Source organism: Stomoxys calcitrans, chromosome 3, assembly GCF_963082655.1.
Source record: "Stomoxys calcitrans chromosome 3, idStoCalc2.1, whole genome shotgun sequence".
In the NCBI taxonomy this organism is placed as follows: Eukaryota; Metazoa; Arthropoda; class Insecta; order Diptera; family Muscidae; genus Stomoxys; species Stomoxys calcitrans.
Window position 1 is genome coordinate 119,039,964 of NC_081554.1, and position 288,358 is coordinate 119,328,321.

The following is a 288,358-nucleotide window of genomic DNA, read 5'->3' on the forward strand; positions in this document are numbered from 1 at the left end:
ATTTCTCTCATGACCTCCAGCATACGTGTCGAATATGGCATGAATCGGTTTATAGCCTAATACAGCTCCCCTATAAACCGATATGCCTATTTTACTTTTCACCTCCTAAAGTGCGCAATTCTTACTAGATTTGGCTGAAATTTTACACAATGACTTCTAGTATGGTCTCCAATATTCAGTTCAATTATGGTCCGAAATGAATAATTACTTGATATTGTTCCAATAACATAGCAATTCTTTTCTTTTGTCCTTTGTTTGCCTAAAAAGAGATTCCGTGGCAAGAGCTCGGCAAATGCGATCCATGGTGGAAGGTTTATAAGATTCGGCCCGGCCGAACTTAGCACTCTCTTACTTGTTTAATATAGAAACCATCAAATGCAACAATTTTTGTTGGATATTTTTAGATGTTTTCGACGGGAAATTGTTTTTAACCAGTTTTAGTCTTCCACTTTACGCCAATCCAAATTTTATTAGGATACCTCTTTCCAAACTCGAGCTGGAATATTTTTAAGATAGCTCCATTCTTGGGTTTCTTTCTACCCATTCGTATTTAATGGGTTAATGACATTTTGTCTAAAGACCGAATCACTCCGATTAAAGACAGAAGTGTATTACGAGTAAGGTCCAAGTAATGGGGTTCGTTCAAAATCCCTCCCAAAATGGGAATATAAGCCGATTATGGCTATGGCCAACCCAAATAGGTTAACTGGCCAATTTTAACCATGTGCGGATCAAGTGATAGATATTTTTAAGAAGAGTGCGAACGTAACATTCAAATTTGAACACAAGTGCCAGGCCCTCCTGGTGGCAGACAATCCAGACCTCAAAAATTGTACTGTTCAATTATATATGATACCGTAATAAAGGTGCCCGGTATCTATTTATTGGCAAACAAAGAATAACGGATAAAATTTGCCATACTATTAAAGCAATGTCAAATTATGGACCAATTCTGGTCATATTTGGTTTGGATGTTGAATACCATAGTTGAAGTCATTGAGCAACATTTTAGGCAAATCGGTTCAGAATCAGAAGATCGGTTTACACGGAGCAAAATTATGTTATAAACCGATTTGGACTATACTTGGCATAGTCGTTGGAAAATGAAATAAAATTCTTCATGCTAAATAAATCAGCTAAATCGGATAATAATTGCGTACTCTAGAGGCTCAAGAAGTTCATATTCAAGATCGGCTTATATGGCAGCTATATCACGTTATGAACCGATTTACACTATACATGGCACGGTAGTTGGAAGTCATAACAAAATACGTCGCACAAAATTTCAGTCACATCGGAGACCTGGTTTATATGGTAACTATATCAGATTATAAACCGATTTGGTCCATTTACAATTCCGGCCGACCTGAACCAATTAAAAGTTTTTGTGCAAAATTTCATGCGTCACCGTGCTTTCGACAGACCGACGGTCATGGCTAAATCGACTAAGAACGTCAAGACGACTATGAATGTATTTACTTTGTTAGGACTCAGATTAACATTTCGATGAGTTTTAAACGGAATAACGAAATTAGTATACCCCCATCCTATGGTGGAGGGGATAAAAATAAAGGTGTTTCGCTTTGTATGCTCTGAAAAGGCTCAAAATGGGATGAACCGATTTTCAAGAAATTTTTACGTATAATTGAGTTTAACCCCTCGCTAAAAATAGGGCACTTAATTTTGTGACATGGGCAAGGGGCGGACTCTCCCCAGAATCACAATTTTCAAAAACGCCAGATCTCGATGGATTCATCGATTTAAGTGAAATGTTGTACGCCACATTATGGCAACCCAAAAACACAAAATTGTTATAAAAATTTGGGATAAAAAAAATGTGGAGAACGCCCTACCCCAAAATCCACCCAAACGGACATGTTTACCGTGACATGGCGAACATTTATATGTACATATGTTATGACTGTATGTTATTAACTTATATCGAAACAAGTAAAAGCGTGCTAAGTTCGGCAGGGTCGAATCTTAGGAACCCACCATCATGGATTCTGCTAAATATTTATACAACATAAATTAAGTTGTAGGGCATAATTTTATTCTACATACTAAACTTCTGTCAAACCAACAAAAATTAAAGCTTCTAGGAACCGAACAAGGATGATCGAGAGACCGGTTTACTTGACCGATCTGGATCGTAGTTAACACATTATTGGAAGTCATAACGAAACACTACATAATAGAAACGTAGTTGTTAAGAGTCATAACAGTACACTATTGGCAAAAGTTCAGCCAAGCCGGATAAAACTCGCGGCTTGTAAGGGCTCGAGAAGATATTTTGAACCGTTAGTGGAGCGGAAGATTTGCTATTTCACTCCACAAGAACTTTTCTGCAACTCGTAATAGGTCATTATTTTTTGAAGAAAATTTTTGAGTCACTTAAGGATAACTGCGATAGAGGTATCCATTAGGCGGTTTATGATCTGCATCTGCTTCCAGTGGGGTGGCTGATCTACAGCCCGGGAGTAGGCTAAGAATTGACTCCAAAGACCCAAGAGGTGCGGTGGTGGTATTGGGCCGTAGCATGCTGTCTGCTACTGAAACCTCGACTGGTGGAGCGGCTGCTCCAGGCTCCACTAGCCGATACTTTATTGGGTATTTACCCAATAAGTACTATTTTGGATATTTATAATTTTGCAGATATCTTATGTACAACAAGTAAAAGCGTGCTAAGTTCGGCCGGGCCGAATCTTATATACCCTCCACCATGGATCGCATTTACCGAGTTCTTTTCCCGGAATCTCTTCTTAGGCAAAAAAGGATATAAGAAAAGAGTTGCTCTGCTATTAAAACGATATCAAGATATGGTCCGGTTCGGACCACAATTAAATTATATGTTGGAGACCTGTGTAAAATTTCAGCCAATTCGTATAAGAATTGCGCCCATTGGGGCTCACGAAGTAAAATAAAGAAAGCGATTTATATGGGATCTGTATCGGGCTATAGACCGATTCAGACCATAATAAACACGTTTGTTGATGGTCATGACAGGATCCGTCGTACAAAATTTCAGGCATATCGTATAATAATTGCGACCTCTAGGGGTCAAGAAGTCAAGATCCCAGATCGGTTTATATGGCAGCTATATCAGGTTATGAACCGATTTGAACCTTATTTGACACAGTTGTTGAATGTAAAAATAAAATACGTCATGCAAAATTTCAGCCAAATCGGATAGGCATTGCGCCCTCTAGAAGCTCAAGAAGTCAAATCCCAAGATCTGTTTATATGACAGCTATATCAGGCTATAGACCGATTTAAACCATACTTGGCACAGTTATTGGATATCATAACGAAATATTTCGTGCAAAATTTCATTTCAATCGGATAAGAATTGCGCACTCTAGAGGCTCAAGAAGTCAAGACCCAAGATCGGTTGATATGGCAGCTATATCAGGTTATGAACCGATTTGAACCATACTTGGCACAGTTGTTGGATATAATAAAAAAACACGTCGTGCAAAATTTCATTTCAATCGGATAAGAATTGCGCACTCTAGAGGCTCAAGAAGTCAAGACCCAAGATCGGTTTATATGGCAGCTATATCAGGTTATGGACCGATTTAAACTATGCTTGGCACAGTTGTTGGATATCATAACAAAACACGTCGTGCAAAATTTCATTCCAATCGGATAAGAATTGCGCACTCTAGAGGCTCAAGAAATCAAGACCCAAGATCGGTTTATATGGCAGCTATATCAGGTTATGGACCGATTTGAACCATACTTGGCACAGTTGTTGGATATAACAACAAAACACGTCGTGCAAAATTTCATTCTGATCGGATAAGAATTGCGCACGCTAGAGGCTCAAGAAGTCAAGACCCAAGATCGGTTTGTATGGCAGCTATATCAGGTTATGGACCGATTTAAACTATACTTGGCACAGTTGTTGGATATCATAACAAAACACGTCGTGCAAAATTTCATTCCAATCGGATAAAAATTGCGCACTCTAGAGGCTCAAGAAGTCAAGAACCAAGATCGGTTTATATGGCAGCTATATCAAAACATGGACCGATATGGCCCATTTACAATACCAACCGACCTACACTAATAGCAAGTATTTGTGCAAAATTTCAAGCGGCTAGCTTTACTCCTTCGGAAGTTAGCGTGCTTTCGACAGACAGACGGACGGACGGACGGACGGACAGACGGACGGACATGGCTAGATCGACATAAAATTTCACGACGATCAAGAATATATATACTTTATGGGGTCTCAGACGAATATTTCGAGTAGTTACAAACAGAATGACGAAATTAGTATACCCCCCATCTTATGGTGGAGGGTATAAAAATAATTTCCAAACTATTTTTGATGAATTCGTATTCTTTGCATATAAACCTGACCTTCTTATAAAATCGGATTTTAGTTATATATATCCGCTATATAGACCGATCTCCAAACTTAAAGTTTTGAGGCAAGAATACGGTAGTTTTTCATGCGGTTTCAATGAATTTTGGCACAGTGAGTTCTGGTAGACTTTTACCCATTTCTGTGAAGTGCGGTTCAGATCGAACTAAATTTGGATATAGTTGCCGTATAGACTGATCTCCCGTTATATAGTATTGAGGCCATAGCATGGGCTTTTGACAAAGACACCTGGTTCTAGTCTTAAGGACAAGGCCCAACCTATTCTTTCTTCGCATGCCTAAAATTTGCCTAGGCCATCAACCTTCCCCGGCAAACCAACACGCTCTTTAGAGGTTGGAATAATAGAAGACGCATCGCTCTCAAGTTTATTGAGAGGCTTGGTGTGAATGATCCTAAGACTCTCACTAATAGGAAGACTCCCTAAATTGGGCTCGGGAATTCGCTGCACAGGCTTCCCCAAAGACTACACGTCTTGATTCGAAAACTGCACCGCACTGGGGCAAAAGGCTGCGGTCACCTGGAGGCCATTCCATGGGCGAACAACAGTAAGATGGGTCCAAGAACCTTTGCTAATGTCGCTAGGGACAGTTTGGCGATGACAGTTGTCGTCAAGGGAGAAGAACAGGGCTGCTTACCTAGGAATAATTGGAGTGGGATAGTCAATGGACTGTCATCAGTATACTCCGATGTCCTTGCGGAATTTCATGGGTCTCCTCCAGTTTGTGACGATGCAGGCTGGTATCGGAGCCGATACAGACTAATTGCCTTCTGGGACCAACGCTCAATTGAAATGTATCATTATACGCTAAAATAGATTGGTGCTATCTGGCCAGGTGCAGCTCGAGATTTAGACAATCCCTGTGTGGGTGGGTCATCCGGTTGGACTGGGCTCAAGGTGTAGTCCAGCAGAGAAACACGAAACTCAAAAAGTACTTCGACAGCAGCACCTAGTGAAGCATCTAAAGTGGAATCGTCCACACCGCAAGTGTTCAGTGTCCTGAGGAAGAGTGGTTCCACAGCTTTCTCACCTGCCCGTGGATGCGTACGGAAGCTCATCATGATAAGTACTAACGAATCTTGTGAGGATGAACTCCTGGTGGAGTCAGAAGACGAGGCTAACACAACAGTGGTGGAAATTCTCAATCCTGACTATGGTTCGGTGTATACCATTGTTAGGCCACTTCGGCGGCTCTAAAAGTCCTCCTGATGGCAGGGAGATTTGATGTGGTTCTTATCCAGGAACCATGGATGTGTGGAGGAATAGTTCGTGAACTAAGAATTTCGGTATTTAAAGTACTGAAGGGTACGGGGAATGGGAGAAAAAGAGCCTGCATTCTTGCAAAGAGTAGTCTAAATGTTTTTCTTCTTCCATCGCTAAGCACTGAAGATGTAGTAGTAAACAGCCTTAAAATAAACAAGTCTCATTACTGGCTGACGTCCCTATATATGGCACACGATTCAGAGATGCCTCCTTCAAATCTTAAGTCGCTGGTATAAGCTGCTTCTGCAGGGAAGAAGGGCCTCATTGTGGGAAGTGATGCCAATGCACATCACTAGATATGGGGAAGTTCAGATGTAAACGAAAGGGGTGAGCTGCATATTGAATATATTACAAATTGCAATCTGGCGATTTGCAATGAAGGGGATAAACCGACCTTTATTACCAGGAACAGACAGGAGGTACTAGATATTACCTTTGTATCGGAAGATATGAGTGGAAGTATTTGCGACTGGGAAGTGTTGGATGACCACATCTTCTTTGATCATCGTTATATAAGTTTCAGCATTGGAGAAAATACTGCGCAAGTCGTCCCTCGGCTAAACAGAAGAAAGGCGGATTGGGATAAATTCCGGCACAAATTCTGCACGTCTATCCCTTCGAGACCTGAAAAGGAAGTGGAAACTACGGAGGATATAGACATTGTGGTCAAGCGGATCACGAAGGCCCTGAATGACTGGCTTGTGTCAGCATGCCCTAGTGCCAAGCCAAGGGCCAAACAGCGACCGCCTTGGTGGACCCCAGAGCTGGTTGGTCTAACGAAGGACTCCAGAAAACTCTTCAACAGAGCAAAAGAGCACCACACGATTGGGGCATCTATAAGGCTGAGCTTAGAAAATATAAAGGCGAGCTTAGAAAGGCTCAGTAAAAATCCTGGGTAGAATTATGCAGCTCCGTGGAGGATACATCTGAGGCCTCTAGACTAACGAAGATTCTGTCCTCGAGACCTATTACGGTGGAGTATATTCAAATGTATGGACAATGTTTAGTGAGGAAACACTAGAACTACTCGTTGATATACATTTCCCGGGAAATTCTCCAGCGGCAAGGTAGCGCCAAAAGAGGTTTTCACTGGTATGCATTCGTAGGAGGCTATTAGGGAAATTGAGGCTGAGGAGATATACTCTGCTTGTATCAGAATGTCATATATTCCTGTGAGATGGAGGGACACAAAGTTTATTTTCATCCCGAAAGCAGGAAAACACTACCACACGAAGGCGAAAGATTTTCGGCCTATTAGTCTGTCATCCTTTATGCTGATGACTCTTGAGAGGTTGATAGAAACATATCTTAGGGCGGAAATCCCTGGAGATCGCCTGTCGCGGTAGCAGCATGCATATAGTAAAGGCAAATCCACTGAAACAGCCCTTCACGATCTAGTCGGCTACAAAGTTCTCTCGCTGTCAAGGGATATACAATGTTAGCATTTCTTGACATTGAAGGTGCTTTCAAAAATGTAAAACCGATGTTAATCATGAAGGAGTTGGAGTTTCTATGCATCAACTCTACCACAAGAAAGTTTATTAATAACTTGAATACTAAAAGCGCAAAATTCCTGGGTGTTTTGCTGGACTGGAAATTGAACTTCAAATAAAACATTTTGGAAAGGGCAAGAAAGGCAACTCTTGCTTAGATGGCTTACACCTATTATGCTATATTTTGGTCTGGTAGATGGCGCTTCAAAAGTCCACCTACTGTTCAATACTTAACCGGATCCAAAGGATGGCTTGTTTCTACATCACAGCAACACTGAGGACGACACCATCTGATGCACTTAATTTAATGCTACATTAAGCCTCTGGACATTGTGGCTATCCAAATTGCAGCGACCACTGCCTGGACGTTAAGGGAGCTTTCTCATTGGTCATGTGGCGACTACGGACACTGTGTTATCCTCGATACAATATCCGATGTTCCAGGCAGTGTGGATTACTACCTACCTGAACCGCTTTTTGATAAAAATTACTGTACCACTTTTCCTGATAGAACCGATTGGAACTACGATATCCCTGGTAACAGAAGTTACATAGACTTCTATACAGAAGGTTCCAAACTAAACGACCAGATGGGCTATGGAGTGTACTCTAAAGATCTAGAACTAGTCATATCGAAAAAGTTAACCGACAACTGCAGTCAAGTTGGATCAAGCAGAGATCCTTGCAATTAAGGAAGTGGTGGAATGGCTAAGATATAATGCCATAACGATGATTGGCAATAATATCTTCTCAGACAGCCAGGCATTTCTACGTATTTCTGAACACAAAAACCGCCCTCGACTTTCGCAGATCTCTCAACGTGTCAGGTGCCGGGCCTTAGATATATCCCAGGGAATTGTAAAGCGGATGAGCTTAAGAGACCAGGAACTACCCTACACATACCAGCGATACTGGAATCTGTGGGTATGCCTCTAGCGCCATATAAGCTAAGTTTTCAGGACCAGGCCCTAAGGAAAACAAATGATGGCCCTGTGAGCATTCCAAATCTATGTGGCCTAATCTAGACTGGAAGAGGTCTACTGCTTTGCCGTCCTAGGTTGGAAAACATGCTGACAGACGGAAGGTTGCCAGCAACGACTTTTGCAGAAGCTGTGAGGACATCGAGGAAGAAGAGACTATAGAACACCTTCTGGGTGTGTGTCCCGCACTAGCAGTCAGAAGGAGTTCAGGCGTTTGGTTCTCATTTCTTTGAGAACCTGTATGTATTGGCAAGACATTGGACTTTTTAAAGCAATCTGGATGGTTCAACGGTAGGAACTAGAAGGCATCTTCCTATTTCTGTTCCTGTGGTATAACAATGGACGAAAACGTCTAAGTGAGTCTGATGGCAGACTGCCTAACCTAACCTATAGAGAATTTTGTGAAATTATTTCATTTTCGATTTTCGGGGTTTTTTTCATGGAGACTTATTTCAGAGAGCCGGTTTTCTTTTAAAAATTTGGATCGAAAAAATTTGCTTTTTAAGCGGCAAATAAATACGCGAACGGCTTTCGTAAACAAATAAAATTATTTTCAACTATTTAATTTAAGGATGATTTCGTATTTTACAATGGGATACAATTAATAGCTAACAGTAGAAAATACTAACAACAAGTAAAAGCGTGCTAAGTTTGGCCGGGCCGAGTCTTTGAAACCCAGCAAAGATTAAAGCTTTTAGGAACCGAACAAAAATGGTCGAGAGACCGGTTTACAAGGGAGCTATATAAGATTATAGACTTATTTGGACCGTATTTGGCATAGTTGTTGGAATCAAATCGCGAGATCGGTTTATATGGGAGCTGTATATAAATCTGAACCGATATGACCCATTTAGAATACCCAATGACCTACATCAATATTAAGTATCTATCAAAATTTCAAGCGGCTAGCTTTACGCGTTCGACCGCTATCGTAATATCGAGAGATGGACGGACGGACATGGCTAGATCGATTCAGAACCTCGAGACGATCAACATTATATTTACTTTATGGTGTCTTAGACGAATATTTTGAGTTGTTACAAACGGAATGGCTAGCAAATATGGGGAGGTGTGCTACAGATTCGCCGGGGGATGCTAAGCACCCTCAACACTCTAAATACGGCAACGAGTATAATAGACCTGCTTTGGAAGTCATTTCACTTGATAGTAGCTGATCTATTTGAAGCGATTCCTTCACAGGTACTGGCAAGAATTATATTCCACATAAAGAAAAAAAAATTTCTCCTTCATATTTTCTTAAATTTAAACCTTTTTTTTAAAGAATGTAAAGTAACCCAGTTGATGCCTGGGACTTTATTTTTTGATACATCCCATAATATTTCAGCTCCATTAAAATCACTCTCAACTTCGGTGAATGGGTGAATTGTCTCTGTATGTTTCTGATTGCAGGGGTGTGGGAAACGCCTCCCCGCTATTCCCATCACAATTACAAGAAGGCATTCCTTGCATGCCATACCACACAGCTCCAGTATTCGTTTCTTCCCCCACAACAAACGACTGACTTCTGCATAGTTATCTGTCATATTACCCGGTCTGCTTGGCAAAATGCGTGGGAGTGGGAGTGTGTGTGTGTGTGTCCATGTATGAATGTAATTAAGCACAATTATGAATCCTATTAAAATGCTTTGGGAGACCATAATGAACATATCCAAACATGTTTCACGCAGATCATACGAAGAGAAGTATGTACATGAAATTATTAAAATCGTATCTCCCCCGCACACCAAGAACGCTAAGGAGTCCCCTCCATTTCCAGACGGAGTTAATGATGGAAAATACCGAAGAAGAGCTAACTAAAACCACCCTCCATGTATCGTCAAAGCCACCACAGCAACCACTACTACTTGGAGAGTTTTAACACCACCCAGCCACATTCATCTTCTTACTACAATTGGAATGGATTTACCCCATCCTAGTCCCAAGCCATATGCATAGATATGTGTAAAATTCATGTGAGCGCGTATATGTATGTATAAGAACATCCATTATCACTGTAATTCGACTACAATTGCAGCAAATTCCACTCCCAGCAATGTAGCCTCGATAGAAGATTCACCCAATTGACGACTCCGACAACTCTATTATAAAACTGACAAATATATCTAGCCGCTACTGCCGACACCACATTAAACGCCTTTCTTCCTAATAGAATCCCCCACAACCACCTCCCAGATATGATGAAGACCCTAGACAATCATCCATTAAGAATCCATCGCATAGTGCATTACATTTGATGACAATGACGATGATGAACGCCAATGATGATGGTGGTGCCTTACTCCTTCCTTCCCGCAACAACTGCTGCACTATCAGCAGAGTATGAAAAGCGTTTGAAGAAAGACCCTGAGGGGCAATTGCCTTCAGAAAGCAAAATGAACAACACTTGATTTACATTAATTTGAAAAAGCCGAGAACTGTGTTGTGATAAGGCTTGAAGCTCTTTTAATTTCTTTTTGTTAAACGAAACGGTTTGATAAGATCGCTTCTCGCCGTAGCTTTTTTGTACGTTGCAAAGAGTTTAAGACTACACCAGCTTGTCATTGAATTACTACGAATGACATACCAGACGCCGTAATCTTCAATCAAGAGGCGGTTTTAGACAAAATCAAATGTTGATTTTGAGCAACTTTAACGCGATGCTCGATTGTGTATTTGTCCATGGTTCAAATTGAGTTAGTCTGAAATTGAAAATATCAAATTAAAAACAGAAAAAAAATCAAAGTTTACGTGTGATTCACATTCAACAAATAAAATTTACCACCCCTTTGCATGAACAATTATTTTAAGTGAAATCTATAATGAGGCTGCGACATGTCGCTACTATTTTGCCCATAGAACTCAGTACCACTTCCGTGTTCATTATCGTCCACCATTCTTTATAGTGCGTTTTGACAATAGTTCGCACGAAAAGATTAGTAGTACTAGGTTTAAGGCCTGCACGTAACTCTAAGAAAATTTTCGATAGCAAACACATGGTGGCAATACATAGACCTATATTTGACCGATTAAATATGGTATTGTTGACCTATAAAAAACTTTTCAAACAAGGTGTTAATTGCCTTTATAATTTTTGACATAGAAAATTGGATTTTCTTTTGTATCACGGCAAGTGATTGGTATACAAGGCATACTTGGAGCTTATTTTATACTCTCCACCATAGGGTGGGAGTATACTAATTTCGTCATTTTGTTTGTAACTCCTTGAAATATTCATCTAAGACCCCATAAAGTATATATATATATTTGTGATCGTCGTGACATTTTAAGTCGAACTAGCCATGTCCGCCCGTCTGTCCGTCCGTCCGTCTGTCTGTCGAAAGCACGCTAACTTTCGAAGGAGTAATGCTAGCCACTTGAAATTTTGGGCAAATACTTCTTATTAGTGTAGGTCGGATGGGATTGTAAATGAGCTATATCGTTCGACGTATTGATATAGCTGCCATATAAACCGATCTGGGATTTCTCGAGCCGCTGGAGGGCACAATTCTTATCCGATTTGGCTAAAAGTTAGCATGATGTGTTTTATTATGACTTCCAACAACTGTGCTGAGTACGGTTTAAATCCGCCCATAATCTGATATAGCTGCCATATAAACCTATCTGGGGTCTTGACTTCTTGAGCCACTAGAGGATGCAATTATGATTATATGATTTGGCTGAAATTTTACATGAGGTGTTTTGTTGAGACTTTCAACAACTTTGCTATGAATAGTCAAAAATCGGTCTATAACCTGATATAGCTGCCATGTAAACCGATCTGTGGTCTTGACTTCTTGATCCTCTACAGGGAGCAATTCCTATCCGATTTGGATGAAATATTGTATGACGTGTTTTGTTATGACTTTCAACAACTGTGCTAAGAATAGTTCAAATCGGTCCATAACCTGATATAGCTGCCATATAAACCGATCTTGGGTCTTGACTTTTTGAGCCTCTAGAGTGCGCAATTCTTATCCGATTGGAATGAAATTTTGCACGACGTGTTTTGTTATGATATTCAACAAATGTGCCGGATATGGTTCAAATCGGTCCATCTTTTGATATAGCTGCCATATAAACTGATCTGGGATCTTGACTTTTTGAGCCTCTAGAAGGCGCAATTATTATCCGATTTGGCTGTAATTTTGCATGAGATGTTTTGTTATGACTTTCAACAACTGCCCCCCTATAAGCACCCATATAAACCGATCTCCCTATTTTACTTCTTCAGCCCCTAAAGTGCGCAATTCTTACTAGATTTGGCTGAAATTTTACACAATGACTTCTACTATGGTCTCCAATACCCATTTCAATTATGGTGCGAAATGAACCATAACTTGATATTGATCCAATAACATAGCAATTTTTTTCGTATATCCTTTTTCGCCTAAAAAGAGATACCGTGGCAAGAGCTCGAAAAATGCGATCCATGGTGGAGGGTATATAAGATTCGGCCCGGCTGAACTTAGCACGCTTTTACTCGTTAAGCTAAATATTTGATGTTTTATATGCAATCCAATGAAATAATTTTTTATTCATGTGAAAAATATCAATTTTTGTTTTTATTAAAGCAGTTAAAAGGTTACTTAAAAGAAATGTCAATTTTAAATAATTGGTTTATGGAGTTAATAACTACTTTAATTGGATTTTTGAGCTTATCATAAACCCAAATTGCAAAATTGTTAATCAATAACACAAATTCCTTTATAGGACAGATTTCAAAAATTTTTAATTGAATGTACAAATTTCTTAATTGAACGATATATTCGTTTGGCCAATCTGCCAAATTTTTTACTAATAAAGTACGCATTTATTAAAATTAAACATTATTGCGTACAAAGAAAATAATTGACAAATGATTTTATTATTCAATTATGTCGAAAAAATTTCAAATGTTAACAATGTCCTTGTAACACAAAGTAAACCGAAAATTTCGATCAGGAAATGTCTTTGCATTACTTATGGCAACAAAAATTTTGTTAAAGCTGCATACCGGGGTTATATTGTAATTTTAGACAATAAGTTAGTACTTACGAAACAGTGATTAAATTTACTAGACCAAGGCCAAAAATTTCAAACAAAATCATCTCCAGGGTGTCAAATGACGACGCCTTCGATTTTTCAAAGTCTGCTATATGCCCTATTTCAAACTCTTAATATTATATTCAGCGCTAGCCTCTTCTTCTTCACAGCTTCTGTAAAAGTCGTTGCTTGCAACCTTTACACAGTGAGATAGCATCGAAAACAACAACTAAACAAGTAAAAGCGTGCTAAGTTCGGCTGGGCCGAATCCTTGAGAACCCACCACCATGGATTTTACTAAAAATTTAAACAAAATAAATTTTGTCGAAGGGCATACTTTTATTCTACATACCAAACTTCTGTCAAACCAGCAAAAAGGATGATCGAGAGACCGGTTTACATGGGATCTATAACAGGTTATAAACTGATTTGGACCGTAATTGGCACCGTATTCGGTTTATATGGTAGCTTTATTTAAATCTGAACCGATATGGCCCATTTGCGATACCCAACGACCTACATCCATATTAAGTTCCAGTGCAATATTTCAGGCGGCTAACTTTAAGCATTCGATCTCTATCGTGATTTCGACGCGCATATGGACGGGCAGACGGACATGGCTATATCTACTCAGAACGTCGAGACGATCAAAAATATACATACTTTATGGGGACTTGGACTAATATTTTGAGGTGTTACAAACGGAATGACTAGATTAGTATGCCCCCATCCTATGGTGGTGTGTATAAAAGAATGCCTTTTGACAACGGGTAGAGATATTTTTTGTGGAATATTTAAAAATTAGAGCTGAGGTATTAATGAGATCATATGTCCAGGTGGTCCGGGCAGGCTCTTAAAATTGGTCATCTCGGTATTTCGAAAATTTGTTCGGGTTGACAAATCTTCGTTTTTCAAAATTTGTCTGATGGGGCTTAAAAAAGAAAAAAGTCTGCTTAAGGTAAGTCAACAATATATTATCTGGACTCGGGGATTTTCGACTCCGGCAATTTACGAAGGCATTTGTAGTACAGTTTTCAATGTCTTAGATCGACGACAAAATTTGCAGCGACTTTGTCGCCAAGAAAGCCCAAAAACAATTATCCAGCTAAAAGATATACAGTTTGGAAATCAGAAAATTTAAAAAAAAAATTTATGTTTTCCCTTTTTTTTTTGTAAAAAATAAACAAAAATTCAAATTGAAAAATTCTAAAAAAAAATGAATGGAGGTGTTTTAATATTTTTATACCCTCCACCATAGGATGAGGGTATATAATTTCGTCATTCTGTTTGTAACTCCTCGAAATATTCCATAAAGTATATATATTCTTGATCGTCATGATATTTTCAGTCGAAATAGCCATGTCCATCAGTCTGACCGTCCGTCCGTCTGTCTGTCCAAAGCACGCTAACTTCCGAAGAAGTAAAGCTAGCCACTTGAAATTTTGCACAAATACTTCTTATTAGTGTAGGTCGGTTGGGATTGTAAATGGGCTATATCGGTCCACGTTTAGATATAGCAGCCATATAAACCGATCTGGGATCTTGACTTCTTGAGCTGCTAGAGGGCTCAATTCTTATCCGATTTGGCTGAAATTTAGCATGAGGTGTTTTTTTATGACTTCCAACAACTGTGCTGAGTACGGTTCATATAGGTCTATAACCCGATCTGGGGTATTGACTTCTTGAACCACTAGAGGACGCAATTATTATCCGATTTGGCTGAAATATGGCATGAGGTGTTTTATTATGGCTTCCAACAACTGTGCTGAGTATGGTTCAAATCGGTGCATAACCTGATATAGCTGCCATATAAACCGATCTGGGTCTTGACTTCTGGAGCCTCTATAGGGAGCAATTCCTATTCGATTTGGCTGAAATATTGCATGACGTACTTTGTTATGTTTTTCAACAACTGTGCTGAGTATGGTTTAAATCGGTCCATAACCTGATATAGCTGTCATATAAACCGATCTTGGGTCTTGACATCTTGAGCCACTAGAGTGTGTAATTATTATCCGATGAAATTTTGTACAACGGCTTCTCTCATGACCTTTAACATGCGTGTCGAAAATGGCATGAATCGGTTTATAGCCTAATGCACCTCCTCTATAAACCTATAAAGTGCGCAATTCTTACTAGTTCTATTTGAAAATGTCATTTAAAGAACTTGACATATGCGATCCATGGTGGAGGGTATACAAGATTCGGCCCGGCCGAACTTAGCACGCTTTTAATTGTTTATTATGTCTTAAATAACTTTCCAACGCAAAAACCATTCATTAAAATTAAGAAAATTACAATTTTTCATGAAATGAGTTCAATTATTTTCATATTTGGGGAGTCAAATCTGGAGATCGGTTTATTTGGGAGCTATATCAGGTTATAAACCGATTAGAACCGTACTTAGCACAGTTCTTGGAGTTCATTACAGAGCATTAAGTACAAAATTCCAGCCAATTCGGACAAAAATTGCGGCTTGTAAGGGCTCAAGAAGTCAAATCGGGAGATTGGTTTATAGGGGAGCTATATCTAAATCTGAACCGATATGCCCCGTTTGCGATCCCCAACGACATATATCAATATTAAGTATCTGTGTAAAATTTCAAGCGGCTAGCTTTACGCGATCGACCACTCGTGATTTCGACAGAGGGACGCACATGGTTAGATCGACTCAGAGCGTCATGACGATCAAGAATATATATGCTTTATGGGGTCTTAGACAACTATTTCGAGGTGTTTAAATCGGAATGACTAGATTAGTATACCCCCATTGTATGATGGTGGGCATACGAATGGTAGAAATCGTTGCATGAAAAGTTTATTATTGTTTATATTGTGACATTTTAAGTCGATCTATCCATATTCGCCCATCCTTCCGACTGTACGTCCTCCAGTTAAAATTACTCTAACTCCGTGTGTACATATTACTCCCATATAAACCGATCTGTCATCTTGAGCCTTAGAGGGCGCAATTATTATCCAAATTTTGTTACGATTTCTAAAAGTCATAAAAAATACGGGCCATATCGCTCCAAAACTGGATCTGTCCATTTGGAAAAATCATAAGGACCGCTGTAGAGAATTATATAAGGTTCACTCTAGCCGAACATAATTATGCTTAAACTCGTGCTTTGATAATATCGCTCAAATACTTACCCATTATAAATTAATTTGGGCAAAAATGTGGTTTTCATTCTTCTCCTAAATAACGAATCAAGTTGATTTGTTTAAGGCTCTACACTACATGTTCTTGTCTTATAACGTGTCACTTATTATGTATCATTGGTTTTTCATTATGTGTGTCAAAATTGCCAATTTACATATGATTCATCACTTATGATATCGCACTAGAATGTTATTTTTGTATGGCATATCCTAAAAATGTGAGCAAAAGCTGTTTTTTATACCCACCACCATATGATGAGGGTACACTCAGCTAGTCATCCCGTTTTGTAACACCTCGAAATATTCGTCTAAGATCCCATAAAGTATTTATATGATTGATCGTCTTGACGATCGATCTAGCCATGTCTGTCCGTCTGTCGAAATCACAATAGCGGTCGAACGACAAAAAGCTACCCGGTTGAAATATTGCACAGATACTTAGTATTGAGGTGGGTCGTTGGAGATTGCAAATGGGCCATATCGGTTCAGATTTAGATATAGCTCCCATATAAACCGATCCTCTGAGTTGACTTCTTGATTACTTACAATCCGCAATTTTTGTCCCTTTGGCTGAAATTTTGCACGTAGTTTTTTGTTATGACTTCCAATAACTTGTGTGAATACGGCCCAAATCGGTCAATAATCTGATATAGCTCCATATAAACCGATCTCCCAATTTGATTTCTTGAGTTTTTACAAACCGCAATTTGGCTGAAATTTTGCATGTGGTGTTCTATAACGACTTTCAACAATTATGCCAAGTACGGTCCGAATCCATATAAACCAATCTTCCGATTTGACTTCATAAGCTCCTGGAAGCCTCAATTTTCATCCGATTTGGCTAAAATTTTGCATGTGGTGTTCCGTTATGACTTCCAACAACTGTGCGGTTCAAATCGGTCAAGAAACTGATACAGCTCCCATATAAACCGATCTCCCGATTTGACTTCTTGAGCCCCTGGAAGCCTTTTTTTTCTACGATAGGCTGAAATTTTGCACATAATGTTCTTTTATGACTTCCATCGACAGTGACAAGTACGGTTTAAATCGGTCTACAACCAGATATATCTTTCATATTTTAGCAGAATCCATGGTGGTGGGTTCCCAAAATTCGGCCCGGCCGAACTTCAAATTCTTGTATTATTTATAGCATAACGAATACAGCGGGTTATAACGCAAAATCAAAATGGAAGGCTTTTAATATGATTGTATATCACAACATTGAAATAAATCCAAATAAACTCTGAAAGTGTTTGAATTACCAACTGAGATTTGCTGATAGTTTGCAAACATTTGAGTTGGAATTATGTTACAGCATTAACTCGAACTTGGCATTCTTTCCAATTAGCACAATCTATTTAAGAATTGAAAAGAATCTTAACATACATATATTGGCATGCCGTTAAATTAATGTATTAATAAAGAAACAAGTAAAAAGGCGTTAAGTTCGGCCCGGCCGAACTTTGGATACCCACTACCTCGGGTATATATGTAAACCACCTTTCGTCAAATCCGGGGAAAAATGCATACCTAATGACCCATAGCAGCTATATCGAAATATGTTCCGATTTGGGCCAAATACTAATAAGTCATTGTTTAACTGTGTAAAACAAAATTTTGCTCTTTTTAGTAGCTATCTAAAAATAAACCGATCTGAACCATAAACGACACGGGTGTCGAAAAGCCTAACATACGTCACTGTGTCAAATTTTAGTGGAATCAATTTATAAATGCGCCTTTTATAGGGTCAAGGCTTATTATCGAGATATCGGTCTATATGGCAGCTATATCCATGTCGAAGAGCCTAATTTCGGCGAAATCGGACAATAAATGCGCATTTTATGGCCCCAAAACCTTAAATCAAGAGATCGGTCTATATTGCGGCTATATCCAAATCTGGACCGATCTGAGCCAAATTGAAAAATAATATCGAAAGTTTTAACACAACTCACTGTCCCAAATTAGGGCGATATCGGAAAATAAATGCGCCTTTTATGGGCTCAAAACCTTAAATCGAAAAATCTAAATCTGAACCGATCTGAGCCAAATTGACAAAGGATATTGAAGGGCCTAAGGCAACTCACTGTCCCAAATTTCAGCAAAATCGGATAATAAATGTGGCTTTTATGGGCCTAAGACCCTAAAACGGAGGATCGGTCTATATGGTAGCTATATCAAAATTTGGACCGATCTGAGCCAAATTGACGAAGGATGTCGTAGGGCCTAAGACAACTCACTATCCCAAATTTCAGCAAAATCGGATAATAAATGTGGCTTTTATGGGCCTAAGACCCTAAATCGGAGGATCGGTCTATATGGCAGGTATATCCAAATCTGAACCGATCTGAGCCAAATTGATGGAGTATGTTGAGGGGCCTAACACAACTCACTGTCCCAAATTTCAACAAAATCGAATAATAAATGTGGTTTTTATTGGCCTAAGACCCTAAATCGACGGATCGGCGGGCTATATCAAAATAGTCCGATATAGCCCATCTTCGAACAGGACCTGCTTATGGACAAAAAAAGAATCTGTGCAAAGTTTCAACTCAATATCTCAATTTTTGAAGACTGTAGCGTGATTTCAACAGACAGACGGACGGACATGTCAGATCGTCTTAGATTTTTACGCTGATCAAGAATATATATACTTTATGTGGTCGGAAATAGATATTTCGATGTGTTGCAAACAGAATGACAAAATGAATATACCCCCATCCTTCGGTGGTTGGTATAAAAACTAGTTGAAACCCCGAATAACATGTTTTAGATATTAGGAATGGAAGGCATCGTCAGGGTAAAAAACTTTATATTTGTACAAATTATATTTGTATATACATATATTGTATTTGTATTATTTTATATTTTTACAAATTCATACAAAAATTTATTCCAAAAAACATGTATTTTTATCTTAAACAAGGTTATTTTTTTTCGCGAGTGAAGGTTACTTGTCGAAAATTTCCTTTATATGAAAATAATTTTACATTTGCGCGTTTCATAATAAAAAGCTTAAAATGACGGTCGTAATACAATAACTGCTGGCTGCAATCTCGCCGTCACATTTTATCTTATGCAACGCATTAAAACTGCAACACCACACAAAATGTCGTATGGAGCGCCAACTCCACACCATATGCCAATTAACCGACAAAGATACTCTCCAAATTGGGTTAATGCGTTTGCTGCAATTAAGCACTGCTTAAGTGTTCGGAGGTTCCCCTTTACCACGCCTTTTGCTTTTTTCTGTTCCTGCAAGTATTCCGACAGAATAGAAAAACAATTAAAAAAAGATTTTTATCTTCACTTCGACTTGTTTGGATTTTATAAGTTGAGTATTTTTATACCCTCCACCATAGGATGGGGGTATACTAATTTCGTAATTTTGTTTGTAACTACTCGAAATATTCGTATATATATATATATATATTCTTGATCGTCGTGACATTTTATGTCGATCTAGCCATGTCCGTCCGTCTGTACGTCCGTCCGTCCGTCTGTCTGTTGAAAGCACGCTAACTTCCGAAGAAGTAAAGCTAGCCGCTTGAAATTTTGCGCAAATACTTCTTATTAGTGTAGGTCGGCTGGTATTGTAAATGGGCCATATCAGTCCATGTTTTGATATAGCTGCCATTTAAACCGATCTTAGGTCTTGACTTTTTGAGCCTCTAGAGTGCGCAATTCTTATCTGATTTGGCACGACGGGTTTTGTTATGATATCCAACAACTGTGCGAAGTATGGTTCAAATCGGCCCATAACCTGATATAGCTGTCATATAAACCGATCTTGGGTCTTGACTTCTTAAGCCTCTAGAGTGCGCACGACGTGCTTTGTTATGATATCCAACAACTTTGCCAAGTATGGTTCAAATCGGTCCATAACCTGATATAGCTGCCATATAAACCGATCTGGGGTCTTGACTTCTTGAGCCTCTAGAAGGCGCAATTCTTATCCGATTGGAATGAATTTTTGCACGTAGTATTTTCTTATGATATCCAACAACTGTGCCAGGTATGGTTCAATTCGGTTAATAAACTGATATAGCTGTCATATAAACAGATCTGGGGATTTGACTTCTTGAGCTTCTAGAGGGCGCAATTCCTATCCGATTTGGCTGAAATTTTGCATGACGTATTTTATTCTTACTTTCAAAAACTGTTTCAAATAAGGTTCAAATCGGTTCATAACCTGATATAGCTGCCATATAAACCGGTGTGGGATTTTGACTCTTTAAGCCTCTAGATGTCGCAGTTATTATCCGATTTGCCTGAAATTTTGTACGACGGATTCTCTCATGACCATCAACATACGTGTTTATTATGGTCTGAATCGGTCTATAGCCCGATACAGCTCCCATATAAATCGATCTCTCTATTTTACTTCTTGAACCCCCAAAGGGCGCAATTCTTATTCGAATTGGCTGACATTTTACACAGGTCTCCAACATATAATTTAATTGTGGTCCAAACCGGACCATATCTTGATATCGCTCTAATGGCAGTGAAAATCTTTTCTTATATTCTTTTTTGCCTAAGAAGAGATGCTGGGAAAAGAACTCGACAAATGCGATCCATGGTGGAGGATATTTAAGATTCGGCCCGGCCGAACTTAGCACGCTTTTACTTGTTTATTTTTGTATTGCAAATTGAGGTCTTTGTTATTTATGTTATGAAAAAAAATTAAGCAAGACATTTTATTGACCTTGTTTCTTTTGAAAATTGCTCCATATCATGGATCTGGAAACTTATACAACTACACACAAAAAAAAATAAAACGTTTGAGACATTCTTACGATAAACAAAATACTTTTATTATGAAGTTTTTCCTTTAATGTAACTATGCAACGTTTCGCTTCAACATATGAAACGCTAGCCCCAAACGTGGTATTATCGAATGTAACCAACTTTGTCTATTGTAAACCGTTTGGCAACTGCGTACGGCAAAAGTACCTTTCTTTTGTTGTAAATACAAAAACGCAAACGATTACTCGTTTCCCGGACCAATAATTATTTACTTGTGTTTCTCCTACTAAAGAGAAAGAGGTCGAGTATTTAAGCCTATAATTCAGGGATGGAGGAGACTGTAGCGCAAAGGTGTGCATGTGCGCCTGTGACGCTGAACGACTGGGTTCGAATCCTGGCGCGACCATCAGAAAAAATTGTCAGCCGTGGTTTTCCCCTTCTAATGTTGGCAGGATTTGTGAACATTTTTAAAGTTTTGTTATAGGTACGTCCAAAGACAAAAATCATTGGAGAAACATGGTAGGCCGTTAATATAATTGACTATCATTACATCGAAATAAATTTTAATATATTCTGGAAGAGTTTGAATTACCAAATTAGATCTGCTTATAATTGGTAAAAAATTTGAGTTTGAATTGTATTACAACATTTGATTGAACTTGGCATTCTTTTCAATATGCACAATCTATTTCAAAATTAACAAGTAAGAGCGTGCTAAGTTCTTATATAACCTCCACCATGGTTCGCATTTGTCAAGTTCTATGCGCACCATCTTTTTTAGGCAACCAAAGAATATTGAGTAAGTAATGTTGTGCTATTGGAGCTATAACAAGTTAAGGTTCGATTGGGACCATGAATGAATGCTGAACATTGTAGAAGCCACTGTGTTATATTTCAGTTCATTCGGATAAGAATTGCGCTTTTTAGGGGCTCAAGAAACAAAATCGGGAGATCGGTTTATAAAAGAGCTGTATCAAGCTATAGATTGATTCAGATCATATTAGACACGTATGTTGAAGATCATGAGAGAAGGCGTTGTACAAAAGTTTTTCCAAATCGGATGAGAATGGCGCCGTCTAAAGGTTCAAGAAGTCAAGATCCCAGATTGGTTTATATGGCAGCTATATCAAAACATGGACCGCTTTGGCCCATTTACAATCCCAACCGACCTACACTAATAGAAAGTATTTGTGCACAATTTCAAGCGGGTAGCCTTACTCCTTCGAAAATTAGCGTGCTTTCAACAGATAGACGGGCGGACAGACGGACGGACATGGCTAGATCGACTCAAAATGACATGACGATCAAGAATATAAATACTTTATGGGGTCTCAGACGCATATTTCGAGGTGTTACATACAGAATGACGAATTTAGTATACCCCCATCCAATGGTGGAGGATGTAAAAATAATATACATATACAAAAGGATGACGTTAAACTTATTAATAAGTAAAGAAAAACATAACATATTATATTTATCTATGTATCTATCTATATATATATACATATATATATATATATATATATATATATATATATATATATATATATATATATATATATATATATATATATATATATATATATATATAAATGAATTTGTGTTTGTTTGTAGGTGTGTTTGTTTGTGGGTTTGTAAATTTGTTTGTTCAGTATAGACTCAAAAACGGCTAAACCGATTTCTTTAAAATTTTCACAGATTGTGGGGAGTGGTCCGGAAGGAGGAATAGGCTACATAATTTATTGATATTGGTAGGGGGGCGGACTCTCCCCCTTACCCTAAAAGTACGACCGCAAAATAAAAGTGAACCGATCGGGACAATATGGGATTCAAATGAAAGGTATTCAAGAGTAGACTACGAATTTCGTATTAAAAATTGGATCAAAGTAACTGGGGGGCCGCACCGACCCCAAAACCCCCTAAAATAGTTTTATAGAACGATAATGACAATATGGGACATGAATGAAAAGCATTTGGGAGTAGATTACGAAAATGGTCAGGAAAGAGGAAAAGACTTTTTAGTTTGTTTTACCCCAAAAATACGAATTAAAATCGAAAGTGGACCGATAGGGACAATATGGGTAGCAAATGAAAGGTATTGGGGAGTAGAATACGAATATGGTATTGAAAATTGGGATGAAGTATGTGAGGGGTCGTCCAACCCCAAAAATTCCCCCAAACAAACATATTGGGCGTTAATATCAATATGGGACTCAAATGAAATGTATTCGGGACTAGACTACGAATATGACATAAAAAATTAGGTCCAAGTAATTGGGGGTCGCCCCACGCTCAAATGGGAATATAATTCGATCCTAGCTAGATGAGCCTCAAATTAAAGGCATTTGGTAGCAGATTACGAATATGACATTGTGTCCAAGAATCTAGGTGGTGCTTTACCTCCCCATTAAAACAATGGGGGATCAAGTGATAGAAATTTTTAAGTGGAGTGCATCATTAAAATTTGTGCTCAAGTGGCAGATGTAGTGAGGCGCCCCCCACCAAATGGCTGTATACACCAATTATGGCAATATGGGGTTAAATTCAAAGTATATATAATATATATATAATAATGACCTAACAGGACACTGCCGCCGTACCCCCAAAGTTATGACGTTCAGTGTGATAGGAACATTTGCAAACCTTAAGTCAATTTGGCTGCCATTTTTAGTTCATCGACAAGGAGCCTTCTTTTTCTAGACAAGTCCAAACAACGTGCTGTTGGGCAACACTTTCGTGTTTAAAAGTTTTAAATGGTTTAATTACAAAAAACTGTCGCCACCGCACCTAATATAAAGACCGACAAATGAGAATCGTTTAATATGGCAATTTGATTTGATTTAAAGAAGACTAAATTATGACTTTTCAACAGGTAGCCATATAGTATGTTATAGACAACTACCACATCATGATCACTACCACAGTAGTGGTGTAGGGTATAAAAATTAATCGATCTAAACCGTATACTACATGCGTGTCGAAAAGCCTATCATTAGTCACTGTGTTAAGTTACAGTGAAATCGGATTATAAATGCGCCTTTTATGGGGCAAAATCTTTGAATCGAGATATCGGTCTATATGGCAGCTATATCCAAATTGGACCGATTTGGGCCAAGTTGCATAAAAATGTCGAAGAGCCTAACACAACTCAGTGTCCCAAATTTTGGCGACATCGGACAATAAATGCGCCTTTTATGGCCCCAAAACCTTAAATCGAAAGATCGGTCTATATGGCAGCTATATCCAAATCTGGACCGATCTGGGCCAAATTGAAAGAGGATGTCGAAGGGCCAATAAATGCGCTTTTTATTGGTCTAAGACCTTAAATCGGCGGATCGGTTTATATGGCAGCTATATCAAGATATAGTCCGATATAGCCCATCTTCGAACTTAACCTGATTATGGACAAAAAAAGAATCTGTGCAAAGTTTCAACTCAATATCTCTATTTTTAAAGACTGTAGCGTGATTTCAACAGACAGACGGACGAACATGTCTAGATGGTCTTACATTTTTACGCTGATCAAGAATATATATACTTTATGTGGTCGGAAATGGATATTTCGATGTGTTGCAAACAGAATGACAAAATGAATATACCCACATCTTTCGGTGGTGGGGAAAATACTAAATAATGAAAGACACTCCAATTTTTAATGATATTTTGCGTCTTTAACTGGTACATGGTACACAGTTATTTTTTCCCAAAAACCTTCATTTTCATCATCATGAAATCAAAATGTTAGTAACCAAATGTATTCCCAGCAACAAATTTTGTACATATTGTGTTGTGCGCAAAACATTACAAAATATTTTTTTGTGACTGATAGATTTGCTATTTAACAATTATGTTTGTTTTTAATAACAAAATTGGCATCTTGTCCCATGTCTTGAGAATGTCCCTTGACTATGAACAACTAACTCAAAAAACTAATTTGTTGAAAATCCTTAAAGTTTCAAACTTTTCCCTGTCAAGTATCAATAGACACATGACACATTTCAACAATTCAAATAATTATGTATTTCAATTACCAAAATTATTAGTAGTATCAGTATCAACTTTTTTCACATGCAAATAAAGTTGTTCAATTTTTCAGGCAGTGACTTTTTTCTATGTAGTCTAAAGGCTTGGTAAGTCTGCTCCTTAATGTGGCACTTTCAGTTCAGTTTTCTGTCCAAGATCACTTTCGGGTATTTGACTTGTCGGATACCAAAAAAGTTCTGTTATGGAAACGCGATATGGCGAATTGGAAAATCTTCCTTTCGAATAGGGAAATTAGTTCAAACCCCTAGGTCTAGCCCAGTCGTATGCCATCTTCAAGATCTCTTTGTAACTCATGCAAGGCTAATATGAAACTCTGCCCCGTTGCTTATATGTTTAGTTTACTTTTCTTTTAGGGTCATTAGTAGGCCAATTATGCACAGTGTTGTAATATCGAAATCTTTGGAAATAATTTTAGAACTTCTGATCGGATAGAGTTATATACACGAAACTAAATATATTCATTGATAAAGTGTTTTCCAAGAAGTATGCAAAATTTGGAGAGGCTGATCCATTGGGCTTGGAAGTTGGTCACCTCGAGCATGTACAATTTTGAATTATTTGCCAAATAGTCATTTATCGATCAGCTAAACTTTTTCGACGCCAAATGTTCTCATTTTGAATAATCAGCTCATTGTTAATTAAGACATCATAAATTTACTTTTAATAAAATAAATGGCATTGAATTCAATGTCGAATATCCCCCTGTCTTCAAAAGTGCACTGTGACGTCCAATATACGAGTGGGAATGCTGCTGCGGCAAATAAGGTGCTATTGCAAGAGTTCATGCCAAGCAATAGTCCGAACAAAGAAGTGAATGCATGCTAAGTTCGGCCGGGACGAATCTTATATAGCCTCCACCATGGATCGCATTTGTCAAGTTTTTTGCCCGATATCCCTTTAAAGGGAAACAAATGATATAAGGTGAGAATTGCTATGCAATGGAGCTATACCAAGTTATAAACCGATTGGGCCATAATTGGTTTGGTCATTGGAGACCAAACTGGAAGTCATTGTGCAAAATTTCGGTAAAATCGGATAGGAATTGCTCTCTCTATAAGCTCTAATCGCGAGATCGGTCTATATGAGAGTTGTATCAGGTTATGAACAGTTGCTAGCAAAACACTTCATGCAAAATTTCAGCCGAATCGGTTATAGTTGTGCCCTCTATCGGCTCAAGAAACCAAGAACAGAGATCGGTTTATGTGTGAGCTATGTCAGGTAATGAACCGATTTTAACCATACTTGGCATAGTTGTTGCGAGACAAAACAAAACACTTTAAGCGGCACAATTAGTCAAGATCCGAGATTGGTGTCAGCTAAATCAAAACATGAACCCATATGGCCCATTTACAATCCCAACCGACCTACCCTAATAAGAAGTATTTGTGCAAAATTTCAAGCGCCTAGCTTTACTCTTTCGAAAGTTAGCGTGCTTTCGACAGACAGACGGATGGACATGGATAAATCGACTAAAATGTCATGACGATCAAGAATATACATATATACTTTATGGGGTCTTAGACGAATATTTCGAGGTTTTATAAACGGAATGCCAAATTAGTATATCCCCATACTATGGTGGAGGGTATTACAAGTCATTAACCATTCACGGAAAAGTAGCACAAAATTATTGCTGATTTGCATACAAAAAGACCTTCTCAACCTCTAGATTAATTATGGAATAATTTGAAATCGATACTTCATCCACTAGTGTAGGTACGTATATGCTATGATATGTACACTATTCCACTTTCCACCCATAGTAGTCCCCTTCTACGAATAAATGTGCATTTATAAGTGCCTAACGTACATACTTGATTGTGTGTAATTATGAACCCCTTTTCATTCTCGTATCAGAAAATTAAGATCATAATTCACAGTTATTTTCCAATTAACACATTTGACATTCCTGTCGGTTGTTTATTAAAATGCCATCGAACGGCTTTTGCGAGAAAAAGTGTGTTTTGGGTACTGTGGCACATGACTACAAATAATTCAATTTCAATGTTATGGTCTACAAGAAGTTGTCCCACATAACGATCCTTCACCAAGTGTCATTTATGAATGAACTCAAGAAACAATATCGCGATGTCTGGAGCTGCTAAACGAGATCATATTCCGATCAGAACAAAATGAGTACGTTAAAATAAGATAATCTAGGCATAGTTTTGGGTATGAGCTATACTATCTCCGTCATTCCGTTTGTAACTCATCGAAATATATTGGGTTGCCCAAAAAGTAATTGCGAATTTTTTAAAAGAAAGTAAATGCATTTTTAATAAAGCTTAGAATGAACTTTAATCAAATATACTTTTTTTACACTTTTTTTCTAAAGCAAGCTAAAAGTAACAGCTGATAACTGACAGAAGAAAGAATGCAATTACAGAGTCACAAGCTGTGAAAAAATTTGTCAACGCCGACTATATGAAAAATCCGCAATTACTTTTTGGGCAACCCTAGACCAGTGTTGATCGTCTTGAAAATCTAATCGATTGAGACACGTCTGTCCGTATATCGAAAGCACGCTAATTTTCAAAAGAGTGAATATAGTCGCTTTAATTTTTTGAGCCTCTAGAGTACGCAATTTTCGTTCGATTTGACTATAATTTTGCACGTAGTGTTTTGGTATCACTTCCAACAACTGTACTAAGTATGATTCAAATCGGTTCGTAATCTGGTATAGCTGTCATATAAACCGATCTTAGATCTTGACTTCTTGAGCCAATTGAGCGCGTAATTCTCATCTGATTTGGCTGCAAATTTTGCATGAAGTGTTTTGTTGTGACTTGCAATAACTGTGCTAAGTATGGCGCAAATCGATACATAACCTGATATAGCTGCCGTATACACCGATCTGGGATCTTGACTTCTTGAGCCTCTAGAGAGCGCAATTCTTATCCGATTTGGCAGAAATTTTGTACAACGGCTTCTTTCATACGTGTCTAATATGGTCTGAATCGATCAACAGCTTGATACAGCTCCCATATTAACCAATCTCCCGATTTTGCTTCTTGAGCCCCTACAAGCCGCAATTTTAATCCGAATAAATTGAAATATTACACAATGACTTCTACAATGTTCAGCATGCATTTATGGTCCGAATCGGACTATAACTTGATATAGCTCCAATAGCATAACAGTTCTTATTCAAAATTCTTTGTTTGCCTAAAACGAGATACCCCGCATGGAACTCGACAAATGCGATCCATGGTGGAGGGTATATAAGATTCGGCCAGGCCGAACTTACCACGCTCGTACTTCTTTTATCCATTATGTTCGAGGATGGGCTGTAAAGCACTATACATTCATTGCCCCCGCATATACTGGATTCCTGATTTGAAGTCTTTGGCTTCTAAAAGGCGTATTTAAGGTCCGATTTTGTTTAAGTTACGAAAATTTTGTTATAATACACTAGGCGTCGTATGATCCACCTATCAAAATACAACGTTTGCGTTGACTAGGTTATATTGTTAGAATGGATGAAAAGGCTCCAGTAAAGAAGTCTTTCGAAGGCGACCCCAATGTAGAGACCATGTGTGGAGCGACATCTCGAAAGTAGGTGTCAGAAATTGGAGAAGAAGCACAGAAGATCGATGCGTTTGGGCATCTATAAAATGTGAATATGTCGAATATGATCCATATCGATCCAACTTTGGGTATAGGTCCCATATTAACCTACTCCCAATTTTCGGTATTTTTGCTCTGAAACACATTTTATAATTTTGTAAGCAACTTTTTCTCGGCTTGGCGAAAGTATAATCCATAGAGGAATCGACCAATATTTACAATAGCTCTTATATAAGGGTACATTTCATAAATAGAGATTATTGCACCGAATTTAGCGAAGTCTAGATGGAATTTAGAAGAGATGGACTCCGATTTGGGGTAGGTGGTCTTTTTCATGTTAAATCATGACGACACCAACACAATTTGAAAAATTCTACACTTTTATACCCACCACCAAAGAATGGGGATATATTCATTTTGTCATTCCGTTTGCAACATATCGAAATATCCATTTCCGACCCTATAAAGTATACATATTCTTGATCAGCGTAAAAATTTAAGACGATCTAGCCATGTCCGTTAGTCTGTCTGTTAAAATCACACTACAGTCTTTAAAAATATTGCGCTGAAATTTAGCACAGGTTCTTTTTTTTGTCCATAAGCAGGTCAAGATCGAAGATGAGCTATATTGGACTATATCTTGATATAGCCCCCATATTGACTGATCCGCTGACTTAGGGACTTAGGCCCATAAAAACCACATTTGTTATCCGATTTTGCTAAAATTTGGGACAGTAAGTTATGTTAGGCCCTTCGACATCCTTCCTCAATTTGGCGCAGATCGGTCCAGATTTGAATATAGCTGCCATATAGACCGATCCGCCGATTTAGGGTCTTTGGCCCATAAAATCCACATTTATTATCCGATTTTGCTGAAATTTGGGACAGTGAGTTGAGTTAGGCCCTTCGACTTCATTCTTCAATTTGGCCTAGATCGGTGTAGATTTGAATACAGCTGCCATATAGACCGATCTCTCGATTTAAAGTTTTGGGGCCATAAAAGGTGCATTTATTGTCCGATGTCGCCGAAATTTTGGGAAAGGGTTGTGTTCGTCCCTTTGACATTCACCTTCAATTTGGCACAGATCTGTCCAAATTTGAATATAGCTGCCATATAGACCTATATTTCGATTTAAGGTTTTAGGGCCTTAAAAGTCGCATTTATTGTCCGATTTCGCCTAAATTTGGAATAGTGAGATGTGTTGGGCCCTTCGACATTCTTCTTCAATTTTTCTCAGATCGGTACAGATTTGGATGTATCTGCCATATAGATCGATATCTCGATTTAAAGTCGTTACCCCATAAAAGGCTTATTTAACCTGAACCTATTTCAGCTCAATATCTCTATTTTTAAGGACTGTAGCGTGATTTCAACAGACAGACGGACGGATATGGCTAGATCGTCTTAGATTTTTACGCTGATCAAGAATATATATTCTTTATAGGGTCGGAAATAAATATTTCGATGTGTTGCAAACGGAATGACAAAATGAATATACCCCCATCCTTCGGTGGTGGGTATAAAAAAGAGGAAAATAAGCGGGAATGTGGGAACTTTTGAAATTTAGTAAAAAAAAATTAGCCATATTGGCTTTAAGTTGGCGGGGTGGTTTCTCCTGCATTTAAAAATTTTCCTTTATACAATACAAAGAAATTATCAATTCTTGATGGCAAAAGTTTACAAAACATGTGAGAAATAAAAGTATCTTATATAGAAAATTTTACAAATCTTGACGAAAAGTCGAAACGTTTACTCCTTGCAACTTGGGATTCCTAGCTTTATATGATCGCAATCGGTACATAGCTTGATATATTTACCATATAAAGCGATCGCACGATTTGACTTTTTGAGCCTCCAGAAGATTAATGGAAACGTGGTAATTTTTACATAACTTGATAGAGCAATATGGAGGCCACCGTAGCGCAGAGGTTAGCATGTCCCCCATGACGCTGAACGCCTGTGTTTAAATCCTGACGAGACCTTCAGAAAAAAATTTTCAGCGGAGGTTTTCCACTCCTAACGCTGGCAACATTTGTGAGGTACTATGCCATGTAAAACTTCTCTCCAAAGAGGTGTCGCGCTGCGGCACGCCGTTCGGACTCGGCTTTAAAAAGAGGCCCCTTATCATTGAGCTTAAACTTGAATCGTACTGCACTCATTGATATGTGAGAAGTCTGCCCCTGTTCCTTAGTGGAATGTTCGTGGGCAAAATTTGCATTTGATAGAGCAATATATTTGAAAAAGTCATTCAAAGAACTTATCCCATGCAATCCATTGTGGAGGATATATAGGATTCGGCCCGGTAAAACTTAAGGCGCTTTTTGTATTATTAAATAAAAATAAAATTTGAATTATTTTCAATGATTTTTCTTATTTTGGTTCATTATGGGGTGAAATATTGAAATGATAATGAGATTGAAACTACAAAAATAACAGTTTGGTGCTACAACCAATAACAAGTTGGTATTAGGTTAGGTTGAAAGAGGGTGCGGATATAAATCCGTCCAATGCCACTATAGACACGCACCTAAGCCAGTAATCGGCTGGTTGTAGGCACTAAATACTAAAAAGTAACCTCGAAAAAGATAAACTAAGTCAGGAATTCCATGCTACTTACAAAATCCCTAATGATTTTCCATACTAGGCCCATAAGTAGGTTCATGTTTGGTGTTGTGTCCCCAACTAAGAACCGCTGTCTGTTAGCCGGGCAATGACATAGGAAATGCTCCAACGTCTCATCATATTCATCACTTGACCGACCATCGACCCGGACGGCTTCGGGTTAACAAAGTTTATTGACGGCATTTCTCTGGCCTTCAATGCCAAATCGTCTGTTCTTTTATTCTCGTTTATTCCGCTATGACCGAGCACGCAAACGATGCGGATTGTGGCATTCTAGAGAAAGCGTTAATCTCCTTCTTACATACCAAGACTATTCGCGACCTTGCCGTCATGGTTGTTATTCCCCCGATGGTCAGTTTACTGTCCGTAAAGATGTTCACACTCGACGTCCTCGCGTTAACACCACACTGCCACACGCATTCCGTGATCAGTCGAAAGTCGATGCCGTCGAAAACAGATCTAAGTCCCTGGGTTCTCAATATAGACCCTCAGGACCACTCCGTCCTCTTGCTTTGATCCATCTGTATAACATGATCTTCCAGTTGGCAATACCAGAGTGTTGTCAATACAAGACGACACTCTGGTATTGTCTTGAGACGACACTCGATCTTAAATGTCATATCAGATATACGATCCGAAACCTCTTCCAATTCATTCGGGTTTCCTATCGTCACCGCGTTGTACGCGAAAGCCGGGCAATGACAAAGGAAATTCTCCAACGTCTCATCATCTTCACCGCATGCCCTACACATGCTCTTCTCTGGGTTAACTTAATGTTAGCCCAGGGTTTACTAAATGCAACGAGTGCCTTTCATCAGCAAATTTGTACTTTCGGTCGTTGAGATTCAAAATAAATTGTTGCAGGAAAATTAGCAAATTTTGTCTTCTTTTTTCGGAGAAAGTTGTTGTTTTTCAAAATTATATTATCAGCGTATGGTTAATGGTATGGGGACCACGATAGCACAGAAGCCAGCATGTCCGACTATGACGAATGACTACGAACGTATGGGTTCAAAACCCGGCTAGAATATTAGAAATTATTTTCAGCAGTGTTTATCCCCTCCTAATGCTGGTGACGACTGGATAATACTTCAGCTGTAACCATGCAAAATTTCAAGAAGATATCTCCATCCGTTCCAAAATGGCACACTTATTTTCACTTATTTTTTTCCCATCCCACTTTGCGACGTTTGTGAAGTATTGCCGAAGAGGTGTCGCACTGCGGCACGCCCGTTCGGACTCGACCTTATCATTGAGCCTAAACTTGAATCGGACATCACTCATTGATATGTGAGAAGATTGCCCCTGTTCCTTGATGGAAAAATTTGCATAGTGAACTTTTAAAATAGTAAGTAAATCATAAATAAGCCATAAGGCATAAAATCGTCTGGGTTTTGATAATAAATGAAATGTGTTGATTTGAAAAATGTCAACTTCTTTGCGCTTGGATCCACTGTTGATTTCACAAAGCTACATTTACGAGTACACTCCACAATATGCAATGAAGTGTTTGCAAACGTACATAAGTATGGGTGGCCCATATCCATATCTGATCGGTGTTATGAATTGCCACAAGTAGTTTCTGGCAAAAACAAAATAAAGCTGTCAACAACAAAACATGTCTCACTTCTATATTCGCTCGAGTTATAATGCTTCCACAAGTATTACAACTACACATCCATATAGTGTGGATTAACATTTCAGAACCGTACACAGAGAAAAAAGTAATCCCATACCCAGATAAAAAATAATTAAAACAAACAAAACAAGCAAAAGCGTGCTAAGTTCGTTCGGGCCGAAACTTGGGAACCCACCACCATGGATTCTGCTAAAAATTTTTGCAAAACAAATTTAGTTGAAGGACATAATTTAATTCTACATAACAAACTACTACGAACAGAATAAGGATAATCGAGCGACCGGTTTATAGGGGAGCTATATCAGGTTATAGACTGATTTGGACCGTACTTGGCGCAGTTATTGGAAGTTGTAAGAGAACAAAGCATGCAAAATTTCAGCCCAATCAAAAAAAAAAAAAATATGGCCTGTAAGGGCTATAGAAATCAAAACGGGAGATCGGTTTATATGGGAGCTGTATCTTAATCTGAGCCTATATGACCCATTTGCAAACTCCAAACGATCTTCATCAACATTAAGTAATTTTTTTTTGTGATTTCCAACAACTGTGCCAAGTATGGTCCAAATCGGTCTATAACCTGATATAGCTCCCATATAAACCAATCTCCCGATTTGATTTCTTGAGCTCCTGGAAGCCTCAAATTTTGTCAGATTTGGCTGAAATTTTGCGGGAAGTGTTTTGTTATGACTTCTAACAACTGTACCAAGTACGGTCTATATCGGTCTATAATCTGATATAACTCTCATATACTCTCATATCTCCCGATTTGATTTATTGAGCCCTTACTGGCTGAAATTTTTGTCCGATTTGGCTGAAATTTTGCTTGTGGTGTTCTGTTATGACTTCCAATAACTGTGCTTAATACGGTCCAAATCGGTCTATAACCTGATATAGCTCCCATATAAACCCATCTCCCGATTTCTTTTCTCTCGTTTCCTAGAAGCTTTAATAGTTTGCTGGTTTGACATAAGTTTGGTATTTAGAGTACAATTATGCCCTTCAACTAAATTTATTTTGGATACATTTTTAGCAGAATTCATGGTGGTGCGTTCTCAAGATTCGGCCCGCTCAAACTAGGCACTCTTTTACTGGTTTTTTTTAATTTTGTAGTGTCTTTAAAAAACAAAAAATAAATACTGCCCGAATTTTTTCACAAAAATACCCAAGATGCCCATTCCTGGCCAAGAGAGTTTCCAAGTCGGCATTTTCGAGTAATTGTTTGTTGCAAAAAATTTGCGTTTTGGGAACTCGAGGGGTAATCAAATTTTCGAGAAAAAATTGCCTATTTTGATGTTCATATAGAACTCGTTTTAGTTGACATATTTTGATAAATATTTCCTTAAAACGTCTCTACAGGACATAGTCCTGTTGGCAGAAAAATAAGAAATTAGTAAGGTTTTTTTTCAATAAAGTCTATGAAAATACTTTTTTTGGCCTAAATATTTAAAAAATTCGGGAGGGATTTACCGAGAAGGCAATCCGGGGCACGAAGAAGGAGATAGAGGAAGTGCAGAATGCTGGATGGGATAGAACTGCCATTCTAGGCACATCTACGGAAGCTGGGAAGAAGATCTCCCGAAGAGCATAAGAGCCAGCTATTCCGCAATGGAGACTCCAGAAAGTGTCTTGAGGAGGGAGACAAAATCGGAACTGGAACTAAGAAAGCGCACACGGCCCCTCAGTCTTCATGGAGGACTGTGACTTCTAAAAGGATGCCACAGCCAGGGAAGGGAAGATGGTCGCTGAGAAAGATAAGGGGCCGCCCTCTTACGCCGGAGTGTCAAGAAAGCAAAACAGGGATGACATGACTCATGCAGTCATCAATGTCGGCAGTGCATCCGATAGAATTCCCCCTGATCATGGGTCTCAAGTGGAGGATCTGGTTACCGAGCGGTATTCGAACATGTGCGGAACTCTCTAGAGGTTCCACCCATACAAATGATAAGCTGTGAGCATAGAGGGGACATCTTTACGCTGCGATTTGCGTCAGATGAATATATTGATACCGTCAAGAAGCTCGTGGGAAGCTTCCACATTCTCTGGGGCGCAAAGCTCGACCTGGTGACAAACATGGATATCCCCCAGGTCACAAAAGCAATGGCCTTAATCAAGGTATGGTGCAGCAAATTCGCAACAGAACGCATGTTGGGATTATTGGGCAAGCAAATCCAAGGTTTGGTCACAGAGGAATTGGAAGTCTTCCACAGGGAGGAGAAGTAGGAAAGACATTGACCAAGTCTCCGTGACAAGTTTGTCTAAGACTAAAGACATGGCGCACTAAGGTAGGCAAAGATCATCATATTGAGACATCATGCCATGCAGTGGGAGGACACACAATTTCGCCTAACAAACAACACAGCCTTAAGAACAGAGACCCAACGACGAAACCATCACCGACTTTCTCAAGATTCGGAAGACTAGGATAGGCAAAGAAGCTTATATTGAAACACCAGGCAGTGCAGTGACGGGAAACTCAATCCAGCCTAAGGAACAGAAAGCAGACAATGAGACCATCACCTACTCCCAAGAAGCCCATCAACTCAAAATTTAGAAGACAGTACAGGCAAAGATCCAAATATTGGAACATCAGGCAGTGTAGGGACCGGAAACCCAATACAGCCTAACGAACAGGAACCGACGATTGAACCATTATCGACATTATTAAGATCCGGGAGACTAGTATAGGCAAAGAACCTAAAACTGAAACATCAGGCAGTGCAGTGACACGATAGCCAATGCAGCCTAAAGAACAGGGAGCAGACGATGTGATCATCATCTACTCCTAAGAAGCCCATTTACTGGACGACCAATGATTGAGGTCATCCAGATAAACCTCCACCGGAACGAGACAGCTCTGGTGGAGAAAATCAGAAGGGGCAAGATTCATAGTATATTTATTTAGGAGCCATGGACGACCCGGAATAAAGTTTCTGGACTGATCCATATCTATTTCCAATTATTTTTTGCTTCTCTGGTACTCGGCCGAAGACCTGCATTATTTGTCATAGAAATTTAAATTATATATTTTCCCCAGAGTTGTTAACGTCGAATGCAACAATGATGGGACAGGAAGAAGGTGGATCATACCTGATATCACTTTCGACAAGGTGCACACCTTCCCAGACCGTCGCTAGATATGGTTTAGAATAGTCCGGCCATCGCCGAATCCCACAAGCTACCGTAATAAGTTAAAAACCAACAAGACAATTCGGAACACTACTCAGAAGAATGCTTGGGTAACATAACTTAGTTTGTCCAAGCATAGAAGACATTGACAACAATGTCAACAGGATTGCGACTGCAATAGTGAGTATTTCAAAGATAGTTATCTTATTTGAGAAATGAAATCAGCCCAAGGAAATCCCTGAATTTCCTTGTCAGCAACTTTACAACAGGGCACGTCTTAAAAATCGAAAGTTTACTCGGATGTGTACTACACACGTCTCAAGGAATACAATAAGATTGCCAGAGCAGCAAAAGTTCCTCCTTAAAGCTTTTCTGCGAACAGGTCGATAGCGTTAGTGACGCCGCCAAGATGAAAAAGGCAGTATGCATTAACATCGAGGGGGTTTTTAATAATGTGCAATCCTTAGGCGAGTACCGGGTGGACCGGGTTCCTAGAGACTGGATAAACCATATGGTGAAGACGAGGTGGATAAATTGTTGGTCACATGACCACCATAAACGACATTTTACGGGTGTTGAATGATTTGCAAATACAAATGCTGTAACGCACAATGGAAGAAAGTCGAAAAAAAAACATTAAAAAAATATGCCATGTGGTTTGATTTTCAAAATTATTCCATTGTTGGATAGTGCTCAGAAATCTTTGAAAAATCACGAAAAGAGTTTAAAGATCGAAATAAAATAGAGCAAACAGGCATTAAAATATTACGCCTATCAGGGATATTAAACTTTAGAATGTGATTTCGAATTATATTTCAAGATGTAACGAATATAATTTCGTAATTAGAATACCCCATCCTATTGTGGTGGCTTGTTGTTGTAACAGTGTGTTATACACTAAGGGCCAATCCGTTACGTACAATCGGCTGCCATGGGATTGATTGTGGTGGGTACCGGCTATTGCGAATAATATAAGCAAAATGTTTACTTATTTCATGTTCTTATTTAAATAGACTATTTAGGGCAAAAAAGAATATGCCATTCATTGTTTTATCGTAAACGAAATTTTATCTTTATATACAAGGCCTGATGTAAAATGTTAGCCATGTTATATTCGTAATTTTTGGAGAAAGTTAGAAAAGTGAGTTACAAACGGAAGAACGATGTTAGTATTATTTTGAAGGGGATAATATAGTTATTAATGAATAAATAAATACTTTTTGAAAAAAAATTAAAAATGGTTATTTTTTGAACAGATTTTGTATATCATAAACCAATTTTTTTTTTGGTTACTACAAAACAGTTTTTTTTTCTGCATTTACGAGAAACTAAATGTTTTTGGAAGGTATATCTTCTCTTACCATGTACCCCTGATCTATTTATTATACAAGACACGGAATTTTATTTTTACAGTGTACATAGTCAGAGTGATAAAAAATTCTGCCATTTCATTCTCTCTAGTATGGTTACCGTGATGTATTGTTAGAAAATGTGCAGACAAATATGGATACGCCACATACATTCATCATTATTGTATTTGACTTTGACCATTGACAATGGGCTAGACAACAACTATAATATCCTTAACATATTCACATGGATGTTAAAAGGGAGACACTTTGTATGAGTAAATAAATGGATAAATATGAACACTTATTGAGGGTATGACTAAAATTGACCGCATCGTAAATTATTGGCTAAAACAACAAACGGTAGTATCAAGTATTATACATTGTCCACAGCATGCCGTCCTCGAGAACAATGGTAGAAGTCAACTTGAAAATATTGTTGGCTGTGTATTTGTACAGCTATACAAATAAATAATGATGGCTGGCATACAGGCCAGATCCACTGAAAGAGTGGCATAACCAAATATTTACCTTTACGGTAACACACGTGGACAAGGCGGCATTTAAAAGCGCCTAATACACATACTTTTGCCCTTTCTGCACAAAGAAACCTTTGCTTTGGGATACATCTTCATATTGATTTGCAAATACAAAGACTTTAGCATGTCCAAGTTAAAAGTAGCTGAAGAGGGGTTTTCGAAATATTTTCAAGCCCCGATGCCTTCAACCCAAGGTTTATACTAGCTCCGTTAATAGTTTTCTCACTTATCCATCTGATTGGAAGCATGCAATACCGTAGTACCCAAAATGGATAAGGAATATGGGTCTATTGCTATTCTGTGCTATCTTTCCCAAATTTTTGAGAAAATCATTCATAAATTGTCTGTCCTAATATTAACCACAGTTATATAACAACTTTGTTAGAAGTTTCTGAATCTATTAGGGGTGATATAGATCGAAAGCGTTCGAACTCACCACAGTCAAGTACAAATGTATGCGGACGACTTTCAAATTTACTTGCGTAGCCATCTAGATGATATGAATCAGTCTGGTTTGTTCAATGTAATGGGCAAATGGTATTTTCTTAATCGAAGTGTCAGATTATACACAAGAATAAATGAATATCCTTGCGAAGCATTGGAAGGATCAGTGATCCCCACTGCGACGAATTTGGTGGTAATATTTAACAGTTCCGTAGGTTGAAAAATCATAATAATGCAGCCGTTTGACACTTTTACTAAGTTACGTACAATATGGCTTACACATAAATTCACCAATATTGGTTCCTGGATTGATGTATGGCTGTCGACGTAAATTAAATTCTGCGTTAAATGCCATAATACGATACGTTTGTGGCTTAAGAAGAATCCAACATGTTTCAACTATTAATATATACAATTTTGACTCCCTTCTTAATATGAAATCTTGACAATTTCTGCAAAGAAATGTTACTGAGCGATCACCAAAATATCTGTATCATAAAATCAAATTCACCAAATCCAACATGGGAAGAAATATTATATTATGGCATTGAATGGCATTTCATTATTAGGTCTGTGTGTCTTTGGAACGTACTACCACATGAATTGCAGGGTATCAGCAACGCACACACCCTTAAAAAATAGCTTTCGTATAATACCAGCAGTTTTGTGCCTATGGCGATTATTTTCTGGTGTAAGTAGACAGGTAAATTGTAAGGTAATTGGTAAATTGTGAGCATTTTTGCACATTCGTGGTCTAAATGCTCCAATACTCACCTTTCCCTCTTGTAAAAGTGTCACAAAAGAATAATGATTGGTTTGGTAAGGTTACGTTTAAGTGGCAGTCTGCCATCAGGCTCGCTTCAACATTTTCGTCCACTGTGATACCACAGGAACAGAAGAAGGGAGATGCCCTCTAGTTCCCACCGTTGAATCATCCAGGTCGCTTTAGAAAATCCAACAACTTTCGAATGTTCCCATCCGCTAAATCAGACAAGTTCTCAAAGAAATAAGAACCAAAAGTGGAACTCCATCTAACTGCTAGTACGGGACACACACACACAGCAGATGTTTTATAGTCTTTTCTTCCTCGACATCCTCAAAGCTCTGCAAAAGTCGTTACCTTCAACCCTCAGTCTGTATATATATATATATATATTTTTTTTTTTTTTTTTTCAATCCCTAAGTACGTTCTTCAGGAATTTATTGGCTGTCTGAGAAAAATTGTGTGCCAATCTTTGTATGATATTATATCTTAGCCATACCAACACATCTTTAATTCTTCAGAGTACACACAAGTCCACCTGGTCGTACAGTTTTGAACCATCCGTATAGAAGTCTATGTTACTTTTATAACCGGGGATACTGTAGTTTCAATCGGTTCCATCAGGAATAGTGGTGCAATACATTTTATCAAAAAGTGGCTAAAGCTATATGGAATCCACACTGCCTGGAGATTTATATCAAAGATAACACAGTATCTGTAGACGCCGCATGACCAAAGAGAAAGTTCCCTAAGCCTCACAGCTGTGGTTGCAGCATATTGTCCAGAGGCATTAGGTTCAGTAGTAAATTCAGTGCATCAGATGGTGTCGTCCTCAGTGAAGCTGCGATGCACAATAAGCCATGCTTTTGATCTGGCTGAGTATTGAACTGTGGGTGGACTTTTTAAGCGCCGTCTACCAGACCACAACACCATATAGCTTTATAGGTCTGACAACTGCAGTATATACCTTGTGAATGACACGCGACTTAGACCTCCAACTTTTGCCAATGGCTCCCTCGCAGGAGTTATGGGCAAGAGTTGCCTTTCTTGCCTATTCAAAAATATTTGATTTGAAGTTAAATTTCCTGTCCAGAAAAACACCCAGGCGTTTTACACTTTCAGTAAATGGAATATTCTCTCCTCCCAAGGAGACAATTCCACTGAAGGTAACTTCCATCTCCTGCTGAAAAGAACTACTTCTGTCTTGCACGGACTTACGACTAGGCCACTATCGGTAGCCCACTTCGCTGTCGCACTTAGAGCTTTCTGAAGTAAACCTCTAAGAGTGCTGGGAAACTTTCCCTTAACTGCAATTGCCTCGTCAGCAGCATCGCGATCATCTTTACACCTTTTCCTTCAAGAAACAATAATATATTGCTAATATCCATATTCCTCCTTTAGGTGTTCTCTGCTGACCCATCTTTTTAGAGCTACAGATCCCAAGCCTGGCATAGTGCACCTTTTAGTAAGAAAGTTGCTATAATATATAATAAACGTTCTTATGGTAGGGTTGATGCTTAGAAATTCCAGCTCCTTTATGATTGATGTCGGCTTTACATCAGGGTCAAGAAATGCTACCATTGTGTATTCCTTGACAGCGGGAGAACCCTCTATGTAGCCGACTAAGTCATGAAGGGTTGTTGCAGGAATGCCAGATTAATAGGTTCAAATCTTTTGCCTTCGTGTGGTATGATTTTCCTGCTATTGGAATCAAAATGACCTTTGTGTTCCTCCATCCCACAGGTATATACGACATGCTGATAGAAGCAGAGTATATCTCCCTATGCAATGGAGCCAATCTATCGGATACAGCTTATAATTCAAACGGTGGTACATCATTAAGATGACGGCTTTAAGGAATCGAAACTTTCTATCGCCCAAAAGATTTTCGACTTAGACCCAATTTATCCAATAACCACCGACAAAGGAGGGTTCCCCGGGAAATGTGTATCAACCATTAGTTCTTGCATTTCCCAACTAGACACTGTCCATAGGTAAGGTTAGGTTAGGAGGGTGCAGATATTAATCCGCCCGCTGCCAATATGGACATACACCTAAGCCAGTAATCGGCTTGTTGTGCACTCTAATTACTATAAAGTAACCTTTTAAAAGAAAATTTTAAGTTAGGAATTCCGTGCTACTTACAAAATCCTTGTTTTCAATACCACTCCCCTAAGTTGGTTGATGTCTTCACCTAAGTGCCGGTGTATGTTAGACGCGAAAGCCGGGCAATGAAAAAGGAAATACTCCAACGTCTCATCATCTTCCTCCCATGCCCTACACATACTATCACCTGCCGCTCCGATTTTACATAAGTGAGCTCGTAGTCCTATGTGTCCCGTTATAATACCAATAACTATACTGACCTCATTCTTGCTTCCTTTCAGTAATAGTCTCGTCTTATACCGATCTGGATCCCCCGCTGTTCGCCGTTCCACAATGTTGCATGCGGCACCCAAACGATGCGGATTTTGCCATCGTCAGAGAAGGCGTTAATCTCCTTCTTACAATGCAAGATTGTTCGTGTCCTTATCGTCCTGGTTGTTATTGCCCTTATGAAAATTTTACTGTCGGTAAAGATGTTCACACTCGACGTCCTCGGGTTAGCACCACACCACTTCACTCATTCCGTGTTCGCCCGGATCTCCGCCTGCAGGACCGTATTGTAGTGAGGCAGTCTGAAACAGATCTCAGTTTCTGTGTTCTCAATGTATACCCCCACGCCCACTCTGTCCATCAGCTTTGATCCATCCGTGTAACATGATCTTCCAGATGCCAATACTACGGTTCCGTCAATCCAAGACTTTGCCGATGGCAGCAGTGCGTCGCACTCGACTTTCCGATCGGAAACCTCTTCCTTTCCTTCCAGGTTTTCTATCGTCGCCTCGATTATACAGCGATGGTATGAGCTGCTCCCATCCTCAATCCATTCTCATATCGCCTTAAGTCTCATAGCCGCAGTGGCTGTATCACACTTAATCTGTATGTCAATGGGTCGGATATCAAGAATAGTCTACAGTGCCTTATTGGGCGTGGTCCTCATCGCTCCGCCTATGCTAAGACAACACGTACTCTGAACCTGTTGTATGGTCCTTATGTTGCAACTTTTCTCCATAGCAGTCCACCAAACCACTGACGCTCCTGTAGAGCCAGTGGACTATCCTCGGATTCAAGCCCCATTTCGAGCCTACGGCCCGTCTACATAGTGACCAACATCTGTGAGGCTGTCAGATATCGAAATCGTCTTATTGAGGATACGTGGTGTGTTAAATTGACCCACCTTCGTCTTCCTCGTGAACAGGCATATTTCAGTCTTCTCTGGGTTATCATTGAGACCACTTGGTCAAATCCAGTCATATACCATATGCAAGACCCTTTCGGCCCTTCTGCATCGCTCGTGCGTAGCAGACGGGTTTAAATTCCTCCTCAGTCAGCATCCGTAATAGGTCATTTATGATGGTCACCCATAGCAGTGGCGATAAAATGCCCACCTGTGGCGGGCCCTGTACCACTTTCTCTCTCATATTTATGCCATGTGATACACACATTTTATCAACCTGTTCCTTAGCATATGTTTTATCCAGTCTCTAAGGACCGGGTCCACCCGGTACTGGTCTGAGGATTGGATCAGTGTGTCGGTCCGCACATTGTTAAAAACCCCCTCGATGTCAATGCATACCGCCAGTGTGTACGTTTTGGCATCGAAGGATTCTTCTATTTTATGCACAACCTAGTGCAGGGCAGTCTCAACCGACCTTTCCTTGACATAGACATGCTGTTTGTATTTGAGCAGTTCGCTGGATGTCCTACTCTTTATCATGGTGTCCACAATACGTTACATGGTTTTGAGTAGAAAGGACGTAAGGCTTATGGGTCTGTAGGCCTTTGATGTCGCATTACTTGCCTTGCGGGCTTGGGTATAAACATCACCCTTGCCTCCTTCCAGGCTTTCGGAGTATATGCACGCTGTGAAAATTTTGGCCAGGTGTGGCGCCAGATAGTCTGCCTCTTTCCGTAGTAACGCCGGAAATATTCCATCAGGTCAGGGTGACGTAAATGGTTTGAAGCTCTTCAAGGATTCTTTTACCATAAATTCTGTTATTATAAACCTTCGATCAACGTCATTATTTCAAGATTCCGGTGTCTCCGTGATTCCCTTCGTATCCGGTGGAAAATGGATTTTCATCACCACTGCTGCATCCGACGTTGACAACTCTGGGGAAAATATATAATTCAAATTTTTATGACACATAACGCAGGTCCTCGGCCGGGTCGTCCATGGCTCCTGAATTAAGGCAATATGAATCTTGCCCTTGCTGATTTTCTTCATCAGAGCGTGTGTAGCAGTCTCGCACCGTTGGAGGTTTATCTGCATTACCTCCATCATTGCTCCTCCAGTAAATGGGAATCTTGGGAGTTGGTGATGATCTCATCGTCTGCTCCCTGTTCTTTAGACTGCATTGACTTTCCTGTCACTGCACTGTCTGATGTCATCGTTTTAGGTTCTTTGCCTAGTCTAGTCTTCCTACTTTTTATAAAGTCGGTAATGGTTCCATCGTCGGGTCCTTGTTTGTAAAGCTGTATTGGGTTTCCATTCCCTGTACTGCCTGATGTTCCAATACTAGGCCTATATTAGCCTTCCAAATCTGAAGTAAATGGGCTTTTTGAGAGTAGGTTATGGTACCATCATCGGCTCCATCTTTTCTCCCGTAGTGCGTCATGCCTTTAATCCTAGCCAAACTTGTCACGAAGACTTGATCTATGCCAACCACAAAGAGAGTTCCTTCCTCCTTCTCCTCCCTGTGGAAGACCTCCCACTTCTCTGCGATCAAACCTTCATTTTGCAAATTTACTGCCCCATCCCTTGATGAAGACCATAGCCTTCGTGAGCTGGGGGATATCCATCTTTCTCACCAGGTCTAGCTTTAAGCCTTCCCAGGGAGCGTGAATACCTCTGACGATTTGTTTGACGATATCAATACATTCCGCTGACGCAAAACGAAAAGATGTCCCCTCTATACTCGCAGCTCATTTGTATGGGTGGACCCACACATGTTCAAAAATCCGATCGTTAACCAGATCCTCCACTTGGGACCGATGATCTAGTGGTATCCTACCGAATGCACAGCCGCTATTAATAACTGCGTAAGTCAGCTCATCTCTGTTATGCTTCCTTGCCACTCTGGCGTAAGAAGGCGGCACCTTACCATCTCAGCGACCATCTTCCCCTTCCGAGATAGCTGTGGCCTCCTTTTAGAAGTCACAGTCCTCCATGAAGACTCAGGAGCCGTGCGCTCTTCCTTCAATTCCGTTCCAATTTTGTCTACCTCCGCAGGACACTGTCTGGAGTCTCTAATGCGGGGGGCTGGCTTGGTTTTCCCAGATTACTTGAAAGCGGGGAGCTCTTTTTCTTCTTCAGTATTTTAGCAGTGCTATGCTCTTCGGGAGATCTAATTCTTTTTCCAGCTTATACAAAAGTGCTTGGAATGTCAGTTCTATCCCTTCCAGCACCCTGCACTTTCGCCCGATTACGCTGCCGGTACATACTCCTCTGTCTCCTTCGTCGTGCACCGGATCGCTTTCTCGGTCTGCTTGTGAACTTAGCAAAGCCATCGCTCACTTCTTCTGTCATCCCGATGGCCTCATCTCTCAATTCAGCTGCGATGACTGTTTCATTGACACAGTCGCTGTCTGAATCCGAGTCAGAAACACCACCATTATTTAAAGGCTGAGGACGAACTGTGCATCCCTCTGGTTTATCCGTCTCTTCCTCATTAATTAGTCTGACTACTAGTCGTGCGCTTGAAGCATAACTTTCAACTACAGGTGCCAAAGCACCCACATCTATTGGAGGGGAGGACAGCACGCTACGGTCTGACGCCACCACCGCAGATGTTGAGTCTTTGGAGTCTATTTCTAGCCTCCTCCAAAAAGCTTTAAAATTTTTTTTCGTAATAGGTAGTACCTATTCCGAGCTAAGGATATGTATATTAATTTTTCTTTGAGAAGCAATATAAAAAAACGTCCGCTTCACTCAACAGTTACAAATTGTTTGCCATACATTCTCTGGCTTCTGAATACATCCCACTGTAATAGGTATTGAGGATAGGATCTGTTTAGCCATTAGGCTTTTTTTAACTCGCATTGATGGTTTTGCCATTTGAGAGTTTTTGGTTTTACAACAAAAGCATGGCCTTTTTACTGTAGGCGAAGCTACTTAACGGTTTACAATTAATAAAGTAAGTTACGTTCAACAATGCTACGTTTATGGCTAACATTAAAATGTTGAAGCGAAACGTTAAACAGTCACAATAAAGGAAAACTTAGTAACAAAAGTATTTTGTTTGTCGTGAAAATGTTCCAGCCATTTTATTTTTTAGCCTGTAGGCGCTTGAAACTTTGCACAAATTCTTTCTTCCAAATATTGATATTGCTTCTATATAAACCGATCTCCCGATCAAACTTCTAGAGTCGCTAGGGAGCGCAATTCTTATCCGCTTTGGCTGAAATTGTGTACTATGATGTTTTCTATGACTTTCAATACATGTCTTAAGTATGGTCCGGATAAGATCTCAAATACACCAGTCTCACGAATATATATAGTATGGTCTGAATCGGTTTTATACCGCTCTATAGAGAGCAGTTTTATACGATTTGTTTAAAATGTTGTACCATGACGTTTTTTTATGACATTCAACATACGCTCCAAATAAGATATAAATGGATCCCTAAGTGATACTGATAAGTGATGTTCCCACATCTATCGGATGAAATTCCTTAAATTCTAAAATCCTGCACCGTAATTCATTAGACACTAGCTAAACCGGGCCCGCTCCGCTGCGCCTTCTTTTACTTTATATGGAACAAAATTATCCTTTGCCATGCTACGAAAATAGTATATGTATATCGTTTGACTGACAGTAAATCAATATAAATGCCTTTATCTGAATCCCGCAATGAGGCGTCCTCCAAACACCTGGCACCCACATTGGTTAGCAAATTCGTTTTCTAATCTTAAATAAAGGGTGATTTTTTTGAGGTTAGGATTTTCATGCATTAGTATTTGACAGATCACGTGGGATTTCAGACATGGTGTCAAAGAGAAAGATGCTCAGTATGCTTTGACATTTCATCATGAATAGACTTACTAACGAGCAACGCTTGCAAATCATTGAATTTTATTACCAAAACCAGTGTTCGGTTCGAAATGTGTTCATTCGCCGTAACGTTGCGTCCAACAGCATCTTTGAAAAAATACGGTCCAATGATTCCACCAGCGTACAAACCACACCAAACAGTGCATTTTTCTGGATGCATGGGCAGTTCTTGAACGGCTTCTGGTTGCTCTTCACTCCAAATGCGGCAATTTTGCTTATTTACGTAGCCATTCAACCAGAAATGAGCCTCATCGCTGAACGGTGAATGAACACATTTCGAACCGAACACTGATTTTGGTAATAAAATTCAATGATTTGCAAGCGTTGCTCGTTAGTAAGTCCCACAATGTGTCAATGTGTCAAATTTCAATTTCTATGTCATTTTTCAAATTTTTTCGAAATCGGATTATAAATGTGCCTTTTATGGGGCCTAGACTTTAAATCGAGAGATCGATCTTTATGGCACGTATATCCAAATCTGAACCAATCTGTCCCAAATTGAAGAGGAATGTCGAAGGGTCTAACACAACTCACTGTCGCAAATTTTGGCGAAATCGGACAATAAATGCGTCTATTATGGGTCCAAAACCTTAAATCGAGGGATCGGTCTATATGGCAGCTATATCCAAATCTGGACCGATCTAAGTCACATTGCAAAGAGATATCGAGGGCCTTACACAACTCACTGTCCCAAATTTCGGCAAAATCTGACAATAAATGCGCCTTTTATGAGCCCGAAACCTTAAATCGAGAGATCGGTCTATATGGCAGCTATATCCAAATCTAGACCGATCTGGGCTAAATTGAAGAGGAATGTCAAACCACCTAACACAACTCTCTGTCCCAAATTTCGGCGAAATCGGACAATAAATTTTAATTTTATGGGCCTTAGACCTTAACCCGAGAGATCGGTCTATATGGCAGCTATATCCAAATCTGAACCGATCTGGGCCAAATTTAAGAAGAAAGTTGTCTGGCCTAACACATTTCACTGTCCAAAATTTCAGCAAAATCGAATAATAAATGTGGCTTTACTGGGCCTAAGACCCTAAATCGGCGGATCGGTCTTTATGGGGGCTATATCAACATATAGTCCAATATAACCCATCTTCGAACTTGACCTGTTTATGGACAAAAGAGAATCTTTGCAAAGTTTCAGCTCAATGTCTCAAAATTTAAAGATTGTAGCGTGATTTCAACAGACAGACGGACGGACATGGCTAAATGGTCTTAGATTTTTACGCTGATCAAGAATATATATACTATATAGGGTCGGAAATGGATATTTCGATGTGTGGCAAACGGAATGGCAATATGAATATTCCCCATCCTTCGGTGGTGGGTATAAAAAAAAAACAAGTAAAAGCGTGCTAAGTTTATATGATATAACCTTAGATGAAGGGCATAATTTTATTCTACATACCAAACTTATGTCAAAGCAACAAAAAATAAAACTTCTGGGAACCAAACAAAGATAATCAAGAGACCGGTTTATATGGGGCTATACCAGGTTATAGCCGATTTGGAACCGTACTATGCACAATGATTGGAAGTCATAACAGAACACCACAAGCAAAATTTCAGCCAAATTGGACAAAAATTGCAGCCTGTAAGGGCTCAAGAAATCAAATCGGGAGACCGGGGTACATGGGAGCTCTATCTAAATCTGAACTGATATGGCCCATTGACAATCCATGTATGTTTGCAAAATTTCAAGGGCCTTGTTTTAACTCCTTCGAAAGTTCGCGTGCTTTCCAAAAACAGACAGATGAACGGGGAACGGACATGACTACATCGACTCAGAACCTCGAGACGATCTAGGTGCTAAAAACGAAATGACTGGATTAGTATACCCCCATCCTATGGTGGTAGGTGTACAAATATTTATATATGAGGTCCCCTTCAATTAATCGATGTTTTTGTGCGAAGGTTAGGTTAGGTTAGATAAGAATGGCAGTCCTTTTCAGACTCACTTAGATAATTTTAAGTCCATTGTGATATCACAGTAGCGACAGACCAAGACTTCTGGCGGGAATCGAACCCACGACCCCTGCACTGGTAATCCACGCTACCAAGGCGGCTACCGGGGCGCCCCATTCGTGCGAAGGGTTTTCAAGAACTAAATGCTATATATCTTCAAATTTTTTTTATATTTTTTTTTCAAATAAATTTTTATACCCACCACCAAAGGATGGAATATATTCATTTTGTTATTCCATTTGCAACACATCGAAATATCTGTTTCCGATGCTATAAAGTATAAATTTTCTTGATCGTCATAAAAATCTAAGACGATCTAGCCATATCCGTCTGTATGTCAGTTCAAATCAACCTATAGTCTTTAAAATGGTGATATTGATCTGAGACTTGTACACATTGCCTTTTATTTGTCCATAGGCAGGTTAAATTCGATGATGGGCTATATCGGACTATATATTTTTTTTCTGGAATTGGAGGGGGGAGGAAAGGATGTAGTGCTTATTTATATTTGTCTTAAACCTTCGGATGTCAAAGTGGGTGGGAAAAACATTAGCCGGAAGTCGATTCCACATGGGAACGGTTCGGGCGAAATGAGAATTCTCTCTATAATGCATTGAGCGGTCTGCTAGCCAATCAATTACAAACGGGTGTGAGTTCCTGGAATGTCTAGTATCCCTGACATACATCCTTACATCAGGAATAAGAAGACGAATATCAGACGAACACACACCATGAAAGTACCGATAGAACAGCGCCAAACAATCCACATTGCGACGATGATGAAGGGAGGCAATAGAGTTGGATACCCCCCTGTCCCCAATCAACGCCATCGCGCTCCTCTGTACACGGTCCAGTAGCTCCAGGGATGATTTTGATGAGTTGTACTTCATTTTCGGCCTTATAAAAGTGGTGTAGATGTTAAGAAGATCAGACGGAGTGAAGTAATTCTTACACCGTTTAAGGAAGCCTAAACACTTGAATGCTTCTTTCGACACTTCGAATACATATTTAGCCCAAAGGACATCACCTTGTATTTTCATGCCCAGAACATAAAGAGCTTCTGATTGCTCAACTTCTACACCGTTGATAGACAAAGATGATCGTAATGTGTCAGCGAATCCTTTGTGTGACAACAAGCAGCACTGAGTCTTCCGTGCATTAAAATCTACTCGATTCATTCGACCCCACTCAGAAATCGCCAGCAAATCCAGGCAAAGTGTATCGTCCATAACCCGCCTCTTGTCCTCAATCTCTCGAAGACTTGGCCTATGGTCGAATGAGTACGAATGATAGATATTACTGTCATCCGCAAATGAGTAGATCGAATTCGATGTCTGACCCAACAGATCGTTGATGAAAATTAGAAAAAGAGAAGGAGAAAGAACAGAGCCCATGGGTACACCTGCGGTCAATTTTCGCTCATCGGATGAGAACCCATCTATAACGACGCGAAGAGTGCGATCTCTAAATCGAACGAAGCCATTACCAACACCAAATGCGAAAAGCCTTGATAGTAGTGCACCGTGCCAGACCCTATCAAATGCCTTGGAGTTATCGAGAGCCACAACCTTACTATCACCAAACTGGTGGATTGAGCGACTCCAACGTTCCGACAGAAGTGCCATGAGGTCACCCGTAGAGCGATTTCTGCGGAACCCATACTGTTGGTCGCTAAGAAGGCCATTAGACTCTAAATACCTCACAAGATGGTGATCAACCATGCTCTCTATGACTTTGGAGCGGAGCGAGCGGAGCATATCGCAATTGGCCGATAATTCGCAGGGTTGCTTGCCTCACCCTTCTTGGGTATTGGCTGAACGTTCGCAACCTTCCAACGCTCCGGGAAGACTCCCGCACGGTAGGCAAGATTGAAAAGGTTACGTAATGGACGGGCGAGCGTCGCAGAACACTGGGATTTATTTAAGTCTAGATTTTCAAGAACCATTTTTGCTCCACGAGTTCGAAAAAATATTTGGGGCATGATGCCAGATGAATTTTTGATTGAGGGGAGTGGTTGATTGCTATTCGGCATGGGGAAATTCCCTGCAAATATATCAGCCAACAGGTTAGCCTTATCAACCGGGTCAGTGAACGTTTGATCGTCCTTAACAAGAGTTGGAATAGATGAAGAACTACCCTTTACACTTTTCACGAACGACCAAAAGCTCTCACTTCCTCGTGTAGAGCAAGAACCTTATTACGCAGACGCTGTTCGTAAAGAAATTTTTCGCGCCTAAGCACATTGGCACACGAAGATCTTACCTGTTTGCGAAGCAGTTCAGTATTGGCATTTTTATCCAAGCGCCAGTTCCTGACTGCAACCTCTTTCGATCTGACAGCTTATCTGCATGTCTGGTTAAACCAACTTTTGTCGTCTGATTTAGCCGTAATAGTCTTAACTGGAATAAATGTCTTGATTTCATTTCAAATTTCTTCTCAATCATTTCAGCAGTAGCTTTTATGTCGTCATCTAAAAAATATAGTTTCCAATTAAAATGCTGAAAGAATCCATTGAGCTCAGCCCAACATGCGCTCAGCCCTCAGCGTATAAAAATATTGACCGCTTCGGGTCTGGGGAGGACTATACATTAATATAGCCTCCATTTTTGGTCCAACTTTGCTGGAATTTGGGACAGTAAGTTTTGTTAGGCCATGCGACGAGGATTCTTTTTTGAACCGTTGAGTGAAGCGGACGTTTTGATATATCACTCCGAAAGAATTTTCCTGTAAGTCACTCAAGGATAGCTCCGATAGAGGTATCCATTAGGCGGTTGATGATTAGCGCCTGTTTCCAGTAGAACGGCAGATCTAAAGCCCGGGAGTAGGCTTAGAATGGACTCCAAAGACCCAACAGCTTCGGTGGTGGTATCAAGCCGTAGCATGTTGTCTGAAACTGAAACATCGACTGGTAGAGCGGCTGCTCCAGGCTCCACTAGCCCATAGACGACTGGTTAGCAGAGGGTTTTGACGAAGCCACCTTTTTCAAGTCTTAAGGACAAGGCCGAACCTATTCTTTCTTCGTTTGCCTATAATTTGCCTAGGCCACGTCCTTCCCCGGCAAACCAAAACGCTTTTTAAGAGGTTGGAATAATAGAAGGCGCATCGCTCTCAAGTTTATTGAGAGGCTTGGTGCAAATGAAATGAAAATTTAACCTTTCCGATAGTATCTATCGGAAAATATCAACTGATATTCAGTCAAAAAATTTAATATCGATAGTGCCATCGATATTTTGCCAGCTCTCTCGGGAATTCGGTGCACAGGCTACCCCAAAGACTACACGTCTAGATTCGGCAAATGCATCGCAGTCAGCCAAAAGGCTGCGGTCACCTGAAGGGCATCCCATGCCTAAAAGAACTAGGGCGAACAACAGGAAGATGGGTCCAAGAACCTTTGCTAATGTCGCTAGGGACAGTTTCGTGATGGCAGTTGAGGACAAGGGAGAAGAACGGTGCAGGTTGGTATCGGGGCCGATACAGACTAATTGCCTTCGGGGATCAACGCTCAATTCAAATGTATCGTTGTGCGCTAAAAAGATTGGTGCGATCTGGCCTGGTGCAGCACTAGATTTAGTCAAGAAGAATGATATTCCTTCTCGACCAATGGCACACGCTTGGATACCAAGGATTCCCTCAGATCCTGAATCGATACTTGGAAGTCTAAGGGAATGTAATCCCAATGAGGTTGATGGTGACCGGAGACATGCAGTTTTCGTACTATACTTCGACTGTCTCGCAGACCTCAACAAGTCTGAAGAGGTTGTGTCCTACGGATTCAACAAGTTGAAATTGAAGGTCTATAGAAGCAGTGGGGTTGGGGAATCAGGAGACGGCTCAGCAGTTGTTGCTGAACACTTGCCTGAGGAACTATAGACCACATCGCTGAAGTCTGGCGGATTGTAGAAGACTAAAAATCCTCCTGCCGCAATCGAGACTGGAGGAAAGGCATCGTAATGGGACCCGACAAGCCCTGTGTGGTATATCATCTGGTTGGACTGGGTTCATGGTATGCGTCAGCGGGGAAGCACGTAACTCAAAAAGTACTTCGACAGCAGCAGCTAGTGAAGCACCTAAGGAGGAATCGCCCTTACCACAAGTATTCAGTGTCCTGAGGAAGAGTGGTTCCACAGCTTTCTCACCTGTGCCTGGATGCCTACGGAAGCTCATCATGACAAGGTTTAGCAAATATTGTGTAGATGAACTCCTGGTGGAATCAGAAGACGAGGCTAACGCAACAGTGGTGGAAGTTCTGAATCCTGACTATGGTTCGGACTCTACAGATAAATCTCCGCTTCGGCGGCACTAAAGGTCCTCCTGATGGCAGGGGGATTTGACGTGGTTCTTATTCAGGAACCATGGGTGTGTAGAGGAATGGTTCGTGGACTAAGAATTCCGGGATTTAAACTTCTCAAAGGTACAAGGAATGGGAGACACAGAGCCTGTATTCTTGTAATGAGTAATCTTAATGTTTTTCTTCTTCCATCGCTAAGCACTGAAGATTTAGTAGTAGCCAGCCTTGAAATAAACAAGTCTCATTACTGGCTGCCTTCCCTATATATGGCACACTATTTAGAGATTCCAATTTCAGATCTTAAGTCGATGGTTGAAGCCGCTTCTGTAGGGAAGAAACGCCTCATTGTAGAAAGTGATGCTAATGCACATCACCAGATATGGGGAAGTTCGGATGTCAACGAAAGGGGTGAGCTGCTTATTGAATATATTATAAGTTACAATCTGGCGATTAGTAATAAAGGGGATAAACCGAACTTTTTTACCAGGAAAAGACAGGAGGTACTAGATATTACCTTTGTATCGAAAGATATAAGTGGAAGAATATGCGATTGGGAAATGTTGGATGGCCACAGCTTCTCTGATCATCGTTACATTAGGTTCAGCCTTGGAGAAAATACTGCACAAGTGGTCCCTCGGCTAAGAAAGGCGGATTGGGATACATTTCGGCACAAATTCTGCACGTCTATCCCTTCTAGACCAGAAAAGGAATTGAAATCTACGGACGATATAGACATAGTGGTCAAGCGGATCACGAAGGCCCTTAATGCTTCGCTTGTGTCATCACGTCCTAGTGCCAAGCCAAGGGGCACACAGCTGCCGCCTTGGTGAACCCCAGATCTGGTTGGTCTAAGGAAGGACTCCTTAAACTCTTCAACAGAGCGAAGAAAGTATAAGGGGAAGCTGAGAAAGGCTCAGAACAAATCCTGGGTAGAATTCTACAGCTCCGTGGAGGATACATCTGAGACCTCTGAGCAAAGGAAGAATCTGTCCTCGAGACCTATTTCGGTGGGGTGTATTCAGAAGTCAGAGAATGTATAGACAATGTCAAGTTAGGAAACACTAGAACTACTCGTTGATACACTTTGCCGGGAAATCCTTCAACGGACAACGTCGCACCAGAAGAGGTTGTCACTGGTATGCATTCGTAGGAGGCTATTAGGGAAATTGTGTCTGAGCCGAAAATCCTTTAGGCGATAAGAAGTTTCGACTCCTTTCGCCAGTCGCCAGGCCCTGATGATGTATCACCGGTTGCATTACAAGCTGTGCCTGATAGAGTGATTCCCTAGCTTAGGGAGATATACTCTGCTTGTATTCGAATGTCATATATACCCGTGGGATGGAGGGACACGAAGGTCATTTTCATTTCGAAAGCAGGAAAACCCTACCACATGAAGTTGAAATATTTTCGTCCTATTAGTCTGCCATCCTTTATGATGAAGACTCTTGAGAGGTTGATGGAAACATATCTTAGGGCAAAGATCCCTGGGGATCGCCTGTCGCGGCAGCAGCATGCATATAGTAAAGGCAAATCCACTGAAACAACCCTTCACGACCTAGTCAGCTAAATAGAGGGTTCTCTCGCTGTCAAGGGATATGCAATGGTAGCATTTCTTGACGTTGAAGGTGCTTTCAATAATGTAAAACGGACGTCAATCACGAAGGAGTTGGAGTTTCTAGGTATCAACTCTACAGTAAGAAAGTTTATTAATAACTTACTTTCTAAAAGATGCATTGTACTGTCTGAGGTGTACTGTCTCCTCTACTTTGGAATATAGCCATTAACAATATATTATTGTCTCTTGAAGAAAAAGGTGTAAAGGTGGTCGCGTATGCTGATGACGTGGCAATTGCGGTTAGGGGAAGTTTCCCAGCACTCTAAGAGATATACTTCAGGAACAGCAAAGTGGGCTACCGAAAGTGCTGTTAATATCGTATAAATAAGTATAAATCCGTGCAAGACAGTAGTATTTTTTTTCAGCAGGAGATACAAGTTGTCTACATTGGAACCTGTCTCCTTGGGTGGAGAGAATGTTCCAATTACAGAAAGCGCAAAATACCTGAGTGTTTTGCTGGACAGGAAATTGAACTTCAAATCCAACATTTTGGAAAGTGCAAAGTGCAACTCTTGCGCTATACACCTGCAAGAGAGCCATTCGCAAAAGTTGGGGTTTTAGACCGCGCGTCATGCATTGGGTATATACTGAAGTTCTCAGACCTATAATTATGTATGGTGTTTTGGTCTGGTGGATGGCGATTCAAAAGTCCACCTACTGCTCAATACTTAACTGGACCAAAAGGATGGCATGTTTGTGCATCACAGCCGCACTGAGGACAACACCATCTGATGCAATGGATTTAATGCTATATCTTATGCTCCTGGACATTGTGGCTTAACAAATTGCAGCCACCACTGCCGTGAGGCTAAGGGAATATGGAATCTGTGGGTACGCCACTAGCGAAATGTAAGCTGAGTTTTCAGGACCAGCCCCGAAGGACAACGAATGATAGATGGTCACAAAGAGGTGGCTGTGAGCAATCCAAAACTATGTAGCCTAATCTAGACTTGAAGAGATTTACTGCCTTGCTGTCTCAATTATTGTGTCCGTCATGGCAGGTCGCTGTCCAATTGGAAAATATGTTGTCAGACTGATGGTTGCCAGCAACGACTTTTGCAGCAGCTATTAGGACACCGAAGAAAAAGAGACTATAGAACACCTTCTGTGTGTGCGTCCCGCACTAGCAGTCAGAAAGAGTTCCACCTTTGGTTCTCATTTCTTGAGAAACATTCGCAAGTTATTGGGCTTTTTAATCATCTTCCTTCTTCTATTCCTGTGGTATCACAATGGACGAACACGTCTATGTGAGTCTGATGGCAGACTGCCACTTAGACCTAACCTAACCTAGGCCAAGCGACATCCATCTTCAATTTGGTCCAGATCGGTCTAGATTTGGATATAGCTGTCATATAGACCGATCTCACGATTTAAAGTCTGGGCCTTTTTACTTGTTTTTAATTGAAGTACCAAATCTTAAAGATTACATGACTGAAAGCCCTTTGTCAACGACAGGTGTCACAGACATGAACATATGTGACACCTCTGCCTTTTCCTAATACCGTTAGGCAAAATAGGTTTGGCAAAAATTAAGCAATAACTGCCAAATTGAAATTTTCAGCTGAGTTCAGTGTTCAGTTCCTATATCAAAAAGCAAAAATTCAGCTGAACAAACATGCACCAATTCAATATATTGGATTTTTTGTAAAAATGATTTTTGGGTCCCCTTTTGGAAACAGGGTTAAAAACACCTTTAAATTGCTTGAATCCCAATTTAAAGGAGTTTTTAACCCTGTTTCCAAAAGGGGGCCAAAAATCATTTTTACAAAAAAATCAAAATATTTTTCAAAAATTTTTCCCAGAAAATTCTACTGTAGTCCCTTGAATACACCAAAACCCAGAACTTAACATAACCACCGTAAATCAGTAAAGTGGAAAATACAATTCGTGGAAAAATTTGTATGTTTAAATAAAGGCATTCTGTAGACTTAAGAACTCAAATTAAGAGATTGGTTTGTTTGGGAGCTAAATCAGGTTGTATATCGCTTTGGTCCATACTTGGCGGAGTCTTTGAAGTCAATGTGCAGAATTTCAAATCCAAATCGGATAATAATTGCACCCTCTGGAGGCTCAAGATTTTAAATAGGGATATCGGTTTATATGGAAGCAATATCAGCTTATAGACCGATTTGGACCATAATTGTGACCTCTGGATGCTCAAGAGGTTAAATCGGGAGATCGGTTCATATGGGACCTTTATCAGCCTATAGACCGATTTAAACCATACTCCACTTTTTATACCCTCCACCATAAGATGGGGGTTATACTAATTTCGTCATTCTGATTGTAACTACTCGAAATATACGTCTTAGACCCCATAAAGTATATTTATTCTTGATCGTCGTGAAATTTTATGTCGATCTAGCCATGTCCGTCCGTCTGTCTGTCGAAAGCACGCTAACTTCCGAAGAAATAGAGCTAGCCGCTTGAAATTTTCCACAAATACTTCTTATTGCTGTAGGTATTGTAAATGGGCCATATCGGTCCATGTTTTGATATAGCTGCCATATAAACCGATCTTGGGTCTTGACTTCTTGAGCCTCTAGAGTGCGCAATTCTTATCCGATTGGAATGAAATTTTGCACGACGTGTTTTGTTATCATATCCAACAACTGTGCCAAGTATGGTTAAAATCGGTCCATAACCTGATAAAGCTGCCATATAAACTGATCTGGGGTCTTGATTTCTTGAGCCTCTGGAGTGCGTAATTCTTATCTGATTGGAATGAAATTTTGCACGACGTGTTTTGTTATGATATCCAACAACTGTGCCAAGTATGGTTAAAATCGGTCCATAGCCTTATATAGCTGTCATATAAACCGATCTTGGGTCTTGACTTCTTGAGCCTCTAGAGGGCGCAATTCTTATCCAATTTGAATGAATTTTGGCACGTAGTATTTTGTTATGATATCCAACAACTGTGCCAAATATCGTTCAAATCGGTTCATAACCGGATATAGCTGCCATATAAACCGATCTGGGATCTTGACTTCTTGAGCTTCTAGAGGTCGCAATTATTATCCGATTTGCCTGAAATTTTGTACGACGTATTCTTTCATGACCATCAACATACGTGTTTATTATGGTCTGAATCGGTCTTTAGCCCGATACACCTCCCATATAAATCGATCTCTCTATTTTACTTTTTGAGCTCAGAAAGAGCGCAATTCTTATTCCAATGGGCTGACATTTTACACAGGTCTCCAACATATAATTTAATTGTGGTCCAAACCGGATCCTATCTTGATATCGCTCTTATAGCAGAGCAAATCTTTTCTTATATCCTTTTTTTGCCTAAGAAGAGATGCCGGGAAAAGAACTCGACAAATGCGATTCATGGTGGAGGGTATATAAGATTCGGCCCGGCCGAACTTAGCACGCTTTTACTTGTTTTCTATATTACACTCAAATATAGCTCTGTGCAAAATTTTAGAGTTCTATGTTAACTCTAACTAAAGGGTGATTTTTTTGAGGTTAGGATTTTCATGCATTAGTATTTGACAGATCACGTGGGATTTCAGACATGGTGTCAAAGAGAAAGATGCTCAGTATGCTTTGACATTTCATCATGAATAGACTTACTAACGAGCAACGCTTGCAAATCATTGAATTTTATTACCAAAATCAGTGTTCGGTTCGAAATGTGTTCATTCACCGTAACGTTGCGTCCAACAGCATCTTTGAAAAAAATACGGTCCAATGATTCCACCAGCGTACAAACCACACCAAACAGTGCATTTTTCGGGATGCATGGGCAGTTCTTGAACGGCTTCTGGTTGCTCTTCACTCCAAATGCGGCAATTTTGCTTATTTACGTAGCCATTCAACCAGAAATGAGCCTCATCGCTGAACGGTGAATGAACACATTTCGAACCGAACACTGATTTTGGTAATAAAATTCAATGATTTGCAAGCGTTGCTCGTTAGTAAGTCTATTCATGATGAAATGTCAAAGCATACTGAGCATCTTTCTCTTTGACACCATGTCTGAAATCCCACGTGATCTGTCAAATACTAATGCATGAAAATCCTAACCTCAAAAAAATCACCCTTTATTTTTGTCCAATGGATACACCTAGAGGCAACACTGTGCGTCATACTCTGGGGTTATATTGTCTTCTATAATAGGTTTGGCGACACCACATGTTCACCTGAACATAACTCCATAACTAGAGGAACAATATTGAGTAGAAAAACACACATTTAAGGCGTCCACTAAGTCGAATAAATGACTCTTGACATGCATTATAATCACTGATAGTACTACAATCACTATAATGTTTGTAACTTGCATAAACATTCCCGAACCTTAGGACATAATTTTGAGAGCCAAGGCTTTTTCCACCAGTAGACATATCGATATGCGTATAAATAAGAATAGTGTCAAAGCAGAGAACCATGGCCCTCTGACGAATTTTTGCCACTGACAGATATGCTCCAATCCATGGGATTGATGCGAATTCTATATTTTTGTCAAGTTTTCTAAACACAGACGGAAACCATCAATAGTTTGCTGTACAAATCCCCAGTTTGCCAGTCCGGTACAATTGATAAAACTCCAACTCTTAAACTCAATGAAAACTATGAATCCCTGGGACGATGACAGAATTTATATGGTTGCTTCAGTAGTTGTTTCTCCGATTCAGTTGTTATTTCCTCAACTCTTCTTACATTTTCGTGTCCTTCGATATCTGGTTTTTTTTCCGGGTTGTCATTATTGTTATTGGCATCGTCCTCTTTATCGAGAACCTTGTGAAATTGTCTGAGATCTAATGGTGTCGAGTTGAAGGCAATACAACACTTCTTTTTTGAAGATAGATTATGGCACAAACCTTGTACAGTACTTACTTTAAGGATCAGTATATAGGTGGCGACTCCACCCCCAACAATGGCAATATAAAACTCAAAAGATAGATTTTAGGAGAACAGCACGAAATGTCCCCAAACCAAAACACAACTTATTAACCGACCATAGTAAATAAAACGCAAATGAAAGGTATAAGAGAGCCAAAGAAGGTGCAGCGGAGCGAGATCTTTATAAAGTTCGGCTAGATCTTTATAAAGTTGAATGTAAGCATTTCCCCTTGCCTCCCATAGTGGTGGGTATTGTTTCTTAGTTTTTCGATGCACACTTTGAAGTTGGAACACAGGTTATCAAGTTTCGGCAAGGGCAAACATTTCGTTCTTCACAGTCAACATGATATCAAAATTTTTCCGACTTCTTTTATCATTTGAATAGTTGCCCCCAAAGTGCAGGCAAGTGCATTTTCATCTCGTAAGGTTTATATAAATGCTTGTCATCGAAGTATACTTAGCCAACAAGCAAGATAGTGCTATACCACTCTCATTCATATATTAGTGTCCTGATGTGTTTACCGAACACGAAGTGTTAATTGAACCTGGGGTAGTCCTGCACATTCGATCAGCGGATAAAGAGAAAGTGTTTTCATTTTTGTATGAATTTACGGGGGTGGTCTTTTGATAGCGATGATTCTACAGTCAAGGTTATCAATAACATACAATTAATTATGATTCAATGATGAGTAGACAATTTTTTGTTACACTTTTTCGCCGCTTCATGCCATCAATTTTGTCCGATGGCCAAGCCAATGTGTCAATTGACAGCATGGGAAGTACGGTGGTTGCCGCATGGCAAAAAACTTAGCATCGAGTACGGCCACCAGGCGCACAATGCACTTCCACGGCAGCATCCTGTTAACTTCGGGTGGTAAAGTTTCCTATAATTTTTTGATGATTCTTGCTTTGGGAAGGATTTCCGCATATTTCAATTAAGTGGCACGAACTGCAGGCTATACTCAACTCTACACCATAACAAATAAAAAGGGAACAACAGGCAATAGACCACACGCTGTGTACAGCCCGTTGTAGTCATTTTTTTCGTCATCCTTATTCTATAGCATTGCGAAAATGGTTGTGTGTGGCAAATAATGACGGTGCAAATATTACCAGCTTTGGTGCATCCACTTTGTGCTGTATATGGACTTCTTGTTGCCCTGACCATTTTAGTTGTTTTTTGCGTGTGTGAGTTGGTATGGTGCCGCTATAGTTGTACTTGGGCATTAACAGCGGTGCCTCATTCAAGGGATTTTTGTTTGCTTACTGGAAGATTCTATTCAATGGCAGCAATGCCAATTGCGAATTTTGTATATTATGCGAGTGTTTGTGTGAATGTCCTCGCACGATATGTTAGCATTTTGTCATTAATCATGGTTTATAATGTATTTCCTATTTCCCAGAAACGAAATGTTTGGATTTGTATGGCCAAAAGATTCCTCAGACGCATGCGGATGTTGCATAATGTCCTGGCACTAAGATGGAGAGGGATGCATGGCACCATCACCCAGAGTATTCCTGGTTGAATCCATGCTGGTATACCATGTACCTTCTGTCTGCATATGATTTGTAAATTATGAGCTTCACTTATTTGTTAACATAGCAGGAAGAATGGAATGGCAGTTTAATGAATAGTTGCTGGAAATTGAATACAGTTGGGCGTGTCATTTTTGCTACTAAAATAATTACAGCACAGGCAGAGCGATCAATAGTATTATTTGTGGGTCAACACAAATGTTAAAATTCTTCAGAAATATTAAAGCTCTCGACAAACTGTCATTTCCATCATGCAGGCCAAATGCGAAGATTTTTCCTCTCACGACTTGCTGAAGTATTTATGTTGAAATTTTATTAAGAAAATTCAGTTTGGGCATTAAACCCAAGGTGTGTGCACTGGTTATTCGAACAAAGACGGATATTGATTTATGAAATAGCCGATTAGTATTAGCCGTATATATGAATTCTTTGGGTCTAAAACCAAGATAGAGCCAATGGTATTTGGGCAGCAATGGATTGCTGTGACTGCAATGACTCCATCCCATGGCTCACTCTACGGTTTTATGGGAGTTGATCTGTAGGGATTTGAAATTGGTCCATGTTTAGATATGGTTCCCATAAAAACCCATCACATGAATTGGCTTACTAACTCTGTTGGGGGTTGCCATTTTTATTCAATAGTCTCCAACGTTCATACTAAGTATGGTCCGAACCGGTCCATGACCTGTAGCTCCGATTTCACTTCATGAGGACACAATTCTTATCCGATTTTATTGAAAATTTCCATGACGAGTTCTGTTACAACTTCCAACATTAACGCCAAGTGTGGCCTAACAAAGCATAGATGTAATCGATCTCTTCTTTGAATATTTTATAACATAGTGTAGTTATTGGCTCAAAAACGGGAGAACAGACAATCTTCGGGAATCTTTGCCCTAAGTTACAGTTGCGTCAAGACAATTGCAGCGCAGCAAAGTATAAAACTTATTGTCTTTATTCCTTAATCTTCTTTAAATCCAAATGCCTTATTAACCTGAAGTGTACGTCAGGCAAAATAAAAACAGTGAACAGCGAATTGAATTAAAACAGTAAGACAGCAACTCGTGTGTTATTTGTATACCCTCCACCATAGGATGAGGGTATACTTACAAATACATAGAAGTGTTGGTCAAAGACCCCATAAAGTAGATATTCTTAATAGCCATGAAATTTAAAGTCGATCCAGCCATGTCCCTCCGTCGGTCAGTGGAAAACACGCTAACATTCGAAGCAGTTAAGATAGGCGTATCAAGATATTGTCCGATACAGCCCACCTTCGAACTTAACCTGCTTATGGACAAAAAAAGAATCTGTGCAAAGTTTCAGCTCAATATCTCTATTTTTGAAGACTGTAGCGTGATTTCAACAGACAGACGGACGGACATGTCTAGATCGTCTTAGATTTTTACGCTGATCAACAATATATATATACTTTATAGGGTCGGAAATGGATATTTCGATGTGTTGCAAACGGAATGACAAAATGAATATACCGCCATCCTGCGGTGGTGGGTATAAAAACCTGCTGACTAATTGCTTCTTATAAAAATCTCACCTATTTTAACAAATTTGCCAGTTTAAGGAGTTTCGGATTTTTTTTAGAGAATTTGACTTTTCAATTTTCGACACAGTAAACGTTGAAGAAAATTTTTATTCGCAAGATTGTTCTTTTTCAAAAACTTTTCTATGGGAAATTCGAAAATGCTTTTTATTAAATTGACAATAACGTGAATTTATTGTATGAATAAAAACGCAAAATAAATTATATAAAGTGTTTTTTTTTTTTAAAATCTAAAATTCAAAAATTGTAAATATTGAAACTTTTTTATACCCTCCACCATAAGATGGGGTATACTAATTTCATAATTTTTTTTGTAACGTCTCGAAATATGCTTCTAAGTTCCCATAAAGTATATATATATATATATATATTCTTGATCAATATGACATTTTAAGTCGATCTAGCCATGTCCGTCCGTCTGTCTTTCGACGCTTGAAATTTTAAACAAATACTTTTTTGTTTCGTTTTGTAATTAATTGAGGCAACCTGGCAGTTATTACAAGATATTAATATGTATTAACAAGAATTAATGAAAGTTTATATTAAATATTAAATTTAATTATCAATGTTACTTTAGAAGCTTACTATCAATAATTTTGTAAGAAAGCTTTTAAATTTATTTGGAAATTTGATATGCAATTTTCAAACTTTATATTTTGTGGCAAATGATTAAACTTAAATGATCCGATGAACTCAATACGTGGTTTCGTTAACTCCAATCTACATCTTACTACTCTTAGATCATGTTGATTCCTTATTGCAAATGCAGTTTGATTTTGAGGAAACGTAATCTTATATATAACAAGTAAAAGCGTGCTAAGTTCGGCCGGGCCGAATCTTATATACCCTCCACCATGGAGCGCATTTGTCGAGATCTTTTCCCGGCATCTCTTCTTAGGCAAAAAATTATATAAGAAAAGATTTGCTCTGCTATTAGAGCGATATCAAGATAAGATCCGGTTTAGACCACAATTATATTATATGTTGGAGACCTGTGTAAAATGTCAGCCAATTCGAATAAGAATTGCGCCCATTGGGGCTCACGAAGTAAAATAGAGAGATCGATTTATATGGGAGCTGTATCGGGCTATAGACCGATTCAGACCATAATAAACACGTATGTTGATGGTCATGAGAGGATCCGTCGTACAAAATTTCAGGCAAATCGGATAATAATGGCGACCTCTAAAGGCTCAAGAAGTCAAGGTCCCAGATCGGTTTATATGGCAGCTATATCAGGTTATGAACCGATTTGAACCATACTTTGCACAGTTGTTGGATATCATAACAAAATACGTGGTGCTAAATTTCATTCTAATCCGATAAGAATTGCGCACTCTAGAGGCTCAGGAAGTCAAGACCCAAGATCGGTTTATATGGCAGCTATATCATGTAATACACCGATTTGAACCATACTTGGCACAGTTGTTGGATATCATAACAAAACACGTCGTGCAAAATTTCATTCCAATCGGATAAGAACTGCGCACTCTAGAGGCTCAAGAAGTCAAGACCCAAGATCGGTTTATATGGCAGCTATATCAGGTTATGAACCGATTTCAACCATACTTGACACAGTTATTGGATATCATAACAAAACACGTCGTGCAAAATTTCATTTCAATCGGATAAGAACTGCGCACTCTAGAGGCTCAAGAAGTCAAGACCCAAGATCGGTTTATATGGCAGCTATATCAAAACATGGACCGATATGGCCCATTTACACTACCAACCGACCTACATTAATAAGAAGTATTTTTGCAAAATTTCAAGCAGCTAGCTTTACTCCTTCGGAAGTTAGCGTGCTTTCGACAGACAGACGGACGGACCTGGCTAGATCGACATAAAATGTCGCGACGATCAAGAATATATATACTTTATGGGGTCTCAGACGAATATTTCGAGTAGTTACAAACAGAATGACGCAATTAGTATACCCCCCATCCTATGGTGGAGGGTATAAAAATCAGTTTGTTTTTGTTTGTAGGTTTGTGTGTTCCTTATAGACTCAGAAACGGCTGAACCGATTTTCTTGAATTTTTCACAGATGGTGCATAATGGTCCCGTGCTGAAAATAGGGTACTACATTTTTTGATATATAAAGGGAGGGGCGGACCCTCCCCCTTACCCTAATTTTCAGAAACGCCAGATCTCGGAGATGATTGGTGTGATTTAAGCGAAATTTGGTGTGCTCTCATATAGTACCCTAAAAATAAAAATTTAGTGTCCCAATTTTGGACAGGGTACCTAGGGGGGCCACCCCACCCTAAAACCTACCAAATATATATTTAGACCAATCACGACTCAAATGAAAGTTATTTAAGATAAAAAAACGTATCTGATATCCAATTGTTGGACCCAGTGTTAGGGCGACCACCCCAAGCCCCAAAACACCCCTAAATCGGACATATTTACCGACCATGGCAATATGGGACTCAAATGAAAGGTATTTGCGGGTAAAATACGAATCTGATATCCAAATGTGGGACCACGTTTCTAGGCGTCCACCCCTTTCCCAAAACACCCCCCAAACAGGACTTATTTACTGACCATGGTAACATGGGGCTTAAATAAAAGGTATTTGAATGCAGAATACGAAACAGATATCCAAATATGGGACCAAATATTTGGGGGGCCGTCTCTCACCAAAAACATCCCCCAAAAGGCACAAATTTTCGACCATAGCAATATGGGGCTCAAATGAAAGGTCTTTGGGTGTAAAGCACGAAATTGATATCAATATTCGGGAAAAGTGTCTACGGGCCACGCTACCCCCACAACACCACCCAAATAGAAAGTATTTTCTGACTATTGCAATATGAGGCTCAAATAAGATGGGTTTTAAAGTGGAACACAAATCCGATATATATTTTTAAGGCCAACTCACTGAGTAGCCGCCCGTCCCCCAAAACACCCACCAAGCCGGTCATATTTGCCGACTATGGAAATATGGGGTTCAAATTAAAGGTATTTGGGAGTAGACCACGTATCTGATATCAACATTAGGGACCAACTGTCTAGGGGACGTCCCACCACCATAACAACCCCCAAATAGGACGTATTTGCTCACCAAGACAATTTGGGTCTTAAAGAGAGTGAAACTAAATATTCATAGCTTTTAAGGGCCACTACCCCAAACCGGACATATTTGCTGACTTTTGCAATAAGGAGTTTAAATGAATGGTATTTGAGATTAGAAAACGAATTTGATATCCAATTTTGAGGGCAATGGCAATGTAGGGTTCAAATACAATAAATGATATATGGATATATGAGAATAAAGCACGTTGCTGATATATTTTCCGGGCTTAGTGTTTGGGGGACCACCCCAATCCCCAAAATAACCCTAAATCGGGCAGATTTACCGACCATGTCAATGTGGAGCTTAAATGAAAGGTATTGGGGGGTAGAGCAAGATTTGATACCCATTTTCGGGACCAATTTTCTGGGGGTCTACCCCTTTCCCAAAATACCCCACAAACACCTATTTTTTACTGACCATCGCAATATGGGGCTCAAATAAAGGTATTTGGGAGTAGAATACGAATTTGATATCCAAATGTAGGACATTTATTTAAGTGATGCCCTAAATAAATGTCCTACATTTGGATGTCAAAACAAAGCACGCCCCAAAGGGTAAACATTTTTTGACTATGCCAATATGGGACTCAAATGAAAGGTATTTGAGATTACAAAACGAATTTGATAACCAATTTTAAACCAATGGCAATATGGAGTTTAAAAAAATGGTATTTGAGCGAAGAGCACGATGCTGATATTTTTTCAGGACCAAGTGTCTGGGGTACCACCTCTCCCCCGAAAACACCACTAAATCTGACATCATGAGAATATCGGGCTGAAATGAAGTATTTTAAAAATGGAGTACACCTTACATCCAAACTTAAATTCGTTGACCAATAAAGATCATGTGGTCAAAACATGGGCCGATATAGCCCATTTACAATCCCAACCGACCTACGCTAATAAGAGGTATTTGTGCAAAATTTCAAGCGGCTAGCTTCACTCCTTCGAAAGTTAGCGTGCTTTCGACAGACAGACGGACACACATGGCTTAAAATGTCATGGCGATCAAAAATATATATACTGTATGGGGTCTCAGACGCATATTTCGAAGAGTTACAAACAGATTGACGAAATTAGCATACCCCCATCGTATGGTGGAGGGTATAAAAATTATAGTGAATACAAGCAAGAGCGTGCTAAGTTCGGCCGGGCCGAATCTTATATACCCTCCACCATTGATCGCATTTGTCGAGTTCTATGCGTGGTATCTCTTTTTAGACAAACATAGAATATTGAATAAGAACTGTTATGCTATTGGAGCTATATCAAGTTATAATCTGATTCGGACCATAAATGAATGCCGAGCATTGTAGAAGTCATTGTGTAATATTTCAGTTCATTGGGATAAGAATTGCGCCTTATAGGGGCTCAAGAAGCAAAATCGGGAGATCGGTTTATATGGGAGCTGTATCAAGCTATTGATCGATTCAGACTATATTAGATACGTATGTTTAAGGTCATGAGAGAAGCCATTGTACAAAATTTCAGCTAAATCGGATGAGAATTGCGTCCTCTAGAGGTTCAAGAAGTCAAGATCCCAGATCGGTTTATATGGCAGCTATAACAGGTTCTGTACCGATTTACGCCATACATAGCACAGTTATTGGAAGTCATAAGAAAACACCTCATGCAAAATGTTAGCCAAATCAGATGAGAATTGCGCACTCTATTGGCTCAAGAAGTCATGGTCCAACATCGGTTTATAAGACAGCTATACCAGATTATGAACCGATTTGCGCCATACTTAGCGTAGTTGTTGAAAGTTATACCAAAACATTACGTGGAAAATTTCAGTTAAATCGGACGAGAATTGCTCCCTCTAGAGGCTCAAGAAGTCAAGACCCAAGGTCGGTTTATATGGCAGCTATATCGAAACATGGACCGATTTGGCCCATTTACAGTTCGAACCGACCTACTATTAAACACTATTAAAAAGTATTAGTGCAAAATTTCAAGCGGCTAGCTTTATTCTTTCGAAAGTTAGCGTGCTTTCGACAGACAGACGGACGGACGGACGTACGGACGGACATGGCTAGATCGACTTAAACTGACATGACGATCATGAATATATATACTTTATGGGGTCTTAGACCCCTATTTCGATGTGTTACAAGCAGAATGACGAAATTAGTATACCCCCATCCTATGGTGGAGGGTATAACAAGAGATAACCAACCATTTACATTGCATGCAACTAAACGGACGACTAAAAATGTAATCACCCGAAATCCCTTACCGACTATGACTGTAATTAGAAGTACTATTTTTCCGAACGTAAGCGTGGATATTGTTCGCAAAGAATATCGTAACGTGAAATAAACTTGTGTGCCCTAAGATGTCCCAGTCGTGTGGTGCCCTTGTGGCTTTCGCCCTATTGATGGGTTTTCTGCAACCCTTTCTGGGAACATCCAGTTCGAGGGCCCACCATGGTGGTTGCGAGAATTTCGAATTGTACGAGAGACATTAATTAATATTAAACTTTTTGTCAACGGAAGGGCAAGATGGTTATACCCATTGCAGTTAGTCGGCTTATTTCCATAGTGCGACAGAGTCTACATATGTTTTCAAGACAAACAGTAGCTTCACCACAAAGCATACCTAAATCTGATCGTATATTTTAACTGTATTGGTATTTGAAACCTTAGACTAAATGATCTGTGTTTTACCCGCACTTTATTTTACGAGTTTTTGTCAACCGTCATAAACCATCGCGATACAGGTGGAAATATCATAGCATGAATATCCCACAAATCCAATTTTACGACCATCGCAACAGGTACCTATGCGTAAAAATATTTTGTCATAAGTCACATGGTGTTTGTGTAAATCCCAAGGAAAATGTCACAAACATTTATGATGGATATGTTTGACTTAGTCAAATGCCGTTAGACAAAACTAATGATTGATCAGCGCATTTCCACGCTACTTACGATGGAGTTTGTGATAAGAAATCCTTGGTAATAGAACACAACAAGTAATCCAACAACAATGTGATTGATGGTCACACCAAATGAATTCTAACTGCTGACTTACTTTCGGTTACCTTAACTCAGAAGATCATTAGTAGGTGGCAGGATTACTAGCGTCTGGAGAGTATTCCATTATCCATTCTTAAATGGAAATTTGGTGAAAAATATATGTACAAGTACCAAGCATTGGGATAATCGTAATCGACGTCGAAACTTAAAATAGAGCTTTCGGTTTTAACGATTAAAATTTTTGTTAGCCTTTTGTCTGTCTATATTTTACTAGCTGCACAGGGCTCGAATTACGTCTTCGTTTACTATACCCGAAAAATACATATCTGTACCATATTGCGTATAAATGGAATTTTTAAATGTTCAATGTCTTATTCTTGGGTAGCAAGCATATATAGTTGCAAAATGTTATTGAAGGATAAACATTTCAAGGATTATACCTGTTTATGAATTTTGGATATAATTACGAGCTAAGAAACGAAACTTTAAAACAAAGATGTTATGTCTAATTTAATTTGAATTTCGATAGCAGAATGATTTTCATTTTACTTCACAGATGACTAACTACTAAATTTCCCATGAACGGGAGATACTTCTCTCATATCAATGAGTGCAGTCCGATTAAAGTTTGAGCTCCTTTGTATGCCGATTCCGAACGGCGTGCCACATAGCGACACCACTTGGGGGTTTGGGGTGGCGCGAGCTACAGGCGCTGGGTCCCAAATTTGAAAATTTAATACTTTCCTCTCAACCGTGACAACATGTTCGTTTTGGAGGATTAAAATAAAAATTCTCGTCTATCGTTTCCCTATCTACGAGATATGGCGTTTTTCAAAATTGTGGGAAATATGCGTGCACAAAACTTTGATAATTTTTATAAATTTTCTCAAGAACATTCCACACATTCTCATATTAATGACAGCAGCTCGATGAAATAAAAATGAAACAAGTAACAGCGTACTAAGTTCGGCCGGGCCGAATCTTATATACCCTCCACCATGGATAGCATTTGTCGAGTTCTTTTCCCGGCATCTCTTCTTAGGCAAAAGAGGATATAAGAAAAGATTTGCTCTGCTATGAGAGCGATATCAAGAAACGGTCAGGTTTGGACCACAATTAAATTAAATGTTGGAGACCTGTGTAAAATGTCAGCCAATTCGAATAAGAATGGCGCCCTTTGGGGGTTCAAGAAGTAAAATAGAGAGATCGATTTATATGGGAGCTGTATCGGGCTATAGACCTATTCAGACCATAATTAACATGTATGTTGATGGTCATGAGAGAATCCGTCGTACAAAATTTCAGGCAAATCGGATAATAATTGCGACCTCTAAAGGCTCAAGAAGTCAAAAACTCAGATCGGTTTATATGGCAGCCATATCAGGTTATGAACCGATTTGAACCTTTTTTGACACAGTTGTTAAAAGTAAAAATAAAATACGTCATGCAAAATTTCAACCAAATCGGATAGGAAATGCGCCCTCTAGAAGCTCAAGAAATCAAGTCCCCAGTTCTGTTGATATGACGGCTATATCAGGTTATGGACCAATTTGAACCATACTTGGCACAGCTGTTGGATATCATAATAATATATTACGTGCAAAAATTCATTCAAGTCGAATAAGAATTACGCCCTCTATATGCTCAAGAAGTCAAGACCCAAGATCGGTTTATATGGCAGCTTTATCAGGTTATGGACCAATTTGAACCATACTTGGCACAGTTGTTGGATATCATAACAATATATTACGTGCAAAAATTCATTCAAGTCGGATAAGAATTACGCCCTCTAGATGCTCAAGAAGTCAAGACCCAAGATCGATTTATATCGCAGCTATATCAAAACATGGACCGATATGGCCCATTTACAACACCATCCGACCTACACTAATAAGAAGTATTTGTGAAAAATTTCAAGCGGCTAGCTTTACTCCTTCGGAAGTTGGCGTGCTTTCGACAAACGGACGGACGGACAGGCGGACGGACATGGCTAGATCGACATAAAATGTCACGACGATCAAAAATATATATATATTATGGGGTCTCAGACGAATATTTCGAGTAGTTACAAACGGAATAACGAAATTAGTATACCCCCTATGGTGGTGGGTATAAAACAACTTATATACCCCCCACCATTGATCGCATTTGTCGAGTTCTTTTCCCGGCATCTCTTCTTATGCAAAATAGGATATAAGAAAAGATTTGCTCTGGGATAGAGCGATATCAAGATATGGTCCGGTTTGGACCACAATTATATTATATGTTGGAGACCTGTGTAAAACGTCAGCCAATTCGAATAAGAATGGCGTCCTTTGGGGCTCAAGAAGTAAAATAGAGAGATCGATTTATATGGGAGCTGTATCGGGCTATAGACCAATTCAGACCATAGTAAACACGTATGTTGATGGTATGAGAGGATCCGTCGTACAAAATTTCAGGCAAATCGGATAATAATGGCGACCTCTAAAGGCTCAAGAAGTCAAGGTCCCAGATCGGTTTATATGGCAGCTATATCAGGTTATGAACCGATTTGAACCTTATTTGACACAGTTGTTGAGAGTAAGAATTAAATACGTCATGCTAAATTTCAGCCAAATCGGATAGGAATTGCGCCCTCTAGAAGCTCAAGAAGTCAAGTCTCTAGATCTGTTTATATGACAGCTATATCAGGTCATGAACCGATCAGGTCATGAAACCATACTTGGCACAGTTGTTGGATATCATAACAAAATACTACTTGCAAAAATTCATTCAAATCGGATAAGAATTGCGCCCTCTCGAGGCTCAAGAAATCAAGACCCAAGATTGGTTTATATGGCTGCTATATCAGGTTATGGACCGATTTGAAACATACTTGGCTCAGTTGTTGGATATCACAACAAAACAAGTCGCGCAAAATTTCATTCCAATCGGATAAGAATTGCGCCCTCCAGAGGCTCAAGAAATCAAGACCCAAGATCGGTTTATATGGCAGCTATATCAAAACATGAACCGATATGGCCAATTTACAATACCAACCGACCTACACTAATAAGAAGTATTTGTGCAAAATTTCAAGCGGCTAGCTTTACTCCTTCGGAAGTTATCGTGCTTTCAACAGACAGACGGACGGACGGACAGACGGACGGACAGACGGACGGACAGACGGACGGACATGGCTAGATCGACATAAAATGTCGCGACGTTCAAGAATATATATACTTTATGGGGTCTCAGACGAATATTTCAAGTATTTACAAACAGAATGACGAAATTAGTATACCCTCATCCTTTGGTGGAGGGTATAAAAATGATAAGGGACCTATTTTTTCATTCCGAGTCCGAGCGAAGTGCCGTTTAGCGACAAATCTTCGTAGAGAAGTGGACATAGATGGATATCCCATAAATGTCACTACCATTAGTGAACGAATACCACCATCGCGAACATTTTTAAACCCTCCACCATAGGATGGGGGGTATACTAATTTCGCCATTCTGTTTGTAACACCTCGAAATATGCGTATAAGACCCCACAAAGTATATATTCTGGATCGTCGCGACATTTTAAGTCAAGCTAGCCACTTGTAATTTTGCACAAATACCTCTTATTAGTGTAGGTCGGTTCGGATTGTAAATGGGATACTGAAGCCTGGAAAGGACCCGAGTTTGGGGAATCGTACAGACAGATCTCCCTTCTCTCACCAGTAACAAAGAGAATTTGCCGAGCATCAACATGGATTTCGAAGACTATAGCACAACAACAGCTTTGCATGCCATCAATGCACACATTTGCCGTGGCTTCAATCAGCCTAGGCCATGTGATAGGATGGTCCTCGTGGCACTAGACCTATCGAAGGCATTCGACCAAATTATTTGAGGACATCGCCAACACATCCCTCCAGCCAGGCCTGAAACGCTAGGTCACGTATTATCTATGTGGTCGCCGTCCATGTTTTGATATAGCTGCCATATAAACCGATCTTGGGTTTTAACTTCTGACGCCTCTAGAAGACGCAGTTCTCATCCTATTTGACTGAAATTTTTGCACGTAGTGTTTTGATATCACTTTCAACAACTTTGCTAAGAATGGTTCACATCGGTGCATAACCTGATATAGCTGTCATATAAACCGATCTTGGGTCTTGACTTCTTGAGCTTTTAGAAGGCGCAATTCTTACCCAGTTTGGCTGTAATTTTTCACATTTGTTCGAAGTTTGGTCCAAATCGGTCCATAACCTAATATAACTGACATATAAACCGATCTTGAATCTTGATTTTTTGAGCCTCTAGAGAGCGCAATTGTCATCCGATTTGGCACAAATTTTGTACAACCGCTTTGCCCATGGCGTTCAACATACGTATACAATACGGTCTGAATCGATTTATAGCTTGATACAGCTAACATATAAACCGTTCTCCCGATTTTGCTTCTTGAGGCCTGAATCGGACTATAACTTGATATAGGTCCTCCGCCGTCCTTCTTTATTATTCTTTGTTTGGCTGAAAAGAGATACTGCGGAAAGAAATCGACAGATGCGATCCATGGTGGAGGGTATATAAGATTCGGCCCAGCCGAACTTAGCACGATCTTTCTTGTTTTTTGCCTAGTTTTATGTTCTCGCCGGGATTCAAAATCAACCTAGGATATAAACCAGAATGTATATTTTTTCTAGAACCAGATATATTTTGAACAATTACAAATGGAATCTTTGGTATCCACCACCATAGATTCGACTAAAATGTATTCTTATTAATTTAATTTTTATTTCAACTATTGTAGTTTGAAGAATTCAAATCGGGTAATAATGAAGGCTTGGATCTCGACTTCTTGAGCCTCTAATGACTTCAATTTCATCCGATTTGCATGAGTTCTGACTTCTAACAACTGTGCCAAGTATGATCCAAATTGGTCCAAAATCGATCTAACCATTTACGTTCGTCTGTCTATCTGTCTGAAAAAGGCATACTAACTTTAAAAGCAGTAATACTAGGCGCTTGAATGGGATACATCTATCGAAGATTTGATTTACCTGATTAAGCGGAATGTAATTCTTGAGTCTCTACAGGGATGCAATTTTGCACAATGACCTTCAATATTCGTTCCATTTTATATTAGCACCAACACAATTCGAAGCCGAAGCTACAATAAGCTTAAGTTCAGTAATGTTAGACCTTAAATAATTAACGAAACCTTTTAGTTACAATAAAGTCTAAAACAAACCTTTAATGTTTAATTAATGTGTTTAATCAAGTAAAAACGTGCTAAGTTCGACCGGGAGAAATCTTGGTGAGACACCACCACGAATTCTACAAATTGGTTGTTTGGTACAAATTGGATATTGGTGATTGTAAATTAACCTCAATCCCCAGGGGCTTACATCAATAAGAAGTATCTGTACAAAATTTGAAGCGGATATAGACGGAGGGAGAGACATTGCTAGATAGACTTTGAATGTCCAAAAGAGATGAAGAATCTATGCACTGGGGTTGCAGATCAATATTTCGAATGAGTAGAAAAGTATAGTTAGGAAATTCACATTGGGACTAGTCTTGTTTTTTTTTTCAGTTTAAGATTTAAAAAATAATAACTGGACAGTCATCTGTGCAACAAGATAAGAATCGATCATGGTCGTGCCCGTTATTAAATTTGAAGTTGGCATCTTTATTTTAAAGTTTGGGTTTTTTGGCTCGTTTTCGTTGCCAAAGTCCTACGGATAAAGGAAAATCTAAAAATTTTTTTCTGTATTACCATACATTGAGGAACATCTTTCATATGCCAGTAGTATAATGGTTCAGTGCGATTCAACTTCTGTCCATCGTGACAATTAGTAAGCAATATATTTACAGCCAACACCATCAATCAACTCTCATCAGATTTCGTACAGATAAATAAAAAGTGAAAATAAGCTGATACACAAGCATGGGTGCAATATCTTAATGTGAACCGATTTTTATTGAATTCAGTAAAAATTTCATCGGTAGATAAATGACCACATTATTGCAATCATTGAAGAATTTTTGAAAATTGCTAACGAACTGTGCCCTCCTAAAGTGATTTCGCTGGAAGAAAAAATTGACAATTTTATAAGGGAGTTTCAAACATTTTCAAAGATGCTGTACTTATGTGGTACAGAGTATTATAACTTAGTGCATTTGTATGTATCACCAATATGAAAGAGAGGTAGACCCATCGATAAGTCTATGGATCGATTCAGAATCGCTTTCTTATTCGATTTTGCTAGGTCCATCTGTCTGTCCGTGTTAATTTGAGTACGGAGTACAGGTTGCAATTATCATCTAATCGCCTTTAAATCTGGCACAAGCGTATTTTTATACCCTTCATCATTTCGTTTGTAATACGTCGAAATATAGGTCTAAGACCCCATAAAGTACATATGTCATATCATGACATTTAAAGTCGATCTAGCAATGTCTTCCGTCTGCCAGTTGAAAGCACGCTAACTTTCGAAGGAGTAAAGCTCGGCGCTTGAAATTTTGCACAGATACTTCCTCTAGAGAGCACAATTCTTATCCGAGTTGGCTGAAATAGCGCCCTCAACATACGTGTCAAATGTGGTCTGAATCGGCTTCTAACCTGATATAGCCCCCATCAGGGACGTAGCCAGGGTTTTATTTTGGGGTGGCCCACCCCAAATTTTTTCAAAATCGAAAAACGCCAAAATTCTTTTTTTACTGTGAAATTGGTAACTTTACCTCAATTTTTTTTAATATGTGGCCCAAATGAAAGGTAATTAAGATTAGAAACCGAATTTGATAACCTATTTTGGGGCCATGTGTTTGGGGGACGCCTCACCTGGAAACTTCTCTTAAGCCAATGGCAATATGGGGTTTAAATAAATGGCATTTGAGAGAAGAGCACGATGCTAATATTTTTTCAGGGCCAAGTATCTGGGGTACCACCTCTCCCCCGAAAACACCACTAAATCAGACACCATGGGAATATCGAACTGAAACTAAGTATTTTAAGAATAGATCATATGGGATTCAAATAAAGGCACTTATATTGTTAAACTGTTAGTCAAGTTAGCATGGTATTTCACTAAAAGATCTTTAATTGTCGAAAATAAATATTTTAAGGAAACTTTTGTTTCATATAAAGTAAAAGAAGGCCCAGCGGAGCGGGCCCGGGTCAGATAGTATGATATAAACAAAAAAATAAGCCTAGTTCGAACTCATGTTGTGGAAATAGTTCAGTAACTACATCCAAGTTTCTCCTCGGATTTATGGCCTCTTAAGGGTATAGTTCTTTGGAGTCTTTTGGTGACTGACTGTCCTCACTCCTAAGTCTCTGTGTAGGTCGGTGTTCCGTATGTACCAAGGTGCATTAACTAAGGTACGAAGTATTAAATTATGAGTTTTTTTTGGATCTTTTCTCCTTCATTCTTGAAAGCGCAACCCCATAGCTGTATTCCGTAGGTCCATATTGGTTTTATCATTTGATTATACATAATAAGTTTATTTCGAATAGATAGTCTATTGTCAACTAGCATCCAGTACAACTCGGAGAATTTTATTTTTATTTCCTTATATTTTTTTCTTCACGAGCTCTTTCCATTTAATTTTTGTGTCTAGGATCATTTCCAAATATTTGGTTGTGTTTGCGAATGGTATTACTTTAACATTCAGATACAATGGCAAATAACGAGGCTCCTTGTTTTTAAACAGTAAGTGGATTGACTTATTTTCGTTTAGATTCATTCTCCATTTGTTTATCCAAAATAAAATATTTGACAGAGCGGCTTGAAGTTTATTTGTAGCTTCAGTTTCAGTATAGGCAGTAGTAAGAATTGCAATGTCATCGGCAAATGTTGCAATTGTTGCATTTGCGGTGTTTTGGGATATCTCTCTACCGGCAGTAGAGATATCGGACGGTATGATGTTATTTCATGGTCAGGTTTTCCAGGTTTCTTGATTATGATAACTTCTGCAACTTTCCATGGATTAACAGCATCGTTGATAGATGCTGTTAATTTGCAAAATGATTTTATTGATCACATTTTACCCAAAAGCTTATAGAATTCTGGAATTTCTCAATGGAAATTGTGAAGATTTTTCAGATTCCCATACATTAAAAATTAGTTTTAAGGCTTTTGTTAGGTCCAATGTCAGTTATTTGGGACCCACGTTGTCAAGGTCATATATTACGCGGTGAAAGATTGCAAGGCGTGCTTGTTAAATATGTTTTTAGATCCAATGGTATTGCTGCTCATGCAAATTAAGAATTAAAAAGTTTACTTTTAGTTTTTCAAATGCTTGAGCTTCTACGCAAAGTCCAGTCGGCTCTTTTCGTTTTTGATGTAATTAATGGTGAAATTGATTCACCTGGATTGCTTTCACGTATACCGCTATATGTACCTCCTAGACCCATGTGATATTTTGATGTCTTTAATGTCCCATTACATCGCGTCAATTATGCTTATCACAGTCCGTTAATGAGAGCATTCTGATGTATTAGTTTAATCTGCATAAAATTTCAAAAGCAACACTAAAACCAAATAGAGTTTCTTTACTAAATTCTCATAGATTTATGTAGAAATATTTTTTAATTTATAAATCATAGTCTGTAGGGAATTATTCTAAAGACCGAAATCATTAAATAAATAAATATAGGTCACCTTTGAAATATAGACTGTAGTGATCTTGACAGAGAGACAAACGGACGCACGCCGCTAGATCATCTGTAAATATAACGAAAATGGAAAATTTAATGTGTTGCAAATGGAATGACAAAATGGTCAACGCCATGGTAGCGGGTATGAAAACATACACCGCATTTTTGGCTTCTAGAACATTTGGTACGCTTTGATCGGGTTTGGTAGGATTTTTCTTAAATTTTGGTAGGAAATAACATACTTGAGTGGCAAAACTGGTTCCAATCTCTAAATCAAGTAGTGTATTTCGTACTATATCAATATTATGTCACCTCTCAAAAGTTTTTGACAAGAAAATCTTCTTCAAATCTTAACAAATGAAAGCGTGCTAAGTTCGGCCGGCCGGAGTCTTGGAAACCCACCACCATGAATTCTGCTCAAAGTTTACACAAAGGATTTGAACCTTACGTGAGACGATTATTGAAAATCGTAACAGAACACTACGTACAAAATTTCGTACTATTTCAGATAAAAATTGAGGCTTCCAGTGGCTTGAGATGTCAAATCAGGAGATCAGTTTATACAATATAAGAGCTATAGTAGGTTATACACCGATTTGGACCATACTCTTAACGAATGTTGGAGGTCATATCAGAACACTATGTGCAAAATGTCTGTTCAAACGGATAACAACTGCGTCTTTTAGGGGCTCAATATGTCAAATCGGGAAATCGATTTGTATGGGGGCTATATCAGGTTATTGACCGATTTTAATCGTACTGGGCGCAGTTGTTGTTCTGGTCATAACAGAACACCGTATGCAAAATTTCAGCCTAATCGGACAAAAAATTGCGGCTTGTAAGGACTCAAGAAGTCAAATCGGGAGATCGGTTTATATGGGAGCTATAACAGGCTAGAGACCAATTTGAACCGTACTAGACACATTTGTTGGAAGTCATAACATAACACCACATGCAAAATTTCAGCCAAATCGAACAAAAATTGCGTCATATAAGGACTCAAGAGCTATATCAGGTTATTGACCGATTCGGACCGTACTTGGAACAGTTATCGTAAGTCTTAACAGAACACTATGTGCAAAATTTCAGCCAAATCGGACTTCAAGCCTCCAGAAATCAAATCGGCAGATCGATTTGTATGGGAGCTTTATCTTAATCTGAACCGATATGGCCCCTTTGCAATCCCCAACGACCTACATCAATACTAAGTATTTGTGCAAAATTTCAAGCGGCTAGCTTATACCTTGGACCGCTATTGTGATTTCGATAGTCGGACGAACGGATGAACATGGCTAGATCGACTGAGAGCGTCGAGAGGATCAAGAATACACTTATATTGTATGGAGCCTTAGACGAATATTTCGAGGTATCACAAATGGAATGACTAGATTAGTATATCCCCATCCTATGTTAGTGGGTATAAAAATATAAGATCCGATTTCACTAAGCCGACGATAATTAAATGTGGTATATAACAGCATTGTTAATATTTAACAACTTTATGATAAAATAAGAACTCAACATATTTCCACCTGGCTAAGTCTCTTTTTGGCTGTAGCTTCGACCATCTACTTAGAACTAGATCTCTACTATACTTTCATAAAATCACTGCGAAATGAACACCTAAATATCTCTACAACAGTTAAATTTTGCCCGGTTCAGAAGGAGTTGGAAACGTATCCCTTTTAAACGAAGGAGCCTGGTATCTGGATTACTGTTTTATAATAGTACCACACGTCATTGGAATACCATTCTTCGCGATTTCCAAAACATCAGCCACGCGTCAACTTTTAAGAATGGGCTTGCAATTTTTCTTCAATATTAGTTGCTTAAAAATTAAATTTTTTTTTAACATTATTAATTTTTATCCTAATTTAAAGTATACTTAAATTTTTTTAGAAAAATTTATTTTCTCTTTTTATATTCAAAAATGAATATTTATTTTAAATTGTTTTGTTACTTTTATAAGCCTGCACTTTAATTTATTTTAATCGTGTTGTGTACGCATTTATGAAAGAAATAACGTTCACATTACAATTTTTTACAATTATCTCATTAATGAACTAAACACCATCCAGGTATTTCCATTTTAAATTGAATTGTGTACTTTTGATCTGGTAAAAATTTTGAATAACTAGTTTACTTCAAAGAATTGAATTTAGATATAAACAAAGAAGTCCCCTTAATAACGCAGTCCATTGAAATGTCGTGGAACTCGTGTAGGGGAAATTTACTTCGAATGATTCACTCAATTGCTAACGGCGCTACAGGGGAAACTGTTATAACAACGCGAACGACTACGAACATGTTCCACATTTTAACTCGTCGTACAATAAGCTGGGCAACACTCCGTTCCACAAGCATTCTCTCTCGCTGGCAAATGTAAAAAACAAATGTGTTCTCTCGCTCTCGCCCTCGTTCTCTCACCCAGCGACTTTAAAAAACCAACTATATGAATGGCCGTCTGGAGTCGCTAGCCATTGCTTAGTTGTGAAACTTGGCAGCACATTTTTTGCCGACGATATGTCAGAATATCCAAATGGGCTTGTCAGTTTGTTGACAGTACGCGGAGAACAACAACCTACAACGAAACGAAGCTAAAGTGTCGAGAATTTTTTTGTCGGTAATTTGGGGTAAATTCTGGTTTGCGATTGCGTATTTGTGCGTCAAAATATGATATTTTGCCAAAGAAAAATCAATTGTCGAATAAAAAGATCCAATTAAATGTACGAATTTGTCACATTTTGTGATTTTTTCATTGTGAAGTGCATTTTTGTTTACATATTCCCGTCGGTTGTAGTATTGCTTTAGTGGCCAGAAGTAAAAGATAAAGCAATTTGTGGAGAAAAAGAAGAAGCAACCGCAGCAGCACAACCAGAAGCAAAACAAAAAGAGCAAAACCTTTACCGAGAGAGTGTGAGAGCGTATATAACAAAAGCAAAAGATAAAAGAAAAACGAACCGTCAACAGAAAGAGGAAAGAAATTATATTGTATTTGTGTACTGTTTAATGTCCCCCAAGTGATTTTTGTCTAAATGTTTTATAAATAAATACAAATATCAAACAAAAAAAAAATATTAATAAATAATAATAAAAAGTACAAAGTGCCAATTGAAGGGAATTGTTTTTCCTTGCGGTTTTTGTTAACTGCAAAACACACGTCACAAAATGGCGTGTTTACATTCAACATCTGCAGCAATGCCCAGAACTACGGCAAGGATGTCTGGGAGGTTGTGGAGAGTGTTGCTGTTACTGCTCTCCACGTTCAGTGGCTGCTGTGGCCATCTAAATTTGTATCTGAATCCTCAGGAAGTCATGCGTCTATTAGGTAAGTCTTGACGCCGAAAGCAACGGAATTTTGAATGATTCTTATTTAAAAATACGAGAATTTCCCCCGCCCATCTGCCTGATATTAAATCTATTCCGTTTTTTTTTTTTTTTTGTTTTTTTTTTTGTAATTCAGTAGAATTAGCAGATAAATATTATCACGTTGTGTTTGCTTCCAACATCTTGTTGTTTGGATGCCTCTGTCTGTCTGTCAATAAAACGATAGACAATTCGAAGAATTGTTTTTGGAAACTCTCAGTGTTTGCTTACACCCTATTCCCCAATTGCGAGTCCATGCTGTGTAGAAGGCGCAGTGTCTCTGTTGTGCATATCTCTTAGTTTTGTTGTGAGAGTAAATACTTGTCAAATAAACTTCCGATGTTTTGTTGTTGTTGCTCAGCCCTTTCCTTAAGTCAATATTTAAATGTCGATTATTTTCTCAAATTTTGTTTTGTTGATACGCTGGCATCGAAAATACCATTGAAATATTTTCACGTATCCTCGCTAAAGTAACAAAGAAGGAAGCAAAGAAAACACACAAGGAACTGTGGAAAAACATGGTTATTTCAGAGAAACGTACTTTGTCTAGCAAAACGAATAATTTGTAGTCTTTATTCTTTTTTCAAAGAATGTTTTTATTGAACACAATGCCTAAAAGCTGTGTCGTAACCAGTGTTGCCGTTTCTGGTTGACTCCCACCAAAATTGATAGGTTCTTTTCTCGTGGTAGTTTAATAGGTCCTCCAATTTTGGTACATTTTTCCAATATGTTAAAACTAAGATAATAACTGATAAATAACCCGAGGATAACTTAAAAACGTTTCACTTTATATTGTTTCTGTGTATTCGCAAAGAGTGCAATATAAAACTATTTAAAAGTCAAAGTAACACTTTGACGTAAGGCTTGAAGTATCCATCAAAAGAAGTATCCATAATTCAAGATTCTAGGTTGTTCTATCTATAGCTCTGTAAAATTATTATCCGATCTAGACTTTATTCCTCTCGTATACCGGGAATTTTATAAAAGTCTCCGTTCAACTTAAGTTAATAAAATATGGACCTTAAATAAGCCCAAAAGGTTGCATCGTGCACACAGTGGCCACTAAATTTAAATACTTTGCATTCTTAACCATATACTGTTACAAGAAGTCTCATTATTTCAAATTTCAGAGGATAAAACTGGTATGAGTGTCTAGGTATATGCTCCAAATTAAGTGAATTCTGGTTAAAAAAAAAAATTGGCTTTTGTGCGTTCTGAAGATCGGGCTATAGGCAGCTACATACAAATATAGTCAGATTTGGTCCATTCTTCAGTTTCGAGGGGTACAATGCCTCTCATTGTAATAGGCCATCTATGAACATTGCCCGTTATTTTTATAGGCTGTAAAGTGATTTGATTTTAACGGGGTTCTTTGTAGGGTGTAAAATTTAAGCATTATTCGGCATGTTGCAAATGGAATGACAAAATTACCAAGTATTCGGTGGTGATTTTTGATTTCTGGAACATTTGGTTGGATGCCTTATGTTTTTTGTAAGAAATAATTTTTTTAATGGCAACACTGGTCAAATCTCGAGGGCTTAAACTGAGTTAAGCATAAAAAGTCATTTGTATTAGAAATCGAAATTTTTACATTATAAGGATTTTTTTTTTTATTTAAAGAGCTGTTTGATTTAGTCATACACAAAAAAAATAAAAACCGTTTTCAATCACGAATTTAATTGTTTAAATTTTTTTTATTGAAACTGCTTATATCACGAAAATAATAGTATGAATCACGGTTTTTGGAAAAGTAAGTGAAAAAATTTCAATTAAAAGATTTTCTATTCAATTATAAAAAAAGATTGAAATTTTCAATTATTTTTTTAATTGATCCAAAAATTAATGAAATCTTTAAAATTTTAAATTAATTTATTAATTGACCCATTGATTGAAAATTACAAAATATTCAATAACGAATGTGATTGAAAACATTTTAAGACTCTGTTAAAAAATTACTAAATCAATTAATTTTTTTAATTGATTTGGCAACATTTTAAATCACGACTGTAACTGAAAATAAAAATCATATTCAATTAAAAAATGATTGAATCAATAAATTTTTTAATTGAAAACGATTTTGTTTTCATTTATTTTCAATTGGAAATTTTTTTGCGATTTGTTCTTTCTGCGTAGAAGAATGGGGAGATAATTTTAAGATATATTCTTACAATGCCGAGTTTAAAGAGATGTGTTATCGAAACAAACTTCCAGTTACCCAAATTTGCGACTTAAGACATTTTTCTATTCAAATAATGCTCAGCATAGGCAAATTTTATAAAGAAGGCAAACATTTAATTTTAGCATATTACTCCAATCTGTAAAATCCATAACCCATTGTAATTGTAATTGCCTTAACACCTTTGCTTTTTGCACGTTTTTTTCGCTATCTATTATTGAAACGATACCAGTAAAGTATAATCCAGATGAGATTTTAGGTTAAAAATTTTCAACTTTTTAAGAAAACCATTCAAAGGTTTTTTAACTGACGAACTTACTTACTGAAAACTTACATTTTATTAATACTGGCAAATTCAGCTCTATCCGTACGTTTTTTATACCCTCCACCATAAGATGGGGGGTATACTAATTTCGTCATTCTGATTGTAACTACTCGAAATATTCGTCTTAGACCCCATAAAGTATATATATTTTTGATCGTCGTGAAATTTTATGTCGATCTAGCCATGTCCGTCCGTCTGTCCGTCCGTCCGTCCGTCCGTCCGTCTGTCTGTCGAAAGCACGCTAACTTCCGAAGGAGTAAAGCTAGCCGCTTGAAATTTTGCACAAATACTTCTTATTAGTGTAGGTCGGTTGGTATTGTAAATGGGCCATATCGGCCTATGTTTTGATATAGCTGCCATATAAACCGATCTTGGGTCTTGACTTCTTGAGCCTCTAGAGTGCGCAATTCTCATCCGATTGGGATGAAATTTTGCACGACGTGTTTTGTTATGATATCCAACAACTGTGCCAAGTATGGTTCAAATCGGTTTATAACCTGATATAGCTGTCATATAAACCGATCTGGGGTCTTGACTTCTTGAGCCTCTAGAGTGCGGAATTCTTATCCGATTGGAATAAAATTTTGCACGACGTGTTTCGTTATTATATCCAACAACTGTGCCAAGTATGGTTCAAATCGGATCATAACCTGAAATAGCTGCCATATAAACCGATCTGGGATCTTGACTTCTTGAGCCTCTAGAGGTCGCAATTATTATCCGATTTGCCTGAAATTTTGTACGACGGATTCTCTCATGACCATTAACATACGTGTTTATTATGGTCTGAATCGGTCTATAGCCCGATACAGATCCCATATAAATCGATCTCTCTATTTTACTTCTTGAGCCCACAAAGAGCGCAATTCTTATTCGAATTGGCTGACATTTAACACAAGTCTTCAACATAAATATAATTTAATTGTGGTCCAAACCGGACCATATCTTAATATCGCTCTAATAGCAGAGAAAATCTTTTCTTATATCCTTTTTTTTTTTGCTAAGAAGAGATGCCGGGAAAAGAACTCGACAAATGCAATGGAGGGTGGAGGGTATATAAGATTCGGCCCGGCCGAACTTAGCACGCTTTTACTTGTTCTCTTTTTTATGGTACTTAAATGAATAAAATTGAAAAAAAAAAAAACATTCAGTCAACTAATAAACATTTTTCATGTATACCTATAAGCAAAATTTTCCGGTCGAATTTATCACGTTTTTACTCGTTCATAGTTGTTTTTATTATCTATCTGTAAACTCTATAATAAAGAGTATATTTTAAAATTGAAATAAATCGTAATGGATGCAATACTTAGCATTTCGCATATAATATCTCGAAGAATTGATCCGTATGATCAATATTAGGAAGCCTTATTTTTTATGGATAAAATTACATATTCCAACACAATCTTATACACATAACTACCTCACTTTATATTTATAAAGTTCTCCATCTTCGTGCACGTATTGCATTTTTATACCCACCACCGAAGGATGGGGGTATATTAATTTTGTCATTCCGTTTGCAACACATCGAAATATCCATTTCCGACCCTATGAAGTACATATATTCTTGATCAGCGTAAAAATCTAAGACGATCTAGACATGTCCATCCGTTTGTGCGTCTGTCTGTTGAAATCACGCTACAGTCTTTAAAAATGGAGATATTGAGTTGAAACTTTGCACAGATTCTTTTTTTTTCCATAAGCGGTTAAGTTCGAAGATAGGCTAAATCGGACTATATCTTGATATAGCCCCCATATAGACCGATCCGCCGATTTAGATCGATCCAGTTTTGGATATAGCTGCCATATAGACCGATTCTCCGATTTAGGGTCTGAGGCCCATAAAAGCCACATTTATTATCCGATTTTGCTGAAATTTGGGACAGTGAGTTGTGTTAGACCCCTCGACATGCTTCGACAATTTTGCCCAGATCGGTGCAGATTGGGATATAGCTGCCATATAGACCGATCCTCCGATTTGGGGTCTGAGGCCCATAAAAGCCACATTTATTATCCGATTTTGCTGAAATTTGGGACAGTGAGTTGTGTTAGACCCCTCGACATGCTTCGACAATTTTGCCCAGATCGGTCCAGATTGGGATATAGCTGCCATATAGACCGATCCCCCGATTTAGTGTCTGAGGCCCATTAAAGCCAAATTCATCATCTGATTTTGCTGAAATTTGGGGCAGTCAGTTGTCTTAGGGCCTACGATATATTTCTCAATTTGGCCGTGATCGGTTCAGATTTGGATATAGCTGCCTTATAGGCCGATCTCTCGACTTAAGGTTTTGGACCCATAAAAGGCGCATTTATTGTCCGATGTCACCGAAATTTAGGCCGTTGAGTTAGGTTAAGTCCCTTGATATATTTGTGCAATATGGCACAGATCGGTACAGATTTGGATATAGCTGCCGATCCTCCGATTTAGGGTCATAGGCCCATAAAAGCCGCATTAACTATCCGATTTTCCTGAAATTTGGGACAGTAAGTTGTCTTAGGCCCCTCGATGTCTTTCTTCAATTTGGCCCTGATCGGTTCAGCTTTGGATGTAGCTGCCGTATAGACCGATCTCTCGATTTAAGATTTTGGACCCATAAAAGCGCATTTATTGTCCGATGTTGATGAAATTTGGTACGGAAAGTTGAATTAAGCTCGTCCGCATATATCGGCAACTTGGTCTAGATCGATACAGATTTGGATATAGCAGCCATGTTGACCGATATCTCGATTTTAAGTCTTGGCCCCATAATTGGCGCATTTATAAACCGATTTCACTGAAATTTGACACAGTGACTTATATTAGGCTTCTCGACATCCGTATCCTATATGGTTTAGATCGGTTTGTTTTTAGATATAGCATCTAAAAAGGTCAATATCCTGTTATACACAATAAATCAATGACACATTTCGATATAGCTGCTATGGGACATAAGGTATGCATTTTTACCGGATTTTGACGAAAGGTGATTTACGTATATACCCGAGGTGGTGGGTATCCAAAGTTCGGCACGGCCGAACTTAACGCCTTTTTACTTGTTTAATTTCATCCATTTATATTTTCATATGGGGGATTTTTCTTTTTTCACTCTTCATAATCTCACTAAAAATTTTAAAATTGTTCACATATTCCACTCTTTAGATGTTTTTTAGGCAATTGTTTTACTATAACCACGTGTTTTCTTAAATTGCATTGCGCCCAAAATGAAAATAGTATTGTGTGGGTTATTTTTGTATTCAGTGGTGTATGCGTGCATATATTTGGCTCATTCGCACTTCTTTTCGTATTACATCTGTTTGAAAGAGAACAATATATCATCTTGTTTTCCATAGAAACAGATACATACCGTTTATGATATTGAAAAACAATTCTAGTTCGTACAATTAAAGATTTGTTAAACATATGTGTTTTTTAACAGTCATATATCATGATACAATACACAGTAGAATTTCAATGTAAAAATTAATAAAGTTATTAATCACCTTTTTAAAAATGTTATTACTGGTCAATACCATGTTTAATTGGTAAATTCTAACGGCCATATTCACAAAAGTTAATGAAGCCTTAAATAACCTTAAAAGGAAATCAGTCAAATAAGCCTTTTTCAAATATAGATTAAGTTTTTATACCCTCCACCATAAAGCTAGCCGCTTGAAATTTTGCACAAATACTTCTTATTAGTGTAGGTCGGTTGGTATTGTAAATGGGCCATATCGGTCCATGTTTTGATATAGCTGCCATATAAACCGATCTTGGGTATTGACTTCTTGAGCCTCTAGAGTGCGCAATTCTTGTCCGATTGGGATAAAATTTTGCACGACGTGTTTTGCTATGATATCAAATAACTGTGCCAAGTATGGTTCAAATCGGTCTATAACCTGATATAGCTGCCATATAAACCGATCTTGGGTCTTGACTTCTTGGGGCCTCTAGAGAGCGCAATTCTTATCCGATTTGCCTGAAATTTTGTACGACGGATCCTCTCATGACCATCAACATACATACGTGTTTATTAGGGTCACAATCGGTCTATAGCCCGATACAGCTCCCATATATTTTACTTTTTGAGGCCCCAACATATAATTTAATTGTGGTCTAAACCGGATCATATCTTGATATCGCTCTAATAGCAGAGCAAATTTTTTCTTATATCATTTTTTGCCTAAGAAGAGATGCCGGGAAAGAACTGACAAATGCGCTCCATGGTGGAGGGTATATAAGATTCGGCCCGGCCGAACTTAGTACGCTTTTACTTGTTGTTATTCCCTTACTAATGCTGGCTTCATTTGTGTTGTATCCCGCCATGCGAAAACCTCTCTGCCAAGTGGTGTCTCTTTGCGGCATGCCGTTCGGACTCGGCATAAAAGAGGAACCCCCTTATCATGGGGCTTAAACTTTAATCGGACTGCATTCATTGATATGAGAGAAGTGTCCCCTGTTACTTAATTCAATGTTCATGGGAAATTTTGTAGTACTTAACTATATTTATCTACTATATTCTTAATTATATAACCAAATAAGAAACGATTTGGACCACTTATTTTGGATACAGAGGGGCATTATACATTCTACAGTTTGAAATTTCAGCGAAATTGGGCTATTAATTCTCCATATATAAGATTAAGACGCTAAGCTGGAAGAACAGCCTATATGGCATACATTGACCATATTTAGAAAAGATATAATGGGGCTAGTATTGCCCGCTGTTCCAAATTTGTAAGAAATCCCAACGCACTGTTTGGAATTCAACGAAATCAAGTAATAAATGGTGTTTTTAAAAGCATTCGACCCTTAATCAGCAAATCGGTCTATATTAAAGCAATATTAAAATATAGTCCAATCTGAACCATATACGCGTCGGATGACGGTAAGATAAAAAGCTCACTGTTCCACATTTCAACGAAATCAGGTAATAAATGCGTCTGTTATGGGCTTAAGACGCTAAATAAGCAGGTCGGTCGATATGGGAGCTATATCCATATATGGTCCGATCTTGACCATATTCAATTCATATTTTAATGTCAACTAGCCTATTAAAAGTCTCTGTTCTAGTTTCAGTGAGATCGGGTAATAAATGCGTCTGTTATAGGTTTAAGACCCTAAAGCGACAGATGGTTCTACAAGACAGCTACATGTTAGGATTACCCGATATAGACCAAATTTGTTTCGAAAATCGCAAGTCATAGTACAACTCTCTGTGCCAAATTTCAGCGAAATCCGATAATAAAAGTAACTTAAGAGCTTAAGACCTTAAATTGGCAGATCGGTCTCTATATAGCAGCTATATTAAAATTTACTCAAGAACTTAACCTGCGTATGGAAGTAATACGGGTTTTTTGCCAAATTTCAGCTCAATATCTTAACTTTAAAAGACTGTAGCGCGATTACAACTGATGGACGAACGGGCGGACACGCGGACATCGTTAAATCATCTTAGAGTTTTACGACGATTAGCAATATATATATATACCTTGTAGGGGTCGAACATAAGTATTTCGATGTATTAGAAATGGAATGACTAAATGAATATACATACTACGGTAGTGGGTAGAGAAATTTACACCATGATCAACCTCGCATGTTTGCATTCAGCAATTGATTCCATATCCATTTATTACCACAAGAGGCTTACTAATGAATACGCCAACACCACACAAGAGAATTTATCTAGTTTTTGATATAAAAAACTTCCTTAGAGTTTGTATTATTTCCATTTTCCCCGTTTTCGCGAATTTGAGCACGTTTACATTGAAACATATATTTTATAATGGCGTCAAAATTTTAAGTACATTTTTGCCGCGATGATAAGAATAGAATTGTGTTCATCCAGTAAGACATTAATACCAAATTGTAGTAAAAATATGGGCCATTAACGCGAATAGACCTGATTAGCTGCCATATAAACATATCTCTCGATGTGACTGCTATAGAGGGTACATAAGAACCGGCCCGGTCGAACTTATCACGTCACAACAACAGCAACGTGTTTGTAAGGAGCTTGCACTTCACCCGCACTATGGTCGTTGGCTTGATTTCTAACAAACAATAATATCATAAATGCTCTATCATACAACCCACCTATAGGTTCAAAGTATTTTAATATCGGTATTCCGTATATAACACCTTGAGATGCCCATCTGCAAATCCATAAAATGTCAAGCCTGGGTAGCGTTATTCCTTAGTTAAAAAATGTCGAGATTTTGTTGAGGAAAAATTTTGTAAAATCTATGCTAATGACTTTCATGTTTAAGGTCAATCCAGTATAAATGATTGAAAATGATAATGCTAAACAAATTGTACTCATTTTGAGTACAATTTTTAATTAAAACATCACAAAAAAAAAAATAAAACGGCATTGAATTCAATGAAGTGTATGCCCCTGCCACCCAAGAGTAATTAACACGCTTCGACGGTCAATAAATGCACGACCTGACTTGAAATTGGTCGGATTCGTGATTCTGATTTCCTGAGACCCTCCGAGAACAACTTTCTATATAGAATATTCAGAGTGCTTCGGTTTTTCAAGGAATGTGATCAATTCTCCGTATGTTGAGCTAGCTTTGTTTAAATGCCATCATGTTCATTGAGCTACAAATATGAATCGCACAGAAGCTGGAATTTTTGTGGGAAATTTTGCATTTGCAGGATTTAAGTTGTGGGAAATTTTGCATTTGCAGGATTTAAGTTGGCTCATCACATTATTCACTCCATGATATTATAATTCATTCCAAAGATCTCACGCAATACCATTTATTACCCACCACAAGTGTATTGTGCACTTTGTCCAATACAAAACACTACTTAAAATGCATTAAGTTCTTACCCGAAGAACGACCACAAATCATGCCCGCCATAATGACACACTTAGTAAAAACAAATTTCTAATGAGTTGTATATTTGGTCGTTCATTGTTTATACACACTCAGTCCAAACGAACGAAAACAATATTCAACAATACACCACATAGTATATTGAACATGGAATTTGTATCCACTTGAGAACATGAGACTTTGGGGCATTAGTGATTTTGTTGCCATCATTGTTGTTTACATTAACAAAAATTGTATGGAAATTATTAAATTGTATCTCTTGTGGTTTTCGATTGTTCGCTTATTAAATATGCCCCACGTACATAATGGAGTTCCGTCTGGAGGATTGTCAAAGTGTCTACAGACATATTTACGTATGTGCACACTTGGTGGATGGATATAAGTGCATATATAATTTATGACTTGTAATAATTAAATAAATATTATTTTTATACTATTCTTTAACGTTCTGTTAATTTCCATAAACACAGCAAACCCCGTGATGGTCCGTTTAACTCTTATTAATTAGACTAACAAAGACAGTCTGGCTGTATAAATGGAGGTATAGGTTTACTTTAGGGTCTGTCCCTGTACCTTTAATGGTGGTATACGGACAGACGTGCAAGCCTGGGTGAAGAACTCATATCCAATGGCTCTTGGACTGGTTAAGAAAACTCATTAATATTGAACAACACACTTCTTTGTTGTTGCCATTCTCAATGGGTTTTAAGAGATTTAATGTATCTTTTGTCGCTGGTGCGCTGTTGTTATTGGTGTTGGTGCCTCATGTCGCCTCCTTTGGTTTCTAGCATAAATCGTAGACTTAATGATGATTTGATGTATTACTTGTACTTTTTGGCATCTCTCCTCTGCGCCTTTGGGCCCATGTTCTTGCTCGTATTGATTGTATCTGAAGCTGCTTTTGAAGAAATGAAAAATGCCAGCCCAACTAATTTATTATCATTTGCCGTAGTCAAATTTGGTTAAACTCCTGTCTTCGTATTTGTAAATCGTTTTACGTTTTTCGTGATTCAATTTCTGTCGAAGGGAGGAAACATGGCCTCACGGCCCTTGAACGAGCCTAGTCAAACTGTGATTTCATATTTGGAAAAATTTCCAATTTTAATTGGTTTCTTGATTTTGCCTTCGAGACTTGTGAAACGAACCCAATTGCGGTGGTGCAGTGTAATTTGTGGTGAAATGTTGTATAACATTTAATCATCAATCACTTAAAGTTTTCCCACAAAAAAGTTTTGAAATTTATTACCATCATGATTGAATGGCTGACTCCTCTGATTGTCTAACTGATTACATGGATCGTTGTAGCCTCGTTCGGCTTAGCATCGGATTAGCCCCAACTCTGAGGGTTCCGCATTTTATATTTGTGTAAGACATGTACCAATTAAAGAAATCGAGAATTTTAAATAAAATTTGGCATAATTTCATTGATTACGTCCATACAATCTAACAATCAATGTATCATCATCCTTCATCCCCTATTAGACATAATGAAACATGGTCTATAAAAATAGCTTTTTGTTTAACCAATCCAACAGTTAATTGGTTGTTTATTAGATTTTCGAGTCGAGGCTTATTGTAAGGAAATCTTCAAACCTAGTTCATTTCTGATTCCATACTAATTGTTTCTATCCATCGCCACAAGAAGAAGGCTAAGCTATTCTTGTCAATTCCTTTGCATTTTAAAATCTATTAATGAGGAACGAAAAATCTGAAACGTTTTGTCGATGTCCGTGTATCTGTTTGTTGTAGGTCTTTACAAATAAAGCTATCTATATTCCTTATCTCATTTCGACGTAGCCTCTCTTAAATGCATATGGCGCATATGTTAACTTTCATTACCGAGGGCTCATTTTACTACCGTCCATCATGGGATAGTGTTACACAAATTTCGTGATTCCGTTTGTAGCACCTCATCTAAAGGGTGGCTTTTTAGAGCTATAGGAAAGTTTTTTAAAAAAACACATAGATTTCAAAAAAATGCATGAAATCTTTATTTGAATCGATAGTACGGCCCATATAATTTATTGTTTGAAGATTATTTCATGTTGAACGTGACTGCGCCTCAAATGGTCCATCCGCTTAGTCCAATTTTTGGCTAACTCTTTCTAACATTCCGGTATCTCACTATTAAATGCTTCAATGTTGTCTTCCAATGCGTAAATTGAAGCAGGCTTGTCTGTTCAGACATGAGGTTTTACATAGCCCCACTAAAAATATCCTAAAGGCGTTATATCGCACGATCTAGGCGGCCAATTGACCGCTCCCGTAAGTGAAATAAAATGTGAACCGAAAACGCGCCTTAATAAGTCCATTCTTACGCGTGTTGTGTGGCATGTGGCACCGTCTTGTTGAAACCACATGCCATGCAAGTCAAGCTCTTGCATTTTGGCCAAAAAAAATTGGATATCATCTCACTGTAGCGCTCACCACTCACAATTATTGGGTTGCCCAAAAAGTAATTGCGGATTTTTCATATAGTCGGCGTTGACAAATTTTTTCACAGCTTGTGACTCTGTAATTGCATTCTTTCTTCTGTCAGTTATCAGCTGTTACTTTTAGCTTGCTTTAGAAAAAAAGTGTAAAAAAAGTATATTTGATTAAAGTTCATTCTAAGTTTTATTAAAAATGCATTTACTTTCTTTTAAAAAATCCGCAATTACTTTTTGGACAACCCAATACGATATGATTCGCGTCATCTTTGAAGAAATACGATCCAAAGATGGCACCAGCCCATAAAGCGCACCAAATTGAATTTTTCTGGATGCATTGGTAGCTCTTAATATGCTTCTGGCTGATTTTTTGCAGGTATAGGATGGGACATCTAGAATTTTTTCCAGGGTCTCTATAGGAGTGGTTCTTATCGCCGCGTACATGCGAAGACACGTGTTCTTTTAAACTTAAGGTTGGTATACACATCTTGTATGGATGATCTTCACGACGTACGACACAACAATACGGTTTTCAAAATCATCCATGTTTGTCTGTGTATGATAAGAACATCAGTGGATTTTTTTTTTGTAGTCGTTTTTCTATCAGTATACATGTAGTTTGCCCCTTTTGCTTAATGTTGTAATGTTCTTGGGCAAATTTGCATAGGCATATGAAGTCGGCCTCCTTCTGTAGTAACACCCGAAATACTGCATCAGGTCCGGGTGACTTAATATTTTGAAGATCTTCAAGGCTTCCTTTGTAAGGATAAGCCTGCGATCAACCTCATTATTCCAAGAATCCGGTGTCTCCGTGAGTCCCGTCGTATCCTGTGGAAAATGGGTTTTCATTAAAAGCCTCAAAATGTCTTCCGCTCTCTCTGCTTTCTCTTCCATGTCGTCTACTAACGTTTCGGTTTGGCCATGGGTTTTTCAAAAAAATGTTTTCATCTTGGAGGCGTCATTAACGCTATCGACCTGTTCGCAGAAAAGGTTCCATTTCATTCTATTCATTGATCGCTGTGTAATACATGTCTGCCAATTAACTTCCGCGTTTCTACGACGTGCTCCGTTATAAAGTCTACGGATCTCTGTCCCAATATTGCGAATCACCCCAGTCATCCACGGTTTTTCTTCGGCTGATTTCCTTTCAGGAAAGGGTAAATAATCTTCGAAAAGCCCCACTAGGTCAGCGGTAATCCTGTTGTCAATGTCTTCTATCATTGGACAATCTATATTATCTTGCCCAATTTTTTTGCTGAGTTGTCATCCGAATTTGGTCCAGTTGGTTTTCAACTTATTAAGAAAGCTTATCGGATTCGGCGCTGGCCGTGCTATTCTAAATCTAATGTAGCGATGGTCAGAGAAGGAGTGCTCCATGGAGACCCTCCAATTCTGAACCTAATCGATAAGATTTTCCGAATATATTGTCGAATCTAAGACCTCCTCCCTAATCCTATTAACAAATGTAGCGGTGTTACCAATATTAAGTGTTAATACGAGGGTTGCCTTTTATATTTCGGGATTAGGAAAAAAAACAAATATTAATCATCGAAGTTCGCTTTATTGTTTTTGAAAATATTCCCCATTAAGATCTATACACTTTCGCATGCGTTTAAACCAATTGTCGAAACACCTTTGGCACTCTGATTGAGGTATCTCCAGAACATGCATTTTGAACGCATCAACCGCTTCTTCAGGTGTCGAAAAACGTTGCCCTCTCATTTTATTTTTTATGTACGGAAATAAAAAGAAGTCATTCGGCGCCAAGTCAGGACTATACGGCGGATGACTCATCAAATCGATGCTTTGAGTGCTCAAAAGTGCAATTGTTTGAGCCGATCTGTGAGATTGTGACATTGTCTTGGTGAAGAGTGATCAGTCTTCGGCGGTAGGTTTTCCTGATTTCTTGGAAGACAATTAGCAAACAATCGTTTGTGTACCACTCATAATTGACTGTTCTGGCTTGCTCTAGTGGTACGATTGCGACATGTCCATTTTTTCCCAAAAAAACTGGCGATCATTTGCTTAGAAGTGATTCGTGCTCGAGCAACTTTTGTTGGATTTGACTCATCTTGAAACACCCATACAGTCGACTGCTGTTTGCTTTAGGGCTCATAAGCATAATTCCACGATTCATCGCCTGCCACGATGTTATAGACGTGTTTCGAAGCACCGCGATTGTATTTCTGGAGCATTTCTTTCGATCAATCGCCACGTAAAACTTTTTTGACGGTCAAATATTCATGCAATATTGAATGTATACTAGTCCCACTAATATCTACGGTTGTCTCAATCTCATGATAGGTCACATGACGATCTTGCAATAGCAGTTGGCGCACAACATCAATGATTTTTAAAACAACAATTGATTTTGGACGACCTTCACGAAGTTCGTCTTGGAGTGACATTCGACCTCGGTTGAATTCACCACACCATCGATAAACACTGGTCCGCTGGATGAAATTTTATCGCCTAAAATTGAATTAACTTCATCGATGCACTTTTATTGAGTTAATTCACGTCAAAAGTTGTAAAAAATTATCGCACGAAAATGTTCACGATTTAATTAAATTTTTTGAGCGAGATGAATCTTTTAAGTTACTGTAAACAACACAAATAGCGCTCGTATGTCAAAACGTTCTGAGTACGTATAACCTCAAAAATGTCAAGCTTTACAATAGAGCTGTCAGTAGGCAGATTGCAACACAAGGGTTGTCCAATCCCAATATATAAAAGGCAACCCTCGTAGGTCTTAAAATTCACTAATGGTTATATAGAATTTGTTTATTTTTCTCAGTGAATATTGCTTTCCATTTATAGGAAAAAAATTCCACCATGCAAATGTCACACTTTCAAATATCTTCCTAATAAGGTGAATTGTTACTTTATTACCTTTACAAGGTTCGGAAAAATTCTTTTAGTTTTCCAAACCAACGACAATATTACTTATTATGCTTTGAAATAAAAAAAGCATTGAAAAGCTGACAATGACTTTATAATAAAACTGTCTTGAAAAATTCATAAATTTTTATGTTTTATTTAATTTTGTGGGAAATGTTAATAATTGAGAAATTGTTTGCTTGATTGTTGCTACTGCCATTAGCTGCCTAGGCTGCATTATCGATATGATGCTTTAATGATTTAATTGAATTTCCCATTTAAGTTACTTCAGAAGTTGAGAAAATTCTGAGAAATTAAAGTGTCATAAACTATTGTGTTACAAAGCCGAACCAATTTAAATTTAAGGGTATTTCAAACGAAACCCAATAAATATCTAGGAATCGGTGATCTCAAACTCAAATCGAAACATCTTCAGCAAGGCAATGTTGTGTAATGTGCTCTTGTACCGCTTATAAACAGTATTAGGAATTTCAATGATATTTTTTTGAAAATACTCGTAATTTTGATGATTTTATTGCAATGACTGCTAGGATTTAGCGTAGCATTTCGACATCAAATGCTCATTTAAATGTGGTAAATAAACCGAAAACAATCTGAACGCATAATTAGTCGCATGCGGCTGTAAACAATGGAGTTTTTCGTTGTCAATGGAGTTGATGCACAACATCAGAGAAGGAGTCATGCCAGCATGGTGACAGCGCTTCACTCATTTCAAATGCAGTGGGAGGAGGAGATGCCATCAATTTAATTACGAGTTCATGATGCTGCTGCTTATGGTGACAATGATTCGAATGCCGAGCTAATGCTTTGTTTCAAGAGTGAGCTTCTGCATTTCCCGCTTTGCCTTTTTTATGGCAGCATTAATTTGGCCATGCTGGAGAGCAGTGTGCGTGGAAGAATTTGAATTTGCATACTGTAGGACATAAAATAACATTGAACAATTTTTGAGTGCTATCAACTCGTAAAAAATGTCACTCATATGGCTTCCCAGTGAATGCCATGATGTTCATCACATGCCCAAGTTTAGTATAAAAAAGCAGGGCGACCATAATGCTTTCTGGCCTAGCCCGAAAAGTATCACATATCTGCCATAAAAATTTTAAATATAATTCCTGGGACACATCTCTTTCTCCAGTTCGTTTTTCACAACATGATCCTTTGACACAGTTGTGTCGCGTCGGGAACTGAATATTTATGGATTTTGACTGCCAAACCATTTTAGACATCATCGTCGTCGAAACCGCAGACTATTAGAATCGCTGTCTCGTAACTTTATTTGAAAAGGGGGGAATGGAATGGCTGGATCATTTATTGGAGTTTATGGTGTTGTCCATGGAGCGAATTGTTAATTTGGGTGTTTTTTGAATATTTTTATTGCTCTTTACACACATTAAAACTTAACCCTTTGTTGCCCGCCGATGATGTTCTGGCTTAACAATCATTTTGAATTGTCTTAACTGCCACATCTGTGGGTGTAAGGGTGGACGGTAGTGTTAGTACCGCTCTGTCCGAATGTGTGCCCTACAAAACTGACTGGCTGGCGGAGGATTCCTAAACATTGCCGTTGTCCAGTCAATTGTTGCCGTTTGTCGGTCGCTAGCTGATTATTCCTCATGCAACTCGTCGTCGGCAGCGTCTATCACTACTATTAATTTACGACTTTACTGAACCGTTCCTCTTTTTGATTTTGTCTGCCATGAGTTCCCTGTCCGTTTTTATTGCTTTTTTCTCTTCTTGTTTTCTTAAGAATCTGCTTGGTCACAAGTCAAACAGCAAACTTATGCATCGCTGAAGGAAGACTTTTTGTCTGTGGGCTTGACATTGAAACGGAAAATGATATCACTGTCGATCAATGACGAAATTAAAGTACCCTTTCTTTGGAAATACTGGGTGCTATTACGACAATAAAAATGTATTCAAATCATCAAAAACAACATGAAAATTACGTTACTGTAATATAAACTAAAACAAATATATATTCAAACTAACTTGTTTTTATTTAATCAATAGACTACTCATTAGATTGTTTTATTACTTAAAACTCTGAAAAAATTAATAACAACAAAACTAATCGAAACAATTGCTTTACATCTGTTTTTATAATTTTCTTCTGGGAATGGGAATGGAGTCTTAATTTTCAAACCATGAAAATAGAAAAATACTCATGAGTCCTAACTCTACCGATTTGAATCCCAACACTTAAAATAAATTTAAAGTAAATTTGAAGAAACTTGTATTTCCTATGACTCTGAAGAATATTTGCTCCAAGAACAGTAGGATATTATTTTTACTTGGTTTTAACTATAACTCATAACATATACGGTCCTATTCAGAAAATTTTATGAAGACTTAAAATAGGTTTATTTGACAGTTCTATAAAGGAAATATGTCAAATAAACCTAATTAAAATCTTCATTAAGTTTTGTGCCAATAAACTTTAAATGTAATATTTAAATAAAAACTGTATTCCTATTTCAGCAGATTTTAATTAATTTAGTGCCCTTATCTCGCCCTTGCTTACCGAAGGCTACACGCACAAAAATAAATTATTTGACATATATAAGCTACAAACAAATCTGTTTTATGTCACTTCTTTTATGGCAAGACCTTTAGGAGCTTCATCTATGCATAGGATAGGTCTTTTTTATCGACATATCAAAAATTCTTTTTAAAAGAAAGATATTTCCGTTACAGCTTTGTTTCAAAGTATGATTCAACTGCTATGCTTAACTCTTCCGTCTCTTCCATTGCAGAGACAGTGAACATATCGCAACCACAAAACATTTTTTTTTTGCTTTGATTATTACGCAAGATATACAATAGAACATAAAGTTTTATCGAAAATATTCGAAAAGGGAAGTCTTTGATTTGTAATGTGTGAACTACGTGTTTTCATGGTGCAATATATATCTTCCGTTGTCTTTCGGCCTTGGTCCTCAAAACTTAGCTTACATGGCGCTAGAGGCATACCCACAGATTATAGTTTTACTGGAATGTGTAAGGTAGTTCTTAGTCTCCCAAGCTCGTCCGCTTTACAATTCACTGGGATATCTCTGTGGTCCGGCATCCAGGTGAATTTTAAACTGTTCAGCCATGGCTGCCTGGCTATCTGAGAAGATATTTTTGCCAACGGCCGTTTTGGCATTATGTCTTAGTCATTCCATCACTTCCTTAATTGCAAGGATCTCCGCTTGATACACACTGCAATGGTCGGGCAACCTTTTCGATATGACCAGTTCAAGATCTTTAGAGTAATCCGCACTGCCGGGAACATCGGGTATTGTATCAAGGATAACGCAGTGTTCATAGCCGCCATATGACCAAAGAGAAAGCTCTCTTAGCCTCACGGCAGTGGTCGCAGCAATTTGTTTAGTCACAATGTCCAGAGGCATTAGATATAGCAGTGCATCAGATGGTGTCGTCCTCAGTGCGGCTGTGAGACACAAACACGACATGCTTTGGATCCGATTGACTATTGAACAGTAGGTGGACTTTTGAAGCGCCGTTCCGCCGACCACAACACCATATAGCATTTTAGGTCTGACAACTGCAGTTTATTGCATGACCCGCGGTCATTATTCGTGTACCGGACCAATAATTATTCTCTTTTGTCTCTCGTAATAGGGGAAAGAGTGAGTATTTGTGCGTATAAGCTAGTGGTTTATACGCACAAATTAGTATAGACATATTCTCATACCCAAGATTTGTTCCTTTTTTATTTTAACTGGCCAAAGAGCAGTCAGTATATTGAACAGCTTGGTCGAGTACGGATGGAAAATTCGAAAAGTGACAATTTTTAAATTTTCGAGTTAAGTCCTGGTATGTCCAATGACAAAAATCATTAGAGTAATACACAAATAGCTGCCAGGTACAAAGAAACACAACAACATTTTCTAAGGCATATACATTGTTTGGTAATATTTACGCGATAGAGACTCATCCATCCAAAAGTAGGTATTCAAATGTGCGAAAACAACAACATAAGTAATTTTTTGCTTATAGCATAACGAATACAGCAGATCATAATATAAAACCATAATGGAGTTGTGCGAAAATGGGAGGCTTTTAATATAGTTGTGTATCATAACATTACAAATAAATCAAAAAAAAAAACTCGAAAAGGGAGTTTCCTACTGAAATCTGCTTATAATTGGTGAAATATTGAGTGACTTATGTTACAACATTAAATTGAACTTGGAATCCTTTTCAATAAGCACAATTTATACTAAAATTTAAAAGAATATTTATAAGCATGACATTAAATTAATTTATAAATAAAGAACAACTAGCTGAAATCCCAAATAACATATTCTATATATCAAGAATGAGAGGTATTTTCAGGGAAAAAGAAACTACTTTCATTTTTAACAAAGTCCAACGTTTTTCAGCAAAGAAGTTTACTTGGCGGATATGTATACGTGTAGATTATTCATAGACGATCTTGCCATGTCCGTCCGTCTGTTGAAATCACTCTACAGCCTTTACAAATAATACGCATATTTCAATGATGGCCTATATTTTAACATAGCACCGTCTATACCGACCCCTCGATAATAAATCTTGAGTTCATTAAAGTTTAGATAATGTTATCTCCGGACATAATGTCTGAAGTTCATAAATTCGCATTAACTATCCAGTTTCGCAGCAACAGTGAGTTGCATGGACCCTCAACATCCGAGTATGGCCCAGTTCCGAGCATGTTTGTATCTAGCTGCCATATAGGTCCATTGTTTTGTTTGAAGGCATTGAACGCACAAAAGCCGCAATTTTTAACAAGAATTTACGATACAGATCCCTATACAGTCCTTGCAGTTACCGTCAATATCAGAACTTTTTATCTGAAATTTGTAATAGCTAGACCCTCTGCAAAAGTATTGGGTCCTCGACATCCTTGATTTTATTCCACACTCTTAACGAATACACAGAAACGACAAGGAAGTTAAATAATTTTGAGATATTTCCGGCTATTTTTTCAGTAATTAACTTGGTAGTTATATTGGAAAAACCTACTAAAAATTAAGATCACCCTACCAAACTACCAAGAGAAAAAAAACATAGGAACCTACTATAAATGGCAACACTCGTTGGAACTTGTGTTAACAACATAACTCTCAAACCTTCTATGGTAAATCCATGCAAAAATCTACGAGGAATAGATTTTTTGCTAAAGTTTCAAATGACCAATCTGACCACGCAATAATATTACAATTAATACGGCCCTAAGCATCAAGCGCCTAATGCTCATTGCATTTTCATAGGCAGAAGTCAAATATGAATAATGCAATCAAATGCTTAAAACCATTGCTCGATTAACAATCTCAACTGACCTAAAACTGTAAGTATTATGGATATGTTTTTTCGCACATTTCAATCAAGATTTAATATCATTGCCGAGCATCTACCTAACTATCCAACCTTCTGTAGGGTATATGGCTAAACAAACAACAGTCTGGTATCAAGGCAATACAATGTGCAAAAAATATGCAATTCACCATAAATATTAATTGTTGTTGGTATGTTCTTTAGGACGCTTATATTTTTGGGATGTGTAAGCCGGTCATTTATCGTTTTTGTGTTTAAACTTTTGTTTTTGGTATTTTTTGCACTAAATCATTTTAATTTTGTTCAATTTATTACCAAAAAATAAAAAAAAAATCTGACTTCCAATGAATGATTTTGCTGCCATTTTGTCTCTGTTTACATTTTGCACAAATTTATGGTTATTAAGGATTGCAAAGGAATATTGATGATACCAATTGATTTCCATGGATTTCAATTGAAATTTACCTAAATCTCTATTTGAGTCCATCTGATTATAGTTGACAGTTAACAGTTTTTTTTTTTTGAAATCTAAAGGGTCACAATTCTGTTCTTATCTGGGATTAGCCTATTCGCTTGGCAAAGAGGGACCAGGGGGCTGAAAAAGTCAAGTTTACTCAGCAATTGGTATGGAGACTACACCTATTTATAGAAGTCTTTAGACTGTATTTCATACTGATAATAATAGTTGAGCCTTAACTTAAGTCGGACAGCACTCATTGATAATGAGAAGTTTGCCCTTGTTCCTTCAATTTGAACAAATTTACATTTGCACCAAATTTGAGGCGGTAGACGTTTTTCTCATGTACTTATCATTAATGTAGGGGACAGACTTGTATCATATCAGGCTGTTCGTTCTCGGTTTTTGTATTTTTCTCAGAGGAATTTTAGTTGGAAAACTATGCAAAAAAATGAGTTTTAAAACAATAAGCCAGTTTTTTCTACAACAGAAAAAATGCATGTTGCTAAGGCAAATTTTTGTGCTATAGCAGAAAAAAATCTAATTATAAGTTTTAATTCTAAGGGAATATAGCTTAAAATTTTTCTACTATTTTTTAAAATGAAATTTTTTGTTTGCTCGAGAAGGAAAATATCCCTTCTCGACCAATAGCACATGCAAGGATGCCGCAATATTCTTCAGATCCTGAAAACATGTTTGCAGACTGAGGAACGGCAGTCCAAATCTTTCAACCACAGATTGGAAGATAACTAAATTGGCTGAGACTGATGGGAACCGGAACCGTATACTACGAATACTGCATGTCTAAGTAAGTAGTAAGTAAAAACTTCTTCCCAAAGAGATGCCGCACTGCGACACGCCATTCGGACTTGGCTATAAAAAGGATGTCCCTTATCATTGAGCTTAAACTTGAATCGGACGGTACTCAATGATATGTGAGAAGTTTGTCCCTGGCAGTAAAGTACTCGTTTTTTATCGCCTTGAATGGATGATGCTGCATAAGTGCGGTTTCGTCGTGCGTTGTACAAAACGACAGTCGATCCACAAAATACTTTAGAATGACAATTGGAGTACTACTAGAATTAAGAACTCTTCTCGGGACCTTTCGGCGTCAAGACCTAAGACCTACGTGATATTTTGTACGACTGGCGGCGGAAACTTTTGAAGCGCGTGTTCAACGATTTAAAGGCGAAGATTTCTTTCTGCTGTTGAAGACTGATACGGTTCCAAAATATAATTTGGATAACAACAATCCGTGTTACAAAATAAATATTCCACGTATGCAACACTTCTTTGCTTTCTCATTTTTTTTAGTATTTTGATCCTGTCGAAAATTTGGCTCAGGGGGCTTAGCCCGCTTCCCATTCCAGGCCAGCTTCATAAAATTCTAACCATATAACTGAAATTATTTGGAACATTAAAGGGAAAGTACTTTGTGTGGCTTGTGTTTTTCATGAATTCATGCATATGGACATATAAATATACCCACCACCGTAATTTAGTCATTCCGTTTGCTACATTGATCTACGTCCCCATCAAGTATATATATATTTCATCGCCTTGACATTCTAAGTGGATCGGTTTAGATCTGTGTAAAGTGGTTCTTCGACTTAACTTCTTGAGACTTTATAAGCCGCAATTGTTAGAGATAGGTTTCTACGGCATAAATACCCAACGCTTGGGTATTTATTGAGTAAATACCCAATTAATACAGTTTTTGGGTCTATATGGCAGCTATATCCAAATATGATCCAATCTAAACCACATTTGACAGGAATGGGTAGGGGTCTACCAGAACACAATGTGCTAAATTTCATCGAATTCGTATAAAACATGGATCTTTTATGGCCTCAATACGATATATCGGGAGATCGGGCGGTCGGTCTAAGGGCAGCTATATCCAAATATAGTGCGACCTGAACCACACTTCACTGTGCCAAATTTCATCGAAATCGGATGAAAAATACCAATTTATTGCCTCAAGACTTTAAGTCAGGAGATCGGTCTATGTAGAAGCTATATATAACTAAAATCCGATTTTATGATATCAGAAGATCAGGTTTATATACAAAGAATATGAAATCATCATAAACTTGTTTGGAAAATATTTTTATACCCAAGATATCTGCAAAATTATAAATACCCAGATTTTGGGTATAAATGGGTGAATACCCAGGTATTTACCAAATTTACCGGGTAAATACCTTTTGGGTATTTACCCATCGCCCTTCTCTAGCAATTGTTGTCCCATTGAGCTGTTCTGTTACGTACTTAGTGTTCTGTTGTGACTTCCAAAAATCGTGCAAAGTATAGTTCGAATCGGTTTATTATCTGGCATAGCTTCCATATAAACCGATCTCCCCGATCTACGGCCCCTGCAGGCATCTTTTATGCCTGATTTGACTGAATTCTGGTATGCAGCGTAAAATCCATGGTGGTGGGCTTCTAAGATATGTAGATAGCCCTGCCAAACTTAATACGTTTTTACTTCTTCTGTTGTCATTATATACAAAATTTTGTATGTTCATGTGGTGTCAATAATTCTATTCACCCAAAAAATGTAATTCAAAGACTATTGACTTGTTAAATTCACATGCGTGTCACCGTTATGACCTGCAATGGGATAAAATAAGTTTTATAATTTTCCCATTGTTTAGTAATCCCTTTTCATGTGTATGATTGCGTATGAGAGGAGATTTTCGTATAAGGGGATTTTCATTTTAGATTACATTTGTTTTTCCACCTTAAGAAATCTAAACAATTATGAATTAATTAGCATTTTTGTTTATATTCATATCAGTTAGCTAATAAATCAATATATTATGATTATTTTCTATTGTTCGATGAAATTGATGCATGCATGTACACGTACTATGTGTTCATGCTTGATTGAGTGTTAGCGCGCCTGTGTTTGGGCTGGCATTTCGAGTTGTGTACTTTGTAATCCGGATTAAATAATTTTATTGAATGAGTTCGTTCATCTTTTTCAAATACATATGATTTACACCACATACAGGGTGGCTGATGAAAGCCGCTACCAAAAAAAAATGTAATAACTTTTTTTCTATTTAATAATAATAATTTAATAATTAATTTAATTAATTAATTAATTAATTTAATTAATAATAATTTAATAATTAATTTAATAATTTAATTTAACATGAATAAAAGAAAAATGTATTCCATACACCGAAAAAAAAATGTAGCAATATTCATCATTGTAGCAATATTCATCAGCCACCCTGTATGTATATCGTGTGTATGTATTTAAGCATTGTTTATTAATTTTATATAGCAAATCTATTATTTGCTTCTCCCCAGCCCCCAATACTCCTTTTCACACGTTTCGCAAAGTATTCGGGTTAATCAATATTGACAGCGAGAATAACAACACTTCAATAAGCAGAAAAATCAAACAAGAACAATTACAGAATTATGACAATCAAAGTCGGTTGATTGTTGTTGGTTATTGTCTTGTTTCTTCTTTACAACAATGGCATACAACGGCCGAGCAGTCATGGCAATTTGATAACCCTTCCTTCATTTGAATTCGAAAAACAAATAAATGTTCAAGTCAACGGTGATTGGTGAGGATGGTATTGTCGATAAGGCTGCTGCTGAAGAAGAAATTGGATTGAATTGTATGTAAAACAAATCAAACAAAAAAAAATGAAGCATGTTCGTATATTTGTGTTTGTAGGTATGCTCTTTCTTGTACGTACCTCGTCTTAGACACAGCTATAGATAAATTCATTTGAATATGGAGCAAGCAATATTAATACACCAAAAACAGAAAAAAATCCACAGTGTTGAGGGAGATGATGACGATGATAAGTGTCACTTTCCCATCGATAAGTACAACAATGCTCACAATGGTAGTCCAACAGACATCATAACGTCGAGACTGTTGAGGTCTATAATTTTAGACTCAAATGCCAATCACTTTAATGCCAATTCTACTTTTTATGAAAATTATATAATTTTAGGTGAATACTTCACTGTAATGGTAAAAGCAAGTAAAAGCGCGCTTAGTTCGGCCGGGCCGAATCTTATATATCCTTTGCCGTGGATCGCATTTGTCAAGTTCTTTGGCAGATATCTCTTTATAGACAAACAAAGGTTAATGGATAAAAGTTGCTATGTTATTTCAGCTATAACAAGTTATGAACCGATTGGGGCTATACTTAGTTTGACTGTTGGAAATCAAAGTGGAATTCATTGACTAAAATTTCAGCCAAATCGGATAATTATTGCGCCCATTAGCAGCTCAGGAAGTCAATATCCGAAATCGGTGTATATGGGAGCTATATCAAGACCATACTTGGCACAGTTGTTGGAAGTCAAAACAAAACACTTGGCGTAAAATTTCAACCAAATCGGATAAGAATAGCGCCCTCTAGAGGCTCAAGAAGCCAATATCCGAAATCGGTTTAAATGGGAGCTATATCAGGGAATGAAACGATTTCGGCTATACTTGGCACAGTTGTTGGAAGTCAAAACAAAACACTTGGTGCAAAATTTCAGCCAAATCGGAAAAGAATAGCGCCCTCTAGAGGCTCAAGAAATCAATATCCGAAATCGGTTTATATGGCAGCTATACCAAAACATATACCGATTTGACCCATTTACCGACTAATAGGAAGCATTTATGCAAAATTCCAAACACCAGCTTAACTTTTTCGAAAGTTTGCGTGCTTTCCACAGAAAGACAGACGGACATGACTAGATCGACTTAAAATGTCATAACGATCAGGAATATATATACTTTATGGAGTCTTAGACGCATATTTCGAGGTGTAACAAACGGAATTCCCTCTACGGGTGGAGGCAATAAAAAGTTGTCCAACGTAGCGCAGAGATTAGCGTATCCGCCTATGAAACTGAACTCCTGGGTTCGATTCCTGGAGAGAACATAAAAAAGTCATGGGTGGTTATCTTATCACTAATGCTGACGATATTGTGAGGTATTGACTTTTGAATGCGCTGATAGAAAAATTGATGGCAAACGTGTTTTTTTCATTACGATGCGTTTTTGAGATTGAAGCAAACCCGTATGGCATGAAACCAATACCGATTGGTATGGATAAAATATACATCGATAAGTACCATTTGGTATTAGATGTACTACCAAGCAGATATTGATCAAAATTGTTTTGATACATTCTCATTGTCACTTGAACATTCTACCCCGAAATGAACATAGTTTTACATCTTGAGCAACCTCGATTTGTTTTATTCTGATCTTTGACCATTTACGACAAGATTTATAGTATATATACCTTTCTTTGAATTTCGTATTATTTTTATTTCCACACTAAACCCACAATTTTTTTCACAAGAATTAAATTGCATGTAATTTATTTAAAACAAAAATTTTACAACGGCGGCAATAGTTTAAATACTAAGCTAAAGAAAATTTTTGACCCAATGACAAGACAATAAACATGGCGCCGTCAATTTCTAATATTTTCTTGTGTCTGTCATTAAAATTGATGCAAATAAAATAATACCAGTAGGTATTGGAAAAGAACCGCATTTTACCCATCAGTAAATAAATGCTAACTCTTGTTAGATAGACTATTATCACAAGTATGAAGGTTTATTTTACGCCTTTTTTGGCTACATAAATGATGATGTAACAGCATTTGTGACAGAATAGAGTATTAATAAGCTGTATGCTCAAGATTTTGGAGGTAATTAATAATAATCCTGTTACATTTTTTATTTAAATTTATATACCCTTATACTCTTAAATTTTCATTTTGTATATAGATTTGTCCATTGTAAATTAAAGATAAATTCAAAATTATGAAAAAACTTTCAAAAAACCATGTTTTTCTTGGTGACTAACGCCATCATTATTTTATCAATAAATGTTAAAATTGATTTCTATTTTTGGCTTTTTTAATTGGAAAAGAACTGACCTATTCTAATAGCAAATGCTTGCGAATAAGTTGTACAGGAATCTAAGGTAATTCTTGCTTTAATGAATATTTTTATTCGGGTTATTGTAAGCTGCCTGCCATTTACTCCATACAGAGCTGCAGAGCAAGTTTTCGCAATTGGTTTTTCTGGCCTAAAATGCACAAATAATATTCATCTTTTGTTTAGGATAATCATTCCTATGGCTTTATAATAGTCCAATCGATTTGGTACAAGGAAATATTTCTAGTGCTGGATTTCATTGGCATTGTTTGGGTTTGGGTGTGTGTATGCTGTGTTTGTCGCCTTTGAACATTTATTATCTCTTACAAACGTCACGTATTATATCGGTATTTACGCAACACTGATTCTGTTATTGAACTGTGTCTTTGTTGTTATGTTGATGATGGTGCGATGCTTTTTCCATTGGCGTACAGAGGCTGTTTAAAGCCGCGAAGTTAAATCTAAAGTTGATTATAAAAGGCCTTCTTGTTTCGTTAAACACGGATGCTGGGTGTTTCTTCTTCAAAAAGCCTTTTGAAATGCGTAAAACAATAAGTTGTGTTTTTGACAACAGAACTTTTCTATGCTATTATTGTTGTAGTACGTTCAATTTGCATGCGAAGGTATCGATCCTCGTAGGTAGCCATCCTATGGGTCAACATGCCATGCTCACCTATGGCTGGGTGAGCAATATTCCTCCGGTACATGAACCCGATCGCTGGGGGCAACATGGTTTCCCCATGTCATCCGACTTTGACATAACTAGCTGGACCTGTTCATTTGTATAAGTTTCGCAGAACGCTCCACGTTGCCTTTCAATTTTAATGACACTAGGCATTATACATACCTAGATCTCGAATAAGGGTTAAGGTGATTTTTATACCGAAGGGATCATTGCCAACGTTTGTCAAACAACGGTAAAGGTTAACATCACTAGGGGTACACCTCAGGTCGCGTCATTTATTGCTACTATAGTGTGATTCTGTTCGGATTGGAGGCGAAAGGGGTAAGGGTGTGCGCATATGCAAACGCTCTAGTCATTCTCGCCACGGGCTAATTTCTTAAAACTATATCGGAAGTTCTTAGTGGTGCTCCTAGGCGTACGGCTCCTTGACCTGCGAATTGCGGACTCAGGGTGAAGGTTTGGAAGACAGAACTGGTTCTGTTCACAAGGGAAGAAGGATTCCGGAGTTTAAACTACCGACACCGGAATTGTCTTAGTCGGTTAAATTTCTTGGCACAATTATCGATAGCAAATTGGACTGGAAATAGGGCCTCCCGGGTAAAGAAAGCCTTTGCGGCATTTTACTCATGTCAGTAGCTTACAGGCGCTAACCCAAGCACGACCTATGTTGATGCACCGGCTGTACTCCCGGCCGTAAAGCCAGTTGTGATGTATAACTGTCACGTTTGGTGGCCGGTGACGGATAAAAGGACTCATGTGCTGGATCTAGACAGATTGAGATTCATTACTGGGGCTATGGGCACTACTGCTACATGGTTCCAGGGATCTGGAGCGGGTACCTTTTTTCCACCCCACTCCAATCTCGCTCCGGCAATTTTTTTCGCTCCGCTCAGCTTCACACTCAACTCCCGCCCCTTGCTTTTAAATTAACTATTTAGTTTTAAATTTTCTTCTTATACACACCGTGATATATGATATATTAATTTTGTCATTACGTTAACAACATCAAGCAATATTCAGCTCCGATTATATGTTTTCTTGACCGCCGTCTATATCCTTATAAAGCCTTCATCGTGTGGATCATATTCGGTTCAGGTGCCAAGAAGTGTATATAAGTCACAGTTTGAAACTTCAAGGAAATCGGGTTATAAATGAGAATTTTATGGCTTAAGAACCCAGATCTGCCGATCGGGCCATATGGCAGCTATGTCCAAAACAAGGTCTGATATGGACTCTAAGCGGTTCGGATGTCGATTGTCCAACTCCATGCTCCAAATGTGTAACAATGTATGGTCCGATCTGGACCAAATTTGGTTCGGGCAACATGAAATCTAGTCCAACTCACAGCTCTAAATTTAAGTGAAATAGGAAAATGGGGTTTTTTATGGGTTAAAGATTCTATATCGGTAGATCGGTCTATATTGCAGCTATATTCAAATTTGGACTAATGTAACTCACTTTTCCAAACTTATGCGAAATCGGTTAAAATATGGGTTTAAGACCCTTAATTGACAGATCGGTCCATATGGCAGCTATATCTTAATATAGTTCGATCTGGACCAAACTGGTTACGGATGGCGATAGTATGCCACTGTTCTAAATTTCAATAAAATCGGGTGATAAACGTACCCTTAAATCAGTAGTTCGGTCTATATGGCCATTTTCGGTTCGGTTATCGGGAGCCCTAGTACAACTCGCAGTTTATAATTTCAACGAAATCGGAAAATAAATGCGGCTTTTATGGGCTTTAGACCCTAAACTGGGAGATCGGTCTGTATGGCAGCTATATCAAAATATGGTTCGATATTGCTCGTTTAAGAACTTAACCTGCGTATATACAAAATACGATTCTGTGCCAAACTCATAAACGTCGTTAAAGAATTTTATATATATATATATATATATATATATATATATATATATATATATATATATATATATATATATATACTTTGTATGGTCGGAAATGGGTATTTCGATGTGTTGCAAACGGAATAACTAAATGAATATACCTCCCTTCCTATGGTGGTTGATATAAAAATCCATGGAGTTCGTAAATCAAAAAAATTTGTATTTTAAAGATTTTAATTTTGTCGGAGCGGAGCGGATTTTAGGATTGAAAACCGTTCCGCCACCGCTCCCGCAAAAAATAAGCCTGCTCCGCTCCGCTCCGAATCCCTTGTTAAGACTATTGCAATTTGACCTGCAAAGGAAAACTCCAGTTAGACATACCCGTATATTAGATACCACATTGAGAGACCTGCAGATGGACTTACAAATAGGAGCAGAAATACTAGACCTCGAACTATATAATACCGACTCTAACGGGATGACTCAAGGGTCGGATGAGGTTCACGGACATTTACAGATAGATCTAAGATGGAAAATGGGAGCGGTTGTGGCATATATTCCGGTGAATCTGACATCAAAGCCTCTTTACGAATGCGTGATGACTGTAGCATTTTCCAGGTAGATGTGCTTGCGATAACTATGGCGGGAGAGATTGTGCTGTCGAGAGGAATAGATCAATCAAGCAGCATTGAAGGCTTTTATTGACACGATAAAAGATCTAAAATGTTGCGTCGTTTTCCAGAGGTTTTATACTGTCTTCAGGGGATCATTACCTGGATGTATGCTGGTTTGCTGCACAAAAGGATATTTTAGGAATCAAAAAGGCGAGACAGCATTCGCTTTCTTTGCCAATGCTCCGCTTTATTTCCAAGTGGAAACAGGAAGCTGAGTTCTGTTTTCTTCCAGGCACTAGCAGAACTGAGATGCGTAAATTCGGGCAGGATCAAGGCGTTTGACTTTTCATCCGGTTGGCACCAGAAGAATTGAGATGAGAAAGCACAATGGGTCTTAATATGGCCAACGTTGATGACTATATGACTAAAGTCTTCGCGCCAACCTAACCTTACCCACTCCAATATGGCACTCCTAATGTTGATAGTATCTGCACTGCACTACGGAGTACGGAACTACAAATGGAACTTATGAATTTGAACTAACGAATTTATAAATTTCAATTTGTACACTTTGAATTACAGTTGCAAATGGATAGAGATCGTATAGGCACAATTGAAAAGTGCCCGCTATATGACAACTCCTCCTCTAATTGGCATTGCGTTGGATATTTTATTTTTTTCGGAATGGGGACTACATATTTGACTTGGGGATTTGATGGGGATCCGGAGAAAAAGTTGGGTTTTTTTAAAGAAATTTTCTGTGTAACTTTACTATTTTTTATAGTAATTTAAAAAAAAAAAAACATTTAAATAACATAAATCGGTACAATTGACACCAATTTATACTTGCTGTGTTCAATTTCAGTACTATATAGTGCAGATCACGATTAACCGGTTAATATTATCTGCAATCACACGATATTCTGAAATTCTATCCAGAACACATGACTTGCAGTGGATAAGACTAAAATAAAACATAGCAACTGTACCAAGAAATATTATTTCTCTGTTTACTTTGGCCACTAAATCCGGATTTATGGCCTTTTAAAGATTAAAGGTCTAAATCCTGTATTTTTTTTTTTGCATGTTTTACCATACAAAAATAAATCCCATTTTTGAAGGATTTATTTTAAACAAAACCGTATAATCGATAAAAGTATCAAAATATCCAACTGTTTTCAAGAATTGTGTATGGCTTTGTGTCATATGCACATTCATGTACGCATGTACGCTTATGATGTTAATTAAATCCCCAAAAAACGCAGTGTTAACGGACAGGATTTGTTTTTGGATTTAGTTTAATCCAGATCACAAAATTTCAATGTAAACGTTCTATTATACAACACAGTACAAATCACGTGTTATCGACATCATAACAATAACAGTCTATTCAATCCAACTTGGCAATGGTTATCTTTCCAGTACACCTGACTTGCATTGACTGTATAATGCTTAAGAAAACAGACTTCATATCGCTGTACATGTTTTTCAACTTCAAAAATCGTATATCCGTGCCTTCACGTTGCGCATCCTTAGTCGGTTTGGCCGTCGGTATGAAATTTTTTTTATATAAAGTCTTGTGATTTTTATTGAGTATATTCACCTGTAATTGGCGGCTATTAAGGACCAGGGATTCGAAATTTGGAGACAAGGGACTAAAAAACACTGGCATCCCTGGTTTCAAGCGTTATTCAAAATAATTCCAAATCGAAAGAAATGCTCAGTTACAATGGCATTTTGTTTTTAAACAAGCAATGGTCACTGGCTGAGGCCTTATATTTGGAGAACTACCTACCGGCAAATCCGTACGGACCTGCTTGCTGATGGTTACTTTGGCCGGGATTGCTATTCACAACTCCGTTGGAGTTTCGTTGCACGACATCTTAGCGCTTTCAGTGTGTCTCGTTAATGTTTTATGCCTTCGACAAGATTCTTATCAGTTCACCATTACGTTTTGCCTTCTCTCTTTTCAGCCTCTCCGGCTCTGTCTCTGTGTTCAGTTCATTTTCATAAGAAATTCAAAGTGGCCTTATCTTAAGATTTTGTTTACTAGTTGTCTTGTTTAACTCCCATATGCCGCCAACGCCGCAACATCATCGCCAATCTCTGAACGGTATCATATTATTCAGTTTTACATGAACATCTGAGATAAGAGTTAAAAAGAAACCCCAAAAACAATCACTTTTACAGTGGGGGCCTACGTGCAGTGGTGGTATAGGTAACATGTTGGCTGCCAAAGGGACAAAGTCGCTTCAGGATGTTGGCTATGGCGAGTAATAACGATATAATAATGCTTACTTCCACCTAAATAGTACATGGATAAGACGTCACTGTCCACATAATCCCCATAATCCCCCATCCCCACCTACACACATCGTGTGTAGCTCCTATTAATTTGCCATTGCACTCAGCTAATCACTTTGCAGTGTTGAAACTGAAGTAGTAGAAATGTACATCCTTGCTTCAGAAACCATTTATCCATGCTTGCCAACAAATCGATTGGAAATCATTGCAAATGTTTGTGGATCTTTAGTTATAAATTTTAGGGCCATTTATTCGAGTATTTTCTGGGTATCATGTGGCTGGCAAATATAGGGTGATTTTTTTGAGGTTAAGATTTTCATGCATTAGTATTTGACAGATCACGTGGGATTTCAGACATGGTGTCAAAGAGAAAGATGCTCAGTATGCTTTGACATTTCATCATGAATAGACTTACTAACGAGCAACGCTTGCAAATCATTGAATTTTATTACCAAAATCAGTGTTCGGTTCGAAATGTGTTCATTCACCGTAACGTTGCGTCCAACAGCATCTTTGAAAAAATACGGTCCAATGATTCCACCAGCGTACAAACCACACCAAACAGTGCATTTTTCGGGATGCATGGGCAGTTCTTGAACGGCTTCTGGTTGCTCTTCACTCCAAATGGGGCAATTTTGCTTATTTACGTAGCCATTCAACCAGAAATGAGCCTCATCGCTGAACGGTGAATGAACACATTTCGAACCGAACACTGATTTTGGTAATAAAATTCAATGATTTGCAAGCGTTGCTCGTTAGTAAGTCTATTCATGATGAAATGTCAAAGCATACTGAGCATCTTTCTCTTTGACACCATGTCTGAAATCCCACGTGATCTGTCAAATACTAATGCATGAAAATCCTAACCTCAAAAAAATCACCCTTTATGTATGTACTTCATACTTGGGTGCGAACACTCCTTGGAAATGTGTACACCGCAATTCATGCATGCATTTCCAGTGGTGAGAACATGTTTTTTAAACAAATTATTGCCCCCGTATTACTGTGGCAAGTCTTGCCCTGCTAGTGGCGTAGCAATGCAAACAGGAAAATTACTTCTCGCATTAGTTGGGTGTTTGTAAAAGAATGTTTCCTTCATGTTGGTGGCACTCTAAGCACAGAGCAAGTGCCACGAGGACAACCAATCATCGTCCAAATGTTCTGAGGACGGACAAATACACTCAATGGCGCTCGTGCATTGACTTGGCTTTGCTGCAGGGTATTTTGTGGTGCCCCCAATGTCCGTCTGCGCAGCCTGCCTGCTGCCTACCAGCTTGCTGGTGGCATCCCCCATGGCCATACATCATCATAACAACATTTTCCATAATTTGTGTTTTTATACCCTCCACCATAAGATGGGGGGTATACTAATTTCGTCATTCTGTTTGTAACTACTCGAAATATTCGTCTGAGACCCTATAAAGTATATATATTCTTGATCGTCGTGAAATTTTATGTCGATCTAGCCATGTCCGTCCGTCTGTCCGTCCGTCCGTCCGTCCGTCCGTCTGTCTGTCGAAAGCACGCTAACTTCCGAAGAAGTAAAGCTAGCCGCTTGAAATTTTGCACAAATACTTCTCATTAGTGTAGGTCGGTTGGTATTGTAAATGGGCCATATCGGTCCATGTTTTAATATAGCTGCCATATAAACCGATCTTGGGTCTTGACTTCCTGAGCCTCTAGAGTGCGCAATTCTAATCCGATTGGAATGAAATTTTGCACGACGTGTTTTGTTATGATATCCAACATTTGTGCCAAGTATGGTTCAAATCGGTTCATAATCTTATATAGCTGCCATATAAACCGATCTTGGGTCTTGACTTCCTGAGCCTCTAGAGTGCGTAATTCTTATCCGATTGGAATGAAATTTTGCACGACGTGTTTCGTTATCATATCCAACAATTGTGCCAAGTATGGTTCAAATCGGTCTATAACCTGATATAGCTGTCATATAAACCGATCTTGGGTCTTAACTTCTTGAGCCTCTAGAGTGCGCAATTCTTATCCGATTTGAATGAAATTTTGCACGACGTGTTTTGCTACGATATCCAATAACTGTGCCAAGTATGGTTTACATCGGTTCATAACCTGATATAGCTGCAATATAATCCGATCTTGGGTCTTGACTTCTTGAGCCTCTAGAGTGCGCAATTCTTATCCGATTGGAATGAAATTTTGCACTACGTGTTTTGTTATGATATCCAATAACTGTGCCAAGTGTGGTTCAAATCGGTCTATAACCTGATATAGCTGTCATATAAACCGATATTGGGTCTTGACTTCTTGAGCCTCTAGAGGGCGCAATTCTCATCCGACTAGACTGGAATTTTGTACATAGTGTTTTAGTATCACTTCTAACAACTGTGCCAAGTATGGTTCAAATCGGTCCATAACCTGATGTAGCTGCCATATAAACCTATCTTGGGTCTTGACTTCTTGGGCCTCTAGAGAGCGAAATTCTGATGATTTGCCTGAAATTTTGTACGACGGATCCTCTCATGACCATCAACATTCGTGTTTATTATGGTCTGAATCGGTCTATAGCCCGATACAGCTCCCATATAAATCGATCTCTCTATTTTACTTCTTGAGCCCCCAAAGGCCGCAATTCTTATTCGAATTGGCTGACATTTTACACAGGTCTCCAACATATAATTTAATTGTGGTCTAAATCGGATCATATCTTGATATCGCTCTAATAGCAGGTTTTTTCTTTCTTTCTTTTCTTATATCATTTTTTGCCTAAGAAGAGATGCCCTTAAAAGAACTGACAAATGTGCTCCATGGTGGAGGGTATATAAGATTCGGCCCGGCCGAACTTAGCACGCTTTTACTTGTTTCTTCTAAAAATGAGCAAAAGATTATTATTAAAATAAATTCATGCATCCAAAGAAACACAAATAAAATAAATTTAACAGTAACGGAGATCGTTCGGAGCAGCTCACTGTGGAGCATGGTCCATTGGTTGGGAGGAAGCAACTGAAAATACGATGTGGCAAATAAGCATGAACGCTTAAGTACTCAAATAATGTACAGCATGCCTTGTTTTTGTTTTATCGTTGCTCCCTCAAAAGATAGCACGACTACTCTTGCCCGCTTCATCATCATGGGGAGCAGCAGCAGAGGCTACAGTTACGTTACGGCTTGCCCCATGTGGCATCTTAGATTTAGAGGGGAGGGAGTAGTGTGAGAACTTAACGAAAACAATTTTGTTTTAATGCCACACACAAATTTTCTTTAATCTTCCTTAGCTCAAGTAAAAGTAATTGAGAAATTAAGGACTTGTACTAATCCTAGATGTTCTTATCTTTCAATTTTCAAAGAAACCAGACAGTTTCAGCTACATCTTGGATTTTTCTCCTTTTGCCTGTTTGCCAGTGTTTGTGTGTTGTGTCCACCAATTGGTCCAAACATTGACTTTCTATTTTCGTTTAATGCCTTTCGTCCCTGCTCACTTGTCCTCATTTCTAGAGTCTTTCTTATTGCGTCTGAGATGTGTGTCTTGCCACATTTGTTTTTACATACATATGGCATCATAAATATACATTTATTGCCCTTGTCGATTTATTTTTATAATGAAATCTGAACATCTGACGAATTTGTTTAACTGGAAATTGCACTTCTCATGGTATCGCTGCAGAGACACTCAGTGGAAATCAAAAAGATGAGTGACAAATGATCTGTCAAAAAATGCTTGCACAATATTTCTTCTGACTAAGTAATAAGGACAATATTGATAAAATACACTCAAAGAAAACATGAGAACAGGGTATTTAAAAAAAAATTTATTGAAATGCGTTTTTCATTTCTGATTTAAGGCACATTCTACAAAAAATGAGTACAGTTTTTTTTTTTGGTTATCAGTTCGTCTGTCATGTAGAAGGCAGGCGAGGAAGAATAATTTAGCTATTGAAATGCATCAGCAAGGAATGAACTTTGAACGAGCATAAAATTCAATAATATGCTGTTCCTGGTTTTTACATTAAAATACAACATTATTTACATTAAAAAAATAAACTTATACACATCGTTATTACAATTTGCGCTGAATTCAGTTCAGTTCACGCGGTCGTGATTTCAACATGGCTAGGTGGACGTAAAATCTCTGGATGCAAATGCAAATTTGCCCATGAACATTCCATTAAGGAACAGGGGCAAACGTCTCACAAATCAATGAGTGCTGTCCGATTCAAGTTTAAGCTCAATGATGAGAGACCTCCTTTTTATAGCCGAGTCCGAAGGGAGTGCCGCAGTGCGACACCTCTTTGTGGAGAAGTTTTTACAATCTCTGGATAATATATGTATAATCCATATACATTATAGGTTCTCAAAACAATGTTTCGAGGAGTTACAAACATAATGACCAGATTCGTGTACACCCCATCCTTACAGTGTATTCTGTTCATCTTCTCAGGCGGAATGCTGTCAAACTCCATTTAAAAAAATCGTCGGCGAAACGCTGGATAAAAAAAGTGCAAAAAGCAGTACTCTGTTTATAGTGAGGAAAATGGCAAAAAGAAATGTTAGTGGCAACACTTGAAATTATGTCTATATCATTTTTGTTTGTTTTATTGGTTTCAATGGTTCTTTTTATACCCTCCACCATAAGATGGGGGGTATACTAATTTCGTCATTCTGTTTGTAACTACTCGAAATATTCGTCTGAGACCCCATAAAGTATATATATTCTTGATCGCCGCGACATTTTATGTCGATCTAGCCATGTCCGTCCGTCTGTCCGTCCGTCCGTCCGTCCGTCCGTCCGTCCGTCCGTCCGTCCGTCCGTCCGTCCGTCCGTCCGTCCGTCCGTCCGTCTGTCTGTCGAAAGCACGCTAACTTCCGAAGGAGTAAAGCTAGCCGCTTGAAATTTTGCACAAATACTTCTTATTAGTGTAGGTCGGTTGGTATTGTAAATGGCCCATATCGGTCCATGTTTTGACATAGCTGCCATATAAACCGATCTTGGGTCTTGACTTCTTGAGCCTCTAGAGTGCGCAATTCTTATCCGATTGGAATGAAATTTTGCACGACGTGTTTCGTTATGATATCCAACAGCTGTGCCAAGTATGGTTCAAATCGGTCCATAACCTGACATAGCTGCCATATAAACCGATCTTGCGTCTTGACTTCTTGAGCCTCTAGCGTGCGCAATTCTTATCCGATCAGAATGAAATTTTGCACGACGTGTTTTGTTATGATATCCAACAACTGTGCCAAGTATGGTTCAAATCGGTCCATAACCTGATATAGCTGCCATATAAACCGATCTTGGGTCTTGACTTCTTGAGTCTCTAGAGGGCGCAATTCTTATCCGAATGGAATGAAATTTTGCACGACGTGTTTTGTTATGATGTCCAACAACTGTGCCAAGTATGGTTCAAATCGGTCCATAACCTGATATAGCTACCATATAAACCGATCTTGGGTCTTGATTTCTTGAGCCTCTAGAGGGCACAATTCTTATCCGATTTGAATGAATTTTTGCACCAAGTATTTCATTATGATATCCAACAACTGTGCCAAGTATGGTTCAAATCGGTCCATAACCTGATATAGCTGTCATATAAACAGATCTGGTGATTTGACTTCTTGAGCTTCTAGAGGGCGCAATTCCTATCCGATTTGGCTGAAATTTTGCATGACGTATTTTATTTTTACTTTCAACAACTGTGTCAAATAAAGTTGAAATCGGTTCATAACCTGATATAGCTGCCATATAAACCGATCTGGGATCTTGACTTCTTGACCCCTAGAAGTCGCAATTATTATCCGATATGCCTGAAATTTTGTACGACGGATCCTCTCATGACCATCAACAAACGTGTTTATTATGTTCTGAATCGGTCTATAGCCCTACACAGATCCCATATAAATCGTTCTCTCTATTTTATTTCGTGAGCCCCAATGGGCGCAATTCTTATACGAATTGGCTGAAATTTTACACAGGTCTCCAACATATAATTTAATTGTGGTCCGAACCGGACCATATCTTGATATCGTTTTAATAGCAGAACAACTCTTTTCTTATATCCTTTTTTGCCTAAGAAGAGATGCCGGGAAAAGAACTCGACAAATGCGATCCATGGTGGAGGGTATATAAGATTCGGCCCGGCCGAACTTAGCACGCTTTTACTTGTTTCTTTTGATACCTTCCACCATAGGATGGGGGTATACTAATTTCGTTATTCTGTTTGTAACACCTCGAAATATGCGTCTAAGACCCCATAATGTATATATATTCTTGATCCTCATGTCATTTTAAGTCGATCTGGCCATGTCCGCCCGTCTGTCTGTCTGTCAAAAGCACGTTAATTTAACTGAAACTTTGCAAGTGGTGTTTTGGCATCACTTCCAACCACTGTTCTAAGTATGGTTTAGATCGGTTCATAACCTGATATAGCTGCCATATAAACCGATGATGGATCTTGATTTTTTCAGCTTTTAGCTTCTGATTGGGCTATAATTTTGCACGTGTTGTTTTGGTATCACTTTCAACATTTGTACTAAGTATGGTTCATATGGGTTCTTAACCTGGCATAGCTTCCATACAAACCGATTTTGTATCTTGACTTCTTGAGCAGCTGGAGGGCGTAATTCTCATCCGATTTAGCTGAAATTTTGCATGACGTGCTTTGTTATGACTTTCAACAACTGTGCTTAATATGGGGGTAAATCGGTAGATAACCTGATATATCTGTCATATAAACCGATTTGGGATTCCGATTTGGCAGAAATTTTGTACAACGGCTTCTCCCATGATCTTCAACATACGTATCCAATATGGTCCGAACCGATGCAAAGCTTGATACAGCTCCCATATAAACCGATCTCCCGATTTTGCTTCTTGTGCCCCTATAAGACGCAATTCTTGTCCGAATGTACTAAAATATTACACAATTACTTCTTCAATGTTCAGCATTCATTTCATTTATGGTCCGAATCGCACTATAATTTAAGATAGCTCCAAAAGCATAACAGTTTTTGTTCATTACTCTTAGTTAGAGATACCGCGCAAACAACTCGACAAATGCGATCCATGGTGGATCCACGCTGGTGGAGCACGCTCTTACTTGTTTTTATTTTATTTATTTGCGAAAAAATATAAAGCCATAAGTGCAGATAAAAAACGTAGTTTTTTTGTGCTATTATTGTTGTTGTTATATGTTGGCTTGCAAAGAGCCAACAAATTTACACTTTCAGTTGCTATGTTAAAAAAATTGTTGCAGCAAAATTAACAAACTTCGTCATTATTTTTTGGCCAAAGTTTTGTTTTTCAAAACTATTTTTATCTGTGTACGAACAATTAAGTTTTAGAATAAGAAATAAGAAAATACCTAACGTCCAGCAGGTATATCTCGCAGTTATAGGCCATCTATCTGGAATGTTGAATGAGCAAAACAGCTTGCTCTATGACTGACTCTAAATATTGTAGTCTAATATACTGTCTAATATTTGGACAGTACCACGATTGAGTTATCCAAATTTATACTAGGGATTTTACTCCATATTATTTCAAAAGGGTACATTTGAGGTGAGTAAGAAGCCAATCTTCACGGAGATGCAGGATACAGTGAAAATATATCTTCCAGTCTACTGTGGCATGGAGCGTTGTCAACAACTAAAACCATTTCTGATAACTAGTTCCTTATATCGCCCATTAGTAAATGCTGAATGGAACCATTCCTTTGCATAGTTCCTTTGAAGGCTACACATAATCTATCGATTTTTATGACGCCCATTACTTGAATAAGGTGGAAATTGTTTCGTCCATATAAACCACTTGCATCCCCTCACGAATAAATGCGTACAACTTTTGAACAAATTCAGATATCTTTAATTTTTTATCCGGGCCAGGGCGTCTACATTGAGAACCCAGGGACTGCGATCTGTTTTCGACTGCCTGATCGTAATACGGACCTGCAGGTGGGGATCCGGGCAAATAGGAATGCGTGAGGTGCTGTGGTGTTAACGCGAGGACGTCGGGTGTGAACATTTTTACGGACAGTAACCGGCTATCAGGGCAATAATAACCAGGATGGTAACGACACGAACAGTCTTGGAGTTTAAGAAGGAGATTGGCGCCTTCTTGAGGCGCACGATCCGCTTCGTTTGATCGTTAGGGCGCCGAGCCATAGCGTAGTAAGAGTGTAAACCTAACCAAAGAGTCAAGAGTCAGCGTCGAGTTGTTTTACATGCATTTTAAATGGGAAAGCAAAAAACCACCGCGGCTAGAATCAGAGTCTAGTCTCATGACGCTGCAATAGATTCTATTCTATTTGGCAGCGTCGCTCTCAATGTTCTCTTCTCTCAGCAAATTTTTCTCTGAAAACGTTGCCTCATTTTCATGAAAATTCGTTATGTTCCCAACAATTTTCAGAGAATTTCACTCAAAATATGGTAACCTTACATTAAACAAGTAAAAGTGTGCTAAGTTCGGCCGTTCCAAATCTTGGAAACCCACCACCATGGATTCTGCTATTAATTTATACAAGATAAATTTAGTTTAAGGGCATAATTTTATTTTATTATACATACCTCTAGGAACCGAACAAGGATGATCGAGAGACCGGTTTAGATGGGAGAGCTATATTAGGTTATGGACCGATTTAGACCGTACTTTGAACAGTTCTCGGAGGTCATAACATAACACCACATGCCACAGCCAAATCGGGCAAAAATTGCGGCTTGTAAGGGCTCAAAAAGAAGAAGAAGGTTCATGTGGGAGTTATATCAGGTTATAGACCTATTTAGACCTTACTTAGCGCAGTTGTTGAAAGTCATAACAGAACACTTCATGCAAAATTTCAGCCAAATCGGACAAAAGTTGCGCCTTCCATGGGCTCAAGAAACAAAATCGGGAGATCGTTTTATATGAGAGCTATATCTAAATCTGATCCGATATGGCCCATTTGCAATTCCAAACGACCTACATCAATATTAAGTATCTGTGCAAAATTTCAAGTAGCTAGCTCTACGCGTTCGATCGGTATCGTGATTTTGACAGACGGACGGACGAACGGATCGTATCAGCATGTCGAGACGATCCAGAATATATATACTTTATGGGGTCCTTGATCAATATTTCGAGGTGTTACGAACGGAATGACTAGATAAGTATACCCCCATCCTATGGTGGTGGATATCAAAATTGTTGATATTTGTGTGATAAAATTTACAAAAAGTATACAGTGATATATAGTGTATATGGATAATTAATTATTAAGTAATTAAAAAGTGCAAAAAGTATAATAATTAAAAAACATCTTTACCACCAGTTTCGAATTTTCCCTTTCATCCCTTAAATTTGAATCCTGACTCCGCGTCTTGTATTTGGTTTCGCGGCTAGAATGATAGACCGGACGATTTGGCAATGATGGCCAGAGGAGTGGCCTCAAATCAAGAAGGGCGTGGGCGACGAACTCGCATCTAACATTGTGGGAGTGCGTAAAGGTTGGTAGGACGGCGAAAATTCTATGGGGAGGTCCGGATCGTCATAAGATGAGGCTAATTCGGAAATGAAGCAAGAAGGAGGTTAGTACAGCTTTCGATATCATAACGGGACACATAGGACTACGGGGTCACTTATGCAAAATTGGTGCGGTAAGGGATGGCATATGTAAGAGCATTTCCTATGTCTTTGCACGAGTTTCAGACCACCGGCCTTAAGGTGGGGACACAATACCATACATGAACCAACTTAGTGGCCTGATATAGAAAACAATTAAGGATTTTATATTTCACTTATTAGTATTTAGAGCGCACAACAAGTCAATTACTAGCTAAGGTGTATGTCTATAGTGGCATGGGACGGATAAATATCCTCTTTTCAACCTAACCTAATCTTATCGGGGAATCCATAGACTCTTGTTGGTGGTGGACTCCTTTGATGCTTAACACTTTCCAGTGCTTACTTTGTAGATTGACTCTCAGGTAGATGTTCTGGTATTTGCTTTGTAAAATTCAATTTTCTGATTTTCAAATGTAATTTCTAAATTTTAAACGCAATATCTGAATTTCAAATAAAAATTTGCTGAATTTCAAATGAAATTTCTGAAATACAAATTGAATTTCTGAACTTCATTTGGTATTTTCTGAATTAAACTTGGAGCAGCTTATTTAGTAGGTTGCCAACAAAGGCAACTAATAATTCGAATTTGTATACTGGTAAGACATAATCCAGAATGAATCCCAAAATTCATTCAATTCATTTGTTTCCCCTTTTCAAAATTTTTTGGACATCATCTCTGAAATATGTGACGGAGACGGGTACCCTATGGTTATTGGTTACCTTGCAGCATACCCAGCGTACTGTATTTCCTGTTTGCTGATTGACAATATCTCCAGTAGTTGGAGCAATAATTGAGTACGCTTCCGTCCGCACTTACTCTAAGCATTGTAGATTTTTAATGCTAAACTACAGGAGCATAAAAAGTCCTTTGCCATAAACGAACTTTTCGACAAGTAAACTTATTTTATGACTTTGTTAACGATAAAATTTCATTGATTTGTGACGAAAATAAAAGATGGATATTTTTCTTTATGGTGCAAAATATTGTCAAACAATCTATGCGCTGTAGGAATTCTTGTTGCCTCCAACCTGGCACCGTTTTGTTCGAGGTTTTTGACTTATGGTATTCTAAATACTACCATTTTTTTACTTAAAGCCTAGTACTGAGTTCAACTTTTCGCCCGAACAACTGCCAAAGCCCATTATAAAAAAATGGTGACGAGGAATATGGGATCACATTCCGTATAAGTTGCACTGGCAGTATAAATTTCGCTACAATTGGTCCAAATACAATTGGATGCTCACTGACTGGGTCACAAACAACTCTGCTTCAATGTACACTCACAAAAATAATTCGTTTGCCATAAATGAACGTTTCGTCAAGTCAACTTCTTTTGTGACAAACGTTAGGACTTTTATGATAAATTCATGCAAGAACTTGTGACAAATATGTAGGAAAGTGACAAGTTTGTAAAACACAATTTGAAAAATTTCGCCATGAATGGGTAACAAATGCGATCTCCACAGACGGCCAAATGGCACAAAAATAATATGCGTACAGATGGACATGGCAAAGCTAAATCACGAGGTCAAATGAAAGAGACACAAGATATAAATAAAGCAATCTTTCGTGTAACAAGGTTTCTTCCGCAGTAAGCGAAACACTTTTGGCTTAAAACATTTTTTAAATCACGAGTAAAAGAGCAATTCTTTATCTTAGACGAAGTCTCCGAAATGTTACACAGATACTATAAAAATAGTACTTCCCCATGGAAACAGATTTGTTTGTTCTAGAGATGTTCGAAACCTTTTTTTTTTGCGTGTAGTTGATTTTGTTGTTTGTCATTGTATAACTTTTGTTTGTATTATGTCGTCAATAGAATGTGGCATATTTCGCAATCAATTCATAGACAATTCTTGGTGCGAATCTTATTATTAGGATTAAAGTAAATTATAAAAAATTATCACTTTTTTTAATTTACATCTGAAAATTCACGGCTATCGTCTTACGGTGTGGAGAAATGTTGGTACGTTCCTATGCTTATAAAGGGTAATTTTTAAGAGCTATAGAAGAGTTTTCCAAAAAAAAAAAAACACATAAAATTTAAAAAATGTCTGAAATCCTTATTAATTTCATGCAAATGTTGAGCATGACTGCGCCTCAAATGGTCCATCCGCTGAATTTAATTTTGGCATACTCTTTCACACATTTCGGCCGGTATCTCACGAATAAATGCTTCCAATGCGTCAATTGAAGCGGGCTTGTTTGTATGGACATCAACTTTAACATAGCCCAACAAAAAATAGTCTAAAGGCTTTAAATCGCTCGATCTAGGCGGCCAATTGACCAGTCCCAAACGGAAAATAAAATCTTCTCCGAACTCTCCTCTCAATAAGTCCATTGTTACGCGTGCTGTGTTGCATGTGACACCGTCTTGTTGAAACCACATGTCATGCAAGTCAAGCTCTGGTAGTTTGGGCAAAAAAATTGGATATCATCTCACGGAAGAGCTCACCATTCATAGTTACGTTATGATTCGCATCATCTTTGAAGAAGTACGCTCCAATGATGCCACCAGCACATAAATCGCACCAAATTGTGACTTTTTCTTTATGCTTTGTTAGCTCTTGCTACCATTCAATCCCAAATCGACACTTCTGCCTATTTACGTACATATTGAGCCAAAAATGAGCTTCGTCCATAAAACGGAAGAAGCACGATGAACTATCTTAAAAGAGCACGCATTTTGATAATAAAATGCAATCATTTGCAATCGTTGTTCGTTTGTAAGAAGATTTATGGTTAAATTATAAACCAAACTGAGGACGTTTGACAGTGAAACAAAACAGGAAACGTGCGTTATCTGTTCACACCAGTGATGCCAAAAAGATTATAGCTAAAAAATCATCCTTCAGTACTTATTCAATAAAACGGATTAGTTTGTTACAAATATATTCCAAAAGTTTTATTTTTTTGCGTATAAAATAAATTCTGGATTCACCATTTATTTCGAAAATGACGTTTTGAAATTGTAGTTGCTTTGTATTTCACATGCACTCGGTTAACATGAGGGTTTATATAGCTACTCGATTTAGAACGTATGCCGGTACTCAATCCGGCCCTGCACATTTACAGCTCTTTAAAAATTGTAAACTATTGGCCTCGTCCCAAGTAATTCAATCTATTAATTTTTTAATCATTATTGGAAAAGAAGACCAACGTGGTACAGCTGCTTTGAAAATAATCAGCTAACATATCTGTGAATCATAAGATGATTCGGCACAACCAAGATTCATACAACTAGCGACTTCTCAAACTTTCCTTTTACATTTGACAAAGAATTGTTTCCTTATATATTTGACACATAATTGTCTGTGAAGACAATTTTTTATTCTGACAAGAAAATTGTCATAACATCCTAGCTTCCAAATAATTGATGTGAGACAATGAAGAATAACATCTCTTAAATTTCCTAAATAGTCCACTTTAACATTGCTAAAAAATCTCAGATAAGGATTAAGCCACACTAGACCTTATTTAGAACCGTAAAGTGTTCTATTTTATTCTATTTAGTTAGGTTAGGTTGAAAAGGGGGTGGAGATATAGGTCTGCCCCATTCCACTGTGGACATACACCAAAGTCGGTAATCGGCTTGCTGTGCACTCTAAATACTAGAAACGTAACCTCGAAAGAGAAAATCAAAGTATTTTTCCATTTAGTTATATTAACTTATTATTTATCTGATTTATTTAAACAAGCTACCAAAATTCATTCGCTAGATATCAAATGTTATATTTTTTTTGTTATTCTTTTCGCTCTTTTTCAGGTAAGCAAAGGAAATGATGACTTGAACATACTCTCTTGTATAGTGTCAATACATTTTGTAAGTAACCCTAGGATTGCAATTTTCCTTCTCGTGAATATGATCTTAAACCATTTTGAATAATTTTAATTTGATGTGGCTTCATGCAAAATCTGTAATGCAAATTTCATTTAGTGGTCTACTCTTGGTTTTTTTCGCTGACTACAACAAAAGCTGGGATATCTTTGCAGACCAACAAAACCTTTGGTTTTGTAATTCGTTGTTGTTGTATTTTAACTAGACGTGCATTGTTTTCAAAGGGGAATATAATAAAAAAAGAGATGTAACAAAATCAGGCGGAGTGATGAATATTTGCCAACTAGCTAAAGAGTTAGGCTACTTGGCATTCGTTTCTGCTGATCAACTTTCTGCATAATTCTGCATTTATTCATTCCTTAAATTCCGTCCGTCCATTTTATATGAAATGTTGTGTTGGTTAAAGAATAAAAGATTTCATGAAATTTTTAGTTTTTTTTTTTTTGATTTTTATGCTTTCCCAGTTCATTGTACATGGCTTACGAGAGAAAAACACAATACTGCTGCTGGCAGGGCATTTTTGGTCACCCCAAAGGTTGACATGAACATCTATTCATATTCAAATGAATGTAATTCACATATGTATGAGATCATATTTACTTATTCGAAGGTTCATCCTCACAAACAGCAGATGTCTGTCGACACTATATCCAATTTAAATCGATAAACAACCGTGCAAAACCCCATATTGTGTAGAAAAATTGGGAACACCCGTGCTCAATACAAGAGTTAAAACTTTAACATTTTCTTTGAATAAGCAGCCTTTTAATTTTTTTTCTTTCTGTAATGAATAAAGCTCCCAATTGACATGTGACTTGAAAAATATCAGCAAGTGATGAAAATTGATATTTTTAGTACTTTTTAGATATTGATTGGTATTTTTACATTTAAAGCGAGAAGCCCCGAACATGTTACAGCACTTTATATAAGTTGTACATTTAAGAATCTATTGACTATACAGTATAGGTTAGGTTAGGTTGAAAAGAGGGTGCGGATATTAGTCCACTATGGATATACACATAAGCCAGTAATTTGTTTTTGTCGCCCGCTCAACATTTAAAAAAGTAGAATCATAAAATAATTTCTAATTTAGGAATTCCGCGCTACCTACGATATCCTTTATTGTCTTCCATACCACCTTAATACCTTAAGTTGTTTCATATCTGCTATTGTTTCCTTACCTAAGTACCGGTAACTGTTAGCCCCAAAAACCGCCCACTAACATGGGAAATCTTCAACTTGTAAAGTAATCCTTTGTGGGTGACCGAAGGTTAAATTTTTTTGTATCACTGCACAGTAAGGCTTTATAGACCCTTAAATTCGTAATTCGTGCTTTCTAACTTAATATTAAAAAAGCATTAACGGAGGTTAATTTCTAAATCTAAATTTTAACTGAACTAAGCACATTAATTCCCATAAGAAAATGTTTTATGTTTTGAAATCTAAATTCATTTGACAACATTTTAATGTCTTCGATTTTATATTTGTTTATTAAATGTATGTATTTTGTACATTCGTTGAAATTATGTAGGATCAAAATAGTTTTACCACATTAGCATTGGAATGGAGTTTATTTTTCGATAAGACACAGTCAAGACACAGGGTCCGATTTTAAGTCTATTTCACTTTATTATGTCTTGTTTTTGGCCAATGCCGGCGTTATATACTTAAAAGGAATATACACCTGAGCAAGAAACAATTTAGTTTGGTTTGCATGGGTCCGTGAATCGATCCAAAGGTCATGTAAATATTTCTTGATCATACACTTGAAGTCTGTGTATTGAAATCTTGCACTGGGATCTATATCGTCTCGTATAGTGTGTCTTTTGCAGTTGGTCTACCTCTTCATTCCCACAAATTTTAAAATGGCTTGGAATCCACAAAAACTCCATATTCTATTCGATTATAATGTTCAGTTTTGCTGCGCCATTTTACTAATTTATTATCAGTATGACAACAAAAATAGGCAAAGTTTTAGACTCTTAGTTTAATTGTGTCAAATTTCGGAAGAATCACAATTCAAATGGCGACATTTAGTAATAAGAAAACATGTTTGTAATTATAAAATGTTGTTCGAAGCGAAAAGATTGATGTGTCGACAACTCTTTAGAGAAGATTGTTCAGATTTCAACAATGCCTTTGCGAAATAGTTTGACATTTCAGTAGTAGAAAATTTGAAACATGTATATTCGATCATGATGCAACTGGTGACGATCAAGAAGCGAGTGATACTATATTCCAATCTCGTCCACTGGCTAGAGAATGACAACATAGGTAGTGTTGGCATATTCCAGGCGTCTTTTCAGTCGATTCATGTATCCACCAATCACCTCCTCATATATGAGCTGTTTTCTGGTGTAAGCGTCGCATGCAAAGAGCTGTTGTTTTTGCATCTGAAAAGCCATCATCAAGTAGCCAACATTTTTGTGGCAACACAATATTGCAACAGGCAATCAGGCCCACGAGCAGCCAGTCAGATAACAGGCTGGCGGCAGGCAGCATGTTTTGTTTGCTTACAATTCTTGTTTCGTATGTTAATGTCGCCTAATCAATCTCCTTTCTCTGTTCTCCGGATGGATATGCAGACAGCAAAAGCAACAGCAACAACCGACCAAATCATATTATTTGAAATTCATAGATATTCATGTTGAAGTAAATTTACCCGCAGCAAAAAAAAGCCTGGAGAAGAACGAGACCCAGACCCACTATCCTAAACCATTTCTACACAAAAACTATGCCGTTGCCAGTCCTCCGCCCATTAGCATAGTGGGCTATTTTTATGTACAAGTAAGTTATTTTTCATTGTAGGGACCTCATGTCATGCAAACCGATTTGTGCATGCTTTTACTTAGCAAGATGCATGGCTAGCTAGTCCTAGGCCGGTGAGAGTATAAGGGGGAAGTTACACATAAGCGATTTTAAATCATAGCCAGATTTTCTGGCAAATACTTTAAATTTCGAATTGTTGACAATGTTGGCTGCATGTCCGTGTGCCATGCAATGATGTTGCGTATGATTGCTGGGGAAGCTTGTTAAAAATATTTCACATTGATTTTTCCCTACCGCCGAAAAGTGAATTGATGGTGAAATACCAAGAAAACACAAATTTCCACCAAGAAGGTCTGTCTGCTTTCCAACTCTTCGCCTTGTAGTTATGAAGATCATCAGCATTAGCATCAACATCATCCTGCAACAGTCAACACAATGCATATCCCGAAAAAAAAATGCTTAGCCTTGGGGTATCGGCAGCAACAACCAACCGGATATGTGTGTTGTTGCTGGTTTGTTTAGTTTGTCCGTCCGTCGGCCCCTCCCTCCGTCCGTGCATTCGGCTAACTGGCTTGTTGCCTGTCTCTCTATCTGTTAACAGAAAAGTCGTGAATACATCTTTCTGTATGACTGAGAAACTTTGGCATTAGTTCAAGAATTGTTGGAGAAGTTGTTGCTTCTACTCATACATACATATGCCCAAGGAAGGAATGAATGCTTTGTTTGCTTCTGCATCTACTGTGGGTGCTGAATTTCGTTATTGGCTACATGTCGTCAACAACATTCGAACAAAAGCAATGACAACAACAACAACATCATTATTATCATCATCGTTGTCGTCGCAGTCATCAGTATTCGCATGATTGCCGTCATCAGCATCATCCTTAGTCACTTCCACTCACACTCTCTGGGCATTCAAAAACACGACTGCATCGAAGTCATGTTCATGTGTGCTGTTTAGTTTTTTCCCTTTTTCTTACAGGTTCTTAGTTCCTTGCAGCAACCAAATCTTATTTTAAAAATCTTTAGACCATTCATTTTCAGTTTCTTTATTTCCGTGCGTGCTGGATGCTTAACCTTTAGCTTGGCTTTGCAAATCATCTGACACCGACGTTCAGGGATAGTTAAGTTATTGCTGCGCAAAGGAGTAAAAATTCACATGTCTAGGATTTGTTACTAGAACTTTATGAAAGCAAAAGTTGATGTTCCAAAACATGCTTAGGTTTAGTTTTAATTAATCTATGCTATGCACGAGTACCCTCAAAACATTTTGATTCTCAACACTAGTTAAAATTAACTAAATTTGTGCAATAATGAACTTCAAATAGCGCTAATGAATTATAGGCTCTTACCAGCTACGAAATTCTTTTTACGTAGTATTATATCATTTTTAACAACCCATAAGTAAAATATGAACTAACGAACATTGAAACTGAATGGTAAAATTATTGAAAAAATCGATTTGTACCCGAACTCTAGGGAGCTCCAATTTGAGATTGGCAGACACTTCTTAATTACACAATACATTTTGTTCCGCCTGTCTCTCTCATCTAACGTTCTCTATCGCTTGGCTGTTTTGAAGAAGACAAGCTAAATATGACATATTGCAATTATAAATTAAATAAAACTTTACCTTTTGTCGCAGACAGGCACTATGAAAAAACATTTTGCTAAAATCGGTAGTTAGTTTCTCGAGTTCGAATCTAGGACTAGTAAAATGATTTTTAAGTATTTCTTTACTTTAAAATTCCACGGATTTGTGGGGAGGCCGGGGTGCGGAGTCGAAGTCGAGCAATTTTGTCCGCAAAAAATGTTATTGACTCCGACTCCGGGCAATGTGGAAACGGTGGCTTCTTTTTCTAAAGGGTGTTGCTTTAGCTATCAGCTTGTTGGCAACACTGGTTTAGACAGCTAACGAACGTTTCGTGTTTTGTTTCACTGTCAAACATCTTCAGTTTGGTCTATAATTAAAGCACTTAAAAACGAACAGAAGCATTGCAGCTACCAATGCATCCAGAAAAAGTCGCAGTTTGGTGCGGTTTATGGGCTGGTGGCATCTGTGGACCGTACTTCTTCAAAGATGATGCGAAACGTAACGTAACTTTGAATGGTGATCGCCACCGTGAGCTTGACTTGCATGGCATGTGGATGGTGCCACATGCCACACAGCACGCGTAACAATGGGCTTATTGAGAGACCAGTTCGGTGAACATTTTATGCTACGTTCAGGACCGGTCAATTGTCTGCCAATCATGCGATTTAACGCCTTGGGACTATTTTTTGAGGAGCTATGTTTAAGCTCATGTCTACACAGACAAGCCCGCTTCAATTGACGCATTTGAAGACAACATTGAAGCATTTATTTGTGAGATACCGGCCGAAATGTTGGAAAGTGTATGTCAAATTAGACTAAGCGGATAGTCCATTTGAGGAGCAGTCACGGTCAACATTTGCATGAAATAATCTTCAAACATTAAATTGTATGGACCGTTATATCGATTCAAATAAAGATTTCATGCATTTTTTTGAATTGTATGTGTTCTTTTTATTGAAAAACTTTCCTTTAGCTCCTTGAAAATCGCCCTTTATTACAAATAGAAAAAAAATCTTTGATCGCGATTTCGCCTGGCACCCTTACTAAACTCATCAGCTGTATCTGCCAGACTGGACTGGTGCCTTTTTCTCATGTTCGAATCACTGAAAATGGCATGTCTTTTAGGCAGAAACTATATTGATAGATAAAAGACGGTACTTTGCCAATACCGCCTGGTATTATTTTGTTCGTGTCATTGGCAAAGATTTGTAATCCATATGGTGTTAATTCAATACCAAACAAGAGAGGCTATTAAGAATTGACGGCGTCATATTTATATTCTTGTCATCACGTACTGTACTTAAAATATTGTCACCATTAGAAAATATTTGTTAAACAAATAAATAAAATTTTTTAATATAATTTGAGTGTGTGAAAACCTGTTCAAAAACTCGAAAGCGGTGAAAATGGAAATAGTAATTCTAAGAATATTCTAGATCAAAAACATGATAGTCTCTTGTGTGGAAAATGACGCTGCGTTGGTGCACTCATATGAAAACCACTTCTGGGGGTGAATAGATAAGTAATCAATTGCTGAGTACAATGATTTGAGTTTGGCCACGGTGTAACATTACTTTTTGTAGTTATTAACATAAATAATCGAAATAAAGTAAGATTAAAATCATTTTCAATGGTCTTTGTTGGTTCATTAGGAGGTGGAATAATCAATGACGAGTTGGTACTAAAATTAATAACGGTATGGTGCTAAAACCAATAACTGATTGGTATTGAAACCAATTCCAGGTTGTTGATTAGCCTAGTAGCAAACGGTAATAATCATTTTATATTTCATTCATACCATTCGGTATTGTGTTTGTACCATACGGTGTTGCTTTACTTCAATACCGTATGGTACTGAAATGAGCACGTTTGGTATCAACTTTTCTCTGGTGTATTTTTTTCTTGTAGCGCACCAAGAAAGAAAACAAACGCCACTTCATACATTTCTGCCAAAATGTATGCAGAAAAGGTGTCGTCAACGATGGTATGCTTTTAGGCATGTTTGGTGTAGTTTTGGTTATTCCAAACTCGTTTTTTTAGTTAAATTACGGACTCCACCTCAACTGCAAGCGGTATCATCTATGCTCGTGACAAGTTCGTTTTATTTCTACAAAGTAATTTTTATTATTCTTTAAGAATGTCTGACTAAATGTTGAATGTTTGAATTGTTTGAATTTGGGTAAATATCATGAAATAAGGTGTATTATGTAATAAACTCACATATAATACAATATAATCATTTTTCGGAGTGTGTATTAATTAGTGCCCTTCGGTTGAAGTTTACCTCAATGATGGTGGTATTTTGTTTGAGAAAGCTTGAACATCATATAGCTAATTTTGACAGCATCTACAATGCAGCAATTTTGTTATGGCTTTCAAACAGTATTTAATTGATTTTAGTTCACATTTTACTTTCCACAAGTTAAATATGAACTTAAAGCAAAGAAACTTAAAAAATAAGTTCTAGATATTTTAAATGCCTTTCCTGTATTTCGAATTTCTATTCGCACGAAAGATGCAAGATGGATCGTCAGTACAATTTAAATAGTTCAACATTATTTGATTTTTACTTTATGTTGGAATGATCACTCACGTGCCACGAAGAAAAATCGGCATTTTTTCCGAAATTAATCAAAAATTGCAATAATTGTTTAATATTAAGTATTTGTTTTAAAAAAATACTCACTGCGATTAAAGCCATGGCTGAAATATCAGATGCATGTTGTGGTGCTTGCCCACATCTAATGTGTAATATATTTATTAAATATAGATAACGCCTTAGGTTTCGTTAGTTTAAATCCTTTTTTTGTAGTTGAGGCTATTATAAGTATCCTTATTTTCCTGTACGCAAATTGTTTTTTTTTTTTTTTTTTTTAAAAATTACAACTGTTACTTAAATCTAAGGTTTTATATTAAACATAGTTGCCACTATTGGGTCAAAGGCGACCTAAAGTTGCGTCCATCCAAAGGTTAAATTCCAACAAACACAAAGTTTTGTTTTGGCATTCATTATTGTACAACAGTTGTGGCTTTCAAGGCAGAATTGACTGCCTAACAGACTAGATGTGAGTTGGCTGCACAACCAGGCAAAATTAAAATCTTATCAACTCGTGAAAATCTTATAATATTCTTAGAGACGTTGTTTACATTTTTGTATTGGTTCTGTGTAAATAAATATCATCGTTAGTGTGGCTGCTTATCTTGCTGTGGTCCTTGGTTTTCTTCACGTTCAATGTTTCATTCAATTCCTCGTATACCAAAATGATGTCTGGACATAAGTAAAGAGCAGCAAACAACAAACAAAACAAAACTCAATTTATTTGGTTTTCTGAAAAGAGAAAACCTCGGGTACTTCTTTAATAAAAGAGCACCTTGTTGAACTTATTGTGTCTCATTGAGCGATTAAATCGGCCTTTTGAAATTAACCTCTAGTTCTTTTTTTATTTATGTGCTAAAGGCAATTTCATACTACCTGCAATGCTTATGTGAGGTCAAGCATTTATTAGTTCTATTTTTCCCTTCTCTCAATTTTGTATATCCCATTAAAAGTGCAATTCATTCATTGAATTGAGATCTAATTGCAGCATTTCCGCTTTTCCAACAAATTGTGGATATTTTGAATTATCATTTCTTTCAATGGTAACGTTTGTTACTGCTACGTCATGAGTTTTTAAATACCTCCAGTCGAAATAGAGAAGCAGCCATGTTACATCAGGTGCATTTTGTTTCCCTTTGAATCAAACTTTTTTGAGCAGTGGCTCCAAGTCAGTTTTACATCGATAATTCTAATTATGTTTCTCATTAAATTCAAGCCCAAAGTGCTGCCAACAATTTGCAACCATTCATGAAGACTAGGTATCGGCTAAAAAGTACTTTTTGTTCTTCTTATCACAAATTAATAAAGTCGATTCTTTTTTTGAAATATGTATTAAGCCACTATTTTTCTTTCCCATGTTTCTGGTAGCCTATGGGTTCCATGCCAAAAGAGCTACTACTGTTTTATTTCTCTGGTTAATAGGGTGAGTATCAAAAAATTGGTCTAAAATACTATAAAGTAAATACCATATATACTCGATGGTCATGAAATTTAAATCCATGTGAGAATACTTCCCGTTCTTGTGGTGCAATCGCTTTGAATCTTTGCATGTAAGAAGCTTTCTGTTCCCTGATAGATAAAAGAAACACTCGGTTGGAAAAAAATAGGATATATTTAATATCAAATATAAAATTGAAAATATATATATTTCGAAATTTTTACCATCTTCTTGTGGTCTTTGAAATGTACTTAAATTAATGCTATGAAACATTTCTCTTTTTCCATCAAATCATAGCGGTTGTAAAAGCAAGTCATTTTTGAATAACTAAAGCTAGTTGCACAAAATTTTTGGAAAAATACTTCTTATTGATGCAGGTTGGTTGGAATTGTAAATGAACCAAATCGGTTTATGTTAAGATATAGCTCCATGTGCGATTCGGTCCATAATCTGATATAGGTAAAGTTAGGTTTAAATGGCAGTACGGTATCAGACTCACTTAAACGCTTTCATCCATTGTGATACTACAAGAACAGGAGAAGCATGATGCCTTCTCTTTCCTACCTTTTAACCATACCGATCGCTTTAAAACCCCAACAACTTGCGAAGATTGTTGACAATTCAGACAAGTCCTCAAACAAATGAGAATTTAAAGTGGAACTCCTTCTGACTGCCAATGCGGGGCAGCCACACATCAGACACATATAGCTTCTGCAGAAGTCGTTGATTGAGACACCTGTTCTAGCCAGCGACAGTAAAGTGGTAGACCTCTTCCAGTCTAAATTGAGCCACATAGTTTTGGAGTGTTAATGACCCACCTATAGATTGCAATTTCACTGGAACATTGAAGGTAGTTCCAGTTCTTCAGTGTACATTCCAAAGCCCACCTGGTCGCTTATGCCGGAACCATTCGTATAGAAGTTTACTTAACTTCCATTACCAGGAATATGGTATTTCTAATCGGTTCAATCAAACACTTTTTATCGGTTAGGCAATGTGTAATCCATATTGATATTGTATCAAGGATAACATAGTGTCTATCCGTAATGTCTAAAGGCATTAGTCGTAGCATAAAATTCATTGCATCTGCTGGTGTCGTCCTCAGTGCGGCTATATTTCACAAATAGGCCATCCTTTGGGTCCGGCTGGACTTTTGAAACGACGTCCACTAGACTACAACACCGTAAAGCATTGTAGGTCTGACAACTGCAGTATACACCTAGTGCATGGCACGCGGTTTAAACCCCCTAACTTTTCCCAATGACTCTCTTGCAGGGCAAGGGTTACCGTTCTTGCCCATTCCAAAATAATCAATTTCCAGATGTCACCATAGGTAACTTGTGTCTCTTACTGAAAAGAACAACTTCCGTCGAAGACAGTAGTAGAACCTTCTTGAGCTTCTAAAAGGCGCAATTCTTACACACAAAATTATGGTGGGGAGTTTATAAAACCCGGTCCAGCTGAACACGCTTTTAGTTGTTTTAAAGTATAAAAAGATAGTTTAAAGAGTGAAAAATAGATGCCTACACATTTGATGCAAGAAAACATATAAAAAAGCGTGTTTTATTCAGTATGCATTTTTTGTTAAATGTCAATTTAAATCTATTTGTATTATATGTGGCATAAGGGCAGATCGTTATAATGAAGCTTCAACTTTTCAATTGGGTGTAATATGGATCCTTTATGAGCTGAAGAATTCATTACAATAAAAAGCTTGTAGTCTTAATTCCACTGTTTGTTCAGTTTTTGCGTTGTGAACAATTTTATTCGGTGTTCGTATTTTCACGGTAAAAGAAAAATGCAACTATTATATTTGACTTACTATATTAAAGGTCTATTTAGCTTCTTTAAGTGTACCAAGTATACGTTCGTTTGCTTAATTTTAAATATCCGGTTATTAATTGTATCTTGCAGTTTAAAAAAAGATAAGAATTTCAAAAGTTAAGGAACGGTTTAAATTCAATCCAAACGTAGAACAAATACGACAGGCATGATCATTAGTCAAAAAATTAATCTCTGCCATATTCTTGAATGGACTATTCAGTTCACCGTTTAGATCATCAAAAATTTAGCTAAACAAATTTTATAACAGTAACACTTCGTTACTGGATCTTCTTTTTCGGGTTGTGTTTCTTTTCATTCGGTTTTTCCTTCCACAGTTTCCACAAACAAAAGCAAAGAAAACATTTTCCAAAAACAAACATGTGTTGTTACTCTTAGAATTAGAAAACTATAGAGATCGCGATTTCAATTGAGCAAGCCATATCATAAGTCCATCCAGACCATAAATCCTGTAAACCGATTTTGCTAATGGACTTGTGATCTCGTTTGCCTACATTTACCAAATAATTTCTATTAATTTGAACCTTTAGTCTTGCTATATCAGTACTGTTTCTAACGCTTATTTGTGTTTTAAGGAGAAATTTTAAGCAAACAAACCAAATCCATTCTAGTAGTTTTAAGAAAATTAAACTCCTCACAACTCTTTCCGCCAAACTATTGGCGGCAAATGCCATGTTTTGTGATATCTAATTCTCTAACCATCCATTGTGGTTGTTCGATTCAATTGGAGTGCATGCATCTTGTGTTAGTGGTTGTTAAATTGTTTTGCTTTAACTTCAACACCGTCGGCTGTGCCAAAATCAACATCCCCAAACAGTTGTTAATTGCATTTTATTTCATTTTAAATTAGATATAATGTAATTAATTATATGAAAATGGCAAGCGGACATATAGACTGACATTCCATTGAAAAAAACACAACTCCTGGCCATGTGAACGGATGAGCGCGCTCACACACACACACATCCAATGACACGGAGAAATAATAAATTTATTATTTGCATAATTTATGACAAACATAATTAAAGTGAATACAGCAACTAACTGAAATTGGCATAAAGACAAAAACAAACGAGAACGAGAACGAAACTGAAACTGCAACAGCAAACGCCAAATCAGTGCTATTTAAAGACTTGCCAAGCAAATGACAACTCATTTTTAGAGCATTGGAAAATATTTATACAGTTTTATTTTCACACTTCGTGAAGAAAAGGACTTAAGGCCTGGTCGTTAATGAAAGGAGGTAATTATGTTTATTGCAAAACGTATCATTTGGCATTTCAAACAAAACAATTTTATTAACAAAAAATATTTGAAGGTGAAGGAGGGCCTGATTTCGGAGAACTTCAGGCATACCTCAAGGGCTCAACATGCAAACCTTAAGGGCAGATCGTAGAAGACGGTCATCCACGATGGTGTGAGACGCTATGGCGGCCTTCCTGAACATTGAGAGGGGATTTAAAAACCAGGAGGTCGGTTGACTGTCTCCGCTCCGAGCCGCACGGGGATCCAGACGAGTTTCTCCTTGCGGACGGACTGAAAGATACGTAAAAGCACTATCAACGAGGACTTCGGACACCATGGATGCGGGGGGCAGACTGAGGAGGGTTTCAAACTACTTGGAATTTCGGGCCATTTACAGCTTTCGAAATTAGTATATATGGCGGCCGTGGGTTCTAGTACAGTGAGGTCGCAGTGCGTGGCGGAGTGTGTAGAACCCCTGAATAGACTCCAGTTTCACGACTCTCTTCCTGTAATTTCTTCTTATCACATATTTCTCATATTTTCATTTCCTTATCACAGGTCAGACTGGCCACCGAGTGAACTCACCTATTCATGGTGGGCTATCCATTCAACCTAAACCCAAACTATTAACAATAAATATTAATAAATTCCACTAATAAATTATAGAATGAGAGAAAAGCAGTTTTCTAAATATAAAATATATACAAATTTGTTCGTAATAGTCCAGAAATACTCTCGGGAAATTGTTTAACTCTATTCTACTAAATCATATAACGAGTTGGCTGACGAGACACGATATTTTAAATGAATTTTAAGCTGGACTTAGGAGAGAGTATTTTACTTTTTATTTGAAAACATTTTTTTTTTCAAATTTTTAACAGCTTTAAAACAGAAACACATATGCGTTTTTCGTCGATTTTTTTTGATTTGATTCCCTGAAACAACCTTTGTATAAACTATCTAGTTAGGGTCTATCTGCGAAACTTGTTTATATATTAAGGACACTATACGATGGTACAGAAAGCAGAATTTGGGATGGCAACACGTTCTATGAATACTTTCCTCTAGAATCTGGTGTGAAACAAGGCTGTATTCTCAGTCCTGTGCTCTTTTCGCCATTCGTGAATTCCCTTTCCTATATTTTACAGCACTTTTTCTCAAAGTCTGACAATTTCTTTTGAAAAAATATGTAATTGTCAGCAATTACATTTTTATACCCTCCACCATAAGATGGGGGGTATACTAATTTCGTCATTCTGTTTGTAACTACTCAAAATATTCGTCTGAGACCCCATAAAGTATCCCATCGTCGCGACATTTTATGTCGATCTAGCCATGTCCGTCCGTCTGTCTGTCGAAAGCACGCTAACTTCCGAAGGAGTAAAGCTAGCACAAATACTTCGTATTAGTGTAGGTCGGTTGGTATTGTAAATGGGCCATATTGGTCCATGTTTTGATATAGCTGCCATATAAACCGATCTTGGGTCTTGACTTCTTGAGCCTCTAAAGGGCGCAATTCTTATCCAATTGGAATGAATCTTTGCACGACGTGTTTTGTTATGATATCTAATACATGTGTATGGTTCAAATCGGTCCATAGCCTGATATAGCTGCCATATAAACCGATCTTGGTTTATATCGGTCCATAGCCTGATATAGCTGCCATATAAAACGATCTTGGGTCTTGACTTCTTGAGCCTCTAGAGGTCGCAATTATTATCCGATTTGCCTGAAATTATGTACTACGGATCCTCTCATACATACGTTTTTATTATGATCTGAATCGGTCTATAGCCCGATACAGCTCCCATATAAATCGATCTCTCTATTTTACTTCTTGAGCCCCCAAAGGGCGCAATTCTTATTCGAATTGGCTGACATATTACACAGGTCTTCAACATGTAATAATATAATAATAGCAGAGCAAATCTTTTCTTATATCCTTTTTTGCCTAAGAAGAGATGCCGGGAGAAGAACTCGGCAAATGCTATCCATGGTGGAGGGTATGTAAGATTCGGCCCGGCCGAACATAGCACGCTTTTACTTGTTTTCCATAAGAAAGACACCATCTGATGCACTGAATTGAAAGCTTTAGCTAATGCCTCTGGACATAGTAGATAATAGAGTTGCTGGGGAGTATACTCTTTGATCTTTTTGCGGCTACGATTACCGTGTTATACTTGATGCAATGCCCAATGTTCCAGACAGAGTGGATTACACTTTTCCTGATCCGCTACACAGGAAAAAATCGGTTTCTATTACGAAATTAATTGATCCAGCTAATTTTTTAATAGAAACTGCTTTAATCATGGAGGTGATAATATTAATCACCGTTTTGAAAAGTAATTGAAAATTTGAGTATTTAATTTTTGAAATTTTCAAATAATTTTTTAATTGATCTAATTAAGGAAATGATTGGTCCAATTTTTAAAATTATCAATTAATTTTTAAATTTATCCAATTAAAATTATGATTGAAATTTTTAATTAATTTGTTTTTTTACATATTTTGAAAATTTTAATTTATTTACTATATTTGGTATACAGATGTTTGCTACCTGGTACATGAACTTGAGCTGCATTGTTTGGACAAAGATCCGTGGGCACCCATATGCAAAAATTAATTGAACCACGACTATTATTGAAAGAATATCATATTGGATTAAAAAATTATTGAACCAATTATTTTTTTAACTAAAAACTAAATTTCTAATTGAAAAATTTTTTTTCTGTGTACTTATAAGAAGTTCGGCACCACTATTCCTGATAGAACCAATTGGAACTTCAATATTCCTGGTAGTAGAAGATACGTACAATTCTTTACGAATGGTTCCAGACTAGACGACCGGGAGAAAATTCGGGAACGTATACCCGATTTCCAAAACCGCCCTCGACTGTCTGTCGCAGATCACTCAACGAGATGGCTGAACAGTTCATAATTCACCTATTCTGGGAGATATCTCAGGGAATTATAAAGCAGACGATCTTGTGAGCTAATGTAAGCTAAGTCTTCTGGATCAGGACTGAAAGGCAAGGAATTACATATGGTCACAAAGTGCGGGTTGTGAACACTCCATAATTATGTGGCCCAATCTAGACTTGAATAGGTAAAGCAGCTTGCTGTCGTTGGCTAGAAAAGACGTATCAGTAATTGTGTTCGTCATGACAGGTCACTGACTGATGGGAAAACATGCTGAGAGACTAAAGGTGGCAAGTAAAACACTTCTGCAGAAGCTGTGAGAACGTCGAGGAAGAAGAGACTATAGAACATCTGCTATGTGTATGTCCTGCACTGGCAGTCAGAAGGAGTTCCAATTTCTCATTTCTTGTCTGATTTAGGGTATTATTATTGATGAAAATGTTTTAGTGAGTCTAATTTCATACAATTTGACGTCTTTAATATGAAAATATTTCATTTCTGGCAACCCTGGCACCTCAACAGCGGTTTAGCGTGGGAAGTGTTAAATGGCAAACAACATCATGTATGTGCAATATTTGCACAAAGTGTAGGTGCAATGACATTTCTATAGATTTGCGTTCACTGTTTCTCTTGTTGTTGTTACCTTTGGTTGCCTTTAATACTTTAGGTATTTTTATGTTTACTGGCATGTGTTGTGCGTTAAAAGAAACAAGCCTAACATTGTGCAGCATAAAAATGCAACTTACTCAAAAGAAGTGAATCTCGCTTCTTTGAAAAACACAAATAGGACGTCATCGTTGTCGCCGAACACAAAAACATAAATGCTTCAGAAATTGAATATCTTGAGCTGCTGTTTCGAATGTTGAAAAAAACAATAGAAGTGGCTGGAGGTAAAGGGCTTAGCAGATGCCCCGTTGCTTCCAACGAAATAAAAACAGTGGGGCAAACAGGACCAAGGATAGTTCAACATAAACAAGAGTTGCAATTTTGTAGTCATACAATACAAATTTTGCCCATCCTATCAGTGTGCTCTGTTTTTAGTAGTGTAAAACGTCAACAAAATGTTTTATTTTACTTAAACTTAAATTTACGGCAAATTTTCTGCACCAACAGAATCGTGCCCTCATGTTACACTAGGATTAATTGTACCTTATTTTAAGTCATTAGCTTAAAAAAAAGAATCTTAATTATTCATATAAATTTTTATGGATTTTTTTATTTATATGGAGTTTGACAGTTGTTCACGCGGAAAGCCGCATAAACCCAAACTCATTACACAACTCATTAAATGTCTTGGAACAATCATCGTAGAATAGACTTTCTGGTGTATAAAATCAATGCCCTTGAATTATTAGAAAAAAGATAGAAATCCCTTTATCAAGCAACAAGCTGCTAGTACACAGTCGCTGGTTCGATTGCCCCGTATCTGTAACACAATGGACTCAAATTAATAATTAGCTGAGAACTCTGTTTTTTTCAAAGAATTTTGCAGTGAACAATCAATGAGAAAGGGAACAAGTAAAAACGCGCTAAGTCAAATTTGTCAAGTCAAACAAAAGACAATAGATAAGAATTGCAATGCGAGCTATATCAGGTGATGGCTGTTGGAGACCATAGTGGATGCCGTTGTGCAAAATTTCAATCAAATCGGGTTGCGCCCCATTTGTACTCAAGGAGTATAATCGGGAGATCGGTTTATATGGGAGCTATATCAAAACATGAAACGATATGGCCCACTTACAACCGACCTACGTTAATAGGATATATATCAGGCACCTAGCTTTACTCATTCGAAAGTTAGCGTGCTTTCCACAGACGGACGGACGGACATGGCTAGATCGACTTTAAATGTCATGGCGATCAAGAATATACATATATACATTATGGGCTCTTGGACCAGTTTTTCGACGTGGTACAAACGGAATGACCATGTTAGTATACCCTCATCCTATGGTGGATAGTATGAAAAGGGGTTATAAACGTGCCAACAAAAAAACACAAAAGCACTTGCCCGCATTGTCGTTTCCAATGATTTCGTTTTAAACATATATTGTCCCCTAGCACACTTTGCGCCTCCCTCCATTTCATTCATACATCCATGACACGGCACGGTGGTTCCTGGCCTCGTCATGTCAAGAAATGCATAAGCAGTGGCTGCATCATCATCTCAAGTGTTTCAAGTCATATTTTTCCCTTCGTCTCTGTTGTTTTTTATTCGCCACGTTGCCATGTATTTTATTTAACAAGTCTTGTAATAAATTAACAAGCGTTTGCAAATTTTTGACATATGTATTTGCATCACAAAACTCTATGGGCGCAGCGAACAGCCAACAGCGGTGGCGCAGCAGTGATGGGGCGGCATCACAGAAGAAGCTGCAAGAAATTTGCATGTGCATATCATTTTGTGCCAAGTCAGCATGAGCCCAGCGACACCGCTGGAGAGCCAGAAAAAAGCGGGTAAAGAGCCATGGCCAAACAGCGCCCAAAAACCAACAGGCAACCACGACAGCCAGCAGCATCCAAGTGAGGGCTGAGCGCCTTCATCATTGTGGCAGCACCCCACCGTGGTTGCATTAAAAGGCAACGGCAAAGCACAGCAACAACAACGTTTGAGACGCTTATTTTCTGCTTATACGCCTCGTCATCATCTCGTTGACTTGTCTGCCTGCCTGCCCGCCTGCCCGCCTGCCCGCCTGCCTTCTTAGCAGTCCGTATTTACATACTGCCATGCATGGCCATAGGAATGTTATATTTCACGAAAGTCACTCACTTGCATATGTACATATAATTCTGAGCTCCTTTTGTTCCTGTGAGATCCCTGAGGTGCCGTTTGTCGGTTTTTTTTTTTTTTTTTGTTTGGCCCACTTCACTTTTGGTTGCTGGCAGTATTGAGGAAGAAAATAAACCAAAGTATGCTCTAACATAAATTGTTGCAACTTCAATTGCTTCCACAGTTGCTTCACTCTCGGAGGTAGTATGTTGCAACCATTTGATACACTTAAATTCCGCTGTACACTCTTTCTTGTGACTTGTAGAAAGCTCTCCTTGGCTAATGTCTTATGAATAATAGTGCAGTTTGTTAAGTCATCTCCTTGGATAGGAATTGGAGCATATCCTTACAACGAATTTGATTTTTTCGTTTGAATTTGTTGATGGAGTTGCCATATTTTCATAGTTGCTATATATATAATATATATATAATATAATAATATATATAATATATTTTTTAAAACATCAGGCCTTAAATCGCCATTTCATTGCGACCAGACAAAGGTTAATCACCAGTCAAATTGCCAAAATGATTCAAATCATTCCACCTACTTACTTGTTTATTATCGAACTGTGCAATTTCATACCCAAATGGTGTATGAAACTTTGGGTATGAAGACACTAACTGTTCGAAGCGCATCAAGAAAAAGATTTGAAGTCTTGAAGCCAACAGTTTTACTCAAAAGTACGTCCAAAAATTCGAAAGACTCCTCAGAGGAAGGTTTGGGCAAGTTACATTGGATTTCCCAAGCATAAAAACATTGAAGAGATTGTCAACAGGATTACGACTGCAATAGTGGTTGTTCATGCGAAGGAAATCAATCGAAGAAAACCCCTGCAATTCGCAACATTGGGAAAGAGGTCCGCAGACTTAATAACGGAGCACGTCATAAAAGAGCGGTAGTTTATTGGGATATTGCTTACACCATGGAATTTAAAAAAATGCTCAAAGCGATGATCTGGGAATAGTCGACAGCGTTAATTACGCCGCCGTTTTTTCTCAAAACCTCATGTACAAAGTGAAACTTTAATAACCGACATGGGAGTATCAACAGTGGAAATGGAAGACATGTTGAAGCTTCTGATGAAAACGCATTTGCCACGAGATACGACGGGATAACCTGAAATCGGGTACAATGAGATAGATCGGGGCCTCATAGGAGGAGGAGGAGCTTTTAAGCATTAAGCCACCAGAGAATGATTGAATAGTTCCGTCGATACTACTGAAATAAGCGAACTACCTGACGCCCCATTCGCTCGCCTTTTTTACAGCGTGCATGGGAGTTGCGCATACTCCAAAAGCCTGGCCAATAGTGGTATTCATATCCAAGCACGGCAAGCCTTACGTCATTTCTACTAAAAACCGTGGAGCGTATAGTGGACACCATGACAAAGAGTAGGAGATCCAGCGAAATGTTCGGATACAAGCAACATGGATATCGGTGTGGAGTGCCCACCACAAGGCAGTGTGCTAAGTTCGGCTGAATCATATATACCTCCACCATGGATAGCATTTGTCAAGTTCTTTGAATGACTCTTTCAAATATATATGAGCTATATCAAGTTATTTGCACTATGGACCGCACTTGTCATGGCTGTTAAATGTCATAGAAAAATACCACCTACAAAATTTCAAGAAAGTCAAATTGGGAGATCGGTTTATATGACAGCTATATCAAGTTATAAACCGATTTTAACTATAATTGGCAAAGTTATTGGAAGTCAAAACGATATGTGCGAACTTTTTGCCTAATTGGAAAAGAATTGCGCCCCCTAGAGGATATGACAGCTATATCCGGTTATGGACTAATTAAGACCATACTTGACACAGCTGTTAGAAGTCATACCAAAGCAATACATGTGCAAATTTTCAGCCAAATCGGCTTAAAAGCTCAAGAAGTCAAATCGGGAGATCGGTTATATCAAAACATGGACCAATTTGGCCCATTAACAATTCCAACCGACTTACACTAATAAGTAGAAAATGTTCAAAACTTCAAGCTCCCAGCTTTACTCCTTCGAAAGTTAGGCCGGACAGACGGGCGAACATGGCTAGATCGACTTAAAATATCACCAAGAAGATCAAAATCAAGAAAAAATATGCCTTATTGGTTCTTGCACTAATATTTTGACGTGTTATAAACGGAATGACGAAATTAGTATGCCCCCATTTTATGGTGGAGGGTATAAAAATAAATCCGATATACTCATCCAATCCTTAAACCAGTACGGGGGGACCGGGTCCTTAGAGACGGGATAACCATATGCTAAGCAAGAGGTTGGTAAATTGTGGGATCCAGAAATAAAGATAAGGGAAAATTGACAACGAGCATGTCGCAGGCGCCGAATTTTTCGCCCCTCCAATGGTTGGCCAACATAAAAAAACTTTTACAGGCGTTGACTAAGGAAGGATTTGACGTCGTCTGCTACACAGACGATATTATAATGCTTCCCTACGATGCGGATCCGAATCAGTTATGCAGTAAATCCGAAAAGGTCTTAGAGATGGCATACGATTGAGCTAGACCTAGGGGTTTCAATGTTAACCAGCATTGAGGAAGAGAAAGGTGTGCCGACTTGACACACCACGATACCTAGTTTTGATATCTGACAAGGTCAGTAAAAGTTATATTGGACAGCAAACTTAATTGGAAGTGTCACATTGAGGTGCGTACTGCGAAAGGTCACAGATGTTGGGCACTATGTAGAAGGGCCGAGGATAGTCCACTGGCTCTACAGGAGCATGATAAGACCAATACTTACTTACGTCTCAGTAGTTTGGTTGGCTATAATGGAGCCAACCATGGACCAATTTGGCCCATTAACAATTCCAACCGACTTACACTAATAAGTAGAAATTGTTCAAAACTTCAAGCTCCCAGCTTTACTCCTTCGAAAGTTAGGCCGGACATTGGTTGGCTATAATGGAGAAAATGTGCAACGTAAGGGTAATACAACAGGTTCAGAGAACATGTTGTCTTGGACCACGCCCACTAGATATTCGACCCATAGACATACAGATTAAGTGTGAGGCAGCCATTGCGGTTGTGAGACTTAAATCATACCATCGTCGTATAATCGAGACAACTATAGAATGGTTTCCGATCGGATACCTGAGATGAGAATTCAGGTCGGGTGTTGAAGTTACTCTGGTATTGCCATCTGGTAGTTCGTACTACACGGATGGCTCGAAGCTTGAGGACAGAGAGGACTTGGGAGTCTTTATTCAGGACCCAGGAATTGAAATCAGTTTCCGACTGCCTGATCATAACCGGTTCTGCTGGCGGAGATCCGGGCAATCACGGAATGCGTGAGGTGTTATGTTGTTAACGCTATAACAATCAGGGCGGTGAAGTCACGGAGTGTAAGAAGGAGTTAACGCCTTCTTTGAGGATGACACTTCTGCATTGTATGGATGCCGGTCCATAGCGATGTTAAGGGGAAGTAAATTACAGACGATTTGCCATCAGTGTACATTGTTAATCTAAATTCTTTCTGGGCGACGCAGTCCAAGTCAAAGTCATGGACAACGAACGCACAGTGAAACGGTTGTTACGGCGACGGGGATGTCGTGAGAACACTAGGTTAATACTGAAAGGAAGTTAAATCAGTATTTTCTGCAAAAATAGCAAGTTTGCTACTAAGTAGGCGATAGTTCGAATGTAGCGTAGCCTGCGTTATTGAACGCAGTCACCAACCAAACATTGACAAATTTTTACTATACTTATGGGGAATTTTACGTTGGGTTATGTTTAAATGGCTGTCTGCCATCGGATTCAATCTGATGCTTCCGGTCATTGCTATACCGCAGAGGCAGGAGAAGGAACCTTACTCATGCCTTTAAGGTCTTAAAATACACTTTTTTCGGCATCATTATACGAAGTTTATCTCTCCTAAACTTTAGTTCACTTCATATTGTATAGAAAGACTACTTGCTATATGTATGTCAAAATTAATTCTAATCTTCTTTTCCCATTTCTTTAGAACACTTAAAAAAAACTCTGCTCTGAACTCAACTTCGTATTAATCAATATTGGCAACACTAAGGAATTGTTTCTTCTTTACTCATGCTACTCGTTCGTATATGACATACATGTTGTTGTTGGGGCTGTCATGCGAACTGCTGCTGTTCTCGCTGGCGTTGGTTGCTACCGCTGTCATGTTGTTACACATCAGGCAACGCGCCTAAATGTCACTTTTCTTGACAGTAATCGCAAACGTGCCACGAACGTCAAACGTGTGTGTGTGAATGCGAAATGTTTAACCTTTCAAAATCCAAGCATATTTCAGGGTCCACCAACAGCATGGAAAATGGGGATTTTATTTTTAAATGTTATACCTATTCTGTATCTCCTTGAAGTTGTAAAACTTTCGATATAAATAAAAAATAAAATAGCACAAATGATTTAAACCGTTGTAAATATGAAATGTGGTTTATGTAGCACATTGCCAATAACTAATTTTGACTGGCTTAGGATAGAAGGGGTCGCATTTCATCTTCTGTGCCAGAGTAACCCACTTAAAGTCGTAAATTTTCTTGCTCTCAGTTGTTTTACTGGTTTCTTTGGAAATGATAGTCAGTCGTAAGAAGCAGGAACATTATTTGTCATTTTCATGCGAAAATCACATGTATCACAAATCTCTCCTGCTGGGAAAGCTCGTCATACTAGGGACATTCAGTGGGATATGCGGCTCGCGTTTCAGCAGTTAAGGCAGGCTACAAAGCCATCAATGGAGGATGGTGTAATGTGCCTTAACAAGAGCTTATTCTCAGCAACTATTAACTTGAGGCGAAGGAACAGAAGAAAAAATCCGATATTTATATTTTATTGGTTTTTGTGCGAAAATTTCATAAAAAGATAAACAAACTATAACCATAACACGCAGCAGAGGATATAAACGTATACATTACAGCATTCTGAGGTTTGGATTGGCCGACTCACAATGGGAGGCAGAGGTAAGGAGGGTCATACATGGAGTTGCCCAGTTTATGCATGCCGGCAAGAAAGACAAAAAAATACTCATTTGACTGTCTCTCAGTCCGCCGGAAAATACTTCCATGTTCTCACCCAACCATCCGTGTGTCCGTCTGTTCCTGCGTTTCAATGCTACTCGGTTGGTGGCAATGCCAGCCAAAAATTCTTTCAAAAATGATTTGCAACATTACTGTATGTTTATTTTATAAAGTAAAAACGCAGCCACTATTTGGTATCTCTAGATGCTGCTCGCTATGCTTTTCGGTTTCATTTTTGTCTTCTCCATCATCTTCATCATCGCCGCCAACAGCATCGACAGCGACAAGTTAACAAGACAAAAAGTCAAGTTGTTTGAATTATGCGATGGTGCTGTAGCCCCAACAGCACCACCAACCAGATCCCACCGTCGAAGTATATGTATGTACAAAAACGGATTTAAATGTTGGGTGTTTTGTTAAAAAAAGACAACGATGTTGAAAAAATATATACCCAGAAACTTTAACGCGTCACAGTGTCCTGCTTTCGAATGAAAGGAGTAAAATGCCATATTGCTTATCCTGGCCAAGTTTATTTCAGGTTCTCTCCAAATATGAACTGCAATATTAAGTAAAATCAAGTAAACGATTACATAGCCATAGAAATTTGGATTTAAAGCTACATTGTAAGACGGTCAATTCAGATTTAAGAAAAATTGAATTCGAAGTTCTTGTTGGAAAGCAACAAGTAAAAAAGTGTTGCTTTTCAAAAACGAACGAAAAATTAATACCAACGGTATTGATAGTAATGCATTACCGTATGGTGTGGATGATTTAAGGCTTTGTACCCTACGGTATTGTTTAGGTATTCATTTACGGTGTTGCTACTATCAATACCAGTACTTTCTATACTTCGTGTACTTGGTATGAACGAAACACTACGTTTCAGCCCAATCCGATGACACTTGCGGCATTAATGGGCCCATGATATCAAATGGGAAGATCGGTTTATATAGGAGCTATATCAGGTTGTAGACTGACTCTGACCATACTTGGCACAATTGTTATAAAACACTACGTGCACAATTTTAGCTCAATCGGATTACAATCGCGGCGTCTAAGGGCTGAAGAAGTTAGATAGGCAGATCGGTGTCTATCGTTATTTCCGCAGAACGACGGCCATGGCTATATGGACTTAAAAGCTCTACATTGACAATTTTGAGGTTTAACGTACTCAGATCGTTTTGACATATGAGCGCTATTTGCAATGTAACTTAACAGATTCGTCTCGCCCAAAAAATGGAATTAAATCGTGAAAATTTTCGTTCGATTATTTTTACAATAACAGTGCATCGATTAATTTCATTCAATTTTGGCGATGAAGCTCCATCAAGGGCTAGTGTTTATCGATGGTATGGTGAATTTAATCGAGGTCGTAGTTCACTACAAGTCGAATTTGTTGTTCCAAAAACCATTGATGCTAGGCGCCAACTGATATTGCAAGAACGTCAAGTGACCTATTATAAGATTGAGACAACCATTAGTGGGACCAGCATGCATTCAATATTGCATAAACATTTGACCGTCAAAAAATTTGTTCGCCTTAGATCCCACACAATTTGTCAATCACTCAAAAAAGGGATCATGTTGATTGGTTGAAATAAATGCTCCAAAAATGTGAAACAACTCCATTTTTGAGCACTCAAAACATTGATTTGATAAGTCATCCGCCGTATAGCCGTGACTTGGCACCGAATGAGTTCGTTTTATTCCCTTACGTCAAAAATAAAATGAGAGTTCAAAGTTTTTCGACACCTGTAGAAGCGGTTAATGCGTTCAGAATGCATGTTTTGGAGATACCTCGATCAGAGTGGCAAAGGTGCTTCGACAATTGGTTCAAACGCATGCAAAAGTGTATAGATCTTAATGTGGAATATTTTGAAAAACAATAAAGCAATTTTCGATAATAAATATTTGTTTTTGTGTTCTCTAATCCCGAAATATAAAAGGCAACCCTCGTATACGTTGAACTGATTTGGACTAATATTGCAATGATTTGGTCATTTGTCAACTGATCCTTACAAAATTTGGCTCGTAGAATTTTTACATCATTTACGATATAATGGTATGGCCTAATTTAAACATATAGTGTAGATGTAAGGTATTGTTTAACATCTGGAACTATAAGCAATAAAAGTAGAACTTACATTATAGATAGCAATTTGTTGCAAAACTTCTTAAAAGAAAGTCTAATTATTTCATAACAAGGTAATTTGCAATTCTGCTGTTAGCGGCATTTCGCGGCACAGGTACAGCTCCGATATTTGGAGATCAGACGGAATTGGATATCCTCTGTCCATATCCATTAAAAACGAAAATCGAAAAAATTGCGCCTACATCGTTTTCGCGGGAAGGGCTCGAAACTTAGTGATGTGGTTGCAGATCAAGAGGTAATGGAAAGTATTTACACAATATTTTTACAAAAAAATCGGTAAAAAATAATTATTGTTGCGTTGCTCTATCCCTTCCAAAGCTAAATAAGGAGAAATTAAAAAATATAACGGTTCATAGGACAATGCGAAAGCAAATCAGAAAATGCATGGTAGTTGTCAAAAGTATTTACACACATTTTTTCTGTCAAATCCATTTTCACAAATCGCGGTTTATTCTTCCATTCATTGGATAAGTGAAGTTGTTTCTTTTGATTTTTGCATTATTGGATGAAATGGCCAAAACTAAAGAATTGTCTGTTGAATTTGGTGCAATGCTTAAATGTGGCGTACCTGCTTCGGCGTTGGCAAAGTTGTACAAAATTCTACGTATAACTCTGTATAATCTAGTAAAAAAGAAAACCTATTTGGGTAACTTAAAACATTTAAAAAGATCTGGCCGTAAACCTGCTATGGACAAAAGAGAATGCAGACGAATTGTTGGTTCTTTTATAGAAAACCTACAATTAGCCCTATGAAGGTGGAAACATCATCAAACAATTTTATTGGAAAGACTGTTAGCGAAAGCACATTTCGTCGCAGGTTGAAAGAAATTGACATCAAAACCTATGTTCTGCGCGAAATACTCGATATATTATATTAGTGAACCAAGCGAAACGTTTTAAGAGTACATCGAGAAACCTATAGAGTTTTGGCACAGCGTGTTATGGACAGATAAGGCTGCATTCCAATTCCAATGTTCGTTGGGAAAGCTGGTTAAGCAACTGCAAAAGACAAAGGCCGCCCAGCCGCTTACCAGATTTGGAGGTGGTTCAGTAATGTTTTGGAGATGCATATCGTAATTCGAATTTGGAGACTTAGTTCCAGTAGATGGCAAATTAAATCAATTTGGTTACGTCACCATTTTAAACGAACATGCATTTGAATATAGGCTCAACAGCTGGATTCTTCAACATGACAATGCTCCTTGTCACAAAGTGTGGATGCCTACTAAGTTATTAAAGGACTTGGAACAGGCTGTTCTTCTCTGGCCTCCTCAGATCCCTGACTTGAACGTCATTGAAAATGAACGTCATTGAAAACGGCAGCAAACCATTGATAAAAATCGAAAACGTGAGGATACTATAGTGGAAGTAAAAGAAATTTGGTCAAAATTAACACTTAAATTTGCTCCGAGCCTTATAAACTTTATTCCTGCTAGACTGCAAGGTGTTATTGATGCTAAAGGTGGTGTAACCAGATATTATAGAAAACTATTTGATTGCCAATGTTAAATATGCATAAAATTAGTTTTAAGTTATAAACACTTGAAGTGTAAGTAGTTTTGACAGGAATAAAATGTATGTAAATACTTTTGGCAACTAACACGCATTTTCTGATTTGATTTTCAACATTGTCCTATAAACCGTTATAATTTTTATACCCTCCACCATAGGATGAAGGGTATACTAAATATACGATTAAGACCCCATAGAGTATATATACTTGATCGTCATGACATATTAAGTCGATCTAGCCATGTCCGTGCGTCTGTCGAAAGCACGCTAACTTTCGAAGGAGCTTGATTTGCTCAAATACTTTTTATTAGTGTAGGTCGGATTGTAAATGGGCCAAATCGGTCCATGTTTTGATACAGCTGCCATATAAACCGATCTTGGGTCTTGACTTCTTGAGCCACCAGAGGGCGCAATTCTTTTTAAACTTCCAACAAGTATGGTTCAAATCGATCTGTAACCTCTTATAGCTGTCATATAAACCGATCTGGGATCTTGACTTCTTGAGCCTCCAGAGGGCGTAATTATTATCCGATTTGCTTGATTTTTCGTACAACGGTATCTCCTATGACAGTCAACATGTGGTCTGAATCTGTCTGTAGCCTGATACAGCTCCCTTATAAACCGATCTCTCTATTTTACTTCTTGAGCCCCTAAAGGGTGCAATTCTTTTTCGAATTGGTTGAAATTTTACACAATGACTTCTACAATGGTCTCCAACATTCAGTTCAATTATGATCCGAATCCGACCATAACTTGATATAGCTCTAACAGCATAGCAATTCTTATCTTTTATCCTTTGTTTGCCTAAAAAGAGATACCGGAAAAAGAACTCGACAATTGTCATCCATGGTGGAGGGTACATAAGATTCGGTCCGGCCGAACTTAGCCTGCTTTAACTTGTTAATTCTTCTTATTTTGCTTTAGAAGAGATAGAGCTACGCGACAATAACATTCTTTGACCAATTTTTTTGTAACAACAACAAATCATAATAAAGGGTGATTTTTTTGAGGTTAGGATTTTCATGCATTAGTATTTGACAGATCACGTGGGATTTCAGACATGGTGTCAAAGAGAAAGATGCTCAGTATGCTTTGACATTTCATCATGTATAGACTTACTAACGAGCAACGCTTGCAAATCATTGAATTTTATTACCAAAATCAGTGTTCGGTTCGAAATGTGTTCAAATTTTGACAAATTTTGTTCAGCGATGAGGCTCATTTCTGGTTGAATGGCTACGTAAATAAGCAAAATTGGCGCATTTGGAGTGAAGAGCAACCAGAAGCCGTTCAAGAACTGCCCATGCATCCCGAAAAATGCACTGTTTGGTGTGGTTTGTACGCTGGTGGAATCATTGGACCGTATTTTTTCAAAGATGCTGTTGGACGCAACGTTACGGTGAATGAACACATTTCGAACCGAACACTGATTTTGGTAATAAAATTCAATGATTTGCAAGCGTTGCTCGTTAGTAAGTCTATTCATGATGAAATGTCAAAGCATACTGAGCATCTTTCTCTTTGACACCATGTCTGAAATCCCACGTGATCTGTCAAATACTAATGCATGAAAATCCTAACCTCAAAAAAATCACCCTTTATGTATGTAGGCTCTTACAAATTGGGTATTATTTAAGACAATCGAAATATTTATTTAAATCCAGCCAAAATAGAGATTTTTGAAGTGTTGAAGAGACTGTGCCGTGTAATCGGCAACAATGCCTAGACTTAACGCTAAACTGTCTATCCTTCTTAGCGTTCGTCGCATTGTGTGTGCATGTAATGTAACACCATCATCTTTTGCTTCCCTACCACTTTCGTGATTTGCTTCATTCAAAGGACGGAGGAGCACACAACCAGAAGATTCCAGTAAAACCAAAACAAAGAGAAAAGTGGCAAAAAATTTGTAACAACTTAAATGGCAGCAAGAACAAAACGGCCCACGAAAAAAGTCACGAAAATATGGTGTTAAATGGAAAATTATAAATGATTTAAGGAAAAATTCTTCGCTCTATCTCTGAGACGGGAGCACAGCAAAACATTTTTTGCACACGGGAGCATGATAAGAATAAGTTTTGGGCTCATTCTGCCGACGGTTTGCTTTAGGGATTTGAGTTTTATTGCCCCATTTGGTGGGGCGGAAAATTTTGCTGTTATTCGTTCCTATTCGTCCTCCTTCATTATTTGCCATTTAGTTTCTCCGACTGTCTTCCTAATATCACAAAAAATATGAACAGCACATAATTAAGCCAAGGGAAACACCTGTTGATTTGGTAAATGGCACTTAAGCACGATAACGAAGAAAGCGGCAACGGCAGCATTAAACGACGCAAGGGAAATCTTAGCAAGCCTGAATGAAAGCAAAAAACAGATGGCCTGCTGTTCAACACCCAGTATCGCTGACGTTTTGTGGGTGTAACTAAAGGAAGTTACACCAACAAAATTCTCTTCTTGTTGTTGTGCTTCAATGATGCCATTGAAATTAATCTCCCACATACACAGATGGAAGGACCGACGTGCATCACAAGCCCGACCGAAAATATAATCACGATGAAGAACATATATAAACAAGTAAAAAAACATTAAGTTAGGCCGGGCACAACTTTGGATACCCACCACCTCATATTAACAACTATTCGTCATAATCCGGTTTGGAGCGTCATGGTCCGATTTGGATCAAACTCGACACGGACGTCGAGTAGTCTAATAAATACAGTTTACTGTTCAAATCTGTAAAACAGAATATTGGTACCCGTGCCATATATGGCACGGGTATCTATAAGCCAACCATAGGTTACTGTGCTAAATTTTAGCGAAAAATGGATAATAAATGGGGCTTTTAACGACCCAAGACCTTAAAGGGTGACATCTTATTTAGCTATAGCGTACAAGTTTTGTCACATAGAACGTCAAAACTTCATGTATTCTGAATCGATTAAAACCTGCGGCCGAATTACCGCATACGTTATCGAGTGCGCTTTCGAATCGTTCATGTATGCGTTAATTTGACCCCTGTTTCGGTTTGGCCCGACTTTTTGAATTGGAGCGATTTTACAAAGCAGTACCCACACGAAGAGTGCTGCTAAATATAAAAATCTTGGAAATCATTCCGAAACTTTTGAACGGATAGAGATTTGTACACCAAACTTTGCATAGTTAATGTGGAGATATACTTGTCACTCATTGGTAACCACCTCAATATTGACTATGTAAAGTTTCGTGTACATATCTCTATCCGTTCAAAATTTCCAGAACTATTTAAAAGTGCGCCCCAAAATGAAAAAGAAAATATACATCAAATTTGGGGAGCTTTTACATAATGAAAAATATCTTCAAAGCAAATACACCCCAAAGTATGTCAATGCATCTGAGAAAAAAAATTAATTCAATTTGCTTCCCAACATTAAATTGGCTCAAATTTCTATTTAGAACTTGAGGTATATTTTCATAATACAATTCCACCCAAAACATCAACACGCAAATATTCCAAATATTTTGTTGTTGTGTTCAATGTACATTTGCTTTTTGGTTATTATTTTATAAAATTTAAATTTTCTTTGGAGAAAAAGACCCAGGCATAATATCGGGTGATTTAAAAAAAATATTAAAATTTTTTAATGTGGCAGAATACGCGCAAGCGATGCACTAGTTCAAAACTCGCTTCTGTCGGTCCATCCATCGAAATCACGATAGCAGTCGAACGAATAAAGATATGCGCTTGAAATATTCCACAGACCCATCTTATTGAGGTAGGTCGTTGGCGATTGCAAATGGACCATATTCGTTCAAATTTTGGTGCAACTCTTGTATTAAATGGTCCTTCGACTTAACGACTCGTGTGCTGACTAGAAGCCTCAATTATTATCCGATTTGGCTGAAAGTAAGTGGTATGTATGGCCTACATCGGTCAATAATCTGATATAGCTCCCATAAAAACCAATCTCCCGATTTGAGATCTTTAGCCCCTCAAAGCCGCATATATTATCCGATTTGGCTAAAATATTGCATATGGAGATTTTTCATAACTTCCAATACCCGTTGCAAGTCTATATAAACCGATCGCTCTATTTAAACCCCAGGAAGCCGCATTTATTATCTGATATGGCTAAAATTTTGCATATGGGTTTTTTTCAAAACTTCCAATATTTATTGTAAGTAAGGTCCAATTCGGGTTTTAACCTTATATAACTTCATTAGTCTTTAAATTCGACGTAGGGCATCAAAAGGTGGGCTTCGCCCGACTTTAGCCCGTCCTTACTTGTTTTACGATATGTATTGCCAATTTTTAGTACATATTATGCTAAAATTTAACCATGTTACTGTTTGTTCGTTATATTTCTTGCTTACTTTGATGCTCTCCCAGTACGGTACTTGATCAATTTTATTAGTTTTATCTATCGGTGGTAGATGGGATTTTAACTCTTGATTTCATGTTTGGTAGTCTTGCACGCAACATCTAGCCTATCAACATCACTTTCTTGATGACGAAATAACGCAATAAGCATTATTGCACACCAATAAGTTTGCCGATTAAATTTAACTAAATAAGTGTGGAAAATACAAAAATGGCCGGCTGCGGAATTCGAACCTGGGTTTGCAAAAAAGTAAGTAAAACTGAGATGTTTAACCACAAAATTATAAACAAGAGAAACAAAAAATTGTGGAATTTAATGATCTTCGCCTTTACAGGCCCAAATCTAGAAATGGGAAAATTCGGCAGAGCTCGACCGGGATTCGAACATGGACACACGGAGCCACAGCGAGAGCCGTTGCCGTTGTCTACTGTTCGAAGGCATCAATACAACTTCCAACAAATGCACTAAATCATGTGCTGCCATAGAAGAAGTGTGATTGTTGCAGACAACAAAATCTATCATTACATGAACACATGCATTGGGAAAAGTACAGCTAATAGACAGGGTTGTCGAGCTTAATTAATGGGGTATTTGTACTCGTATCATAGAGGCGTTTTCGCAATAAATACGATACAAATGCAACGTGTCAACGTACGGCCCTTGAAGCCATCACACCTAATATGGTTGAAAAGTCTTCTAACCAAAGCCAAAACGCGTCCCATAGTGGTTGGTGTGTGTTGCGATCTCTGACTTTCCTTTTCTAATTGCAAAGAAAATCTCCGATCATTGAAAAAAAATTTTGAAATTTAATGATCTTCGCTCTAACAGGCATAAAACTTGAAATGTAAAAAAAGTATTTTTAATATTTTGAATCTTAACTATATTTTGAAACAAAAAAAAAAAGGAAATATGGCAAACAAACGACAACTATATTATGTTGGCAAATTTTGACCATATTCTGAAATTGCGTTGGTTGTTGTTGTTTTATATGGGCAAAATTGATTTATATGATACATATTGCAATATATATTGTTACCGCAATCATGGCATTGTCGCGACAACAGCAATATGCTAAAAACTGACCATCTAAAATCATATCTTTTCTCTGCGTGTATATAACTTTCTTTTTATAACACAACTGTACTCATACCACCACTCCATCCTTTGTGCAATTCTTGGTAGGTCCCTCGACAATACTGAGGACAGTTACCTATTGTTTTCTAAATATATGGCTGCGCAGCTATATATTCAAGCTAAAATTCATTTAATTGTCTCGATATTTGTAGGGAATCAATATCAGCAACATATGATTGCAGTTGTTGTAATCAGGCAGCCGACAGTAGATAAAAGGTCTTCGTGACTTCTGAGTGTCGGCATTTTGCAAAGTGACAACTGTGATCAATTTGCCTGTTGTGAAAAAGAAATACATCAAAATTTCTCTAAAATTCTCAAGCTAGTATCATTTTGCCGCAGCTATGTATATATTTCCGATGTTACACAATTTTTTTTTTTTCAAAAACATTAAAAGGCCAACATTTTTGTGTAAGAGTCTGGATGTTTTTTTTTGTCTATAGCATATTCCAGACTAATTTGTTTAAATTGTCAGATAAAAGAAAAACATTTTCTTTGTAGCGTTAATGTATTTCTCGAATTTTGGTCATCATTCGCTATTCGTCTATTTTTTTGTTTTTCATGCTCAAGAATGTTAATTCGATTGGTTCCGAAAAATGGGCCTTAGGTTGAATAAATTAAAAAAAAGCATTTTGTGTTAAACCATTCACGAAAAATAGCATAATATTGGGTTGCCCAAAAAGTAATTGCGGATTTTTTAAAAGAAATTCAATGCATTTTTAATAAAATAAATGAACTATAATCAAATATACTTTTTTACACTTTTTTTCTAAAGCAAGCTAAAAGTAACAGCTGATAACTGACAGAAGAATGAATGCAACTACAGAGTCGCAAGCTGTGAAAAAAATTGTCAACGCCGACTATATGAAAAATCCGCAATTACTTTTTGGGCAACCCAATATATATACATATATATAATATTCACACAATATTCTAAAAATATAAGCCAAAGGGAAGAGAGCAAGCCCTATTCCTCATCTTCCAATATTCGTCAATTTTTGATGATGTCTATGAAATGCTGCAAATTATTCAAAACTATAAAGATGTATATGGTCGGTTCCTCCGTTGCCCTAGACACAAGTGTTAATGGGTAACACGGCAATTTTGTCGTCACCATTTCATGTTTGTGTCAGTGTGTATGTGTGTGTGTGAGGGGGGGGGTTGACTTTTCAAATGGTGCCTGGACTGCAGTGTGATGTGTATGCTTTGGCCTGGCCTATAGTCAGCGCCTATCACTCACACACGATTATATCTGCCTGACAATGCCAACCACCAGGGCATGCCACAACATTTCCAAATAAAACATAAACGTTGTTCGGAAAATCTCAGAATTGAATTTACGATAATGTAACATTTCCCTCCAAACAGCCTTAAAAAAGATCAACGTTACGTTTTATGTTTGTATTTAGCCCAATAAAGGGATGCGACGATATTCGAAGATCTTGTAAACGTTTTGGAATCTAAATCAGATTATCGGATTACCACCCTGCCGTTCACACAAAAATCCCAATTGGTAAATTTATATGCCAACATATCGCTTTTGGGAAATTTTGTTTTTACAGCGGACTACATGTGTGAACGCACGTGGTTACCTGATGTCAAATGGATTAGATACGATCGTTATCGGGATTGTAACCGTTTTCCACGGAAAGGTTAATCTGCTGCGAATCCAAACATTTCATTTTGTTCTACTGCCCATTCAGGTAATTAACACATGACAAGAGTTGGGATCCGCTTTTGTATGCCAAACATTTTCACATGAAAATAAATCGTTGTCCGTCCCAGAGCCCCGCTGTGCGTTATTGGCCTTATCGGTTTTGGTGAAATAAAAAAGCAACACAACCTTGAGTCTCATTTTGAAAAACTCAACAGGAGGAGGGAATTTTTACATGCGTGCTCGAAGAAAATCTCTTGTCCATTGTTGTCGTCTTGTTTTTCGAATTACAACCTTTTTTCCATTTTCCATTCGCATCGATGATGTTTTTGTTTCTAGAGAACAGAATAAATCCAATTTCCTGACAATAAAAACATTGACAAACTGTGTGTGGAACGAGATTTGGTTTGAAAAGGAACATAACATACATAACATGGCTGTACGAACACCCGGACTCACAGTGATGGCAAGAGAATCAAAATTTGACATTTTTATGGATAACGTCATTGTTGCTTTGCAACACAGCACACACAAAGAACCCAATACTCCCCGTGATGACCGAAATGTCGAGTATAAGTCAAACCAAACGGGCTCATATAGAGAAGAGACAGCACTGTTGTCTTTGCGACCAGGGGTCGAGTGGTTGACACTCTACTCACATGTCTAACTTTTTAAACTTAGCAGTGCATTTAAAATTCCCCATAAAAATACACATACGAAAATCGAAAATGGTTAAAGGAATTCCAGTGTTTTATGACGCTCCTAATAATGATTGCTTAGTGGAGAGCATATGTTGGTTTCACTGTGGACGGGCTATAAATTCGGCAATTTTACATGTTGATTTTTCTTTAATACTCTAATCACAGCTGTGATGGCCAAAAGCTCAATTCGAAGGCTCGGCTTATATGGACCCCTTTGTCCCATATTTGTTCTGACACAACCAGATCAGGCCAAACCGGAAAAAAATAATAGTACAATTGTTACTGTTAGGAGGGAAAGCGAATCTGATATCTGAATTTACGGTCAAGCATCTGAAGGGTCTCCCCATTTCTAAAAAAATTCCGCAGGCACGGTAATATGGAATGTCTTTCGATGTAGAGTAGTAATCTGACAATCAAATTTCAGGTAAGACCCTTTTAGAACTCTTGGATCTTTTATGTTTTGCAGTGTTAAGTGGTCCTCACGATTACAAAATTTTTTCTCTGGAGAACGCGTTTCTAATTTAAAAAACTTTTGATTGTTGTACATTTATCAACGATATGTCTTAAAGCTTTAAAATCTACCTGGATTGGGTGCCGGACCATAGAGATATCTCAGAAAATTGTACAGCAGATGAGTTTGCAACTACTGGGGGACTGGAGTCTGCGAGCATGCGTCGCAACCTTAATGCCTAAAGGGAACGGACAGATGGTCTCGAGTTGAAGGCAAGTTGAGTCTTGAAGAGGTCTACTGCTTTGTTGTCGTAGACTAGAAGCCTCACTCATTCAGTCCGCTGGGACAAGTGAATGCCTGATCGGCAAATATTCTGATAGAACAATGGTTTATAAGTAACGATTTCTTCAAAAGCTATGAGAACATGAAGGAAGACGGAACAGTAAAATATTTGCTGCGTGCCTGTCCTGCATTGGCAAGAAGAAGAATTTCAATTTTAAATTCATATTTTATATTATAAATATTCAAAAAAATTCTCTTTTTATTTCTTTAAAATTTTTATACAATGTTTTTAAGGATTTATGTCTATTCTTATAAGCCTGCTCTATAATTATAAGCTTTTTGTATCTTGTTGTGTAGGTATCCATTAAAAAAATAAATAAATATTTCTTTGATGACTTGTCTAAATAAGCGGATGTGAACATTCTCATGTTATCAGGTTTCTTAAGCGAAGTGGCTGGTTCAAAGGTAGGAGCTAGAAAGTAGCTTGCTTCCCCTGTTCCTTTGGTATCACAAGAGTCTGTCTAACATGTAATGATATTACTGACATGGCTCGGGGCAAGCATGGAGTGGCATAAGAGGAATCCCATGGCAACTGTTTGTACGTACCGGTTTGACCCGATGGAGTCCTTCATCGGCAAGGGGTGCCGCCTCTGTGTACGCGTTCGTCTGTTTTTCGTCATGGGAGAAGCACATTCCGTAGTGTCTTCTCCGCCCGCTTCTGGTCATTGCCGGGATTAAAAAGAACGCCGGACCCCGGTCCGGGCCAGTGTCGGGAAGTGCTTCTTTCTTGTTATTGAATTTCAACTGTCTGCGAGGCAAAGTCGACGAGATAGCAGATTTTATGAGTCGGAAGAACATATTGATAGCAGCGATCCAGGAGACAAAGCTGACCTGTAGTTGTCCTGCACAGTTGTCACGAATACAATGTGCTACGTAAGGATCGCTTGAGGAGTGCAAGTGTGTAATTGTCATTCGTGATACAGAATTCCGTGAAGTATGGATAAATTTCTCCTGCATGGGGGTAGCAGTCAAGTCCGGTATTGCCGACATGGGGCTGTACAACGTGTTCATACCGTCGGTTTGTAGCTGTGACCCAGTTAATGGCCAAGCGTACAAACCAGGGATGGAAATTATTATCTTTGAAATTTTACTAAAAAGTTACTTTTTCGACCGAAGAGTATTTTTTTTTTTCTTGTACAAAGATTTCAAAAATCTCAATTTTTGTTGCTTGTTAGGGTGAGGATTATTGTTTCGAGGTGAGTTCATTTGTCTTTCGATACAAGCTTAATGTTCGATTTATCCACGGAATGGAAAATTAAATCAATCATATTTCTCTGGAAAGCTTCTGTCTTACGGATTACACAGTAAAAGAGCCATTCAGAGGTATGGGATATTCCAAGTTATGGTGATGGCAATGGTGAAGCAAACCCCCAAAAGTATTCTCAGGATAAACATTTTTGGGCGCTTTTTTTTTATTGTACATTGACTACTGTCAAAAAATTTCTCCCCAAAGAAATGTCACAGTGCGGCACGCCCTTCGGACTCGGCAATAAAATGGACATCTCTTATCATTGAGCTTAAACTTGAATCGAACAGCACTCATTGATAAGTGAGAAGTTTCCTCTTGTTATACCCTCCACCATAAGGTGGGGGGTATACTAATTTCGTCATTCTGATTGTAACTACTCGAAATATTTGTCTGATACCCCATAAAGTATATATATTCTTAATCGTCGTGAAATTTTATGTCGATCTAGCCATGTCCGTCCGTCCGTCTGTCTGTCGAAAGCACGCTAACTTCCGAAGGAGTAAAGCTAGCCGCTTGAAATTTTGCACAAATACTTCTTATTAGTGTAGGTCGGTTGGTATTGTAAATGGGCCATATCGGTCCATGTTTTGATATAGCTGCCATATAAACCGATCTTGGGTCTTGACTTCTTGAGCCTCTAGAGTGCGCAATTCTTATCCGATTTGGATAAAATTTTGCACGACGTGTTTTGTTATGATATCCAACAACTGTGCCAAGTATGGTTCAAAACGGTCTATAACCTTATATAGCTGTCATATAAACCGATCTTGGGTCTTGACTTCTTGAGCTTCTAGAGGGCGCAATTCCTATCCGATTTGGCTGAAATTTCGCAAGACGTTTTTTATTGTTACTTTCAAGAACTATGTCAAATAAAGTACAAGTCGGTTCATAACCTGATATAGCTGCCATATAAACCGATCTGGGATCTTGACTTCTTGAGCCTCTAGAGGTCGCAATTATTATCCGATTTGCCTGAAATTTTGTACGGCGGATTCTTTCATGACCATCAACATGCGTGTTTATTATGATCTGAATCGGTCCATAGCCCGATACAGCTCCCATATAAATCGATCTCTCTATTTTACTTTTTGAGCTCACAAAGAGCGCAATTCTTATTCGAATTGGCTGACATTTTACACAGGTCTCCAACATATAATTTAATTGTGGTCCAAACAGGACCATATCTTGATATCGCTCTAATAGCAGAGCAAATATTTTCGTATATCCTGTTTTGCCTAAGAAGAGATGCCGGGAAGAGAACTCGACAAAAGCGATCCATGGTGGAGGGTATATAAGATTCGGCCCGGCCGAACTTAGCACTCTTTTACTTGTTCCTTATTAGAATGTTCATTATATTGGTCTAGTCTAAAAACACATTTCGAACGCCTAACCCCAAAAACTCCTAACAAACATATAGACTTATCGGTACTATATGATATCAAAATTTCGGATGGAAATCACGAATCTCATGTAGAAACTGGGGTACAAGTGTCAGAGCTCCCGCTACGCTCCTTAAGCTTTCTAGAGGCGCAATTATTCAAATAAGGCGACTAAATATTAACTGATATTACCCCTTTCAATCCCCAAATGATCCGCATAAGGCAAATTTGACAGTCGGACAGATATGATTCGAGTGACTAACAAGCCACTGTCACTATTTTATCGTGGCTTGTTGCATAAAGTGATAAACAAGGCTCGAAAATATCCGAATTGTTCTAAAAAATCGTACTGCTTGAAAAGGTACTTAATCGGTCGCGGGGGTACTACGGTATTCCTCGAGCGGAAAAGTATTGAAAAATTTACTGTATTTTCCATCCCTGGTGCAAGCCTGACATAAGTGGGCTACTGTGTGGCCACAATCGCCTGATTCTAGGAGACTTTAATGCGCACCACGTTTTATGGCATTCTCTCCCAGCGGGACATAGCATTGATAGAGATGATTTAAGGCTCCACGTTATGCATGGTGAATAGGGGATTCCACACTATGTTTACGAGAATGTTCAGCAGCTCGCCAAATATTTCCTCGATCTTCTGTGTGACGTTAACTGGAAAGGCGTTATTTCTTTGGGAACAGACCACTTGCCCATAATACTCACCATCGACCGACCACGCGACTTCATAACCTCTGAGCGCCGGACGTTTATCTATCAAAAGAAGGCCAATTGGGTTGACTTCAGAGAGTAAATCAATCGCAAATTTTCTGCGTGCTCGTCAGTCAATTTGGGAATAAGAAATCCAAACACCATAAAGTAGAACAGGAAGTTCCCCAAGGTGGTGTGATATCTCCGTACTGTATAACCTATACCCAACCTCCATACCACCCCGTCCAGACGGCATAGAGATCGTATCATAGGCGGATAGTTTTACGATCACGGCATCATTAAGGTGGATCTTCATGATCAGCGCTACAGATTCTTTTCTTGTCCAAGAACAGCTTAAATTCGGAGGTGATCTATATCGGATTATATCTTAATATAGCCCACAATCTTCCGTTATATAGCCCGATTCACCTCAAATGTTGAAAAGCGAGGACTGTACCGATTATGGTCCAGATAAAACCATATTTGGATAAAGCTGACATATATATCGATCTCCCGATTTATGCTCTTGGGACCATGATATGCGCATTTATTGCCAGATTTCGTTTACAACTGGCACAGTGACATCTTTCAATTCCTCCAATTTAAGCCCTTGGGCTGATAACCCGATTTCTTTAATATTTGGAGTTTGTCAAAATAACTGAGCGTTTGAAAGCGTGGGATTAGGAGACAGGTGGAACTAAATTTGTTGTGTAATATAGATGTGTCCGCCAGTTTCCAATAGCGATTTTTTTACAATATTTTAATTTGAATTTATTTAGCGCAGTGATTAGCATGTCCGCCTATAAAGCTGACCTCTCGCGAGAACATAAGAAACCATATTCAGCGGTGGTTATTCCCTCCTGATGCTGGCGACATTTGTGAGGTACTATGCCATGTAAAAACTTCTACCCAAAGAGGTGTCGTACTGCGGAAGGCCGGTCGGACTAGGCTATAAAAAGGAGGCTCTCTATCATTGAGCTTAAAATTTGAGTCGGACATCACTCATTGATATCACCCAGTTCCTTAGTGGAATGTTAATGGGCAAATTTGGATTTGGATGAAGTTCAATATTGCTTAAATTTAGTTCGTTTTATAGTTAGTTTTTTTGAGTGTTATCTTATGTCGATTTTATCGTGCACCACTGAAAATTTCAAAACTGGTGACTATTTGATTGAACTGGACTCCTCAGTTTCTATTACTGTTGCTAGAAATAGTCAAATGCAAAATAAAGGTTCTTTTCAACCCGAAAACTGGCTTCCATTGTCCGGTAATTATTGTGCAGCAGCATATTCGAGATGTCACGTATTCCACTCTCCATTGACATTGTGAGCATACAACGCCTCTGTGTTGCAGACATTCCAAAAAATGGCAACATTGATAGAGAGAGAGAGGACACCACTCAATGTGCATACATTCAGCTTTCCCGAAGCAAAAAGAATTCATGGCATACAAATGAAAAGGCGCGGTGACGGTGGATGTTTTGATGCTTAATATCAGATTTCGATTGCAGTCGATGCGTTATATCTCCTCCAGCACTGCCCCCATCCATGTCGCGCGGATCCAACAGGGGAATCTATCGGATATTTTGTGGTTCTGATGTTATTGCTGTTGTGGCTGTTGGGGGGATGAATATAAAATAACATGACATAGGCGGGTTAAAGTATTACCATATGTCTTTCGTTGTTATTTCATTCTCGTTCTTTTTTTTTGGAAAAAAGAGAAAATATTTATTTTTTTCTTCTGTTCCCTATAAAGAAACCCATCGTTTGTAGAAAAAACACATAAACAACCGAATATATTCAAAATCCCTCGACCGCCTGCTCCTACAACCGCTGCCACCATCATACAAATATCATATTCCTCCTTTCCACCGCATTTGTTTGGGCTAATTCTTAAAGCAACAAACATTTCCGAAATTTCGTGTGAGGTAATATTTTTAATTGGCGCTTTATGGCCGGTATGTCATTCGTCTGCCTGCCTTTGATTTATGTAGGGGGAAAATTGAAATTCTATAGAATTTCGAAAACAAAATATTGGCATATTTATCTCAAGTTGGTGTTTTCATAAAAATCGAAATCTAAAACATGTGGTTGGAGTTGTTACGAGCACAAAAGAAATTTTGACCAAGTGTCATATAAGAAAAATTTCAAACTCTAATCGAAAGCTATGCGAAACTTGTACTGATGCATACGTAAACATAGAGCAGGTGTGGATGGAGTTTATACACATTTTAAACAACAAATTTCAGTTGTAAACTACACATATAATACTTCTTATCGATTTAGGTCGATAGGAATTGTAAATGGGTCAAGTCGGTACATGTTCAGTGAGCGTAATCCTTATAAGATTTGGTTGAAATTTCTTACAATAACTTCTACTGTGACCTCCCACAACCATGTCTAGTGTGGTTTGGATCGGCCCATAACTTGATATGGCTCCCTATTTGACATTTTGACGATTCGACTTCCAGTTCTTATCTAAATATATAACAAATTTGATGGGATATGATGCTTGACCTCCAACTATTCTTTTTATACGCAGCACCGAAAGATGGGGTATATTTCATTATGTAATTCCGTTTGTTACATATCGAAATATTCAATTCAAATCCTACAAAGTATTTATATACTTAGTCGTGTTAAAGTTCTGTGACGATGTAGCCATGTCCGTCCGACCGTCCATCTGTTCGCCTGTTTGTGGTAATCAAGCTACAATCTTTAAAGACTAAGATATAGACTGATCCCACGATTTAGTGTCATAGGCACAAAAAAAACCACATCCTCTACTCTATTTCGCTAAAATTCGGCCACCGAGATATGATAGGCTCCTCGATATCAACACAGAGTATGGTCTATATTGAACTTTATTTAGACGATTTCGCAGAACTTTTTTCAGATCGGACTATATATGACTACAGTCCCCATTTTGAACGATCTGCTGATTGAAAGTCTTTCTCCCAATTTTGTTGATATTTGGTTTGAAATAAACCCCTCCACATACTTCTCCAATATAGAGCTGAACGGATCATACTTGGATATAGCTGCCAGTTAGACCTGAATCTCAATTTACCAATCTAAATAGTTATTCTTGGGACCCCATAAAGTATACATATTCAGGATCGTCTCGGCATTCTGAGTCTAACTAGCCATGTCCGTCCGTCTGTCGAAATCACGATAGCGGTCGATCGCGTAAAACTGGACGCTTGAATTTTTACAGAGATACTTCTTATTGATGTAGGTCATTGTGGATTACAAATAAGCCATATCAGTTTAGATTTCAATATAGCCCCCATATAAACCGATCCCCCGATTTGACCTCTTGAGCCCCTAGAAGCCTCAATTTTCATCAGATTTGGCTGAAATTTGGAACAAAGACTTAAGTTATGACTTCAAATATCCATGCCAAGTATGATCCGAATCAGTCTATCTGCAGAAATGGCCCCCATATAAACCGATTCTCGAAATTTTGTACACACATTTCTCAAAAATAATTACTTGTGTCAATTATGCATACATTTTTTCTATTAGTAACTAAAGTGACGTTTATTCTATTTAAATATTGAAAAACCGTCACGCACAAACCGCTTATAAAATTATTTTTCATTCTTTTTGAATCAATATATCCAAAAGTGATAAAAGCCTTATGGCTTATTATCTGTGCAAAAAGCTACATAATCTGTTAACAAAATGAGACATTGATCACAGAAATCGATGAGCATCTCTCGTTTTTATGTACAACTAGCTGGCACGGGCCCGCACCGCTGCGATTTTTTTCCTTTTCCTTGGAATATTTATTTTCGACAATTAAAGAGCTTTTAGCGAAATACCATGCTACGAAAATAGCATATCGCTTGACTAACAGTTTAGCAATATAAGTGCAATATACTCCATTCTTATAATACTTTATTTCAGCCCCATATTCTCATGATGTCTGATTTAGGGGTGTTTCGGGGGTGAGGTCCACCAGACACTTGGCCCTGAAAAAATATCAGCATCGTGTTCTTCTCTCAAATACCATTTATTTAAACCCCATATTTCCATTGGTTTAAGGGCAGTTTACACGATGAGGCATCCCCCAAACACATGCCCCCAAAATTGGTTATCAGATTCGTTTTCTCATCTCAAATACCTTTCATTTGAGCCACATATTGTCATGGTCGAAAAATCTTAACCCTTTGGGGAAGGGGTGATGCCCTAAATACATGGTCCTACATTTGGATATCAAATTCGTATTCTATTCCCAAATACCTTGATTTGAGCCCCATATTGCGATGGTCAGAAAAAAATTCCTGTTTGTGTGGTATTTTGGGAAAGGAGTAGACCCCCAGAAAATTGGTCCTAAAAGTGGGTATCAGTTCTTGCTCTACCCCTCAATACCTTTCATTTAAGCTCCATATTGACATGGTCGGTAATAATGCCCAATTTAGGGGTTTTTGGGGATTAGGGTGGTCCCCCAAACACAAAGCCCGGAAAATATATCAACAACGTGCTCTATTCTCATACAATATATGTATATATCATTTATTTAAACCCCATATTGCCATTGGCCTCAAAATTAGATATCAAATTCGTTTCCTAATCTCATTTAAACTCCTTATTGCAAAAGTCAGCAAATATGTCCAGTTTGGGGTTTGGCCCTAAAAACTATAAACATTTAGTTCCACTCTCTTTAACACCAAATTGTCTTGATGAGCTAATACGTCCTATTAGGGGTTGTTATGTTGGTGGGATGTCCCCTAGACTGATGTTCCCTAATATTGATATCAGATACGTGGTCTACTCCCAAATACTTTAATTTGAGCCTCATATTTCCATAGCCGGCAAACATGACTGGCTTTGGGGGATGGGCGGCCAGTCAGTAAGTTATCCTTGAAAATATATATCGGATTCGTGTTTTACTCTAAAAACCCTCTTATTTGAGCCTCTGAAAATACTTACTATTTGGGTGGTGTTGTGGGGGGTGGCGTGGCCCCATAGACAGTTTTCCCGAATGTTGATATTCACATTCGTATTCTACACTCAAATACCTTTTATTTAAGCCCCATATTCCCATGGTCATTAAATAAATACTTTTTGGGGGGAGTTTTGGGGAAGGGGTGGACCCCCAAAAACGTGGTACCACATTTGGATATTAGATTCGTATTCTACTCTCTCATACCTTTCATTTGAGACACATATTGCCATGATCGATAAATATGTCCGATTTAGGGATGTTTTGGGGGTTGGGGTGGAGTATTATATGAGAGCACACAAAATTTCGCTTAAATCGCACCACCCATCTCCGAGATCTGGCGTTTCTGAAAATGATGGTTATGGGAGGTTCCTTCGGATTTTAAAAAATGTAGTATCCTATTTTCACCACGGGATCATTATGCACTATCTGTGAAAATTTCAAGAAAATCGGTTCAGCCGTTTCTGAGTCTATTAAGAACACACAAGCAAACAAACCTACAAACAAACACAAATTGATTTTTATATATAAGAAGATATGCAGCAAGCAAAATTCTGCTCTCAACGGCATGCAGTTTGCGTCGTTTGAATTTTTTAAATATGCATTATTTCATTTCTCATAAAGGAAACTAGATGAGTTCAACCCATGGGCATCACAATTGATGATTGTTGCCGATTCAACAAGTGTCAATACCGGCAACAAAAAGACAGACGTTATAGTTCGACCGCATGAGAAATGTCACCCCCCATCAAGGTTGCCCGATTACCAGCACCATGTGCGGGTTCGCTTTCGTGGCGTTGTTATGGGCGATGAGTTCCATAAGTAGACTAAATCACCAAACATCGAGCACTTCATTGGGCAGAATTTAAAGAGCAATTATCACCAATTGGAAGCAGCCTTCAGAAATGATATAACTGAAGTTAAGGAAACCGGGGGCTGGAGAGATGACATGAAGTTTGTCTTCCACCTCACTCGTGTCTTCCGTCACTTGACTGAGAGGAGTGGAATACCTTTTTGTAAATTTTAAGTAGATCCCAAATATATGCAATACATGCTAGAACTCCCATACCATTCTCCCATACATTTTTGTAAAGTTTAAGTACATCCCAAATATCTGCAATACACGCTAGAACCATACCATTCTAACTCTTCCTTCAATAAGTCTGATACCTGAAAGTCATAGCAGGTTGTGTAAAATCTGTCTATTAATTTTTTACTCATGGGCTGATCATTGGTTGAGTAGTCAATTGTTCCGCATTAAGTATTTTAAAGAATTACCTGCAGCTCTAAATGACCACCCAAAAACTTCAAAAAGCGTGAAGACCCACTGGAAACAAGATGAATATCCAATCAACATTTCCCAAGCAAGCAGTGATGTGTACGTCGACTTATGTGTTAATCTACCTAGAGTGTCAAGACGAGCAAGAATGTATAAATTTTGTTGGGTCTGAGATCAATATTTCTATGTGTTACAAACGGAATGACGAAATAAGTATACCCCATCCCATAAGCATAAAAATAGCCCAAAATGGTGCAATAAAAATTTTAAAATGTAAGATTTTTCTTATCTTAAATGAAAGCTCATTCAAATATAATATAATTCATTCAACAATATCGGAACTTCAGATGTCCGATGTAAAGGATCTACTTAAGTGTTGAAGCCAATTCAACAAAACTATCCTTATACTAACATGTAACAACAAGTACATAGATATATAATCGAATTACATACATAACTGAATAATATTGAAATGAATCTTTGTTTTAAGTATCTTTAGCTTTACTATTTTCCCGCGAATTTGCTTACATTGGTCAACTTGGCAACCCTTTTTCTATTCTATGCAAAAGGGCCAAAAGCGTTTACTTAAATAGATAAAAAGCGGCCATGTTGACCAAATTTCCAATTCGCCTTTTCCTAAATCTAAGCACTTTTAACTTTCTTGCGCTGCCATTAAATCACTTGTGCAGCATCATCTCAAGAAGGCGGTGAGGGTTCGCTGAAACTGAATAAACTATAACTGTGCCCATTGCCCATCAACATTCCACTAAGGAACAGCGGCAATCTGATCTGTTGCCTTTTATTTCACCTGTTCTCTTTTTCATATCTTACAATTGGGGAGCTTTAATAAAACCTACAGTCCACTTACAGCTACTTGCTAGCCAAATTGTACAATAAGTTTGTACCATATTTCTAATAAACACAATCAAAAATCTGCTGATGTGTATTAGGAAGATTCAAGTGATTTTTGATATGTCATTGGTGCTAATTCCCTACGAGAAAAAATTTTAGAGGACAATTATCGATAACGTACTACCAATGTTTTACTACTCATGCGCTCATACTTTATTGTTCTTTATAAATGGTTGAACCCATAATCAATATTTTATTCGATATTGTGATTGCAAGTGATTTTTCATTTCTCTCTTAATATCTGAGCTATTTGATTAAAACCCAAAATTCTCATGTACGTCGCCAAGGCCCATTGATGCCTTGCCAAGTCAACACAATAAATTCATTCGGCCAAAACTATTTGCCAATTCCTTGGAGCCTAAAATGCCATTTAATGTAGGCGTTTGTCATTCTGCTCTATGCCACAGCATAGACTAGTTTAATACATTGAATGTAATTTTCAATTTGTAATAGACCAATAAAACTAAATTATATATATTTAGTAGGGAGCTGCCCTATAATTTTTCACATGTATCCATTATTTCCTTGTCTATTGCCATGACAAATATTTATTGACTTAATTTTAAATTATTTGGCATTTTATTTCCCTGCATTTGTAGAGAACGATATAATTTAGGGCACAATTTAAAAGTCGTTACCAACACGACCACCACCAACAACCGCATTCTAGTGGCTTAGGCCAGAAAGGAGTATATCCTCTATGCCGGCTGTCTGGCAGCTTGCCTGTCTGACTGTCTGACTGCCTGCCTGCGTGCCTGTCTTCCCGAATGGCTCACTAGATGTAGCTGCTTGTTGGCCGAATGGATGTTTTCTTTCGTTAATCCCACCATAAACAGAATCATGCCTATCCGTGCCATCCCAAGAAATGGTTCTTGGCATTAGCCTATGTGTCTTTTGGGTCACACAGAATTTGTCAAAAAGCCAATAAAAACTATGCTCGTTAAGGTTATGGCGAGGAAAAGTTTCTGCTCAATCTTTTCACCAAGCAACTCTTCGGCAAAGCACCATTGCCCAATATTAAGGATTTAGCACGCCATTGTTCTATTTCCAGCCCCGTACTCTGTTGCTTTATGCTTGGTCAGTGAGTGGTATATTAGCCATAGTCCTTCGATTTCTCGCCTTTTTTCATTTCCCAGTAAGCCGCTGCCGTGTTTATTTGACCTTAAAATTAAGTACAAACTGAAGAAAAACTCACGAAACGTTTTTTTTCTTTCGTGCTCTCTAACTGAATTAAAATGCAAAACACCAGTTCAAGTTTCGACACTAACACCAGCAGCAGACCATACTCCCCTTAATCTAACGAAGGAGAAAGCAAACAAAAAAACAACAACAATAATCCTTGAAATGGAAAAACAACAATAATCATAATACAACTGCAATAACAACGCGTAATTTCTCGCACTCTTTCTTTTCACGCTTTGCTCATTAGCCGTCGTCGCCGCCGTTGCCGTTGCCGCTGCTGCTACTCTGCTGTCGTGTGTCCAATGGCGGATTTTCTTCTGGCCAAAGGATGGTAGTTTATTTTGCCAGCGTTTGTTGAGAGCCAATTCGTAATAAACGAATTCGAAAAACAGAAATCGCCAACAAAAAATGGAGAAAAAACGTTTTATTGTTCGAATGCCTTTGCTCCTGCAGCCCTTGTTGTTGCTGTGCTCTTGCTTCGTTTTTGAGGCGTTAAATGCAGCATAAAACTTAATTAGATACGCTGGCTCGCATTAAAGGAGAAAATGTTGTGTGTATTAAAACAATGCCATCAAACAGTAGGGCAAGAGCGATTTCAATATTCTCATCAAAGTGCAGACACAAATGAAGGAAAGATTTTCGTACCCCCATAGGATGGGGAGAAGCCAGGATTGTATTTCGGGGGGTCATATTAGATCTACATACACGCGTGGAGAGGGAGGTGTTGTTCGGGCCCTATAGCCACCCCCTGGCTACTATATTAAATGGTTATTCGATTTGATTTCTTTAGCCTCTACAAACCTCAATATGCCTCCGATTCGGCTGAAATTTTACACAGATTGTTTTATTACGACTTCTTACAACTGACGTTAGAAGTCGTAATTATAACATCGCGGTATAATCGAGGCGACGATAGGAAACCTGGAAGGAAGGGAAGAGGTTTCCGATCGGATACCTGTGATGAACCTGGAAGTTGAGTGTGAGGCACTGCTTGGATTGACGGAACCCTAGTATTGCCATCTGGAAGATAATATTACACGGATGGATCAAAGCTAGAGGACAGAGTGGGCATGGGGGACTGAGATCTGTTTTAGACTGCCTGATCATAATACGGTCCTGCAGACGGAGATCTGGGCGATCACGGAATGCGTGAAGTGGTGTGGTGCTAACGCGAGGACGTCGATTGTGAACATCTTTGCCGACAGTAAAATTGCCATAAGGGCAATAACAACCAGGGCGGTATGGTCGCGAACAGTCTTGCAGTGTATGAAGGAGATTAACGACTTCTCTGAGAACGGGAAAATCCGCATCGTTTGGGTGCCGGGCCAGGATGCCGGGAAGAGCTCAGTAAAGCTATAGGTATCATAACGGGACACATATGACTACGAGCTCACTAATGTAAAATCGGTGCGGCAAGTGAAAGCATGTGTTAGACCTGCGGGGAAGATGATGAGACGTTGGAGCATTTCCTTTGTCATTGCCCGGATTTCGCGTCCAACAGATACCGGTACTTAGGTGGAGACACAATATCAGACATGAACCACTTTTTATGACTTCCACATCCATGGTAAATTTTTGTCCACGTCAATCTATAACCTGATATAGCTTCCATATAAACGGATTTCCCGATAAGATGTGTGCCGCAGAATTTAGCATCTCCGCCTATGACACTGAACGCCTGCGTTCAAACCATGGAGAGAGCATCAGAAAATTTTTTTATAGGCAACATTTGTTCATTTCAACGCCATGTAAAAACTTCTTCTCATAGTTGTCACTCTTCGACACGCTGTTTGGACATGGTTATGAAAAGGAGGTATTTAAGCTGTTTCTTGAATTGGGCAAAACTTACTGAAATGTCAAAAAGTTTGAGTCCTGTTTTTTTAATGAAATATACGTGGAAGAATTTGCGTTTGCGCAGCATTTTTGTACATTTTCACAGGCAAAAGTCGGGCTATGTCGACAATATAAGTTAGGTACACAGAAAAAAATTGAGATTTTTCCTTATAGGTTGGATTTAAGCAATGAAATAAAGATGCTATCTGTTGTGAATTTCGATCGCTGACTGATTCTTATTTTTCAACGCGGATTTATTATTTTTGGAAATTTTTTTTTTTGTAGTCGCTCCTCTTTCTAAGGCTATTTTGTGTCTTTACACTGATGTCTGGTCCCAAAGTCTATTTCTTAACTTTCAACGATATTTTGACCTTTAATTTAGATTTTTGTTTTTAATAACCAAAACCCGCTTAATCAGACAAGTTCCGATCCGACAATGGCCTATCATGACGGACACAATGAATGAATATCTGATCTAGCCAGTCACAGCAAAGCGGTAGACTTTTTCAAATCTAGATTGAGCCACATAATTTTGAAGTGTTCACAATCAACAACAACAACACTTTATGGCAATCTATCATTCGCTGCCCCTTTGGCATGATCCTGAAGACTAAGCTTATATGTAGCTATAGGTATGCCTACAGATTCCAGGTCCCCTGGAATGTGTAAGGTAGGTCCTAGTCTCGCAAGCTCGTCTCCTCTTTAACTCTCTGGGATATCTCTGTTGCCTGGCACCTAGAACAGTTGAATTTTTAACCGTTCAGCCATCTCGTTGAGAGATTTGCGGCAATCGCGGGCGGTTCTTGAATTCATTAATACGTTCTGGCTGGCTATCTGAGAAGACAGCTAATCGACGTTATGACAACATCTAGCCATTTGACCACTTCTTTAATTGCAGGGATCTCCGCTACAGTGGTCGGGTAACCTTCAGCGACACAGTCTTGGATTAACGGTACCCTAGTATTGCCATCTGGGTGATCTTGTTACACGGATGGATCAAAGCTAGGGGACAGTGTGGGCCTGGGAGTCTACATTGTGAACCAAAGGTCTGTTTTAGACTGCGTGACCATAATACGGACCTGCAGGCGGAGATCCTGGCAATGAAGGAATGCGTGAGGTGATGTGGTGTTAACGCCAGGACGTCGAGTATGAACATCTTTACAGACAGTCAACAGGCCATAAGTGGAATAACAACCAGGACGGTAAGATCACGAACTGTCTTGGAATGTAAGAAGGAGATTAACGACTTCTCTGAGGATGGCACGATCCGCATGGTTTGAGTGGGTGGTCATAGCAGAGTAACTGCGAATGAAAAAGCAGACGATTTGGCAGTGAAGGCCAGAGAACTGCCGTCAATAAACTCAGTTAACCCGAATCCTTTCGGGTCGATTCAGTACGAATTTAGGACGAGGGCGACGAATGCGCATGTAACCCTGTAAAGCAGCGAAACGGTCGGTAGGACGATGAAAATCCTATGGGGAGATCTAGATTGTAGGAAAACGAGGCTGTTACTGAATGGAAGTAAGAAGGAGGTCAGTATAGCTTTCGGTATCAAAACGTGATACATAGGACTAGGAGCTTACTTATACAATTTTGGTGCGGCAAGTGATAGCATGTGTAGGGCATGCGGGGAAGATAATGAGACGTTGAAGCATTTCCTACATCACTGCTCGGCTTTCACATACAACAGATACCGGCACTTAGGTGGGAACACAATACCAGACATGAATAAACTTTGGGGCGTGGCATAGAAAACAATTAAGGATTTTGTAAGTAGTACGGAATTCCTAACCTTGATTTTCTTTTTCGGAGTTACCATTTTATACCATCCACCATTGGATGGGGGTATACTAATTTCGTCATTCTGTTTGTGACTTCTCGAAATATTCGTCTGAGACCCCATAAAGTATATATATTCTTGATCGTCGTGACATTTTATGTCGATCTAGCCATGTCCGTCCGTCTGTCTGTCGAAAGCACGCTAACTTCCGAAGGAGTAAAGCTAGCCGCTTGAAATTTTTCACAAATACTTCTTATTAGTGTAGGTCAGTTGGTATTGTAAATGGGCCATATCGGTCCATGTTTTGATATAGCTGCCATATAAACCCATCTTGGGTCTTGACTTCTTGAGCCTCTAGAGTGCGCAATTCTTATCCGATTGGAATGAAATTTTGCACGACGTGTTTTGTTACGATATCCAACAATTGTGCCAAGTTTGGTTCAAATCGGTTCATAACCTGATATAGCTGTCATATAAACCGATCTTGGGTCTTGACTTCTTGAGGGCCGATTTGGCTGAAATTTTGCATGACGTATTTTAATTCTTACTTTCAACTACTGTGTCAAATAAGGTTCAAGTCGGTTCATAACCTGATATAGCTGTCATAAACCGATCTGCGATCTTGATTTTTGAGCCTATAGAGATCGCAATTATTATCCGATTTGCCTGAAATTTTGTACGACGGATTCTCTCATGACCTTCAACATACGTGTTTGTTATGATCTGAATAGGTCTATAGCCCGATACAGCTCCCATATAAATCGATCTCTCTATTTTACTTCTTAAGCCCCCAAAGGGCGCAATTCTTTTTCGAATTGGCTGACATTTTACACAGGTCTCCAACATATAATTTGATTGTGGTCCAAACCGGAGCATGTCTTGATATCGCTCTAATAGCAGAGCAAATCTTTTTTTATATCCTTTTTTGCTTAAGAAGAGATGCTGGGAAAAGAACTCGACAAATGCGATCCATGGTGGAGGGTATATAAGATTCGGCCCGGCCGAACTTAGCACGTTACTTGTTAGTAGTTAGAACGCACAACAAGCCGATTACTAGTGCCATGGGGCGGATTAATATCCAAATCCTATTTTCAACCTTACCTAACCTACCATAAAATTTTATTTACTAGGGTCTTCGAAGTATAAATCGGTGTTGATAATATATATGGGAGTTATAATTTAAATCTAAGATAAGTGGAAAATCAATCCTCTTTTAATTTCGTAAGGATAGAACTGTGGTCGGATTTGTATGAAAAGAGCGGCCAAAGATACAAATAAGACGCATTTCTTGCCGATTTATAAATTAGAAACAATGATTTGATTTCAATATAATACCATATAGACCGATTTACCGGTTTTGAGAAACCTAAATTTGCCGCATTTATTACCCAGTATTTCTGAAATTTGGAACGGTGAGTTGCAAGAGGCTCCTCAATATCCGAGTTTAAGATGGTCCTTATTGGACCATCTCATCATCATTTCGATGTAGCTCCCATATAAACCGGTCTCCCGATTTGACCTATTGAGGCCCATGAGGGTGCAATTTTTATTTGGCTGCATTTTTGTACATAGCGTTTTATTATACCCTCCACCATTGGATGAGGGGTATACTAATTTCGTCATTCTGTTTGTAACTACTCGAAATATTCGTCTGAGACCCCATAAAGTATATATATTCTTGATCGTCGTGAAATTTTATGTCGATCTAGCCATGTCCGTCCGTCCGTCTGTCTGTCGAAAGCACGCAAACTTCCGAAGGAGTAGAGCTAGCCGCTTGAAATTTTGCACAAATACTTCTTATTAGTGTAGGTCGGTTGGTGTTGTAAATGGGCCATATCGGTCCATGTTTTGATATAGCTGCCATATAAACCGATCTTGGGTCTTGACTTCTTGAGCCTCAGAGTGCGCAATTCTTATCCGATTTGAATGAAATTTTGCACGACGTGTTTTGGTATGATATCCAACAATTGTGCCAAGTATGGTTAAAATCGGTCCATAACTTGATATAGCTGCCATATAAACCGATCTTGGGTCTTGACTTCTTGAACCTCTAGAAGGCGCGAATCTAATCCGATTGGAATGAAATTTCGCACGACGTATTTTGTTATGATATCCAACAATTGTGCCAAGTATGGTTCAAATCGGTTCATAATCTGTTATAGCTGTCATATAAACCGATCTGGGGTCTTGATTTCTTGAGCCTCTAGAGGGCGCAATTATCGTCCGATTTAACTGAAATTTTGCACGTAGTGTTTTGGCACTACTTTCAACAACTGTGCTAAGCATGATTTCAATCGGTTCATAATCAGGTATAACTGTCATATAAACCGATCTTGGATCTTGACTTCTTGAGCCAATTGAGCCCGCAATTCTCATCCGATTTGGCTGAAATTTTGCATGAGGTGTTTTGTTATGACTTCCAATAACTGTGCTAAGTATGGCGTAAATCGATATAGAACCTGATATAGCTGCCATATAAACCGATCTGGGATCTTGACTTCTTGAACCTCTAGAGGGCGCAATTCTCATCCGATTTGGCACAAGCGCTTCTGAAATTTTGTACAAGGGCTTCTCTCATGACCTTCAACATACGTGTCTAGTATGGTCTGAAACGATCAATAGCTTGATTCAGCTCTTATATAAACCTATCTCCCGATTTTGCTTCTCGAATGAACTGAAATATTACACAATGACTTCTACAATGTCAATCAGCATTCATTTATGGTCCGAATCGGATTATAACTTGATAAAGCTCCAATAGGATAACAGTTCTTATTCAATATTCTACGTTTGTCTAAAAAGAGATACCGCGCATACAACTCGACAAATGCGATCAATGGTGGAGGGTATATAAGATTCGGCCCGGCCGAACTTAGCACGCTCTTACTTGTTATGATCTCCAACCTACATTAGAAGTATGATCTTAAACGGTCTATAAATTAATATAACTCCCAAATAAACCAATCTACGGATTTAACTTCTTAAGTGGTCCAGCCTTTAAATTAAAAGTCCATGGCTATATTAGGGAAAAGAGATAGTGATACCTTTTGTCTTTTGGTCATAACTCTGAAGGTTGCAAAGAAGTTGCAGACGAAATTTTACATGTACCATCTTAACACCACCATTGACATTGGAGTAAAATATCAATGGGAAGTTTAAGGGGGAACTTAACTTGAACCTTACTTGAAGCTCATTTATACTGGCACGTCTCAAACCACGTCTGACATCTGAAACGAAGTATCTTCTCTCTTTAGGTGATACCATTTCAGCGGTACTCTTTTGTCACATGTGATGCCTAACCTCTTAGAAGTTAAGGTATACATATTTGGTACCAAACATTTGACTTTAATTTTTTGAGTTTTGGCCAATGCCAGCGACTACTGTGGATCGGTAGACAATTTTGGTTGCTACTGGCTTATTAGAGTAAATGGGAGCTATATCCAAATATGATCCGATTTCGACCAAATTTCAACACAGAAAACGTTGGGCAAAATTTAAAGATGATCGGCTTATATATGCAAAGGCTCTTTAACTGAAAATAGAGCGACACATATATATGGGAGCTATATCTAATTCTTAACCTATTTTTTTATTGAATTCAGTGTTGTTTTACGTAAGGATCGATCGACAATTCACCACAATATTGCAATATAAATCAACATCAGATGACCACGTACATGCAGCTATTTATTAAGCTGTACGGATTTTTTTCTATTTGAAGAAGCCAAAACGTATTCTGTGTCATATTTCGAGAAATACGATCTAAACTGCAATATGTTCTTTTATACATAGACAGATAGACGGACATGACTAAATTGAATAAGGAAATTGTGTTAAGTTTAACGGTATACTTGCTGGGGTTCATGGGGTCCATGGGGTCCATCTCTTCGCCTTTTTGGCGTTACAAACCCATTCGCTAAGTTACAATACCCCGTTGTAGCTAAATTGAATCAAGACGTGATTCTAAGCCCAACAGTATGTTTAACAACTCTTATCCTTCTTGCATTTGCAACCCCTGCATTGAATATGCGATTTTGTTATCCCACTGTTCATTGGCATAAACGGTCAGGCCGAACAATAACATCGAATAATCCAAGCACTTTGGCAGGTTTTATTGTAGTGGTGCCGTTGTGAAATTGGGCCAAGAGTATTAAATAAATTTCAAATAAAATAATACGATTTTGAGTGCCAAAAAATGAAAAATGAAAATTAACAAAATAAATTTGCATAGCCAAAGTATGAAAGCCAAGTTGAAGTGGATTCTGCCAAGCAATCATGCTACACACACACACACACATACACAGCACAGACTCGAACTAGCTCACTCAATCCAATAGTGAAAAAAAAAACTAAATATGAAAGTTCTTACACCAAGGAGATCTTGGGAAAGTTGGGAAATTACAGAAAACAAAGTTCCCATCTCCAGCCAAGTGTGTAAAACAAATCCCTTAAAAAAGCATATGATATAGAGATTTTAAATAAATAGATTAAATTCAGTAAGGAAAACATTTTCTGTTGTGGCTGTTGTTGTTGTCGCTTCTTCGCTGATATGTAAATTTTTTTTGTCTAAACTAAATTGAATGCTCTTGAAGGAAAGTAATCCTATCAGGCCGCAAACAGACAGATAGATAGATATACACGGCAGATGAGCAACACATCCAACACAGAAGTTTGTCTGAGATGTTGGTGTTGCTGCTGCTGCTCCCAATGATGATAATAAAGTTGTTGCCCAAATCAATATGCTGTCGCAGCTACTTATGGCCCTAAAGAGGATTTTGAATAGTTCAAAACTATAAACAGCCAAACAGAACCATGTTCTTGTGCTAAGACACAAAGAGTTCAGAGGCAGGCCTTACTGAGGTCCTTTAATTCATGAAACAAGGCCATCGCGGTTAGGCGAAAGTCTTCACACACTCTTAGAAACTTTAGAAAGTTTTAAGTTCGACGGCGAAGTGGGTGGCTGAAAGTGATCTTTCCGTTTGTTTGTCTAAGGTATAAATTGCTTTTTTAGCAGGAGGTACACCTAGAGACGAGAGATCGTTCCAATTAGTGAATGCGAAAAATATTTGTAGCGCAATTCTGTAACTTATAACGAAAATCGTTTATATAATTTTTTCTACCAAAAATCTGGTTTGCGTCCGTCCGTCCGCGTCTGTCTGTCTATCGAAAGCACGCTAACTTTCGAAGGAGTAAAGCTAGGTATACTTCTTTTTAGTTGTTGTTGTAGCAGTGTGTTGTACACTGAGACGGCAGCCATTGCAGATGAAGGACTTCATCGGGTCAATCCGGTACGTACAACCGGCTGCCTTGGGATTGACTTCTTATTAGTGTATATCCATAGCCCGATATATCTGTCATATAAACCGATCTGGGAACCTGAACCTGACTAGATGGCGCAATTAATATACGATTTAGCTAAAATTTTGCACAAAGTGTTTTATATAGTCTCGCAAGAACTACGCCAAATATGGTTAGTTTCAAAAGGAAACTATATCAAGCTATAGACCGATTCAGACAATATTTGACCCGTATGTTAAAGGTCATGGGTGAAGCCGTTGTACAAAATGTTTGCCAAATTTGATATTAATTGCTCCCTCTAGTGGCTTAAGAAGCATAATCGACAGATCGGTTTATATGGCAGCTATATCAGGTTATGAACCGATTTAGAGCATACTTAGCACAGTTGTTGAAAGTCGTAACAAAACACTTCATACGAAATGTCAGCCAAATCAAGAGCAGAGATCGGTTTATGTGGCAGCCCATTTACAATTCCAACCTGCCTACACTTATGGGAAGAATTTGCGTAAAATTTCCAGCGATTTATTCCTCCAAAAGTTAGCGTGCTGTCGACAGACATACAAACGAACATGGCTAAATCGATTTAGGATGTCAAGACGATCGTGGATATATATACTGTTGTTGGGTCTCAGACCAATATTTCAATGTGCTAGGTGACATCGAAATTAGTATACCCCCCATCCTATGGTGCAGGGTATAACAAGAGAACAAGTTAACACCAAATAATAATTTGTTAACGAAAGCAGCTGGTTTTAATTATGTTAATTATCGTTAAAAGTGGCTAATGAATTCCACTAGTGATCAAATAGCAGCTATTGGCACTGTGTTCTCCTTGACGCAATGCCCAATACCACAGACACGTGGACTACACATTGTCTGAGCCGCTATTTGATAAAAAGGATTGTACCTGAAGATCCTGGTAGTAGTAGTTCAGAAAATTCGCGATGTATTTCTTGGGGCCTTTAAATTTAAAGCCCGGTTGTCTTATCCACACAAACATTGGGTATGTGTAAGTGCACTAGTGTTAGAATAGATTGACGTTTGGGAAAATCATTTTGCTTCTTATGTCGTCTTAATGTCGTTTTCTGTATGCCATCAGAAATATAGACATTTATGTGTACACTACGTTCCGGTTTTGAGCCTCTGTGTTGACCATTTGTTTTGATTGCTTGCCCATTTCTTTTGTTGACTTGCTTGAGTTTGCTTATGGAAATGATAGTGTTTGGAAGTGAGTTCGTTTTGAAGATGCTGCTGTTGCGGTTGTGGTCCCTCCGCCTCATTATTCAGTCTTCATCATATTTCCGGCAATAATAAAGCTAAAGACAACGAACCAAGTTAAGACATTTATTCGGTTATTTTGGGTCTATGATGTTTTGTTGATGTTGCTGCCCGTTTCTTTTTTGTTTTTTTTTGTTACTGTTTCTTTTGGCTCATTGTTTGAGTTCCATTATTTGGCTGGTTGTTACTTTGCGGAGGCCATAACGTCCCCACGGCCATTGTCCCAAATTTGGTAGTTTGTCAGCTTAAATTTCAATTGAGAGCCTCGGCCTGGTTGTTTTTTGTGTGTTTGGACACTTAAGCATTTGTTCCTTCATTTTTCCGCTCTGTCTTGCAGTGTATTTATTATTTATCACGTATTTATGCTGGGTTATGAATAATTTTAAATTCGATGTTTTCAACCAATGAATGAAACTCTGTCTGTCTTTCTATTTATTCCTGCGTCGAGATTGAATGGGATAAAAGCCCGAAAAAGTAGAAGAGGCAAAGAGGCGAAGAGAATTCAATGATTTCTGATGTATATGCACGGCATTAAACGAAATTTTTTTATTTACATCTCAATGGCGTTTAGAATCATTTCACTGACATTTTCCATATTCAGCTATGACCGACTACAGTGGCCCATTGATGTATTGTATTCCGTTTATAAACCTGGCCGAATATTGGAAACCCACAGCCAAAAATTCGGACCTAGACGTTGAGCTACATAGACGGACATGTTAACCTCAGCGCTATGGTAGTCTCCGTTGGATGGATGTTGGAAGTCATAATAAAACCAAATGTGAAAAATACACATGGGATTTTAACGCAACCACCAACGACCCACATCAACAGGAAATCTCTGTTCAAAATTCCAATCGGATATCTTTTTTCGTTTGAACAATTGCGCAATTTCCACAGACGGACGGACAGAAGCATGGACAGACTGACATGGCAAGATCGACTTAGTATAGTCTAGATGATCTATAATATATCCGTATGTACTTAAAAAGATCGTATATCAATACTTCGAGGTGATGCAAACGGAATGATATGTATGTTTATAAATGAAGACGAAAGTTACCCTAAATTTTACGATATATTCGGATGATCGATTTAACGAATTTTTTTATACCCTCCACCATAGTATGGGGATATACTAATTTCGTCATTCTCTTTGTAACTCCACGAAATATTCCTCTGAGACCTAATAAAGTATATATATTCTTGATCGTCATGACATTTTAAGACGATCTAGCCATGTCCGTCCGTCCGTCTTTCGGTCGAGAGCACGCTAACTTTCGAAGGAGTCAAGCACGAATATTTTGCACGAATACTTCTTATTAGTGTAGGTCGGTTGGGGTTGCAAATGGGCCATATCGGTCCATGTTTTGATATAGCTGCGATATAAACCGATATTGGATCTTGACTTCATGAGCCACTAGAGGGCGCGATTCTCACCCGATTTGGCTGAAATTTCACATGAGGTGTTTTGTTATGATTTCCAATAACTGTGCTAAGTGTGGTTCAAATCAGTCCATAACCTGATAAAGCTGTCATATAAACCGATCAGGGGTGTTGACTGCTTGAGGGCGAAATTCATGTCCGATTTGGCTGAAATTTTGCAAGAAGTGTTTTATTATGACTTCCAACAGTTGTACCAAATATGGTTTTAATTGGTCCATAACCTGATATAGCTGCCATATAAAGCGATCTGGAGTCTTGGCTTCTTGAGGTTGTAATTATTATCCGATTTTGCTGAAATTTTGTACAACGATTTCTCTTACGACCTTCAGCATACGTGTCAGTTATGGTCTGAGTCGGTCTATAGCCTGATACAGGTCCCAAATAAACCGATCTCCCTATTTTACTTCTTGAGCCCCTAAAGGGCGCAATTTTTATTCGAATTGGCTGAAATTTTACACAACGACTTCTACTATGGTCTTTAACATTCAGTTCCGGACCATCCGACCATAAGTTGATATAGATCCAACATCATAGCAATTTTTTTTTTCTTTTATCATATGTTTGCCTAAAATGAGATACCGGGAAAAGAACTAGACAAATGCCATCCATGGTGGAGGGTATATAAGATTCGGCCCGGCCGAACTTAGCACGCTTTTACTTGTTAGCACTCTAATAACACTGTGTAGAGGGTTAACTCAGACAGATAAGACTTTAACTTTGATGAAAAGGTCTACTAAAAACGAATAAGTAAAAACGTGCTAAGTTCGGCCGGGACGAATCTTGGATACCCAACACCAAGGATTCCGCTAAAAATTTACCCTATTTAACTCAGTTTGCATTTGAATAAGTTTGCAACAATCAAATTGATTGGATTTATTGCAGCTTCTATGTTTTATATCAATAAGAAGTCACATTACAAAATTCAAGCGGATATCTTTATGCGTTCGACCGCTGTCGTGATTTCCGCAGACGGACGACTTAGAATGTCAAGACGATCAAGAATATATGTATATGCTTTGTTCGGTCTCAGATCATAGAATAGTATCCCCCTATCCAATGTTGGTGGGTATAAAAAGAACCAAGCGCTTGAATATGATTTTTACTTAAAATCTAAAATGTTGGTATAAAGGCTTCTATATGAGTGTCATTGATGAATAGTCTCATCTTCTAAACTTTGATAGAAAAGATTAAAAGATTCCCACCTTCATAAGTTTCCCATCCAATACTGTAACGCTAGTTCGTTGGCGGTATCCTTTTGCCTTATGTATGTCTTCTCTGTTGAGGCATCAAAAAGTATTATTTTAAATTCAAAGAAAAAGGAACTAATAAAAAGAGAAGCTAGGAAAGTAGCATCCTATGGGAGGGGAACATTGAGTGCACAGACTAGGAGAATGTTACTAGAAGCTGTACAACTGACGAGGCGACTTGGTTGGTTGCGGCGGCAGCCCAGCATTCCAATAAAGAAAGAATGAAATCTAAAATAAAAGGATATTTGACACTTTTTATGAAGGTCTATTGTTGTTGACTACAACAAAACGTTTTACGTTTTTTAAGGCGATAAAGCTGGTATGACTACGACAACGGCAACGCCAATGACTATGATGTTGATGTTGATGGCGATGATGCCTACAATGCCAGCATGACATACGAATGCTGCCTTTGAGCCTGCTCTTTAGTCCTGATGCATTGTTGCCTCCACCATGGCTCCTAGTTAGAGTTTTTAAGTCAGCTTCATGTGGTGCTCTTTTTAGTGCCAATATCCTCCCCTTCATTTGCTTTTGTGCAGCTGTAGCTTTTGAATTGTTTTTTTTTTATTCGTTGTCAGATTCCTTCGGTTCCTTTTTTCTAACGTTTAAACGTATCTCAACAGAGGTTTCGTGTGCGTATTTAGCTCATTCCTCTTTATTCAATTTCGTTTTGTTTGTATGTTGGTGAACGCGCATTTTACATTTTATCCTCATTGGCTTTTTGTCTGCCTTCGACTTTGTTATTTTTCCTATGGCGGAAGGGGAATGGAGCTAGACAAAAACTCAATTTCTTTTTGTAGAACATTTACTTTCTTGAGTGCTTCCGCATTTATTGTTTTTTACGCTTTGTCGTATTTATTGTTCACTAAACTATTTTGCAAACATACAGCGCGTAAAGTTGCAACACACCATTTTAACATTTTTATACCCACCACCGAAGGCTGCGGTATATTCATTTTGTCATTCCGTTTGCAACACATCGAAATATCCACTTCCGACCCTATAAAGTATACATATTCTTGATCAGCGTAAAAATCTAAGACGATCTAGACATGTCTGTCCGTCTGTCTGTTGAAATCACGCTACAGTCTTCAAAAATAAAGATATTGAGCTGAAACTTTGCACAAATTCTTTTTTTTTTGTCCATAATCAGGTTAAATTCGAAGATGGGTTATATCGGACTATATCTTGCTATAGCCCCCATATAGACCGATCCGCCGATTTAGGGTCTTAGGCCCACAAAAGCCACATTTACTATCCGATTTTGCTGAAATTTGGGACAGTGAGTTGTATTAGGCCCTTGAACATCCTTCGTCAATTTGGCTCAAGTCGGTCCAGATTTGGCTATAGCTGCCATAAAGACCGATCCTCCGATTTAGTGTCTTAGGCCCATAAAAGCCACATTTATTATCCGTTTTTGCTAAAATTTGGGACAGTGAGTTGTGTTAGGCCCTTCGACATCCTTCATTAATTTGGCCCGGATCGGTCCAGATTTGGATATAGCTGCCATAAAGACCGATCCTCCGATTTAGGCTCTTAGGCCCATTAAAGCCACATTTATTATCCGAATTTGCTGAAATTGGCGAAGTGCGTTGTCTTAGGCCCATCGACATCTTCAATCAATCAATCCCTGATCGGATCAGATTTGGATATAGCTGCCACATAGACCGATCTCTCGATTTAAGGTTTTGGGCCTATAAAAGGCGCAGTTATTGTCCGATGTCGCCAAAAATTTAGGACAGTCAGTTAAGTTAAGCCCCTCAACATACTTCTGTAATATGACAAAGATAGGTCCAGATTTGGATATAGCTGCCATATAGACCGATCTCTCGGTTTTAGGTTTTGGGGCCATAAAAGGGGCATTTATTGTCCAATTTTGACGAAATTTTGCCACCTTGAGGTGGTTAACATATATACCCAAGGTGGTGGGTATACAAAGTTTGGCCCGGCCGAACTTAACACCTTTTTACTTGTTTTCAACTTACTAACATCTAGGTACATGCGGCGTGCATACACCCATAAAAATGTTCACGGTTCATCTTATCAATTCCATAATAAACCAATGTTGTTAATTATTTAAAATAAAATGCATTTAATAAATTAATAACACTTAGGATGCGACGTATACTCAAGATATGTTTGCCATGATTCAAAGATAACCATAGATAAATTAGTCGACATAACGTTACAAAAAATTTGTTTCACTTATTCAGACGAAAAATTTGGGAGTGATTTGTTTGCTCTTTGACCAAAGAAATCTTAAGGTTTCGCTGATACATTGCATGAATTTTGACAGAATTAAAGACGTGTGAAATCAAGAGAGGTAATAGGTCTGTCGTATGGAATTGTAACCGAATTCTTTGTTTGTACTCTTATTTGGTTAGGATGTGTTTTCCATTCCATTGTGCTGAACTTTTATAGAGTTTTTCTTTTTCAAACCTTTCAAGGTGGTTTGGAAAAAAAATCCTTTTCCAACAATTTATCTTCAGATTACTGTTTTCAAGACAGTTTGGAAAAAAATTCTTTCTCAACAATTTATTTATTTTCAATTCGACGAGTAAAATATATTGATAGACATTTGAAAGTTAGACAAGAGTTGGCAACTAATGGATGAGCTAACTTTGAGGGTTCTTTAATCAGATAAAACTGTACTAGGAAGAATTTCTCAATAGCACCCAGAAGCATTAGACATAATATTTTTCCATTTTTCTTAGAGATATTTTATTCGGCGTTTTTATTTTAACCCATTATCGCCTGACCCTCGATTACCTTGTCTGATTTTGATGAAATTTCATATAAAACTATTTTAAAAAGTAAACAAACATTTTCTAATAATTTTGAAAGCTAATATGCTTTTGTTTTACAATAATAATGACCATGATCCATTTGACATCGTCCGCTGATGATATTTCTTGGTCGAAATTGTAATCGCGATACGGATAGCCAGTCAAATGCTTCTAGCAAGAACGTACTTTTGCTGACTTTTAAATCTTTTTTTCAATGGTCTAAAGCCGGACAATATCCTGCAATGGAATCTAAAAAACAAAATATTTTCTTAATATTTTATGGCCATTTAGGAGAGAAAGGTGGATTATAACCCTTTGGGGAAGAATGGGACATATATGTCCGATTCTGTATTTTTGCCCTAAAATCCACACGTATTAATAGATTTTGAAAAATAAGCATTTAGTCGATGGAGAACAAATGAGGGTATGTAATGTTCCTCCAAATGTTGAATCTATTTTTTCCATATCCTTTTGGTAAGATGCTAAAAACTAATATTTGCATTATTTTCTTCAATCATTTAAAATTTTTCTACTTCGAATGTTTTAAAGACTAAGGGGCTAATTGGCATCAATGCCTCCTCTAATAGTAAATTAATTCGGTAACATACTTCTCCTTTTACACTTGCTACACTGATGGGACATATATGTCCCATTCGTCCTCAAAAGCAAATAAAAGGTTAAAAATCTGTTTTGGATTTTTTCAGTTATTCTTATTTTTAAAGGTGGTATTTTTAAAGGTGGTATTTTTAAAGGTACATACATAATTCATGAAAACACAACCAAAAAACAGTAATTCGTAAACAAATCAATAAAATAACCTAAATTAGAACGCCTAAGTGGTCAACGAGATGCAATTTCCTGTTGGAATAGTTATTATATCAGTGGCTAACATAATTGCAGAGAAACTCTTAAAAAGCAGTATCAGCGTTAAATTTCGGTATTTGAGAACGAGTTTTGCAATAGGATACACATGATTAGATGCCATTTTCCTCTATTTATTTAATATCATAGATCTGCTGAAAATTTTAGCTCGAAGTAGTTCTAGCCTAAAATCTGCCGGTCCAGTCGTCATTTTCAACATCGTGACTTGCCAAGGCCAAAATTGAAGACGGAAAAACTTTTTTATATTCCCCGCCATAACAAAGGAGCAAATTTATACTCGCCATACCTCGAAAAATCGATTCTTGACCGTATATGATATATATTCTTTAACGTTTTCACAGTCTTAATCGATCGGGGTGTGTCCGTCTGTAGGTCCGCCTTAAATTTTGCACAGATACTTTCTATTAGTATAGGTGATTAGTACTTGCAAACAGGCATATTGGTTTATATATGAATATTGCTCGAAATCCCCAGATTTAGCTTCATAAGTACCTATGAGTCTTACATTTTATTCGATTTGGCTAGAGTTAAGCATTCAAAATACATTGATTGCGTCTAATACCCAAACCAGATAGATATATCCCCGATTTGGCTTCTTGAGCCTCCAGATAATTTTGTTATCTTGTTATTTGACCTGGTTTTGTTATAAAAGTACACTAACAGTGAGTGCCACAATAAAGGGAACAATACATAAATTTACCAGTTTTTTCTGGCCAAATAGCTTAAACATATGTTTATATAGATTAATACCACTTTGTTTCAGAAAGAAGTTTATTTATTTTCGTACTTCGTATAACAAATAAGTATTTAGGCTGGAATAAAATCGTTTTTAAATCAAAAGTTTTGCATACTTTATTATGACGCACGCTGTATACCCAACCACACCCAACATCCCACCCAAACAAGTCGCGCATGAATGATTGTAATGGTCTTTACATTTCTGACAGTTTAAACAGAGTATACCATCCGATTTATTTTGAATTCTAAGCAATTTTTGAAAACACTTTTCCATCCAAAAATTCTCCTTTGAGGACGAATGGGACATATAGGTCCCATGCTTTTTTTTCATAGAAGGAACAACATTTTTAGCAGTTTGGCCACAATTTTTTGGTAAATATGACTACTCTAAGTACGAATATCATAATAGCAAAAACAAAACTTTTTCGAGCGGTTAATACTTCGTCCTCAAAGGGTTGATGACTTTGGTATAAATTCGTACTTGTAGTCAAAATTAGTAGGCCTATTGCTATGAATGTATTTTTATACCCTCCACCATAGGATGGGGGGTATACTAATTTCGTCATTCTGTTTGTAACTACTCGAAATATTCGTCTGAGACCCCATAAAGTATATATATTCTTGATCGTCGCGAAATTTTATGTCGATCTAGCCATGTCCGTCCGTCCGTCTGTCTGTCGAAAGCACGCTAACTTCCGAAGGAGTAAAGCTAGCCGCTTGAAATTTTTCACAAATACTTCTTATTAGTGTAGGTCGGTTGGTATTGTAAATGGGCCATATCGGTCCATGTTTTGATATAGCTGCCATATAAACTGATCTTGGGTCTTGACTTCTTGAGCCTCTAGAGTGCGCAATTCTTATCCGATTTGAATGAAATTTTGCACGACGTATTTTGTTATGATATCCAACATCTGTGCCAAGTATGGTTCTAATCGGTCCATAACCTGATATAGCTGCCATATAAACCGATCTTGGGTCTTGACTTCTTGAGCCTCTAGAGTGCGCAATTCTTATTCGATTTGAATGAAATTTTGCACGACGTGTTTTGGTATGATATCCAACAATTGTGCAAAGTATGGTATAAATCGGTCCATAACCTGATATAGCTGCCATATAAACCGATCTTGGGTCTTGACTTCTTTAACCTCTAGAAGGCGCAAATCTTATCCGATTGGAATGAAATTTTGCACGACGTATTTTGTTATGATATCCAACAATTTTGCCAAGTATGGTTCAAATCGGTTCATAATCTGTTATAGCTGTCATATAAACCGATCTTGGGTCTTGACTTCTTGAGCCTCTAGAGGGCGCAATTATCGTCCGATTTAACTAAAATTTTGCACGTAGTGTTTTGGTATTACTTTCAACAACTATGCTAAGTATGATTCAAATCGGTTCATAATCTGGTATAGCTGTCATATAAACCGATCTTGGATCTTGACTTCTTGAGCCAATTGTGCCCGCAATTCTCATCCGATTTGGCTTAAATTTTGCATGAGGTGTTTTGTTATGACTTCCAATAACTGTGCTAAGTATGGCCTAAATCGATATAGAACCTGATATAGCTGCCATATAAACCGATCTGGGATCTTGACTTCTCGAACCTCTAGAGGGCGCAATTCTCATCCGAAATTGTACAAGGCTGAAATTTTGTACAAGGCCTTCTCTCATGACCTTCAATATACGTGTCTAATATGGTCTGAATCGATCAATAGCTTGATACAGCTCCCATATAAACCTATCTCCCGATTTTGCTTCTTGAGCCCTTACAAGGCGCAATTTTTATCCGAATGAACTGAAATATTACACAATGACTTCTACAATGTCAATCAGCATTCAATTATGGTCCAAATCGGACTATAACTTGATGTAGCTCCAATAGGATAACAGTTCTTATTCAATTATTATTATTTGTCTAAAAAGAGATACCGCGCATAGAACTCGACAAATGCGATCAATGGTGGAGGGTATATAAGATTCGGCCCGGCCGAACTTAGCACGCTCTTACTTGTTTTTACTATGTATATACTATCTTCCGAGAAATCGGAAGATTTTTTGCTACCCAATCGTCCTTAATAGGTTAAAACTCTCATATCGATTGTTTCATTTCAGTATATGCTTTTCTTAATTTATTTAGCTATAGTTCCAGCCCGTGTGGTGTTCATAACGACACCTCTTTGGGGAGAAGCATAGAACCCCACAAATGTCGACAGCAAAAGGAGACAACCACCGCTAAAAAAATATCTAATGTTCTTAACAGGTTTCGAACCCTGGTGTTTAGCTTCATAGGCGGACATGCTTAACTCTGCGATACGGTGGCCTGTCTGCAATAATCACCATACAGTCTTTGAAAAAGAATATTTTGAGTCGAAACTTCGCACAGATAATTCTTTTTATACCCTCCACCATAAGATGGGGGGTATACTAATTTCGTCATTCTGTTTGTAACTACTCGAAATATTCGTCTGAGACCCCATAAAGTATATATATTCTTGATCGTCGCGACATTTTATGTCGATCTAGCCATGTCCGTCCGTCCGTCCGTCTGTCTGTCGAAAGCACGCTAAGTTCCGAAGGAGTAAAGCTAGCCGCTTGAAATTTTGCACAAATACTTCTTATTAGTGTAGGTAGGTTGGTATTGTAAATGGGCCATATCGGTCCATGTTTTGATATAGCTGCCATATAAACCGATCTTGGATCTTGACTTCTTGAGCCTCTAGAGTGCGCAATTCTTATCCGATTGAGATGAGATTTTGCACGACGTGTTTTGTTATGATATCCAACAACTGTGTCAAGTATGGTTCAAATCGGTTTATAACCTGATATAGCTGCCATATATACCGATCTTGGGTCTTGACTTCTTGAGCCTCTAGAATGCGCAATTCTTATCCAATTTGAATAAAGTTTTGCACGACGTGTTCTGCTATGATACCCAACAACTGTGCCAAGTATGGTTTAAATCGGTCCATAACCTGATATAGCTGCCATATAAACCGATCTTGTGTCTTGACTTCTTGAGCCTCTAGCGTGCGCAATTCTTATCCGATCAGAATGAAATTTTGCACGACGTGTTTCGTTACGATATCCAACAACTATGCCAAGTATGGTTCAAATCGGTCCATAACCTGATATAGCTGCCATATAAACCGATCTTGGGTCTTGACTTATTGAGCCTCTAGAGTGCGCAATTCTTATCCGATTGAAATGAAATTTGGCACGACGTGTTTTGTTTTTATATCCAACAACTGTGCTAAGTATGCTATGATACCCAACAACTGTGCCAAGTATGGTTTAAATCGGTCCATAACCTGATATAGCTGCCATATAAACCGATCTTGTGTCTTGACTTCTTGAGCCTCTAGCGTGCGCAATTCTTATCCGATCAGAATGAAATTTTGCACGACGTGTTTCGTTACGATATCCAACAACTATGCCAAGTATGTTTCAAATCGGTCCATAACCTGATATAGCTGTCATATAAACCGATCTTGGGTCTTGACTTCTTGAGCCTCTAGAGTGCGCAATTCTTATCCGATTGAAATGTAATTTGGCACGACGTGTTTTGTTTTTATATCCAACAACTGTGCTAAGTATGGTTCAAATCGGTCCATAATATGATATAGCTGCCATATAAACCGATCTTGGGTCTTGACTTCTTGAGCCTCTAGCGTGCGCAATTCTTATCCGATCAGAATGAAATTTTGCACGACGTGTTTCGTTATGATATCCAACAACTGTGCCAAGTATGGTTCAAATCGGTCCATAACCTGATATAGCTGCCATATAAACCGATCTTGGGTCTTGACTTCTTGAGCCTCTAAAGGGCACAATTCTTATCCGATTTGAATGAATTTTTGCACGAAGTATTTCGTTATGATATCCAACAACTGTGCCAAGTATGGTTGAAATCGGTCCATAACCTGATATAGCTGTCATATAAACAGATCTGGGGATTTGACTTCTTGAGCTTCTAGAGGGCGCAATTCCTATCCGATTTGGCTGAAATTTTGCATGACGTTTTTTATTTTTACTTTCAACAACTGTGTCAAATAAGGTTCAAATCGGTTCATAACCTGATATAGCTGCCATATAAACCGATCTGGGATCTTGACTTCTTGACCCCTAGAGGTCGCAATTATTATCCGATATGCCTGAAATTTTGTACGATGGATCCTCTCATGACCATCAACAAACGTGTTTATTATGGTCTGAATCGGTCTATAGCCCGATACAGATCCCATATAAATCGTTTTTTCTATTTTACTTCGTGAGCCCCAATGGGCGCAATTCTTATACGAATTGGCTGAAATTTTACACAGGTCTCCAACATATAATTTAATTGTGGTCCGAACCGGACCATACTTTGATATCGTTTTAATAGCAGAGCAACTCTCTTCTTATATCCTTTTTTGCCTAAGAAGAGATGCCGGGAAAAGGACTCGACAAATGCGATCCATGGTGGAGGGTATATAAGATTCGGCCCGGCCGAACTTAGCACGCTTTTACTTGTTATCAATGGCTTGTTAAGTTCGGAGGACACCGTAGCGCTGAGATTAGCCTGCCGGCTTATGACGCTGAACGCCTGGATTTGAATACGGGGGAGATCATCGGAAAAAAATTCAACGGGGGTTATCCACTCCTAATGCTGGCCACATTTACGAGTCACTGTAACATTTGGTATAATAGCCATGTAAAAATTTCTCCCCAAGGAAGTGTCGCACTGCGGCACACCGTTAGTACTCGACCATAAAAAAATGGAGGTCCCTTATCTTTGAGCTTAAACTTTAATCGGACTGCACTCTTTGATATGAGAGAAGTATCCTCTGTTCCTTAATGGAATGTTTATGGGAAAATTTAGTATTTAGTACCGAACGGCGATAGTGAAGTTTCAACATGGAAGGATACCTTACAAACGTAGCCAGCATTAGTAAGGCGATAACCACCTCTAATAATTTTGTTGATGTTCACGTCAACGTCATAGGCGGACATGTTAACCTTTACGCCTCGGTGGCCTCCGGATCACTCCAAATCATTTAACGAATTAAAATTTATATTATAGCTAAAGATAGTTTTAAAAATTGTTGTCTTTAGAGTATATGTGGGTGGGTAGGTCACTAGAAAATAGAAAATGAATGATTTTGTACATAAAAGGTTAGTGAATAAACCTGTGAAGTATTGTCATTGCTAGAAAGGTTGCATTTCAAAAATTCAAACCTATGTTGGAATGATAAAATGCATCAACACTTTTCTTTATTATGAAATGACCAACCTGTACACACATTTCGTTTGCAATTGGACACATTGCAGATGGCACTAGCATTTCCGATTGAAGGAATATTTATTTGTTTCTTGTAATTGCCATAATGTTTCATTTGCATCGTTAAATTGCTTTTTAAGTTACATCCTCCTTAAATGGTGGATGCTGAAAGTACATTTATCAAATTATATTTTCCATGACATTTTTTAAAAAGAATATTGAAAATGTTCATACATATCGATGGGAATATGATTTTGGCGGTGTCGTACAACCATTCGTGCATGACATCGCAGAACCTTCGCCCCCTCTGGATTGATTTTTTCGAGTGTTTCTCTTTGAAGATGTTTCTCGTTCGGAATTTTATTCCCTGTATACTTGAAGAAGGCGATCACATTTCAATCTCCAATCAAGCATAAAAGGCTCTTTGACAATTGCTTTATTACTGCGTTAATAAGAATATTTTTAGTTTTGGGCTTGATGTATTACCAATTTAAAGTGTGGATCCCGGATTCCGAGTCGTGTTGGAATTTGCTGGCTTTATCCCTGTCGTGTGTGTGAGTGTGTGTGTGTGGTGTTAATTGAATTCTTATTATCAAATTAATTGTATAAAAAAGTGAATGCTGTTGTTTTTATTGGTGGGATTTTGTTTTCGCATTCACTCACTTTCAATGTCCTATTAAAATGTATCCTATTACAGTCATTTCCATTAGGAATTTTCCTAGTCCATTGTCATTTAGAGAAAATCCTCTTAAGTGTGTGTATTTGTTCTTAGTATTCGCAGTGTTCTGTTTTTTTGTGTGCGCTCTGCTACTATCTTCCATCCTTTTGGATCTGAAATGTCAGCAGATGGATGAGAGAGGTGTATGTCAGTTGACAGGTATGCTGTCATCATCTGAAGGTGTGTCAGGCAGTTTTCTATGGTTTTCCAGCTGGTGTGAGTCTTTTCGTTGCGGAGGTGCAAATTGTCTTGTGTGCATCATCATATTTTTAATCTTTTCGTTTTATCATGCATTTGGTGAGTTAAAATGTGTGTGTGAGTGTGTTTGAGAGAGAGGGTGTAGAGCACACCTCTATATATGTAAAGGGTGATTTTTTTGAGGTTAGGATTTTCATGCATTAGTATTTGACAGATCACGTGGGATTTCAGACATGGTGTCAAAGAGAAAGATGCTCAGTATGCTTTGACATTTCATCATGAATAGACTTACTAACGAGCAACGCTTGCAAATCATTGAATTTTATTACCAAAATAAGTGTTCGGTTCGAAATGTGTTCATTCACCGTAACGTTGCGTCCAACAGCATCTTTGAAAAAATACGGTCCAATGATTCCACCAGCGTACAAACCACACCAAACAGTGCATTTTTCGGGATGCATGGGCAGTTCTTGAACGGCTTCTGGTTGCTCTTCACTCCAAATGCGGCAATTTTGCTTATTTACGTAGCCATTCAACCAGAAATGAGCCTCATCGCTGAACGGTGAATGAACACATTTCGAACCGAACACTGATTTTGGTAATAAAATTCAATGATGTGCAAGCGTTGCTCGTTAGTAAGTCTATTCATGATGAAATGTCAAAGCATACTGAGCATCTTTCTCTTTGACACCATGTCTGAAATCCCACGTGATCTGTCAAATACTAATGCATGAAAATCCTAACCTCAAAAAATCACCCTTTATATACGTATCATCTATTGTTCTGCAGTAGTCTATCTCAATTTTATTACAATAACATTTCATTTCATTACAGTTATTCCTTTGTCATTGCTCCTTTCCCATTAGTTATGTACTCCGGCACTGTAATGCAGTGTAGCTGTCATGCATATATACATATTCTCTTCCTTAAGTACTTGGATTCCGGATTAAAATGATTTAAATGGTCTTACTGAGGTGTGGAGGATGTTCAAGTTGTAGGGCCAGGCAATTCATTTATTTATCCAGCCAGTCAGCTGCCGTAGCATACATTTTTGTAATTAAATGGAAAATGAAGATGAGAAATGATTAAAAACTGTCAGGGATTAACATCGAGGGCTATGATTTGAAATGTATTAGAGGAAATTACATTACTCGACCGACAGGCAGGCAGGCAGACAGACAGAGAGGCGGACACGTAGCATAGTTGAAACTCCTTAATTTTCAATTAATTGGAACTGCCCAAGAATTACTGTCACTCACTTTTGCTTATTATTGTCCTCAATGTTCAATCGTTCGCATGATCCTCTTGGCTTGGGAACAAGTAGCAGAATTTTATCACGTCGCTCAAGAGACATTTTCAATTTGAATTCCATTTCAAGCAATCTTGGGGAGGGGCCAAAGGATGGATGGATGACCCCAAAATGCCTTTAAATGAATGTCAAATTTTTGTCAGTTGAAATTTTCTAAATCCTCACTCAGCACGTACAAAGCAAAGCAATCACTGGAAACGAAAATTTAGGCCATCCAGATGAAGTTAGCTTTAGGAGCATTTTAATTGTGTCATGCCACGGCTAAAGTTATTCCAAAAATAAGACTGAAACGTATGCTACTAAAACAAACCATAATATTGTCGTCATTCCCCCATTTCTCCGCTAAGGCAAATCTAGTTTGAGTGGCACAAACAATGGAAAACAATTGAAAGTTTGCTGTGACACAAGGATGGCACATCCTGTTTCAAACTATTGAAGTGCAGAATCCCGTTTGGACATTCAAACGCAGCTACGGATTGAAATAGTTTTGATTTTTTGTGCTGCTGACTGGCCATAGCCTCAGTTTATTTTTTTCCATTTTTATTATGATCGGGCGATTTATTCACAAGTCCAATGAAGACTCAGATGGGCCAGGAGAAAGGCGATGTCCGGCTATAGACCATGGCCGCTGGACACACATGTGGCAACATAAACACATTTGCACATCTTGTTATGATGATACTAATGAAGTGTGCGTGACTTGATTTGATGTGAAGCTTCTCCTTGGAGCTCCACAACTTTTTCTTGTTTCTGTTTGCTGTGCAGCAGGAAGCAAGCCCAACAAAGTTTTATTTAGTTTTTTCGAGCATCGATGGTACATGTTCTTCGTCCCAGTCATTTATAAGCATGGATAAAGGTGACCATCAGGATTTCTATTCAATTTTGGATTGTGGTTGATTAAATTAGAAAATTGTTTAAGGTCCGCTTGCAGATGGGCTGATGTATGTTGAATGTATTTTGACATTTCAGTGATTGCAATAATTTTGAAGTATCTTCAAAAAACGTAACTAAAGTGAAAGCTTTTTGTTTAGCAAAACTCACTAAAACACTCTTTTTCTTTTGAAACATTTTGGATATACTGGCTTGAATTAGAAAGTTTTGATCGCTGTGAAGTAGACAAAATAAACCGTTTAAATAAAATTCATAAAAGAAAATGTTTTGAGGAAAATTTGCCTGCCGATAGTTAGCCATGTTCAAAGCTAAAAAATCTAAATTTTCAGTAAGTTCTTGGCAGTGAGATTTTTGGGAACCGTTTAGTATAAATCTTTTGATAATTATTAAAAAAAAACAAATTAGAAATTTACTACGTCAACATAAATGCCCTAAATAATGAAAATATGCAATTTATCAAAATGTACATTGGTGGCCTATCTCACGTACTCAACATCATCCATATTTGGTACATTTCAAATGAACAATTATATACTCATGCATAGATGCTACATACACTCAAAAATATGGACACATGGACACTTGATTACCAGTTAAAAAAGCGAATCTTCAAAATAAAAATTCTATTTTATTAAATTAAGGACACATAGAACTACTATCTAAGATAAAGCAATTCTTTAATATCAATTTAAAAGTTTTTAGAACCATTTAACCAACGCCCTTACCTTGTCCGGTTTTTGGTGAAATTTCATATTTTCATTATTTAGAGCATTTATGTTATTGTAAAGGGTGATTTTTTAGCTATTATCTTTTCGGCAACAATTTAACCAATCCAGAACATGATATAGCTGCCATATCGATTTCCCGATTAGACTTCTTGAGCTTCTAGAGGATGCAATTCTTATCCGAATAGGCAGACATTTTGTACGTAGCGTTTTGTTTTGCTTTCAATAAGTGTGCCAAATGCAGTCTAAATCGGTTCACACTCTAATATAGCTGCCATATAAACCGGTATCCGACCAATTTGTCTAAACTCTGTAGGTGGTATTATACCCTCCACCATAGGATGAGGATATACTAATTTCGTCATTCTGTTTGTAACACCTCGAAATATGCGTCTAAGACCCCATCAAGTATATATATTCTTGATCGTCATGACATTTTAAGTCGATCTTGCCATGTCCCTGCTAAAGTGCTTTGTACACTCAATTTGTGTTTATATAAAATTTAGAAAGAAAATATTCATAAATTCAGCAAGTTGATCCAAATCGCATAGTCCTCCAAAATGTGTGACACTACAATTACCACCATTTGCGGCATTGTAGTCCAACACCTATAGTTGCTGCTCCAATAACTGCCACCAAGTAAAGTTATCATTTCAAGCTGTCAAAGGCCAACGGAGAAATTTGCCATCATGTTTAAATTTGGCATACGTGTTCTGTTGACTGTGTGTGCAGGAAGTTCTTCGTGTTTTCCCGAAAAACTCTTAAACTCATTGTTTGTCATTTTTATATCCTCCACCATAGGATGGGGCTTTATTTATTTCGTCATTCTGTTTGTAACTCCTCTATATATTTTTGATCGTCATGACATTTTAAGTCGATCTAGCCATGTCCGTCCGTCCGTCCGTCTGTCTGTCGAAAGCACGCTAACTTTCGAAGGAGTAAAGCTATCCGCTTGAAATTTTGCACAAATACTTCTTATTAGTGTAGGTCGGTTGGTATTGTAAGTGGGCCATATCCCATGTTTTGATATAGCTGCCATGTAAACAGATATGGGATCTTGACTTCTTGAAATTTTGCATGACGAGTTTTATTATGACTTCCAACAACTGTGTTGAGTATGGTTGAAATCGGTCCATAACCTGATATAGCTGACATATAAACCTATCTGGGATCTTGATTTTTTGAGCGTCCAAATGGCGCAATTCCTATCCGATTTGGCTGAAATTTTGCACGACGTGTTGAATTACGACTTCCAATAAACTGTGCTAAGTATGGTTTAAATTGGTCCATAACCTGATATAGCTGACATATGAACCGATCTTTAATCTTGATTTCTTGGGCCACTAGAGGGCGCAATTCTTAACCGATTTGGCTGAAATTTCGCATGACGTGTTTTCGATCCATAACCTGATATAGCCGCCATATAAACCGATCTGGGATTTTAACTCCTTGAACCTCCAGAGGGCATAATAATAATCCGATTCCAGAGGGCATAATAATAATCCGATTTGGCTGGAATTTTGTACAACGGCTTCTCCCATGACCTTCAACATATGTGTCGAATATGGTCCGAACCGGTCTATAGCTTGATACAGCTCCCATATAAACCGACCGATGGAGGGTATATAAGATTCGGCCCGGCCGAACTTAGCACGCTTTGACTTGTTTCAATTAGCTGATCCCATTGTAAAATCATGGAATTTATTTGTGTTATTCTGCTCATTACATAGCCAGAAGCCGACAAAATCAACTTAGTTAGTAGTCATTTGGGGTTCTTTCCATTGTTATACCCTCCACCATAAGATGGGGGGTATACTAATTTCGTCATTCTGTTTGTAACTACTCGAAATATTCGTCTGAGACCCCATAAAGTATATATATTCTTGATCGTCGTGAAATTTTATGTCGATCTAGCCATGTCCGTCCGTCTGTCCGTCCGTCCGTCCGTCCGTCCGTCCGTCTGTCTGTCGAAAGCACGCTAACTTCCGAAGGAGCAAAGCTAGCCGCTTGAAATTTTGCACAAATACTTCTTATTAGTGTAGGTCGGTTGGTATTGTAAATGGGCCATATCGGTCCATGTTTTGATATAGCTGCCATATAAACCGATCTTGGGTCTTGACTTCTTGAACCTCTAGAGTGCGCAATTCTTATCCGATTGGCACGAAATTTTGCACGACGTGTTTTGTTATGACATCCAACAACTGTGCCAAGTATGGTTCAAATCGGTTCATAATCTGATATAGCTGCCATATAAACCGATCTTGGGTCTTGACTTCTTGAGCCTCTAGAGTGCGCAATTCTTATCCGATTTGAATGAATTTTGGCACGACGTGTTTCGTTATGATGTCCAACAACTGTGCCAAGTATGGTTCAAATCGGTTCATAATCTGATATAGCTGCCATATAAACCGATCTTGGGTCTTGACTTCTTGAGCCTCTAGAGTGCCCAATTCTTATCCGATTTGAATGAATTTTGGCACGACGTGTTTTGTTATGATATCCAACAACTGTGCTAAATATGGTTCAAATCGGTCCATAATCTGATATAGCTGGCATATAAACCGATCTTGGGTCTTGAATTCTTGAGCCTCTAGAGTGCGCAATTCTTATCCGATTGGAATGAAATCTTGCACGACGTGTTTTGTTATGATATTCAACAACTGTGCCAAGTATGGTCCTAATCGGTCCATAACCTGATATAGCTGCCATATAAAGCGATCTTGGGTCTTGACTTCTTAAGCCTCTAGAGTGCGCAATTCTTATCCGATTACAATGAAATTTTGCACGACGTGTTTTGTTATGATATTCAACAACTGTGCCAGGTATGGTCCTAATCGGTCCATAACCTGATATAGCTGCCATATAAACCGATCTTGGGTCTTGACTTCTTAAGCCTCTAAAGTGCAATTCTTATCAGATTGGAATGAAATTTTGCACGACATGTTTTTTTTATGATATCCAACAAGTGTGAAAAAATGGTTCAAATCGGCTCATAAACTGATATAGCTGTCATATAAACAGATTTGGGGACTTGACTTCTTGAGCTTCTAGAGGACGCAATTCCTACCTGATTTGGCTGAAATTTTGCATGACTTTTTTATTTTTTATTTTTTCTTTCAACCACTGTGTCAAATAAGGTTTAAATCGGTTCATAACCTGATATAGCTGCCATGTAAACCGATCTGGGATCTTGACTTCTTGAGCCTCTTGAAGTCGCAATTATTATCCGATTTGCCTGAAATTTTGTACGATGGATCCTCTCTTGACCATCAACATACGTGTTGATTATGGTCTAAATCTGTTTATAGCCCCATACAGCTCCCATATAAATCGATCTCTCTATTTTACTTCTTGAGCCCCCAAAGGGCGCAATTCTTACTCGAATTGGCTGACATTTTACACAGGCCTCCAACATATAATTTAATTGTGGTCCAAACCGGACCATATCTTGATATCGCTCTAATAGCAGAGCAAATCTTTTCTTATATCACTTTTTGCCTAAGAAGAGATGTCGGGAAAAGAACTCGACAACTGCGCTCCATGGTGGAGGGTATATAAGATTCGGCCCGGCCGAACTTAGCACGCTTTTACTTGTTGAATTTATAAACTTTTTTGTTTTGAATTTATAAACTGTTTTCTTTCATTTGTCTTTGTTATTCCTCCTTAGCCAAAAATAAAAATAATGGTCAACATTCCATGTTTTCTCTTTTTTTCTTTCAGGTGTTTCCGCTGAAGTTTATTACGTACGTGATGGTCACATAAATAACTACGCCCTGAATTTCATTGTTCCTGTGCCGGCGAATGTGCGCGACATCAGCTTCACTTGGCAAAGTTTGGCTGGCAGAACTCTGCCTTACAGCATTAGCGTGGTGACCTCTGACCAGGCAGTGTTGCCTAGGCCTTCCATAAATATTTCACAAATTGGAGAGATCCCTACCGAGGTTAAGACCTTCTCGATTAGCCTCAAATGTTCGGGAATAAGGGCTGCCGAGGTGGATGTCACCATTTCGATTGAGGTAATTCTCAATAGAGCCTTGAACAATGTCACCCACTTGGTGTTTAGAAGAAAGAAGATCTGTTTGCTCGCCGAGGAAGATGAAACAAACATGGATGATCCTCTTCTCTTGGAGACTGTAGTACAACCTCAGACTGGACTGATTACTCTAGTAGTGGGCTGTGTCTTGGCACTGGCTTTAGTTTTGATATTGCTATTAGCCGCCTATTGTGTACGAGGTTCGGCCAAACGTCAGAATCATGGTCAACCTATGAGAACTTCTAGTTTTCAAAGGCTTAATACAAATCCTCCCTGTCAGTCAGCCTCCTATATAACACCGTCAATAATTGCCCCCATCCATACTACGCTGCCACGCAAAATGGAACCCCAGCAGCCGGAGGAGCTACATCGCCGTATATCAGAATTAACTGTTGAACGTTGTCGTGTCCGCTTGTCCAGTCTTCTGCAGGAAGGCACATTTGGCAGGGTCTATCGCGGTTCCTACAATGACAACCAGGACGTTTTGGTTAAGACGGTGGCCCAGCATGCAAGCCAAATGCAGGTTTCCCTTTTGCTGCAAGAAGGCATGTCTCTGTATGGTGCTTCACATCCCGGCATTTTATCTGTCTTAGGAGTCTCAATCGAGGATCACACAACTCCGTTTGTTTTATATCCTGCCATGAACAACACGCGTAACTTGAAAATATTTTTGTTAGATCCCTCCTGTGCACGGACTATTACCACCATTCAGATTGTAATGATGGCCTCAAACTTGTCCACAGCATTGAGTCACTTGCATAGCCATGGTGTGGTGCACAAAGATATTGCGACGAGAAATTGTGTGTAAGTAGAGCAGAGTTAAAGAAATATTCAACCAATTTTACTTAAAGCTAATTTCCTTTTTTTTTAATTTTATAGTTCTTAATTACTGCTTGGAAAAACGTAGACTTATTTTAGTTATTTATATTTTATTTATCGTAATAACTTAAAATTTTCTCCTTGATATTTTCTAAGTTCCCAATTTTTATCTCTCTATCCTAACAGCATCGATGATCAACTGCGTGTAAAATTGTCAGATAGTTCTCTGTCACGAGATCTATTTCCTGGCGATTACAATTGCCTCGGCGATAGTGAAAATCGTCCTGTGAAATGGATGTCGTTGGAGGCATTGCAACATAAACAATTCTCCGAAGCTAGTGATTCTTGGGCATTCGGTGTACTTATGTGGGAATTGTGTACATCTGCCAAACAACCATATGCTGAAGTGGATCCATTCGAAATGGAGCATTATCTCAGAGATGGCTACAGGCTCGCCCAGCCTTTTAACTGTCCCGATGAATTGTAAGTATTATTTTCCAATTTCATTCATTTGTAACACTACTGTGCTACTCCAAGCTAATTAGCTCTTTCGAAATCTATCACACACTTTACCTTCACTATTTCACTACTTTTGTGAAAATCCAAAACACTTCGTTGAGAAAATTAGCAAAAACTAGTAAAAGCGCGTTAAGTTCTGCCGGGTCGAATCTTATTTACCCTCCACCATAGATCGTATGTGACAAGTTCTTTGAATAACTTTTTCAAATATATGGGAGCTATATCAAATTATAGATATGGACCGTACATGTACATACCACGTTCATATTGTAATTGCAACCTCTAGCGGTTCAAGAAACTAAATCGGGGGATCGGTTTATATGGCAGCTATATCAGGTTATCAACAGATTTCGACCATACTGGGCCTGGCTGTTGGAAGTCATAGCACAATACTACAAATCTAGAGGGCGAAATCGTAAGCACTCTAAATTTACAATCCCATCTGACCTGCAGGTGCTGCACTAACAAGAAGCATTATTGCAAGCGCTTAGCTTTACTCCTTCGAAAATTAGCGTGCTTTCGACAGACAGACAGACGGATGAACATGGCTAATTAAACTCAGAATGACGAATATATATACCTTGTTGGGTTCCAGATCATTAATTCGATGTTACTAACGGAATGACGATGTAAGTATACCCCCATCCTGTGGTGGAGGGAATGAAAACGTTGAAAAGCATCATCACTTATTGTGGCTCGCTAACTTTGATCGGGGTGAACTATAAAAGAAGACCTCCACATATTCTGTGAACAATTCGGGCAGTGAATAGAACATTATATGAACGCAAAATCAGGGGATCAAATTAAAAGAAAGCTGCAATTTATATATTTTATTTGAGCAAAAATATTTTTCGGGTCGTTGAAATTACATTTTACCTTATTGATACATAAATTATGAAATTAATCTGTCAGTCAAATGAATGAAGGAAATGGGTCCCATTTGCATCAAAAATTACATAGAAAATGATCTCTTCGTAATGCATGAAACAGTCCACAATATGACAACTGGCTAATAGCCAAAATTTCAGCTGTAGAATTAAAAAGTAACGGTGTTCTTTGAATTCATTTTTCAAATATATCGGAGATAGACCTACAGATACATACATAAAAAATACCATGTTTAAAATTTCTACCAAATAATTGCGCCCTCTAGAAGCTCAAGAAGTTAAATCGGGCGATCGGCTTATATGGGTGCTAAATCAGATTATAATTATTTGGGCTATACTTAGCGCGGCTTTTGGAACCCATTGTAATAATTTGCGTGCAAAATTTCAGCCAAATCGGATAAGAATTGCGCCCCCTATAGGCTAGAGAAGTCTAGATCCCAGATCGGTTTTATACAGCAGTTATATCAAAACCGATATGTCACATTCACCGACCAACATTTAAAGAAAGTACTTGTGCACAATTTGAAGCGGCTATCTTTACTCCTTTGTTAGTAAGCGTGCATTCGACAGTGAGGCGGATGGACATCTCTAAACGGCGTCTGAATATCAAGAGGATGAAGAACGTAAAAAGTAACAAGTATGAGCTTCCTAAGTTCGGGTGGGCCTTACTTATATACACTTCCTATAGGGGCTCAAGAGGCGCTCTAAAGCTAATCATCGAACTAGCACCGTTAACTTATTCAGTAAACTCAACATTGTCATCATGTACACGAACGAACTACGTCTGCAAATCATAAAAATTTACTACCAAAATTCGGAGTCGGTGATCGCTACTTAAAGAACGTCATCGTCGCGCAAAATATCTTTAGTGGACAACGGTACCGCACCATGCTCACTGTTTGCTTTTTTGACCTGAATTGGAAGATATGATGACATGTGGTTTCAACAGGACGGTGCCACTTACCACAAAGCAAACGATTTATTGAATAGTACGTTTGATGAGCCTGTTGTGTCAAGAAATAGCTCAGTTGAGTGCCCCCACGTTCGTGTGATTCGACGTCTCTAAACTATTTTCTTTGGGGCTACATCAAGCCATTGATCTATGCCAACAAACCGACGACGTTGGAAAAGTTCAGACCCAACATTCATTAATGTTGTGATTGTACTTCAAGCCGAGAGTAAAGTTTCTAAATACCTCAAATGGTCTACGTTTTATTAAAAACAAGTAAAAGCGTGCTAAGTTCGGCCGGGTCGAATCTTATATACCCTCCACCATGGGTTGCATATGACAAGTTCTTTGCCCGATATCTCTTTATACGCAAAAAAAAGGATAATAAATATGAATTGCTATTATATTGGAGCTATATCAGAAATGGACCCATTCGGACCATACTCGGTGCAGATGTTGGATACCACAGTAGAAGTCATTGTTGAATATTTCAACCAAATACGATAAGAATTGCGCCTTATAGGCTCAATAACTAAAATCGGGAGATCGGTTTATATGGGGCCTATATGAGGTTATGGATCGACTCAAACCATACTTGGCACTTATGTTGAAAGTCTTAAGAGTCGCTGCCGCATCGTTTGGGTGCCGGGCCATAACGAAGTAAGGGGAAATGAAAGGGCAAACGATTTGGCGGAGAAGGCCAGAGAACTGCCATCAATAAACTTGGCTAACCTGAAGCCTTTCTGGTCGACGCAGATCGAGTTAAGAGCGTGGACGACAAACGCGCATGTAACACTGTGGAACAGCGAAACAGTCGGTAGGACGGCGAAAATCCGATGGGGTGATCTGGATCTTGAGGGGACGAAACTATTACTGAAAAGAAGTAAGAAGGAGGTAAGTATAGCTTCTGGTGTCATAACGGGACACTTAGGACTACGAGCTCACTAATGTAAAATCGGTGCGGTCAGTGATGGCATATGTAGGGCATGCGGGGAAAATGATGAGACGTTGGAGCATTTGCCTTGCCATTGCCCGGCTTTCGCGTCTAACAGATACCGGCACTTAGGTGGGGACACAACACCAGATATGAACCAACTTAGGGGAGTGCTATGGAAAGAAAACAAATAAGGATTTTGTAAGTAGTACGGAATTCCTAACTTAGATTTTGTTTTAAGAGGTTCCTTTTTTAGTACCTATAGGGAACACCAAGTTGACTACTGGCGTACGTTCATAGTGACATGGGGTGGATTAATATCCGTACTCTTTTTTCAACCTAATGCAACAGTCGCTGTGCAAAATTTCAGCCAAATCGGATAAAAGTTGCGTCCTCCGTAAGCTGAAGAATCAAGATCCGAGATCGGTTTACATGTGAACTATATCCGGTTATGAACAGATTAAGACCATACTTAGCGCAATTTTTGGAAGCCATAACAAAACACCTCATACAAAGTTTCAGCTTAATCGGATAAGAATTGTGCTCTCTATAGGCTCAAGAAATCTAGGGGCTCGAGATCGGTTTATATGGCAGCTATACAGACCATGGACCGATTTTGCCCATTTTCAATCCCAACCGACCTGCACTTTTAAGAAATCTTTTTACAAAATTTCAGGCACCAAGCTTTACTCCTTCGAAAGATAGCGTGTTTTCGACAGACAGACAGACGGAAGGACATGGCTACATTAGAATATCAAGACGATCAAGAATATATACATTTTGTTGGGTCTCTGATTAATGTTTGTATGTGTTACAAACGGAATGACGTAAAAGGTATCTTGGAAATTGTTCCCCTATTTTTTGCGGGAACTTTTCTTCTATGTTTTTAATTTTCAGTATTGATTTTCAAGTCATGATAATTGGAAGAGCATAGAACTAAAGAAATAAAAGCGTGCTAAGTTCGGCCGGGCCGAATCTTTGGAACCCACCAACTTAGATTTTCTTTTAAGAGGTAACTTTTTTAGTATTTGGAGCGCACAACAAGTTGATTACTAGTTAAATATTTGTACCAACTGTGTTTAGTTGAAGGACATAAACTTATGTCCATCTACATCCCAAATTTCCATCAAACCAGCAAGATTTATAGCTTATAGAAACTGAACAAGGATAATCGAAAAACCGGAGCTATGTCAGGTTATAGACCGATGTGAACCGTACTTGGCACAGCTTGAAATTTTGCACATATACGTACTATTGATGTAGGTCATTAGGGATTGCAAATGGGTTATATCAGATTTAGATATATCCCCCATATAAATTGATCCCCCGATTTGACATCTTAAGCTCCTGGAAGTCTCATTTTTCATCCGATTTGGCTAAACTTTGGAACAAAGACTTGCGCTATGACATTCAGCATCCATGCCAAGTATGATTCCATGATTCCAGCATCCATGCCAAGTATGATTGGCTCACAAACAGGTATAGCCCCCATATAAACCAAACTGACTTCTTGAGCCCCTAAAAGCCTCAATTGTCATCCGATTTGGCTGAAATTTGGAACAAAGATTTGAGTTACGACTTCCAGCATCCATTTCAAGCATTATGCGAACCGGTTTATAAACAGATGTAGGATTTGACTTCTTCAGCGGTTTGAAGCCAAAATTTTCATCTGATTTTTGCTGAAATTTAACTTACAACATCAGTGCCAAGTTTTATCCGAATCGGTGAATATGGTGATATCGGTTGCCCTAAGTATATATAAGATATCCCGATGTGAATTCTTGTGCCATTAAAGCCTCAATCAATTCCCGATTTGATTGCTACAAAATAATTGAAATACAAACTTTGTTAGGTAAGGTTAGGTTTAAGTGGCAGTCTGCCATCAGACTCAACAGGACGTTTTCGTCCATTGTGATACCACAGAAAAAGATGAAGGAAGATGCCTTGTGAACCATCCAGATCGCTTTAAAAACCCCATTACTTGCGAATGTTCACATCCGCTAAATCAGACAGGTTCTCAAAGAAATGAGAACCGAAAGTGGAACTCCTTTTAACTGTTAGCGCGGGACACACAGACAGAAGGTGTCCTATAGTCTCTTCTTCGTCGATGTCCTCACAGACAGTGACCTCCGATTAGACAGTGACCTGTCATGACGGACACAATGACTGAGACGTCTGTTCTGTTCTACTGATTTACTACCCAGTGACAGTAAATCAGTAGACCTCTTCAAGTCTAGATAAGGCCACATAGTTTTGGAATGCTCACAGCCCCCTCTTTGTGATCATCTATCATTCGTTGCCCTTCGGGCCTGGTCCTGCAAACTTAGCTTACATGTCGCTAGTGGCATACCCACAGATTCCAGTATCCCTGGAATATGTAGGGTAGTTCCTAGTCTTGCAAGCTCGTCTGCTTTAGAATTCCCTGGGATATCTCTGTGGGCCTGCACCTAGAACAGAGGAATTTTGAACTGTTCAGCCATCTCGTTGAGAGATCTGCGAAAGTCGAGGGCGGTTTTTGTGTTCAGAAATACGTTCTCCGGGGATTTAATGGCTGCCTGGTTGTCTGTTCAATTTCAATTTCTTGTCTAGCAAAACACACAGGTATTTTGCGCTTTCTGTAAATGGAGCATTCTCTCCACCCAAGGAGACAGGTTCCACTGTAGGCAACTTGTATGTCCTGCTGAAAAGAACTACATCTGTCTTGCACGGATTTATACCCAGACCACTTTCGGTAGCCGGCTTTGCTGTTGCACGTAGAGCTTCCTGAAGCATATCTCTTAGAGTGCTGGGAAACTTTCCCCTAACCGCAATTGCTACGTCATCAGCATACACGACCACTTTTACGCCTTTTTTCCAGAGACAATAATGGGTCGTGAAGGGCTGTTTCAGTGGATTTGCCTTTACTATATGCATGCTGCTGCCGCGACAGGCGATCTCCAGGGATCTTTGCCCTGTGAAATATTTCTATCAACCTTTCAAGAGTCTTCACCATAAAAGTCTTCACAAACTCTGTTAATAAGGGTAAATTTTTAGCGGAATCCATTGTGTTTGGTAACCAAGATTCGAGCCGGAAAAACTTAGCACATTCTAACTTGTTGACTTTTAATATTCCAAAGAAATGCAAAAAGTGAAATATCCGCTTAATTTTGCTTCCCACTGTATATTTGTTCATTTGTTTGTGTGTTCCATTTATTTAGACTTAGTTGAAACGATTTTCATGAAAATTTCACAGAAAGTGCATAATACTCCTGTGGTAAATCTGCAATACTTCATTTATCGGTATAAGAAGGGGAGTGGACCCTCCCTCTTTCCCAAAGTTTAAAAATGCAAAATTTCATGGTACCCGAGAAACCGGGGTTGGGAAAAAAAGACAGACACTTTATATAATATCAAACAAAAAAAAATTGAAAAGATGTATATATTTTTTAATTTTTTCTTTGTTCTACTAAATTTTGAAATGTAATAAAACTAATATTATGACACCTTCCTCTTTTTTCATCGAAATATAAAAGTTGTAGAAAGGAGAAATTTTTTACATTTTTTCCGAAACAAATTTTTCCTTGGCTTATTTTATGAAAAAAAAATTACATATATTATTTAAAAAAAAAAAATATTATTTCAATTATTTTGTAGAGTCCGAGCAATCTGTATTTTTTTTTTTAAAATATGATTTAGTAACATACATCCAATGCATATATGTAAAAGTTCGCCTTCTCAATGTCGAATCTCATGTGAAATATCTCTATTTACTTATCTAATTTAGTAATGTTGTTGCCACATCTCTAATTGGAATATTTGTTTTCTTCTTCTTACCTTTTCAGATTCACAATAATGGCCTATTGTTGGGCTCTCCTGCCTGCGGAGCGTCCGTCATTTATACAGCTTCATGCTTGCCTATCTGAGTTCTATGCTCAAATAACACGTTACGTGTAGTTGTGCCTTCTTGCAGGCAGCAAATGGCAGCCGAGGGGCTGCATTTCACTTTCCATACTCACACTCGCTTTCTTCCTGACGACGTTAAATAAGGAGGAACTACTTCATATAGTTTAGATTTATTTAATCACGTAATCAATTGTTGTTGTTTAATAATGATAGGTTTAACAAATGCATTTCATTACCAAAATTTAGCATTAAGATGTGCAGTAAATACATTTTGTTTTAAGCCCATAAATCTTCCATTTCCATTGTATTGTAATATTGATCGAATCGATTGATTGAATAACATCTGACCACATCTTTTTTTTTTGTAAATAACGCCACACCCATTCTCTCACTATTTATCACCCATCACTGAAGTTATCGGGTTGTTGCGTTCATTAAGTCATTGCAACCAGACAACTGAATGAAGCTCATGTAATACCAATTACATTAATATCCTGTAAAAATTGCTTTTATTGGTAGCATAATTTTATTATTTTTCCCTAGAAATTTGAGTTTTTTTTTGTATTCAAATTTGCTTTGGTGTCCAATTGTAAAGTGATTCGTTTTATATTCTGAGTGGAATGCTCGTTCAATTCGTTCAGTTCAGTTCATACTTTATATACATACATTAGTTGTAAGTGCGTGTGTCCATTTGTGATGGAAGCCAAAGGTGGCAGAGTGAGTAGGTGATCTTTTTCTTTGTTTATTTTATTTATTTTTTTTAAATTAAAATGATGTTCATCATAGTACGAATAATAGTGATAATTATTAAATAGAGTGCATATCTTTTGTATGCTCTCGCCCATTAAGCTAACGACACTACCACACCTACTCACGCCCCTCACGGCGGCCCTCACAAATGCGTGAGGTTTTATATTAACGATAATTGTAGCAATGATGATTATTATAGTTATAAGAAGTTTTTTTATATACGACCATATACTATATAGAAAAGTATATTGTATTGTATATTGTACATGTATATTACGATGATGATGATGATGCTGATGGAGTGCGAATTAAATATTCACATAATTTTGTGTGAAGTAAATAAATGATAATTATAAATTGAACACAAAAATGCGTTGCATACTTTTATGCGGTTTTTTTAATTTTTCCCTTACTTTTTTCCTTTAGCGAATGGGTGGTCACTTACCACAACCATCGCTTGGTCTGCTACTGATGTTGGAATTGCTCTGCAGGATTGCAAATTCCCAGTGAACCCTACAAACCATTTGAACAATAATTCGTTGATATGTCTGACTTGGAGAAACTGTTCATTTAAAGTCGCTTTTCAAATGGCCGGTTGGTGTGAGGAATGAATAGGATGGAGTACTACATTGACCATTGTTACCACTCAAGAAAGTTATTTCCTATCAAAATTTTTAAAAAATTCTACCAAAATCGACCGTGTCTTACCAAATGTTGGGCCGGTGTATTTTGTCTTTCCATTTAACAAATTTTGTCCCATTAGCCGAACCCAGAATAGCCTTCCAAGCGCCTCGATCTTCTGCGCTCCTTCTATAATCTATGACACCAAGTTTCGAGGTGGATTAAGCATGGGAGCAGCTCATACCATGGTGGTATAATCGAGGAAACCTGGAAGGAAGAGGTTTCCAATCGGATACCTGAGAGGACACTTGAGAGCGAGTGCAAGGCACTGCTGCCAGCTGCACATATTTGGACTGACGGAACCCTAGTATTGCTATCTCGAAGATCATGTTGCACGGATGGATCAAAGCTAGGGGACAGTGTGGGCCTGGGGGTCTACATTGAGAACTCAGGGACTGAGATCTGTTTTAGACTGCCTGACCATAATACGGTCCTGCAGGCGGAGATCCGGGCAATGGTGTGGTACTTTACGGACAGTAAAATAACCACAAGTGCAATAACAACCAGGAGTGTAAGGTCACGAACAGTCTTGCAGTGTAAGAAGGAGATTAACGCTTTTCTCTGAGGATGGCACAATCCGCATCGTTTGGCTGCCGGCCCATAACGAAGTAAGGGGGAAAGAAATGGCAAACAATTTGGCAGTGGAGCGAAAGAACTGGCGTCAATAAACTTGGTTAACCCGAAACCTTTCGGGTCGACGCAGTCCGAGTTAAGGGCGTGGGCGACAAACGCGCATGTAACACTGTGAAACAGCGAAACAGTCGGTAGGGCGGCGAAAATCCTATGGGGTGATCCGGATCGTGAGATGACGAGACTATTACTTAAAGGAAGTTGGAAGGAGGTCAGCATAGCTTTTGGTGTCACGTAAAATCGGTGCGGCAAGTAATGACCTGTGTAGGGCATGGGGGAAAATGATGAGAAGTAGGAGGCTTTCCCATGTTGCCCGACTTTCGCGGCTAACCGACACCGGTACTTAAGTGAGGACACGATATCAGACACGAACCAACTTAGGGGCGTTCATAGAAAATATCCTTGGTCTGCTCGTCCTTATTTTCCGTCGGGGCATGGGCACAAATAAAGCTGATGTTGAAGAATCTGGCTTTTATGCCTATTGTGGCAAGCCTTTCATCCACCGGAGCAAAGTTGGAGACAAGGCACTTCAGTCTCCGACTAACCACAAATAGCCAAATATAGAATAGTTCGTCATCATTTGGTGTTGTTGTGACGCCATTCCCGGTCCATCACACTACCTGTAAGGTGGAAATATCTGCCTTGTACTTTTCCAATATATCCGCCAGTGCGTATACTACACCTTCTCTATAATGAGTCCAGACATTCCAGGTGCAGATCCGCTAATCATGGTCCTTTTTATACCCTCCACCATAAGATGGGGGGTATACTAATTTCGTCATTCTGTTTGTAACGACTCGAAATATTCGTCTGAGACCCCATAAAGTATATATATTCTTGATCGTCGTGACATTTTATGTCGATCTAGCCATGTCCGTCCGTCTGTCCGTCCGTCCGTCCGTCCCTCTATCTGTCGAAAGCACGCTAACTTCCGAAAGGGTAAAGCTAGCCGCTTGAAATTTTGCACAAATACTTCTTATTGGTGTAGGTCGGTTGGTATTGTAAATGGGCCATATCGGTCCATGTTTTGATATAGCTGCGATATAAACCGATCTTGGGTCTTGACTCCTTGAGCCTCTAGAGTGCGCAATTCTTATCTGATTAGAATGAATTTTTGCACGACGTGTTTTGCTATGATATCCAACAACTGTGCCAAGTATAGTTCAAATCGGTCCATAACCTGATATAGCTGCCATATAAACCGATCTTGGGTCTTGACTTCTTGAGACTCTAGAGTGCGCAATTCTTATCCGACCAGAATGTAATTTTGCACCACGTGCTTTGTTATGATATCCAACAACTGTGCCAAGTATGGTTCAAATCGGTCCATAACCTGATATAGCTGCCATATAAACCGATCTTGGGTCTTGACTTCTTGAGCCTCTAGAGAGCACAATTCTTTTCCGATTGAAATGAAATTTTGCACGACGTGTTTTGTTATTATATCCAACAACTGTGCCAAGTATGGTTCAAATCGGTCCTTAACCTGATATAGCTGCCATATAAACCGATCTTGGGTCTTGACTTCTTGAGCCTCTAGAGGGCGCAATTCTTATCTGATTGAAATGAAATTTCGCACGACGTGTTTTGTTATGATACCCAACAACTATGCCAAGTATGGTTCAAATCGGTCCATAACCTGATATAGCTGCCATATAAACCGATCTTGGGTCTTGACTTCTTGAGCCTCTAGAGGGCACAATTCTTATCCGATTTGAATGAATTTTTGCACGAAGTATTTCGTTATGATATTCAACAACTGTGCCAAGTATGGTTGAAATCGGTCCATAACCTGATATAGCTGTCATATAAACAGATCTGGGGATTTGACTTCTTGAGCTTCTAGAGGGCGCAATGCCTATCCGATTTGGCTAAAATTTTGCATGACGTATATTATTTTTACTTTCAACAACTGTGTGAAATTAGGTTCAAATCGGTTCATAACCTGATATAGCTGCCATATAAACCGATCTGGGATCTTGACTTCTTGACCCCTAGAGGTCGCAATTATTATCCGATATGCCTGAAATTTTGTACGACGGATCCTCTCATGACCATCAACAAACGTGTTTATTATGGTTTGAATCGGTCTATAGCCCGATACAGATCCCATATAAATCGTTCTCTCTATTTTACTTCGTGAGCCCCAATTTGAATGAATTTGAATGAATTCTTATACGAATTGGCTGAAATTTTACACAGGTCTCCAACATATAATTTAATTGTGGTCCGAACCGGACCATATCTTGATATCGTTTTAATAGCTGAGCAACTCTTTTCTTATATCCTTTTTTGCCTAAGAAGAGATGCCGGGAAAAGAACTCGACAAATGCGATCCATGGTGGAGGGTATATAAGATTCGGCCCGGCCGAACTTAGCACGCTTTTACTTGTTTCCTTTGCGTGGGTCGTCAAGGTTAGGGGAGTCCGTTTTTATACCCTCCACCATAAGATGGGGGGTATACTAATTTCGTCATTCTGTTTGTAACTACTCGAAATATTCGTCTGAGACCCCATAAAGTATATATATTCTTGATCGTCGCGACATTTTATGTCGATCTAGCCATGTCCGTCCGTCTGTCCGTCCGTCCGTCCGTCCGTCCGTCCGTCTGTCCGTCCGTCCGTCCGTCCGTCCGTCCGTCCGTCTGTCTGTCGAAAGCACGCTAACTTCCGAAGGAGTAAAGCTATCCGCTTGAAATTTTGCACAAATACTTCTTATTAGTGTAGGTCGGATGGTATTGTAAATGGGCCATATCGGTCCATGTTTTGATATAGCTGCCATATAAACCGATCTTGGGTCTTGACTTCTTGAGTCTCTAGAGTGCGCAATTCTCATCCGATTGGGATGAAATTTTGCACGACGTGTTTTGTTATGATATCCAACAACTGTGCCAAGTATGGTTCAAATCGGTCCATAACCTGATATAGCTACCATATAAACCGATCTTGGGTCTTGACTTCTTGACCCTCTAGAGGGCGCAATTCTTATCCGATTGGAATGGAATTTCGCACGACGTGTTTTGTTATGATACCCAACAACTGTGCCAAGTATGGTTCAAATCGGTCCATAACCTGATATAGCTACCATATAAACTGATCTTGGGTCTTGACTTCTTGACCCTCTAGAGGGCACAATTCTTATCCGATTTGAATGAATTTTTGCACGACGTGTTTTTTTATTATATCCAACAACAGTGCCAAGTATGGTTCAAATCGGTCCATAACCTTATATAGCTACCATATAAACCGATCTTGGGTCTTGACTTCTTGACCCTCTAGAGGGCGCAATTCTTATCCGATTGGAATGGAATTTCGCACGAAGTATTTCGTTATGATATCCAACAACTGTGCCAAGTATGGTTCAAATCGGTCCATAACCTGATATAGCTGCCATATAAACCGATCTTGGGTCTTGACTTCTTGAGCCTCTAGAGGGCACAATTCTTATCCGATTTGAATGAATTTTTGCACGAAGTATTTCGTTATGATATTCAACAACTGTGCCAAGTATGGTTGAAATCGGTCCATAACCTGATATAGCTGTCATATAAACAGATCTGGGGATTTGACTTCTTGAGCTTCTAGAGGGCGCAATGCCTATCCGATTTGGCTAAAATTTTGCATGACGTATATTATTTTTACTTTCAACAACTGTGTGAAATTAGGTTCAAATCGGTTCATAACCTGATATAGCTGCCATATAAACCGATCTGGGATCTTGACTTCTTGACCCCTAGAGGTCGCAATTATTATCCGATATGCCTGAAATTTTGTACGACGGATCCTCTCATGACCATCAACAAACGTGTTTATTATGGTTTGAATCGGTCTATAGCCCGATACAGATCCCATATAAATCGTTCTCTCTATTTTACTTCGTGAGCCCCAATTTGAATGAATTTGAATGAATTCTTATACGAATTGGCTGAAATTTTACACAGGTCTCCAACATATAATTTAATTGTGGTCCGAACCGGACCATATCTTGATATCGTTTTAATAGCAGAGCAACTCTTTTCTTATATCCTTTTTTGCCTAAGAAGAGATGCCGGGAAAAGAACTCGACAAATGCGATCCATGGTGGAGGGTATATAAGATTCGGCCCGGCCGAACTTAGCACGCTTTTACTTGTTTCCTTTGCGTGGGTCGTCAAGGTTAGGGGAGTCCGTTTTTATACCCTCCACCATAAGATGGGGGGTATACTAATTTCGTCATTCTGTTTGTAACTACTCGAAATATTCGTCTGAGACCCCATAAAGTATATATATTCTTGATCGTCGCGACATTTTATGTCGATCTAGCCATGTCCGTCCGTCTGTCCGTCCGTCCGTCCGTCCGTCCGTCTGTCCGTCCGTCCGTCTGTCCGTCCGTCCGTCCGTCCGTCCGTCTGTCTGTCGAAAGCACGCTAACTTCCGAAGGAGTAAAGCTATCCGCTTGAAATTTTGCACAAATACTTCTTATTAGTGTAGGTCGGATGGTATTGTAAATGGGTCATATCGGTCCATGTTTTGATATAGCTGCCATATAAACCGATCTTGGGTCTTGACTTCTTGAGCCTCTAGAGTGCGCAATTCTCATCCGATTGGGATGAAATTTTGCACGACGTGTTTTGTTATGATATCCAACAACTGTGCCAAGTATGGTTCAAATCGGTCCATAACCTGATATAGCTACCATATAAACCGATCTTGGGTCTTGACTTCTTGACCCTCTAGAGGGCGCAATTCTTATCCGATTGGAATGGAATTTCGCACGACGTGTTTTGTTATGATACCCAACAACTGTGCCAAGTATGGTTCAAATCGGTCCATAACCTGATATAGCTACCATATAAACTGATCTTGGGTCTTGACTTCTTGACCCTCTAGAGGGCACAATTCTTATCCGATTTGAATGAATATTGCACGACGTGTTTTTTTATTATATCCAACAACAGCGCCAAGTATGGTTCAAATCGGTCCATAACCTGATATAGCTACCATATAAACCGATCTTGGGTCTTGACTTCTTGACCCTCTAGAGGGCGCAATTCTTATCCGATTGGAATGGAATTTCGCACGAAGTATTTCGTTATGATATCCAACAACTGTGCCAAGTATGGTTCAAATCGGTTCATAACCTGATATAGCTGTCATATAAACAGATCTGGGGATTTGATTTCTTGAGCTTTTAGAGGGCGCAATTCCTATCCGATTTGGCTGAAATTTTGCATGACGTATTTTATTTTTACTTTCAACAACTGTGTCAAATAAGGTTCAAATCGGTTCATAACCTGATATAGCTGCCATAAAACCGATCTGGGATCTTGACTTCTTGAGCTTCTAGAGGGCGCAATGCCTATCCGATTTGGCTAAAATTTTGCATGACGTATATTATTTTTACTTTCAACAACTGTGTGAAATTAGGTTCAAATCTGTTCATAACCTGATATAGCTGCCATATAAACCGATCTGGGATCTTGACTTCTTGACCCCTAGAGGTCGCAATTATTATCCGATATGCCTGAAATTTTGTGCGACGGATCCTCTCATGACCATCAACAAACGTGTTTATTATGGTTTGAATCGGTCTATAGCCCGATACAGATCCCATATAAATCGTTCTCTCTATTTTACTTCGTGAGCCCCAATTTGAATGAATTTGAATGAATTCTTATACGAATTGGCTGAAATTTTACACAGGTCTCCAACATATAATTTAATTGTGGTCCGAACCGGACCATATCTTGATATCGTTTTAATAGCAGAGCAACTCTTTTCTTATATCCTTTTTTGCCTAAGAAGAGATGCCGGGAAAAGAACTCGACAAATGCGATCCATGGTGGAGGGTATATAAGATTCGGCCCGGCCGAACTTAGCACGCTTTTACTTGTTTCCTTTGCGTGGGTCGTCAAGGTTAGGGGAGTCCGTTTTTATACCCTCCACCATAAGATGGGGGGTATACTAATTTCGTCATTCTGTTTGTAACTACTCGAAATATTCGTCTGAGACCCCATAAAGTATATATATTCTTGATCGTCGCGACATTTTATGTCGATCTAGCCATGTCCGTCCGTCTGTCCGTCCGTCCGTCCGTCCGTCCGTCTGTCCGTCCGTCCGTCCGTCTGTCTGTCGAAAGCACGCTAACTTCCGAAGGAGTAAAGCTATCCGCTTGAAATTTTGCACAAATACTTCTTATTAGTGTAGGTCGGATGGTATTGTAAATGGGCCATATCGGTCCATGTTTTGATATAGCTGCCATATAAACCGATCTTGGGTCTTGACTTCTTGAGCCTCTAGAGTGCGCAATTCTCATCCGATTGGGATGAAATTTTGCACGACGTGTTTTGTTATGATATCCAACAACTGTGCCAAGTATGGTTCAAATCGGTCCATAACCTGATATAGCTACCATATAAACCGATCTTGGGTCTTGACTTCTTGACCCTCTAGAGGGCGCAATTCTTATCCGATTGGAATGGAATTTCGCACGACGTGTTTTGTTATGATACCCAACAACTGTGCCAAGTATGGTTCAAATCGGTCCATAACCTGATATAGCTACCATATAAACTGATCTTGGGTCTTGACTTCTTGACCCTCTAGAGGGCACAATTCTTATCCGATTTGAATGAATTTTTGCACGACGTGTTTTTTTATTATATCCAACAACAGCGCCAAGTATGGTTCAAATCGGTCCATAACCTGATATAGCTACCATATAAACCGATCTTGGGTCTTGACTTCTTGACCCTCTAGAGGGCGCAATTCTTATCCGATTGGAATGGAATTTCGCACGAAGTATTTCGTTATGATATCCAACAACTGTGCCAAGTATGGTTCAAATCGGTTCATAACCTGATATAGCTGTCATATAAACAGATCTGGGGATTTGATTTCTTGAGCTTCTAGAGGGCGCAATTCCTATCCGATTTGGCTGAAATTTTGCATGACGTATTTTATTTTTACTTTCAACAACTGTGTCAAATAAGGTTCAAATCGGTTCATAACCTGATATAGCTGCCATAAAACCGATCTGGGATCTTGACTTCTTGACCCCTAGAGGTCGCAATTATTATCCGATATGCCTGAAATTTTGTACGATGGATCCTCTCATGACCATCAACAAACGTGTTTATTATGGTCTGAATCGATCTATAGCCCGATACAGATCCCATATAAATCGTTCTCTCTATTTTACTTCGTGAGCCCCAATGGGCGCAATTCTTATACGAATTGGCTGAAATTTTACACAGGTCTCCAACATATAATTTAATTGTGGTCCGAACCGGACCATATCTTGATATCGTTTTAATAGCAGAGCAACTCTTTTCTTATATCCTTTTTTGCCTAAGAAGAGATGCCGGGAAAAGAACTCGACAAATGCGATCCATGGTGGAGGGTATATAAGATTCGGCCCGGCCGAACTTAGCACGCTTTTACTTGTTTCTGTTCTTTTATTTCTCAGAGTAATTGAAATTTCACGAGGGCGGGTTACTGGCCCAGTGCCCCGCATGGGTTCTGTGGGATTGCAAATGTATCCGGGGGTGTCGCGAGCCGCATGCACCAAAATGCGACGCTTGCCTCAGGTCGCCCCTAACTTGGGAACAGATGCTGATGTTGGCAGTTGGTTATTTAAAGACACCAATAACTCGTCTTGTCATCTCAAGTATTATTGGCACTCAGTATTGTGCAGTGCCACCTGTCCCCTCACTGAGACCCTCCTCACTAAATCGCTGACTGGCCGCATCCACTCCGCATAAAAACGAAGCTTTCCACTATCCGCAACCTATGGACGTGCTCATAGTTGTCCCGTGTCTAGTGGGTGGGTATTATTACATGAGGAAAGGAACACTCATGAATAACTCTGCTCAACCAAGTCTTTTCTTTATTTGTTTGTTTAAATATTTGTATAGACTCAACAACTCCATATCCGCTTCTTTTATCAATGTGTCTTAGTCAAGTGTGCTTTGTTTGTTGTTAAGGTGGAGTTACATACCTCGCGCAACACTTATGCGTGCATGTCAGAAAAAATTAAAATAGGTTGGTTTGTATTGTGTGAGTTACACATCAAATGCACACACGCACCTAACAGAATAAGTGAACCAACTCTGAACTTTGAACGCGTTTCAGAGCGCAAAATATATGATTTGAATGTGTTTACTGTTCAAGAAAGTTTTGCAGTCCGCAAATTAGAGAAATTCTTTAATTAAAATAGTACTAAATCACATCATTGCCAATTTCCATTGAAATTTGGAAATGATATAAATAAGCTGATTTTTAGAAATTCGTGCGCAGCAAAAGACGCATGGTATGTAACTCAACCCAAAGAATGTAGGAGGGCGGATCTGATTGCTTAAGCACGTATAAGTGCATCGCGTTGCTTTAGTTTGTTATTGGTAAGCTTTAGTTTGTGTATTGGTAAGTTACATAAAGACTCGAAAAACGGCTGAACCAATGTTCAAGAAGTTTTCACTGAGAGTAGAGTTTGGCCCCAGATATAGTGTGCTTTATTTATACCCACCATCATAGGATAGGGGTATACTAATCTAGTCATTCCGTTTGTAACACCTCGAAATATTCGTCTAAGACCCCATAAAATTTATATATTCTTGACCGTCTCGACGTTCTGAGTAGATCTAGCTATGTCCGTCCGTCTGTCGAAATCACGATAGAGGTCGAACGCGTAAAGCTAGCAGCTTGAAAATGTGCACAGGTACTTAATATCGTTGTAGGTCGTTGGGGGTTGCAAATGGGCCATATAGGTTTAGGTATAGCTCCCATATAAACCGATCTCCCAAGTTGACTTCTTGAGCCCTTACAAGCCGCAATTTTGTCCGATTTGGTTGAAATTTTGCATGTAGTGTTCTGATATGACTTCTAGCTTGGTACGGTCCAAATCGGGATATTCTCTGATATGGCTCCCATATAAACCAATCTCTCGATTTGACTTCTAGGTCCTTACAAGCCGCAATTTTTGTCCGATTAGGGTGAAATTTTGCACGTGATGTTATGTTACTACAATACTTCCAACAACTATGCAAACCTAAACGTTATATAGCTCCCGGTCTCTTGATCCTTGTTCGGTTCCCAGAAGCTTTAATTTTTGCTGGTTTGGCAGAAGTTTGATATGAGATTGAAAGTATGCCCTAAAACTAAATTTATTTCGTATAAATTTTTTTAGCAGAATCAATGGTGGTGGGTTTCCAAGATTCGACCCGGCCGAACTTAGCACGCGGCAAAAATAAAGCAGTAACTGTCACAATTGAAATTTTCAGTAGAGTGGATCTAAAAAGTGCCTAATTGGGCCGCTCTAATTCTTTCACAATGGTCTTCAGTGAAGTGTTCCGATTCAAAAAATTAAATTTCAGCTGCACAATTGAATATTTTGGACTATTTTGTAAAAGATTATTTTCCGGCCCCTTTGTGGAAAGTGTTGAAAACTGCTTTAAATTGGGATTCTAGCATATAAAAATATTCTACAAAAATATTCGCCGGAAAACACAATTCAGGGATAAAGTCGTAAGTTAAAGTAAACACCTTCTATAGGCTTAAGAACTCAATTCAAGAGATTGGTTTATTTGTAAGCTATATCAGGATACATACTGATTTGGAGCATATTTTGCGGAGTTTTTGATAGTTATAGCAGATGTCATTGTGCAAAATTGCACACAAATCGAGTAAGAATTGTGACTTCTGGAGGCTCAAGAAGTTAAATCGGGAGATCGGTTTATATAGCGGCTATATCAGGTTATAGACCGATTGGGACCAAACTCCACTATTTTCTATATTACACAAGCTTTTAGAGCTCTGTGTTAACTCTACCTACTTTTGTCCAACGAGTGAGTTAAGAGGCAACACTGTGTGCCAAACTCACAAAATCCCCAAAAATGTTCATGTAACGCGATTAGAACGGGTCTAAAATGTAAACTAATGGGCCCAAATTTGGCGCGCCCAAATGGGGCTTAAATAAAAGGTATTTGAAAGTAGAATATGAGTCTGATATCCAAATACGGGACCGAGTGTTTGGGGGGCCGTCTCTCACCAAAAACATCCCCCAAAGGGGACAAATTGGGAGTAAAGCACGAATTTGATATCAATATTCGAGACCACCCAAATAGTAAGTATTTTCTGAATATTGCAATATGAGCCTCAAATAAGAGGGTTATTAAAGTGGAACACGAATCTAATATATATTTTCAAGGCATAAGTGAGCTCACGATCTGGATGCCCCCATTGGATTTTCGTCGTCCTACCGACCGTTTCGCTGTTCCACAGGATTGCATGCGCATTCATCGCCCACGCCCTTAAGTCTGACTGCGTCGACCCGGAAGGTTTTTTTTGGGCTGATTTCCTTTTTAGAAGAGGACAACTATCTTCGGAATACTCCACTAGCGTAGATGTTATCCTCTTAACATTGTCGTCAGTGTCTCCTATGCTTGAAAAATCTAAATTATCTTGTCCAAGTCTTCTTCTGAGTAGTCTCCCGAATTTTGGCCAGTTGGTTTTCAAGCTTATCGGATTCGGCGCTGGCCGTGCTATTCTAAACCTAATGTAGCTATGGTCAGAGAAAGTGTTTTCCATGGAGACCCTCCAATCCTTAACCTCATCGACTAGATTTTCCGAACCTAAACCTAAGCCCTAATCCTATTAACAGAGGTAGCGGTGTTACCAATATTAAGTGTTATTAGTTCGTTAGTATTCAAAAATTCTGCCAGGGCTTGGCCCCACTTATTAATGTTGGTACTACCCCACGAAATGTGGTGAGAGTTTGCATCGCACCCCATTAGTACCTCATTTCCTGACTGTTTTGCTATCCTCGCCAACTATTGCAGCTCCGACGTAGGTGGCGGTGTAGGAGAGTCGAAAGGCAGATAAAGTGATGCGAGGTCTCCCTGTCTCATCACTGTTGCATCCGGCGTTGACAACTCTTTGGAAAATATGTTTTTTAGACTGCATTGACTCTCCCGTCACTACACTGCCTGGTATTATCGTATTAGGTTTTTTCATATCTTAGTCTTCCGAATCTTTATAAATTCGGTAATGGTTCCATCGTCGGGTCTCTGTTCGTTAAATTGAGTTTCCAGTTGATGATGATGTTTCACTACTAGGATTTTTGCCTATCTTTGTCTTCCAAATCTTAAGTAAATGGACTTCTTGGGAGTAGGTGATAGTACCATCGTCGGCTCCATTTTCGTTAGGCTGCATTGAAACTCCTGTCGCTGCGCTGCCTGATGTTTCAATATTGGGATCTTTACTTAACCTAGTCTTCCGTATCTTGAAATCGGTGATATGTCTGTCGTCGGGTCCCTGTTTGTAAGGCTGTGTTGGGTCTCTAGCGCCTGCACCGTTTGTTGTTATACCCTCCACCATAGCATGGGGGGTATACTAATATAGTCATTCTGTTTGTAACTCCTCGAAATATTCGTCTAAGACCCCATAAAGCAAATATATATTCATGATCGTCATGACATTTTAGGTCGAACTAACCATGTTCGTCCGTCTGTCTGTCGAAACCACGCCTACTTTCGAAGGAGTTAAGCTAGCCGATTGAAATTTTGCACAAATAAATGGGCTACATCGGTTCACGTTCTGATATAGCTGCCTTATAAACCGATCTGGGATCTTGACTTCTTGAGCCGCTAGAGGGCGCAATTCTTATCCGATTTGGCTGAAATTTGCACGAGGTGTTTTATTATGACTTTCAACAACTGTGCTGAGTATGGTTGAAATCGATCCGTTACCTGATATAGTTGTCCTGTAAACCTATCTGGGGTCTTGACTTCTTGACCGTCTAGAGTGCGCAATTCCTATCCGATTAAGCTGAAATTTTGCACGACGTATTTTGTTATGACTTCCAACAACTGTGCTAAGAATAGTTCAAATCGGTTCATAACCTGATATAGCTGCCATATAAAAAGATTTGGGGTCTTGACTTCTTGAGACTCTACGGGGAGCAATTCCTATCCGATTTGGCTTAAATCTTGCATGACGTGTTTTGTTGTGACTTCCAACAACTGTATTAAGAATGGTTCAAATCGGTCCATAACCTGATATAGCTGCCCCATAAAAACCGATATGGGATCTTGACTTCTTGAGCCTCTAAAGCGCGCCAGTATTATGCGATTTGGCTGAAATTTTGTACAACGGCTTCTCTCTCTACGTGTCGTATATGGCATGAATCGGTTTATAGCCTAATACAGCTCCCCTATAAACCGATCTCCCTTTTTTACTTCTTCAGCACCTAAAGTGCGCAATTCTTACTAGATTTGGCTGAAATTTTACACAACGACTTCTACTATGATCTCCAATATTCATTTCAATTATGGCCCGAAGTAAACCATTACTTGATATTGTTCCAATAACATAGCAATTCTTTTCTTTTGTCCTTTGTTTGCTTAAAAAGAGATACCGCGGCAAGAGCTCGACAAATGCGATGTATGGTGTAGAGTATATAAGATTCGGCCCGGCCAAACTTAGCACGCTTTTACTTGTATTAGTATTAGGATATTTGCTTATCCTAGTCTTTTCAACATTGAGGGAGACAATGATTGTCTCTGAGTCACCTGCCATTGCACCGTCTGTTGTCCCAAGATGAGGATATTTGCCTATTCTAGTCCTCCCAATCTTGCAAAGGACGGTCATAGCCCCGTAGCACGCCAGGCCTTAAGTCTTAGCCAAACTTGTCATGGAGACTTGATCAATGCCACTAAGTACTCCAGTCAAAAATATTTTTAAAAATCGCATGTGTTTAAAGTTGCAGAATAGCGCCACAGGTGGAAAATATTTTCATTTTCAAGTTTTTTTGCCTGTAGATAAATTAAATTCCCATCCTTGCCTGAAGGCCATTTAATTTAACATCTTAGTTTGTTTCACTTGCGAGACGAGCTCAGTGATCGGAGATTTTTGCAATGTAAAAGGAAAGCCAGAGATCACAACACACACCAACGTTTCGAAATTTGGTTAGAATAACTTTTCGGCCATATCAGGTGTGGAGGCTTTAAGGGCCATAAGATAGGGGGTATATTCATTTAGTCATTCCTCGAGCATCAAAATATCAATTTCCGACCCTACAACGTACATATATTTCGGACTGTCGTAAAATTCTAAGACGATTTAACGATGTCCGTGTGTCTGTCCGTCCGTCTGTTGTAATCACTCTACAGCCTTCAAAAACTGAGATATTGAGCTGAAATTTGGCACGGATACGTCTTTTTGATCCACGCTGGTTAAGTTCTTGGACCATATTTGGATAGGATTAATGCCATAAATGCTTTATTTTTATCCGATTTCGCTGAAATTTGATACAGTGGGTTATTTTAAGCCTCCCGACTTGATCTAAATATGGCCCAGATTGGACTGTATTTAGATATAGTTGTCATATTGACCGATTTTCCGATTAAGGGTCTGAAGCCCATAAAAGCTTTATTTTTTAACCGATTTCACTGAAATTTGAAACAGTGAGTGAGCCTCCTTATATCCGACCTCATATGGTAAAGAACGGGCTATATTTAGATATAGCTGCCATATAGACCGATCTGCCGATAATGGGTCTGATGCTCATAAAAGCTTTATTTACCACCCGATTTCGGTGAAATTTGAAACAGTGAGTTGTTTTAAGCCTCCCGACATCCGATATGAGTCAGATCAGACTATATAAATATAACTGTCATATAGCCCGTCCGAACTTAATGTAAAAAGGCATTAAGTTCGTTATGTTTTCTTATATATAAATATCAATTTGTGTTTGTTTGTCGGTTTGTTTGATTGTTTGTATGTTTTACTGTGTGTTCCTTATAGACTCAAAATGGCTTAACCGATTTTCTTGAAATTTTCACAGATGGTGCAAATTGATCCCGTGGTGAAAATAGGCTACTACATTTTGTGATGTCGGACCCTCCAGCTTACCCTAATTTTCAGAAGCCCCAGATCTCGGCGATGGGAGGTGCGATTTAAGCGAAATTTTTTGCGCTCTCTTAAAGTAACCTAAAAATAAAAATTTGGTATCCACCCACCCCAAAATCTACCAAATATATATATAGACCAATCAAGACAATATGGGACTCAAGTGAAAGGTATTTAAGAGTAGAAAACGTATCTGCAATCCAATTGTCGGACTAAGTATTTGGGGGACCACCCTATCCCCCAAAACATCCCTAAATCGGACATATTTACCAACCATGGCAATATGGGACTCAAATGAGATGTATTTGCGAGTACCAAATTCGTATTAATTTGGTATCCAAATGAGGGACCAAGTTTCTGGGGGTGCACCACTTCCGCAAAACACCCGCCTCAGTATACAACACACTGCTACAAAACAACAACAACAACCCCCCAAACAGGACTTATTTACTAATCGTGGCAATATGGGGCTCAAATAAAAGGTATTTAAGTGTAGAATACGAACATGATATCCAAATGTGGGACCAAGTGTATGGGGATAAATTTACTACAATATGGGACTCAAATGAAAGGTCTTTGGGAGTAAAGCACGAATCTGATATCACCCATAACACCAACCATATACTACGTATTTGCTGACCATTCCAATATGGGTCTGTAATAAGAGATATTTTAGAGTAGAACACGAATCTGATATATATTTTCAGGGCCAAGTCATTGAAAGCCGCCTTATCCCCCGAAGCACCCCCGAAACCGGTCATGTTTGCCGGCTATGGAAATATGGGGCTCAAATGAAAGGTGTTTGGGAGAAGACCACGAATCTGATATCAACATTCAGGACCAACTGCGTAGGGGACGTCCCACTCCCATAACAACGCCCAAATAGGACGTATTTGCTCACCATGACAATTTTGGGTCTTAAAGGGTGTGGATCTCGATATTGATAGTTTTAAGGGCCCATACCCTAAACCGGACATATTTGCTGACTTTTGCAATAAGGGGTTTAAATGAAAGGTATTTGAGATAAGAAAACGAATTTGATTCCAATTTTTGGGCCAATGGCAATATCGGGTTCAAATAAATGATATTAGAGAGTAGAGCATGATGCTGATATATTTTCAGGGATAAGTGTTTGGGGGACCACCCCACTCCAAAGCACCCCTAAATTTGGCATATTTACCAACCACGTCAATGTGGGACTCAAATGAAAGGTATTGGGGGTCTACTCTTTCCCTGAAACACCCCACAAACGTCAATTGTTTACTGACCATCGCAATATGCGGCTCAAATAAAGGTATTTGGGAGTAGAATACGAATCTGATATCCAAAAGGGGAACCATGTATTTGGGGCACCGCTACTTTCGGAAAGCACCCCCCAAAGAGTAAAAATTTCGGGCCCAAATATTTGAAGACGCCTCTTCCCATAAACTCCCCTTAAACCAATGGCAATATGTGGTTTAAATAAATGGTATTTGAGAGAAGAGAACGATGCTGTTATTTTTTCTGAGCCAAGAGTCGAAGGGACCACCTGACCCCCAAAAACACCCCTAAATCGGACATCATAACAATATCGAGTTGAAATGAAGACTTTTAATAATGAAGTACATCTAACAGCCAAACATTAATGACCCTAAACCCTGCGAATTCATAGACCAGTAAAGATCATATGGGATTCAGATAAAGGCATTTATATTGTTATGGTTTTGCGATATACATATATTATTTTCGCATGTGATTGATAGCATGTGAAGGGCAATTGGGGAAGATGATGAGACGTTGCAGCATTTCCTTTAGCGGCTAGGTTAGGTTAGCTTTAAGTGGCTGTCTGGAGCTTTATCAGATTTTGAACTGATCCAGGAAGTGCAAACGGGAGATCGGTTTATATGGGAGCTATATCAAGTTGTAGACGAATTCAGCCAAATCGGATAATAATTGCTCCTTTTACAAGAAGTCAAATCGGTGTTTTTTATGGGTGCTATATCATGTTAAGGACCTATTTGAACCAAACTTGGCACGGCTGTTGGAAGTCATATCAAAATTTTCGTTGCAATATTTCATCCAACTCCAAGGAGGCCGCCGTAGTGCAGTGGCTAGCATGTCCGCCTATGACGCTGAACGCTTGGGTTCGAATCCATCAGAAAAACTTTTCAGCGGTGGTTTTCCCCTTCTAATGCTGGCAACATTTGTGAGGTACTATGCCATATAAAACTTCTTTCCAAAGAGGTGTCGCACTGGGGCACGCCGTTCGGACTCGGCTATAAAAAGGAGGCCCCATATCATTGAGCTTAAACTTGAATCGGACTGCACTCATTAATATGTGAGAAGTTTGCCCCTGTTCCTTAGTGGAATGTTCATGGTCAAAATTAGCAATTTCATCGAAATCAGGTGATAGTTGCGCCTTCAAGACGCTCAAGAAATCAAATCTGAAAATCGCCTTACATGGCTGCAATATCAGATCATGAAACGATATGAACCATACTTAGCACAGTTATTGAAAGTCAAAATAAAACTTGTGCAAAAATGCAGCCATATCGATTAGAGCTTGTACACTCAAGTGGCTCAAAAAGTCAAGATCCAATATCGGTTGATATGACAGCTATAACAGGTTATGAACCAATTTGGACCATACTGGACACAGTTGTTGAATGTTAAAACAAAACAACTTGTGCAACGTTTCAGCCAAAGCGGATAAGAATTGAGCTCTCTAGAAGCTCAAGAAGTCTAATCAGGAGATCGGTTTATATCGCAGCTATGTAAAAGCATGGACCCATTTGGCACATTTACATTTCCAACCGACCTACACTAATTCGAAGTACTTGTGCAAAATTTCATGCTCCTAGCTTTAATCCTTCGAAAGTTAGCGTGCTTTCGAGATACAGAAGGAGGGACATGGCTAGATTGACTTAAAATGCCATGATGATTAAAAATATATAAATTTTGTGGGGTCTTAAATGAATATTTCGAGATGTTACAAACGGAATGACGAAATTAGTATACCCGCATCCTATGATGGAGCGTATAAAAATAGTGAAATTTTTTTTTTTTTGAAAATATTTTTAATTTTTTTTTTGGACGTGCTACAAAGTGCCGCTAGCAAAAAAATTTTAAACAAGTAAAAGCGTGCTAAGTTCGGCCGGGCCGAATCTTATATACCCTCCACCATGGATCGCATTTGTCGAGTTCTTTTCCCGGTATCTCTTCTTAGGCAAAAAAGGATATAAGAAAAGATTTGCTCAGCTATGAGAGCGATATCAAGATAGGGCCCGGTTTGGACCACAATTAAATTATATGTTGTAGACCTGTGTAAAATGACAGCCAATTCGAATAACAATTGCGCCCTTTGGGGGCTCAAGAAGTAAAATAGAGAGATCGATTTATATGGGAGCTGTATCGGGCTATATACCGATTCAGACCATAATAAACACGTATGTTGATGGTCATGAGAGGAACCGTCGTACAAAATTTCAGGCAAATCGGATAATAATTGCGACCTCTAGAGCCTCAAGAAGTCAAGATCTCAGATCGGTTTATATGGCAGCTATATCAGGTTATGTACCGATTTGAACCATACTTGGTACAGTTATTGGATATCACAACAAAACACGTCGTGCAAAAATGCATTCAAATCAGATAAGAGTTGCGCCCTCTAGAGACTCAAGAAGTCAAGACCCCAGATCGGTTTATATGGCAGCTATATGAAAACATAGACCGATATGGCTCATTTACAATGCCAACCTACCTACACTAATATTATAATAATTTCAAGCGCCTAGCTTTACTCCTTCGGAAGTCAGCGTGCTTTCGACAGACAGACGGACGGACGGGCGGACATGGCTAGATCGGCATAAAATGTCATGTCAGATTTTGAACTGATCCAGGAAGTGCAAACGGGAGATCGGTTTATATGGGAGCTATATCAAGTTGTAGACGAATTCAGCCAAATCGGATAATAATTGCTCCTTTTACAAGAAGTCAAATCGGTGTTTTTTATGGGTGCTATATCATGTTAAGGACCTATTTGAACCAAACTTGGCACGGCTGTTGGAAGTCATATCAAAATTTTCGTTGCAATATTTCATCCAACTCCAAGGAGGCCGCCGTAGTGCAGTGGCTAGCATGTCCGCCTATGACGCTGAACGCTTGGGTTCGAATCCATCAGAAAAACTTTTCAGCGGTGGTTTTCCCCTTCTAATGCTGGCAACATTTGTGAGGTACTATGCCATATAAAACTTCTTTCCAAAGAGGTGTCGCACTGGGGCACGCCGTTCGGACTCGGCTATAAAAAGGAGGCCCCATATCATTGAGCTTAAACTTGAATCGGACTGCACTCATTAATATGTGAGAAGTTTGCCCCTGTTCCTTAGTGGAATGTTCATGGTCAAAATTAGCAATTTCATCGAAATCAGGTGATAGTTGCGCCTTCAAGACGCTCAAGAAATCAAATCTGAAAATCGCCTTACATGGCTGCAATATCAGATCATGAAACGATATGAACCATACTTAGCACAGTTATTGAAAGTCAAAATAAAACTTGTGCAAAAATGCAGCCATATCGATTAGAGCTTGTACACTCAAGTGGCTCAAAAAGTCAAGATCCAATATCGGTTGATATGACAGCTATAACAGGTTATGAACCAATTTGGACCATACTGGACACAGTTGTTGAATGTTAAAACAAAACAACTTGTGCAACGTTTCAGCCAAAGCGGATAAGAATTGAGCTCTCTAGAAGCTCAAGAAGTCTAATCAGGAGATCGGTTTATATCGCAGCTATGTAAAAGCATGGACCCATTTGGCACATTTACATTTCCAACCGACCTACACTAATTCGAAGTACTTGTGCAAAATTTCATGCTCCTAGCTTTAATCCTTCGAAAGTTAGCGTGCTTTCGAGATACAGAAGGAGGGACATGGCTAGATTGACTTAAAATGCCATGATGATTAAAAATATATAAATTTTGTGGGGTCTTAAATGAATATTTCGAGATGTTACAAACGGAATGACGAAATTAGTATACCCGCATCCTATGATGGAGCGTATAAAAATAGTGAAATTTTTTTTTTTTGAAAATATTTTTAATTTTTTTTTTTGGACGTGCTACAAAGTGCCGCTAGCAAAAAAATTTTAAACAAGTAAAAGCGTGCTAAGTTCGGCCGGGCCGAATCTTATATACCCTCCACCATGGATCGCATTTGTCGAGTTCTTTTCCCGGTATCTCTTCTTAGGCAAAAAAGGATATAAGAAAAGATTTGCTCAGCTATGAGAGCGATATCAAGATAGGGCCCGGTTTGGACCACAATTAAATTATATGTTGTAGACCTGTGTAAAATGACAGCCAATTCGAATAACAATTGCGCCCTTTGGGGGCTCAAGAAGTAAAATAGAGAGATCGATTTATATGGGAGCTGTATCGGGCTATATACCGATTCAGACCATAATAAACACGTATGTTGATGGTCATGAGAGGAACCGTCGTACAAAATTTCAGGCAAATCGGATAATAATTGCGACCTCTAGAGGCTCAAGAAGTCAAGATCTCAGATCGGTTTATATGGCAGCTATATCAGGTTATGTACCGATTTGAACCATACTTGGTACAGTTATTGGATATCACAACAAAACACGTCGTGCAAAAATGCATTCAAATCAGATAAGAGTTGCGCCCTCTAGAGACTCAAGAAGTCAAGACCCCAGATCGGTTTATATGGCAGCTATATGAAAACATAGACCGATATGGCTCATTTACAATGCCAACCTACCTACACTAATATTATAATAATTTCAAGCGCCTAGCTTTACTCCTTCGGAAGCCAGCGTGCTTTCGACAGACAGACGGACGGACGGGCGGACATGGCTAGATCGGCATAAAATGTCATGACGATCAAGAATATATATACTTTATGGGGTCTCAGACGAATATTTCGAGTAGTTACAAACAGAATGACGAAATTATATACCCCCAATCCTATGGTGGAGGGTATAAAAATCACGCAATTTTTTAATGTGACAGAAAGCCCCGCAGCCGAAACTTATTTTCCAAAATCACGCAAACCTCAACAAGTAAAAATTTTTAAAAAAATCGCGTTATTTTTCGAATTGCAGAATGTGTCAGAAGAGCCAAAGACGAGAAAATTTTCTAAAGTCGAGCGATTTTTTTTGATATTTGCTTCGTTATGGTTAAATGCAAAATATTGCTTGTTCTATACATAAAAAGAATTTGTGTTTGTTTCTTTGTATGTTTGTATGTTTGCTTGTTTGTTTCTTTGTATGTTTGTTTGTATGTTTGTTTGTGGGTTTGTAAATTTGTTTGTTCCGTATAGATATGGCAGCTATATTCAAATCTGTACCGATCTGTGCCATATTGCAGAAGTATATCAAGGGACTTAACCTAATTCAACGGCAAAAATTTCGGCGACATCGCACAATAAATGCGCCTTTTATGGGTCCAAAACCTTAAGTCGAGAGGTTGGCCTATATGGCAGCTATATTTAAATCTGAACCGATCACGGCCAAATTGAGGAAATATATCGAAGGCCCTAAGACAACTGACTGCCCCAAATTTCAGCAAAATCGGATAATAAATGTTGTTTTTATGGGCCTAAGACCCTAAATCGGGAGATCGGTCTATATGGCAGCTATAACCAAATCTGAACCGATCTGGGCCGAATTGACGAATGATAACGAAGGGCCTAACACAACTCACTGTACCAAATTTCAGCAAAATCGGATAATAAATGTAGCTTTTATGGGCCTAAGACCCTAAATCTCGAGATCGATCTATATGGCAGCTATATCAAGATATAGTCCGATTTAGCCTATCTTCAAACTTAACCTGCTTATGGACAAAAAAAGAATCTGTGCAAAGTTTCAACTCAATATCTTTATTTTTAAAGACTGTAGCGTGATTTCAACAGACAGACGGACGGACAAGTCTAGATCGTCTTAGATTTTTACGCTGATCAAGAATATATATATAATTTATAGGGTCGGAAATGGATATTTCTATGTTTTGCAAACGGAATGACAAAATGAATATACCCCCATCCTTCGGTGGTGGGTATGAAAACGAATTTGATAACCAATTTTGGGGCCATGTGTAATGGCAATATGGGGTTTAAATAAATGGTATTTTAGAGAAGAGCACGATGCTGATATCTTTTCAGGGCCATGTGCTTTGGGGATCACCTCACCCCGAAAACACCCCTAAATCAGGCGTCATGAGAATATCGGGCTGAAATTAAGTCTTTTAAGAATGGAGTGCGCCTTACATCCAAACTTATATTCGTAGACCAATAAAGACCATATGGGATTCAGATAGAGGCACTTATATAGTTAAACTGCTTGTCAAGCGACATACTATCTTCGTAGCATGGTATTTCACTAAAAGCTTTTAATTGTCGAAAATAAATATTCCAAGGAAACTTTTGTTCCATACAAAGTAAAAGAAGGCGCAGCGGAGCGGCCCCGGTCCAGCAAGTAATAATATAAAGTAAAATAATTTTCGGATTGTTACGACCAAATTAACCTTCGGCGGAAATTTTTTCAGTATTTTGCCTTCCTGTTTAGTACATCGAGAACAATGAATATGCCTGTACATAATTAGATGACCTTGGTCTGGTTTCCTACATCCGGTACATCCAACAAGAATGCAATTTTTGCTAAAACAGCAAATATTTTTTGCTTTTTTAGACAGTAAAAAGGTTTAATTATGTCATACCTTTTATTTTAAGGGTATTAACAAGCGTAAACATTTCTCCGGAACTAGAAGATGTTTAATTTAAAATCAGAAGAGTGTTTTATCAATTGGATATAATATATGTATATGAGAACTAAATAAGCAAAGAGAAGGACATCTGTTTTATTGGCCCTAGAAGTCAAAACTGACGATGTTTTCAAGCAGAAAATCACAGATAAGCCAATATGTTTGTAGGGAATGATGATATCTGTGTCAAATCGCCAACAATTAAGGGAATGTCATTCCATTAACCATTATTGAAATCATAATTAATATCGTTGCATTGATAAGCGGTTGTTTAAATAAAATATTGCATTAAAAAATGCAAAACCTTGATTTTCAAATTACTTGTTGAGGTTGCCAACATCATGGGAAAATGTAATTTTTATTGAAAATTATTTGAGAGTTTAATTGCGCGTTGTGAAAAGTATGGATAAAATTAAAACACAGCAATGCGATCTCCACCATCCAAGCGAATCGCAGAGTACAAAATGTACAAAGTTTTAATTAATTTATTAGCATTTATGTGGGGTATATTTGACTGGGGCTAACGTAGGTTCAAGTTAGCTCAGTTTATTTGCATGGCATTCAATTGTTAAATAATTGATGTTGTGATTCAAGTTAAAGAAATCCTTGCAGGCAAATTATTGGCTAAATGCGATGAAGAGGATTATGATTAGTTTTATTTTCATTTATTGACATTAAAGGTACAAAAAGATCGGAAACTATTTCCATTCCTTTCAAGCTTCCTAACTTCGCCTCGATTATACCGCGTGGTATGACCTGCTCCTTTCCTCTATCCATTCTCCCATCGCCTTAAGCCTCATAGCCGCAGTTGCTACCTCACACTTATTGCCTTAAGTCTCATACCCGCAGTTGATGCCTCACACTTAATCTGTGTGTCTATGGGTCGGATATCTAGAATAGTCTCCAGTGCCCTGGTGAGCGTGATCCTCATTATGTTGTCTGAACCTGTTGTACTATCCATACGTTGCACTTATTTTACATCGCAGTCCAGCAATCTACTGAGGCGTAAGTAAGTTTTGGTCTTCCTCGTGAACAGGCATATTTCAGTCTTCTCTGGTTTAACATTGAGACCCCTGTGTCTAACCCAGTCATATGCCATATGCAAGACCCTTTCGATACCATCGTGTGCTTAGCAGAATGATTCAAACCCTCCTCAGTCAGCATCCGTAGTAAGTTATTTATGGTGGCCGCCCATAGGAGTGGTGATAAAATGCCGCCCTGTGGCGTGCACATTTTATCCACCTGTTCCTTAGCATATGGTTTATCCTGTCTCTAAGTATCCGGTCCACCCGGTACTGGTCTGAGGATTGGGTAAGTCTTAAAAGATCCCTCGATATCAATGCATACCGCCAATGTGTACATCTTGGCATCGAAGGATTGTCCTATTCTATGCACAAACTCGTTCAGGGCAGTCTCCACCAAACTTGAGCAGTTCGCTGGGTGTCCTACTCTTAATCATGATATCCACAGTATGTTTCATGGTTTTGAGTAGAAAGGACGTAAGGCTTTTAGGCCTTCGGTGTCGCATAACTTGCCAGACATGCTTGGGTATAAATACCACCATTGCCTCCTGCAATTTTTTCGGAGTATATGCAAGTCCTAGGCACGCTGTGAATACGTTTATGAATAGCGGCCAGATCAGGTGTCAGATTGTCGGCCTTTTTATACCCTCCACCATAGGATGGGGGGTATACTAATTTCGTCATTCTGTTTGTAACTACTCGAAATATTCGTCTGAGACCCCATAAAGTATATATATTCTTGATCGTCGCGACATTTTATGTCGATCTAGCCATGTCCGTCCGTCTGTCCGTCTGTCCGTACGTCTGTCTGTCGAAAGCACGCTAACTTCCGAAGGGGTAAAGCAAGGCGCTTGAATATTTTTCACAAATACTTTTTATTAGTGTAGGTCGGTTGGTATTGTAAATGGGCCATATCGGTCCATGTTTTGATATAGCTGCCATATAAACCGATCTTGGGTCTTGACTTCTTGAGCCTCTAGAGTGCGCAATTCTTGTCCGATTGGGATGAAATTTTGCACGACGTGTTTTGTTATGATATCCAACAACTGTGCCTTGTATAGTTCATATCGGTCCATAACCTGATATAGCTGTCATATAAACAGATATGGGGACTTGACTTCTTGAGCTTCTAGAGGGCGCAATTCCTAAACGATTTGGCTGAAATTTTGCTAGACGTATTTTATTCTTACTTTCAACAACTGTGTCAAATAAGGTTCAAATTGGTTTGAATAGCTGCCATATAAATCGATCTGGGATCTTGACTTCTTGAGCCTCTAGAGGTCGCAATTATTATCCGATTTGCTGGAAATTTTGTCCGACGGATTATCTCATGACCATCAACATACGTGTTTATTATGGCCCGAATCGGTCTATAGCCCGATACAGCTCTCATATAAATCGATTTCTCTATTCTACTTCTTGAGCCCCCAAAGGTCGCAATTCTTATTCGAATTGGCTGACATTTTACACAGGTCCCCAACATATAATTTAAATGTGGTCCAAACCGGACCATATCTTAATATCGCTCTAATTGCAGAGCAAATCTTTTCTTATATCTTTTTTTTGCCTAAGAAGAGATACCGGGAAAGGAACTCGACAAATGCCATCCATGGTGGAGGGTATATAAGATTCGGCCCGGCCGAACTTAGCACGCTTTTACTTGTTTTGTACTAACGCCGAAAATAATCCATCAGGTCCGGGTGACTAAAATGGTTTGAAGCTCCTCAAGGCTTCCTTGACCATAAACTCCGTTTTGATAAGCCTTCGATCAATCTCATTATTCTAAGATTCCGGGGTCATATCCAGTGGAAAATGCATTTTCATCAAAAGCCTCAACATGTACTAACGTTTCAATTTGGACATGGATTTTTTAGAGAAACTTTTTCATCTTGGCGCGTCGTTAATGCTGTTGACCTGGTTGCAGAAAAGCTTCCAGAAGGCACGTTTTGCCCCTCTCGTAATCCTATGGTTTTCCTTGAGCCGTGTGTAATATACATCCCAATATACTTGCTCTTTTTACGACGTGTTCTGTCATAAAGTCTGCGGACCTTTCCCCAATGTTGCGAATCTCCCCGGTCATCCTAAGTTTTTCTCGAAGAGGACAACTATCTTTGATAGATCCCACTATTACAGCCGTAATCTTGTTAACATTACCGTCACTGTCTTCTATGCTTGATCTATCTAAATTATTTTTCACAAGTCTTTTTCTGGGTAGTCTTCCAAATTTATCCACTTGGCGTACTATTGGGCACAGAAGGAGTGTTCCCATGGAGACCGTGCAATCCTGAACCTCATCGATTAGATTTTCGGACCATATTGTCAAATATAAAACCTCTTTCCCCTCTTCCCCGCATGCCCTACACATGCTATCACTTGTCGCACCGATTTTACATAAGTGAGCTCGAACTCCCTTGTGTCCCGTTATGATACCAATAGCTATACTGACCTCCTTCTTGCTTACTTTCATTAATAGCCTCGTCTTCTCACGATCTGGATTCCCCCATAGGATTTTCGCTGTCCTACCGACCATTTCGCTGTTCCACAATGTTGCATGCGCATTCATCGCCCACTCCCTTAACTCGGACTGCGTCGACCCGAAAAGCTTCGGGTTAACCAAGTTTAATGACGGCGGTCCTCTGGCCTTTCATTTCCCCTTACTCCGTTATGGCTCGGCATTCAAACGATGCGAATTTTGCCATCGTCACAGGAGGCGTTAATCTCCTTCTTATACTGCAAGACTGTTCGTGACCTTACCGTCCTGGCTGTTATTGCCCTTATGGCAATTTTGCTGTCGATAAAGATGTTCACATTCGACGTCCTTGCGTCAGCACTACACCACTTCACTCATTCCGTGATCGCCCGGGTCTCCGCCTGCAGGACCGTATTATGGTCAGGCAGTCTAAAACAGATCTCTGTCCCTGGGTTTTCAATATAAACCACCAGGCCAACTCTGTCCTCTAGTTTTGTTCCATCCGTGTAAAATGATCTTCCAGATGGCAATACTAGGGTTGCGTCAATCCAAGACTTGGCCGATGGCACAGTATCCGATCGAAAACCTCTTCCCTTCCTTCCAGATTTCCAATCGTCGCCTCGATTATACCGCGATGATATGATCTGCTCCCATCCTCAATCCATTGTCCCATCGCCTTAAGTCTCATAGCTGCAGTGGCTGTCTCACACTTAATTTGTATGTCAATGGGTCGGATATCTAGAATAGTCTCCAGTGCCCTTGTGGGCATGGTCCTCATTGCTCCGCCTATGACAAGACAACATGTTCTCTGAACCTGTTGTATGCTTCTTATGTTGCACTTTTTCTCAATAGCAGTCCACCAAGCTGCTGAGGCGTAAGTAAGTATTGGATTCATGCCATACTTCGAGCATACGGCCCATCTACATAGTGTCCAACATCTGTGAGCCTTCTAAGTTTGCTTTTGAATGAGACACTTCCAATTCAGTTTCCTGTCCAAGATCACACCTAAGTATTTGACTTTGACAGATATCGAAATCATCTTATTGAGGAAATGTGGTGCGTTAAATTGGACCACTTTCGTCTTCCTGGTGAACGGGCATATTTCAGTCTTCTCTGGATTAACATTAAGACCTCTGGGTCTAGCCCAGCCATATGCTATATGCAAGACCCTTTCGGCCCTTCTGCATAGCAATTTCGGATCCTTACCCCTTAGAAGTGTTATAACATCGTCAGCGTAGCAGACGGGTTCAAATTCCTCCTCAGCCAGCATCCGTAATAGGTCATTTATGGTGGTCACCCATAGGAGTGGCGATAAAATGCCCCCTTTTGGGGTTTCGTTTCACTTTCTCCCTTATATATATGCCATGGGACGCAATTTATCCACTTGTTCCTTAGCATATGGCTTATCCAGTTTCTATGGACCGGGTCCACCCGGTACTGCTCTAAGGATTGGATCTATGTGTCGGTCCGCACATCGTTAAAAGCCCCCTCGATGCAAATGCATACCGCCAGTGTGTCCGTTTTGACATCGAAGGATTCTTCTATTTTATGCACAACCTCGTGCAGGGCAGACTCCACCGACCTTCCATAGGCATGCTGTTTGTATCTGAGTAGTTCGCTGGATGTCCTACTCTTTATAAGGTGTCCACAACACGTTCCATAGTTTAAAATAGAAAGGACGTAAGGCTTATAGGCCTGTAGGCCTTTGGTGTCGCACAATTTGCCTTGCCGGGCTTGGGTACAAATACCACCCTTGCCTCCTCCCAGGCTTTCGGAGTATATGCAAGTTCTAGGCACGCTGTGAGAATTTTGGCTAGACGAGGCACCAGATAGTCTGCCTCTTTTTGTAGTAACGCCGGAAATATTCCATCAGGTCCGGGTGACTTAAATGGTTTGAAGCTCCTCAAAGATTCCTTCACCATAAATTCCGTTATTATAAACCTTTGATCAACGTCATTATTCCAAGATTCCGGTGTCTCCGTGAGTCCCGTCGTATCCTGTGAAAAATGGGGTTTTATCAAAACCCTCAGCATGTCCTCCGTTGTCTCTGCTCTCACTCCCATATCGTCTACTAAAGTTTCAGTTTGGTCATGGGTTTTTGAGAGAAACTTTTTTATCTTGTCGGAGTCATTAAAGCTATCGACCTGTTCGCAGAAAAGCTTCCAGGAGGCACGTTTTGCCGCTCTGGTAGTCATATTGTATTCCTTTAGCCGTGTGTACTACGCATCCCAATAAACTTCCGCTTTTTTACGACGTGCTCTGTTAAAAAGTCTGCGGACCTCTTTGCCAATATTGCGAATCTCCCCGGTCATCCAGGGTTTTTCTTGGCCTGATTTCCTTTCCCGAAGAGGACAACTATCTTCGAAGGATCCCACCAGTGCAGTCGTAATCCTGTTGACATATTCGTCAATCTCTTCTATGCTTGGACAATCTAAATTATCTTGCCCAAGTCTTCTTCTGAGTAGCCTTCCGAATTTTGTCCAGTTGGTTTTCAACTTGTTCAACTTGGAGTAAGTGATGATCTCATCGTCTGTTCCCTGTTCTTTAGACTGCATTGACTTTCCTGTCGCTGCACTGTCTGTTGTCATCGTTTTAGGTTCATTTCCTAGTCTAGTCTTCCGACTTTTTATAAAGTCGGTAATGGTTCCATCGTTAGGTTTTATTGGGTTTCCATTCCTTGTTCTACCTGGTGTTTCAATACTAAGATTTTTGCCTACCTTAGTCTTCCAAATCTTTAGTAAATGGGCTTCTTGGAAGTATGTAGGTGATGGTACCATCATTGCCTCCCTGTTCGTTGGGTTGCATTGAGACTCTTGTAGCTGCCCTGCCTTATGTTTCAATATTAGGATCTTTACCTATTCCAGTATTCCGAATCTTTAAGTCGGTAATGGGTCCGTCGTCGGGTTCTTGTTTGTTAGGCTGTGTTGGGTCTCTCGCCACTGCACTGTCTGATATTTCAGTATTAGGATCATTGCTTCTCCTAGTATTTCCACTATTGAGAGATGCCGTGATTGTCTCGCTGTCGGCACACTGTTTGTTGAGCGGTGTTGAGTCACCTGCCACTGTATGGCCTGGTATCGCAAAATGAAAATTTTTGCATATCCTAGTCTTCCCAATCTTGAAAAAGACAGCTTTGCTCCCGTAGTGTGGCATGCCTTTAGTCCTAGCCAAACTTGTCACGGAGACTTGATCAATGCCAACCACAAAGAGAGTTCCTTCCTCCTTCTCCTCTCTGTGGAAGACCTCCCACTTCTCTGCGACCAAACCTTCGTTTTGCTTGCCCAAGAATCCCAACATGCCTTCTATTGAAAATTTACTGCCCTATCCCTCGATGAAGACCGTAGCCTTTGTGGGCCGGGGGATATCCATCTTTCTCACCAGGTCGAGCTTTGCGCCCTCCCAGGAGGTGTGAATACCTCTGACGAGCTGTTTGACGGTATCAATACATCCCGCCGACGCAAAACGCTGCGTAAAGAAATCCGATCGTTAACCAGATCCTCCACTTGGGACCGATGATCTGGTGGAATCCTACTGGATGTACAGCCGGTATTGATGACTGCATAAGTCAGCTCATCTCTGTTGTGCTTCCTTGCCGCTCTGGCGAAACAGGGCAGCTCCTTGCCATTCTCAGCGAACATCTTCCCCTTCCGTGATGGCTGTGGCCTCCTACAGTCCTCCATGAAGACTCAAGGGCCATGCGCGCCTCCTTCGTTCCTGTTCCAACTTTGTCTACCTCCGCAGGACACTGTCTGGAGTCTCCATTGCGGGATGGCTTGGTTTTCCTAGAGTACTTGAAAGCGGGGATTTTTTTTTTCTTCATCAGTATTTTAGCAGTGTTATGCTATTCGGGAGATCTGATTCTTTTTCCAGCTTTCGTAGAAGTGCTTGGAATGTCAGTTCTGTCCCTTCCAGCATCCTGCTCTTTCGCCCGATTACGCTGCCGGTACATACTCCTCTGTCTCCTTCGCCGTGCACCGGATCGCTTTATCGGTCTGCTTGTGAGCTTAGCAAATCCATCGTTCATTTCTGCCGCCATCCCGATGCCCTCATCTGTCGATCCGCTTCGATGACTGTTTCATTGATACAGGCGCTGTCTGAATTCGATTCGGAACCACCACCTTTACTTAAAGGCTGGGGACGAACTGTGCTTCCCTTTGGTTTATCCGTCTCTTCCTCATTAAAATGTCTGACGACTAGCTGCGCGCTTGAAGCATTACTCTCGACTACAGGTGCTCCAAAGGCTTAAAAGTTTTTTTTTTCGTTACAGGTAGTATCTATTCCGAGATACGGATATATTTTTTGATTTCTTTGAGGAACGAAATAAAAAACCGTCCGCTTCACTCAACGGCTACACTCATTAGATGGTAAGTATTCAAGAATTCTGCCAGGGGTTGGTCCCGGCAATTATTGTTGGTGCTAGTCCACGAAATGTGGTGAAAGTTCCCATCGCATCCTATTAGTACCTCATGTACCTCAAATATGAAGATTGAAAAAGTCAAAAATACTAGGCACAGTTTTTGGACGTCATAACAAAACACTGCATGCTCAATTTCCGTCAAATCGGACAAAAAATGCGGCTTGTAAGGGCTCACAAAGTCAAATCGGGAGATCGGTATATATGGGAGCTATATCAGGCTATAGACCGATTTGCATTGTTCTTTGTACAGTTGTTGGAAGTCGTAATATAACACTACATGCAAAATTTAAGCCAAATCGGCCAAAAATTGCGCCTTCCAGGGGCTCAAGAAGTCAAATCGGGAGATCGGTGTATATGGGAGCTTTATCAGGTTATAGACCGACTCGAACGGTACTTAGCACAGTTGTTGAAAGTCATGACAGCACATTACATGCAAAATTTTAGCCCAATGGGACATAAATTGCGGCTTGTAAGGGCTCAAGAAGGAGTAGGCCACCATAGCGCAGAGGTTAGCATGTCAACCTATGACGCTAAACGCTTGGGTTCGCATCCTGGCGAGACCATCAGAAAAAAATTTCCACTGTGGTTTTCCCCTCCTAATGCAGGCAACATTTGTGAGCAACTAAACCATGTAAAACTTCTCTTTCAAGAGGTGTCGCTCTGCGGTACGCCTCTCGGACTCGGCTATAAAAAGGAGGTCTCCTATCATTGAGCTTAAAACTTGAATCGGACTGCAATCATTGATATGTGAGAAGTTTGCCCCTGCTCCTTAGTGGATTGTTCATGGGGAAATTTTGAAATTTGCAAGGGCTCAAGAAGCCCAATCGGACTTCGGAAAGGCAAAAGTCGGGCTGTGCCGACTTTATAATACCCTACATCTACCCTGTAAATACAAAGTGCGAGCTATATCTATTTTTGAACCAATTTTGATCGATCTCGGCGGATGTTTTCAGATTATTAAAATCCCTGTATCAAATTCCGAGCAAAGCAAATATGTTCAAAATACAATAATAAATACAAATTACCCAAAAATTGAAGTCGTTGGCCCCCTGTTGGTTAGGCGGTATTGGGTCACCTGCCGTTGCACGGCCTGATGTTTTAATATAAGAATCCTTGCCATTGACGTATTTTTATAAATTTTTTTTTTTTTAAATTCTCTAAAGAGAAACTTTTTCCCAATTTTGTGTCTGTCTTTCTGTTTTGCTTTTTTATTCTGAATAGAAACTAAAACAAAACTCATTGGCTTTATCTAGACACAATTCCAATGAGAAAAGGACATTTTTCCTATAAAGAAATTAAACTTCAAAGATCTTTTTAAGACATTTCAAAAAAAAAAAAATATTAATGAAATTTTCTGCAACAAAATTTGAAATGTTTATAAAATTGTTTGTAAAGACAACATTTCAATGAAATGTTTGAATAAAGTCATAATGTAGCTCGAAATAATTTTTTCTAAAAGAAAGACTTTAATAAATTTTAATAACATCTTTTTCACCATTGGATCGGGGTATACTAATTTCGTCATTCTGTTTGTAACTCCTCGCAGTATTCCTCTAAGACCACATAAGGTATATATATTCTTGATCGTCATGACATTTTAAGTCGATCTAGCCATGTCCGTCCTTCCGCCCGTCCGTCAGCCTGTCTGTCGAAAACACGCCAACTTTCGAAGGAGTAAAGCCAGCCCTTTAAAATTGTACACAAATACTTCTTATGAGTGTAGGTCGGTTGGAATTGTGAATGGGCCATATCGATCTACAGGGTGATTTTTTTGAGGTTAGGATTTTCATGCATTAGTATTTGACAGATCACGTGGGATTTCAGACATGGTGTCAAAGAGAAAGATGCTCAGTATGCTTTGACATTTCATCATGAATAGACTTACTAACGAGCAACGCTTGCAAATCATTGAATTTTATTACCAAAATCAGTGTTCGGTTCGAAATGTGTTTCGCGCTTTACGTCCGATTTATGGTCTACATAATCGACCAAGTCAGCAAACAATTAATGCGATTGTGACCAAGTTTCGCACTCAGTTTACTTTATTGGACATTAAACCAACCACACGAATGCGTACAGTGCGTACAGAAGAGAATATTGCGTCTGTTTCTGAGAGTGTTGCTGAAGACCGTGAAATGTCGATTCGTCGCCGTTCGCAGCAATTGGGTTTGTGTTATTCGACCACATGGAAGATTTTACGCAAAGATCTTGGTGTAAAACCGTATAAAATACAGCTCGTGCAAGAACTGAAGCCGAACGATCTGCCACAACGTCGAATTTTCAGTGAATGGGCCCTAGAAAAGTTGGCAGAAAATCCGCTTTTTTATCGACAAATTTTGTTCAGCGATGAGGCTCATTTCTGGTTGAATGGCTACGTAAATAAGCAAAATTGCCGCATTTGGAGTGAAGAGCAACCAGAAGCCGTTCAAGAACTGCCCATGCATCCCGAAAAATGCACTGTTTGGTGTGGTTTGTACGCTGGTGGAATCATTGGACCGTATTTTTTCAAAGATGCTGTTGGACGCAACGTTACGGTGAATGGCGATCGCTATCGTTCGATGCTAACAAACTTTTTGTTGCCAAAAATGGAAGAACTGAACTTGGTTGACATGTGGTTTCAACAAGATGGCGCTACATGCCACACAGCTCGCGATTCTATGGCCATTTTGAGGGAAAACTTCGGAGAACAATTCATCTCAAGAAATGGACCGGTAAGTTGGCCACCAAGATCATGCGATTTGACGCCTTTAGACTATTTTTTGTGGGGCTACGTCAAGTCTAAAGTCTACAGAAATAAGCCAGCAACTATTCCAGCTTTGGAAGACAACATTTCCGAAGAAATTCGGGCTATTCCGGCCGAAATGCTCGAAAAAGTTGCCCAAAATTGGACTTTCCGAATGGACCACCTAAGACGCAGCCGCGGTCAACATTTAAATGAAATTATCTTCAAAAAGTAAATGTCATGGACCAATCTAACGTTTCAAATAAAGAACCGATGAGATTTTGCAAATTTTATGCGTTTTTTAAAAAAAAAAGTTATCAAGCTCTTAACAAATCACTCTTTATAACCTGACATAAACCCATCCAGAATCAAATATCATCATCAAATAGCCTGATACAGCTACCCTATAAATCAATCTTTCTATTTTACTTCTTGAGCCCTAAAGGGCGCAATTCTTATTCGATTTGTCTGAAATTTTACACAAGGACTTCTACTATGGTCTCCAACATTCAATTCAATTATGGTCCGAAGCGGACCATCCAATAGCATAGCAATTCGTTTCTTTTATCCTTTGTTTGCCTTAAAAGAGATACCGGGAAAAGAACTCGACAAATGCGATCCATGGTGGAGGGTATACAAGATTCGGGTCGTCCAAACTTAGCACGCTTTTACTGGTTTCCTAAAGACAAAGTATATATATATCGGATCGTCGTAAAATTCTAAGACGATTTAACGTTGTCCGTGTGTCTGTCCTTCCGTCTGTTGTAATCACTATACAGCCTTCAAAAATTGATATATTGAGCTGAAATTTGGCACAGATACGTCTTTTTAATGCACGCTTGTTAAGTTTTTAAACGGACCAATTCGACCATATTTGGATATAGCTGCTATATAGTCCGATCTGCCGATAAAGGGTCTGATGCCCATAAATTCTTTACTTTTTATCCGATTTCGCAGATATTTGAAATTTTTAGGTCTCCCGACATCCGTCCTAAATATGGTTCAGATCGGCCTATTTTTACATATATAGACCGATCTCCTGATTAAGCGTCTGAAGCCCTAAATATGGTTAAAATCGGACCATATCTAGATAAAGCTGCCATAGAGATCGATCTGCCGATAAAGGGTCTGAAGTCGATATGGTTCAGATCGGACTATATATAAATATAAATATAGCCGATAAAGGGTCTGAAGCCCATTAAAGGTCTATTTATTACCCGATTTCGCCGAAATTTGAAACAGTGGGTTAATTTAAGCCTCCCGATATCTGCCTTAATTTATGGTTCAAATTGGACCATATCTAGATATAGCTGCCATATAGACATATCTACCGATAAAGGGTCTGAAGCCCATAAACGCTTTATTTATCACTCAATTTCGCTGAATTTTTAAACACAGGGTTATTTTAAGCCTCCCGCCATCTGACCTAAATATGGTTCAGATCGGACAATATTTTGATATAGCTGCCATATAGACCGATCTCCCGATTAAGGGTCTTAAGCCCATAACAGATTTATTTTTAAACCGATTTCGTGGAAAATTGAAACAGTGGTTAGTTTTTGGTCTGACGACATCCGTCCCAAATATGGTTGAGATCGGACTATATTTAGATATAACTGCCATATAGACCGATCTGCCGATAAAGGGTCTGAAGCCCATAAAAGCTTTATTATTACCCGATTTCGCTAAAATTTAAAACAGTGCGTTATTTCAAGCCTCCCGGCATCCGAAATGAGTCATATCCGACTGTATAGATATAGCTGTCATATAGATCGATCTTCCAATTTAGGGTCTTAGTCCCATAAAAAGTAGATTTATTGTTTGAAAACGTTATTTGTATATGGGTTCTCGGGACCTGAATAAAATTTGATCGAGACCAGCTACTATTAAGATGTAACTACGGATATAGAAGTGGAGTAATAATAAACTACGACGATTTTTATATCCTTGTTTAATTTGGTCCAGATCGGTCCAGATTTGGCTATAGGTGCCATAAAGAACGATCTCTCGATTTAAAGTCTTGGCCCTATTAAAAGCGCATTTATTATCCGATTTCGTTGAAATTTGACGCAGTGTCTTATGTTAGGCTTTTCAATATCCGTGTCTTATATCGTCCAGATCGGTTTATATTTGGATATAGCTGCCAAAAAGACCAATATTTTGTTCTACAAAATTGAACAGTTAACTATATTTACTAAACCATTCAATGTCCGTGCCGAATTTGGGTGCTTAAGTTCTCAAATTTTCACCGGATTGTGACGAAAGGGGGTTTACATATATACCCGAGGTGGTGAGTATCCAAAGTTCGGCCCAGCCGAACTTAATGCCTTTTACTTGTTTTATGTTAATAATGTTTTGAAGTTGTTATGTGATTTATATAAAGAACATAGTTGCTCAATCGTACATACAAATTGGTAGCAGATTAGATGAAACCGAAAAAACACCCCTATGGTAATCCCAAAGTCGTGAAAATGAAAACATTGTGAAAATGAAAACATTGTCTTCGCCATACAAATGTAAAGTTTGCCATGGACATTCTACTAAGGAACAGGGGCAAACTTCTCACATATCAATGAGTGTAGTCCGATTCAAGTTTTAAGCTCAATAATAAGGGGCCTCCTCTTTATAGCCGCCTCCGAACGGCGTACCGCAGTGCGACACCTCTTTGGAGAGAAGTTTTACATGGCATAGTACCTCACAATTGTTGCCAGCATTAGGAGGAGAAAACCACCGCTGAAAATTTTTTTCTGATGGTTTCGCTAGGATTCGAACCCCAGGCGCTAACCTCTGCGCTACGGTGGCCTTCTGACATGCACAAACCGAAAAAGATTCGATTTCGAGCGATTGTTATTTGTTCGTCTGGATTATCGTTCGACATCCACAAATAGGATTATAGTGTAATATGAATTGTAGATGGGGTTGGTACAAAAAATTGCATGTAATAAAATAAAGGCAAATCCAGTGAAACAGCCCTTCACGACCTAGTCGGCTACATAGAGGGTTCTCTCGCTGTCAAGGTATATACAATGGTAGCAATTCTTCACATTGAAGGTGCTTTCAATAACGTAAAATCGACGTCAATCATGTAGGAGTTTGAATTTCTAGTCAACAACTTTACCGTAAGAAAGTTTATTAATTACTTACTTACTAAGAGATGTATTACGGCAGGCTTTGGATCAGTGGATCAAAAAAGATGGGTCACCAGAGGAACACCTTTAGGAGGAGTACTGTCTCCTCTACTTTACATTTACAATATATTGGGTTGCCCAAATAGTAATTGCGGATTTTTTAAAAGAAAGTAAATGCATTTTTAATAAAACTTAGAATGAACTTTAATCAAATATACTTTTTTTACACTTTTTTTTCTAAAGGAAGCTAAAAGTAAAAGCTGATAACTGACAGAAGAAAGAATGCAATTACAGAGTCACAAGCTGTGAAAAAATTTGTCAACACTGACTGATGAAAAATCCGCAATTACTTTTGGGCAACCCAATATTATTGTCACTGGAAGAAAAAGGTGTAAGTGATCGCGTATACTGATAACGTGACAGTTGCGGTTAGGAGCAAGCACTATAAGAGATATAAGATACCCTTTCTAGGCAGAAGTTGTTATTTTTCAGCAGAAGATACAAGTTGCCTATAATGGAACATGTCTCCTTGGGTGGAGAGATTGCTCCATTTACAGAAAGCGCAAAATACCAGGGTGTTTGCCTGGACAGGAAATTGAATTGCCTCTGAACATTGTGGCTAGCCAAATGCAGCGACCACTGCCGTGGGGTTTAGGGAGCTTTCATATAGGTCATGTGACAGCTACGGACACTGTGTTGTCCTTGATACAATATCCGATGTTCCAGGCGGTGTTGATTACACCCTACCCGAGCCGCTTTTTGATAAAAGTACTGCACAACTATTCCTGATAGAACCTATTGGAACTACGATATTCCTGGTAACAGATGTTACATGGCCTTCTATACGGATGGCTCCAAACTAAACCACCAGTTGGCCTTTGGGGTGTACTCTAAAGATCTAGAATTGGTCATATCGAAAAGGTTACCCGACCACTGCAGTGTGTGTCAAGCGAAGATCCTTGCAATTAAGGAAGTGTTGGAATGGCTAAGATATAATGTCACTACGACGATTGGCATAAATATCAAATAGCCATGCATCCATTACATCCCTGGGGAACGTATTCCTGAACACAAAAACCGCTCTCGACTGTCGCAGATCTCTCAACGAGATGGCTGAACAGTTCAAAGTTCAACTGTTCTGGATGCCGGGTCACAGAGATATCCCAGGGAATTGTAAAGCGGCCGAGCTTGCGTGACTAGGAACTACCCTACACTTCCAAGGATACTGGAATCTGTGGATATGCCTCTAGCGACATGTAACCTTAGTTTTTAGGACCAGGCCCGAAGGACAACGAATGATAGATGATCACAAAGAGGGGCCTGTGAGCATTCCAAAAATATGTGGCCTAATCTAGACTTGAAGAGGTCTACTGCTGTGCTTTCATTGGCTTGAACAGACGTCTCAGTTATTGTGTCCGTCATGACAGCTCACTGTCTAATCGGAAAACATATTGACTGACTGAATGTTAACAGCAATGACGTTTGCAGAAGCTATGTGCACATCGAAGAAGAAGAGACTATAGAACATCTTCCGTGTGTGTGTGTCTCACACTAGCAGTCAGAAGGAGTTCCACTCTAGGTTCTCATTTCTTTGAGTACCTGTCTGATTTAGCGGATGTGAACATTCGTATGTTATTGGGCTTTTTAAAGCGATCTGGATGGTTCAACAGTAGGAACTAGAAGGCATCTTCCTTCCTCTGTTCCTGTGGTATCACAATAGACGAAAACGTCTAAATGAGTCTGATGGCAGATTGCCACCTTAACCTAACCTAACCTAAACTACGTTCCTGGCTTCCATATAAAACCTATCTCATAATTGCATTATGTAGCAGAAATTGTATACCTAAAGTAGACATGTGCTCTTCAAAAATATGCCATTTGCAACAATATTTAGCAGAATCCATTGTTCAGCTAGGCCGGACGTCGCAAGGTTTTTCTTGTTTTACCTTCAGTTTATGCTCTTTTGGACTTAAATAGGATGTTTGAGGTCAAACACTTCAAATTACAAGAATATTTTCTACTTCCATTTAGTTTTTATGTTCATGGAAGTACAAATTTTCAGGAATACCGGGAATTCCCAGGAACACACTACGAAAGGTTTTATTCTTATACTCTACATCAAAGGTATAATTAAAGAAGTAAAAGCGTGCTAAGTTCGGCCGGGCCGAATCTTATATACCCTCCACCATGGATCGCATTTGTCGAGTTCTTTTCCCGGCATTTCTTCTTAGGCAAAAAAGGATATAAGAAAATATTTGCTCTGCTATTAGAGCGATATGAAGATATGGTCCGGTTTGGTCCACAATTAAATTATATGTTGGAGACTTGTATAAAATGTCGGCCAATTCGAATAAGAATTGCGCCCTTTGGGGGCTCAATAAGTAAAATAGAGAGATCGATTTATATGGGAGCTGTATCGGGCTATAGACCGATTCAGACCAAAAGAAACTCGTATGTTGATGGTCATGAGAGGATCCGTCGAACAAAATTTCAGGCAAATCGTATAATAATTACGACCTCTAGAGGCTCAAGAAGTCGAGATCCTTGATCGGTTTATATGGCAGATATATCGGGTTATGGACCAATTTGAACCTTATTTGACACAGTTGTTGAAAGTTAGAATAAAATACGTCATGCAAAATTTCAACTAAATCGGATAGGACTTGCGCCCTCTAGAAGCTCAAGAAGTCAAATTCCCAGATCGGTTTATATGACAGCTTTATCAGGTTATGAACTGATTTAAACCATACTTGGCACAGTTGTTGGATATAATTACAAAACACTTCGTGCAAAAATTCATTCAAATCGGATAAGAATTGCGCACTCTAAAGGCTCAAGAAGTCAAGACCCAAGATCAGTTTATATGGCAGCTATATCAGGTTATGAACCAATTTGAACCATACTGGGCACAGTTCTTGGATATCATAACAAAATAATTCGTGCAAAAATTCATTCAAATCGGATAAGAATTGCGCACTCTAGAGGCTCAAGAAGTCAAGACCCAAGATCGGTTTATATGGCAGCTATATCAAAACATGAACCGATATGGCCCATTTACAATACCAACCGACGTACACTAATAAGGAGTATTTGTGCAAAATTTCAAGCGGCTAGCTTTACTCCTTCGGAAGTTAGCGTGCTTTCGACAGACAGACGGACGGACATGGCTAGATCGACATAAAATGTCGCGACGATCAAGAATATATATGCTTTATGGGATCTCAGACGAATATTTCGAGTAGTTACAAACAGAATGGCGAAATTAGTATACCCCCCATCTATGGTGGAGGGTATAAAAAACAACAAGTAAAAGCGTGCTAAGTTCGGCCGGGCCGAATCTTACATACCCTCCACCATGGATCGCATTTGACGAGTTCTTTTCCCGGCATCTCTTCTTACCAAAAAAAAAAGGATATAAGAAAAGATTTGCTCTGCTATTAGAGCAATATCAAGATATGGTCCGGTTTGGACCACAATTAAATTATATATTGGAGACCTGTGTAAAATGTCAGCCAATTCGAATAAGAATTGCGCCCTTTGTGGGCTCAAGAAGTAAAATAGAGAGATCCATTTATATGGGAGCTGTATCGGGCTATAAACCGGTTCAGACCATAATAAACACGTATGTTAATGGTCATGAGATAATCCGTCGTACAAAATTTCAGGCAAATCGGATAATAATTGCGACCTCTAGAGGCTCAAGAAGTCAATATCGCAGATCGGTTTATATGGCAGCTATATCAGGTTATGAACCGACTTGTACTTTATTTGACATAGTTGTTGAAAGTAACAATAAAAAACGACTTGCGAAATTTCAGCCAAATCGGATAGGAATTGCGCCCTCTAGAAGCTCAAGAAGTCAAGACCCAAGATCGGTTTATATGGCAGCTATATCAAGTTATAAACCGATTTGAACTATACTTGGCACAGTTGTTGGATAGCATAACAAAACACGTCGTGCAAAATTTCATCCCAATCGGATAAGAATTGCGCACTCTTGAGGCTCAAGAATTCAAGACCCAAATCGGTTTATATGGCAGCTATATCAAAACATATACCGATATGGCCCATTTACAATACCAACCAACCTACACTAATAAGAAGTATTTGTGCAAAATTTCAAGCGGCTGGCATTACTTCTTCGGAAGTTAGCGTGTTTTCGACAGACAGACGGACGGACGGACATGGCTAGATCGACATAAAATTTCACGACGATCAAGAATATATATACTTTATGGGGTCTCAGACGAATATTTCGAGTAGTTACAATCAGAATGACGAAATTAGTATACCCCCCATCTTATGGTGGAGGGTATAAAAACTGTTTGGAGGAATAAATTTTCCGGATTTGGAAATAACTCGCCACTTTGAGACAGAAACCCCAATAAAATCCAAAGAAATCGGCTGACCAGTATTATTGGTGTAGGTTGGCTGCGATTGTGAATGAATCATATAAGTCCATGCATAGAAATAGCTTCCATAGAAACTGATCTCCTTCTAATCCTTTACTTTTCTTATGGCTTTCATCATACAATCCTGGTATGGCCAATTCTTTAGTAGAAAGCTCGAATTACAAGTGAGAAAGTCGTGGTTTCGATTCTCTCAAAAGTTTTTGGTCTGCCGCTACTAAAGTATCACAATGAGCAAAGTTTGTTTTAATGAATCTGATATAAGACTGCCGCAATAACCTGTTGTAGCTCATATATAAACCCATGACCACTAAAGGGAACAAATCTGATCTATTTTGGGTGAAATTTTGCACGATGACTTCTCCAGGATCACGTCAAGTATTGTTCGAATCGGTCCCATTTAAAGGGGAATGTGAATCTGGCGCTCCTTTCTTCTTCTTCCATGTATAGTCTTCGATCGATGTATTTTTCATTCATCTATCATCTAGAACTGCAAATAAATAGTATTTCGTTTGTATTTTTGAAACGTGGGGTGGCATTATTCATGCTTGCTACGTTTGGTGGCTCTAGATAGCCTTTGCCAAATAAGACATAATGGCAGGACAAAAGAGGCTTCGCAGTTCTCGGCAAACAGATACAATTTCATTGTTAACATTTTGGCTTGCGACGTAAACAGGAAAATGTGTAAAAACTATTATTAAATTTTTCTTTTTTTGCCGCACCAGTTTATTTTTGTTTGCATTGTTATTTAATGCATCCCGTAAATCTCTTTTTTGGGTGTGTGCGCCTTCTACTCCCGCGACAATGTATCGCATGAAACAAGTGTCCTTAATGCGACCAAAAATGTGGCGTAAACTATTCATTTGTACTTTTTATCGGCCATTACGTTTTAATACCACACTCCGAGCGCAACACTGCCATGGTCGTAGCATCGTTGCCATTGCAGGCCGTGCCAATTGGCAATGATCCATTCATCCTTTCCATGCTGCCATTTGTTGTCGTGTGTGCGTCCGTGTTTGATTTTATTCATTTTAACAACTGTGAGCTACAGTCTCCAAAATCGTTGAAATGTTGCCCCATTTCCGTTGTTGCCGCCATTATTGTCGCCATTGCAGCGTCGTAATTCGCTTCATTGTCCATTACACCACCGCCGTAACTGGTATATTTGTTATGGTTATTATTGTAGGCAAGCATAAGTTATTAACTGCAAATTAAATTTAAATCATGGATGAGTTGCCAGCTTCACACATCCGGTTCGTTTGATATGCTTTGTTTGGTTGTAGCTGTAGTTGCTTGCTATTTTTGCCAACCTACAATCCGGCCCAATAAACAAAAACAAGCAGATTTATTATACCCTCCACCATAAGATGGGGGGGTATACTAATTTCGTCATTCTGTTTGTAACTACTCGAAATATTCGTCTGAGACCCCATAAAGTATATATATTCTTGATCGTCGTGAAATTTTATGTCGATCTAGCCATGTCCGTCCGTCTGTCCGTCCGTCCGTCCGTCCGTCTGTCTGTCGAAAGCACGCTAACTTCCGAAGGAATAAAGCTATGCGCTTGAAATTTTGCACAAATACTTCTTATTAGTGTAGGTCGGTTGGTATTGTAAATGGGCCATATCGGTCCATGTTTTGATATAGCTGCCATATAAACCGATCTTGGGTCTTGACTTCTTGAGCCTCTAGAGTGCGCAATTCTTATCCGATTGGGATGAAATTTTGCACGACGTGTTTTGTTATGACATCCAACAACTGTGTCAAGTATGGTTCAAATCGGTCCATAACCTGATATAGCTGCCATATAAACCGATCTTGGGTCTTGACTTCTTGAGCCTCTAGAGGGCGCAATTCTTATCCAATTTGAATGAATTTTGGCACGTAGTATTTTGTTATGATATCCAACAACTGTGCCAAATATGGTTTAAATCGGTTCATAACCTGATAAAGCTGCCATATAAACCGATCTGGGATCTTGACTTCTTGAGCCTCTAGAGGTCGCAATTATTATCCGATTTGCCTGACGGATTCTCTCATGACCATTAACATACGTGTTTATTATGGTCTGAATCGGTTTATAGCCTGATATAGCTCCCATATAAATCGATCTCTCTATTTTACTTCTTGAGCCCACAAAGGGCGCAATTCTTATTCGAATTGGCTGACATTTTACACAGGTCTCCAACATATAATTTAATTGTGGTCCAAACCGGACCATATTTTGATATCGCTCTAATAGCAGAGCAAATCTTTTCTTATATCCTTTTTTTGCCTAAGAATAGATGCCGGGAAAAGAACTCGACATATGCGATCCATGGTGGAGGGTATATAAGATTCGGCCCGGCCGAACTTAGCACGCTTTTACTTGTTTATTTATTTATTTTTGGATTGTCGTCATTGTTATTTGTTGCATTTAATTACTGCTACTGCTACACAAAAAATCGACAAGATAATTAGCAGGAATCAACAATAACTTGAGCAACTGTGAATCAGAATGTTAAAAAAATTGCGCTATCAAGCAATACAAAACAAGAAGTGAAGTAGCGAGATCGGTTTATAGGCGAGCTGTAGCAGGCTGAAGACCATATTTGATACGCAAATTAAAGGCCATGGGAGAAGCCATTGTACAAAATTTCAGCCAAATCGGATAATAACTACGCCCTCTTGAGGCCCAAGAAGTCACGATCCCAGATCGGTTTTTATGGCAGCTATATCAGGTTATAGATCGATTTGAACCATATTTGGCACAGTTGTTGCAAGTCATAACAGTTGTTGGAAGTCATAACGTCGTGCAAAATTTCAGCCAAATCGGATAGGATTTGTGCCCTCTAGAGGCTCAAGAAGTCAAAAGCCCTGATCGGTTTATATGACAGCTATGTCTGGTTATGAATTGGCACACTTGTTGGAAACCATAATAAAACATCTCATGCAAAATTTCAGCCAAATCAGATTAGAAGTGAGTGGCTCAAGAAGTCAAGATCCCAGATCGGTTTTTATGGCAGCTATATCAAAATATGGACCGATTTGGCCCATTTACAATCCCTACTGACCTACACAAATAAAAGTTATTTTTGAAAAATTTCAAGCTGATAGCTTTACCCCTTCAAAAGTTAGCATGCTTTCGACAGACAGACGAATGGACGGACATGGCTAGATCGACTTAAAATATCATGACGATCAAGAATATATATACTTTATTGGGCCTTGGACCCTCCCATCCTATGGTGGAGGGTATAAAAACGAATTTGATAACCAATTTTGGGGCCATGTGTAAACTTCCATCAAAACCAATGGCAATATGGGGTTTAAATAAACGGTATTTGAGAGAAGAGCACGATGCTGATATTTTTTCAGGGCCAAGTGCTTTGTGGATCACCTCACCCCTAAATTAGGCGGCATGAGAATATCGGCCTAAAATTAAGTCTTTTAAGAATGGAGTACGCCTTACATCGAAACTTATATTCGTAGACCAATAAAGACCATATGGGATTCAGATAAAGGCACTTATATAGTTAAACTGCTTGTCAAGCGATATACTATTTTCGTAGCATGGTATTTCACGAAAAGCTTTTAATTGTCGAAAATAAATATTCCAAGGAAATTTTGTTCCATATAAAATAAAAGAAGGCGCAGCGGATCGGGCCCGGGTCAGCTAGTACAAAATAAATTTAGTTGAAGGGCATAATTTTATTCTACAGATCAAACTCCTGTCAAACCAGCAAAAATTAAAGCTTCTAGGAACCGAGCAAGGATGATGGAGAGACCGGTTTATATGGGAGCTATATATCGTTATGGACCGATTTTGGCCGTACTTGGCACAGTTATTGGAATTCATAACAAAACACTAAGTTTCAGCAAAATCGGATACAAATTGCGGCTTGTAAGGGCTTAAGAAATCAAATCGGGAGATCGATTTACATGGGAGCTATATCATGTTTTTCACCGATTTCGACCGTATTTGGCATACTAATTGGAAGTCATAACAGACACTACATGCAAAACTTCAGCCAATTCGGACAAAAATTGCGTCTTCCAAGGGCTCAAGAAGCAAATCGGGAGATCGGTTCATATGGGATCTATATCCAAATGTGAACCGATATGGCCCATTTGTAATCCCCAACGACCTACATCAATATTCAGTATCTGTGAAAAATTCAAGCAGCTAGCTTTACGCGTTCGACCGCTATCGTAATTTCTACGGACGGACATGGCTAGGTCGACTCAGGTTGTCGAGACGATCAATAATATATTGGGTTGCCGAAAAAGTAATTGCGGATTTTTTAAAAGAAAGTATATGCATTTTTAATAAAACTTGGAATGTACTTTAATCAAATATACTTTATTTACACTTTTTTTCTAAAGCAAGCTGACAGAAGAAAGAATGCAACTACAGAGTCACAAGCTGTGAAAAAATTTGTCAACGCCGACTATATGAAAAATCCGCAATTACTTTTTGGGCATCCCAATATATACTTTATGGGGAATGACTAGATTGGTATACATCCATCCTATGGTGGTGGGTATAAACACGCTACTTTGAAGTTGACAAATGAATAAATAAACAATTTCCAAAGAAATACAACATTCGCGATATATTTTTAACACAACCTTTTACCAAGTAAGTGTTAGTAATGCTCGAAAATGTTCAAACTGTAATAACTAAGTTTGACAAATAACAACATTAATGCAAATTACCCAACATATATAAAGGTGCTTTATCTAATTGTGAATCGATTTCGAGCAAACTCCTTAGATTTTCGATCACGGACTAAATTTAGCTGGATGGAATTTAGATGATGTAGATAAAGCTGTATAACTAACGCCACTATGGTAGTTTCCACAAAAGACATAGTTTCTACATTCTTATTAGAGTGAAAAGGAATCGCAGAAAAGAATGGCAAAAGCATCGATCTCCGAAATTGAAAAAAATTCTCCGAAGAAGTCAGAGGAAACTAAACGCCGCATTAAAAGAAGCTGAAGAACTCGCACTAAAGAACTACTTACGTAGCTTGGAACCATCAAAAGCAAATGACTTCAGAAAGATACAATAAGCATGCGCAGAACTATTGTTCACTAATTTTCCGTACGTCTGGAATCTGGCTCACGGGCAAAGTGTGAAGAAGAAACAAGTAAGAGTGTGCTAAGTTCGGCCGAGCCGAATCTTATATACCCTACACCATGGATCGCATTTGTCGAGTTCTATACGCGGTATCTCTTTTTAGGCAAAAAAGGAATATTGTATAAGAACTGTTATGTTATTGGAGCTATATCAAGTTATAGTCCGATTCGAAACACAAGTGAATGGCTGAACATTATAGAAGTCATTGTGTAATATTTCCGTTTATTCGGGTAAGAACTGCGCCATGTAGGGGCTCAAGAAGCAAAATCGGGCGATAGGTTTATATGGGAGCTGTATCAAGCTATTGATCGACTCAGACCATATTAGACACGTATGTTGAAGGTCAGGAGAGAAGCCGTTGTACAAAATGTGTGCCAAATCGGATGAGAATTGCGCCCTCTAGTGGCTCAAGAAGTAAAGATCCCAGATCGGTTTATATGGCGGCTATATCAGGTTATGTACCGATTTAAATCATACTTAGCAAAGTTATTGGAAGTAATACCAGAACACTTGCAATTTACCGTTTTACAGTTTTCAAACCTAATGACACTCTAAATAGTTTCGTTACGCATATTACGTCTTGGGTATATTAAGAAACTTGGAAACGATCTGAAATAGTTATGATCCAGAAACCCGGCAAGGACCCTAAACAAATATAGTCGTACAGACCCATAAGTCTCCTATATATTTTATCAAAATTATTTGAAAAAGAATTACTGAGAAAAATAATCTACAATATTATATAACAAGTAAGAGCGTGCTAAGTTCGGCCGGGACGAATCTTATATACCCTCCACCATTGATCACATTTGTCGAGTTCTATGCGCGGTATCTCTTTTTAGACAAACATAGACTATTGAATAAGAACTGTTATGCTATTGGAACTATATCAATTATAGTCCGATTCGGACTATAAATGAATGCTGAACATTGTAGAAGTCATTGTGTAATATTGGGTTGCCCAAAAAGTAATTGTCGGTAATATAGTAGTAATATAGTCGGCGTTTACAAAATTTTTCAACGGCTTGTGACTCTGTAATTGCATTCTTTCTTCTGTCAGTTATCAGCTGTTACTTTTAGCTTGCTTTAGAAAAAAAATGCGCGAAATTTTGTTTACATTTGTTTGTTTGGCGTCAATTTTAATATGGGTACCACATGTATTGAAAGAAATTCATTTAACAAACCGAATCAACGGTTGTGATATGCACCTTAAACGCAATGAATTCGATCCGTTTTTAAAACGAATCATAACTGGAGATGAAAAATGGATTGTTTATAACAACGTTAGTCGTTATTGGACCATGCCAAGCATGGTGAACCAGCTCAAACCACTTCAAAGGCTGACATCCAACAAAAGATGCTTATGCTGTCTGTTTGGTGGGATTGGAAGGGTGTTGTATATTTTGAGCTGCTTCCAAGGAACTAAACGATTAATTCGGATGTTTACTGTCAACAATTGGACAAATTGAATACAGCCATCAAGGAGAAGCGACCAGAATTGGTCAATCGTAGGGTGTCATATTCCACCAGAACAACGCTAGACCGCACACATTTTTGGTCACTCGCCAAAAACTGAGTGAGCTTGGCTGGGAACTTTTGATGCATCCACCATATAGCCCTGACCTTGCACCATCAGACTACCATTTATTTCGATCTTTGCGGAACTCCTTAAATGGTAAAACTTTCGGCAATGATGAGGCTATAAAATCGCACTTGGTTAAGTTCTTTGCAGACAAAGGCCAGAAGTTCTTTGAGCGTGGAATACTAAATTTGCCAGGAAGATGGCAAAGGTTATCGAACAAAATGGCAATTATATATTTGATTAAAGTTCATTCTAAGTTTTATTAAAAATGCATTTACTTTCTTTTAAAAAATCCGCAATTACTTTTTAGGCAACCCAATATTTCAGTTCATTCGGATAAGAATTGCGACTTGTAGGGACACAAGAAGCAAAATCGGGAGAGAGGTTTATATGGGAGCTGTATCAAGCTGTTGATCGATTCAGACCATATTAAACACGTATGTTGAAGGTCATGAGAGAAGCCGTTGTACAAAATTTCAGCCAAATCGGATACGAATTGCGCCCTCTAGAGGTTCATGAAGTCAAGATCCCAGATCGGTTTATATGAAAGCTTAACCAGATTATGAACCGATTTGAAACATACTTAGAGTGATACCAAAACACTACGTGCAAACTTTTAAATCGGACGAGAATTGCGCCCTCTAGAGGCTCAAGAAGTCAAGACCCAAGATCGTTTTATATGGCAACTATATCAAAATATGAACCGATTAAGCAACCATACTTAGCGTAGATATTGGAAGTGCTAACAAAACACTACGTGCAAAATTTCAATAAAATCTGACTAGAATTGCGCCCTCTAGGGGATCAAGGAGTTAAGACCCAAGATCGGTTTATATGGCAGCTATATCAAAACATGGACCGATTTAAACCATACATTGCGAAGTTGTTGGAAATGATACCAAAACACTACGTGCAAAATTTCAATAAAATCGGATAAGAATTGCGCCCTCTAAAGGCTCAAGAAGTCAAGACACAGGATCGGTTTAGATGGCAGCTATATCAAAACATGGACCGACTTGGCCCATTTACAATACTATCCGACCTACACTAATAGAAAATATTTGTGCAAATGTTCAAGTGGCTAGCTTTACTCCTTCGAAAGTTAGCGTGCTTTCGAAAGACAGACGGTCGGGCATACGAACGGACATGGCTAGATCGACTTAAAAAGACATGACGATCAAGAATATATATACTTTATGGGGTCTTAGACGCATATTTCGATGTGTAACAAACAGAATGACGAAATTAGTATACCGCCGTCCTTTGGTGGAGGGTATAAAAATTAAATTATTGCGCTTTGTTTGTTAGTTTGTTTGTCTATTCTATATAGACTCAAAAACGGCTGAACCGATTTTCATGAAATTTTCACAGATGGTAGAGTTTGGGCTCCCGGTGAAAATAGGGTACTATATTTTTTGATTTACGAAGGGGGGGGGGGGGGGCGGACCCTCCCCCATAACCCAATTTTCAAAAACCCCAGATCTCGGAGATGCGTGCACCGATTTAAGCGAAATTTTGTATGCCACTTTAAGGTACCCAAAAACACGAAATTGCTAAAAAAAATTTGGGGCCAAATAATCTGGGGGACGCCCCATCTCAAACCCCATCCGAACGGACATGTGTAACAATTGGCACAATATGGGTATCAAATGAAAGGTATTTAAGAGTAGAGTACGAATTTGGTTCACAAATTTCAGTTTTAATTTTCGGGGGGTTCCCCACCCCCAAAAAAGCCTCAAGAGGACACTTTCATCGCTTTGGGCAATATGGGTATCAAATGAAAGGTATTTAAGAGTAGAGTATGAACTTGGCATTAAAATGTTAGCCTAAGTGTCGGAGGCCCCCAACCAAAAAGACACCACCCGACAGTACACTTTAACCGCTTTGAGACTCTAATAAATTGTCGTTTGGTTCTTAGTCGGGGGGACCACATACCCCTCAAACTGGACATATTTGTGAATTATGCCAAATAGGGGCTCAAATCTGTATTTGTTTCTGGGACGCTTCACCTCATAAACTCCCCCAGAATTATACATATATAAACCGACTAAAGCGATATGTAGCTCCAATGTAGTTTTTAGGAGTGGAGTAGGCATCTGATGTCCACTTTCGGGGCAAAGAGTTTGGCTACACCAATGGTATTTGGGATAAGAAAACATACCTGACATCCAAATGTGGGACCGAGTGTCGGGGGGACCACCCCAACCCCCAAATCAGACAAACTTACCCACCATGGCAATATGGGACTCAAACGAAAGTTATTTACGAGTAGAATACGAATCTGATATCCAAATGAGGGACCAAGTTTCTAGGGGTCCACCCATTCCTCAAAACTCCCCCAAACAGGACTTATTTACTGACCTTGGCAATATGAGGCTTAGATAAAAGGTATTTGAGTGTAGAATACGGATCTGATAACCAAATGTGGGTCCAAGTGTTTGGGGAGCCACCCCTCCCAAAAACACGCCCAAAAGAGGACAAATTTACAACCATAGCAATATGGGGCTCAAATGAAAGGTCTTTGGGAGTAAAGCAGGAATCTAATATCAATATTCGCGAAAAAGTGTCTATAGGACCACCCCACCCCCATAACACCACACATATAGGACGTTTTTTATTTTTGAGTAGAACACGAACGGCCGGTTAAGTGTTTACCGACCACGTCAATGTGGGGCTCAAATAAAGGTATAATTAGAAAACGAATTTGAAATCCAAGTGTGGGACCATTTATTTGGGGCACCGCCCTTTTTCCAAAACACCCCCCAAAGAGCACACGTTTTGGGCCAAGTGTTTAAGGACCCCACATCTCATAAACCTTCCCTTAAACTAATGGCAATAAGTGGTTTAAATAAATGATATTTGAGCACGATGCTGATATTTTTTCAGGGCCAAGTGTACATAGAGTCCACCTCACCCGCAAAAACACCCCCAAATCGTACATTATGATAATTTCGGGCTGAAATAAAAACTTTTAAGAATAGAGTATATGAAACACCCAAACGTTAATGACCCTAAACCCTCCGAGCGAATTCATAGACCAATAAAGATCGTATAGGATTCAGATAAAGGCATTTATATTCTCATACCGTTAGTCAAGCGATATACATACATATACAATTTTCGTAGCATGGCATTTCATTTCAGACTCCTTTATTATCGAAAATAAATATCGAAGGATAATTTTGTTCCATATAAAGTAAAAGAAGGCGCAGAGGAACGGGCCCGGTTCAGCTAGTATCTTATATATTGAACAACAGCGTACTACCAAATCAAAACTTAGGCTTTCGAGAGAGCCATAACACCGCAGCAACTTCTATAAGAAAAGCATATGAGAACAAACAGTTTTACTCAGCGTTGTTCATAGACATCTTTTAAGCATTCGACAAGGTGTGGCTTGAAGGACTAAACTAAAAAGTACGTAGATTCTTACCAGCCAATACCCATAAGTTGTTAGGGAGTTATCTTTCAAATAGGTAATTTAGGGTGAAATCCAGAGGCACTGTCTCAGGTATCAAAAATATAAATGCCGCGTTCCACAAAGAGGCATATTGGGTCCTTTGCTTTACCTTTTATGTACTGCAGACATGCCTACAACCGACACAACGATCATGTTGACTTTTGCAGATGATACTGCTTTTATGAGCATTAATAGTAATCCGACAAATTCGTCTAAAGAATTACAAATACACGTCTGAGGGTTAGAACAATGGCTCCAGAAATGGGGAACTGTAATGAATGCTAGAAAGTGCACTCATGTAACTTTTACCCTTAATAGAGAATTTCGCCCCCAATAATATTAAACTCTACGATATCCCAAAAAGACAAAGTAAAGTATCTGGGAATGCATTTAGATAAACGCCTAACATGGACTGATCATAAATATGCAAAGTTAATCCAAATAGAGCTTGAAGCAAGCAAAGTGCATTGGCCCCCATTCAAAACTTCAAATTGAATACTCAGTTTTCCTATATAAATGTGTTATTAAACCAATATCGACTTATGGCATATAGCTCTTGGGTACAGCATGTGCCACAAATATCAATAAACTACAAAGAAGACAATCTTATAGAACCTTGACTTGTAGAACCTTTGAAATCGCATTTATCAACCAACCTTCATCAAATTTTGCCCAATGTCCTCTTCTATAACTTCTATTATGTGTATGGAATTTGGTCGAAATCGGTTCAGACTTACATTTATCTCCAAAATATGTATATGTTTGCTCAATTTTAACTAATATTGCAATAATGTGGTCATTTGTCTACCGATCCTCAAATAATTTGGCTCTTAGGTTTATTTTATGACACTTGAAATTTTTAATGAATTCAATAAAAATCGGTACACATTAAGATATTGCACCTATGCGTGTGTATCAGCTTATTTCCACTTTTTATTTATCTGTACGAAATCTAATGAGAGTTGATTACTTTACTTATTTGCATCTCTCTGACATATTTCATCAAAATCAGTTCAGAATAAGCCATTACAAATACAAAATTTGAATGAAATTTTGCACGTAGTATTTTGTTATGTGCCAAGTATGGTTCAAATCGGTATAGCTGTAATACAAACAGATCTGGGGACTTGACTTCCTGAGCTTCTAGCTAGAGGGCGCAATTTCTATCCGATTTGGCTGCAATTTTGCAAGACGTAGAAAAAAAGTGTAAAAAAAGTATATTTGATTAAAGTTTATTCTAAGTTTTATTAAAAATGCATTTACTTTCTTTTATAAAATCCGCAATTACTTTTTGGGCAACCCAATATTTTATTCTTACTTTCAAACACTGTTTCATATAAGGTTCAAATCGGTTCATAACCTGATATAGCTGCCAAATAAACCGATCTGGGATCTTGACTTCTTGAGCCTCTAGAGGTCGCAATTATTATCCGATTTGCCTGAAATTTTGTACGACGGATTCTCTCATGACCATCAACATATGTGTTTTATATGGTCTGAATCGGTCTATAGCCCGATGCAGCTCCCATATAAATCGATATCTCTATTTTATTTCTTGAGTCCCCAAAGTACGCAATTCTTATTCGAATTGGCTGACATTTTACACAGGTCTTCAAAATATAATTTAATTGTGGTCAAAATCGGACCATATCTTTATATCGCTCTAATAGCAGAGCAAATCTTCTCTTATATCCTTTTTTTGCCTAACAAGAGATGCCGGGAAAAGAACTCGACAAATGCGATCCATGGTGGAGGGTATGTAAGATTCGGCCGGCCGAACTTAGTACGCTTTTACTTGTTAAATTTTTATTTCGGTCGGGCCCAACTTTAAATACTTACCACCTCGTATATATATGTTAACCACCTGTCGTTGTAGTCCGCTAAAAATGCATCACTTATGAACCCACAACAGCTTTATTGAAATATGGTGAGATTTGGACAAAACTCGGCTCCAACGTCGAGTGGTCTGATAAATACAATTCACTGTTCATGTTGATAAAACAGAATATTGGCCTAAATGGCAACTATATTTCAATATAGACCATATATGGCACGGATGCCAAAATGCCAAATTTCAGTTAAAACAAAAAAAAAATTCGACTTTTATGTATCCAAGTCCTAAAATCGGGAAATCGGTCTATTTGGCAGCTACATCCATTTATAGACCAATGGGTACCCATTGAACGCTAATGACGGAGGGCCTAACAAAGCTCAGTGTGCCTAATTTTTGCGTAATTGAGTAAAATACGCTGATTTTACGGGCACAAGTACTAAAATCGGGAGATCGGTATATAAGGCAGCTTTATCTAAATATGAGCCGATCGGAGTCGTATAATGGAGTGATGTGGAGAAGCCTAACATAGCTAACTGTTTCAAATTACAGCAAAATCGGATAATAAAGGCGTCTTTTATGGGCCCAAAATCTTAATTCGGGCGATCGGTCTATTTGGCAGCTTTATCCAAATAAAGTCCCATCTTGATCATAGTCTGTACGAATGTTGAGGTACCTTACGCAACACATTGTGCCAAATTTCAGCGAAATCGGTTAATAAATGCTCTATTTATGGGCACAAGACTTTAAATCGGGCGATCGGTCTATGTGGCAGCTATATATATATATATATATAGCCCGATCGTTACCCTCCTCGGTACGAATGTCAAAGAGCCTAACGCAACACATTGTGCAAAATTTCAGCGAAATTGGACCTTAAATAGACAGATCGGTATATATGGGAGCTATATTAAGATATAGTCCGATATAGCCCATCTCCAAAACTGCCTATGGACCAAAATGAATCTGTCAAAGTTTCAGTTAATTAACTTAATTATTTAAGACTGTAGGGTGATTTCAACAGACGGACATGGTCATGAATTCGATTTGCTATAGGTTCGTTAGTAAATTTAACTGTAATCAGTGCAGTCAAACAGTTTTAGTTTAAAATGAAGATAAATATGATTGTTCACAATTGGAAATCTTGGCAGTTGTAGTCCTCAAATTTGTTTTCGGAATAACTGTTTTATGCCTTTCTGTAGAACAAACAAGTAAAAGCGTGCTAAGTTCGGCCGGGCCGAATCTTATATACCCTCCACCATGGATCGCATTTGTCGAGTTCTTTTCCCGGCATCTCTTCATAGGCAAAAAGGGATATAAGAAAAGAGTTGCTCTGCTATTAAAACGATATCAAGATATGGTTCGGACCACAATTAAATTATATGTTGGAGACCTGTGTAAAATTTCAGCCAATTCGTATAAGAATTGGTCCCATTGGGGCTCACGAAGTAAAATAGAGAGAACGATTTATATGGGATCTGTATCGGGCTATAGACCGATTCAGACCATAATAAACACGTTTGTTGATGGTCATGCGAGGATCCGTCGTACAAAAGTTCAGGCATATCGGATAATAATGGCGACCTTTAGGGGTCAAGAAGTCAAGATCCCAGATCGGTTTATCAGGTTATGAACCGATTTGAACCTTATTTACACAGCTGTTGAAAGTAAAAATAAAATACGTCATGCAAAATTTCAGCCAAATCGGATAGGAATTGCGCCCTCTAAAAGCTCAAGAAGTCAAATCCCCTGATCTGTTTATATGACAGCTATATCAGGTTATGGACCGATTTCAACCATACTTGGCACAGTTGTTGGATATCATAACGAAATACTTCGTGCAAAAATTCATTCAAATCGGATAAGAATTGTGCCCTCTAGAGGCTCAAGGAGTCAAGACCCAAGATCGGTTTATATGGCAGCTATATCAGGTTATGGACCGATTTGAACCATACTTGGCACAGTTGTTGGGTATCACAACAAAACACGTCGTGCGAAATTCCATTCCATTCGGATAAGAATTGCGCCCTCTAGAGGCTCAAGAAGTCAAGAGCCAAGATCGGTTTATATGGCAGCTATATCAGGTTATAGGCCGATTTAAACCATACTTGGCACAGTTGTTGGATATAATAACAAAACACGTCGTGCAAAATTTCATCCCAATCGGATAAGAATTGCGCACTCTAGAGGCTCAAGAAGTCAAGACCCAAGATCGGTTTATATGGCAGCTATATCAGGTTATAGGCCGATTTAAACCATACTTGGCACAGTTGTTGGATATAATAACAAAACACGTCGTGCAAAATTTCATCCCAATCGGATAAGAATTGCGCAATCTAGAGGCTCAAGAAGTCAAGACCCAAGATCGGTTTATATGGCAGCTATATCAGGTTATGAACCGATTTCAACCATACTTGGCACAGTTGTTGGATATAATAGCAAAACACGTCGTGCAAAATTTGATTCTGATCGGATAAGAATTGCGCACGCTAGAGGCTCAAGAAGTCAAGACCCAAGATCGGTTAAATGGCAGCTATATCAGGTTATGGACCGATTTGAACTATACTTGGCGCAGTTGTTGGATATCATAACAAATCACGACGTGCAAAATTTCATTCCAATCGGATAAGAATTGCGCACTCTAGAGGCTCAAGAAGTCAAGAAGTCAAGACCCAAGATCGGTTTATATGGCAGCTATATCAAAACATGGACCGATATGGCCCATTTACAATACCAACCGACCTACACTAATAAGAAGTATTTGTGCAAAATTTCAAGCGGCTAGCTTTACTCCTCCGGAAGTTAGAGTGCTTTCGACAGACAGACGGACGGACGGACGGACGGACGGACGGACATGGCTAGATCGACATAAAATGTCACGACGATCAAGAATATATATACTTTATGGGGTCTCAGACGAATATTTCGAGTAGTTACAAACAGAATGACGAAATTAGTATACCCCCCATCTTATGGTGGAGGGTATAAAAATGTGTAATTTTTCCCAAAACATAGCGAGCGATTAATTCAAACAACTGAATGTTTGGCGAGTATTAAATGCCATTAAGAATGCTTTTCACAAAGTAAACAATCGCATGTTTACACAAAACTTTCACAAGAACCACTTTGCTCCAATGTCATTGGAATAACATTCTCTCTTTTTTTTTGCATCTACCATCTTAGCACAGTATCATCTTTGCCCGGCTACGTAGAAAGTTGTGTTGACGTCCGACGACCCCGAAACCTTTTAAGGCAGTGCAAATGTAACTTTTATTGTTTACAGGCATCCTCGCACAGTGAGCATTTTGTATTCGAAATCAAATCATGTTAATTAAAAATACTTTTCCATTGCATAAAAAAAGTCTTCGATCATTGAGCTCGTCTCGAAAGAGAATTGGAAATAACAAGTAAAAGCGTGCTAAGTTCGCCCGGGCCGAATCTTGGGAACCCACCACCATGGATTCTGCTAAAATATGGGAGCTATATTTGGTTATAGACCGATTTGGGCCATTCTTGGCACAGTTGTTGAGACGCATAACATTAAATTTCAGCCAAATTGGATAAAAATCGCGACTTGTAATATTAAGTGGCTAGCTTTCCGCCTTCGCCCGCAATCGTGATTTCGACAGGCGGACGGACGGACATGGCTAGTTCGACTCAGAATGTCGAGACGATTAAGAATATATATACTTTATGGGGTCCTAGATCAATATTTCGAGGTGTTACAAACGGAATGACTAGATTAGTATACCCCCATCATATGGTGGGGTGGGTATAAAAATAATAATATTATCTTTGCTTTAACAGCAAAAAAAAAACATAAGAAAAAAATAAAATTCGCAGAGTCCGGCAGGGATTCGAACCTGTACATGAAGTAACAGCGAGAGCCGCTGCCGTTGTCTAGCGTTCGAAGCCATTGACATAAGTTTCGAAATTTGCACAGAAACATGTATATATCATGGGAGTATTGTAGTTGAGTAGAAATAAAGTCTGCCACTACAACACACAAACACGTGCATTGAAAAAAGAACAGTGTGGTATTTATATCATAGAGGCGTTTTCGCAATGAATTCGATATAAGTACAATGTACCAACGTTTGTCGCTTGAAGCCTTAACATCTAAAATTGTCGGAAAAATTGACTTTCCTTAACCAAGAGGTCGAAACGGTTGGTGTTGTCGTATCTTATGGCTTTACTTTTCCACTGCATAGAAGAAAAAAAGCGTTCATATTGAGCTCGTCTCGAAAGAGAAATATAAATGAAAAATACTTCCATTGTGTGCTTAAGATTTACAATTTGAATCCATATATAGGGCAAATTGATATATTTGAACCCAGTGTTTTTGGGAGTGTGGGAGTCATTCCCACACATTTGGATTTCAGATTCTTAGTTTTCTCTCAAACATCTTTCATTGGAATGTTTTTCTGTCGTGATTCTGATCAACAAGTCTATTAGGGGTATTAATAGACAGATTCGTTATATACTCATTACCAGTAACCGTGGATGAAGTGGGTGTGTTTTTATTTCGCTCCTCCAAATAAAGGGTGATTTTTTTGAGGTTAGGATTTTCATGCATTAGTATTTGACAGATCACGTGGGATTTCAGACATGGTGTCAAAGAGAAAGATGCTCAGTATGCTTTGACATTTCATCATGAATAGACTTACTAACGAGCAACGCTTGCAAATCATTGAATTTTATTACCAAAATCAGTGTTCGGTTCAAAATGTGTTCATTCACCGTAACGTTGCGTCCAACAGCATCTTTGAAAAAATACGGTCCAATGATTCCACCAGCGTACAAACCACACCAAACAGTGCATTTTTCGGGATGCATGGGCAGTTCTTGAACGGCTTCTGGTTGCTCTTCACTCCAAATGCGGCAATTTTGCTTATTTACGTAGCCATTCAACCAGAAATGAGCCTCATCGCTGAACAAAATTTGTCGATAAAAAAGCGGATTTTCTGCCAACTTTTCTAGGGCCCATTCACTGAAAATGATTTGCAAGCGTTGCTCGTTAGTCTATTCATGATGAAATGTCAAAGCATACTGAGCATCTTTCTCTTTGACACCATGTCCGAAATCCCACGTGATCTGTCAAATACTAATGCATGAAAATCCTAACCTCAAAAAAATCACCCTTTATATCTGTATCTCGGAATAGGTACGAACTATTACGCAAAAATTGTAAACCTTTTCAGGAGCAGTCTCAAAATGGACTCCAAAGACCCAACAGCTGCGGTGGTGGCATCAGACCGTATCATGTTGTCCGACCCTAATGTTATCGACAGTAATGCTTCAAGCACACAACCAGTCGTCGGTCAAACGAATGGGGAAGAGACGGATAAGCCAAAAGGACGCGCAGTTCGTCGCAGCCTTTAAGCAAAGGTATTATTTCCGATTCAGAAAATGGGAGCAACAGTGTCAATGGAACAATCATCGTAGCCGAATCAAGAGATGAGGTCAGCCGAATGACGGCAGTCGTGAGAAGATTAATCTCAGAAGAAGCCCGAGAAAGCAATATGGGGAGCGAAGGAGAGACTGGGGAGTATGCACCGTCATCTCAATCGGGCGAAAGTGCAGGATGCTGGTAGGGATAGAATTGACATTACAAATACTTCTACGGAAGCTGGATAGAGAATCAGATCTTCCGAAGAGCATAACACTGTTAAAACGCTGAAAATGAGGAAAAGCGACCCGAAAGAGCTCAGGGACTCTGGGAAGAATTTGCCAGCTCTCTCTCAATGGTGAGCACAAACAGTATCCTTCGGAGGAAGACAATATTGGAACAGGAACGAAGGAAGCGCTCACGGCCCCTGAGTCATCTTAGATGACGCCACAGACACCACGAAAGGGGAGACATAGTCACTGAAAAAGGTAAGGGTCCGCCCTCGTAAACCGGCGTATCAAGGAAACACAACAGAGATGAGCTGATGTATGCAGCATCGATATCAGCAGTGCATTTGGTAGGATTTTCGAACATGTGTTGAACTCTGAAGGGTGTCCACCCATAGCTGATATCGTCACAGATTTCGTTGGAGGTATCCACACTCCCTTGGCGCAAAGCTAGACCTGGTGAGAAAGATGGAGCCCCCCCCACACCTCATAAAGGCAACTGTGTGTAGCAAGGGTGGGGCAGCAAATGTGAAATGGTGAAATTGTTTGGCAAGCAAAATCAAGATTGGGTCGTGGAGACATGGAAGGTATTCCACAGGAAAGAGAAGGAGCAAAAAAAATCTCCTTGTGGTGGGCATTGATCAAGTGTCCTTGACAAGTTTGACTAAGAGTATCGGCATTGCCTTCTACAGGACCAAGATTGTCTTTTCCAAGTGTCCGTGACAAGTTTGGCTAAGACTTAAAGCATGGTGGTCTACAGGACCAAGACTTTCAAGATTGGGAAGACTGCAATGACAGGAGACTCAATACTGCCTAACAAACAGGGAGCCGATAACGACCCCATTACCGACTTTCTTCATATCCCTAATAGACTAGGATAGACAACCATCCTAATATTAAAACACCGGGCAGTGCAGGGACAGGAGACAGCAATCAATACAGCCTTACAAACAGGGAACCGGCTATGAGACCATCGCTTACTCCCAAGAAGCCCATTTACTCAATAATTGGAAGACTAGGATAGGCAAATATCATAATATTGAGACAGTCTCATCTTGCTCAATGTCTTCACAGCTTCTGCAGAAGCCATAACATCCAACTTCACGTTAAGCATTTTTTTCGATCAGTGGGTGACCTGTCCTGACTGAGACGTCTATTCTAGCCAAGAACAGCAAAGCGGTAGACCTTTTGTGGACCTCTTCCGAAATCTGTTTAGTAGTTTCTAGCCTCATAAGCTAGTCTGTTCTACAATTCCCTGAAATTTCTCTGTGGCCGGTACCCAGAACAGGTGAATTTTGAACTGTTCAGCCAATTCATTGAGACATCTGCGACAGTCAAGAGCGGCTTTTGAATTTAGAAATACTTTCCCCTGAGATTTAGTGACTGTCTGGCGGTCTGAAAAGCGTTTACGCCAATCGTCTTTATCACATTATATCATAGCCATCCCACCACATTTTTAACTGCAAAGATCATCGCTTGATGGCAATGCTCAGGTAACCCTTTCGATATGAGCAGTCCTAGTACTACAAAGTGCATCCCAAGCTTAAGTAACTTTTAGTACCAGAGACATTGTAATTGTAAAATTGCGCCCTCTAGAGGCTCAAGAAGTTAAGACCCTAGATCGGTTTATATGGAAGCTATATCAAAACATGGATGGATTTGGCCCATTTACAATCCCAACCGACTTACACTAATGAAAAGTATTTCCACAAATATGCGCCCACCTTTACTCCTTCGAAAGTGAGCGTGCTTTCGACAGACAGACTGACGGACATGGCTAGATCGACTTAAAATGTCTTGACAATCAAATATATATTTTATATACTTTATACAAACAGAATGACGAAATTAGTGTACCCACATCTTATGGTGGAGGGTACAAAAACATGCATTTCAGTCTCAAGTTAATAGTTTCTGCAAAATACATAGAGAACAAGTAAGAGCGTGCTAAGTTCGGCCGGGCCGAATTTTATATACCCTTCACCATGGATCGCAGACAAAGAATATTGAATAAGAACTGTTATGCTATTGGAGCTGTATCAACTTATAGTCCGATTCGGACCATAAATGAATGCTGAACATTGTAGAAATCATTGTGTAATATTTCAGTTCATTCGGATAAGAATTGCGCTTTGTAGGGGCTTAAGAAGCAAAATCGGGAGATAGGTTTATATGGGAGCAGTATCAAGCTATTGATCGATTCAGACCATATTAGACACGTATGTTGAAGGTCATGTACGAAGCCGCTGAACAAAGTTTCTGCCAAATCGGATGAGAATTGGGCCCTCTCGAGGCTCAAGAAGTCAAGATCCCAGATCGTTTTATATGGCAACCATATCAGGTTATGTACCGATTTGCGCCATTCTTAGCGTTGTAGTTGGGAATGATATCAAAACAACACGTGCAAAATTTCAGTCAAATCGGGCAAGATTTGCGCCCTCCATTGGCTCAAGAAGTCAAGACCCAAGACCGTAGTATTTGTGCTAAATTAACAATCCCAACCAACCTACACTAATAAAAATATGTGTGCTAAATTTCAATTGGCTAGATTTACTCCTTCGAAAGTTAGCGTGCTTTCGCCAGACAGACGGATGGACGGACCTGGCTAGATCGACATAAAATGTCATGACGGTCAAGAATATATATACTTTATGGGGTCTTAGATGCATATTTCGAGGTGTTACAAACAGAATGACGAAATTAGTATACCCAATTCTTTGGTGGAGTTGACCGACGAACCGCCTAGCCAGTGTCCTAGGTTAAGTTACGATTGGGCCATCTGCTTGAAAGAAATCAGAGGCAAATCAGACTTTACCAGACACAAGTTCATACATACTGCTGGGATGGCGTGATTTCTGCGCCAACTGCTTTCACCAGGAAGTTAAACTGAAGAACCACATAACATCGGTCCAAAAGAGCATCAATGAGTTTGTTGAAAAGAGTGTCCAAAACCCTTGCCTTCAAGGAAAGACTTCGGTTACATGCAAGCTTACGCTAGTACACTAGTCCGCAATGATATTTTAATGCCTATTGCAATGGCAATTGATCCAACACATGATGAGCCATCATCAGGATGCCTCCAGGCAGCACAAATGAGAGAAATGTTCGTCGTGTTTTCTACACTGACAAACTTGAAAGCTCACATGCAGGAAGACGAAACTTGGATAACTTTTGTGAAATATGCAGTATAATACCTCGAATTATACATCTGCGACCTCATAAAGGTCCGTCTGTCGAAAGCACGATAGCGGTCAAACACGTTAAGCTAGCCGGTTGAAATTTTGCACAGATACTTGGTATTGATGTAGATCGATGAATAGTGCCATATCGCTTCAGATTTGGATATAGCTCCCATATATACCGATTTAAACCTATCTGGGGTATTGACTTCTTGAGCGTCTAGACGGCACAATGCTTATCCGATTTGGCTGAAATTGGCACTACGGGTTAGGTTATAACTTCCAACAACTGTGCTATTTATGATTAAAATCGGTCCATTATCTGATATAGCTGCCATATAAACCGATCTTGAATCTTGACTTTTTAATTTTTTTTGTACTTTTTGCGGAGCGCATTATAATATATGTCTACTCCCATCAGAGGTTCAAAGCAGAAATCTTGCTTTTCTAAAATCGCCCACTGTACTGAAGAGGGGCCATTTACATTGAGTTTTCTTGTTATTTCTATGTCTTTTGTACTTTTTGTTCGAATTGAGGCTGTCTGTAGCCTTTGTTTTTATTGTTGGTAGTTGTTGCGAAATGTAATAAGCCTTTTGCAACGATGCCATTAGCCAATATCTCACAGCGTCTTCCAGGATATAGCCAATCAGCCTGATACCGCCACCCACCAGTCTATAGGGAGAATACTTTCTGCGTTACTTCAACTTCTATACCTTTATTTGAGGATGTTGGATGTTTTGTATGGTAGAAGGAGGCAAACACATTGGGATTGAAGTTTGTTTACACACGTTTTAGAAAGACAACGAAAAGAAGCATCTTGTCATCATTGACATCATCAGCTATACCGCAGTTCCCCCATCACCATCAATCCAAACAACCATGAGCTCCAATTACGTTTTCACCATCATCATCGACATCAATGCCATCAAGATGCTCATTATGTAGGATCCAAGAGGAGGGATTTCCATTATTTGCAAAATCTGAATGTGCATTGTCAGTCGGACTGGATTCGAATTCAATGTCGCTATCGCCATCCTTACCAGGGTTTGTAATCAATTCCGCCTTCCCCTCCCCTCTTTTATTATGGCACTAATCGAGTCTAATTGGTGCGTGGGAAAACCTTAAGTGTTCGCGAGTGTGTTGTAAAATGATATTTTATTAAGTGCTCTCTTCTCCTCCACCTAAACCAATGACGCTGCCGCGCCACTACCACTAACAGCCACCACAGCAGAGTCATCACCAACCCCCAGCCCACTTTACCCAATCACCGTCATCATCGTGGACTTTTGTTATCCTTGGTTCGGGTTTGTAATCATAATTCAGCAAAACGTTTTGCTGTTCATTTGGAGCAGAATGCCGTTTGAGTCTGAAACTTGTCATCCCACATGGTAAACATTGTTCGCCTGCATGAAGTTCCTGACTCGCTGTGAGTGAGTGTGTGTGTGTTTCGCCGAAGCTCGAGCGATGCAGAATGTGCCATGTGGAGTGGTTATGCAAACATTAAAAGCCTTCTTCATAATTTCATTTATGAATGGTAAATGATACGAGTATTGAATGTAATTATTTTTATTGTGTTCTCTGTATTTGCACTGGCCCAGGATTTCTCCTCTGTAAGCCCATGATTTATTCATTCGTTCTGCATTTAAGCCATTCCATTAAATAGGCTCACGGACATGGACACTGACTAGGACATGGAATTGGGCATGAGGCATGCGGCAAGGACGCAGCACTGTCACTCAGGGTGACAAGGAAAGAGCTGTGTGATTGAAGTTATCACCCAATTGTTGGATACAATGGTGGCCGATTTCGATGTTGATGACTCATGGCCATTAAGCGACATTGGCTGCATGCAATCATTATAAATTTCACTGTGATCCCCCAAGTGACAGCATTTTCACATTTGTTTGCTTTTCTAAAGAAAGAACAAGGTCACACAGCATAATTGCAATTAGAGTAATTCAATTGCTTAAATTACAAGCAAGTCCGTGTTTGAATCGGGCCAAATAGAACTTTTAATACACTTTCACTTAATGCCGTGTATAACTACAAGGTGAGGGCATTTGTAACGTCAAATTGTACAAGGCACTGGGTCCGAAAGAGTCTCTACACTGATGGTAAAGAATTTAAATGAACGGAAGGTCGTGTACCTGACCAATGTCCTCAATTTGCTGAAGAAAAAGGCGGAGTGATCCCGCTACTCATGTCGGGAAAGATTTCGATGAAGGAAAATGTTTGAGATCGATGTTCTTTTGTTCCCATTAGCTGAAACGCTTCAGGCACTACTACTTACGAGCCTTATTGAAGTACTTTCCAGTGATGAGTATCAGTAAGGATTTCGTGATTTGGATAGCATGACGCACAGTAGGATGAGAAAAGAATGTAGAGGAAATAAACAGGGATTCGGAGCAGAGCGGAGCCGACTTTATTTTGCCGGAACGGGAGCGAAGCGGTTTCCATTCTAAAAAACGGCCCGCTCCAAGAAAATAAAAAAAACACTTTAAATGCATCTTTTTAGGATGGAGGTACACTAAATCATTTTGTAACTCATCGAAAGCTACACTCAACGAAATTTACCACACACAACAGCTAGAATGTTTGCTAACACAACAGTTTTTGTTTGCTTAAAAAGGGAAAGTAGATATTACTGTTGTTTCAGTAAACACGGTGCTGCTGATTTAGCAAACATTTCGTTCTGCAATTCAACAAACAAAATCTGCTGTTTTATATACAAAAATATTTCCTTTTTTTATGCCATTATTTATGATGATATATTTTTCCAAATGGAGTCCAGCTAATGACCGTGAGAAATTATGTTGAAAGGGAAGATTTTATTTTGTGGAGTATTACTGAAAACGAATTACTTGATCCACAGATTCCTTGTGCACATGATATCGCATCCATTGGAGGGTGGCTAAAGTCGCTCGTCAATTTTATTGCTCTGTAAATGTACTCATAACTATCGATTCTACTTATGGCTATTTCATACGAAAAAAGAATATGGAATCTAAATTGCCCCTGTTCCTGAATGGAATGATAATGGACAAATTTTGCGTTTGCAACAATCCACTGAGGCACACCTTTTTAATTGGTCTCCTTGTCAGCATCTCAGTAAGGAAACTTCCTTCAATCTCTCTTTTCCCATATTTATTGTTTTGTTGGACTATGCTGCAATGCTACTGATACATATATATATCCGATTGCGTAATGGTATATACATATCTCATTCATAAAACTTACTTTAATTTAAATCTCTATGTGCCAACACTTTTTTTCGTTTTTGGGCTACCTTCCAAAACATAATTTGTTCCTTGCAGTCCCTTGATCACAAGTACAACAACAGCATTTGTATTGCAACATTTTTTACCATTTTTGGGCCACACTCATAGAAAAGGGTTTGCTGAAAATAGCAAACACTGTCTGCTAAATATTAGTACTTAATTCTGGTTTTGTAGCAGTAGTTCTGCTATTATAGCAGTAGTTCTGCAATTTCAGAGCAGCAGGCTTACTGCTGAAAAGTCTGTTCTTTGCTGAAAATGACTGCTGCTTGGTTATGAAGGGGATGCTAAAAGAAACTAGTTATTTTCCCGGTATCTCTTTTAGGCAAATCGGAGTCATCTCAACTTATGGTCCGATGGTCCGGACCATAATTGAACTGACTGTTGAAAACCATAGTGGAAGCCGTTGTATAAAATTTCAGCCAACTAGAATTAAAAATTGCGAGCTTTAGGGGCTCAAGAATTAAAATAGGGAGATCGGTTTATATAGTGAAGGTTACGAGAGAAGTCGTTGTACAAAATTTCAGACAAATCGGATAATAATTGCGACCTCTAGAGGCACAATAACTCAAGATCCCAGATCGGTTTATATGCCAGCTATATCAGGTTATGGACCAATTAAAATATTTGGCTCAACTGTTGGAAGTCATAAAAAACCACTTCTTTCAAAATTTCAGCTAAATGGGATAATAATTGCGCTCTCCAGGGGCTTAATAAGTCAAGATTCAAGATCGGTTTATATGGCAGCTATATCAGGTTATGGACCGATTTAAGCCATACTTAGCACAGTTATTGAAAGCCATAACAAAACACCTCATGTACGGAAAGGAATTGCGCCCTCTAGTGACTCAAGAAGTCAAGATCCAAAATCGGTTTATCTGGCAGCTATATCAAAGCATGGACCGATATAGCCCATTTTCAATCCCAATCCACCTACACTAATATTATTCGTGCAAAATTTCAAGCATCTAGCTTTACTCCTTTGAAAGTTAACGTACTTTCGACAGACGGACAGACGGACATGGCTAGATTGACTTAAACTGTCATGACGATCAAGAATATTTATACTTTATGGGGTCTCAGACGAATATTTCGAGGGGTTAAAAACAGAATGACGAAATTAGTAAACTTCCGTCCTATGGTGGATGGTATAAAAATAAAATACAAATGTAAATGTGTGTCGCAGTGGATGGTTATAATTACACTGAATATATATACTTTCGATAATCTTTTTACTTTAATGTAAATATTAGTAGAGCAATAACAAAAAATGCGAGCGAGCTCACAAACTTACATTTCGAAATGTACACCAATGGATAGATCAGGTAGCTTATTCACGATAATATTCCACAAATTAAAATCATCTCTTCAACAAAATTTCAAAAAAATGTCTAAAGTAAATAAAACAAATAAAAGGGCCCGAATCTTATATACCCTCCACCATAGATCGCATTTTTCGAGTTCCTTTTCCGATATCTCTTCTCAGGCAAACAAAGGATAAAAGAAAATAATTGTAATAATATTGGAGCTATATCAAGTTATGGTCTGATTCGGACCATAATTGATTTGAATGTTGGAGACCAAGTAGTAGTAGAAATCATTGTGTGAAATTTCAGCCAATTCGAGTAAGAATTGCGCTCTTAAGAGGCTCAAGAAGTAAAATAAAGAGATTGGTTTATATAGGAACTGTATCGGGTTATAAACCGATTCGAAAAATATTTAACACGTATGGTGATGGCCATGGAAGAAGCCGTTGTACAAAATTTCAGCCAAATCGGATAATAATTACGCCCTCTGGAGGATCAAGAAGTCAGGATCCCAGAATGGTTTATATGGCAGCTATATCAGATTATAGATCGATTTGAACCATATTTGGCACAGTTACAAAAAGTCATAACAAAACACGTCATGCTAAATTTCAGCCAAATCAGATAAGAATTGCGCCCTCTAGTGCCTGAAGAAGTCAAGATTCATGATCGGTTTATATGGCAGTTATATCAGGTTATGAACTGATTTAGACCATACTTAGCAGTTTTTGGAAGTCTTACTAAAACACGTCGTACAAAATGTCAGCCAAATCGGCTAGAAATTGCGCTCTTTGGACGCTTAAGACGTCCAAGCCCCAGATTGGTTTATATGACAGCTATATCCGGTTATGGACCGATTTCAACCGTACTCAGCACAGTTGTTGGAAGTCATAATAAAATACATCGTACAAAATTTCAGCGAACTCGTATAAGAATTGTGCCCTCTATTGGCTCGAGAAGTCAACATCCAAGATCGGTTTATATGGCAGCTATATCAAACAAGTAAAAAGGCGTTAAGTTCGGCCGGGCCGAACTTTGGATACCCACCACCTCGGGTATATATGTAAACCACCTTTCATCAAAATTCGGTGAAAATTTCATACCTTATACTCATTTACCTCATACCGATCTGAACTATATACGACACGGATGTCGAAAAGCCGAACATAAGTCACTGTGTCAAATTTCAGTGAAATCGGATTATAAATGCGCCTTTTATGGGGCCAAGGCTTTAAATCGAGATATCGGTCTATATGGCAGCTATATCGAAATCTGGACCGATTTGGGCCAAGTTGCATAAATGTCGAAGAGCCTAACACTAAGCACTGTCCCAAATTTCGGCGAAATGGGACAATAAATGCCTCTTTTATGGGCCCTAAACCTTAAATCCAGAGATCGGTCTATGTGGCAGCTATATCCAAATCTGGACCGATCTGTGCGATATTGCAGAAGTATGTCAAGGGGCTTAACTTAACTCACTGTTCTAAATTTCGGGGACATCGGGCAATAAATGAGCATTTTAAGGGGCCAAACCCATAAATCAAGAAATCGGTCTATATGGCAGCTATATCCAAATTTGAACCGATCTGGACCAAATTGAAGAAATATGTCAAAGGGCCCAACACATCTCACTGTCCCAAATTTCAGCAAAATCGGATAATGAATGTGGCTATTATGGGCCTTACACCATAAATCAGAGGATCGATCTATAAGGCAGCTATATCCAAATCTGGACCGATCTGAGCCAAATTAACGAAGCAAGTCGATGGACCTTACACAATTCACTGCCCCGAATTTCATCAAAATCGGATAATAAATGTGGCGTTTGTGGGCCTAAGACCCTAAACCGGAGGATCGGTCTATATGGCAGCTATATCCAAATCTGAACCGATCTGGACCAAATTAAAGAAACATGTCAAAGGGCCTAAGACAACTCACTGTCCCAAATTTCAGCAAAATCGGACCATAAATGTGGCTTTTATGGGCCTTAGACCCTAAATCGGAGGATCGGTCTATATGGCAGCTATATCCAAATCTGGACCGATCTGAGCCAAATTGACAAAGGATGTCGAAGGGCCTAACACAACTCACTGTCCCAAATTTCAACAAAATCGGATAATAAATGTGGCTTTTATGGGCCAAAGACCCTAAATCGGCGGATCGGTCTATATGGGGGCTATATCAAGATATAGTCCGATATAGCCCATCTTCGAACTTAACCTGCTTATGAACAAAAAAAGAATCTGTGCAAAATTTCAGCTCAATATCTCAATTTTTAAAGACTGTAGCGTGATTTCAACAGACAGACGGACGGACATGGCTAGATCGACTTAGATTTTTACGCTGATCAAGAATATATATACTTTATAGGGTCGGAAATAGATATTTCGATGTGTTGCAAACGGAATGACAAAATGAATATACCCCCATCCTTCGGTGGTGGGTATAAAAATTTACCGATATGGCCCATTTACAATCCCAACCAACCAACACTTTTAATAAGTATTTGTACAAAATTTCAAGCGGCTAGCTTTAGTATATCGAAAGTTAGCGAGCTTTTGACAGACAGACGGCGGACGGACGGACATGGCTATGTCGACTTAAAATGTCATGACGATCAAGATTATGTATATCTCATGGGGTCTTAGACGAATATTTCGAGGAGTTACAAACCGATCTTGTGTACAGACTTCTTGGGCATCTACACGGCGTAATTCTTGTCCGATTTGACTGAAATTTAGCACGTAGTGTTTTGGTATCACTTCCAATAACCGAACTTAGCATATTCTTATTGTTTAAACTCCTTTTTGTACCTTCCACCCATAGAATGGGAATATTAATTTCGTCACTCCTTTTGTAACACCTCGAAATATGCGTCTAAGACCCCAAAAAGTATATATATTCTTGATCGTCATGACATTTTAAGTCGATCTAACCATGTCCGACCGTCTGTCTGTCGAAAGCGCGCTAACTTTCGAAATAGTTAAGCTACGAGCTTGAAATTTTGAGCAAATAGTTCATATTAGTGCAGGTCAGTTGGGATTGTAAATGGGCCAAATCGGTTCATAACTTGATATAGCTCCCATATAAACCGATCTCGGATCTTTACTTCTTGAGCCTCTAGAGGGCGCAATTCTTATCCGATTTTGAACCAAGTGCTGCAATCTGAAATTTTGCACCAAGTGCTTTGTTTTGACCTCCAACAATTCTGTTAAGTATGGTCCAAATCGGCTCGTTATCTGATATAGCTCACATATAAACCGATTTCTGATATTGAGTTCTTGAGCCGCTAGAAGGCGCAATAATTTTTCGATTTGGTTCAAATCTGTTCATAACCAGATGTAGCTCCCATATAAACAGGTCCCCCAATTTTATTTCTTGAGCAACAATAGAGCGCCATTCTTATCCGATTTGGCTGAAATTTTGCTACTACAGCAGTAGTTCTATTGTTGAAGCAAAATGTTTACCATTTCAGCACAGCGGTTGTTTGCTGAAAATGACTACTGCTTAATTTATGATGGAGTTGTTGGAAGGACAGCACAATAATAAGAATGAAATTTAAGATTCTAATTTTGTTCTGTTCACAACTTTGGATGCCCACCACTATGGATATAGCAATCATCCTACTTTGTTATTTTTCCACTACCGTACATACATAGTTATATCTAAACAGGGACTGATCTCGATCATATTTTATTCAGGTCCCGAGGACTCACATACAAGTAACAGTTTCAGCGAAATCAAGTAATAGATCCGCTATTTATGGGATTAAGAAACTAAATTGGCAGCTATATCTATTTAGTCCGATCTAAACCATATTAAGGTCGAATGTTGGAAGGCTTAAAACAACTCGCTCTTTCACATTTCAGTGAAATCGGATAATAAATAAAACTATTATGGACTTCAGACCCTTCACCGGCAGGTCGGGCTAAATGGCAGCTATATCTAAAAAAAGTCCGATCTAACCATATTTCAACCAGATGAAGGGAGGCTTAAAACAACTCACTGTTTAAAATTTCAGCGAATTCGGGTATTAAATAAAGGTTTTATGGGTTTGAAACCCCAAATCGGCTGATGGGTCTATATAAAGCCAAATCTGAACACTATTTGGTATGGATGAAGGCTATTGAGTGATTGCAACAGACAGACGGACGGACACCCGGACATCGCACAGTGTTGGCAGATTGAAAAATCTTGGAAATAATTATGTAACTTTTAAATGGATAGAGATATGTACACGAAACTTTACACAGTCAAAATTTGGGATCCCTTGTTGGTCCACAGGTTAATCCATGGGGCTTGAAATTTGGTCGCCTCGAGTATGTAAAATTTTGTTCTGCTTGCCAAACAGTCATTTATGCACCGATTGGCTTGATTTTTTTTTTTTTTTTTTGAAAGATAGAATGTCCAGTGTATCTCTAACGGTTTATGAGTTATTTGACTTGCAACGATTTTTTTGAAAATGTTGTCAAGGTATTGTCGATATTTATGAAATTGTGATGTAGTTTGGAAACCGATTCCAAATTTTTAGACATCTTTAGAAAGGATACAAAATTCTACAAGTATAAAGAGAATGTTGTGCAAGTTTTCCCTTACTATCAAAAGTTATTCGCTTCAGAATCTAAAATACAATATCTTTGTCTCTATCCGTTCAAAAGTACCAGAATTATTTCCAAGATTTTTCGATTTGGCAACATTGTGCATCGTTAAATCGCATTAAAATTTTACGACGATCCGAAAGCGGAATGACTAAATGAATTTACCCCCTATTCTATGGTGGTTGGTATAAAAATACCTAAAATTATCAAAATTCATGATCGGTACTAACAGGCAAAACAACAATTCTGCGATGAAAAATAGCAATAGAAAGGGTTTTCAAATAAAAAAACTCTATCCAACAATGAAATATAGCGAAACAAGTAAAACGTGCTAGGTTCGGCCTGGCCGAATCTTATATACCCTTCACCATGGATCGCATTTGTCGAGTTCTTTTCCCGGTATCACTTTTAAGGCGAACAAGTAAAAGCGTGCTAAGTTCGACCGGGCCGAATCTTATATACCCTATACCCTCCACCATGGATCGCATTTGTCAAGTTCTTTTCCCGGCATCTCTTCTTAGGCAAAAAAGAATATAAGAAAAGATTTGCTTTGCTATTAGAGCGATATCAATATATGGTCCGGTTTGGACCACAATTAAATTATATGTTGGAGACCTATGTAAAATGTCAGCCAATTCGAATAAGAATTGCGCCCTTTGGGGGCTCAAGAAGTAAAATAGAGAGATCGATTTATATGGGAGCTGAATCGGGCTATAGACCGATTCAGACTATAATACACACGTATATTGATGGCCATGAGAGGACCCGTCGTACAAAATTTCAGGCAAATCGGATTATAATTGCGACCTCTAGAGGCTCAAGAAGTCAAGATCCCAGATCGGTATATATGGCAGCTATATCAGGCTATGAACCGATTTAAACCTTATTTGACACAGTTGTTGAAAGTAAGAATAAAATACGTCATGCAAAATTTCAGCGAAATCGGATAGGTATTGCGCCCTCTAGAAGCTCAAGAAGTCAAGTCCCCAGATCTGTTTATATGACAGCTATATCAGGTTATGAACCGCTTTGAACCATACTTGTCCCAGTTGTTGGATATCATAACAAAATACTTCGTGCAAAAATTCATTCAAATCGGATAAGAATTGCGCCCTCTAGAGGCTCAAGAAGTCAAGACCCAATTATCGGTTTATATGACAGCTATATCAGGTTATGGATCGATTTCATCCATAATTGGCAAAGTTGTTGGATATCATAACAAAACACGTCGTGCAAAATTTCATTCCAATCGGATAAGAATTGCTCACTCTAGAGCATCAAGAAGTCAAGACCCAAGATCGGTTTATATGACAGCTATATCAAAACGTGAACCGATATGGCCCATTTACAATAGCAACTGATCTACACTAATAGGAAGTATTTGTGCAAAATTTGAAGCGGCTAACTTTACTCCTTCGGAAGTTTGCGTGCTTTCGACAGACAGACGTACGGACAGACGGACGAACATGGCTAGATCGACATAAAATGTCGCGACGATCAAGAATATATATACTTTATGGGGTCTCAGACGAATATTTCGAGTAGTTACAAAAAGAATGACGAAATTAGTACACCCCCCATCCTATGGTGGAGGGTATAAAAATTTGAAAAATTCGAAGCTATTGACATAACTTCCAAAAAATGCACAGAAAAATGAGTATGCCATGGGAGTAGCATTGACAAAAAACTATCACTACAACACACAAACACATGCATTGGAAAAGCAACAGCTAGCAGATAGGATGTCGAGGTTGTTAAGGTCGTATTTATATATTGTAATACCCAGCAAAAACTCTTACCGAATAACCAGAATGGTAATCATTTAAAAACTAATAACTACTTATTTTTAGGCATCATTCCTAATTACTTTTACATGGCGATGTACTAGGAGGAAAGTCCTTCCGCATAAGCATAAAAATAGTTCAAAAATAATTACTTATCCCTAAGCATACAAGTTGTCAAAAAATAATGACATATTATATTGCTAAAATATAACTACTTAGTCTCAAATATGTTTAATAACTGTTTTACTTAGAAGCCTCTTTTTTCTATACAATGCAAATCAAACTAAATCATGACGACAAAAAGACAAAAACAGATAACAGAAATCCAAAATGAGGAAGAATCGTCACTCTCAAAATCATAAGATTCCAACTGCATTCGATATGGTGTTACACTTGGTAACACCGTGATTCATCAAAAATATGCATTTTTCTGGGTCACTTCGTTCAGTGATTTTATGACACTAAATGCGGAGAAAAACGCTTTTTCGTAGATTTTCGGTTTGAAACGGGCATAACTTTTTTGATTCACATCGGAGTTCTATAACTCTTACTTTATTTAAAGGTCACAACAATACCTTTCAAATAAGGCATATTTCTTTTAAATTGGCCAAAAAATCGCTTAGTGCTGAAATATGGAAAACCGTACTAAAAACAAAAAACCACATTTTTCTCGGTCTCTAGTCCGCTTATATATATTTACTACTGTGAAAAAGGAAATGAAAAGAGGACAGAAAGGAAAAAAGGAAAGCTATTCAAAATAAGTAACAACAATTGTGTTTTAACTCTTTGGTTTTTTATACAAAAATATTTTGTATTTCTGTGTTTTTTATAACTTTGCTCTAAGTATTGCGCTTTAAGGACCAGCAGTAGTTAGAAAGCCTGCTGATTTTATTTATTCCTATATAACGTTGTTCAATTTTAGATATTTCCTGGTGTAATCTTTCACCTTGCTCCTCACTCAGTTGTCCTAAACTTATGGGAAATCTTTCCAAATAAACATGCAGATAGTGTAATTTGATTGACATTTTGCAACCCATTGCATGATAAGCGGGCAGCATGTTGTTTACTATCTGCTCTTAATTTTCACTTTTTGTGTTTCCAAGACAAGTTTTGCACACTAAAACAAACCATTCCATGCCTTTTTTTCTTCAAGTTTCATTTATTGTATGAATTGTCATCCTTTACCAATTTCCGTATTCAGGGACCAAAAAAGATACCTGTTGATTTAAAATTAAATATTGTGTTGCCCAAAAAGTAATTGCGGATTTTTTAAAAGAAAGTAAATGCATTTTTAATAAAACTTAGAATGAACTTTAATCAAATATACTTTTTTTACACTTTTTTTCTAAAGCAAGCTAAAAGTAACAGCTGATAACTGACAGAAGAAAGAATGCAATTACAGAGTCACAAGCTGTGAAAAAATTTGTCAACGCCGACTATATGAAAAATCCGCAATTACTTTTTGGGCAACCCAATAGCTTTTCAGTTAATTTTATATAATACTAGCCGAACCTTGCCCGCTTCGCTGCGCCTTCATTAACTCTCTTATATCTTTTTAGGGTGGGGACATGGCACCTCAGACATTTCGACTCAAACATGGATATAAAATTCGTGCTGCACTTCCGAATTGTTTTAATTTGAGCCCCATATTGCCATGGCCGGTAAACATGAACCGTTTGGAGGGTGTTTTGGGGCTGGGCCGGATATGAAAGTTCAGTTTAGGGTGTGCTTTAGGGCGTACCCCAAAACACTTGGTTTCAAAATTGGATATCAAATTCGTTTTCTACTCTCAAATACCTTTCATTTGAGTCTCATATTGTCATAATGGGTCAAATAACCCGTTTGACGTAACTTAAGGAGGAAAAGCGCCGCCGGGTCTTTGGACCCAAAATATAATAACATATTCGTTTTCTGGTTTCCAAAACCTTTCATTTGATACTCTTATTGGTCCCGTCGGACCACTTTCGGATATGGGTGGCGTTTTGGGGGTGAGGAGGAGGGTCCGCCACCATCCGATATATAACAAGTAAAAGCGTGCTAAGTTCGGCCGGGCCGAATCTTATATACCCTCCACCATGGATCGCATATATCGAGTTCTTTTCCCGGCATCTCTTCTTAGGCAAAAAAAGGATATAAGAAAAGATTTGCTCTGCTATTAGAGCGATATCAAGATATGGTCCGGTTTGGACCACAATTAAATTATATGTTGGAGACCTGTGTAAAATGTCAGCCAATTCGAATAAGAATTGCGCCTTTTGTGGGCTCAAGAAGTAAAATAGAGAGATCGATTTATATGGGAGCTATATCAGGCTATAAACCGATTCAGACCATAATAAACACGTATGTTAATGGTCATGAGAGAATCCGTCGTACAAAATTTCATGCAAATCGGATAATAATTGCGACCTCTAGAGGCTCAAGAAGTCAAGATCCCAGATCGGTTTATATGGCAGCTATATCAGGTTATGAACCGATTTGAACCATATTTGGCACAGTTGTTGGATATCATAACAAAATACTACGTGCCAAAATTCATTCAAATTGGATAAGAATTGCGCCCTCTAGAGGCTCAAGAAGTCAAGACCCAAGATCGGTTTATATGACAGCTATATCAGGTTATGAACCGATTTGAACCATACTTGGCACAGTTGTTGGATTTCATAACAAAACACGTCGTGCTGAATTTCATTCCAATCGGATAAGAATTGCGCACTCTAGAGGCTCAAGAAGTCAAGACCCAAGATCGGTTTATATGGCAGCTATATCAAAACATGGACCGATTTGAACCATACTTGGCACAGTTGTTGGATATCATAACAAAACACGTCGTGCAAAATTTCATTCCAATCGGATAAGAATTGCGCACTCTAGAGGCTCAAGAAATCAAGACCCAAGATCGGTTTATATGGCAGCTATATCAGGTTATGGACCGATTTGAACCATACTTATCACAGTTGTTGGATGTTATAACAAAACACGTCGTGCAAAATTTCATCCCAATCGGATAAGAATTGCGCACTCTAGAGGCTCAAGAAGTCAAGACCCAAGATCGGTTTATATGGCAGCTATATCAAAACATGGACCGATATGGCCCATTTACAATACCAACCGACCTACACTAATAAGAAGTATTTGTGCAAAATTTCAAGCGGCTAGCTTTACTCCTTCGGAAGTTAGCGTGCTTTCGACAGACAGACGGACGGACGGACGGACGGACGGACGGACGGACGGACGGACGGACGGACGGACGGACGGACGGACGGACAGACGGACGGACATGGCTAGATCGACATAAAATTTCACGACGATCAAGAATATATATACTTTATGGGGTCTCAGACGAATATTTCGAGTAGTTACAAACAGAATGACGAAATTAGTATACCCCCCATCTTATGGTGGAGGGTATAAAAATGATATAGCCTATGTTTCCTCCCAGACAAACGTACACAATCTATACAAATTTTAAGAAAATCAGTTCAGTCAAGTCTCATATTGTCATAATGGATCTAATAGCGTTTTTGAGTGCTGATTTTGTGTGCTAGATTCAAAATATACTCCCGATACCTTTCATTTGAGCCCCATATTCACATGAACGTCCGATATGTCTCTTGGGGGAGTTTTGGGGCTAGGGCGGCCCAATGGGTACTTAGACTCATATTTTAATACCATATTCGTATTCTACTTTCCAATACCTTTCATTTGATACCTATATTATCCCGATCGGTCCACTTTTGAGTTTGGGTTGTGACATAGAGGGTCCGTCCCCCTTCCGTGATTGACTAATGTGCCCATTTTGGGCGTTTTTGTACAGGTGGGGTGACCACATATACTTCGATATGAATTTTCATGTCGTTATCTACTCTCGCATACTTTTCATTTGATACCCATATTGTCCTTATCGGTACACTTTTGATTTTGGGTGGTGTTTTTGGGGTAACGGTGGAAGATCCGCCCCTTCCGTATCAATAAATTAAAAAGCCTATTCCTACTTCCTGACCATATTTGTAATCTACTCCCGAATACCTTTCATTTGAGTCCCATATTGTTATATCGTCAAATAAACCTACTTTAAGGGGTTTTGGGGCTGGGGCGGTCCCCCATGTACTTGGACCCAACTTTTGTTATGAAATTCGTGCCCTACTCTTGAATACCTTTAATTGGAATCGAATACTGTCCCGATTGGTCCATTTTTATTTTTGGGTAGTACTTTTGCGGTAAGGGGGAGGGTCCGCCCCCTGCCAATATCAACAAATTATATAGCTAATGTTTCCTTCCAGACCAACCTACACAATCTGTGAAAATTTCAAGGAAATCGGTTAAGCCGTTTTTGAGTCTATACGGAACAAACAAACAAACCGACAAACAAACTAACATACAAACTAACAAACAAACACAAATTGAATTTTATATATAAGACTAGCCCGGCCCGCTCTGATGCGCCCGATTATGCTATGTTGGAGAGGAGTACTCTAATTTGAAAATTTCTGCGTAATTGTAGTTGATAATGTATTCCATTTTTCCTATGGATTTTTCTACACTCAAGTACCTCTTATTTAACCCCACATTTCAATGGTCAGTAAAAGTGCTTCTTGGGGTGTGGTGGACCCCCAGAGACGTGGTCCCAAAAGTGAAAGTCTATTTCGTGCTCTATTCCGAAAGACATTTTATTTAAGATCCATATTGCCATGGTCGGTAAATATGTCCGATTTGAGGGGTTTTATAGTGGTGGGGTGACCCACGAAACACTTAGTTCCGCAATCGGATATC

At 38.7% G+C, this 288,358-nt stretch overlaps 1 protein-coding gene and 1 long non-coding RNA gene across 2 annotated transcripts; both read left to right on the top strand.

The window, feature by feature from the left end:
* The first annotated feature begins 79,379 nt into the window (after positions 1–79,379).
* LOC106092464 (tyrosine-protein kinase Dnt) lies at positions 79,380–211,056 on the top strand. The gene is made up of 4 exons (XM_013259338.2): positions 79,380–80,149; positions 201,661–202,777; positions 202,979–203,275; positions 209,903–211,056. Exons 1-4 carry the CDS (start codon positions 79,990–79,992, stop codon positions 210,012–210,014), a joined length of 1,686 nt encoding a protein of 561 aa, XP_013114792.1. The 5' UTR covers positions 79,380–79,989; the 3' UTR covers positions 210,015–211,056.
* LOC106092465 (uncharacterized) lies at positions 106,489–107,061 on the top strand. The gene is made up of 2 exons (XR_001222162.2): positions 106,489–106,602; positions 106,671–107,061. It is a non-coding gene; the product is annotated as an uncharacterized LOC106092465 (long non-coding RNA).
* Positions 211,057–288,358: the final 77,302 nt, after the last annotated feature.

What these genes read in the sequence shown, in the direction of transcription:
- LOC106092464 (XM_013259338.2), top strand. Translation starts at nt 79,990, where the DNA reads ATGGCGTGTTTACATTCAACATCTGCAGCAATGCCCAGAACTACGGCA. An exon ending in GGAAGTCATGCGTCTATTAG is followed by an intron (nt 80,150 to 201,660) that starts GTAAGTCTTGAC and finishes TTTTTCTTTCAG; the next exon opens with GTGTTTCCGCTGAAGTTTAT. An exon ending in TTTAACTGTCCCGATGAATT is followed by an intron (nt 203,276 to 209,902) that starts GTAAGTATTATT and finishes TTACCTTTTCAG; the next exon opens with ATTCACAATAATGGCCTATT.